Below are 288,358 nucleotides of genomic sequence, written 5' to 3' on the forward strand. Positions count from 1 at the left end.
GTCGGAATCCCAACAGCTGGCATCCCGACTATGAGTATAGCAGGTAAGTTAGGGTCGGGTTAGCATGAGTATCGTGACGGTTAGGGTTAGCGTTAATATCATGACCACCGGCATCCCGACTGCCGGGAAATCATACTGAACCCGACAGGTTGAGTAGAGCTGGCACTTTATAAGCGTGACTGACTTCTCCTCCATTCCCTAGCAGCCCCAGTTTTAGAAATGTTCCCGAAGTAGCCAGTGCACTTTGGGCTGAGCTCCAGCTCTCTTTTGCTTTGTTTGTGCTCTATGATGCTGCTCGGCAAGGCTAGCCAGGGACAAAACAGACAATGTCCAGAAGGACTCATTAGGTAATCCACCAGGCTTATCTGACCTTCACTTGGCCTCGGCCTACTAGCATCTCTACGTACTCTACACCCTAGGTGGGAACTTCTTGGGCTGCATTTAGGAACGCTTTGGCATAGTAGCTTTGCCATACAGCCACTTGGTCTACAGTCCACACTTTTGTTTTTACAGGTTTGATACAGTTGCGGCTTCATATTCCAGTTTTGGCTGCAGGATGTTGCAGATTCCTCAGAGCTCTCCCTCCAGAGGGGAAAACTTTGGTCACTCCCAGTGTCTTGAACTTCAGTGCCCCCTAGTGGATGAAGGAGAAAATAGGATTTTGGTACTTAACAGCCTGCTGTTATTCTTATTGTTGTATTACCTAGTTGTGTGGTTGTATTACGGTTCTTCTTCGGCTTTTGACGTTTTTTAGTGGTGTGGATTACTTCTCCCCAGTTACCATCTTTTGTTCTGTTCACTATCTCCTCTCATGCTCAGTTTCTCTAGCTGGGTCTACTAGAGGATGGAGGGTGAGGAGTTAGTCACAGTTATAAATTTAAAGTGCCGGCTCCATTCATCCACCCATCTATACTCCAGTGTTTTGAACTTTAGTGTCCCCTGTGGAATCTGAGAAATGGATTTATCTGTAAGTACCTAAATCCTATTTTCTTGTTTCATTCCACTCTCTTATCTCAGCTACCTGTGAATATACCCTGGGGAAATGGAGATCAAGAAATCAATGCTTACACAAAAGGCCTCAAAATAAGATACATTTTTAATGTAGTTCCTAAACTGTCCATATATCAGGTAAAACATCTACCTGATACTTTGGGACTGATGCAGAATTACCCACAAAATAGGCGTAATTTACACTAATTAGTGCATGTAAATGTGAGGTATTTTGCACATATGCAAGCCAAACATCTCATTAGATGTGGATGGATACTCATTGGCAGAAAATCTGCCACATACCGGTATATATTAAGCAAATAAATTGTGTAGTTACACTCATATATCAAGCTTTCCACTTGTGCATAAGAAGATACACCAGGTTTATGGCATGGGTATTTATGGAATATACAGAAATGCATTTTTTCGCCACAAATGTGACCATAATAGAAATTATAATTCACAACACTTCAACTATCTGTGGTGCAAGAGGGAGGTGACCACATTATTTAAACAAAAACAAAAAAATCAAGGAAACACTATACTCACCTAGTACTCTACAAGTGCTACACTGCTGTGACTGAAAGTACAATACTCTATTCAAAAATGTAGATACAGGTGCACAATTTTTGCACTAGACCATTTAAATATCTGCAATAATATAAATTTTAGACAGTGAACCTCTCCGGAACTGTCTCCTCTTGGGTGCAGTGCATTTACTGTACCTTTATTAATGACCAGGAGGTTGAGTGGGTCAGAAGAATTGATAATGGTGGAGGTACCCTTGAATATCCGGTATCTAGTTATGTGATCGGTGGTCGGGATCCCGTCGGTCACTATGCCGACGCCGGAATCCCGATCTCTGCCCAGCCCGAAAGTCGGCATGACAACTGACAGGGACTATTTCCACTTATGGGTGTCCATGATACCCATAGAGTGGGAATAGGTCCTGTGGCAAGCACAGCGAGCCACCGAGCCCACTGCATGTCGTGCGCAGCGAGCCTGCAAGGGGCCTCCTTGCGCTTGCCTACCGCCTGCCGGCAATCTGGAGACCGGGATCCTGGGGTCGGTATGGCGACCTCCGGGATCCTGACTGCCGGTCTCCTGATACCATCCCGAATATCTTTATCAACCAGGCCTTGCTATATAAAATAAACACTATAAAGAGCCTAAGACCATGTAGATTCCTGAAACAATATCTTACCACATCCTCCTTTTGTTAAGCGTTATATAAAGTGATTTTTACATAACTTACTCATGATTTTATAGATTTTTGCTTTTTGACCATTGTGAGGATACTGGGATGTTAAAATCAGGACTCACAGGGGTAAATTTACTAAGATTCGTAATTTCCGAAAAAAGGTCAAAGTTCAATCACGAATGACATCGACAGTGTAAAACTGCAACTTTTTGAATTGATTACGATGGATTTACTAAGCTGTCGTATTCGGGTTTTTCTTTTCTTCCGATGTCGATGTCATTCGTTTTTTTTTACCTATTTTTACGGCAGTGATTAGCAAAACACTGCCGTTTTTTTTTACAATCAATCTCGGCCGGATCTGTGTGATCCGTGCTGGGGTTCTTATTTTTTTTTTTTTTTAATTAAACACTGTAAAATAATTAAAAAAAATGCGTGGGGTCCCCCCTCCTAAGCATAACCAGCCTCGGGCTCTTTGAGCCGATCCTGGTTGCAGAAATATGGGTAAAAAAATGACAGGGGTTCCCCCATATTTAAGCAACCAGCATCGGGCTCTGCGCCTGGTCCTGGTCCCAAAAATACGGGGGACAAAAAGAGTAGGGGTCCCCCATATTTTTAAAACCAGCACCGGGCTCCACTAGCTGGACAGATAATGCCACAGCCGGGGGTCACTTTTATACAGCGCCCTGCGGCCGTGGCATCAAAAATCCAACTAGTCACCCCTGGCCGGGGTACCCTGGGGGAGTGGGGACCCCTTCAATCAAGGGGTCCCCCCCCCAGCCACCCAAGGGCCAGGGGTGAAGCCCGAGGCTGTCCCCCCCCATCCAATGGGCTGCGGATGGGGAGGCTGATAGCCTTTGTTGTAAAAGAAAAGATATTGTTTTTAGTAGCAGTACTACAAGGCCCAGCAAGCCTCCCCCGCATGCTGGTACTTGGAGAACCACAAGTACCAGCATGCGACGGAAAAACGGGCCCGCTGGTACCTGTAGTACTACTACTAAAAAAATACCCAAAAAAAGACAAGACACACACACTGTGAAAGTAAAGATTTATTACATACATCCACACAAACATACATACATACTTACCTTATGTTCACACGCAGGTCGGTCCTCTTCTCCAGTAGAATCCAAGGGGTACCTGTTGAAGAAATTATACTCACGAGATCCAGGGGTCCAGGCTCCTCGGGAAATCCAGGGGTAATCCACGTACTTGCATAAAATAAGAAAACGGAAAGCCGAGCCACGAACTGAAAGGGGCCCCATGTGTTCACATGGGACTCCTTTCCACGAATGCCAGAAAGCCACTCTGACTTCTGTCTAAGTGGGTTTCTTCAGCCAATCAGGGAGTGCCACGTTGTAGCACTCTCCTGATCAGCTGTGTGGTCCTGTCCTCACTGACAGGCAGCACACGGCAGTGTTACAATGTAGCGCCTATGCGCTCCATTGTAACCAATGCTGGGAACTTTCTGCCCTGCGGTTGACCTAAAGTGACGTCACCGCTGAGCAGAAAGTTCCCAGCATTGGTTACAATGGAGCGCATAGGCGCTACATTGTAACACTGCCGTGTGCCGCCTGTCACTCAGTACAGGAGCACACAGCCGATCAGGAGAGTGCTACAACGTGGCACTCCCTGATTGGCTGAAGAAACCCACTTAGACAGAAGTCAGAGTGGCTTTCTGGCATTCGTGGAAAGGAGTCCCATGTGAACACATGGGGCCCCTTTCAGTTCGTGGCTCGGCTTTCCGTTTTCTTATTTTATGCAAGTACGTGGATTACCCCTGGATTTCCCGAGGAGCCTGGACCCCTGGATCTCGTGAGTATAATTTCTTCAACAGGTACCCCTTGGATTCTACTGGAGAAGAGGACCGACCTGCGTGTGAACATAAGGTAAGTATGTATGTATGTTTGTGTGGATGTATGTAATAAATCTTTACTTTCACGGTGTGTGTGTCTTGTCTTTTTTTGGGTATTTTTTTAGTAGTAGTACTACAGGTACCAGCGGGCCCGTTTTTCCGTCGCATGCTGGTACTTGTGGTTCTCCAAGTACCAGCATGCGGGGGAGGCTTGCTGGGCCTTGTAGTACTGCTACTAAAAACAATATCTTTTCTTTTACAACAAAGGCTATCAGCCTCCCCATCCGCAGCCCATTGGATGGGGGGGGACAGCCTCGGGCTTCACCCCTGGCCCTTGGGTGGCTGGGGGGGGGGACCCCTTGATTGAAGGGGTCCCCACTCCCCCAGGGTACCCCGGCCAGGGGTGACTAGTTGGATTTTTGATGCCACGGCCGCAGGGCGCTGTATAAAAGTGACCCCCGGCTGTGGCATTATCTGTCCAGCTAGTGGAGCCCGGTGCTGGTTTTAAAAATACGGGGGACCCCTACTCTTTTTGTCCCCCGTATTTTTGGGACCAGGACCAGGCGCAGAGCCCGATGCTGGTTGCTTAAATATGGGGGAACCCCTGTCATTTTTTTTCCCATATTTCTGCAACCAGGATCGGCTCAAAGAGCCCGAGGCTGGTTATTCTTAGGAGGGGGAACCCCACGCAATTTTTTTAGCAAAAATAAGCACTTTCACACCCCTTCCCACTGATATACATGCACGGATCTCATGGATCCCTGCATGCATCTCAAATCACGGATAAAAAAAGCAGGTCTGTTTTTTTTTAGGACTTTTTTACGAGTTGTAATTTTTCACGGCAGTGTTTTGTGTTTTTTTGCTTTGCACTTCTTAGTAAATGACCGAGATTCATACTTAAACAGCCGCGTTTTGACCGATGGTGTATTCATTCGTAATTTTTTACCTGAACTTGCAAAAAATTACGAATGCCCTCATCACTGCCGTGATTAGTGTTTAGTAAATGACCGAGATTTACCGAGATGACACTTTGATGAAAAAACGGCATCTCGGTCAAAATCGGGAGCTTAGTAAATATACCCCACAGAGTCCTGTAATTGTAGGATTACTGAGCACACAGGCAAAGGGAAATAGGGAAGATACAACCTGTCTTATCATATTCAGCAAAGCAGGACATAAACCATCAGTTCAAAAATGATCAAATTAGAGGGATTTGACTTCTAGATTAGAAATGATGTAGCAGTCACTTGCAGTGGCGGAACTAGCGAGCGGTGGGCCCAGGTGCGACAAAATGCTTTGGGCCCCCCCCCCCCATCCCATCCAAATCCACCCCCTCACCCCTTGAGAGGATCTGGTGAGGGGGACCTGCTCGGGGCCAGAGAAATGGATACCTAGCAACAGTGCCGTAACTAGACATTTTAGCACCGTTAGCAAGAAACGGCATCAGAGCCACACCCCTGCAGGCAAAACAGGGGCAGTGCGCGCCGTAGCCGCGTGCAAATATACATAGGGGCGTGGCTTCGTGGGGAAGGAGTGTGGCCACAAAATAATACCAATTCATAAAACGGTGCACAGTAGTCTCCATTATTCAAATTACGCCGCACAGTAGCACCACTACACCAGGTAGAGACCCTTTTACACCTTACGGCGGACAGATTCCCCTTTTTATACATTACGGCAAACAGCATCCCCTTTTTACACATTATGGCAGACAGCATCCCCCTTTTTACACATAGCGGCAGACAGCGTGCCCTTTTAACACATAGCGGAAGACAGTGTGCACTTTTTACACATAACGGCAGACAGCGTCCCCTTTTTACACATAATGGCAGACAGCGTGCCCTTGTTACACATAGCGGCAGACAGCGTACACTTTTTACACATAATGGCAGACAGCATCCCCTTTTTACACATAACGGCAGACAGCGTGCCCTTTTTACACATAACGGCACACAGCGTGCCCTTGTTACACATTATGGCAGACAGCGTGCCCTTTTTACACATAACGGCAGACAGCGTCCCCTTTTTACACATTACGGCAGACAGCATGCCCTTTTTACACATTACGGCAGACAGCGTGCCCTTTTTACACATTACGGCAGGCAGATTCCCCCTTTTTACATATTGCAGCAGACAGCGTCCCCTTTTTACACATTACGGCAGACAGCGTGCCCTTGTTACACATTACGGCAGACAGCGTCCCCCTTTTTACACATTACGGCAGGCAGATTCCCCCTTTTTACACATTGCGGCAGACAGCGTGCCCTTTTTACACATAACGGCAGACAGCGTGCCCTTGTTACACATTACGACAGACAGCGTCCCCCTTTTTACACATTACGGCAGGCAGATTCCCCCTTTTTACACATTGCGGCAGACAACGTCCCCTTTTTACACATCACGGCAGGCAGATTCCCCCTTTTTACACATTACGTCAGGCAGATTCCCCCTTTTTTACACATTACGGCAGACAGTCCCCCTTTTTGCACATGAAGAAAAAAAAGAGAGAGAAAGAAAGAAAGAAAGAAAGAAAGAAAGAAAGAAAGAAAGAAAGAAAGAAAGAAAGAAAGAAAGAAAGAAAGAAAGAATTATACTTACCCTCTCTGCTGACTCAGGCTCCTCGGTGCAGCTTCTGGCAGCGATCCCGGGCAGGAGAGAAGGAGGAGGAGGGAGGTGGAGGAGGGAGCCGCAGCAGCGCAGTGTTATTGGTGGAGGCGCTGCTGCTGCTGTCCCTCTGCTTCACTATAGGCTGTTCTCTGCCGCTGTGAATGCTGGGATGCACTTCACAGCGGCAGAAGACAGCCTATAGTGAAGCAGAGGGATAGCAGCAGCAGTGCCTCAACTAATAACACAGCACTGCTGCGGCTCCCTCCTCCACCTCCCTCCTCCTCCTTCCCCCCGTACCGCTGCGCTCCTCTCCTCTCTCCGGGCGGCTGTGTGCTGCGGGCAGCGGTTGCCCGCAGCACACAGCGGCAGGTAATGAGTCAGTTTGACTCATTACATGCTTTGAGTCCCTGGACAGTGGCGGATCCCAGTGCAACGCACTGGTTGCACTGGCGGTAGTTCCGCCTCTGATCACCAACTGATTACTAACTTATCAGGAATATGGTACACAGATGTGCTATCACCACAGGAAAATGGGATTGGTGTCTGAATCCTTACTGTTATATCCCCATGCTGGAAGGAACTGAGAGTCTACACAGAGCCTGTCAGAAGATTGTCACAAACAACCCTATGGACCCACAGGTACCCTTTTTTGTAGCTCACATCCCTCCCCTTACCTGTGAGTCTGGAATACCGACAATCCTGCTCCCTCTCTGTTGCTATTGGTTCCTGGGGTGGCAGGACTGCCACTGTCCCCACATGGTCTATATCCTCTGGCCTTTCTGGTCCACATCTTGAAGCAATGGAGCATAATTGAGGGTTATTTATTATTTATTAACAGTTTCTTATTTAGCGCAGCAAATTCTGTTACTCAGTGATAAAACAAAACTGGGTAATAATAACAGACAGTAGTAGAGGTAGAAAGGCTCTGTTAGCAAGCTTACAATCTATAGGGATATATTCATTGAAATACAGTGATGGATGTTATTTATTGCACAATGGACCACCAGTTTGCAAAGGTTCTTGGTTGGCTGTATGATATGGTCACATAGCAATTCTGGCCAGGGGTCAGGAGGATGTGAAAGGGAAGAAAGAGAAAATATGTGAGGATATGTGTGGACTGTACATTGGGGATGTAATTGGATAGGAAAGTTTATGAAGGTTATGTGGTCGGTTCCGGAAGTGATACATTTGCAGGGAACACTTGAAAGTAAGGAGATTAGAGGAGAGTATTATTGTGTGTGGGAAGTCATTCCACAGAGCGGGCGCAGCCCAGAGAAAGTCCTGCAATCGTGAATGGGAGCAAGTAATGGATGAGAGATGTAGGTCTTGTGAAAAGCAACAAGGTATGTGATATTTTGAGATAAACAAAAATATGTACCTTGGTGTAGTTTGATTAACCACATAACTGGCATAGTCAGATTACAGGCGACCACGCCGCCCCACTGTGTGTCGTGTGTCTCCCCCCCCCCTCCCGTTTTTTACGAGGAGATGCAGATATGTATAATACAATATTTAAAAAAAACACATTTTAGGCTTTCTGATATAAAAAAAAAAAAAATAAACAATGTTATGAATGGTTTTCAAGGGAAAAATCGTCCGTTAAGTGAAAGTAAAAGTATTTTATATTGAATACAGGAACCCAATGGAGGTACAGACAAAGTGGATCTGCAGACAATGAACGTCTAGCAAGGAAGATTAGGCTTGGATTTGTATTCAGAATGGATTGTAGTAATGAGAGTCTCTTTTTGGTAAGACCAGTAAAGAAGACTATTGCAATAATCAATGCAGGAGATAATGGTGGTCATTCCCAGTTGATCGCTCGCAAGCTGCTTTTAGCAGCTTTGCACACGCTAAGCCGCCACCTACTGGGAGTGAATCTTAGCATAGTAGATTTGCGAACGAAAGATTAGCAGATTTGCGAATAGACAGTTCTTAGCAGTTTCTGAGTAGCTCGAGACTTACTCGGCATCTGCGATCAGTTCAGTCAGTTTCGTTCCTGGTTTGACGTCACAAACACACCCAGCGTTCACCCAGACACTCCCCCGTTTCTTCAGACACTCCCGCGTTTTTTCCCAGAAACGGCAGCGTTTTTTCGCACACACCCATAAAACGGCCAGTTTCCGCCCAGAAACATCCACTTCCTGTCAATCACACTACGATCACCAGAACGAAGAAAAAACCTTGTAATGCCGTGAGTAAAATACCTAACTTAATAGCAAATTTACTTGGCGCAGTCGCACTGCGGACATTGCGCATGCGCATTAGCGACTAATCGCTCCATTGCGGAAAAAAAAACGAGCGAATGACCACCAATGAGAGCATGGATTAGAGTTTTTGCAGTGTAGTTTAGAGATGGTCGTATTTTTTATATATTTTTTAGATGCATGCAACATGTTTTTGAGGCAGATTGAATGACACCTAGGCAGCGAGCTTGTGGGGTTGGACTGAATGTTGAGTTCTCAACAGTGATAGAGATATCAGGTTAGTAACTACTATTGGTCAGTGGAAAAATAATTAATTCTGTTTTGGAAATACTACGTTTGAGGTGGTGATATGACATCCAAGATAAAATGGCAAAAAGGCATTCAATGACATGAACCAATACAGATGGTGACATTTCTGAGGAGGATAGGTAGATTTCAATATTAACCATATACAGAATACAGTGTAACCTGCAGGGGGGGTTCCAAGTACCTGGAAATCCCCCTGATGAGCTGAATTTTTTATTTTGACACGGAGACAGCTGCTCATTAAAACGATATGTGGCACGCCTATATTCTGTGTGTGACTGCGGCTATATCAGCATACAAAATGTTACGCTACAGAGTTTTCCTAAAAAAACACTGAAACATACCATTTCGTATGCAGATACAACCGTAGATGCACACAGAATACAGGCATGATGCATATCATTTTAATCAGCATAAGTTGCTTGGTTGCTTGTGTGTCCTATTTGCGTAGCGGTGCAAATAAGCCACATTTTCATCAAGAAAGATGCTCAGTGTTAGCAGAGTTGCACGAGACCTATCAGCTCACTTACGCCAGGCACTTCCTGCTGCGGAGCGTATTGAGGCATGATGTATGAGGACACATCTGTAGTGAGACCCTGAGCCAAGCCATGACACTGCTTATATTAGCCTCTTACAAGGCACTCATTAGCCTGCTCTCAGGCTGGAAGCCTAAAAACCCAAATATGGCTTTATGGGTGGAGCCCCACTTATCTCTCACACCAGAGGCAGAACTCTGGGAGGCAACGGAAGCATCTGCCTTCGGGCTCCTGCTCTGAAGGGGGGCACCTCTCCTCCCATTCTGTGACACCATTGAATTAAGTTAATTGATAGCTGCTGCTGTCTTTTCAGTGGTCGACTTCCTCACTGGTCCCTGCACCTTACAAGTCACACCCTCTTTATTATACACATTTTACAAGTGTCACACCAAGGATTAGAAACCACAACGTATTACACTGGAAGGAGACACTTTACCGATGAAGCTGTTTGCTCCTGTATAAGAAATATGAGAATTTTAACTATATGAAGATACTTCTCTGACAATTACACGTAACTTCATATAGTTAGCATTCTCATGCTTGCTTCCGGGCAACTGGGACGAACTTACGCCACTGTCTCACACCCATATCCCCAGGACCCTTTATCAGGCTTTAAGTAAAAGCCCAAACTCTAATCAAGTCTAGCAGAAACAGACATTTCCTGGGGGTTTAAAATACATTGGCCAGACACCTAGGACAAACATATCTCCCGTTTATCCCTTTACCAGTGTTTCTGTCATGTGTTTAAAATAAAACCAAAGTTATTTAGGCTTAGAGCGTAATGAAGTTGCAGTTGTTAAAGTTAAACATTCAAATGTCTGTTTACTGATGTTGTTCAGCCGCTCATTTTCAAACAGTGTTATGAACAATTTGTGTATGTGAACGCACATGGGTGATCATTCCGAGTGGTTCACTCGCTAGCAGTTTTTAGCAACCGTGCAAACGCTATGCCGCCGCTCACTGGGAGTGTATTTTAGCTTAGCAGAAGTGCGAACGAAAGTATCACAGAGCAGCTACAAAATAATTTTGTCCAGTTTCAGAGTAGCTTCAGACCTACTCAGCGCTTGCGATCACTGCAGACTGTTCAGTTCCTGTTTTGACATCATGAACACGCCCTGCGTTCACCCAGCCACGCCTTCTAACACTCCCTGAAAATGGTCAGTTGACACCCAGAAACTCCCTCTTCCTGTCAATCACTCTGCGGCCAGCAGTGCGACTGAAAAGCTTCGCTAGACCTTGTGTAAAACTACATTGTTCGTTGTAATAGTACGACGCGCGTGCGCATTGCGCCGCATACGCATGCGCATAAGTGCCCTTTTTTTGCCTGATCATTACGCAGCGAACAAAAGCAGCTAGCGAACAACTTGGAATGACCCCCATTGGGCCTAATTCAGACCTGATCGCAGCAGCAAATTTGTTAGCTAATGGGCAAAACCATGGGGGTCATTCCGAGTTGTTCGCTCGTTGCCGATTTTCGCTATGCTGCGATTTGTTGCAAATTGCGCATGCGCAAGGCACGCAGGGCGCATGCGCTTAGTTATTTAACACAAAACTTAGCAGTTTTGCTGTGGCTTCTGCGGCGCTTTTCAGTCGCACTGCTGTTCGGTAAATGATTGACAGGAAAGGGGCGTTTCTGGGCGGCAACTCAGCGTTTTCCCGGCGTTTGCAAAAAAACGCAGGCGTGTCAGGGAAAAACGCGGGAGTGTCTGGAGAAACGGGGGAGTGGCTGGCCGAACGCAGGGCGTGTTTGTGACGTCAAACCAGGAACTAAATGGTCTGAGCTGATCGCAATCTGTGAGTAGGTCTGGAGCTACTCAGAAACTGCTAAGAATTATTTGGTAGCAGTTTTGCAAATTTTTCGTTCGCACTTCTGCTAAGCTAAGATACATTCCCAGAGGGCGGCGGCCTAGCGTGTGCAATGCTGCTAAAAGCAGCTAGCAAGCGAACAATTCGGAATGATTGCCCATGTGCACTGCAGGCGGGGCAGTATATAACATGTGCAGAGAGAGTTAGATTTGGGTGGGTTATATTGTTTCTGTGCAAGGTAAATAGTGGCTGCTTTATTTTTACATTGCAATTTAGATTTAAGTTTGAACACACCCCACCCACATCTAACGCTCTCTGCACATGTTATATCTGCCCCCCCCCCCCTACAGTGCACATGGTTTTGCTCATTAGCCAACAAATTTGCTGCTGCGATAAGGTCTGAATTAGGCCCATTGACCAGCACAGCTGGCCCTAGATTGCATCTAAAGGAATACTATGGCTGATTAATACAGGGCACTAGCGAGTCAAATGTTTTGCTGATGAAAGGTGTTAAATCACACTGTATTTGACTATGCAAACACTAACCCAGTATGTCTTTATTAAGTATACATCACTAAGCAAAGTTTCAAATACAGGTATTTACAATTGCTAGCAAATCATGATAATATTTTTTTCTGCAGCGGGGTACATTGGTTTCCACAGGGAAAACATTGGGGTGTAAAGATGGATCTTGATCCAGGCACAGGGGCGCTTTAAGAGAGAAGGGGACCCGCGTGCAGCCTCTGTAGCGGGCCCCCTTCTCTCCGGCAGCAGTAGACTCTGGCATAATGCCAGAGTCTACTGCGCATGCGCAGGTCTCCGGGAACATGGCGGTAGCGCAAATCACTCAGAAAATGGCCGCGGCTGCCATTTTCCGAGTGATTTGTGCCCGCACAGCAGTGACACCGTCGCGGGACTCCGGAGGGTAAGTATAATGTATGGGTGCAATGTGTGCAGTGTGGACCCCCCTGGACCCAGGGGCCCGTGTGCACCGCACACACTGCACCCATTAAACGCCAATGTCCAGGCACCAACAGGCTAAAGCTTTAGACTGTCCCAGGATGCACTGTTGGGCTTCCTCTATAATCCTGCCTCCAGGCACTGTGAGCTCAGTTTCGAGTTGGTGCCTGCAGAAGCAGGTCACTTAACAGGGGGGCTGTACTGGGCAGCCCTGAAAAAGCTTTTAGAAGACTTCAAGGGCCGCAGCACTTACATGTCAGGGTGACATTCTGTGCTGCGGCTCCGTCGCCTCCGGCTCTAGGCACACGGTCGCAGACGCTCTCCTGGTTCGCGTGGCTGCTACTGAAAGGGAGGAGGTAAGAGGGTCCCCCAGGCGGGACCCACCATTAAACTGCGTTCCGGTCGTAGTCTAAGGAAACGAACTGCGACGGACTGCGACGCTGGCGTGGACACTGTAACAGAGCAGGGACCCCACTATATTCACCAGGCCATAGGAGTACAGGTCGGATATATAAATATCCACTTTATTAAGACTCCATAGTAACAGGTGGTGAGGACAAGCATAGGTGAGGAGGCGCTTGACCTGCTGCCCCTCTCCCAGCTCCGGGCGCCATCTACTGCTGGTGTTCCCGCCCTGGAGCTGCCTCATACTCTCCCTCACTCCCTCACTCCCTGATTGAGATGCTGGACGCCATCTTCTATGATTAGCTGTGACTGGTCTCCGGGACTGCAGTGCAAGGTCTCCTCTGTAAATCCGACTGTACGTCAGCACCGTGATTTTACAGACACTTAAGTATTCTACATGTCAATAATAAGACAGCGTTAGTTAAGAACAAGTGTACCTGTGCCAGAATATATTGTACGAGTATTCTGTTATATACATCTGGTCTGTATATATAAAACTGCACTGGACTAGTATATGTGTATATATGTATATATATATATATATACACACACACACACACACACATATACTAGTCCAGTGCAGTTTTATTGTCTTACTAAAATAATTATCTGCATTGTCACTGTGACTATGTGGGCCTGTGTCTGCTGTGTGGATTTTACTTTCAGTGTATCCCAGCTATATCTATCACTGTATTCTGTACCCTAGGACTAGGTGCGTCAGGGGGGTAAATTTACTAAGGTGGGAGATTTTTAGAACTGGTGATGTTGCCCATAGCAACCAATCAGATTATATCTATTATCTGCTAGAAGCAGTTAGATAAATGGTAAGTAGAATCTGATTGGTTGCCATGGGCAACATCACCAGTTCTAAAAATCTCCCACCTTAGTAAATTTACCCCAGGGTCTTATATATAGTACTGCACAGTATTTACCGTTAAGTGTATTCTACTGTGTACACAGTCACTTCATACTAGATTTATTCGCTGGTGTTGTGTACTGTGTACGCAGTCACATAGTACCGGATTTAGACGCTGGTGTTGTGTACTGTGTACGCTGTCACATACTAGGGGACTTATTCGCAGGTATTGTACTCTGTCTGGCTGTATCATACTCATACGCTCTGCAGTTGCATTCACTAAAATGTCTAACACAAAGGGCGGGAAATCCACAGACGCTCCTGTATAATGCAGCGCATGCGCCAGGGATTTGTTTCGGGGGGGGGGGGGGGGCTTTGAATGATGGTCTGTGTAATACACATACATCTCCCAGTCAGTCTGCAGCTCCTGTAACCAATCAGGAGCCACCTTGGGCGGCGTTCTCATCTATGCTCAATACGCTAGCGACATGCCTTGCGCCCCCTATGGGACCTCCTGTGCCATTGCAGCCACACATTGTCCATATGATGGGGGGCTGACTTCTGCGATTCACCCAGGTCTGGTTAAAGACCACTTCAGACGCATGGGTGCGAGAAGTTATCCCTCATGAGTATGCCGTCTCTTTCAAGAGACGTCCCCCTCGCCAGTTCTGCACAACGGTTATTCCTTCAGATTCATTGAAGGCGCAAGCTCTACAATTGGTTGTGCGATCTCTCCTGGATACTGGAGTGATAGTGCCGGTACTTCTGTCCCAGAGAGACAGAGGATACTAGTCGACTCTGTTTCTAGTCCCGAAACCCAATAGGTCTTTCCGGCCTATACTCAACCTCAAATCACTGAACAAGTTTGTAAGAGTGTCCATGTTCCATATTGAAACACTGTGTTCAATTATACTGGCCATGGAACCCAGAGACTATATGGTATCCCTGGATATACAAGATGCTTACTTGCATATACCTATTGCCTTGTCGCATCAGCAATATCTGTGGTTTGCTATTGGCAACCTTCACTATCAATTCCAGGCTCTGCCGTTTGGACGGGCCACAGCCCCTTGGATCTTCACAAAGATTATAGCTGTGATGATGGCTCATCTCCGTCACCAGGGAGTCAGGATCCTGCTGTATCTGAATGACTTGTTGATTCTGGCAAACTCCCACGATGTCCTCCTCAGTCATCTACAACTGACTGTAAACTTCCTACAAGGCCACAGGTGGCTCATCAATTGGAAGAAGTCCTTGCTGGTCCCTGCTTGGAGCATGGAGCACCTGGGCACATACAATCAATGGCTATTTCTGTCTCCAGAGAAGGTCCTGAAACTTCAGGACAGGATCAGATGCTTCCTCTCTCACCCAAGAGTGTCGATACACTCGGCGATGCAAGTACTAGGCCTCATGGTGTCGGCTTTTGACATGGTAGAGTACACTCAATTTCATTCCTGCCCTCTGCAGAGGTTGATCCTTTCCAAGTGGGACGGCCTGCCTCATCGGATCAGTCTCACATGATCTTCTTTACTCTGGAGGCTCATCTGTCGCTGACCTGGTGGCTACAGGACCAACAGTTGAGCAGAGGCCATCCCTTCTGGATCCCCAACCAGGTCCTACTGACTACGGATGTCAGTCTGAGGGGTTGAGTCACAGTGTTGGAGCAATACTCTTTCCAGGGTCAGTGGACCAGGGAGGAATCACTCCTCCCGATAAACATTCTGGAATTGCGGGCAGTGTTCAATGCATTGTCTCTCGTCCTGCCTCTGATACAGAACAGGCCTGTTCAAGTACGGTCAGACAATGCCACCACAGTGGCATATATAAACCATCAAGGAGGCACTCGAAGCCACATGGCAATGGTGGAAGTGTCAAAAATCCTTTGTTGGGCGGAACGCCATCTGCCAGCAATATCGGCTGTGTTCATTCCGAGAGTCCTCAACTGGGAAGCGGATTTCCTCAGTCGTCAGGACGTGCATGCTGGAGAGTGGAGTCTTCATCAAGAAGTCTTTCAACTCATAGTGGACAAGTGGTGTCTACCAGCTGTGGACCTGATGGCGTCTCGACACAATCAAAAAGTTCCCGTCTTCGGATCAAGAACCAGGGATCCTCCAGCAGCATTTGTGGATGCACTGGCAATTGCATGAAACTTTCGGCTGCCCTACATGTTCCCTCTGGTATCACTCCTGCCCAGGGAACTGCGGAAGTTCAAACAAGAAGAAGGAAAACTACTTCTAGTCACTCCAGCATGGCCGAGACAGCATTGGTTCTCAGACCTACAGGGTCTATCGATTGAGGGTCCTCCTCTACTTCCTCAATGCCTAGACCTCCTCGTTCAGGGCACTTGTGTCTATCCGGACCTGGCCAGACTGGCTTTGATGGCGTGGCTCTTGAAGCTTCACTCCTGAGGGCCAAAAGATTCTCTGAGGCGGTTATCCAAACTATGCTGAAGGCCCGCAAGCCGGCTTCTGCGCGGATTTATTATAGGGTCTGGAATTCTTACTTCACCTGGTGTGCTGCTAAGAATTACGATGCTTACAAATTCAGTACCTCCAGACTGGCTTTTTTGCAACTTGGCCTCGACTTAGGCCTTTGTCTGGCCTCCCTCAAGGTTCATATCTCTGCCTTGTCGGTTTGGATTCAGAGAAAAATTGCGTCTATTCCTGACGTTCATACTTTTACTCAGGGTATTTTATGGATTCAGCCTCCCTATGTCCCTCCTGTGGCTCCATGGGATCTGTCTGTTGTTTTTAATGCCCTGCAAGTGTCTCCATTTGAACCTCTTGAGTAAGTTGACCTTAAATGGCTCACGGTCAAGGTCCTGTTCTTACTGGCTATTGTCTCTGCTAGAAGGGTGCCAGACCTAGGCGCTCTGTCCTGTCATCCACTCTTTTTGATATTTCATCATGACCGGGCAGTTCTTAGAACTCGCTCTGGTTATTTGACCAAGGTGGTGTCATCTTTTCACCTTAACCAAGAGATTGTGGTTCTGGCTTTCATCTTTTCTGGTTTGTCATCTAAAGAGCGGTCTTTGGATGTGGTACGGGCTCTCTGTGTTTATGTAGAGAGGACTGCCTCTATTAGCAGGTCAGATACCCTTTTTGTACTTTTTGGTTTTCACAAACGTGGCTGGCCTGCGAACAAGCAAACATTGGCCAGATTGATTAGAATGGTGATTGCACAAGCATATGCACAGGCTGGTCTTCCAGCTCCTGCTGCTATTAAAGCCCATTCTACTCGGTCTGTTGGACCTTCTTGGGTGGCCCGCTGAGGCGAGTCCACTGAACAATTGTGCAAGGCGGCTACATGGTCTTCAGTGAGCACATTCATTAGGTTCTATGCCTTTGATACTTCCGCCTCCCAGGATGCCTCCTTTGGATGCTGGGTTCTCATACCCACTACGGCGCGTCCCCTCCCATGAGGAACTGCTTTAGGACATTCCCAATGTTTCCCTGTGGAAACCAATATACCCTGCTGCAGAAAAGGAGATTTATGGTAGACTTACCATTGTTAAATCTCTTTCTGCGAGGTACATTGGTTCCACAGGGCTCCCGCCCTGACGCACCTGGCTTTTATGTGTTTGTATGGCATTAGCCGCTAGTCCCTTCTCCTGTTGTGAGAATGTGGTTCTATGTGACTAACATCTACCTTTTCTTTTACCTGCTCCTGCACTGAACTGGTTAACTAAACTGAGCTCACAGTGCCTGGAGGCGGGGTTAAAGAGGAGGTCCCACAGTGCATCCTGGGACAGTCTAAAGCTTTAGCCTGTTGGTGCCTGGATCAAGTTCCATCTCTACACCCCGATGTTTCCCTGTGGAACCAATGTACCTCGCAGAAAGAGATTTAACAATGGTAAGTCTACCATAAATCTCTTTTTTTCAAATATGTAAAATGGTTGCATAGTGTTATTAGACGTGAGGATTTCAGATTGAAAACATGAACATACGCTTAAATACACAGAGGAGTTTGCATGAGGGTGAAAGGAAGATTGATTTTCTGGTAGTTCCTTAGCTGCAAAGATGATTGGATGTATGTTTTCATCCTGTTTAAGTCTTGAATAAGTCTTGACTTTTTATAATATTTAATAACCCTTTTAAATAAACCCTTATAATAAAATACCTCTGACCAGTCAAATGGCTGATCAGCCTAGCAGTTCTCCTTAAGAATGGATACTAGGCATATGTGTTCAATAGTTTCAACCAAGGCCCAACAACCCACCCCAACTACAAATCAGCAATTAAACTAAACTAAAAACAAACATTGAGATAGCAAATTACCAACACTTCTAACTACTGATATAAATATTGGCAGTATAATTACCCACATATAAAAAATTCAGACTGCCGCATATATTCAAATTCAGACTGTGTCAGCGTCCTGGAGTCTTACCGGTACGCTGGGACCAAGTGGCTGGTTTCTCAGGCGGCGTGCGGGCAGCGGAGGAGGTGAGCTGCTGCGCCGGGTCTGAGGGCAGCAGTAGCAGCAGTGAGGGGGTCCGCTTGTGGCGGCAGGATGCCGTTGCAGCGGGTCACTCTTGCTGAGCCGTTGCTAGGAGACCAGGGGCAGTAAGCGGTGTGGCTATGCAGAAAGGTCTGCATTACTGGGCGCCGCCATATTGGAGACCAAGTTTGAGGCATAGTTCTTGTTTCCTGTTTCTTCCAGCCTATCCTGGGGAAGTTCTCCCTATAAAAGGGGGCTGGTTTAGGACAGGGACGCCAGTGCTTCAAGTTACAACCCTGTTGTAGGTGCTTTAGCCTGTGCTCCCAGGATTCTTGCCGTATTCTGGTTACTCCTGACCCTGCTTGGCCAGTTCTCAGTTGCTGCTGCAGTCCTGCCATTCCTAGCCTGCTGCTGTCTGTGGAAACGCTCCTGGAAAACCCGATCCAGTAAGACTCTTTGGGCACGGTCGGTCCCGGGTCTTCTGCCTCATCTTTTCAAGCCACACTCCACAGATCTTCATCTCCAGCCTTGTCTTTGATCACCATCCACAGTTCCGCAGTTCATAATCTACAGCCTCGTCTTTCAAGCCATAAGAACTACAATCCACTGACTCTTAGCTCCGTCTACGTTCTTCATTGCCCCTTGTCCCATGAGAAGGAACTATATTCAACCCCCTCGTCTCGTTCATCCACAGCCAACTACCTCCTTGGGCAACTCTCAGCTGCCGGATCCTCAAACCTCGCTAGACGTGACAGTAAGCACTGGCCCAATGGATTCGATGGGGGATCAGGCCTCAGGAGGTGATTCAACTGCAGATATCTTATCTCGCTTAAGTAAGCAGGAGGCCACACAATCCCAAATTGTGCAGTTCATGCAGAATATGTCCGAACGTCTGGATTCTCTCTGTGTTGCCATGACGGCCCCTCAAGTTTATACAGCTGCTCCCACATTAGCACCTCTGGTCCTGCTTCCTCCTGTACCAGTACCACTTCCACGGTTGCATTTGCCATCTCCCAGTAAGTTTGATGGGAATCCAAAACAATGCCGCGGGTTTCTTAACCAGTGCGAAATCCAGTTCGAACTACAGTCGGCCAACTTCCCATCAGCACGAACCAAAGTAGCCTATATAATTTCTTTACTTACCGGGCAAGCGTTGGAATGGGCTTCACCTTTATGGGAGAGGACGGATCCCATCCTGTCTAACTATTCAGAATTCGTGGCCACCATTCAAAGAATCTTCGACAAACTGGGCAGGACTTCTGCCGCCTCATTGGAGATCCTGCGCCTGCGTCAGGGCACGCATACGGTCAGTCAGTAGGTGATCCAGTTTTGTACTCTCTGTTAGGTTCCTGGTGCTCAGAACAAGGGAGATGTTATGAAGCGAGTCCAGAGCACCAGGACGTAATGCTGGGAAAGGGGAATGGAAAGGGAATAGCCCCTGGCGCCCTATCTCCGTTGTCTCACCCGTGCTGTCAGTACACTCTTGCGAGACTATGGTTGCTTGAGCCCATGGCAGCCGCGTTTGAAGGGTGGATTACGTCTGCCCAACTTCGATGCCCCCTCAGGTCTTAATGAGAGACAAAGAGTGAACCGAGACAGGGTGATAACAAGGGGCCCTCTGACTAAACAACAAGGCCAGGGGCTACTAACAAACCTAAAACCAAAGTATGTGCGGCTTGCCGCCAAAGGAAAAGAACAACAAAGGAAATGCTGACCACACGCCGACACAATACTTTTGTGTACCGACGGTGACAGCATAAGCAGAACCCTCTGCAAAACACCAGTGACAGAAATAATAAGGGAATACAGCAGCCTAGGCCGACGGACGCAGCCGTGCCGCTACTCACGGAACCGGTACGAATACTGGCAAACTGACAGGAACTCCCAATGCTGCTGACACAGACTCTCAGAACTGGAGGACAGGCAGAATCCCAAACGACAGACTGGTGGACACCAAGAAGCCAGAAACTTGCACAGGCAACGGTACTGGACCTCAGGACAGGAACGCCTCACGGCAGGACACGGGATCAGACATAGGAATCGACACAGGGACTGACACAGGAATCGACACAGGAAGCTCAGGAACTAGCAGGAACCAAGCTCAGAACTCAAGCAGACTGCAAACCAAGGAATATCACCAGCATCTGTGAATTGCAAACAGCCAGCATATAACAGAGAGGCCTAATTAATAATCCCATGCAGCTGCCTTGTTGCATGATTCCAAACTGACCAGATGCAATTAGCAGCCAGGTGAGGCTGAACACAAGGGAACAAGCTGCAATTACACAGACTCACCAGCGGCAGCAGACGAGAGTATTCTAAAACAGAGCAACAGGAAATCCTGGCATGCAAGACAACTTTATAAACATAAAATAGGAATGAACCACTACCTGTGGTTCATAACAGTATCCCCTCCTTAAGGGTGAGCTCCGAGCACCCCATGACACCCACGGGGAACATAAACAGAAGTATAACATGAAATACAGAACAAAACTACAAAACAGGAATGAGCCACAGCCGTGGCTCATAACATTACCCCCCCCCTTGAGGAGGGGTCAAAAGACCCCAAAATTCAGACTATCCAGAACAAGGGATAAAAAAAAAAAAAAAACCTGACACACTGGTCTAACAGACAAGAAAACAAAAACAAGCTGTAGCAACAACTTGTAACAGTGCCCTCCCCTTGATGGTGGCCACTGGACACAAGACAAGGGGAAAAAAAAATCTTTTTTTTTTTTTTTTTTTATATCAAGGCAAGAGTCAAAAATTATTTCTTTTTCTTCTTCTTCTTTTTACAAAGCTCTTTAGGTCTGACCAAGGTAATTCCCCACACATTGTCTGAACTGATGGTACCACCCAGCAAGGCTGCGTTCAAATCAGAGACAGGTCTCTTACCCTTGGGAGCTGAACTTTCTGGTAAAGTACTATTATTAGAAGAAGAAGTCAGAAAAGCACATCCTGCAGTCAAAACAACGGGCTGAGACTCTTGTGCTGAGTTTACAGTATTTGGTGGACTCTCAGCATATAAGACGGGTGACCTAGAGGAACCTGAACCAATTTCTTTGGAACCATATCTTTTAATAATTGCATCACTGAATGCTGGGGGATCCTGAAGAATGGGATCTTCAGCTTTCATTAGGCTGGTCGCCCACTCAAAAGGCTCTCCTCTAAAAGAATAAATCAGATAGAGCCCAAGGTTTTCTGAAGTGATGCCCAGAAATGGTCTAGACAACATAATAGTGTAATAGTGTTTGAAAAGCGCCAGAAATTGGGCTAAGTCCCCATCAAAGGTTATGGATGTTGAGATATCAGAGTCAGGATCTGTTTCCTTCTCATCTGACTGACTGGAGTGCTTTGCTAGGACCTGGTCACTATTGACCTTACTCGAGGCTGAGACTCTCTGAACCCCACCCGGGGCAGTGACTTTCTGAACTCCACCCGGGGCAGTGACTTTCTGAACCCCACCCGGGGCAGTGACTTTCTGAACCCCACCCGGGGCAGTGACTTTCTGAATCCCACCCGGGGCAGTGGCCTCCGGGAACCCCGCTGGGGCAGTGGCCTCCGGGAACCCCGCTGGGGCAGTGGCCTCCGGGAACCCCGCTGGGGCAGTGGCCTCCGGGAACCCCGCTGGGGCAGTGGCCTCCGAGAACCCCGCTGGGGCAGTGGCCTCCGAGAACCCCGCTGGGGCAGTGGCCTCCGAGAACCCCGCTGGGGCAGTGGCCTCCGAGAACCCCGCTGGGGCCAGCACCTCGGATTCTTTTACTGGGACCGGGCCGTTGGCCTCCCTGACTGGGATCGGGCCATCGGCCTCCCTCTCTGAGTCAATAATTATCGAAAGTTCTCCCGGGACTATGACTTCCGGGACTTTTGCTGAAGCAATAACGTTCAGATCCTCCACTAATGCTATGCTTCTTAAGTTCTTTCCTGGGGAAGCGACTTCTAGACCCTTCTTTGGGGCTGCGTCTCTCGAGACCCCACTTGGGGATATTACTTCAAAGATCCCTTCTGGGGTTTTGCTTCTCGAGTTCCCCTCAAGAACTATGGTTTTAGAGACCCTTTCTAGGGTTGCGCTTTTCAAGTCCCTACCTGGGGTAACAGCTTCTGAGACCCCTTCCGGTATGGACACCTGAACTATAATATTTGATGTCCCTCTATAAGCTAGGGCATCGGGTACCGCTCCAGCACTCTGGGCATCGGGTACCGCTCCAGCACTCTGGGCATCGGGTACCGCTCCAGCACTCTGGGCATCGGGTACCGCTCCAGCACTCTGGGCATCGGGCACCGCTCCAGCACTCTGGGCATCGGGCACCGCTCCAGCACTCTGGGCATCGGGCACCGCTCCAGCACTCTGGGCATCGGGCACCGCTCCAGGACCCTGGGCATCGGGCACCGCTCCAGGACCCTGGGCATCGGGCACCACTCCAGGAACCTGGGCATCGGGCACCACTCCAGGAACCTGGGCATCGGGCACCACTCCAGGAACCTGGGAATCGGGCACCACTCCAGGAACCTGGGCATCGGGCACCACTCCAGGAACCTGGGCATCAGGCACGACTCCAGGGACTTGCAACTCCGCTTCCACAGGAACACCTAGAGAGGAGAGAAACATTCTCTTTTGATTCCTGAATCTATAATGGGGCTCCCTTGCCCAAGGACCCCAATTATAGGACAGAGAGCTTTTTTGTGTGGGTTGTGTGACAAGTACCTCTGCCACAGTAGAGACAGGAGTAGGTCTTGTATCATGACTCAACTTGGCCAGAGGGCAAGACTCGTCACCACACTTTGGCTTGCGCAACTCACAGGTCTGCAGATAATGGCCTAAACCCCCACAATATAGGTGTCACGATCCGGGTATCTGGACGCCATTACTTACCCTTCAGATGCCTCCTAAGGCTGGCTCAGCGTTCCAGGACCGGATCCCGCTGTTCCTGAGTTTCCACATGCAGAATGTCAGAGTGGTGATTTCATCAGCCGCGGCCTCCGCTGTGCCCGCGTGGTTAAATGTGCGCTTGTCAGTCTGGCGTCTCCTGTCTCCTGTGGCCGGCGTCGCCATTACTGTTTCAATTCTCACATGGATTACAAACCAAACTTCCCTCCAAGTGTCTGCATGGGCGCAGCCATCTTGGATTTTGTCATCTGAGCATTTCCACCAATCTGCTGTCTGTATTGTTGATTTGCATAATTGCCTAGCCAACCCCTTCCTTGCTGCAGGTATAAGTAAGCTGTGCCTGAGCAAGGAAGGCGTCAGTGCTTTGGTTGTCTAACCTAGTTCCAGTTTGTCTCTCTCCTGTGGTTGTCTTCCAGGTTCCAGCTCCTGTCTCCAGACTTCTGCTATAGAGACCCGCACCAGCATTCCATCTGCGGTGTAGCCTGACTCTCCGATCCATTCTGGACTCACCTGTTTCCAGTTACAACAATCTCCTGCTTCCAGCCCAGCTTCCAGCAGTGTACAGCTTCTCTTAAAGGGCCGGTGTCCTTTCTGCAGTTTACCACTCTCCACCGGTATTATTATTTCACCGCTCTCAAACTCCAAACTTCATTATTATTTCATCGCTCTCAAGTTCGTTTATTATTTAACTGGTTCCAGCCAGTATCCACTCCGTACCAACAACAGTCTGGTTCCAGCCAGTATCCACAGCAGCCGTTTTATCTTCAGCAGCCCAGCCTTTCCTGGAACACCAGCTGGTACGATCCTGGGTTCTCTCCATTGCTACAGTCAGGCCTGGTAAGGACTTTCCAACTAGAAGATTATAAGAACTGTCTCACACTACCAGTGCCTGTGGCCCTTGCCACCCTGTAGTACCCAGGAATTGTATTTATCCTCTGTTGACTTTTATGTTTCCTTTACTGCTGCTGTGTTACGGAGTTTGTCATAATAAACATCATTGACTTTTATCCTGGTTGTCGTGGTCACGCCTTCGGGCAGTTATTCTACATGTTACTTACATGTCTAGGGGTCTGATACAACCTCCCAGGTTCCGTTACATCTCAGCCCCTACAACTGAGGCTGCCTCCCGTCAGCTCAGGCCCTCAGTTGTGACAGTAAGCACTGACCTAATGAATCCAGCCGGAGACCAGGATCAAGCGACCAGGCCGATGCAAGAACTGGCAGCCCGACTTGAACATCAGGAGGCTGCATAGGGCCACATCATCCGCTGTCTACAGGATCTCTCTACACGGCTGGATGGGATTCAAACGTCCCTCCGTGGACCTGGCACGTCCGGTGCGTCCACTACAGTGACACCAGCTGTAACCCCACCCACCTTACCCATTTCCAGTCCACATCTTCATCTTCCAACGCCAGCAAAATTTGATGGATCTCCAAGGTTCTGCAGGGGATTTCTCAATCAATGTGAAATCCACTTTGAGCTTCTACCTGGCAATTTCTTCAGTGACCGTACCAAAATTGCCTAGATCATCTCCCTTCTCAGTGGCTCAGCCCTTGACTGGGCATCACCTTTATGGGAGAAGTCTGATCCCCTGCTATCCTCCTATACTGACTTTGTAGCTACATTCAGGCGCATCTTCGACGAGCCAGGCCGGATAACATCTGCTTCATCTGAGATTCTCCGTTTACGCCAGGGAACACGTACTGTGGGACAGTATCTTATACAGTTTAAAATCCTGGCATCCGAACTGGCATGGAACGACGAGGCCCTGTATGCTGCATTCTGGCATGGCTTATCAGAACGCATCAAGGATGAGTTAGCTACCAGAGACTTGCCCTCTAAGTTGGATGAGCTAATTTCTCTTTGCACGAAGGTTGATCTACGTTTCAGAGAGAGAGCAACCGAGCGAGGAAGATCATCTACTCCTAAATCTTCTGCTCCTCCTCCTCGTCAACCATCTCCATCCAAGGATGAGCCTATGCAAATTAGTCGTTCCCGTCTATCTCCCGCTGAGCGCCGAAGACGTCTCTCTGAGTCTCTCTGTCTCTACTGTGCAGCTCCGTCGCACACTATCAATGCCTGTCCCAAACGTCCGTGAAACTCCAGATCCTAGCTCGCCAAGGAGAGGGCCGGCTAGGAGTAATGATCTCCTCTCCATCTCCTCATGACTGTAACCTCCCAGTGTCGCTCCAAATTGCTCAACGTTACAGGAACGTCATTGCCCTCCTTGATTCCGGAGCAGCTGGGAATTTCATAACCGAAGCTTATGTTAAACGGTGGTCCCTACCCACCGAGAGACTGTCCTCGTCCATCTCTTTGACTGCCGTGGATGGCAGCAAGATTTTTGACGCAGTCATTTCCTTAAGGACTCTTCCAGTTCGTCTGAGAGTGGGAGTTCTTCATTCTGAGTATATTTCTTTTTTAGTGATTCCAAGAGCCACACATCCAGTGGTTTTAGGCCTTCCATGGCTCCGTCTCCACAACCCATCAATTGACTGGACGACTACGCAAATACTGGCATGGGGTCCCTCCTGTGCTGAGACTTGTTTAGCCAAAGTTCTTCCTGTTTGTTCTTCCTTCCCCAGGTCATCTGATGTTCCGCCTCCTCCATATCAAGACTTCACGGACGTGTTCAGTAAAGCCTCTGCTGATATCCTTCCTCCTCATAGAGAATGGGACTGCCCAATCGACCTCATTCCAGGGAAGGTTCCACCGCGAGGTCGAACTTATCCGTTGTCTCTGCCTGAGACACACTCCATGGAAGAGTACATCAAAGAGAACCTGGCGAAGGGTTTCATCCGACCATCTTCTTCTCCAGCCGGCGCAGGCTTCTTCTTCGTTAAGAAGAAAGACGGTGGTCTGCGTCCGTGCATCGACTACAGAGGTCTGAACGACATTACCGTCAAGAACCGATACCCTTTACCCCTGATTACCGAGCTCTTTGATAGAGTTAGTGGTGCAACTATTTTCACAAAGCTGGACTTGAGGGGTGCCTACAATCTCATCCGAATCCGTGAGGGTGACGAGTGGAAGACCGCCTTTAACACCCGTGACGGACATTATGAGTACCTCGTCATGCCCTTCGGATTGAGCAACGCTCCAGCAGTCTTCCAGCACTTCGTGAATGAGATTTTCAGGGACATCTTGTACCGCCATGTCGTGGTTTATCTAGACGACATCCTCATCTTTGCTAATAATCTCGAAGATCATCGTTTCTGGGTAAAAGAGGTTCTTTCCCGTCTCCGTGTCAATCACCTCTATTGTAAATTGGAGAAGTGTGTGTTTGAAGTTAAAACCATTCCGTTTCTAGGTTACATTGTGTCCGGTTCTGGACTAGAGATGGATCCTGAGAAACTCCAAGCAATCCAGAATTGGCCTATACCCTTAAGCCTCAAAGGGGTCCAGAGGTTCTTAGGGTTCGCCAATTATTATAGAAAATTTATACAAGACTTTTCCACCATTGTGGCGCCTATCACTGCATTAACCAAGAAAGGTGCTAATCCGTCCAAGTGGTCCGAGGAAGCTACACAGGCCTTTCACCTTCTGAAGCAACGGTTCATCTCTGCACCAGTTCTGAAACAGCCTGACACCGACTCTCCTTTTATCTTAGAGGTAGATGCCTCCTCCGTTGGAGTAGGAGCAGTGTTATCCCAGAGGGCCAAAGATGGACATCTACATCCTTGCAGTTTCTTCTCCCGGAAGTTCTCCCCAGCTGAGCGCAACTATGCCATTGGCGATCAGGAGTTGCTAGCCATCAAGCTCGCTCTGGAGGAGTGGAGATACCTGTTGGAGGGAGCTTCCCACTCAATCACCATACTTACCGACCACAAAAATCTTTTATATCTCAAAGGCGCACAATGTCTGAATCCTCGTCAGGCCAGATGGGCACTTTTCTTCTCTAGGTTTGACTTTAAACTCCAGTTCTGTCCGGGTTCTCAGAATCGTAAGGCCGATGCCCTTTCCCGCTCATGGGAGCAAGAAAATGAGTCCGAGTCTGCAGACAAGCATCCTATTATTAATCCGTTGGCATTCTCCACGGTAGGGATGGACTCTACGCCTCCACCAGGGAAAAGTTTTGTTAAGCCAGTTCTAAGGAAGAAGCTCATGCATTGGGCCCATGCTTCCCGTTTTGCTGGACATACAGGCATTCAAAAAACCCTTGAATTTATTTCTAGGTCCTACTGGTGGCCAACTCTGAAGAAGGACGTTATGGAATTTATTGCCTCCTGCCCAAAGTGTGCCCAACACAAAGTCTCCCGCCAGTCGCCTGCGGGGCAACTGGTTCCATTATCTGTTCCCCGTCGACCTTGGACCCATTTGTCGATGGACTTTGTTTCCGATCTACCTATCTGCAACAAGTTTAATACCATCTGGGTGGTAGTTGACCGGTTCACCAAGATGGCACATTTCATCCCTCTCACCGGTCTTCCGTCAGCTTCCAAGTTGGCTCAAGTGTTTATACAAGAGATCTTCCGACTTCACGGTCTTCCTGAAGAGATCATCTCGGATCGTGGAGTACAATTTGTAGCCAAATTTTGGCGAAGTTTGTGTCAAGCCCTCCAAGTCAAGTTAAAGTTTTCCACGGCTTACCATCCTCAGACCAATGGTCAAACCGAGAGGGTGAATCAGGACTTGGAGGCCTTCCTCCGTATATATGTGTCTTCCTCTCAAGATGACTGGGTTCAACTCCTTCCTTGGGCCGAGTTCAGCCACAACAATCAATACCATTCCTCATCTTCTTCTACACCATTCTTCATTAATTATGGATTCCACCCTAAAGTCACAGAATTCCAAACGCTTCCCGCAACTTCTGTTCCAGCAGTGGATGTCACCTTGCGTCAGTTTTCAAATAACTGGAGGAACGTCCGCGCAGCCCTGCTTAAAGCCTCATTCAGGTATAAGAAGTTTGCCGATAGGAAGCGTAGAGCGGTTCCTGCTCTCAAGGTGGGTGATCGTGTGTGGCTGTCCACGAAGAATTTGAGGTTGAGAGTTCCCAGCATGAAATTTGCACCTCGCTACATCGGACCCTTCAAGATTGAACAAGTCATCAATCCTGTTGCCTACAGGTTACAGTTACCATCCTTCTTGAAAATACCCAGGACATTTCATGTTTCTTTGTTGAAACCGCTGATCCTGAATCGGTTTCATTCCGCACTTCCTCCAGCTCCCAAAGTTCAGACTCAACGGGGAGTCGAGTACGAGGTGGCCAAGATTTTGGACTCACGTTTCCGTTACGGTCAGTTACAATACCTCATTGACTGGAAGGGCTATGGTCCTGAAGAACGCTCTTGGACCAATGCCTCAGACGTCCATGCTCCTGCCTTGGTCCGAAATTTCCATGCAAAGTTTCCTTTAAAGCCTAAGAAGTGTCCTGGGGCCACTCCTAAAGGGGGGGGTGCTGTCACGATCCGGGTATCTGGACGCCATTACTTACCCTTCAGATGCCTCCTAAGGCTGGCTCAGCGTTCCAGGACCGGATCCCGCTGTTCCTGAGTTTCCACATGCAGAATGTCAGAGTGGTGATTTCATCAGCCGCGGCCTCCGCTGTGCCCGCGTGGTTAAATGTGCGCTTGTCAGTCTGGCGTCTCCTGTCTCCTGTGGCCGGCGTCGCCATTACTGTTTCAATTCTCACATGGATTACAAACCAAACTTCCCTCCAAGTGTCTGCATGGGCGCAGCCATCTTGGATTTTGTCATCTGAGCATTTCCACCAATCTGCTGTCTGTATTGTTGATTTGCATAATTGCCTAGCCAACCCCTTCCTTGCTGCAGGTATAAGTAAGCTGTGCCTGAGCAAGGAAGGCGTCAGTGCTTTGGTTGTCTAACCTAGTTCCAGTTTGTCTCTCTCCTGTGGTTGTCTTCCAGGTTCCAGCTCCTGTCTCCAGACTTCTGCTATAGAGACCCGCACCAGCATTCCATCTGCGGTGTAGCCTGACTCTCCGATCCATTCTGGACTCACCTGTTTCCAGTTACAACAATCTCCTGCTTCCAGCCCAGCTTCCAGCAGTGTACAGCTTCTCTTAAAGGGCCGGTGTCCTTTCTGCAGTTTACCACTCTCCACCGGTATTATTATTTCACCGCTCTCAAACTCCAAACTTCATTATTATTTCATCGCTCTCAAGTTCGTTTATTATTTAACTGGTTCCAGCCAGTATCCACTCCGTACCAACAACAGTCTGGTTCCAGCCAGTATCCACAGCAGCCGTTTTATCTTCAGCAGCCCAGCCTTTCCTGGAACACCAGCTGGTACGATCCTGGGTTCTCTCCATTGCTACAGTCAGGCCTGGTAAGGACTTTCCAACTAGAAGATTATAAGAACTGTCTCACACTACCAGTGCCTGTGGCCCTTGCCACCCTGTAGTACCCAGGAATTGTATTTATCCTCTGTTGACTTTTATGTTTCCTTTACTGCTGCTGTGTTACGGAGTTTGTCATAATAAACATCATTGACTTTTATCCTGGTTGTCGTGGTCACGCCTTCGGGCAGTTATTCTACATGTTACTTACATGTCTAGGGGTCTGATACAGCCTCCCAGGTTCCGTTACATCTCAGCCCCTACAACTGAGGCTGCCTCCCGTCAGCTCAGGCCCTCAGTTGTGACAATAGGCATAAGTTTAAATTTCTGCGACGCAGACGCTCCTCTTCTGAGAGCCTTGGCCGCAGAAAACTTTTAAACCTTTTCTCTTCAATTAAACCAGAGGATTCTCTTGTCACCATACTGTGAACAAGAGTCTCTTTAGAGATAGATGTACTCTCAACGACTTCTGGCAAAATGAGCAAGATTTTAGTCAGAAGGTTTTACAGTTGCTTTAGGGATTGCTGCAAAACTTCTAGTCGCTCTGGTCTCAAAGCACTGAATACAGAGTTCAGGGCTGCGAGAGATGCCTGCAGGGCTTGCATAGTAGACATAGGAGGATTTAAAACTAGACAAGACAAGACAAGACAAGGCAAGACAAGACAAGGCAAGGCAAGACTAAATTTTGCTAAACAAAACAAGACTTTTTTTTTTTTTTTAAATACCGGACTGGATTCTAAACACCGGACTGGATTCTAAACACCGGACTGGATACTAGACTAGACACTGGACTGGGCCAAAAAAGAAAAAAGTTTTATTTCTTTTTTGTGGTAGGGCTGGTGATAATGTTAGGTTCCTGGTGCTCAGAACAAGGGAGATGTTATGAAGCGAGTCCAGAGCACCAGAACGTAATGCTGGGAAAGGGGAATGGAAAGGGAATAGCCCCTGGCGCCCTATCTCTGTTGTCTCACCCGTGCTGTCAGTACACTCTTGCGAGACTATGGTTGCTTGAGCCCATGGCAGCCGCGTTTGAAGGGCGGATTACATCTGCCCAACTTCGACGCCCCCTCAGGTCTTAATGAGAGACAAAGAGTGAACCGAGACAGGGTGATAACAAGGGGCCCTCTGACTAAACAACAAGGCCAGGGGCTACTAACAAACCTAAAACCAAAGTATGTGCGGCTTGCCGCCAAAGGAAAAGAACAACAAAGGAAATGCTGACCACACGCCAACACAATACTTTTGTGTACCGGCGGTGACAGCATAAGCAGAACCCTCTGCAAAACACCAGTGACAGAAATAATAAGGGAATACAGCAGCCTAGGCCGACGGACGCAGCCGTGCCGCTACTCACGGAACCGGTACGAATACTGGCAAACGGACAGGAACTCCCAATGCTGCTGACACAGACTCTCAGAACTGGAGGACAGGCAGAATCCCAAATGACAGACCGGTGGACACCAAGAAGCCAGAAACTTGCACAGGCAACGGTACTGGACCTCAGGACAGGAACGCCTCACGGCAGGACACGGGATCAGACATAGGAATCGACACAGGGACTGACACAGGAATCGACACAGGAAGCTCAGGAACTAGCAGGAACCAAGCTCAGAACTCAAGCAGACTGCAAACCAAGGAATATCACCAGCATCTGTGAATTGCAAACAGCCAGCATATAACAGAGAGGCCTAATTAATAATCCCATGCAGCTGCCTTGTTGCATGATTCCAAACTGACCAGATGCAATTAGCAGCCAGGTGAGGCTGAACACAAGGGAACAAGCTGCAATTACACAGACTCACCAGCGGCAGCAGACAAGAGTATTCTAAAACAGAGCAACAGGAAATCCTGGCATGCAAGACAACTTTATAAACATAAAATAGGAATGAACCACTACCTGTGGTTCATAACAGTATCCCCTCCTTAAGGGTGAGCTCCGAGCACCCCATGACACCTACGGGGAACATAAACAGAAGTATAACATGAAATACAGAACAAAACTGCAAAACAGGAATGAGCCACAGCCGTGGCTCATAACACTCTCTCCTCAGAACTGAACTGGAATGAGGAGGCTCTCATTGCAGCGTTCTTGATCGGTCTCTCCGAAAAGATCAAAGATGGATAAATTAATTTCCTTATGCAATAAATTAGACCTGAGGTACAGAAAACGCTGTATGGAGAGATCGCGGTCAGATCGTCCTAAGCCTAGAGTTCTTCTTCCACCAACACCATCTTCACCAACTATTGAAGAACCCATGCAGATCAATCGTTCCCGCCTCTCCAATGAGGAACGTCAGAGACGGCGACAGGGGGACCTCTGCTTGTATTGTGGTGCATCTGATCACTTTGTTAAATCCTGCAATCTACGTCCGGGAAACGCCCACTCCTAGCTTGTGCTGGAGAGGTCAATCTAGGAGAATTCTCAGAATTACATACCAAGAAAGAGTCTGTCTTGTTAACCCACCTGGAGCTCCCTTCTTCCTCTCTTCTCATCCCTGCACTACTCGATTCCGGAGCCGCTGAAAGCTTCATTCATCAGCTCTGGTCAAACTATCTGTAATACAAACGGTCCGTTTTGATCGTACCATTTCTATTACTGCAGTGGATGGAAGTCATATTCCTGAGGGCATTATATCCTTTCGTACTATTCCTCTAAAGATGAAGGTCGGAGTTCTTCATTCAGAAAAAATCTCTTTCCTTGTAATTCCTAAAGCCTCTCATGAACTGATCCTAGGATTTCCATGGTTATCAAGACACAATCCCCTCATAGACTGGCAAACTATGGATGTTCTCTCTTGGGGACAAGACTGCTTCCAGAACTGTTTGCCTTCAGTAAGACCCCTCTGTTCTTCCAGCCCTTCCAGCCTTCCTGTGGAATACCAAGCCTTTCAAGATGTTTTCAGTAAGCATGGGGCGGACACCTTGCCTCTGCATCGCACCTGGGATTGCCCCATTGATCTAGTACCAGGCAAGACTCCTCCCGAGGTCGAATCTACCCTCTCTCACTCCCTGAGACACAGGCCATGTCGGAGTATATCCGGGAGAACTTGGATAAAGGGTTCATCAGGTCTTCCACCTCTCCGGCCGGGGCGGGGTTTTTCTTCGTCAAAAAGAAGGATGGGGGTCTGCGGCCCTGTATTGACTATAGAGGTCTCAATGACATAACAATTAAGAACAGATATCCGTTACCTCTAATTCCAGAACTGTTCGACCGTGTTAAAGGAGCTACTGTATTCACTAAGCTGGACTTACGGGAGGCCTACAATCTTATACGTATTCGCCCAGGTGATGAATGGAAGATGGCATTTAATACCCGCGACGGCCATTACGAATACCTGGTAATGCCTTTTGGCCTATGTAACGCCCCAGCCGTCTTTCAAGAATTTGTTAATGAAATCTTCAGAGACCTCCTCTATGACTGCTTGATGGTGTATTTGGATGACATCCTCATTTTTTCCAGGGATCTGAAGACCCATCGAGAACAAGTCAAAGAAGTTCTTACTCGTTTACGGAGGAATCAATTTTTCTGTAAGCTAGAGAAGTGCACCTTCGAAGTACCCACGATTCCATTCCTTGGTTACATTCTCTCAGAGCAGAAGTTACAGATGGACCCCGCTAAAGTCCAGGCGATTCAGGATTGGTCGCTTCCAGCCACCCTTAAGGGAGTTCAGCGTTTCCTGGGGTTCGCTAACTTCTACCGAAGATTTATTCAGAACTATTCCTCTGTCATAGCTCCCATAACCGCATTAACAAGGAAAGGAGCAAATCCTGCCAAGTGGTCTCCGGAGGCCTTGGAAGCCTTTTCATCTTTAAAGGAGGCCTTCGTGACCGCCCCTGTTCTACGACAACCCGATCTCAGCCGTCCATTCCTGGTGAAGGTTGATGCCTCTACTGTAGGAGTAGGAGCAGTATTATCCCAGCTCTTCAAGGACAAGAAAGTCCATCCTTGTGCGTTCTTCTCGTGAAGATTCTCCCCCGCTGAAAAGAATTACGCTATTGGGGAACAAGAATTACTGGCAATTTGTTGGCAAACTATGGATGTTCTCTCTTGGGGAGAGTGGAGGTATTTGTTGGAGGGAGCTCAGCATCCAATCTCGGTAACCACGGATCACAAGAACCTCCTGTATCTACAGTCAGCTCGATGTCTGAACCCACGCCAAGCAAGATGGGCACTCTGCTTTACCCGTTTCAACTTTAAACTTAGTTACAGACCAGGTTCCTTCAACAAAAAGGCAGATGCATTATCCGTTCCCTAAGTTCTGAAGAACCCTTCTTCAAAAGAACAATTCATCTTGGAATCCACCTCTTTTTCAGCAACTAATACCTCTCCACTTCCTCCTCCGGAAAAAATCTTCGTTGCACCAAATCTTCGCAAGAAACTGCTTACATGGGCTCACTCCTCCTCCTTCATGGGCCATGCGGGTGGTCAGAAAACGCTCAAATTCATTCAGCGCTCCTACTGGTGGCCTCATCTCAGGACTGACGTTCAGGAATTCGTGGCTGCCTGTCCAAAGTGTGCCCAGCATAAAAGTCCCAAAGGTCCTCCAGCCGGGTTACTCCATCCGTTACCTGTGCCGCAAAGACCATGGACGCATATTTTTATGGACTTTATTACTGATTTGCCTGCATCTGGCGGACAGAAGACCGTATGGGTCATAGTTGACCGGTTCTCTAAAATGGCACACTTCGTTCCCCTGGCTAGTCTTCCATCAGCATCCCAGTTGGCAAAATTATTCATAGCAGAGATCTTCCGACTCCATGGTCTACCGCAAGAAATCGTGTCTGATAGAGGTCCTCAGTTTGTGGCCAAGTTATGGAGATCCCTGTGTTCTGCTCTCAGTGTGAAATTGAATTTCTACTCAGGATATGATCCCCAAATGGATGGTCAAACAGAGAGAGTGAACCAGGACCTGGAGACATTTCTGCGTTTATTCATGTCCTCCTCTCAGGACGACTGGCTGGACTCCCTCCCATTCGCAGAACTTGCCCATAACAATCTCTATCACTCTGCCACAAAATCTTCTCCATTTTTCATTAATTATGGTTATCATCCGAAAGTTCCTGACTTCCAACTTCTGCCTACGCTCGAGGTCTCTGCCGCAGAATCAGCACTTCGACAATTTACTAAACCTGGAAACAAATTCACAAGGCCTTGCTCAAGACATCCAAGAAGTATAAGACCTACGCAGATCTGAAGCGAAAAGCTGTACCAAGTCTTAAAGTGGGAGATCGGGTTTGGGTTTCCACACGTAACCTAAGATTGAAGGTTCCTACTAAAAAGTTTGCTCCCAGATTTATTGGGCCCTACCCAATCGAAAAAGTTTTGAATCCTGTGGCCTACAAAGTGAAGTTACCTCCGCATTTAAGAATCCCTAATGCATTTCATATTTCTTTCTTAAAGCCATTGGTACTTAATCGATACAGAGCTGCTCTGCCTAAATCACCCAAGATCCAATCAGCACAAGGAGATGAATTTGAGATTCACAAGATCCTCGATTCCCGCAGACGATAAGGTCGCCTCCAGTACCTTGTTGATTGGAAGGGATATGGACCAGAGGAAAGGTCTTGGGTAGAAGCAGAAGATGTCCATATTCCAAGATTTCTTCGGACATTTCATGCCAAGTTTCCAACTAAACCATACATGTGTCCGGAGTCAACCAGAAAAGGGGGGGGGGGGGGTACTGTCAGCGTCTGGAGTCTTACCGGTACGCTGGGGCCGCAGGGCCGACTTCTCAAGCGGTGTGCGGGCAGCGGCGGAGGTGGGATGCTGCGCCGGGTCCGAGGGCAGCAGTAGCGGCAGTGAGGGGGTCTGCTCAAGGCGGCGGGACGCCGCTGCAGTGGGTCACTCTTGCTGAGCTGTTGCTAGGAGACCAGGGGCAGTGAGCGGTGTGGCTATGCAGAAAGTTCTGCATTATTGGGAGCCGCCATATTGGAGACCAAGTTTGAGGCATAGTTCTTGTTTCCTGTTTCTTCCAGCCTATCCAGGGGAATTTCTCCCTATAAAAGGGAGCTGGTTTAGGAAAGGGACGCCAGTGCTTCAAGTTACAACCCTGTTGTAGGTGCTTTAGCCTGTGCTCCCAGGATTCTTGTCGTATTCTGGTTACTCCTGACCCTGCTAGGCTGGTTCTCAGTTGCTGCTGCAGTCCTGCCGTTCCTAGCCTGCTGCTGTCTATGGAAGCGCTCCTGGAAAACCCGGTCCAGTAAGACTCTTTGGGCACGGTCGTCCTGGGTCTTCTGCCTCATCATTTCAAGCCACACTCCACAGATATTCATCTCCAGCCTTGTCTTTAATCACCATCCACAGTTCCGCAGTTCATAATCTACAGCCTCGTCTTTCAAGCCACAGTCCACAGTTCTTTGTCTCCAGCCACATCTCTAACCACTATACACAGTTCCGCAGTTCATTATTCACAACCTCATCTTTCAAGCCACAACCCGCAGTTCTTTGTCTACAACTACGTCTTTAAGTCATCGTTCACCAGCCACAGTTCTCTACCTCAGCCCTGTCCATAAGAACTACAATCCACTGACTCTTAGCTCCGTCTACGTTCTTCATTGCCCCTTGTCCCATGAGAAGGAACTATATTCAACCCCTCATCTCGTTCATCCACAGCCAACTACCTCCTTGGGCAAGTCTCAGCTGCCGGATCCTCAAACCTCGGTAGATGTGACAGACTGCAGAATATATTCAATATTCAGCGCAGCACTGCAGGCTTTGATGTGATTTAGGGTTTGGATAGGTTTACTGTTTTAAACCTATCTAGTCAAATTGGTTGTTACATAGTCTCCAGATGTCCTCTCTTTTCTGCAAAGTTAACACAGGGTCAGTAATATGCAATATAATACCAATTTAAGAAACAGCACCTGTACAGTATATCACAATAGTACACAATGCAATATGCATAAAAAAGGAGTTTGGTACTTACCTATAAATCTCTTTCTCCGATTCCACAGGGGACACCGGAGTGCCCTTTACAATAGGGTATAGAGTGTGTGCTAACCAGGAGCTGGCATTTTAAGAATTTAGAAGTGTAACTAGCTCCTCCCCCTCTATACCCTTCCTTCAAGCCAGTCTCAGTAAACCGTGCCCGAGGAGAGCTGGAAGAATAAATTTCAGAGGAGGAGTAAAACAAGTACACACAACGAACACAACACATAGGTGTGAAGCACAGGGAAACAGTCAAAAGAAGAAATGAAAACAGCTAAACACATAATGACAAAAACCATGGCAGGAAGGAACAGCACAGGGTGGGCAGCCAGTGTCCCCCGTGGAATCGGAGAAAAGTATTTACCGGTAAGTACCAAAATCCTGTTTTCTCTTTCATTCCTAGGGGACACTGGAGTGCTATTTACAATGGGGAGATCCCAGAACTCCCATCATGGGTGGGAGAATGTTGAGAACCCTGCAAAACAGCATGGCCATATTGTGAAATAGAGGCAGCGAACCTGTCGAACAGGTAAAACCGGACAAAGAATGTCGGCTGGACCCAGTGGCTGCTCGGCAAAGTTGATCCATGGAAACACCATGGGTAACCACCCACGAGGGACCCACCAAGAGTGTAGAATGCACTGTAATGGAAGCCAGAGGCTCCCTGGATAAGGCCACATAGGCCTGTCTGATGGCCAGACATATCCATCATGCAAGCGTCCAATTTGATGCTGGCCAACAGGCCGGGCGGAATTATACAGGACAAACAATGAGTCTGATTTCCTCAGAGAAGCAGTCCTCTCCAAATAGAGTCTGAGAGGCCTGAAAACGTCCAGAGATCTGGAAGCAGGAGAATCTTCTGGAAGAACCAGTACCACAAGAGGTTGTTAATGTGGAAAGCCGAGACCACCTTTGAAAGGAATGACATATCCTTGAAGAGTTCGGCCCTGTCTTCCTGAAAGATAAAAAAATGGAGGGCAGCAGACAAAGAATGGAGGGCAACAGGGAAGAGATCCGAGTGCCGACACTTTTCTGGCAGAAGCCAATGCGAGTAGAAATACCACTTTCCATGATAGGTACTTCAACACCACCTTCTCCAATGGTTCAAACAGAGAGGACTGTAAGAATGAAAGGACAATCTCCAGGACATCTTGAAGGTAGTGCGAAACGTTCCACGACGTTCACACCAGAATGCGTAAGCATTCCAGATTTGGTGGTAGTGGCTGGAAGTAACTTCCTTCAGGCCCAAAGCATAGTAGGGATGGCTGCTGCTGCAATCCCTCTTTGTGTTAGGATTGGCCTTTCAACAGCCACGCTGTCAAATGAAGCCACCTTAAGTATGGATAGACGAAAGGCCCCTGTTGTAGCAGATGCTCTCACAGCAGTAGAGACCACGGATCATCTTTCAGAAGCAGGCGAAGGCTGGAACACCAAGCTATGCATGGCCTTCTATCTCTTGATGCCTTGAAGAAGATGAGGCAGCAGAGAGAATTGTGGAAACAGGTAGACAAACCGGAACTGCCAGGATGTTGTGAAAGCTTCTAACGCTATGGCTGCCGGGTCCCTTGTTTGAGAACAATACAGCAGCAGTTGATGATTTTGTCTCAACGCCATCTTGTCAACTTGTGGGAGGCCCCACCAATGGACCAGATGTTGAAACACCTAAGGATGCAGAGCCCACTCCCTGGGATGTATGTCCTGATGACTTAGGTAGTTGGCCTCCCAATTGTCCCCATCAGGAATGAATCTTGCTGATATTGCCACGGCATATTCCTCCAGTCAGAGAAGGATGCGGCTTACCTCCAACATAACTGCTTGACTTCTGGTGCCGCCTTGTCAGTTGATGTATGCCACAGCTGTAGCCTCCTCCGACTGGACTCTAACGGCTTGGCCCCGCAACAGGTGATGTGCTAGCTGTAGAGCCTAAAACACTGCCTGCCATTCCAAGATGTTGATAGGCAGTGTCGCTTCCTGGGGAGTCCAGCAGCCTTGCAAGTTTGTGTCACTGCCCCCACCCTCGCAGGTGAGGAGAGTCCACTCCAAAACTCCGAACTTCTAGTCCCGTAGGTGAGATTTAGTCAACCACAAGAGTAGAGATATACGAGTTCTGGGGGGCCAATGTCACTCTGGTGAAAGAACAATTGGGATCCTGACCACTGAGATAAGATATCCAGCTGAAAAGTTTTAAAAGTGTAAATGGCTGCCACCATCCTCCCGAGTAGTTGTATGTTTAAATGCACTGACACTCGCCTGTAATGTAGGCCCAACCAGACCCTATCCTGAATGGCTTTCATCTTGTCCTGAGGGAGGAAGATCCTCTGTCTTACCATGTCCCGGATCATACCCAGAAACTGAAGTCACTGTGTCAGTTGTAGATGGGACTTTGGAAGAGTCAGGATCCACCCATGTCATATGATGAGCCTGTGAGTCACTCTTATGTTCTGGAATAATTGGTTTCTGGAAGAAGCCTTACAGGTATGGAATGATCATGACCCCTCTTGTCCTTAGGAGTGCTATCATTATTGCCATGACCTTCGTGAACCACCTGGGGGCTGTGGCAGACCAAAGGGTAAGGCCTGGAACTGATAATGTGAGTCCTGAATGGCGAGTCCCAATACATCTGGTGAGATGGCCATGTGCAGGCAAATGTCCTTGATGTCCAAGTACACTAGGAACACTTTTTCCTGGAATCCTGTAATGACTAAATGAAAGGATTATATCCTGAACTTGAAAAACTCTCAGAAAAAAGATAGAGATCCTTTAAGTTCAGAATAGGTCTGACTGAGCCGTCTGGCTTCAGAACCATGAAAAAACTGAGTAGAACCCCTGTTTTAGCTGATGTGTGGGGACTGGTATCAACACTCGTGCTGTCAGGAGTTTGTCTATAGCCTCCTGTAAAATGACACGCCTGTCGTCTGAAGCTAGCAAACCGGTGGTAAAAAAACAAGGAGAGGTAAGGAACCAGAAATTCAGCTTGTACCCCTGAGTGATGAAGTCCCTTACCCAGATGTCTGGGCAGGATTCTGTCCAGACATCCCAAAGTCCCACAGACAAGCTCCCACCCTGGGGTCCCCCAGGTAAGAGGGAAACCATGCACTGGGTTTCATGGTGGACTTGATGTGCTAGAGGGAAGAGGTCGCCATGGCTCTGCCACGTTCTCTGGAACCACGAGAAAGTGCTGATCCTCCTCGGGAACAACTTCTAAATTTTCCAGAGTCCAGAAAGGACCGAAAGGAAGGTCCAGATTAAGGCCTTCAAGTGGCCGGCACAGCTGAGGGGAGAAAAGTAGACTTACCCCCAGGTTGCCTGGGAAATCCACTGGTCAAGGTCGGACTCGAACAGGACGTCGCCAGTAAATGATAACGCTTCCACCTCCCTTTGATTCTTCATCTGCTTGCCACTGTTGCAACCAGAGAGCTCTGCAGCCGGCACCACTAATGTGGAGGACCTAGAAATGAGCTTACATACCTCCTTACATGACTCACCTAGATAAGCAGCTGACTCCTCACTGTGCTCTGCAAAGGGGATAAGATCCTCCTCTGGGGTCCTTCTCGCAGACCCTCAGCTATTTGTTTCACCCAGGCTTAAGTGGCACTGCTAACCTGGCTGCCTACCAGTTTGGGGGCTTATTCATACATTTGCACAAATATATGTAACCAAGATCTCTGAATTCTAATATTGTGTTGGATTTAAATCCAGTTACTGGTATCATTCAGGGTGCTAGGGGAAACAAAATGCTTTTTTTTTCTTGCTTAGAAATACCCCTCCCTTGCAAGCACCTGAGTGATACCACTAAGCTATTTGAGCATCTACCACTATATATGTATGTTATGAGAGGCAGATAGGATCCTGCATCAGGTCCTGATATGCCATATGGAGCATTATGGGGTTGCCCCAAGATAGGTATCTCTTAGCTGAGATATATTAAGTAAGGAGCCATTATCATGTGGCTCCATGCTGGTTAATCATAGACCGAGACTGAGGTAATGGATGTGTGGGCTGCGGTGCCCCTGGATTGGCTGGGCTGGATGGCTCTAGTGTGGCATACCATTACATTCTATTAACACTTATCACTTACTAATCTCTTCACTAACTTTTTTTTTTTCATTTTAATTACATCTCATTATTTTTGTATCACTTTCTGTATATAGCTTCGGCTTCCTAACATTAATTTATTAACACTGTAGTTTTTTCACTGGTATGCTGTCCTGGGCTTTCTGGCTTATGCTGATTTTTGGGATGCTGCACCCTGCACCTAGATATAGTGCTAGGGACCCCCAAAATACTGAGAGGCCTTGACACGTCTTGGGGGCTTATTCATACATTTGCACAAATATATGTAACCAAGATCTCTGAATTATAATATTGTGTAGGCTTTAAATCTGGTTACTGGTATCATTCAGGATGCTGGGGGAAACAAAATGTTTTTTTCTTGCTTAGAAATACCCGTAGTTTGCAATCACCTGAATGATATCACTAAGCTAATTGAGCATCTACCACTATATATGTCTGTTGTGAGAGGCAGATAGGATCCTGCTTTAGGAGGAGGTGCAGGTACTGGTATGCCATATGGAGCATTATGGGGTTACTCCAAGATAGGTAGCTTTTAGCTTAGATATACAGTATTATGTAAGGAGCCATTATCATGTGGCTCCTTGCTGGTTAATCATAGACCCAAATTGGGGTAATGAAGGTGTGGGGTGCGGTGCCCCTGGATTGGCTGGGCTGGATGGCTCTAGTGTGGCATACCTTTACATTCTATTAACACTTATGAAATACTAATTTCTTCACTAACATGATTTCTTTATTTTAATTACGTCTCAATATTTTTGTATCACTTTCTGTATATAGCTTCGGCTTCCAAACACTAATATATTAACACTGGAGATGTGCACCGGAAATTTTTCGGGTTTTGTGTTTTGGTTTTGGATTCGGTTCCGTGGTAGTGTTTTGGATTCGGACGCGTTTTGGCAAAGCTTACCTGAACATTTTTTGTCGGATTCGGGTGTTTTGGATTCGGGTGTGTTTTTTCAAAAACCCCTCAAAAACAGCTTAAATCATAGAATTTGGGGGTAATTTTGATCCTATAGTATTATTAACCTCAATAACCACAATTTTCACTCATTTCCAGTCTATTCTGAACACCTCACACCTCACAATACTATTTTTAGTCCTAAAATTTGCACCAAGGTCGCTGGATGACTAAGCTAAGCGACCCAAGAGGGCGGCACAAACACCTGGACCATCTAGGAGTGGCACTGCAGTGTCAGACAGGATGGCACTTAAAAAAACTGGCCCCCAAACAGCACATGATGCAAAGAAAAGAGAAAAAGAGGTGCACTGTGGTCGCTGGACGGCTAAGCTAAGCGACACAAACATCTCAATATCACAGGAATTATTTGTTCTAATCAATGGTATTATTGATCCAAATCACTGGAAGAAAATGACAAAATCACTGGAATTATTCGTTCTAATCAATGGTATTACTGGTCCAAAACACTGGAAGAAAATGACAAAATCACTGGAATTATTTGGCAAGATCACTGTAATTAATAATTATAAATCACTGATATTAATTGGTAAAATCTCGCTATCGCCTGCCTAGTGAAGTGGAATCTAGATGGGATTTTGTACCGGGGACACAATAACTTTATCAATTGTCTAAATCCCACTGCACTAATGGCGGAAAACGGGCACACGTCTAACAGCGCACTGATTATACTGAGAACTGATTATACTGATCACTGATGATACTAAGGAGAACTGACACTGAGCAGCGAGAACAGCACTGGACTACTGTACTATAGTATACTGGTCACCACAATGCAGCACAGACACTGAGCACAGATATTAAGCACTGATCAGGATACTAGAAGTGACACAGAGCTGCAAGATACAGCAATGGCCTACTGTACTGTACTACTATATACTGGTTGTCACCACAATGCTGCACTGTACTACTATATACTGGTCACAACAATGCAGCAGATATTGAGCATTGATCAGGATACTAGAACTGAGTCTGACACGGAGCTTCATGATACAGCAATGGCCTACTGTACTGTACTATATGTATACTGCTGGTCACCAAAATGCTGCACTGTCCTACTATATACTGCTCACAACAATGCAGCACAGATATGGAATGGATACTTGCAGTGACACAGAGCTGCAAGATACAGCAATGGCCTACTGTACTGTACTACTATAATTATATGCTGGTGGTCCCCACAATGCAGCACACTGAGCACAGGTATTACCAGGTGTATCTCACACATCACTCAGTACAGATTACAGGATGTATAATCACCAGGTGTATAACACACGTCGCACAGTACAGTATGCAGCTCTGGAGGCATCAGTATTTGGCAGGAAGGCGAGGCCTGGTCCTGGCAGCAGAGTGACAGGTGGCCATATAGTAGCAGCCAGCTCCAAATCTGGCAGTGTGTGGAGAGGGAGGGGGTGAGGGAAGGGAACGAGCGCTGGAGTGTGTGAGCGGAGGGCTTGGAAGTTCAGGGGGAGTGAGGCGGGAGCTTCTCTACCATAGCAGCGCACAGTGGTGGTGACAGAATCTGACAAAGGAGGGAGGAGGAGGATTGGGGCAACTGGCCGCAGGGGAGCACTGTGCCGCAGCCATCACCTGCAGGGGGAGTGTAGGGAAACACATCCTATCTGCCCCAGATAAGTGACTTCTGATCAGAGCAATTGAGGGTCGGAGTTTTTCTGAAAGGTGGAAAGGAAGGGGTTCTTTTTCATGTAGACTGGAAGGACTACAACAAACTTGGAGTGACTACACTTTTCACCCTAGTTCGGCAGCCCTGCTGCCCTTTAATACACAGATGAATGAAGACTCCATTTGAAAAGGCGGCTGCTCAGCGATCAAGAGCTGATGCAGCACATGCAGGTGTTTCTGCAAATATGATGAAGAAAAGAACATCTCATAAGAAACATCGAAACAATATGGGACCAAGTAAACCAATCTCCCAACCAAGGCAAAATATTGTAGGCTGTAGAATACAGCATGGGTGGAAAGTGGCAGTGGACCAATAACCCAGTGGAAAGGAACAGTTCTGGATCAAGTACCAGTAAATCCCTCCCTCTATCTTATAAAGTATGATGGATTTGATTGTGTCTATGGACTTGAGCTTCACAAGGATGAAAGGGTGTCTGCTCTTAAAGTTCTACCAGACAGAGTTGCCTTATCCTGAATCAGTGATGCCCATTTGGCTGACACAATGATTGGTAAAGCAGTGGAGCATATGTTTGAAACAGGATGGTTCCAAGGATGAGTGGCGAGGGATGGTATTAGCACGAGCGCTTATTATGAACACATGGTTTTATTATTATATAACCTATGAAAAGGACCCAGTCTTATATATGTATCAACTTTTAGCTGACTATAATGAAGGAGATCTTCGGATCATGCCAGACTCAAATGATTCCCCTCCAGCTGAAAGAGAACCAGGGGAGGTTGTGGACAGCCTGGTGGGCAAGCAAGTGGAATATGCCAAAGAAGATGGCTCAAAAAGGACTGGCATGGTTATTCATCAAGTTGAAGCTAAACCATCTGTGTACTTCATTAAGTTTGATGACGATTTCCATATTTATGTCTACGATTTGGTGAAGACATCCTAAATGGGATTCTGTACTTTTTTTTTTTTTTGCCAACTGTAATCTAATGTAAACATTTGTAGAAAGTTGCTGCTTTCTGATTACAGAAATGCTCAGATATTCCTGCGAATCCACAATCCCTTCCCAGAGGAAAAAGAAATTGAGAAACAGTTGTTTGAGAATGTTTGTTCTCTTTCCCTTACAAAGGAACAAACCACTTTCCAAGAAGACTAACGTTTTTGGGATTATGGAGACATAATGTTTTTGAATATAAATCCTAAAGCAGGTGGTGTATTAGAGCAAAAGAGTGCAAGAGACCAGCCATGCAGTTTCTGAAATATTATGACAAAGTGTTACTGTATTTCATAAGCACTCATTCCTAACTCTGCTAAGTACTGTTTGGCATACTGTATCTGGCTTCCATGAGGTAGTTGTCCATTATTTCAGATTCCATTGACCTTTTTGAAAGCGGTAGAAGAGTCTGGCAATTACAGTTTAATGCCAAAAAATGCAAAATCATGCACTTGGGTCTCAAAAATCCTAAAGCTAAATACAGTATTAATGGCACTATACTGGAAACTACTGAGGAGGAAAGGGATCTAGGAGTCACTATTTCAGATGACTTAAAGGCAGGTAAGCAATGTAACAAGGCAATGAGGAAGGCTAGTCAGATGCTTGGCTGCATTGGGAGAGGAATCAGCAGCAGAAAGAAAGAAGTAATAATGCCACTGTATAGGTCATTGGTACGGCCTCATCTAGAATACTGTATTCAGTTCTGGAGGCCATATCTTCAAAAGGATATTAATACATTAGAAACTGTACAAAGGAGGGCAACTAAAATGGTGCATGGCCTACATCACAAAACATACCCAGAAAGACTAAGAAATCTCAATATGTATAGTTTGGAGCAGAGAAGGGAAAGGGGGGACATGATAGAAACTTTCAAATATATCAAGGGTTTTAACAAAGTCCAGGAGGGAAACATTCTCCAAATGAAGAGAAGCAATAGGACACGAGGACATGCACTGAGACTGGAGGGGGGGAGGTTCAGGGGAAATTTGCGGAAAAATTATTTCACAGAAAGGGTAGTGGACAAGTGGAATAGCCTCCCATCAGAGGTGGTAGAGGCTAAGACAGTAGAGCAATTTAAACATGCATGGGATAGACATAAGGATATCCTTACAAAGAAATAAGGATCAAATAAGGTTAGAGATAAAAATAATATAAAAAAAAAAAAAAAAAGGGGCAGACTAGATGGGCCAGGTGGTTCTTATCTGCCGACAAATTCTATGTTTCTATTGGTCAAGTTATTGATTTCTTTTTTTCCCCCTATTTTTAATTTTCTCCTGCATAGCCCAGTAAAATGTTGCAATGTTAAGTATTGACTTGTGCCTTCTGGGGGTCCACTTCTTTACCAAACCCAGCCACATCTCATCCTAACCCTCTGTTCCACGTTCTCTATGTACCCCATCTGTGTCACCCCTGTCTGTCTACCCCTCCCCTTTAGATTGTAAGCTCTCACGAGCAGGGCACTCTTCCCTCATGTGCTTATCCTTTGTCTTACTTTAATAATCTTCAACTGTACCACATCCAGCAGTCTTCTGCCACCTGATACTTATTCCAGTGTCATCTGCTGATGTAACTATGTTTATTTACCCTTTACTTGTCCTATACTGTCATCAACTGTAAGTTGCTGTTTTCCTGTTTGATTATTTATGTACTTTGTAATTGGGTGCTGCAGAACCCTTGTGGCGCCATATAAATAAAGGATAATAATAATAATAATAATAATAATAATAATAATAATAATATAGGGTGTATAATCCCCAGGTGTATCTCACACATCGCTCAGTACAGTATATAGAGTGTATAATCCCCAGGTGTATCTCACACATCACACAGTACAGTATATAGTGTGTATAATCCCCAGGTGTATCTCACACATCGCTCAATACAGATTACAGGATGTATAATCACCAGGTGTATAACACACATCGCACAGTACAGTATACAGGGTGTATAATTAATTACCAGGTGTATCACACACATCGCACAGTACAGTCTATAGGGTGTATAATCCCCAGGTGTATCTCACACATCACACAGTACAGTATATAGGGTGTATAATCCCAAGGTGTATCTCACACATCGCTCAGTACAGTATACAGGGTGTATAATCACCAGGTGTATCACAAACGTTGCACAGTACAGTATACAGGGTGTATAATCCCCCGGTGTATCTCACACATCGCTCAGTACAGATTACAGGATGTATAAAATCACCAGGTATATAACACACGTCGCACAGTACAGTATACATACTGGTCACAACAATGCAGCAGATATTGAGCACTGATCAGGATACTAGAAGTGACACAGAGCTGCAAGATACAGCAATGGCCTACTGTACTGTACTATATGTATACTGCTGGTCACCAAAATGCTGCACTGTCCTACTATATACTGCTCACAATAATGCAGCACAGAGATAGTATACTTAACACAGAGCTGCAAGATACAGCAATGGCCTACTGTACTGTACTATATGTATACTGCTGGTCACCAAAATGCTGCACTGTCCTACTATATACTACTCACAATAATGCAGCACAGAGATAGTATACTTGACACAAAGCTGCAAGATACAGCAATGGCCTACTGTACTATATGTATACTGCTGGTCACCAAAATGCTGCACTGTCCTACTATATACTGCTCACAATAAATGCAGCACAGAGATAGTATACTTGACACAGAGCTGCAAGATACAGCAATGGGCTACTGTACTGTACTATATCTATACTGCTGGTCACCAAAATGCTGCACTGTCCTACTATATACTGCTCACAATAATGCAGCACAGAGATAGTATACTTGACACAGAGCTGCAAGATACAGCAATGGCCTACTGTACTGTACTATATGTATACTGCTGGTCACCAAAATGCTGCACTGTCCTACTATATACTGCTCACAATAAATGCAGCACAGAGATAGTATACTTGACACAGAGCTGCAAGATACAGCAATAACCTACTGTACTGTACTATATGTATACTGCTGGTCACCAAAATGCTGCACTGTCCTACTATATACTGCTCACAATAATGCAGCAGAGATAGTATACTTGACACAGAGCTGCAAGATACAGCAATGGCCTACTGTACTGTACTGTACTATATGTATACTGCTGCTCACCAAAATGCTGCACTGTCCTACTATATACTGCTCACAATAATGCAGCACAGATATGGATAGTATACTTGACACAGAGCTGCAAGATACAGCAATGGCCTACTGTACTGTACTACTATAATTATATACTGGTGGTCCCCTGTCCCCACAATGCAGCACACTGAGCACAGATATTTGCAGCACACTGAGCACAGATATGGAGCATTTTCAGGCAGAGAACGTAGATATTTTCAGCACACTGTGCACAGATATTTGCAGCACACTGAGCACAGATATTTGCAGCACACTGAGCACAGATTACGGAGCTTTTCAGGGAGAGAATGCAGCCACGTCCTCTCCGTTCAATCTCCAATGCACGAGTGAAAATGGCGGCGACGCGCGGCTCTTTATATAGAATACGAATCTCGCGAGAATCCGACAGCGGGATGATGACGTTCGGGCGCGTTCGGGTTAAACGGGCAAGGCGGGAAGATCCAAGGCTGCCTTGGAACCATGTAAAATAGGTGAAGTTCGGGGGAGGGGTTCGGATCTCGGAGAACCGAACCTGCTCATTTCTAATTAACACTATAGTTTTTACACTGGTATGATGCCCTGGGCTTTCTGGCTTATGCTGATTTTTGGGGTGCTGCACCCTGCACCTAGATATAGCGCTAGGGACCCCCAATATACAGAGAGTCCTTGATGTGGCTTGTGGGCTTATTCATACATTTGCAGAAATATATGTAACCAAGATCTCTGAATTCTAATATTGTGCAGGATTTAAATCTGGTTACTGGTATCAATCATGGTGCTGGGGGAAACAAAATGCTTTTTTTCTTGCTTAGAAATACCCTTCTATTGCAAGCTGGTTAATCATAGACCGAGACTGAGGTAATGGATGTGTGGGCTGCGGTGCCCCTGGATTGGCTGGGCTGGATGGCTCTAGTGTGGCATACCATTACATTCTATTAACACTTATCACTTACTAATCTCTTCACTAACTTTTTTTTTTTCATTTTAATTACATCTCATTATTTTTGTATCACTTTCTGTATATAGCTTCGGCTTCCTAACATTAATTTATTAACACTGTAGTTTTTTCACTGGTATGCTGTCCTGGGCTTTCTGGCTTATGCTGATTTTTGGGATGCTGCACCCTGCACCTAGATATAGTGCTAGGGACCCCCAAAATACTGAGAGGCCTTGACACGTCTTGGGGGCTTATTCATACATTTGCACAAATATATGTAACCAAGATCTCTGAATTCTAATATTGTGTAGGCTTTAAATCTGGTTACTGGTATCATTCAGGATGCTGGGGGAAACAAAATGTTTTTTCTTGCTTAGAAATACCCGTAGTTTGCAATCACCTGAATGATATCACTAAGCTAATTGAGCATCTACCACTATATATGTCGGGCTGCCTACCAGTGCAGGATGCAGTGCTACACCTGTAGCTATGTTAATGGACATTCATTTTAAATTTCCTGTCCGAAGACTGCTTTAAGGAGGGACTGGCTGCACCATCTCTTTGGACAGATGAATCACTGAGGAATCTACTGTAGGAGGAGTCTTGCATAACTACCTGCTGTCAGCAGGGAAGAATATGTCTACAATACTCGACAGGGCACATGGAATATTTTATTCGGGTGTTTCCTGGCTGCTCTGATGTCCACCTTTAAAACTTGGTGTATTGCGACAATCAATGCCCTGGGACACAGTCTCCGGTTCCTCCAGGATCTGTTCCTCCCCTGTGTGTGGAAACTTGCCCCCACTAATGGGGACATATCCTCATCATTTGAGTCGTCTGAATGCAGAGATGTCACTAAGTAGGTGGCAGTGCCGTAACCGTATGTGTGTAGTAAAGGCCACTGAGACCTTTTCCATCCTTGTCATGGAGAGTGCTAACCTTCTCTCTTTCATACAACACCTTTTTGGAGACTTGCGTCAAAGAGGGGGATGGGACTATGGCCTTAGTGAGCCCTTCCACTGACCTTGCTATGGCTCGAGCCCAGGGCAGTTCTGGGTCTGGTGAGGGGTCAGATTTCCGAGATCTGGAAACCTCTCCAGCTCTGCAGACAGATGTGACATAATAGTAGTGAGCTGCAATGCCCAAACTGATGTATCCTGTACCTGTGGTGATCTATTGAGCCTTATTGCTCCTAATCACATTATCACATAAAAGGGAACTATCTGATGTGAATGTTTCTGCACACCTTGTGCAGGTGAATGTCTTCTGTGAAGCCTTATAGCCCTTTTCCAGCCATGGTCAATCACACTGATATACAAACAACACAGTACTATAGTGGACAGTGTGAGAGGAGAGATTGGGAGTTAAGACAGGCAGGAGAGAAGGGCAGAGGAGGATAATCACACTAGCCCCAATCAGCGCTGTTAGCAATGCTAAAAGGGTGGTCTTCAGTTTGCCGGCTGTCGGGATCCCGGCGCACAGTATACCGGCGCCGGAATCCCGACAGCCGGTATACCGACACTTTATCTCCCTTTTGGGGGTCCACGCCCCCCCCTGGAGGGAGGATAAATAGCACGCGCCACCGTGCCCTCAGCGAGCCCGCAAGGGGCTCATTTGTGCTCGCCACGCTGCCGGTATGTCGGCGGTCGGGATTCCAGCGCCGGGATGCTGGTCGCCGGGAGCCCGGCCGCCGGCATACAATACTACACCCATGCTAAAACGCTAGGCACAGTATATGCAATAACTAAAGTGAAAGTGAAACTCAGTTACATGTGCTCAATTACTCTCCTGACAAAAACTCTACACCACTGATAACTTACGATCTTAAGGTCTCCCAGTCCCAGCGCTGCCTTAGAAGGTCAGCACAGTCCTCAGCAGCAGCATCTCTCAATTGGTGTTGCAGAGACCACTGGTAGAGTGCGTCCTCTGCCTTTACTGATGCCGACAGCTTCTGCTTCTGATATCTGCTAGTTAGCCCCCCCTGCTATGGCACTCTTTTGTGCGCACCGCTGCTAGGACTTCCTAAATCACCGCCATTTTTTTGTGCCTGGCATCGGGTGCCAGGCGTTCTACTCACAGAGTTGCCTTTGCTGGCCGGTGGCGGTTGTGGCTAAGGGGGTTGAGAAGTGCGCCGCATGCAGCGCCATCCTGAGCTACCCCAGAGACGGTGGTCTCAGGAGGCACTGCCTAGCACCAGAGCCAGATTTACACGCAATATATGAGCCAAAGGGTACATCTGGGCATTATACACAGGTGCTGCAGTATAAACTCCTGGAAATTTAGTAAGGTTTGATCAGAGATGTGCGGAAAAGATAGACGGCTGAGGCACTGCCTCACCTGCCATAGACTTTTTATTCCAGAGTTTTGGCTATAAAAATTATTAGAATAATGCAAAGAAGATATTTCAAACATATTCTTTGTATTTTTCATATACTTTATACAGTCAAAACTCTGGCATAAACGTTAGTATGACAGGAAAGGCTCTGCCTCACCTGCCCCCACCGCACGTCACTGTCAGAGGCTGCGTGAACCGCAAACAGTTGCTGAGGCCCCCCAGCAGCTTCATCATCGCAGACAGGAGGGGCAGTCACTGCCTGTCATCTCCTCTTGCTTGGCTGCAGAATCTCTAACATTTAAAGAACTTTTTGCCTTTGAGAAGCCCAGGATGTGACCTGCTCCCTAGGGAACTAGACTAAAGGTGCATACACATGGAGAGATTTTGTCTATGAGAGATTTTGACTGAGCGTTTTCCCTTGAACTGGCAGTAGGAGATTTTTTTACCAGCGATTTTGACTAAGGGGGCCATTCTGACCCGTTCGCACGCAGCGGTGCGAACGGGTCCGGAATGCGCATGCGCGACGTCCGCACTGCCCAGGAGTACGAAGAAAGTGGTCGCACAGCCGACCGCAAGAAGAGTGACAGAAAGAAGGCGTACTTGGGCGTCACCGGACCATTGGAAACCGGTTTTGGGGAGTGGAGAAGGAAACGCAGACGTGTCCAGCAGAACGGAGGGCGAATGTCTGACGTCAAAGCCGGCCCCAGCATCGCAGAGATCGTCGCACAGGGTAAGTATATCCAGGGCTTGTCTTCTTTTACTTAAATTTTTTTAGCTTAGCAGGTCTGCACAAGCGTTCGCAGCCCTGCTACGCTAAAATACACTCCCCCATAGGCGTGTACTAGTTGATAGCAGCAGCAGCAGCAAAAAAGTTGCTGGCTGCGATCAACTCGGAATGACCACCCAAGTGTGCAAGCGATTTTGGCTATGAGCAATTTTGGCTAACTCATTTAAGCAAGGGAATGCTCTTTCTTTCTCTCTTTCTTTTACAGTGACCTAGCCAAAATTGACTTGCCTGCACAGCCTATTTTTAGCAGCGATAGCGACCTGGCGGGGACGCGCATCGCTATCGCTGGCTGTGTACACACAGAGCGATATGCACTAACTTTCTGAACGATTTTAACTATAAAGTTAAAATCGCTCAGCTATATCGCTCCGTGTGTATGGACCTTAAGCCTGGCTTGTAGGAGGTATATAGAGGGGGAGGAGCTAGTCATACTTCTAAATTCTTAAAGTGCCAGCTTCTGGTTAGCACACACTCTATACCCCATTGTAAAGAACACTCCAGTGTCCCCTAGTGGATGAAGAAGAAACATTACTTGGGCAACACTGATAATACATGCATGTTTCATTATCCCGATCTTTACTTCCATGACTACATTCCCAATTTGTAGTGCTAGGAGTATTTACACATTATATTATTTAATAACACTGGCAGCATATCATGGCAGAAAGGAATTGAAAGCAGGGATTTAATCCCCCTGGTAGCAATATCTTAAATCCGGTCAGGGAACACAAAACTGTGTAGTAAGTGACAATACTCCATGACAAGCACTGGAGGATAAACACTACAAAATGTCTTCAGGGTCTCAGATCATCTGTCATAAATAATTCCCCACAGTCATAACTAATTCCATTGTTGTAGTAAGAAATGTAAATTATTTATCATAATTTACTGTATACTTTATTTTTAATTTAAAGTCAAGGCTAAAATGGGGGTTAATTAATCCATTTATTCACCTTTGTTGATGTAACTAATAACCCAAAAAATCCATCTGGTATAATCAGCCCACATAAGTGCATGGCAACGGCTGCATCTACAGTATTTTGTGATCCTTGCCTGGTGCGTATGAATGTGCAAGGACTGAGACACCCACTTTCAGCATCCTTTCGATACTGCCTGGTGTGTTTTTAAATGCCATGACTGACACAACTTGCACCAGCCCTATTGCAGGTGCAGATTTACTGTCTCATTATGGCCTCCAATGTGAATGACTGAGCATCAGTCTGACTAGTGAAGCACCAGTGACACTCCTATAATCAGGGACAGATAGTGCCACCAGGTAAATTCCTGGTCAGCCAGTCCCATCCCCCCATCTGCCAGGTTGGCTCATCTACTTCCTCACTCTGTATAGCCGCTGCTTCCGATCTCTAGAATCCAGAGGTAAGAGACGTAATGAGACTGTTGACACTTAATTAGGTCTGGTCATGTTTCTGCTGCAGTAAACAACCACAGACTCATGACTTTTATCTAAGTGCACTAACCAATTTGCTGATGCTTTAGTGTTTCCATGGTTTACTTGTGCTCCCTATTCTGTATTGCAGGCTCATTACCTTTTATATAAACTTAAGCTAGCCCTCAAGCCCCGGGGTCATAAACTTTCCACACTACCCCTTCCTATCAGCCCCAGGGAAATATACCACCCACCCTACCCCCCCCCCCCCCAAACTCAGGGACATACACTATACAACCGACCACCACCTCTCCTCCGGCCCCAAGGAAATACAGTGCCTGTCCTACCCACCTGGCCCCAGGGACATACATTTCCTGTTCTACCCTCCAACCCACCCTACGCTGCCAGCCCCAGGGACATACACTACTCACCATACCCCCCTTCCCAGTCCCAGTGACATAAATTCGCCACCCTGCCCTCTGGCCACCAAGACATACAGTACAACCCCTGGCCTGAGGATATACACTGACCACATTGACTCTGTGACATACCCTACCCCCACCTCAAGGGACATACACTACTTGCACACCTAGCTGCAATAAAAATATAACTAAATTTTTTTTATCCTAAATGACAGGTGGGAGAGGCACGTTCCTGAGAGCAGACCCCGAAACCCCCCCCCCCCCCCTCCTTAAATCTGTCTATGATGCTTGCTTAACCACTTAACTGACAAATATTTTTTACAATAATCACTCAGAAATTGTCGGGGGGTTTTATGATCGAATTATGGTAATATTTAATTATACATTGACCAAAACGTTTTCTTTCCCAAAAAAAAAATAACCCAAAACCATTTTTTTTAAAAGTAAAAATTTAGAACATTGGGCAAACATCGATTGTCGAAACATCACGACCATGCTGGGTGTAGTCCTTCATCAGCCAGCGCTGTACAGAGTAGGCTGCATCCCCGATGAGGTAGACCGGGATGTCCACACCATCTACAGTCACTGATTTCTGTTAATAAATATTAATATTATTCCTGGTGTAAAACATTAATATTGGTTTATGGGTGAAAGTTATGGAGTAAATATTTTTACCTTTCTAGGGAAAAGCCATCCACCAAGCTTGTCCTCAGCAATTCTGAAGAGATCGGAGTTGGCGAGAACTCTTGCATCGTGCGAGCGTCTGGGCCACCCTATGAAGACATCTATGAAACTAAAAATAAAGGTTCATTACATTTTATACCTAAAAAAAAAATGTCCCAGCATGTTAAAACACTTTAGTAAAACAGTGCTTATGGCACCAGCACACTGCGGTTGCCCACACCTCTTGAATCCTTTGATAGTATGATAGCCGCAGTTATCTTTGTGGTAAGTAAATTAAGCGATTGTACAGGGTATCCACCAAATGCCCACGTGACCTGGTAGACAATCTTGCTGACCGTGCCAATTCCTACTCCGAATAAACAGGAGAGTGTGCAATATCGCTAATCTCTTGCTTGGCTCAATGGGCTTCCGGAACTTGGTGGCCTGCTTGGTAATTGCTGGGGACAGTAGTGTCAAAATATAATAGACTGTAGCACACAACCTCCTGAAATCTGCCAACCACTGCTCCTCCTGAAAGCCTAAAATGGTCTACATGAATACTTCTCCATGTCTGCGGTCTCTCACCCACATTCTTTGGCCTGGTGCAGTGCTCATTCAGATAATAGCTGTAACGCTGGTTGATATCAGCACTTTCCACCTGTTCAAATAATGGCGACGAGAGCTAGCCCTCTCCACCAAGAATTACACTATCCTTCCCCAGCGCAGCAGTTGGTAGCAAAGGGTGAGAAGCTGCATCAAGCTCTCTGTAGCAGAATAAAACAGCAGAAAACTGCAAACAGTCTGCAACTCCAGGCTAGGCACACGATGGAGTACATCAGCCATCATTGCTGCAATGCTGTGAGCAGTCCCCACCCCTCCCTTTTGTTCCCTTTTATGAATTCATCTTTGTGAGCCTGACAAAAGTCAATTTTTAATGACATCCATAGGCCATAGTTGCCTACCCTCCCTCCCTCATTCTGCAGGAGACTCCCTGAAATAGCAGCAATCTCCCTGACTCCCTGAATAGACCAGCAATCTCCCTGATTTCACCTTACCCCCATTATATAGCTTTTACATTCTTGGGGGAAGGGGAGGGGAAATAAATCATATATATACACTGCTCAAAAAAATAAAGGGAACACTAAAATAACACATCCTAGATCTGAATGAATTAAATATTCCTATTAAATACTTTGTTCTTTACATAGTTGAATGTGCTGAAAACAAAATCACACAAAAATTATCAATGGAAATCATATTTATTAACCCATTGAGGTCTGGATTTGGAGTCACACTCAAAATTAAAGTGGAAAAACACACTACAGGCTGATCCAACTTTGATGTAATGTCCTTAAAACAAGTCAAAATGAGGCTCAGTAGTGTGTGTGGCCTCCACGTGCCTGTATGACCTCCCTACAACGCCTGGGCATGCTCCTGATGAGGTGGCGGATGGTCTCCTGAGGGATCTCCTCCCAGACCTGGACTAAAGCATCCTCCAACTCCTGGACAGTCTGCGGTGTAACGTGGCGTTGGTGGATGGAGCGAGACATGATGTCCCAGATGTGCTCAATTGGATACAGGTCTGGGGAACGGGCGGGCCAGTCCATAGCGTCAATGCCTTCATCTTGCAGGAACTGCTGACACACTCCAGCCACATGAGGTCTAGAATTGTCTTGCATTAGGAGGAACCCAGGGCCAACCGCACCAGCATATGGTCTCACAAGGGGTCTGAGGATCTCATCTCGGTACCTAATGGCAGTCAGGCTACCTCTGGCGAGCACATGGAGAGCTGTGCGGCCCCCCCAAAGAAATGCCAGCCCACACCATTACTGACCCACTGCCAAACTGGTCATGCTGGAGGATGTTGCAGGCAGCAGAACGTTCTCCTTGGCGTCTCCAGACTCTGTCACGTCTGTCACATGTGCTCAGTGAGAACCTGCTTTCATCTGTGAAGAGCACAGGGCGCCAGTGGCAAATTTGCCAATCTTGGTGTTCTCTGGCAAATGCCAAACGTCCTGTACGGTGTTGGGCTGTAAGCACAACCCCCACCTGTGGACGTCGGGCTCTCATACCACCCTCATGGAGTCTGTTTTTGATCATTTGAGTAGACACATGCACATTTGTGGCTTGCTGGAGGTCATTTTGCAGGGCTCTGGCAGTGCTCCTCCTGTTCCTCCTTGCACAAAGGCGGAGGTAGCGGTCCTGCTGCTGGGTTGTTGCCCTCCTACGGCCTCCTCCATGTCTCCTGATGTACTGGCCTGTCTCCTGGTAGCGCCTTCATGCTCTGGACACTACGCTGACAGACACAGCAAACCTTCTTGCCACTGCTCGCATTGATGTACCATCCTGCATGAGCTGCACTACCTGAGCCGCTTGTGTGGGTTGTAGACTCTGTCTCATGCTACCACTAGAGTGAAAGCACCACCAGCTTTCAAAAGTGACCAAAACATCAGCCAGAAAGCATAGGAGCTGAGAAGTGGTCTGTGGTCACCACCTGCAAAACAACTCCTTTATTGGGGGTGTCTTGCTAATTGCCTATAATTTCCACCTGTTGTCTATTCCATTTGCACAACAGCATGTGAAATTGATTGTCAATCAGTGTTGCTTCCTAAGTGGACAGTTTGATTTCACAGAAGTGTGATTGACTTGGAGTTACATGGTGTTGTTTAAGTGTTCCCTTTATTTTTTTGAGCAGTGTACATTCAAATGGGATCATCAGTGCCATTTCCCTATATTGGTTATAAGGCAAAATGATCCCTATAGCTACATGCATTTTAAATAAGGTGGCCAGCGCACTCTGGGGGTGTGGATATCAAGGGGGAGGGGAGGGGGAGGGAATGGATAAGAAATGGCGAAATGTCTAGTTTTGTATGGGGAGTGTCAGTAATGACTGTAAACCCTATGTACACAATGATAATCGTGAGACAGAATAAACTGTGTTTGTTTATTGATTATTAGCTTATGTGAAACCCTCTTCAGGTGTGTCGTGCAGACCACCCTTTCTGAGTGTACCCTCCTGAATGGTACACTTTTACCCAGATCCTTACAGTCAATATGTCTAAATTACCACTATCAGGTGTGTCTTGCAGACCACCCTTTATAAGTATACCCTCCTGATGGTATACCCTATTCAGAAGGACCCCAGCTGGGGTTAATGTCGGGTGTACCCTGGTGTGGGTCACCTTTACCATAGGTGTGGTGTGCCTATGTACTTCCGATTTGTCTCTGTTAGTTTGGTGCAAGTTAGTGTGACTGTTTGCGGCGTCCCGCCTGTCAGACTCTCACTGTTGTGCTCGGCTGGAGGTAGCGGGTGGGAATACATTGAACAATATGTGTGATATAATATTAGGGGTTCACCGAGTGAGTGGATGGTGATGAACCACATACACTCACACAAAAAATATAATAAATAATACACTACGAGTGTGCAGATACCCAATCTCTACTGTGATCGCCTCTGCCTGACTGACAGGCAGAGGAGGTTGCGGGGCGGGAGGGGGTGTGCCAATGACATTAGAACACCATTGGCGGGGCACAGTCTGAACAACACAGGCGTGTCCGGACCGTTGGAGGGGTGGGCCTGGGCTCTGCAACCCGGGACTTAGCAGGTAGCGGCCTGACAGCGCGTAGGTGCTGCGCTGGCAGGGAGCTACTCGCCAGGTGCAAAAGCATCACCGCCAGGCATTGCTTTTGCACCTGTGCAGGGGGGAAGGGTAGGGACTGACATACAGGGTGGACTAGCCATGTGCTGGGCATCCCCCTGCATGTCTTATTAAATTATTGTGGATGTGCTAAATTTAGCACATCTACGATGAGATCTGAATTACCCCCACAGTGATAGCTGCTCAATCAATCCAGCAGCACTTTTCAGGTGCATGAAAGGGAGGGGTCATAGCAAACAGAAAACAAAAAGGGGGTGCTTTTCCCCCCAGGTGTCCCCTTGCACACTAAATATTACTAACAATGGTATCTGTTTGGATAGTCGACAATGTTAGGGTTGACAGTCATTAGGTCAACCACTATTGGTCAACATTGACATGGTCGACATGGACACATGGTCGACACATGACAAGTCAACACATGAAAATGTCGACATGGCTTTTTTTTAAAAAACAAACATTTTTCATACTTTACCAACCACGTGGACTACGATTGGGAATGGTAACCTGTGCAGAGTACAGCAGTAGCAGAGCAGACGCGGTACACTAATTAAGGTTCCTGGTCATGTTACGGAAAAAATTACACCAAAAAGTAAAAAAATCCATGTCGACATTTTCATGTGTCGACCTGTCATGTGTCAACCATGTGTCCATGTCAACCATGTCAATGTCGACCAATAGTGGTCGACCTAATGACTGTCGACCTTAACATTGTCGATCATTCATACCGGAACCTACAATACTTGAAAAACTATATGATGGTAGAAATTCAGAGATATTTGTTGCATGCATTTGCAAATACATGATAAGCTGCCAGGCTCCTTCACGGCTTCTCTGATTACCAGCAGTCCCTACACTGCAAGATAACAGTACCCACTTAGGGCCATGTCAAAAGCACCCAACTTTTTAAGTCTGTAGATTAGACATACTGACCTTTAAGTTTGGTGAATAATATTTACTCAGACATGATGTTATTTAGACAGATAAGTCATGCACAATAACACACAGTTAAGAGACAGCACATAACGATTAACTATTTAAGTTCATATCAACAATTTCAGTGGTGATCTCTCTTGTGGGCCACAAAAAATGAAGCTGTGGGCCGTGTGTTGTGCATTACTGTATAAATGAACCTTAAGGAAATCACAAACTATTAATTTTATAGGTGTTGGAATATAACAAAAGTGTAAAAAAAATGCAGTAAAAACACAGTTTTCAGGGTTTTACCACATTTTCATATGTACTAACCTTGGAACCCCGGGTTTCCGGCACAGAGGGTACCACCAGCTTTTGCTGGCTTTACCCTATAGAAGTCTATTGGCTTCTTTTCGCAATCTTCCTAGAGAGATCCGATACGGATCCCTCCCAGCATACCTGTGGGCTTCTTCCTGAGAGGGATCGAATCAGATACCTCCCAGTACCCCCCACTGGTGCCATGGCCCGCTGCGTATGCACAGAGGGCCTTCCAGGGCCGAAACGGGGAAGTCCCAGCTTCACAAAGGGCAGCTCTTTTCGGAAGAGCTGTCCTTTGCGATACTAATCGCATACAGCATGTTAGTACATATGTGATTAGTATCACTGCAGAGTTTAGTGGAATAACTTCCGCAGCATTAGTAAATCCCTCCCTGCATGTTTTAGGCACCTCCCTGCTAAATTTAACATATGCTTTTAACATGTACATTTAAATATGCATGTCAGGAGTTGAGATAGTTCCAGAAACACTTGGTTATACATTTATAGCAGTTAAACCTTATAGGATGAATTAACTTAAAATGATAAAAATAGGATTTTAATACCTACCGGTAAATCCTTTTCTCTTAGTCCGTAGAGGATGCTGGGGATGCTTCAAGAACCATGGGGTATAGACGGGATCCACAGGAGACATGGGCACACTATAAGACTTTGAATGGGTGTGAACTGGCTCCTCCCTCTATGCCCCTCCTCCAGACTCCAGTTATAGGAACTGTGCCCAGGGAGACGGACATTTAGAGGAAAAGGATTTATTTAATTATTTTAAACTAAGGTGAGATACATACGAGCTCACACCACCAACACGCCGTACAACATGGCATTCAACAACAACGCATGCAACGGCATGACCAACAGCAGTCACAGATTTGACTGAACTCAACGCAACAGAAGCGTAACTATAACCAAACTGCAGATACAGCCCACACTGGGACGGGCGCCCAGCATCCTCTACGGACTACGAGAAAAGGATTTACCGGTATTTTCTCATACGTCCTAGAGGACGCATGGGGTTTATACCAAAGCTCTAGAATGGGCGGGAGAGTGCGGATGACTCTGCAGCGCCGATTGACCAAACAAGAGGTCCTCCTCAGCCAGGGTATCAAACTTGTAAAACTTCGCAAAGGTGTTTGATCCCGACCAAGTAGCAGCTCGGCAAAGTTGTAACGCCGAGACTCCCCGGGCAGCCGCTCAGGATGAGCCCACCTTCTTGGTAGAATGGGCTTTCACCGATTTCGGTAACGGCAATCCTGCCGTAGAATGAGCCTGCTGAATCGTATTACAAATCCAGCGTGCAATAGTCTGTTTAGAAGCAGGAGCCCCAATCTTGTTGGGAGCCCACAGGACAAACAGAGCCTCTGTTTTCCTAATCTGCGCCGTTCTGGCGACATAGATCTTCATAGGCTCTGACCACATCGAGAGACTTTGACTCCGCCAAGGCCTCAATAGCCACTGGCACCACAATAGGCTGGTTTACGTGAAAAGAAGAAACCACTTTTGGCAGAAATTGTTGACGAGTTCTCAACTCTGCACTATCCACAGGGAAAATCAAATAGGAGCTTTTGTGAGACAATGCCGCCAATTCAGACACTCGCCTTGCTGACGCCAAGGCCAACAACATGACCACTTTCCAAGTAAGGAATTTTAACTCAACCTTTCATAAAGGTTAAAACCAATGTGATTGCAAAAATTGCAACACCACATTAAGATCCCACGGTGCCACAGGAGGCACAAATGGAGGTTGGATGTGCAGCATGCCTTTTACAAAGGTCTGAACTTCTGGAAGAGAAGCCAATTCTTTCTGAAAAAAGATCGACATGGCCGAAATCTGTACTTTAATGGAGCCTAACTTTAGGCCCGCATCCACACCTGCTTGTAGGAAGTGGAGCAAACGCCCCAGGTGAAATTCTTCCGTAGGAGCCTTCTTGGATTCACACCAAGACACATATTTTCTCCAAATACGGTGGTAATGCTTTGCCGTTACTTCTTTTCTAGCCTGAAGAAGTGTGGGAATGACTTCACTGGGAATACCCTTTCGGGCTAGGATTTGGCGTTCAACCGCCACACCGTCAAACGCAGCCTTGGTTAGTCCTGATACACGCATGGCCCCTGTTGTAACAGGTCCTCCCAAAGAGGAAGAGGCCAGGGATCTTCTATGAGCAACTCCTGAAGATCTGGATACCAGGCCCTTTTTGGCCAATCCGGAACAATGAGGATCGCCTGAACCCTTGTTCTTCTTATAATTTTTATCACCTTTGGAATGAGGGGAAGTGGAGGGAACACATATACCGACGGAAACACCCACGGTGTCACTAGGGCGTCCACCGCTATCGCTTGAGGGTCCGTTGACCTGGAACAATATCTCTGAAGTTTTTTGTTGAGGCAGGACGCCATCATGTCTACTTGAGGACCTCCCCAATGACTTGTCACTTCTGCAAAGACCTCTTGATGAAGACCCCACTCTCCTGGATGGAGATCGTGTCTGCTGACGAAGTCTGCTTCCCAGTTGTCCACTCCTGGAATGAAGACTGCAGAAAGAGCGCTGGCATGTCTTTCCACCCAGAGAAGAATCTTCATGGCCTCGGCCATCGCCGCTCTGCTCCTTGTTCCGCCTTGGCGGTTTATGTACGCCACTGCTGTCACGTTGTCTGACTGAACAAGATAGGCAGACCTCAAAGCAGATGTTCTGCTTGCAGTATGCTGTTGTAAATGGCTCTTAATTCCAGAATGTTTATGTGTAGACAAGCTTCCTGGCTCGACAACTTTTCCTGAAAGTTTCTTCCCTGTGTGACTGCTCCCCAGCCTCGGAGGCTTGCATCTGTGGTCACCAGGATCCAATCCTGAATCCCGAACCTGCGTCCCTCCAGAAGGTGAGAACTGTGCAGCCACCACAGAAGGGAGATTCTGGTCCTGGGAGATAGAATAATTTTCTGTTGCATGTCCAGGTGAGACCCGGACCACTGATCCAACAGGTTCCACTGAAACACCCTGGCATGGAACCTGCCATACGGAATGGCCTTGTAGGCCGCTACCATCTTCCCCAGCAACCGAGTGCACTGAAGAACTGACACCTTTGCCGGTTTCAGAATCTGTTTTACCATGGGGGTAATTCCAAGTTGATCGCAGCAGGAATTTTGTTAGCAGTTGGGCAAAACCATGTGCACTGCAGGGGAGGCAGAGTTAACATGTGCAGAGAAAGTTAGATTTGGGTGTGGTGTGTTCAATCTGCAATCTAATTTGCAGTGTAGAAATAGCCAGTATTTACCCTGCACAGAAACAAAATAACCCACCCAAATCTAACTCTTTCTGCACGTTATATCTGCCTCCCCTGCAGTGCACATGGTTTTGCCCATCTGCTAACAAAATTCCTGCTGCGATCAACTTGGAATTACCCCCATATTCTGTATTTACAGAGCTTTTTCCACTGGAAGAACTCTCTGCAATTCTGTATCCAGAATCATACCCAGGAACGACAGCCGTGTCGTCGGATCCAACTGTGATTTTGGCAAATTTAGGAGCCAACCGTGTTGTTGCAGAATCGTCAGTGAAAGGGTAACATTCTTCAACAATTGCTCCTTGGACCTCGCCTTTATGAGGAGATCATCCAAGTACGGGATAATTGTGATTCCCTGCTTGCGCAGGAGAACCATCATTTCCGCCATTACTTTGGTGAAAATCCTCGGAGCCGTGGACCGACCAAACGGCAACGTCTGAAATTGGTAATGACAATCCTGCACAGCAAATCTCAGGTAAGCCTGATGTGGAGGATATATGGGGACATGTAAATAGGCATCTTTTATGTTGACCGACACCATAAAATCCCCCTCTTCCAGACTGGAGATCACTGCTTGGAGAGATTCCATCTTGAATTTGAATTTTTTCAGAAAGAAATTGAGGGATTTTAGGTTCAGAATCGGTCTGACCAAGCCATCAGGCTTCGGGACCATGAATAGGCTCGAATAAAAGCCTTCCCCCTGTTGTGACGGGGGCACCGTGACAATTACTTGATTTTGACACAACTTTAGTATCGCAGTGCTTACTATTTCCCTTTCTAGAAGAGAAGCTGGCAAGGCCGATTTGAAAAATCAGTGAGGGGGCACGTCTTGAAACTCTAACTTGTACCCTTGGGTTACTATGTCTACTATCCAAGGATCCAGGTCCGAGTGCACCCAGAACCGACTGAAGAGTTGGAGACGTGCCCCCACCGGTGCGGACTCCCGCAGAGGAGCCCCAGCATCATGCGGTGGATTTGGTAGAAGCCAGAGAGGACTTCTGCTCTTGGGAACTTGCCCCAGCCTGTGACCTTTTTCCCCGTCCTCTCCCCCCAGCAAGGAAGGAGGACCACGTCCTTTTTTGAATTTATTGGGCCGAAAGGACTGCAACTGATAGTGAGGCGATTTCTTCTGCTGTGCAGGAACATAAGGTAAAAATTAAGACTTACCCGCGGTAGCCGTAGACCCCAGGTCAGTGAGGCCGTCACCAAACAAGACCCTACCCTTAAACGGTAGAGACTCCATCGCCTTCTTAGAGTCAGCGTCAGCATTCCATTGATGAAGCCACAATGCTCTCCTTGTTGAGACTGCCATGGCATTGGCCCTTGATCCCAAAAGGCCAATATCCCTGTCATGATCCATGCAGTTTCTCCTCCATGCCTGGGGTGGCGCTCTCTGCTCTGGTGCTCAGCACTCTCTGCTCTGTATCTGCAGCTTGGTAATTAGCTGTTACCACAGCTGTGAGCAGCACCTGAACTCACTATATAGGCCAGCCACACAGGCTCCCAGTTGCCAGTTCATCGTGTCAAGGTTGTCTCAGTTCCTGGTCCTGGTTATGCTGGTCTCTACTGCTAAATCATCCATAGAACTGCCAGGTTCTACCACAGTGCTATCCTCTGATCCAGCTACAGTGCAATCCTGTTATCCTGCTACGTTGCATACTCTACCACAGTGCTATCCTGTGATCCTGCTACAGTACAATCCTGTTATCCTGGTATGTTGCACACTCTACCACAGTGCTATCCTGTGATCCAGCTACAGTGCAATCCTGTTATTCTGCTACGTTGCATACTCTACCACAGTGCTATCCTGTGATCCTGCTACAGTGCAATCCTGTTATCCTGCTACGTTGCATACTCTACCACAGTGCTACACTCTGATCCTGTTACAGTGCTATCCTGTGATCCTGCTACAGTGCAATCCTGTTTTCCTGCTACGTTGCATACTCTACCACAGTGCTATCCTGTGATCCTGCTACAGTGCAATTCTGTTATCCTGCTACGTTGCATACTCTACCACAGTGCTATCCTGTGATCCTGCTACAGTGGAATCCTGTTATCCTGCTACGTTGCATACTCTACCACAGTGCTATCCTGTGATCCTGCGACAGTGCAATCCTGTTATCCTGCTACGTTGCATACTCTACCACAGTGCTATCATGTGATCCTGCTACAGTGCAATCCTGTTATCCTGCTACGTTGCATACTCTACCACAGTGCTATCCTGTGATCCTGCTACAGTGCAATCCTGTTATCCTGCTACGTTGCATACTCTACCACAGTGCTATCCTGTGATCCTGCTACAGTGCAATCCTGTTATCCTGCTACTTTGCATGCTCTACCTCAGTGCTATCCTGTGATCCTGCTACAGTGCAATCCTGTTATCCTGCTACGTTGCATACTCTACCACAGTGCTATCCTGTGATCCTGCTACAGTGCCTTCACAGTCCACAGTGTCTCAAGTGTTTCCACAGTCTACACCGTTTTCATGTACTCACAGTCTCCTGGCATCCCGTGTATTCACAGTCTCCTGGCATCCCATGTCCCCTCAGTTCTCCCTTTCATTTTGTGTTCTCTAATTATTCCTGGTTTATACTTATTGTTTACAGTTGTACACTGCTTTAATAAACTTGCTATTGTACCGTGAACATCAGTCCCTGCGAATATGTTCTCACAAAGGGAAATCCAAACGGATTCTGACAGTATGAACTGGCCAAAAAAATAGGGAAGATAATTGCAATCTGCCTGAGGGAGTTTTCTCACAGCTCGTTAACCCCGCAGCTCCCAAAACATCACCTTCTTTAGATTCATTACGACTGGCGATTTTAAAGGAAAAGTTAGACCAGCTACAGACTTTAGTATCCAGTATTCTATGCATTCTACCTGAATTCCTGGGGAGACTGGTGGACCCCAGTAAAATAGCTCCAGAAAAGGAGTTTTCTTCTGACCCATGGACTAGGCATGCTAGGGGCACCTCTCTTCCACAGACAAGAGGCAGGTTCCAAAGTTTCCCTCGACCTAGCCTCTCAGAAACAGAACGCCAGCATCGCAGAGACAATAAACTTTGCCTGTATTGTGAGGGTCAAGGACATTTTATTCTAACTTGTCCCATTCGGAAACCAAGAAATGGGGGCAGAGTGCATCTCCAATCTTTAAATACCATCTGTCTCAAAACTGGTCTTCCACCTAAAGTTTCCGAGCCTGTTGCCCCAGGAGGAGTTTCCGAGCCTGTAGCCCCAAGAGGGGGTTCTTCAGAGTGTCCAGCCCCAGTGAGGGGTTCAGAGTGTCCAGCCCCAGTGAGGGGTTCAGAGTGTCCAGCCCCAGGAGGGGGTTCTTCAGAGTGTCCAGTCCCAGGAGGGGGTTCTTCAGAGTGTCCAGCCCCAGGAGGGGGTTCTTCAGAGTGTCCAGCCCCAGGAGGGGGTTCTTCAGAGTGTCCAGCCCCAGTGAGGGGTTCAGAGTGCCCAGCCCGAGAGTCTACAGAGTGCAGCCCAGCCAGAGAGTCTACAGAGTGCTGCCCAGCCCGAGAGTCTACAGAGTGCTGCCCAGCCCGAGAGTCTACAGAGTGCTGCCCAGCCCGAGAGTCTACAGAGTGCTGCTCAGCCCGAGAGTCTACAGAGTGCTGCCCAGCCCGAGAGTCTACAGAGTGCTGCCCAGCCCGAGAGTCTACAGAGTGCTGCCCAGCCCGAGAGTCTACAGAGTGCTGCCCAGCCCCAGGGAGTCTTCAGAGCGCTGCTCAGCCAGAGAGTTTTCAGAGCGCTGCCCAGCCAGAGAGTCTTCAGAGCGCTGCCCAGCCAGAGAGTCTTCAGAGCGCTGCCCAGCCAGAGAGTCTTCAGAGCGCTGCCCAGCCAGAGAGTCTTCAGAGCGCTGCCCAGCCACATGAAGAGGGGGCTCTTGCCTCAGCCCAGCCCCGTGAAGAGGGGGCTCTTGCCTCAGCCCAGCCCCGTGAAGAGGGGGCTCTTGCCTCAGCCCAGCCCCGTGAAGAGGGGGCTCTTGCCTCAGCCCAGCTCCATGAGGAGGGGGCTCTTGCCTCAGCCCAGCCCCCGTGAAGAGGGGGCTCTTGCTTTAGCCCAGCCCCGTGAAGAGGGGGCTCCTGCCTTAGCCCAGCCCCGTGAAGAGGGGGCTCCTGTCTTAGCCCAGCCCCGTGAAGAGGGGGCTCCTGCCTTAGCCCAGCCCCGTGAAGAGGGGGCTCCTGCCTTAGCCCAGCCCCGTGAAGAGGGGGCTCCTGCCTTAGCCCAGCCCCGTGAAGAGGGGGCTCCTGCTTTAGCCCGGCCAGTGAAGAAAGGGCCCCTGCCTTAGTTCAGCCCCAGGAGGGGGCTCTGAGCATTATGCCAATCTCCAAAGAAGAATCTAGCACTCCCGTTTCTCACAACACAGGCCATAAATCTAGGCACGTAGGCACTGCTGTAGTCCTGGGTTCCAAACCAAAGTTTGGTTCTGAACCAAAGTAAAACAAGCCAAATAGATATTAATGAAAGATCTTTTGAGATAAAGGACTTCATCACATGCGCCACAAAAAATGTGGTGTATGCAGTGGAATGTGACTGTAACTTGGTATATATTGGATGAACTTCTAGATCATTAAAAGTGAGGTTAGGAGAGCACCTCAGGAATATTAAAAAGACTTTGGAAACCCATGCACTTTCTAATCATTTTAGAGGGGTACATGGGTGTTCAACATCAGCCATTAAGCGATTAGTTGGTCTGCAATGGATACAGGGGCATTGGAGAAGTAGAGATATTTCGTCCCAATTAGCTAAGGCTGAAATGCGCCTAATATATGACATGGGTACCCTCCAACCAGGAGGACTGAACATAGATTTTGAAGTGAAGTGGTTTCTGTAGTTTTGAGTTGATTTTTTTCCTTAAGATTATAGCCTATGTTGACATATAAGCTTATTCTAACTAGTGATGTGCACCGGACATTTTTCGGGTTTTGTGTTTTGGTTTTGGATTCGGTTCCGCGGCCGTGTTTTGGATTCGGACGCGTTTTGGCAAAACCTCACCGAAATTTTTTTGTCGGATTCGGGTGCGTTTTGGATTCGGGTGTTTTTTTCAAAAACCCCTAAAAAACAGCTTAAATCATAGAATTTGGGGGTCATTTTGATCCCATAGTATTATTAACCTCAATTACCATAATTTCCACTCATTTCCAGTCTATTCTGAACACTGAACACCTCACAATATTATTTTTAGTCCTACAATTTGCACCAAGGTCGCTGGATGACTAAGCTAAGCGACCCAAGTGGCCGACACAAACACCTGGCCCATCTAGGAGTGGCACTGCAGTGTCAGACAGGATGGCCGATTTAAAAAATAGTCCCCAAACAGCACATGATGCAAAGAAAAAAAGAGGCGCACCAAGGTGGCTGTTTGACTAAGCTAAGTGACACAAGTGGCCGACACAAACACCTGGCCCATCTAGGAGTGGCACTGCAGTGTCAATCAAGACAGGATGGCACTTCCAAAAAATTGTCCCCAAACAGCACATGATGCAAAGAAAAAAAGAGGCGCACCAAGGTTGCTGTGTGACTAAGCTAAGCGACACAAGTGGCCGACACAAACACCTGGCCCATCTAGGAGTGGCACTGCAGTGTCAGGCAGGATGGCACTTCCAAAAAATTGTCCCCAAACAGCACATGATGCAAAGAAAAAAAGAGGCGCACCAAGGTGGCTGTGTGACTAAGCTAAGCGACACAAGTGTCCGACACAAACACCTGGCCCATCTAGGAGTGGCACTGCAGTGTCAATCAAGACAGGATGGCACTTCCAAAAAATTGTCCCCAAACAGCACATGATGCAAAGAAAAATTAAAGAAAAAAGAGGTGCAAGATGGAATTGTCCTTGGGCCCTCCCACCCACCCTTATGTTGTATAAACAGGACATGCACACTTTAACGAACCCATCATTTCAGCGACAGGGTCTGCCACACGACTGTGACTGAAATGACTGGTTGGTTTGTGCCCCCACCAAAAAAGAAGCAATCAATCTCTCCTTGCACAAACTGGCTCTACAGAGGCAAGATGTCCACCTCATCATCCTCCGATTCCTCACCCCTTTCACTGTGTACATCCCCCTCCTCACAGATTATTAATTCGTCCCCACTGGAATCCACCATCTCAGGTCCCCGTGTACTTTCTGGAGGCAATTGCTGCTGGTGAATGTCTCCAAGGAGGAATTGATTATAATTCATTTTGATGAACATCATCTTCTCCACATTTTCTGGAAGTAACCTCGTACGCCGATTGCTGACAAGGTGAGCGGCTGCACTAAACACTCTTTCGGAGTACATACTGGAGGGAGGGCAACTTAGGTAGAATAAAGCCAGTTTGTGCAAGGGCCTCCAAATTGCCTCTTTTTCCTGCCAGTATACGTACGGACTGTCTGACGTGCCTACTTGGATGCGGTCACTCTTATAATCCTCCACCATTCTTTCCATGGTGAGAGAATCATATGCAGTGACAGAAGACGACATGTCAGTAATCATTGGCAAGTCCTTCAGTCCGGACCAGATGTCAGCACTCGATCCAGACTGCCCTGCATCACCGCCAGCGGGTGGGCTAGGAATTCTTAGCCTTTTCCTCGCACCCCCAGTTGCGGGAGAATGTGAAGGAGGAGATGTTGACGGGTCACGTTCCGCTTGACTTGACAATTTTCTCACCAGCAGGTCTTTGAACCTCTGCAGACTTGTGTCTGCCGGAAAGAGAGATACAACGTAGGTTTTAAATCTAGGATCGAGCACGGTGGCCAAAATGTAGTGCTCTGATTTCAACAGATTGACCACCCGTGAATCCTGGTTAAGCGAATTAAGGGCTCCATCCACAAGTCCCACATGCCTAGCGGAATCGCTCTGTTTTAGCTCCTCCTTCAATGTCTCCAGCTTCTTCTGCAAAAGCCTGATGAGGGGAATGACCTGACTCAGGCTGGCAGTGTCTGAACTGACTTCACGTGTGGCAAGTTCAACGGGTTGCAGAACCTTGCACAACGTTGAAATCATTCTCCACTGCGCTTGAGTCAGGTGCATTCCCCCTCCTTTGCCTATATCGTGGGCAGATGTATAGGCTTGAATGGCCTTTTGCTGCTCCTCCATCCTCTGAAGCATATAGAGGGTTGAATTCCACCTCGTTACCACCTCTTGCTTCAGATGATGGCAGGGCAGGTTCAGGAATGTTTGGTGGTGCTCCAGTCTTCTGTACGCGGTGCCTGAATGCCGAAAGTGGCCCGCAATTCTTTGGGCCACCGACAGCATCTCTTGCACGCCCCGGTCGTTTTTTAAATAATTCTGCACCACCAAATTCAAGGTATGTGCAAAACATGGGACGTGCTGGAATTTGCCCAGATGTAATGCACGCACAATATTGCTGGCGTTGTCCGATGTCACAAATCCCCAGGAGAGTCCAATTGGGGTAAGCCATTCTGCGATGATCTTCCTCAGTTGCCGTAAGAGGTTGTCAGCTGTGTGCCTATTCTGGAAAGCGGTGATACAAAGCGTAGCCTGCCTAGGAACGAGTTGGCGTTTGCGAGATGCTGCTACTGGTGCCGCCGCTGCTGTTCTTGCTGCGGGAGGCAATACATCTACCCAGTGGGCTGTCACAGTCATATAGTCCTGAGTCTGCCCTGCTCCACTTGTCCACATGTCCGTGGTTAAGTGGACATTGGGTACAACTGCATTTTTTAGGACACTGGTGAGTCTTTTTCTGAGGTCTGTGTACATTTTCGGTATCGCCTGCCTAGAGAAATGGAACCTAGATGGTATTTGGTACCGGGGACACAGTACCTCAATCAAGTCTATAGTTGCCTCTGAATAAACAATGGATACCGGAACCACGTTTCTCACCGCCCAGGCTGCCAAGGCCTGAGTTATCTGCTTTGCAGCAGGATGACTGCTGTGATATTTCATCTTACTCGCAAAGGACTGTTGGACAGTCAATTGCTTACTGGAAGTAGTACAAGTGGTCTTCTGACTTCCCCTCTTGGATGACGATCGACTCCCAGCAGCAACAACAGCAGCGCCAGCAGCAGTAGGCGTTACACTCAAGGATGCATCGGAGGAATCCCAGGCAGGAGAGGACTCGTCAGACTTGACAGTGACATGGCCTGCAGGACTATTGGCTTTCCTGGGTAAGGAGGAAATTGACACTGAGGGAGTTGGTGGTGTGGTTTGCAGGAGCTTGGTTACAAGAGGAAGGGATTTAGTGGTCAGTGGACTGCTTCCGCTGTCACCCAAAGTTTTTGAACTTGTCACTGACTTATGATGAATGCGCTGCAGGTGACGTATAAGGGAGGATGTTCCGAGGTGGTTAACGTCCTTACCCCTACTTATTACAGCTTGACAAAGGCAACACATGGCTTGACACCTGTTGTCCGCATTTGTGTTGAAATAATTCCACACCGAAGAGCTGATTTTTTTTGTATTTTGACCAGGCATGTCAATGGCCATATTCCTCCCACGGACAACAGGTGCCTCCCCGGGTGCCTGACTTAAACAAACCACCTCACCATCAGAATCCTCCTTGTCAATTTCCTCCCCAGCGCCAGCAACACCCATATCCTCATCCTGGTGTACTTCAACAGTGACATCTTCAATTTGACTATCAGGAACTGGACTGCGGGTGCTCCTTCCAGCACTTGCAGGGGGCGTGCAAATGGTGGAAGGCGCAAGCTCTTCCCGTCCAGTGTTGGGAAGGTCAGGCATCGCAACCGACACAATTGGACTCTCCTTGGGGATTTGTGATTTAGAAGAACGCACAGTTCTTTGCTGTGCTTTTGCCAGCTTAAGTCTTTTCTTTTTTCTAGCGAGAGGATGAGTGCTTCCATCCTCATGTGAAGCTGAACCACTAGCCATGAACATAGGCCAGGGCCTCAGCCGTTCCTTGCCACTCCGTGTCGTAAATGGCATATTGGCAAGTTTACGCTTTTCCTCAGACGCTTTTAATTTTGATTTTTGGGTCATTTTACTGAACTTTTGTGTTTTGGATTTTACATGCTCTCTACTATGACATTGGGCATCGGCCTTGGCAGACGACCTTGATGGCATTTCATCATCTCAGCCATGACTAGTGGCAGCAGCTTCAGCACGAGGTGGAAGTGGATCTTGATCTTTCCCTATTTTAACCTCCACATTTTTGTTCTCCATTTTTTAATGTGTGGAATTATATGCCAGTATCAATAGCAATGGCCTACTACTATATTTACTGCGCACAACTGAAATGCACCACAGGTATAGAATGTAGATGGATAGTATACTTAATGGATGACGACACAGAGGTAGGTACAGCAGTGGCCTACCGTACTGCTATATATAGTATACTGGTGGACACTGTGTCAGCAAACTGCAAAACTAAAATGCACCACAGGTATAGAATGTAGATGGATATTGGATAGTATACTTAATGGATGACGACACAGAGGTAGGTACAGCAGTGACCTACCGTACTGCTATATATAGTATACTGGTGGTCACTGTGTCAGCAAACTGCAAAACTAAAATGCACCACAGGTATAGAATGTAGATGGATAGTATACTTAATGGATGACGACACAGAGGTAGGTACAGCAGTGGCCTACCGTACTGCTATATATAGTATACTGGTGGACACTGTGTCAGCAAACTGCAAAACTAAAATGCACCACAGGTATAGAATGTAGATGGATATTGGATAGTATACTTAATGGATGACGACACAGAGGTAGGTACAGCAGTGACCTACCGTACTGCTATATATAGTATACTGGTGGTCACTGTGTCAGCAAACTGCAAAACTAAAATGCACCACAGGTATAGAATGTAGATGGATAGTATACTTAATGGATGACGACACAGAGGTAGGTACAGCAGTGGCCTACCGTACTGCTATATATAGTATACTGGTGGACACTGTGTCAGCAAACTGCAAAACTAAAATGCAGCACAGGTATAGAATGTAGATGGATATTGGATAGTATACTTAATGGATGACGACACAGAGGTAGGTACAGCAGTGGCCTACCGTACTGCTATATATAGTATACTGGTGGTCACTGTGTCAGCAAACTGCAAATCTAAAATGCACCACAGGTATAGAATGTAGATGGATAGTATACTTAATGGATGACGACACAGAGGTAGGTACAGCAGTGGCCTACCGTACTGCTATATATAGTATACTGATGGACACTGTCAGCAAACTGCAAAACTAAAATGCACCACAGGTATAGAATGTAAATGGATAGTATACTTAATGGATGACAACACAGAGGTAGGTACAGCAGTGGCCTACCGTACTGCTATATATAGTATACTGGTGGACACTGTCAGCAAACTGCAAAACTAAAATGCACCACAGGTATAGAATGTAGATGGATAGTATACTTAATGGATGACGACACAGAGGTAGGTACAGCAGTGGCCTACCGTACTGCTATATATAGTATACTGGTGGACACTGTGTCAGCAAACTGCAAAACTAAAATGCACCACAGGTATAGAATGTAGATGGATAGTATACTTAATGGATGACGACACAGAGGTAGGTACAGCAGTGGCCTACCGTACTGCTATATATAGTATACTGGTGGACACTGTCAGCAAACTGCAAAACTAAAATGCACCACAGGTATAGAATGTAGATGGATAGTATACTTAATGGATGACGACACAGAGGTAGGTACAGCAGTGGCCTACCGTACTGCTATATATAGTATACTGGTGGACACTGTCAGCAAACTGCAAAACTAAAATGCACCACAGGTATAGAATGTAGATGGATAGTATACTTAATGGATGACGACACAGAGGTAGGTACAGCAGTGGCCTACCGTACTGCTATATATAGTATACTGGTGGACACTGTGTCAGCAAACTGCAAAACTAAAATGCACCACAGGTATAGAATGTAGATGGATAGTATACTTAATGGATGACGACACAGAGGTAGGTACAGCAGTGGCCTACCGTACTGCTATATATAGTATACTGGTGGACACTGTGTCAGCAAACTGCAAAACTAAAATGCACCACAGGTATAGAATGTAGATGGATATTGGATAGTATACTTAATGGATGACGACACAGAGGTAGGTACAGCAGTGGCCTACCGTACTGCTATATATAGTATACTGGTGGTCACTGTGTCAGCAAACTGCAAAACTAAAATGCACCACAGGTATAGAATGTAGATGGATAGTATACTTAATGGATGACGACACAGAGGTAGGTACAGCAGTGGCCTACCGTACTGCTATATATAGTATACTGGTGGACATTGTGTCAGCAAACTGCAAAACTAAAATGCACCACAGGTATAGAATGTAGATGGATAGTATACTTAATGGATGACGACACAGAGGTAGGTACAGCAGTGGCCTACCGTACTGCTATATATAGTATACTGGTGGACACTGTCAGCAAACTGCAAAACTAAAATGCACCACAGGTATAGAATGTAGATGGATAGTATACTTAATGGATGACGACACAGAGGTAGGTACAGCAGTGGCCTACCGTACTGCTATATATAGTATACTGGTGGACACTGTGTCAGCAAACTGCAAAACTAAAATGCACCACAGGTATAGAATGTAGATGGATAGTATACTTAATGGATGACGACACAGAGGTAGGTACAGCAGTGCACTCTGCACTGTACTCCTCCTCCTATATAATATTAATTATACTGGTGGTCCCCAGTCCCCACAATAAAGCAGCACACTGAGCACAGATATGGAGTGTTTTTCAGGCAGACAACGTATACTGGTGGTCACTGTCAGCAAAACTCTGCACTGTACTCCTGCTATAGCTGCTCCCCAGTCCCCACAATTAAGCAGTGTGAGCACTCAGCACAGATATATTATGCAGCACACTGAGCACAGATATGGTATGGAGCGTTTTTTTCAGGCAGAGAACGGATAAAAACTGGTGGTCACTTATCAGCAAAACTCTGCACTGTACTCCTCCTAACAGCTGCTCCCCAGTCCTCCCCACAATTAAGCAATAAACCAATCAACTTCAACAATAAACGGAGAGGACGCCAGCCACGTCCTCTCCCTATCATCTCCAATGCACGAGTGAAAATGGCGGCGACGCGCGGCTGCTTATATAGAATCCGAATCTCGCGAGAATCCGACAGCGGGATGATGACGTTCGGGCGCGCTCGGGTTAGCCGAGCAAGGCGGGAAGGTTCGAACCTGCCTCGGACCCGTGTAAAAGGGGTGAAGTTCGGGGGGGTTCGGTTTCCGAGAAACCGAACCCGCTCATCACTAATTCTAACATGTGCCTTTTGTTTCATATAGAACGTTCATCTGTGTATGTACATATATGGAGTAGACGCCTACAGTTTAGTACAGTAATATCCGTCTCCTAAAACAACAGAGATTTAAGGAGTCCGGCCTCTGAATTGATCTGCGTTACTATGGTAACTACTGACGCTGATAGAGTAGGCACGCCGAAGCAGTTAACACGTCCCTGAATATGAAAGCCGTTACTATGACAACGAACACAATTAAAGTCACGGGCAGACAACGGGACGGCGCGATGATGTATATACCAACATGTGACCCGCGCTATGACATAATGACGCACCATCATGTGACTCAAGCCGGTCACGTGACCGGACTACGGGAACTGCTTTCTATTGTGTATTGGAGACTCGGGAAAGCGTCATACGAGGGCGTGTCTCCTGAACATATGACCGGACTTTGGGAGCTGGTCTCAGCCCTGATTGGAGATTAGGGGAGGGTGTCATAGAGGGTTGTTCCTGGCACACGAGTGTCAAAGACTATTAGTAATTACTGTGTATAGCGACCAGCTGTGCCGGGACCAATTGGAATAGAGGGAGGGATTTTTAAATCGGACTGAGAGACAGAGAAGGCATTCTCAAAGGGAGCTGACCTTGAAAAAGACCCAGGTAGGGTCGGAACGCGTGGGTGCCCCGGTGGACTTACCTGTGAGAGGAGGACGTGGTACGATCGATGCCAAAGAAGGGAGGCGGATGGACACCAGAATAACTCTCCTGCTGCAGCTGGAAAGTCTGATGTCCACACGTCTGTGGAACTGTTTTGCGTCAGTTTCTACCTGCATTTGGTAATTACCCATTGCCCTACCTATACAGGATTTAGGGGTACATTTACTAAGCAGTGATAAGAGTGGAGAAGTGAGACAGTGGAGATATTTCCCCATCAACCAATCAGCAGCTTTGTATCATTTTATAGTATGCAAATTATAGATGTTACTTTAGTGCTGATTGGTTGCCATGGGCAACTTCTCCACTGGCTCACTTCTCTGCTCTTATCACTGCTTAGTAAATGTACCCCTTAGTCCACCATTGAATGCCATCATAATAATTGCTGTTTAATTACAGTGATAGAAAGTAGTTTTTTTTTTCAGCTAACCACCATTTTATTGTATTTTAATTGAATTGTACAATGTGATTCTGTGATATTAAATTTGTTTTAATAGAAGGTACTGCACTATGTTCTTCTATATTTCCTCTTTTTTTGGGGTATACTGAGTCAAAAGAAGGAAACTGCATGAATACGAATCTATTGACCTCCACGCAGCGCTGGTTCAGTGGTATCCTATATGTTTGCTTTTGTCTTGCCGGAATTGCCCCATGCTAAGATTGAGAGACTTTCATTTGATGTTTGAAATAAAAGGACTTCTTGTTTTTACCTACATTGAGATGATAAAGTGGACTTTCTTCATGTGATGAAATCGGACATTATATTATATTATATTTATCCTATCATATTTCATCTGATCTCTGTGAGACATAATATTTAGGAATAGCGCTGTTATATACCTTAGCCTAAGAAGCAGAGCCCTTGAACTCAGAAGAAGTAGGTCTGCTTCTCTCCCCTCAGTCCCACAATGCAGGGAGCCTGTTGCCAGCAGTGCTCCCTGAAAATAACAAACCTAATAAAAGTATTTTTCTGAGAAACTCTGGAGAGCTCCTCAGTGTGCATCCAGTCTCAGTGGGCACAGAATCTAACTGGAGTCTGGAGGAGGGGCATAGAGGGAGGAGCCAGTTCACACCCATTCAAAGTCTTATAGTGTGCCCATGTCTCCTGCGGATCCCGTCTATACCCCATGGTTCTTGAAGCATCCCCAGCATTCTCTAGGACGTATGAGAAATATATTTATGTTTTATTTAAATTATTATACTGGATGAAAGACAGAATGCTGCGAGCTATGTTGTGAATAACTGACCTTCAATATAGTCTGCATTTTGTTTTCACAGTTTCCTATGTTGCTAGGGAAGGTCAGTTATTCACAACATATGTTCAGCCAACAATTTCGAGCGAAAATTTCATTTCAAGTATCAAGATTTACAAGTTTAATACCAAGTATAATTAGGCAAACTCCTTCTTAATAATCAAAATCCACTTACAATAAGGCCTTTAAATAGAGAGCGCCCTCTTTATAATAGCAGTTTAAAATGGTGTCATAGTGAGGACGGGAACATCATTATTGATAACATTTATTTTCTATAGCTTCTGAATTCCGTTGCACTTTACATTTATAAAGACGATGCTTTATACTTACTGTAGATGTTTAAAGGTAACACCACCCCACAGATGTGTCCTCATACAACTTGCCTCAATACACCATGCAGTGGGAGATGCCTGGCATGAGCTGACAGGTCCAGTGCAACTCCATTAGCACCAGGCTTCTTTTTTCCCTAGAAATGCAACTTTTTTGCATCGCTACACGAATAAGACGCACAAGCAGACTCTGCTGTTTAAAATTGTATGAGGCATGCCCAGGGCCGGTGCTAGAGTGTTCGGCGCCCCCTTGCAAACTATAAATTTGCGCCCTCCTTCCCATACTTATATAAAGGGACAGCACAAGGGGTGTGGTCTCATAAGGAATGGGTGTGGCCACACAACAGTACCCCCAATTCAAATTATGCCACACAGTAGTACAATCTTATTCATATTACACGACATAGTAGTGTCACTTATTCACATTATGACACAGAGTAGTGCCCCTTACTGACGTTACACCACACAGTAGTAACCCTTATATACAATATCCACAGTAGTGCCCCTTATACACATAATGCCCACAGTGGTAGAGCCCCTTATACTTAATGCCCATATTGGTAGTCACAGGCAGATTTAGACACCCATGGACCACTAGGCAATATATTGGTTTGGGGCCCCCTCCATCAAACAATCCATAGCACTAATGTCCAGTAATGCCTCTTACACAATATGCCCCTACATATTTACACCATAATGCTCCTTGCATCATAATGTCCCTTACACATTTAGCCAAACACTGTAATGCCCTTTACATGTTATGCAGGGATGCTGATGGGGGAGTTAAAGGGAGGCTGAGGGCAGGGACACTGAGGGGAAGATACAAGGAGGCTGAGGGCAGGGATGCTGAGGGGGAGAGATAGAGGGAAGCTGAGGGCAGGGTCACTGAGGGGGAGTTACAGGGAGCCTGAGGACAGGGACGCTGAGGGAGGAGTAAAAGGGAGGCTGAGGGCAGGGATGCTCAGGAGTAGATACAGGGAGGGTGAGGGCAGGGACGCTGAGGGGGAAGTTACAGGGGGGATGAGGGCAGGTATGCTGAGAGGGGAGTTACAGGGTGGGTAAGGTCAGGGATGCTGAGGGGGAGTTCAGGGAGGGTGAGGGCAGGGACACTGAGGGGAAAGTTACAGGGAGGGTGAGGAGAGGGAAGCTGTGGGGGAGTTACAGGGAGGGTGAAGGCAGGGACACAGAGAGGAAATTACAGGGAGGGTGAGAGTCGGGAGCTGAGGGGGAGTTACAGTGAGGCTGAGGGCCACCAGAATGCCGGCAGGGTGGTGAGTGCATTGAAGCCCCTTGCGGGCTCGCTGTGCTGGCCACGCTATGGGCTCAGTGGATCGCCACAGGTTCTATTCCCACTCTATTGGTGTCGTGGACTCCCAGGAGTAGGAATAGCCCTCAGCTCCCTGCCAGCATTCTGGCGGCCGGGATCCAAGCGTCGGTATGCTAACCGTCAGGATCCCGACCGCTGGGATCATAACTAAATCACCCTTCAGCACGTTATTCTAGATCTACCACCCAGGGGCCACCCCTGAACTAAATTCTAAGAGTGGGGTTCCCAGGAAATGCAAAAAAGGTGGGTCCACTTCCCCCCACTCTTACCAGTGGGAGCTCTGTGCTGGATCCTCATAGATGATGGAGCGTTATCTGAGGCAATTGTGGCAATGCTTTCTCATCATGAGTTTTGTGTGCTAAAGTACTGGATTTCATAATGAGCACTGCGGTGTCGGGGTCTGCGGCCGCTGGATAGCTTTTGAGCTCTGGGGAGGGTAGAGGAGACCCGACTGTGGGATCGGTGCTGAAGCGTCGTGACGCTGCTGCTCTGCCGCTTTCTGTCATACACACTTTGACAGGTGCAGCAGCAGTTCAGTTGATACTTGATAGCAGCGGAGCGGATACATGATAGCAGCAGAGCACCTCTGTAGCCCGGCGCCTCCCTGCTTTGCTGACCTCGCTGCGCGCATTGTGCAGGCTCTGGGCATACCTATATTCTGTATGCAACTGCACATGTATCTGCATACAAAATGCTACTTTACATTACTTTTCATATGCAGATACAGCCGCTGTTGCACACGGAATATAAGCATGCCACATATCATTTTAATCAGAAAAAGCTGCTGGTGCATCTTATTTACATTGTTTTGTGAATAAGATTAATTTTAATTGAAAAAGTCATATGAAAAGATGCTTGGCATTATCAAGTCATGGCATGGTGTGACTAGAAGGGCTATTTAATGTGCAGGGAGGCTAGATGTAAATGGACACATCTGTATACTGAAACTGTGTTATTATTTTTGCATCTTTAGTAATGTGTCTCAACATAAAATAATATCTTCTTTGAGGTAATGTTAATGCCTTCTGTGAAGGAATAATAGGGTTATAAGTACTAGGGATAATGCTTTTATTTTTCTCTTAATTTTTTTCATTCATATTTCTTACATACAGTATGGGCCTATTCATTATCCATTATGGGCCTGTTACACATATGGAAACGCTAGTTTCCGCTTGTTTTAACAGATATAACAGATGTTTCTATGAGATTCAGTTTTCATTGATCTTATAGTATTAGCAGGAAGATGAGGCCTGTTACCGTAGATATCTTTCACACTGCCCTAGGAGTGCCCTCTAATAGGGAATAATCTTTCTTATGTCCCAGTATGTCCTATCCAAAAACAAAGCAACGAATATTGTTCTACTTTAACTGATGTGTAACTATCAAATCGTCTGCTGAGAAGCAATTCCTCTCACCATCTGTGGAACCCCCAGATGTCACTGACAGCTTGGGCGTGCAGTGTGTGGAAACTCAGAAGAGTGTAGAAGCTATTTTGTGATGGGCATTTTAAAAATGGCAGTGAAGGGGCAACCAGCAGATGTTGGTATACGGTTGACAACTGGCTAAATTGGCTGTGTTGCTGAGGGCTTTATAAGGAGTTCAAGGGAACATGAATTATTAAGGAGCTTTATTGATTAAGAATTCATATTGTTTAATACAGATTAATTGTCTCATGTTGGACATAAATGCAGTATGTACCTTTATTAGCAGCATGTGCCCCAAAAATGCATCCACAGCCATGCCAGCTGAGACACATTTGTGCTTATGAGCCCTTGCGCCAAGAGGGACAGGACATGGGTTGGAGGTGGTGTGTAATATGTAGAGGTGTATTCCTTTGCTGATCTTGAACTCTAATGATAATGACTGGTGATCCCTGTTGATTGACTGAATGCATCTGAACCCCTTGCAGTAATGCAAATAGTACTATAGTAAATTCTGTCTGTTTTGGTTATTATTTTGCAATCTTTATTCCTTTTTATGTGACAAGCTCGTATAGCGACCATTTGACACATTCATGTCAAACATTTTGCACATGACTTGTGTTCCCTTGCATTGAGAAGAGGAAGGGGTATGAATGTGTAGGCTGAGTAGCGTAAATGCATGTTTAAGTAATTGCTCTCTACTTAGAGATGGATACAGATGCAGATTCTCCTGTCAAGATGCATATCTGTTGCGGTTAATTTATCCCTGGAGCAAAAATCTAATCATCAGCGTTTTACAGTGTGTTAATAAAGCTTATATAAATTCTTATAGTTTAACTTGTATATATCCTAAGTGGATACATACAGGGGCGGATCCAGAGCAAAATGACAGGGGGGAAACCATGATAGTGGAAGTCGGGGGGAAAGGGTGGGGGGTTCTTTTGCTCATGCTCCTGGGTGTGGCTCATAACATGGGTTGTGGCCTCACAGGGAATGGCATGCCGACGAGCCACTCTGCACTGCTAGTTGCCACTGTATGGTGCAATCAGGGTAAGGAAGCATGTGTTTGGATTTGTGTATGCAAATAATGCAGGATGTGGGATACAATGAGTGATATAGAGTGGGGAGCGGGAGGTGGCACAGAGGTTTGCAGTCAGATCACTGGCGTGCGCAGCACATTTTATTAGGGGGTGCACCGTCGGAGGGGTGTGTTTAGCACCGCCTTTTGGCCATGTCTAGCACCAACTATTGATGGTCAACGCATATAAAATATCCACCTTTGTACCAAGCCTAATAAAGCAGATACATTGTCAGATGTTGTGGTGTGCACCAAACAAACACCCCTGATGGCACTCACTGCAATTACACTGCTCCTCCTCAGCCTGGTCTGGCTCCCCCTCTCTTTCCTCTGCAAGCTGCAGCAGCTTACTTACAAGTCAGTCACTCACTGACACTGACAGTCATAGACTAGTACTGCTGCTGCTGGAAAAAATGAGTGACGTGTCAATGCTGCTGCCGACCGCCTGCCAGTATTGAATTTGTCTTCCTAAGAGGAACACTGGCTGCATGCTGCTCCTCATCAGTGGCTGGCGTTGGCATAACATAGAAGGAGAGAGGTGGGCATGTGGCGGGTGGGCGTGCGAGCAGCATGACATAATCACGTCACATAACGCTGTTTTTGTACATGGATGTGGAGCTGGGAATTTGAAAGCTGGTGTCAGTACCACCCTTGATTAACCCAGGCGTCAGGTCAGTAATACAGTCCTGACAGGGTGCAGTGCAGAGGGGACAGTAATCAGCCTGCTCGGCGCTCACTGCATCAGGCATGTGAGATCGGGGTGCCGGACATTAGGGGGTGCCTGTGCGCACCAGGCACCCCCCCTGCGCACACCTATGAGTCAGATAGAATAGCGGGGTCACTGACTGTGGAAAAGGCATTATGCAGTGGTTTGGACAGTGATAGGAGGAATAAAGTCAGTGTTTTTCTATATTTAACTCTAAATGCCTTTGAGACATCCATGAGCAGATGCAGTGGTGGAGCTAGTGAGTGGTGGGCCCCTCACGACAAAATGCTTTGGGCCCCTCCTCCATCCCATCCAAGTTCACCCCCTCACCCCTGGAGAGGATCTGGTGAGGGGGACTTGCTCGGGGCCAGGACACAAAATAATACCAATTCACAGTAGTCTCCATTATTCAAATTACGCCGCATAGTAGCACCACTACACCAGATAGAGCCCCTTTTACACATTACGGCAGACAGCGTCCCTTTTTTACACATAACGGCAGACAGCGTCCCCTTGTTACACATAACGGCAGACATCGTCCCCTTTTTACACATAACAGCAAACAGCGTCCACTTTTTACACATAACAGCAGACAGCGTCCCCTTTTTACACATAACGGCAGACAGCGTCCACTTTTTACACATAACGGCAGACAGCGTCCACTTTTTACACATAAAGGCAGACAGCGTCCACTTTTTACACATAACGGCAGACAACGCCCCCTTTTTACACATTACGGCAGACAGCGTCCCCCTTTTTACACATAATGGCAGACAGCGTCCCCCTTTTTACACATTACGGCAGACAGTCCCCCTTTTTTTACACATTACGGCAGACAGTGTCCCCCTTTTTACACATTACGGCAGACAGCGTCCCTTTTTTACACATTACGGCAGACAGCGTCATGTAATGAGTCAGTTTGACTCATTACATGCCGCGCTGGATTTGGGCCCCTGGACAGTGGCGGGCCCCAGTGCAAGGCACTGCTTGCACTGGTGGTAGTTCCGCCACTGAGCAGATGGCTGAATGACAGTTTAAGACGATGCCTAATAAAGATTTATTAAGCTCGGTGAAGTGATAAAGTGGAAGGTGATAAAGTACCAGCCAGTCAGCTCCTAACTTAACTTCTATGTCACAGGCTGGTTTTGAAAAATGACAGTTAGGAGATGAGTGGCTGGTGCTTTATCACGTTCCACTTTATCATTTCATCATGCTTAATAAATCTGCACCTGAGCTCTCTGACAGAATCGCTGTATGAAAATCTGAACAGGGAACGTTTTGGGGACACTAAAAATATAAACACTAAAAAATGAAGCATAATCCCTCTGTATTTTGTCAGTATTTCCCGCAACCTCTGCCCCCTTGCAAGTGATACCAATCTTACTTACAGTGGTCAGCGAGGGGAGCCGTTGGTGAAGATGCCTGCTCTGGCTCCCTGGTCAACTGGGGTCTCTAGAAGGGCAAGAGAGCACCAGAGCATTGGAGGAGTTCGGGGAGTCTGAGCTGCCCAACATCCAGCCAGCGTGACAGGGAATGCTGGAGGCGAGAGCTTAACCCTGTCACTGTGCAGAGTACGGGCAGCGGCGGGACCGGCAGCGGCGGGACCCGGCAGCGGCAGCATCAGTCCGGGCTGAAGGGAGCTAGAAGGAGTGCCCTTAAATCACGACCCCCCCCCCCCCCCCCCCGCACGCACCGCTCCGGCCAGCCCTGTTGCTATGCGGCCGGAATGTAATGAGAATAAAGGCTCCAAAAATTATCGTAAACGACAGAACGACAGGGGGGGCACGTGCCTGGGTGCCCCCCCCTGAATACGCCACTGGATACATAGGTAAACCCAGGCTGACGGGATGCCGGCTGTCAGTATCCCCAGTATCCCGACTGCAGGTTCCAGTAAGCCGGAATCCTGGCTGCGAGTACCCAGGTTATATTCCCACTAGGGTGACTGCCCTCAGGATAGCGACCACCGGCATTTCACCGGCTGTCGGGATTCCAGCATCGTTATTATGAATGCCAGGATCCCGACAGTCGGTATATTAACTGCATCCCATCCTAAGAGATGTGCAACTCAAAAAAACTTTGTGTCTATTTACACTACATACTGTACTTTACACCTTTTTGTGTCCAACTCTAAGTAAGTCTTGGGGGAATTCAAATAGCCGCTGTAATTTAGCGCGGGCTAATTGAAGCAGTGTGGCAGTTAACAGGGATTTTTTTTGAGCATGAGCAAGCTTGAAAAAAAATCCCCATTAAATAGCCTGTTTTCGGGTGCTGTGGCTGTGTTAACCAATAGGTCCGGGAACTTACCCCGGATTCTATGGGTTAACACCAATTAACACAGTTATTTACCAGACAAGATAAAAGGGTTCTAATTGAATAACCCCAGGCATTAAGGCCCGAAGCTACCACCCTTTTTCATCCATGGACATTTACAGCATTTAAGTGAATATTATATATACTATGTTGAATTGTAATTACCAAAATAACTGTGACATATCAATAAGATAAATAAAATATTTAATGTTATATTAATAATTATCTACATATATTTTTTCATAGTTGCAGTACGTTAGTATGGGATACACACCTTCCAACAGTCTATAGAATAATGCTTTTCAAATATGTAAACAATATTCACTTACAATTTAGATTTTCAAAATTTCCCCTGTAAGTAATTGATTTTAATTTTCTGAAAACTCCAATTTCTGAAACTGTTCCTCTAGTTTTACTGCTCTCTATATTCATTGTTTCTGGTACGACTTGGGCTGTTGTTTATGGAAGGCTTCAGGGAGGTGTTTATCACAAGTCTACTGTATTTGTGCTGAGCCTCTCATTTGTGCTTGTAGTAAATCTCTATATTTCAACAAAGCAAAAACAGACTACAGGACAAAAAGATGCAATCATATACAATACAATACATTGGAGGTCTACATAGGAGGTATAAAAGACTATGGCCAATATTCAATTAGTGTCGGACCCTCTCCGACGGGGAAGATCCGACACCTCAGTATTCAATTTGCGGGCATTTCCGACAGGTTTTTGCCCTTTTTCGACAATGGCGATCCGACTTTTTTCTAAGAGCTAAAAACTTGTTGAAACGCAGCAAATCTGACAAAATACGTGAATCAGCGGCAAATCCGCCAATCGACGTATTTTCTGACAAGTCGGAAAAACGGCTATGGACTTTAATACCTATAGGTTGAATCCAGATTCGACCTTAAAAAAAGTTGTAAAAAGCCATTTTCTTATTCAATAGACCCTTATGGTGAAAACATTAAAAAAGCTCATCCTTTCAGATAATTTTGAAAAATATGTTGCCATTTTAAATTTATTGGAGAATTAGGCTAAAGAGGGGAAAAAGGTATGGGCATGAGGGTGGTTAGTAACCCAGGGCAAGCCATTAAGTTGGCGCAAACCCCCCCTTCCCCCTCTTCCCCCGGCATTTAACTACTGGGCAAAGGGGATAGCTAGGCAATTTCATACTTTTTATTTTCATTTTTTATTTATTTGGGCAACGGATGAAGAAAAAATTAAATATCAACCCATACATTGATACATGCATTAAATCACACACCTATACAAATACATACTGTTACGCACTTGAACACATACATACACATACACTCACTCACATACATACATACATACAATCACACACCTGTATAAAAACATAGGGGGTCATTCCGAGTTGTTCGCTCGCAAGCTGCTTTTAGCAGCTTTGCACACGCTAAGCCACCGCCTACTGGGAGTGAATCTTAGCTTCTCAAAATTGCGAACGAAAGATTAGCAGAATTGCGAATAGACACTTCTTAGCAGTTTCTGAGTAGCTCCAGACTTACTCGGCATCTGCGATCAGTTCAGTGCTTGTCGTTCCTGGTTTGACGTCACAAACACACCCAGCGTTCGCCCAGACACTCCTCCGTTTCTCCAGCCACTCCCGCGTTTTTCCCAGAAACGGTAGCGTTTTTTCGCACACACCCATAAAACGGCCAGTTTCCGCCCAGAAACACCCACTTCCTGTCAATCACATTACGAATACCAGAACGAAGAAAAAACCTCGTAATGCCGTGAGTAAAATACCTAACTGCATAGCAAATTTACTTGGCGCAGTCACACTGCGGACATTGCACATGCGCATTAGCGACTAATCGCTCCGTTGCGAGAAAAAAATAACGAGCGAACAACTCGGAATGACCCCCATAGTGACACATATACATATATATGACAGTGACACACAAGCACACGTACAGATATGTAATCACACACCAATAGGCGTCAGAATGGGTGGGGGCAAAGTGGCAGCATGACAGAGGCACTGGCGTGGGGAGGGGGAGTGCTTACCCCCCAGATCACTACGGAGACTGTGACTTCAAAACTACGCGCCGCAGCGTGCTGCCCCGTGTCCTCTCCAGCCGACTCTTCACAGAGGCATTACTGGGAGGAGGCGGGAATGTCCCATCAGGCTCAGCATGGCCACGCCTATTCCCAGTAATGCATCTGAGAGCCGGCTAGGGCAGGAGGACACGGGGCAGCACGCTGCGGCGCCGAAGTTTTGAATCAGATTCTTTGCGGTGATCTGGGGGTGAGGTAGGGGTGGATAATCGGGGGGGGGGGGGGGAGCGCCAAAATTCCTTTTCATATATGCCCCCTCAACAACAACACATTCTGGCGCCCTTGCATACACCTATTCACATACAGTCACACACAAGCACACAAATATAGTAGTCACATACACATACAGTGCCCCTTCTCATACTCACTATTTAGGATGTACTGCTGCTCTCCTCCCTTCCTCCCATGCTGCTGGCTGGCATGGCACTACATGGCAGTACAATCCCGTTTAGTCCCGCCCCCTTTCTGTACCTCAGGAAGCTTATTTTACAGCGCAGCAGTGTGCTGCGATGATTAAAGGCAGTGGGGGGAGGGGCCTAATCTGGCTCTGCCGATCACAGCACGCTGCAAAGATGAAACTGAAAGTAAACTACAGCTCCCAGCAGCAAGGGTTGCTGGGAGATGTAGTTTATTTTCAGTTTCAACTCAGCAATGCGACTACTTAATAGGCGGCAGCTAGCAGAGTCTGAAGCTTGAGCTCCGCCGGCTCTAAGTGACCACTGCCACCATTGACATAGGGAGGGGGCGTCAGGGGGTATTAAAGTGCCAGTCTCGGCACCCTCTCCAATCCGGCGCCCAGGTCACATGCCCCCCAAACCCTCCCCACCCCCTAGTTGAGGCCATGCATAGAATCTACATACCAAATTTTAATAAGAGCTAACACGGGAGTTAAGATTCCGGAAGCGCATGCAGGCAGTAGTCACTCTCCTTGCTAGCTCTGGTGCCTGCTGCCATTTACCCTTCACTGGGCATCTCTGTTGTAGCCTCTCTGCTACATAAACCTCCCAGGAGTCTCTCTCTGTGCATGGAGAGGTTTCTTGCTGTGGGCATGCCTGTAAAGCCTCCCTACTCCAAGCAGGAGAATGACCGTAGTGCCACATCTAAGATGGCCACTGTAGCACTCCCGGACTCTTAGGCTCCGGAGCCCATGGCCCACATGGAGACTCAGGTATGGAAACATCTCCCTAAACCTTTCCTCTGTCACCCTTGCATATTATTTGGGAGTTACAATAGCAGACTAAGAGTTAAAGATCAATCTCTTTGCGGATTATATGTGGCTCTTCATTTCCAATACTGAAGCCTCTATTCCGGCCATTATGGAATTGATCCAATTATTTGGCTGATTTGCGGGCTATCGTGTGAACACTGCTAAGTCTAAGGTCCTCCCACCTACCCCTGCTGCTTCTTCCCTCTCTTCCTCCACTGACTTATCACAATTCATATTTAACAATTCCAAATTACAATACTTGGGTGTGTATATCCTCACTAACCTATCTGCTTTGTATATTGAGAATTATACTCCTGTGCTCTCTAACATTTATCTCCTTCTTACCTGCTACTGTCCTTGTTGGGGCACATCCATGTTTTAAAAAGTATTATTTTTTAAAAAAAATCCTATGTGCTTCAAATGTAACCCTTGAAACTTACCAAAGCAGATTTATTATTTTGTGACATATTGTTTATTAGGTTTTTGTGGAATAATAAAAAACCCTGGATAGCTTTGGCCAAGCTTAAGCTGAAGCATGTGGAGTGGATTGGCTGTACCTGATCTATTAGCATTCTCTAGAGCAGTCATATTTTGATACATTTCTGATTGGCTGATGGCCAGATGCACTTACTCTAACCAACACATTGAACAAGCCTTGGTGTTTCCTTATGCTTTAAGAGTTCTTCTTCACACTCCTACTCCATCTTTACCATTATCTGCTCGGGCCAAATTGTTGGTTTGGACACATACCTAGCGTGGTGGGCAATAAATAAAGCCCTATCTAGGAAGCCTGAACACTCCAGTTTTATACCGTTCTGTGTGAATCCCTGTTTTTAATTCCTATAGACAATGTAACATTTTTACAATGGCAACTCAAAGGTGCCATTAAAGATATATTTGATCCAGGGGGTGTTTTACTTTCATTTAAGGACATAAGAGAGGTATGGTGTACTCTGCTCAGAATTTTTTAATGTATCTCAAAATTAGACATTTTGTTCAGTCCTTACCTCCCCAATTGGAATCCAAATAGAATGTAGATCCCTTGTTATCTTTACTTTCACAGATTTCTAAAGTCTCCTTTAAAACTCAGTGGTTATATTGGGATCCTCTCCTGGTAAATGCTGAAAATATATGGTTACCTATGCTTATCTATGGTCCTCTGATTTGTCTTTACAGTGTACTATGCATGAGTTTTTACAGCCTTTACATCATATCCTTAAAGCTCTCCATTCCTCACACCTACAGGAATCTCAAATTAGGTTTCTGCATCAAGCCTACAGTATATAGCTCCAGGTCAGAAGAGTCATATGGTCCCATCTGAAAACGGATGCTGTCCTAAATGCAGAGCATCAACTGCTTTACTGATGCATAACTTCTGGCATTGTCCTGGGGTGAAAAAATTGTTATGATTTATTAACTCCAAATTTAAACTTAGACTCTCTCTGTCGACTGAAGCTCTGTTGGGTCTGCAATTTACTAATTGAGGATTGCCTCCAAATGCTACTCAGCTCCGTCCCTTTCTTTATGTTTTACTTACACTAGCTAAAAAGCTTATTCTGACTCAGTGGATCCATAAATCCTCTCCCTAGATTGGATCAGTTCCAGACTATGCTTAACACCACTCTCCACTTTGAGTGTCAATCCACTCTTCCTAATTTGGAAAAAATTCACTCCACTTTTATAAAAAGTTGGGCCCTTATATAGAGACTCTAGACCCTTTGCTTCAGCAACATGTTCTGAGTCTTTTAGATTCAGTGGCGGATCTAGACTTTACTTTTTTTGGGGGGGGAGGTTTAAGAACCCTGACTCCTCCCCTCTACTCATAGCCCCTCCCATTTAGTTCTGCCCTTTTTATTTTCAATAAATATTTTTTTTAAACGTTGAAAAATATTGACATTTTTTTGTTAACATCATTACCAGATATTCAACATTGGCGCAATCCCTGTGGACACCATAGGAGTCGATGCTACCTACTTTGGGTGGTTGGAGCAGCACCCTCGGCTCCTCAGACTGACAGTGTGGCGTTAACATGGCATCATATCTAAGGACCGCAGACACAAAGTGTAATATGGACATAGCAGAGCATCTGCTGACTCCTTCATGACGGTGTTCAGTGCTCCGTTCGGAAGAAAAAAAAAGACACTGGTAGGAATGATGGCACTCATGCAGTGCCCCAGGCACCTTTCAACACAGCTACTTATGATCATGGATCACCTAATGACTATGCCAGCCCTAGAAATGTGGTTTAATCAGAATTACCATTACCACAAAGTAGTGCCCCTTACAGTAATGCTCACAGTAGTAGTGCTACTTATATACCTAATGCCCACAGTAGCAGTGCAGCTTATACAGTGGGGCAAAAAAGTATTTGGACAGCCACCGATTGTGCAAGTTGACCCACTTAAAAAGATGAGAGAGGTCTGTAATTTCCATCATAGGTACACTTCAACTGTGAGAGACAGAATCTGAAAAAAAAACTAGGAAATCACATTGTATGATTTTTAAACAATTTATTTGTATATTCTTATGGAAAATAAATATTTGGACAATCAAAAAGTTTAACTCAATACTTTGTAATATAACCTTGGTTGGCAATTACAGAGGTCAAACATTTCCTGTAGTTCTTGACCAGGTTTTCATACACTGTAGCAGGTATTTTGGCCCACTCTTCCATGCAGATCTTCTCTAGATCTGTCATGTTTTGGGGCTGTCGCTGGGCAACACGGACTTTCAACTCCCTCCACAGATTTTCTATTGGGTTGAGGTCTGGAGACTGGCTAGGCCACTCCAGGAACTTGAAATGTCTCTTACGGAGCCACTCCTTAGTTGCCCGGGGGCGGTGTGTTTGGGGTCATTGCCATGCTGGAAAACCCAGCCACGTTCCATCTTCAATGCTCTTACTGAGGGAAGGAGGTTTTTGCCCAAAATCTCATGATACATGGCCCCATTCATCCTCTTTTTAATATGGATCAGTCGTCCTGTCCCTTTTGCAGAAAAGCAGCCCCAAAGCATGATGTTTCCACCCCCATGCTTCACAGTGGGTATGGTGTTCTTGGGATGCCATTCATTATTCTTCTCCCTCCAAACACGGTGAGTGGAGTTTATACCAAAAAGTTTGATTTTGCTCTCATCTGACCACATAACATTCTCCCAATTCTCCTCTGGATCATCCAGATGGTCACTGGCAAACTTTAGATGGGCCTGGACATGTGCTAGCTTAAGCAGGGGGACCTTTCGGGCGCTGCAGGATTTCAATCCATGTGGACGTAGTGTGTTACTAATGGTAACCTTTGTGACTGTGGTCCCAGCTCTCTTGAGGTCATTAACTAAGGTCCCCCTGTGTAGTTCTGGGCTGATTCCTCACCGTTCTCAAGATCATTGATACTCCACGAGGTGAGATCTTGCATGGAGCCCCAGGTCAAGGGAGGTTGTCAGTGATCTTGTATTTCTTCCATTTTTTAACAATTGCGCCAACAGTTGATCTCTTCTCACCGAGCTGCTTGCCTATTGTCGAGTAGCTCATCCCAGCCTTGTGCAGCTCTACAATTTTGTCCCTGGTGTCCTTAGACAGCTCTCTGGTCTTGGGCATGGTGGAGAGGTAGCAGTCTGACTGTTTGAGGCTGTGGACAGGTGTCTTTTATACAGATAACCAGTACCAACAGGTGCCATTAATACAGGTAACGAGTGGAGGATAGAAGAGCTTCTTAAAGAAGAAGTAAAAAGTCTGTGAGAGCCAGAAATCTTGCTGCTTGGTAGGTGTCCAAATATTTATTTTCCACAAGAATATACAAGTAAATTGTTTAAAAATCATACAATGTGATTTCCTGTTTTTTTTTTTTTTCTTTTCAGATTCTGTCTCTCACAGTTGAAGTGTACCTATGATGGAAATTACAGACCTCTCTCATCTTTTTAAGTTGGTCATCTTGCACAATCGGTGGCTGTCCAAATACTTTTTTGCCCCACTGTATACCCTAATGTCCTAAATAGTAGTAGTGCCACTTATATACATAATGCCCAAAGTAGTAGTGCTGCTTATAAACATAATGCCCATAGTAGTAGCGCTGTTTATATACATAATGCCTAGAGTAGTAGTGCCTATACACATAATGCCCATAGTAATAGTGACGCTTATATACATAATGCCCATAGTAGTAGTGCCACTTATATACATAATGCCCAGAGTAGTAGCACCGCTTATATACATTATGCCCCCTAGTAGTAGTGCCGCTTACATTATGCCCATAGTAGTAGTGCTGCTTATACAGAGAGTAGATACTACTGTCAGCAGCGGGCGATCTCTCACACTGTCAGTACTACTGCTGCTCAGCCGGCACAACGGAAGTACGGGAGTGGACCCAGCGATACCGGCAATGGGTGGGATCTCAAATGTGCGGGTGCAGGTGTACGGGGGGGCGATTGCCCTTTCCACCCCCCTTTAAATCCACCATTATTTTATTTCCTTAGTTGAAATTCATATATATACGGTTTTGTTTCACCTTAACCGGAGATATCCTTTGCTCCCATCTGACCCAATTTGTTTAACTGATATGGCTCTTTCATACTTGTGTGTGTTTCTGGTTGAACTATGTAACCTAAAAATAAATCTCTCTTTTTGTTTGTTTTCTCTCCCCCTCGCCCCCACTCCTACCCCTCCCCCATCCATATCTTGTCTTTGTACTATTGTTAAGTGTTTTTTGATTATTTTTACAAATTTGTTCTATTTGTAGGAGTGTTTCTATCATTGGTGGTTATAACCTGATGGTTATGACGCATACTTTATATACACTCCCCCTTTTTACTTTAGTCAATTCAACTGGATTTGTCATGCCTTGTACTGCTATTACAAATCCCCTGGCAACCTTTTCTGGTGGCAGCTCCTTGTTTTATGATGTTTCTGGATTGATTCTAAAGCATTTTGTTGTATTCTTCGATTTTTGTATGTATGAAAAAAACTAATAAATACATTAAAAAAAAAAAGAGCTACCATGAAGGGTAGGGTTATATTTTTTCCAGTCATTGGAGTATGGATTTTGTGTTGGTAGCTGGAGGACAGTTTTCTGCAGCATGATCTGAACAGTGGCAAGTCGTGTACGAGGTATGGATAGTAAATAATGAGACTATACTTGTATAAAATACAGTGCATCCGGAAAGTATTCACAGCGCTTCACTTTTTCCACATTTTGTTATGTTACAGCCTTATTCCAAAATGGAATAAATTAATTTGTTCCCTCAAAATTCTAACACACAATACCCCATAATGACAACGTGAAAAACAGTTTTTTTGAGATTTTTGCAAATTTATTAAAAATAAAAAACTAAGAAATCACGTGTACATAAGAACACAGCCTTTGCTCAATACTTTGTTGATGCACCTTTGGCAGCAATTACAACCTCAATTCTTTTTGAATATGATGCCACAAGCTTGGCACACCTATCTTTGGGCAGTTTCGCCCATTCCTCTTTGCAGCACTCCTCAAGCTCCATCAGGTTGGATGGGAAGCGTCGGTGCACAGCCATTTTCAGATCTCTACAGAGATGTTCAATCGGATTCAAGTCTGGGCTCTGGCTGGGCCACTCAAGGACATTCACAGAGTTGTCCTGAAGCCACTTCTCTGATATCTTGGCTGTGTGCTTAGGGTCGTTGTCCTGCTGAAAGATGAACCATCGCCCCAGTCTGAGTTCAAGAGTGCTCTGGAGCAGGTTTCATCCAGGATGTCTCTGTACATTCCTGCATTCATCTTTTCCTCTATCCTGACTATTCTCCCAGTTCCTCCTGCTGAAAAACATCCCCACAGCATGATGCTGCCACCACCATGCTTCACTGTAGGGATGATATTGGCTTGGTGATGAGCAGTGCCTGGTTTCCTCCAAACATGACGCCTGGCATTCACGCCAAAGAGTTAAATCTTTGTCTCATCAGACCAGAGAATTTTGTTTCTCATGGTCTGAGAGTCCTTCAGGTGCATTTTGTCAAACTCCAGGTGGGCTTCCATGTGCTTTTTACAAAGGAGTGGCTTCCGTCTGGCAACTCTACCATACAGGCCTGATTGGTGAATTGCTGCCGAGATGGTTGTCCTTCAGGAAGGTTCTCCTCTCTCCACAGTGGAATGCTGTAGCCCTGACAGAGTGACCATCGGATTCTTGGTCACCTCCCTACCTAGGGCCCTTCTCACCCGATCGCTCAGTTTAGACGGCCGGCCAGCTCTAGGTCCTGGTGGTTCCGAACTTCTTCCATTTACGGATGATGGAGGCCACTGTGCTCATTGGGACCTTCAAAGCAGCAGATATTTTTCTGTACCCTTCCCCAGATTTGTGCCTCGAGACAATCCTGTCTCAGAGGTCTACAGACAATTCCTTTGACTTCATGTTTGGTTTGTGTTCTGACTTGCACTGTCAAGTGTGGGACCTTATATAGACAGGTGTGTGCCTTTCCAAATCATGTCCAATCAACTGAATTTACCACGGGTGGATTCCAATTAAGCTGTAGGAACAGCTCAAGGATGATCAGTGGAAACAGGATGCACCTTAGCTCAATTTTAATGTGTGTCACATGTGTAAGGGGCATTACTGTGTGGTATTATGTGTATAAATGCATTACCAATGTGTTGCATTATGTGTATAAGGTGCTCTACTGTGTGGCGTAACATATAGAAATGACACTACTGTGAAGTCTAATGTGAATAAAAAGCAATATGGTGTGGTGTAATGTGAATAAGGAGCAATATGGTGTGGTGTAATGTGAATAAGGAGCAATTCAGTATGATGTTATGTGAATGAGGGGCACTACTGTGAGGAGTAACGTATATAAGGTAAAGTGGTACTACTGTGTGATGTAATGTGAATAAGGGACACTATCGCATTATAAATTGTGAATAAAGTTGCACTACTGTGAGGCATAATTTGAATTGGGGGTACTATTGTGTGGGCATGCCCCTTGCCAGCAAAAACACATACCTTTTTGGGATATGTGCCAAATGTGCACACTGTTCTTATTTAAATTACAGGAAGTAGAAAGAAAAAAAAGACTGCTATGGGTGGGGGGTGATGGTACTGGGAAAGGGGTGCAGGGTCAGAGGCGGAACTAGCGGTGGTGCTAGGGGGCACCAGCCAAAATCTTGCCTAGGGCATCATATTGGTTAGGGCCAGCTCTGCCCCTGTCTGGTGCATCTCCTGCTATTTCACACACTGCCCCACCAATGTATTTTCAACCACTGCCTCACCAATGTACATTGCATTTAAAGAAAACATTTCCACTGTGCCAGCAATGATATTGAACATTATATGATGTGTAGGCACTGTGTGTGTGTGTGTGTGTGTGTGTGTGTGTGTGTGTGTGTGTGTGTGTGTGTGTGTGTGTGTGTGTGTATATATATATATGTATATATATTTAACGGAAAGAAGTGGCACCATTGTTAAGAAATACAACATTACTCCTCAATTGGAGTTAACATAACTCTAATGGAGGAGTAATGTTGTATTTTTAGCCACGATTGCCACTTCTTTCCGTATATATATATATACAGTGGGGGGATAAGGGTACCGGCGACTATCGTTGTGTAAACGTGTGCAAAAGGTAAATATTAAAAACGTATGATTCGTGAGCCAAAAAATATAAAATTGAACAAACAGTTTTAATAGCACATATAGATAAGATACATAAAAAGGTCATAAAATATCCAAAAACAAGTAAAAAGGTAAAAAGATAGAAAGGTAAGGACTTAGCTTTTAAAATAGGCAAGGGGGTCACTGCAGGGAACCCAATGCGTTTCGTCACATCAGACTTCTTCAAAGGGTAGGGACAGAGTGAGATGGCATGCCTATTTATAGCCCTAGCAGTAACTGCTATGGGTGTGTGATGACATCATTGGTCATGTGATCAGTAAAAAAACATTCAAAGGTATTTGACATAAGCACAATCAGGACATTACATCAGAGCATGGCCCCAGGTAGTATGGATCACAGTAGCCAATATCTAGTGGAAAGCGAATGTTCACAGTTAGTAGAATTGTTCAGGAGGACTTAAAACGGTAAATTGCAGCACTTCCGCCACACTTCCGGTGACGGAGGTAGCGCGTCACGTGACCTCCGATACTTCTGCCCCACTTCCGGTTCGCTTGTGCGCATGCGCCGGCGGCGATCTGTGTACACCGCGCATGTGCCCATTGTCCTGTTCAGGATGGCAGCAGACGTGCTTCTGGTCTCAGGGGAACTGTATGTCCATCACATCAGATATTATAGCGGCCATTTTGTGGGGGCTGAGCTCCATAGGAAATGCATGGATTGCGGCGGCCATCTTTCAGGAGTCTAAGGAGACTCAATGCTTGTGATTTTGCGGTATCCATGGCAACGATCATATGTAAATAGAACAAACAGGAAAAAAACATGGTGAAATCTATGTAATGGTCTTTTCATAGATGTATAACTTGTTAGTTTGACCACACATGTACATTAATGCAATATTTCTATCTAGATCATGAGTGAGTTCATTATTTGATATATTGCTAAAAGGTGATGCCAAGTGCAGAGTATGATAAGGGAAAACAGTTAGTGCGGAAAGTGAACCAAGTGCAAAGTGAGATTTCAAAGTAAGTAATAAACATACTTAGTCTTTTGAACTAGTGTTTTTAAAGATATTTAAAAATTATTTTTATTTTAAAAAATTAATTTTAAAAAATTAGAAATTAGAAAAGAGTGTGTCCTCCATGATTAATATAATAAAGTGACATGTGCAACATGTGACCTCATGTGTGTCAAGTGATGACAGACCGGTTACTGGTTGGCTTGACGTCATTTGTCAGTCCTTACAGTACCCGATCTTCCAGGATAGTCACCCTCTCTGGTACTGGTCGGGCCCAAACACTGCTTAGCTTCCAAGATCGGACGAGATTGGGCGTGCCAGTGTGGTTTGACTGTACACACAGGTAGACGTCGTAACACCAGTACATGATCGCATGATACTTGAAACACAGCTTTATTTGTGATCACGGATACAGACAACAAAGAACACGGAAGGTTGTGAAAAAGAAGATGGATACGGCACCTCATAGGAAGGGTGCAATTTCATATCCCTCGTTCAGACCCCTTGGTTGCAGGGTCTGTAGCTGGAATATCCAATACATCTCCCTTCTCGAGAGTTTGTTCGCAAGGTCACCTCCTCTTTCTCCCAGACAAACATGCTCGATGGCCTTGAATGTGAGATCTTCAGGATTGGAGTTGTGCCGTGCCGAGAAATGTCTTGAAACAGTGTGGCTCTCCACCTTGTTCTTGATGTTTCGTATGTGTTCCTGGATCCTTGTTTTTAGTGATCTTTTAGTCTTTCCCACATATTTCTTTTTGCAGGGGCATTCAAGTAAGTAGATCACGGACATACTGTTACAATTCATGAAGTCTTTTATGGTGTACTGTTTCTTGTCATCCGTGTCGCTGAATGTTTTCCGGTTTGGATGCAAGTATTTACAGATGTTGCATTTCCCGCATTTAAAGGACCCCACACATTTGGGCATCATGTTGTTCCTGGTCTGGTTCTCCTTCAAAAGACTTGGAGCAAGATGGTCCTTCAGGTTTCTGGATTTCTTAAAAATAAGGACAGGTTCGGGCGGTAGGATGTCCTTGAGTACCGGGTCCATGAGGAGGATATTCCAGTGGTTCCTAAGCGAGTTCCTAATGGTCTTCTCATGTTGGCTGTAGGTGGTAATGAAGGCAACAGAGTTCCTATTGGTATCCCTTTGTTTATACTTCAGGAGGTCCTTTCTGTCCACTCTCCTTGTCTTTGCTAGGGCTTCCTCCAGAATGGGTCCCGGATATTCTTTGTCCTTAAACCTTTTGCTGTAGATCTCTAGTTGGTCCTCACAATCCTTGGGATTCATGCAGTTCCTTTTCACCCTTGAAAACTGTGATGCTGGTATGTTGTCCTTCCACTTCCGGAGGTGGTTGCTCTGGTAATGCAAATAACTGTTCATATCCACCTCTTTGATAAAGTTCTTAGTGGTGATCCTTCCATTTTCACCAGTAAGAATCAGGTCCAGATATTCAACAGATTTGATATCAAGTTTTGAGGTGAAAGTTAAGTTGAGATCATTACTTCCCATCGTGTTTAAAAATTCATTAAAAGATTCTGCAGAGCCGTTCCAAATAATTAAAATGTCATCGATGTATCGTTTGTACAGTATCACATTCTCCTTAAAAGCACTAGAGTTATAGACATGTGTCTCTTCCCAACGTCCCATGAATAAATTAGCAAAGCTCGGGGCAAAAATAGTCCCCATAGCTGTGCCACAGCGTTGTAGGTAAAACTGGTTAAGAAACTTAAAATAATTGCGGCTGAGGATAAAAAGTATAAGATCACAAATAAAATCTTGGTGGATAGGGGTTAAATCTGGATCGTTGTCCAGGTATTCCCTGCATGCAGCTATGCCCTTAGAGTGTTCGATGCAAGTATATAGAGATTGGACATCCACAGTCGCCCATAAGTATGTGTCCCTCCATTCCACCGTACTGAGTATGTTAAGCACTCTAGTGCTTTTAAGGAGAATGTGATACTGTACAAACGATACATCGATGACATTTTAATTATTTGGAACGGCTCTGCAGAATCTTTTAATGAATTTTTAAACACGATGGGAAGTAATGATCTCAACTTAACTTTCACCTCAAAACTTGATGTCAAACCTGTTGAATATCTGGACCTGATTCTTACTGGTGAAAATGGAAGGATCACCACTAAGAACTTTATCAAAGAGGTGGATATGAACAGTTATTTGCATTACCAGAGCAACCACCTCCGGAAGTGGAAGGACAACATACCAGCATCACAGTTTTCAAGGGTGAAAAGGAACTGCACGAATCCCAAGGATTGTGAGGACCAACTAGAGATCTACAGCAAAAGGTTTAAGGACAAAGAATATCCGGGACCCATTCTGGAGGAAGCCCTAGCAAAGACAAGGAGAGTGGACAGAAAGGACCTCCTGAAGTATAAACAAAGGGATACCAATAGGAATTCTGTTGCCTTCATTACCACCTACAGCCAACATGAGAAGACCATTAGGAATTCGCTTAGGAACCACTGGAATATCCTCCTCATGGACCCGGTACTCAAGGACATCCTACCGCCCGAACCTGTCCTTATTTTTAAGAAATCCAGAAACCTGAAGGACCATCTTGCTCCAAGTCTTTTGAAGGAGAACCAGACCAGGAACAACATGATGCCCAAATGTGTGGGGTCCTTTAAATGCGGGAAATGCAACATCTGTAAATACTTGCATCCAAACCGGAAAACATTCAGCGACACGGATGACAAGAAACAGTACACCATAAAAGACTTCATGAATTGTAACAGTATGTCCGTGATCTACTTACTTGAATGCCCCTGCAAAAAGAAATATGTGGGAAAGACTAAAAGATCACTAAAAACAAGGATCCAGGAACACATACGAAACATCAAGAACAAGGTGGAGAGCCACACTGTTTCAAGACATTTCTCGGCACGGCACAACTCCAATCCTGAAGATCTCACATTCAAGGCCATCGAGCATGTTTGTCTGGGAGAAAGAGGAGGTGACCTTGCGAACAAACTCTCGAGAAGGGAGATGTATTGGATATTCCAGCTACAGACCCTGCAACCAAGGGGTCTGAACGAGGGATATGAAATTGCACCCTTCCTATGAGGTGCCGTATCCATCTTCTTTTTCACAACCTTCCGTGTTCTTTGTTGTCTGTATCCGTGATCACAAATAAAGCTGTGTTTCAAGTATCATGCGATCATGTACTGGTGTTACGACGTCTACCTGTGTGTACAGTCAAACCACACTGGCACGCCCAATCTCGTCCGATCTTGGAAGCTAAGCAGTGTTTGGGCCCGACCAGTACCAGAGAGGGTGACTATCCTGGAAGATCGGGTACTGTAAGGACTGACAAATGACGTCAAGCCAACCAGTAACCGGTCTGTCATCACTTGACACACATGAGGTCACATGTTGCACATGTCACTTTATTATATTAATCATGGAGGACACACTCTTTTCTAATTTCTAATTTTTTAAAATTAATTTTTTAAAATAAAAATAATTTTTAAATATCTTTAAAAACACTAGTTCAAAAGACTAAGTATGTTTATTACTTACTTTGAAATCTCACTTTGCACTTGGTTCACTTTCCGCACTAACTGTTTTCCCTTATCATACTCTGCACTTGGCATCACCTTTTAGCAATATATCAAATAATGAACTCACTCATGATCTAGATAGAAATATTGCATTAATGTACATGTGTGGTCAAACTAACAAGTTATACATCTATGAAAAGACCATTACATAGATTTCACCATGTTTTTTTCCTGTTTGTTCTATTTACATATGATCGTTGCCATGGATACCGCAAAATCACAAGCATTGAGTCTCCTTAGACTCCTGAAAGATGGCCACCGCAATCCATGCATTTCCTATGGAGCTCAGCCCCCACAAAATGGCCGCTATAATATCTGATGTGATGGACATACAGTTCCCCTGAGACCAGAAGCACGTCTGCTGCCATCCTGAACAGGACAATGGGCACATGCGTGGTGTACACAGATCGCCGCCGGCGCATGCGCACAAGCGAACCGGAAGTGGGGCAGAAGTATCGGAGGTCACGTGACGCGCTACCTCCGTCACCGGAAGTGTGGCGGAAGTGCCGCAATTTACCGTTTTAAGTCCTCCTGAACAATTCTACTAACTGTGAACATTCGCTTTCCACTAGATATTGGCTACTGTGATCCATACTACCTGGGGCCATGCTCTGATGTAATGTCCTGATTGTGCTTATGTCAAATACCTTTGAATGTTTTTTTACTGATCACATGACCAATGATGTCATCACACACCCATAGCAGTTACTGCTAGGGCTATAAATAGGCATGCCATCTCACTCTGTCCCTACCCTTTGAAGAAGTCTGATGTGACGAAACGCGTTGAGTTCCCTGCAGTGACCCCCTTGCCTATTTTAAAAGCTAAGTCCTTACCTTTCTATCTTTTTACCTTTTTACTTGTTTTTGGATATTTTATGACCTTTTTATGTATCTTATCTATATGTGCTATTAAAACTGTTTGTTCAATTTTATATTTTTTGGCTCACGAATCATACGTTTTTAATATTAACCTTTTGCACGTTTACACAACGATAGTCGCCGGTACCCTTATCCCCCCACTGTATATCTCTTAGGCAGCACTGTACTAGTGTTGCACCCTTAAGGGGTGGCAGACACCTCTAACAAGGCGGTTGTGTTTATATATCTTTTTAACAATTTTTTTATACTATTTTACCACTGAGATCTTACCCCACAAGTGGCGCTGTATCATCCTTTGCAACATATATATATATATATATATATATATACACTGCTCAAAAAATAAAGGCAACACTAAAATAACACATCCTAGATCTGAATGAATGAAATATTCTTATTAAATACTTTGTTCTTTACATAGTTGAATGTGCTGACAACAAAATCACACAAAAATTATCAATGGAAATCAAATTTATTAACCCATGGAGGTCTGGATTTGGAGTCACACTCAAAATTAAAGTGGAAAAACACACTACATGCTTATCCAACTTTGATGTAATGTCCTTAAAACAAGTCAAAATGAGGCTCAGTAGTGTGCGTGGCCTCCACGTGCCTGTATGGCCTCCCTACAACGCCTGGGCATGCTCCTGATTAGGTGGTGCATGTTTAAAAGAGCCGGCACCAATGATGAACGAGTACAGAGCCGCGCATTGTTCATCGTTGGTGCCTACACACTGAAAGATATAAACGATTTCTCGTTCATTAATGAACAAGTTCGTTCATATCTTTCAGTAGTATCGGCTACTGTGTATCGGCTACTGTGTAGGGCTTTTAGTGTGTACACTCCATTTAGTTTGTCAGGACTCCTGGAAGTTCAAGGGAAATTGCTCATCTTTCAAATTGTTCATCTTTCACATCTTACATATCTTCTAGTGTGTATGGGCCTTTACTCAGTGATTACGTTTCACCTGGCTGCTCACTTGGTCAGCCAGATCAATGAGCTGACACCACTCCATTTATTAATCAGCCTCAGAGATCAGTCTAGGCTCCAGTGTATCCTGTTATTATTCTCCAGTGACTACTCTGCTTCTCCGTGTCCTGCTGCCATTACCTGCATTACAACCTACTGCTGTTATTCCATCTATCAGTGCTGAGGCTTCCATGCTGCCGGCATTCAGAGAACTTCACTCTACAGCTGAGTTACCATCCACCAGCTCTGCAGCTTCCACACTGCATACAGACCAGCATACAGTCATCGCACCATCAGCACAGCCTGTGTACCTGTGGTTCACTCCATCTCCTGCTGCACTCACCGCATACCTTCTGCGTGGATCCTGTTCTACGTCTGGGCTGACTACTTCCTTGAACTGTGCTCTCAAGCATTGTTCTGTGGTTCGCTCAGGTTAAATGGCATATCTTTTATTGATACTTATTGATTTCCCAGCACTGTGTGTGTTGTCTTGGGCTGGCAGAATAGGGTGCTTGTTCCGGGGCTAGAGTTCAGGGTTGTAGTCTTTGCACTCAGGTCCCAGTACTGTTTTACCCAGTCTGCTCCTCTACTCCAAGTTCCTCATATGGATTCTAGGGCCAGGTGTTGTGCCAGGGCAGTACCAGGAATATAGCTTCCTCAAGCTCTCCCCTGGTCACATAAGACTTTGACTCCTGATTTGGATTCTAGTTATGTTTTGCCAGTGCTTTGAGTACTGGGGTCCTTGTTGCTGGAGTGTGTCTCTGGTCTGGTTGGTTTTAAATGGTCATCAGGTGAGAGGCCACCCGGTGACCTGTGATTTCCATTGCAGTATCCTTGCATATCACCAGTCCGTAGTTCATGTGTGTCACTAGTGTGCTTTATCTCCTGTAAAACCTGTAACCTCAAACCTCCCCGTTTCCTGTACATCTCAGCTCATACCCAGGGCCCCGAGCTGCATCTAAAGAATTTTAGAACAGTGACACAGCTGACAGATAATGAGCTACAGCATGGCTTTGACCAATGGAAAATAAGAATGCAGCAGTGTGTGGATGCAAAAGGCGAGTACATAGAAGGCAATGGAGTAAAAATAATTAAACATATATTATAGTTAGTGATGAGGGGAGTTGGTTCTCGGAGAACCGAGCCCGACCGAACTTCTGGGATCCGAGGGAATCCTAATGACAGCTCAGGTTTTTTCCATTTTGCTCAGATTCCAAAACGAGGCAAAATGTCATCATCCCGGTACTGGATCTTGTGGGTTTTGGGGCTTGATTCAGACCTGATCACAGTTGTGTGAAATCGCACAGCAGCCGATTATAGAATAACTGCGATTGCGTATGTACTGCAATGCGCAAGCGCGATGCCAAACAGCGACAGGATGGTGCCAAAATTTCGATCCCAAGGTGATTGACAGGAAGAGGAAGTTTGGGGGTGGTAACTGCCCTTTTCTGGGAGTGTAAGGAAAAATGCAGGCGTTCCCAAGCATTTTCTGGGAGGGTGCGTGAAGTCAGCTTCAGCCCCGATCAGCCTGTTTCTATCGCACTGTAGGAGTAAGTCCTGGGCTATGCACAGACTGCACAGTATGGATAGTTCATTCGATGGTGAGTGAGTTGTGAACGTATTTGCAGATGTTCGCTGCCTAGTGAAGTTTTCACACGGCATACACATGAATTCGCACACTTGCATGGGGTGTGTTTTCACTCTCCCTGTGCGGCGACTATCTGATGCCACCATTACTATAACAAGTGCAACAGTGTGTCTAAAAATAAATATAACCCCCCCCCCCCCCCCCAATTTATTTAAAGTTGTATTATTTTTTTTGTACAACTTGCTTCTAGTGTAGGTGCTGTACCCCACTGCATTTGTACTATAAGTACTGCAACTAAGCAGGCCATACGTCACTGCATTTATTCGCATAAATATAAGTACAGGTTGAGTATCCCATATCCAAATATTCCGAAATACGGAATATTCCGAAATACGGAATTTTTTGAGTGAGAGTGAGATAGTGAAACCTTTGTTTTTTGATGGCTCAATGTACACAAACTTTGTTTAATACACAAATATATTAAAAATATTGTATTAAATGACCTTCAGGCTGTGTGTATAAGCTGTATATGAAACATAAATGAATTGTGTGAATGTACACACACTTTGTTTAATGCACAAAGTTATAAAAAATATTGGCTAAAATTACCTTCAGGCTGTGTGTATAATGTGTATATGAAACATAAATGCATTCTGTGCTTAGATTTAGGCCCCATCACCATGATATCTCATTATTGTATGCAATTATTCCAAAATATGGAAAAATCCCATATCCAAAATACCTCTGGTCCCAAGCATTTTGGATAAGGGAGACTCAACCTGTATCTACAACTCCACAGGTCGCACCCAACTATGCTTGTTCACAAGTTCATTTAAACATAAGCACTGAGTCCGCAGTGACTTGTCAATCATTTAAAAAAAAAAAGTAATATAAAACATTGTTCATTTGTTTGTACAACTTGCGTATGGTGTAAGTGCTGTACCCACTGCATTTGTACTATAAGTATTGCAACTCAGCAGACTGTACCCACTGCATTTGTTCACATAAATATAAGTACTGTGATTCTGCAGGCCATACCCCACTAGGTTTGTTCACAACTTCACATAAATATAAGTACTGAGTCCATGTGACTCGTCAGTAATTTATAAAAGTTAAAAAAATTGTTCTTTTGCTTGTACAACTTGTGTGTGTTAAGTTCACCAATATGAATAACGATAATGAAAAGTCGAGAAGACCAGCAACAGCAAATACTAATGCTACAGCAGTTGCCATCAGTTATGATGATATAGCCCTTCAACATAATCTATTAAAGCCGATGCCCAAGGGCACAGATAGTTTAAGTCAGAGCATCTGAAGTATAAAAAACAAAATTTTATAGTGGTAAAAGAAAAAATAACTCTAATAAAGGGAAAGATTACTGCAGAAAAACATAAAATTGCCAACATGCCATGTATCACATGCAGTGGCAAGGAAAGGCTCGGGAGTGGTGGTTCTGCAACTAGAGGATTACACTGTGGAAGTGCAACAGGATGAGGAGGATATTTGTGTAGCTAATGCCAGGATATTGATGATGAGGATGTTATCTGTGTAGGCACCAGTGGCAGCAGTTCTTGCCCATCTTAAGAAGGCCATTGTCATGCCTGGGCATAAAACCCAAAAATCCACCTCATATGTGTGGAATTATTTTTACCCAAATCCTGACAACAGTTGCCTACCCATCAGTAGCATTTGTAAAGCCACAGTACTGTAAGTAGAGGTAGGGACCTTAACCATCAAGGAACCTCCTCCCTGTTACGTCATTTACAGCGAGTTCATGGAAAGTTTTGGGGAAAACCAGTAACTTATGCTTAAACAATAACAAGCAGTCCAGCATCAGCTACATCCCTTCTCTCAGCTAGATTCCAGCCTCTGCAATCGCCACCGCCAACACCTTCATCATCAATATCATCACTAATGATCGGACATACAGTAGTCCTGCATCCAATTTGTTAAGGCTAGGTGACTCCTCCCCTATCCAGGTTCCACAGAAGAATCCTGGAGCGCTAGGCCTGCTGCTTCTGCTGCTGTGGGTGGATTTTCATCCCAGAAAGGGACCAAGAACACTTCTAGTAGTTTCAAACAACAGTGTGTTAAACTATAATTTGCAGGAGGAAGCAAGTATGACAGCTGTCACCCAGTCATACAGCAGATCCCTGACTCCATGATGGCCATGCTAGTTTTAGATCTACGTCCAATATCCACAATTAATGCAGTGGGTTTTAGCCAATAATTTTAGGTCCTCTGTCCCCGCTATCAAATTCCATCTCGGTTACAATTTACTCGGCTGTACGAGGACACCTTATTATTGGCCTACAAAATGCCATTGTGCCCACTATCCACTTAACGACAGATATGTGGACAAGCAGAACTGGGCAAACTAAAGATTACATGACTGTGACATCCCACTCAGATGAATCGCCTTCAACAGCAGAAACAGCAGCATCTAAAAAACAATGCAGGTCATTCAGAGGCAGGATACTCCCTATATCAGAGGCTTAACTAAGAGGCATACCACTGATAACCTGTTAGAAAAACTAAAGGATGTCATAGCAAAATAGCTTACTCCACTTGGACTCTCCTCAGGATTTGTGATTTCTATTTTTGAGTGTCACAAATATTGTGAAGGCTTTCCAGCTGGCTGAATTCTAATATGTCTCTCATGTTTTGTTCACACAATCAACTTGGTGGTACAGAGTTTTTTAAGAAATGAAAGGGGAGTACAGGAGATGCTGTCTGTGGCCCAAAAAATTGCAGCGGCTGCAAGAACAGTTCAATTTGCCCTGCCACCAACTGAAGCAAGAGGTGGTAACAAAGTGGAATTACACCCTATATATGCTTTAGTGGATGGAGGAACAGCAACAAGCCAGCCAAAGCTATACAACAAACCATGACATTGGGAAAGGAGGGGGAATGTACCTTAGTCCAGTACAGTGGTGAATACTTTCCGTGTTGTGCAATTTGCTGAAACTATTTAAAGTAGTTATTTGTGAAGTGAGTTCAGACACTACTAGCTTGGGTCAGGTGAATCCCCCTTTCTCTAACGTCCTAGTGGATGCTGGGGACTCCGAAAGGACCATGGGGAATAGCGGCTCCGCAGGAGACTGGGCACAAAAGTAAAAAGCTTTAGGACTACCTGGTGTGCACTGGCTCCTCCCCCTATGACCCTCCTCCAAGCCTCAGTTAAGATTTTGTGCCCGAACGAGAAGGGTGCAATCTAGGTGGCTCTCCTGAGCTGCTTAGAGTAAAAGTTTAAATAGGTTTTTTTATTTTCAGTGAGACCTGCTGGCAACAGGCTCACTGCATCGAGGGACTAAGGGGAGAAGAAGCGAACTCACCTGCGTGCAGAGTGGATTGGGCTTCTTAGGCTACTGGACATTAGCTCCAGAGGGACGATCACAGGCCCAGCCATGGATGGGTCCCGGAGCCGCGCCGCCGTCCCCCTTACAGAGCCAGAAGACTGAAGAGGTCCGGAAAATCGGCGGCAGAAGACGTCCTGTCTTCACTAAGGTAGCGCACAGCACCGCAGCTGTGCGCCATTGCTCTCAGCCCACTTCACACTCCGGTCACTGAGGGTGCAGGGCGCTGGGGGGGGGGCGCCCTGAGACGCAATAAAAACACCTTTTTGGCAAAAAAATACATCACATATAGCTCCTGGGCTATATGGATGTATTTAACCCCTGCCTATTTTTACATAAAAAAGCGGGAGAAAGGCCGCCGAAAAAGGGGCGGAGCCTATCTCCTTAGCACACTGGCGCCATTTTTTCCTCACAGCTCCGTTGGAGGAAGGCTCCCTGACTCTCCCCTGCAGTCCTGCACTACAGAAACAGGGTAAAACAAGAGAGGGGGGGCACTAAATTGGCATATAAATATATACAGCAGCTATATTAGGGAAAAACACTTATATAAGGTTATCCCTGTATATATATAGCGCTCTGGTGTGTGCTGGCAAACTCTCCCTCTGTCTCCCCAAAGGGCTAGTGGGGTCCTGTCCTCTATCAGAGCATTCCCTGTGTGTGTGCTGTGTGTCGGTACGTTGTGTCGACATGTATGAGGAGGAAAATGGTGTGGAGGCGGAGCAATTGCCTGTGTTAGTGATGTCACCCCCTAGGGAGTCGACACCTGACTGGATGGTCTTATGGAAAGAATTACGTGATAGTGTCAGCACTTTACAAAAGACTGTTGACGACATGAGACAGCCGGCAAATCAGTTAATACCTGTACAGGCGTCTCAAACACCGTCAGGGGCTCTAAAGCGCCCGTTACCTCAGGTCGATACAGACACAGACACGGACACTGACTCCAGTGTCGACGGTGAGAAAACAAACGTATTTTCCAGTAGGGCCACACGTTACATGATCACGGCAATGAAGGAGGTTTTGAACATTTCTGATACTACAAGTACCACAAAAAAGGGTATTATGTGGGGTGTGAAAAAACTACCCGTAGTTTTTCCCGAATCAGATGAATTAAATGAGGTGTGTGATGAAGCGTGGGTTTCCCCCGATAAAAAACTGCTAATTTCTAAAAAGTTATTGGCATTATACCCTTTCCCGCCAGAGGTTAGGGCGCGTTGGGAAACACCCCCTAGCGTAGATAAGGCGCTCACACGCTTATCAAAACAAGTGGCGTTACCGTCCCCTGATACGGCCGCCCTCAAGGAACCAGCTGATAGAAAGCTGGAAAATATCCTTAAAAGTATATACACACATACTGGTATTATACTGCGACCAGCAATCGCCTCAGCCTGGATGTGCAGTGCTGGGGTGGCTTGGTCGGATTCCCTGACTGAAAATATTGATACCCTGGACAGGGACAATATATTATTGACTATAGAGCATTTAAAGGATGCATTTCTATATATGCGAGATGCACAGAGGGATATTTGCACTCTGGCATCAAGAGTAAGTGCGATGTCCATTTCTGCCAGAAGAGGATTATGGACGCGACAGTGGTCAGGGGATGCGGATTCCAAACGGCATATGGAAGTATTGCCGTATAAAGGGGAGGAGTTATTTGGGGTCGGTCTATCGGACCTGGTGGCCACGGCAACGGCTGGAAAATCCACCTATTTACCCCAAGTCACCTCGCAGCAAAAAAAAATACCGTCTTTTCAGGCTCAGTCCTTTCGTCCCCATAAGGGCAAGCGGGCAAAAGGCCACTCATATCTGCCGCGGGGCAGAGGAAGGGGAAAAAGACTGCAGCAGGCAGCCTCTTCCCACGAACAGAAGCCCTCCCCCGCTTCTGCCAAGTCCTCAGCATGACGCTGGGGCCTTACAAGCGGACTCAGGCACGGTGGGGGCCCGTCTCAAGAATTTCAGCGCGCAGTGGGCTCACTCGCAAGTGGACCCCTGGATCCTGCAGGTAGTATCTCAGGGGTACAAATTGGAATTTGAGACGTCTCCCCCTCGCCGGTTCCTGAAGTCTGCTTTACCAACGTCTCCCCCCGACAGGGAGGCGGTATTGGAAGCCATTCACAAGCTGTATTCCCAGCAGGTGATAATCAAGGTACCCCTCCTACAACAGGGAAAGGGGTATTATTTCACACTGTTTGTGGTACCGAAGCCGGACGGTTCGGTGAGACCCATTTTAAATCTGAAATCCTTGAACACTTACATAAAAAGGTTCAAGTTCAAGATGGAGTCACTCAGAGCAGTGATAGCGAACCTGGAAGAAGGGGACTATATGGTGTCTCTGGACATCAAGGATGCTTACCTCCATGTCCCAATTTGCCCTTCTCACCAAGGGTACCTCAGGTTTGTGGTACAGAACTGTCACTATCAGTTTCAGACGCTGCCGTTTGGATTGTCCACGGCACCCCGGGTCTTTACCAAGGTAATGGCCGAAATGATGATTCTTCTTCGAAGAAAAGGCGTCTTAATTATCCCTTACTTGGACGATCTCCTGATAAGGGCAAGGTCCAGAGAACAGTTAGAGGTCGGAGTAGCACTATCTCAAGTAGTACTACGACAGCACGGATGGATTCTAAATATTCCAAAATCGCAGCTGATTCCGACGACACGTCTGCTGTTCCTAGGGATGATTCTGGACACAGTACAGAAAAAGGTGTTTCTCCCGGAGGAGAAGGCCAAGGAGTTATCCGACCTAGTCAGGAACCTCCTAAGACCAGGCCAAGTGTCAGTACATCAATGCACAAGGGTCCTGGGAAAGATGGTGGCTTCTTACGAAGCGATTCCATTCGGCAGATTCCACGCAAGAACTTTTCAGTGGGATCTGCTGGACAAATGGTCCGTGTCGCATCTTCAAATGCATCAGCGGATAACCCTGTCTCCAAGGACAAGGGTGTCTCTCCTGTGGTGGTTACAGAGTGCTCATCTCCTAGAGGGCCGCAGATTCGGCATTCAGGATTGGGTCCTGGTGACCACGGATGCCAGCCTGAGAGGCTGGGGAGCAGTCACACAGGGAAGAAATTTCCAGGGCTTGTGGTCAAGCATGGAAACGTCACTTCACATAAATATCCTGGAACTAAGGGCCATTTACAATGCCCTAAGTCAGGCAAGACCTCTGCTTCAGGGTCAGCCGGTGTTGATCCAGTCGGACAACATCACGGCAGTCGCCCACGTAAACAGACAGGGCGGCACAAGAAGCAGGAGGGCAATGATGGAAGTGGCAAGGATTCTTCGCTGGGCGGAGAATCATGTGATAGCACTGTCAGCAGTGTTCATTCCGGGAGTGGACAACTGGGAAGCAGACTTCCTCAGCAGACACGAACTTCACCCGGGGGAGTGGGGACTTCACCCAGAAGTCTTCCACATGATTGTGAACCGTTGGGAAAAACCAAAGGTGGACATGATGGCGTCCCGCCTCAACAAAAAACTGGACAGATATTGCGCCAGGTCAAGGGACCCTCAGGCAATAGCTGTGGACGCTCTGGTAACACCGTGGGTGTACCAGTCAGTGTATGTGTTCCCTCCTCTTCCTCTCATACCAAAAGTACTGAGAATCATAAGAAGGAGAGGAGTAAAGACTATACTCGTGGCTCCGGATTGGCCAAGAAGGACTTGGTACCCGGAAATTCAAGAGATGCTCACGGAAGACCCGTGGCCTCTACCTCTAAGAAAGGACCTGCTCCAGCAGGGACCATGTCTGTTCCAAGACTTACCGCGGCTGCGTTTGACGGCATGGCGGTTGAACGCCGGATCCTGAAGGAAAAAGGCATTCCGGATGAAGTCATCCCTACCCTGATCAAAGCCAGGAAGGATGTAACCGTACAACATTATCACCGTATTTGGCGTAAATATGTTGCGTGGTGCGAGGCCAGGAAGGCCCCTACAGAGGAATTTCAACTGGGTCGTTTCCTGCATTTCCTGCAAACAGGACTGTCTATGGGCCTCAAATTGGGGTCCATTAAGGTTCAAATTTCGGCCCTGTCAATATTCTTCCAAAAAGAACTGGCTTCTGTTCCTGAAGTTCAGACGTTTGTCAAGGGAGTACTGCATATACAGCCTCCTTTTGTGCCTCCAGTGGCACCTTGGGATCTCAATGTAGTTTTGGGATTCCTAAAATCACATTGGTTTGAACCACTCACCACTGTGGACTTAAAATATCTCACATGGAAAGTGGTAATGCTGTTAGCCCTGGCTTCAGCCAGGCGTGTCTCAGAATTGGCGGCTTTATCCTATAAAAGCCCTTACCTAATTTTTCATACGGACAGGGCAGAATTGAGGACTCGTCCTCAATTTCTCCCTAAGGTGGTTTCAGCTTTTCACTTAAACCAGCCTATTGTGGTGCCTGCGGCTACTAGGGACTTGGAGGATTCCAAGTTGCTAGACGTAGTCAGGGCCCTGAAAATATATGTTTCCAGGACGGCTGGAGTCAGAAAATCTGATTCGCTGTTTATCCTGTATGCACCCAACAAGCTGGGTGCTCCTGCTTCTAAGCAGACGATTGCTCGTTGGATTTGTAGTACAATTCAGCTTGCACATTCTGTGGCAGGCCTGCCACAGCCAAAATCTGTAAAAGCCCATTCCACACGGAAAGTGGGCTCATCTTGGGCGGCTTTACAACTTTGCCGAGCAGCTACTTGGTCAGGGGCAAACACGTTTGCTAAATTCTACAAATTTGATACCCTGGCTGAGGAGGACCTGGAGTTCTCTCATTCGGTGCTGCAGAGTCATCCGCACTCTCCCGCCCGTTTGGGAGCTTTGGTATAATCCCCATGGTCCTTTCGGAGTCCCCAGCATCCACTAGGACGTTAGAGAAAATAAGAATTTACTTACCGATAATTCTATTTCTCATAGTCCGTAGTGGATGCTGGGCGCCCATCCCAAGTGCGGATTGTCTGCATTACTTGTACATAGTTATTGTTACAAAAATCGGGTTATTGTTGTTGTGAGCCATCTTTTCAGAGGCTCCTTCTGTTATCATGCTGTTAACTGGGTTCAGATCACAAGTTGTACGGTGTGATTGGTGTGGCTGGTATGAGTCTTACCCGGGATTCAAAATCCTTCCTTATTGTGTACGCTCGTCTGGGCACAGTATCCTAACTGAGGCTTGGAGGAGGGTCATAGGGGGAGGAGCCAGTGCACACCAGGTAGTCCTAAAGCTTTTTACTTTTGTGCCCAGTCTCCTGCGGAGCCGCTATTCCCCATGGTCCTTTCGGAGTCCCCAGCATCCACTACGGACTATGAGAAATAGAATTATCGGTAAGTAAATTCTTATTATTTAGACTTTTGGAAAAGCAGCTTGAGAAATTGAAAGAGGGAATGAAATTAAGCAATTCTAATTCAATTATAGTTCAAGTCCTTTATTCACTTTGCCAGGATCCAAGTACTATCAACATCTTGAAATCGGCTTACTACATTTTGGCGGCCATGCTTGATCCTAAATTTAAGCAGTGCACCATGTCTTTCTTCCCAAATGATCCAGAGGTTAGAAGGTGCAAAAAGCTCTTGGTGAGAAACTTGTTAGCTCAAGTGGTAAATGACACGACACTGACTCCTTCAGTTTCTCTGTGTTATGGTCTGAGGGAAGTACCTGGGCAGAATGGCGTGGAGACCTGGGTGACTGGATAATGAGTAGGATGAACTTGGAAAGATGACGGTCTTCTGGACAATAACCCCGAATCTTCTTGACAATAACCCCGGAGAATTTAGGTAAAAAAAAGGCACATGGATGAAATTTCAGAGAAACGTCATCATACTGAGACAAGATAGTCCCATTCCTACACCTGAAGTATCTACCCAAACTATAAAGAATAGATCAATAAAATTAGGCGCTGTGGTGAAAGCTTTGAGGAATTTAAAAGTCTTGAGGTGGTCACTAAAAGGAATCTGATCCTTTCTGGAGCACACGTGGAAGAAAATTAATGAATAAATCTGAGATAGTAGTTTGCAAGACTCAGGATTCTCGGTATAGCTTTCAGATTTGTGGGTACAGCCCTGTCCAGGATGTCTTGCACTTTTTTGGGATCCATAGATACATTTTCAGAAGAAATCACATGACTTAAAATGGAAATTTAGGGTCATTTTGAATTGATATTTCAATAGTTTAGCATAAAGACAGTGTTTCCTTAACTTCTCCACTGCCCTGCAAACATGGTGGGAGTTTTTAATGTTCAAGAATGAATGAGTATATCATCAAGATAGACTATCATGAAAGACCTCAGAAATACACAAAGGACATCATTGATAAAATCCTGGAAGACAGCTAGAGCATTGCAGAGATTGAACAGCAACATTAAGTATTAGTAATGTCCTGTGTGAGTACTGAATGCCATCTTCCATTCATCTCCTCCGCATATCTGATTATTTGTTTCTCTGAGATCCCTTTTAGAAAAATGTTGGCACTCCTTAGCTGGCCATACAATTCTGAGATTAATGGTAGAGAATATTGATTTTTACTAGTAATTATATTGATACCACAGTGTTCTACACAGGGTTGAAAACTCCAGTCTTTATTGGGGGAAAAACAATCCTGCGCCGGTAACATAGCTAGAGGGGTGGATGAACCCTTTCTGAATGCTTTTGGAAATATGTTCTTCAACAGCTACAACCTCAGGAGCTGACAATGAATATTATCTTCATTCGGGAATGTGTGACCCTGGAATCAATTCAATAGTGCAATCATATGAGCTGTTAGGGGCTAGAGTATATGCTGTAAGTTTACCTAAAAACACACGACTATTGCTGATAGGCAGTAGGAAACCGAGAAGGACATTCCAAGTTTAGCCATAGAAGGGCATGAAATAGGGAGCCACAGAGAGCATACAGCAGGGATTTTACCCTGCACAGGACTGAGGTATCTTTAGTTTTTTATTCCGTAGAAAACCAGCCTATGAGCATAAGTTCCTCCAACGGAAGGTTGCAGCTCTGCTGCTGATAACATTTAAAAACAAAACTCCACTGCTAAAACCTAGGGCAAATATTATGCCATGATTGTACCCTTAAGCTTAAGTGGCAAATGGACAATGCTGTCACATTATCTATTTTAGGCCCCATACACACTAAACGAGAAAGTAAAAGACATCACTCAGAAGGGCCAATCTGAGCGAGATCTTTTACAATCTTGTCTAGTGTGTACACTCAATGGGGGTAATTCCGAGTTGATCGCAGCAGGAACTTTGTTAGCAGTTGGGCAAAACCATGTGCACTGCAGGGGAGGCAGATTTAACATGTGCAGAGAGAGTTAGATTTGGGTGGGGTGAGTTCAAACTGAAATCTAAATTGCAGTGTAAAAATAAAGTAGCCAGTATTTACCCTGCACAGAAACAAAATAACCCACCCAAATCTAACTCTCTCTGCACATGTTATATCTGCCCCCCCCTGCAGTGCACATGGTTTTGCCCAACTGCTAAAAAAGTTCCTGCTGCGATCAACTCAGAATTACCCCTAATGTTGTTAACAATGCGCGTTCCACGCATCGTTAATGACCCCCTCCCTCGTCTGAACATGTACAGGGAGGTCCTCAGTAACGATACCCATGCTGCAGGTGCAGCACGGGCGTTGTTCCCAACGCCGCTCCCCCACCATTGCTCCCTTCCCCGCCGCCGCCAATATCGGCGTTGGCGTGGACACGTTTAGTGTGTATGGGCCTTTAAGCTTTCAATCGCAAGACTAATGAAATTCATGTGTTAAAAAAAATGTTCACCACTTAGACGATTTACATCTTCTTTATACTTTATTTAGTATTTGTATAGGGGTTGACCACTAGAGAATCTCTCTCAGAGTCAAGACAGAAGGATAAACTCCTTCTTACCCGTACTTTTTTAACTAAGGAAAAATTAAAAGTTATGTTTTAGTAATTATAATCATATCATAAACATATGCAGAAAAAGAATGCTCCAAAAAGGGAATCTCCTTCTTGGCAAACACCAAAAACGAATTAGCCACAGTGAGCAGTCAGAGCAGTGTATATACCAAAGAGATACGTTCAGCACAGCCAAGGCCAGCGAAGGTATACAAACTGAGCCCAGAGCCAGAATATCCATCCATAGATTGAAGAATAAGCCAGGGTCAGAGCCAGTATATACAGTAAGTCTATAGAGTGCAAGTAAACAAGTCAGTGTCAGACTATTTGTCAGTAATCTGTTGAATGAAAGGAGTAAGGAGGAGTCAGAGCCAGTATACAAATCAATGGAGTCAGGTGAAAAAGCTGGGGTCAGAGCAAGTAAATCAATCCATTGAAAGGTCAATGCAAGTAGATTTCAAGATCTGAAAAACAAATAGGAGCAAGAGCAAAACCTGACAAATGGACACTGGAACCAGGAAGCACTAACTATGCTATCACAAGCAAATGTGTGAATCTATGTGAAGGCTAGATAAAGGGCCAGCACCCAATCATCAGACACAATGATTACATGATGTGTTAAGCAGAATAAGAACACATAGCCAGATGTGTATGACAAGGACATCTCCAGCTGATTGTAAATCCTATATGGCTTTTATGGCTAAACCCTTAAACATTCAGGGATCAATTAAGCCTGGTGAACTGATAAAGTGGAAGGTGATAACACACCAGCCAGTCATCTCATAACTGTCATTTTTCAAACCCAGCCTATAACATGGAAGTTAGGAACTGATTGGCTGGTCATTTATCACCTTCCACTTTATCACTTCACCAGGGTTAATAAATCTGCCCCTCAGTTCTCTCTTCAACTTCTACAATTATTTTACCTAAACATGCCCATTTTTTTAGCATTAATCTTTGTTAGCCTGATTTTATTTTTCCATGTTCTATAACATTCCTTTTTCTACCATTTCTACAATTCTTTTTCAGTCGCTGCTAGCTGTAAATGCACTATTTTTACCCTCATCCATACTATATATTTTCCTTGTCACAATTTACTTAAAATTACCTAAAAATGATTTATCATTCATTCTATTTATCAAATAATATTTGTGTGATATTCCCCAAAAGCACACATTTTGGGGGTACCAACAAATACTATGTATCCACCAAATGTATCATGGAGGGACCGCAGCATGTATCTCCATATATGCCCCGGTCCCTCCATTTCCAACAGCAGCAGCAACCCCTCCCCCCCAGCTTTTTATGAGAGGCTGTGAAGCAGTCAGATTTACTAAGTTCCATAATAATTTGACTCTGGCAGCAAACATCATATGAAGATGGCATTAGCCCTACATTTTGCACAAATTGTCTCCCTGGCAACAGCGGCGGCACACAGCATGGTTAGCAGACAACGCATGCTCAGTAGCGCACAGGAGTCCTGATAGTAGAGAGAAGTGACCACTGATGCAGTCACTACACTCCAAACACATTGCAGAGATGGGACTTCGGCCCTCTAAGAGGCTTTTGATACATTTGGGCGGTATATAATTTCTTACTGCCATGAATAGTGGCGATATGAAATTACAATTATCCGGCATAAACCCAATAATTTTATCATATATTTCACCCACATAACAAGATACTTCATAAGTATTGTGTTAATATATTCAATTTATTACAGGTTTTTCCTAGAGAGAGAAATAGTGATGTATATACAATATTATCACAGATCATTTACATATAAATTTGGTTGGTATAGCTTTCATTATTACATTTAGTAAATTTGCATGGCACTGCTATGTCAAGAGTTAGAATTACAGGCTGTTACTTAATTGATTATTTGTAAAAGCTTTATCTTATGTTAATGAATTATAGATGATTATCAATATACTTCAATTCTCTTGTCAAATCTCCACTTCATTGCAAAAGGTGTGGTATGACATGTCGACATGCATAATGACGAGGGGATCCGGTCTGAAGATCGACAGTGTCTAGGTCGACAGTGTTAGGTCGACCACTATAGGTCGACAGTCACTAGGTCGACATGGATGGAAGGTCGACAGGGTTTCTAGGTCGACGTGTGCTAGGTCGACAGTTCTAAAGGTCGACATGAGTTTTTCACATTTTTTTTTGGTGGATTTTTTCATACTTAACGATCCACGTGGACTACGATTGCAACGGTAAAGTGTGCCGAGCGAAGCGGTAGCGGAGCGAAGGCACCATGCCCGAAGCATGGCGAGCGAAGCGAGCCATGCGAGGGGACGCGGTGCACTAATTTGGGATCCCGGTCACTTTACGAAGAAAACGACACCCAAAAAAAAAAATCCTCATGTCGACCTTTAGACCTGTCGACCTAGCACATGTCGACCTAGAAACCCTGTCGACCTTCCATCCATGTTGACCTAGTGACTGTCGACCTATAGTGGTCGACCTAAACATTGTCGACCTAGATACTGTCGATAAAACGAACCACACCCAATGACGAGATGGTCATAATGTTGACACTGACCATGTTGACGTGTTAAAATGTCAACATTTCATCCATATGTCTCAGCAGTCACTTACCTGCTCTTGACGACTTCAGCAGCTTGTCGCAACACTGCCATTTTTGGTTCCTGGTTGTACTACCTCTTCTGACAGAGGTGCTGCTGTTCTCTCCTCTCATGCAGTACCTCTGGGCTGCCAGAAGGGCTGCTGTCAGAGAGCTGTGATTTTGTTAGTGTTGCAGCTGGGGCTAATTAGCTGGAACATACCCTACTGCTTTCATGTGCAGCCCCCAGGCTGCAGCATATGGTTGTATTAGGGGCCCGTCTTGTGAGCTGACTGATTGGTACGGCCTGTCTTTAAAAGGCAGTCAGCCCTCAGCCTCACTGCCAGTTATAGTAGCCAGTTATCGTAGTGCTGTTATAGTTGTGCCATCCTAGTCCTTGCCTTGATACCTTGCTTGTATCCAGCTTGTATCCTGAATACCTTGCCTGTATTCTGCTGGAATCCTGTATACCTTGCTTGTATCCAGTCGGAATCTTAAATACCTTGCTTGTATCCAGCTGGAATCCTGAATACCTTGCCTGTATCCAGCTGAGATCATGAATACCTTGCCTGCATCCAGCTGAAATCCTGAATACCTTGGCTATGCTTCGTTTGTATCCAACCTTGATCCATACCTCCCAACAACCTCTCCAGGAGGCACAAGATGCTCTGCTTCTGGACGTTTTTCTTAATTCATGTTTGCCATCACCTGTGCTGAACAGGTTAATGGATAAGAAAGGTGTTTCAGCACAGGTGATGGCAATCATACATTAAGAGAAAAGTCCAGGAGCAGATCATTCTGTCCCTCCTCGAGAGGATTATGATGGGAGTTATGCTTAATCTGTATATTGCAAAGACTATGACAAATACTGCAACGCTATACTGTAATTTACAGATGAAGTTAACCTTCTTGCGTTAATTCTCAGCAAAGACTGTTATCTATACTACAACATAATGCCTGCATGTGAAGTTTAACTTGCTCTAGCATTATATCCTGCAGACTGAGACTGATACTTATGCTGCAGTATTCTGTCTTCTGGTTAATTTAACCTGCTACAGCATTTAACCCTGTCATTGCATCCTCGTTACTTGTCATATGCTTTTGCTGGAACCTTTGCATAATACAGCTTTATTGAACCAAGCATTTTTGTATCATTCTCCGTTCTACTCCAGCGTATTTACCTGCAATTCACCTGACGGTCATTGTTGGCAGATAGATTCGTAACACGGCTCCAGCACAGATTCAGGTTCCCGACAGTCATGAGGTCCCCTGATCTTCCAGCGCTGCAGTAAATTTTTTTGCTATCCCCAATCTTAATTCCCCCCCCCCACCAAAGCCTAACCTTAACCTCCCCCTTGTGACTCACTCTAACCATCCCTTCATGCAGCCTAACCCTAACGTCAACTTTCGGACAATTTTAACGTTAACATGTCACATGTCTATGCTGCCTGACAACATTTTACCAATGTCGACATCATAAGTGTCAACATTGTGGTGTCAACTTTAAGAATGTTAACATTGTAAATGTTGATCTGATGACTACATTCTCATTGCTTTATCATAGTGATCTGTCACATTTATATATGTGTTATTTGTGGTGGTTTGAACACAGACCACGGAGTATATTTACTAAAGATCAATTTTTGATTGGTTTTATGATTCTTGATTGAGTTTGAGAAAAACATAGATGTTTTCTCAGAGAGACCCTAAAAATCGAAGATTTACTAACAGTCTGTCTGGAAATCTAACAAAAATAAATAAATTGGTCAAAAAACGCCTAAATAGTAGACTAATAAGTGTCAGGGGTTTTTCACTTCTAACTACACATTCTATTGCCTAAACCTTCATTATGATGCCTATAAAAAGTAGAGATGTGTGGCTCGATTTTGCTGAAAATCAAACACACCTGAACATTGTGTTCCAAGTTGAACCAAGGCCCAGCGCAGGTCATCCCGCGTGTTTTGGATTGCATGTAAGTAACTTTTTTGCACTAAGCATACACAGTTAAGTGATTGCTTAAGTGGTCACATTACTTCTTACTCATTGCCACGTTAGGATCTTAACTGAGGGCCTGATTCAGAGTTGTACGCTAATGAATTTGCAGCTGCAAATTTGCATGCAGCTAACATGCAAAAATATGCTAATGCTGTAGACACCTAGAAATATATTGAGACACCCACCAGCAGCTTCACAGATCCAGGCAACTGTGTACATATACGCAGCGGTGGTCACAGATCCTTGGATTATCAATTTACTGAGTATTCATATGGTTGCACAGAATGGCAAACTGAGACGTTTGTGCCGTCTTTTCTGTTTATGGGATTGCATTTGTAGGCTGACATGCCCCAAAAATGGTTGTGCTGCCACTCCCCAATACATCCCCCACATGGTCCCTGCCTGTTAATCACTTTGCAAATAAATCCTCATGTTGAGCGACATCGCTAAGATACCGAGGTGCATGCTCAGCTTATAAATGCTTAACTCCATAAATATTGACATTGTATACAACTCTGAATCAGGCCCTGACTGTAGCATGATACACACCAATGGCATCAAAAGGGGAAGGGGGGTTCGGGTATGTGGTATGACACCAAAATTACGTTTCCTCCCCAGTGACAGGAAGTCGGGTGCATCAATGTAGCATTATGTGCAGCACTCAGCTCCTGTCATAGAGTGGGAGCCCAGAAAAAGAAAATCTTTTTGTGGGGGTACTTCTTATAAATCAACTGTTAAAAATAGGACAAACAACACATAAATACAGAAGAAAAGATCCCAAAAATAGGATTTTGGTACCTACCAGTAAATGCGTTTCTCTGATTCCACAGGGGACACTGGAGCTTACGCTGGGGTATTGAGGGGTTAGCTAGTGAGAATTGGCACATCTAATTTAAAAATGTGTAAGGCTCCTCCCCCTCTACTACCAACCATTCCCCAGTTTGGAAAATGTAGGCCAAGAGGAGATGAAACAGAGGAGATACAAAAGATAGAAAACATTTCCACAGAACATAACAAACAGGTCAACCCCAAAAACTATAATCAAAAAGCAGGCAACCAGAGGTGAGGAAGGCGTCCAGTGTCCCCTGTGGAATCAGAGAAACTGATTTACTAGTAGGTACCAAAATCCTATTTTCTCTTTCATTCCACTGGAGCTTACGCTGGGGATGTCCCAAAGTTTCCTTCCTGGGCGGGATAGCTCTGAGGTACCTGCATGACCAACTTACCGAAACTGTAGGCCGAAGCCACAAATGTATCAAAACTATAGAACTTAATAAAAGTGCTTGCCGACGACCAAGTGGCAGCCTGGCAAAACTGCGATGTGGAAGCGCCTCTGCGTGCTGCCCAGGATTTACTCACCGACCTAGTGGAACGCGCTCCAAGAGAAGCTGGAGGCTGCAGTCGTTTATTGATATAAGCTTGACGAATGGTTAGACGAATCCAACGAGTCTGCTTTGAAGCCGGATATCATCTGAGGTTAGCATCACACAAAACAAACAACGCATCTGATATCCTCACCGAAGCCGTCCTGTCGACATAGACATATAAGGCCCTTACTACATTCAGAGTAGATGAACGTCCGGATGGATCCCAAAAGGCTGGAACAACAATCGGTTGATTTATATGAAATGCAGATACCACCTTTGGAAGAAAAGACGGTTGAGTGCAAAGTTCCGCTCTGTCATCATGGAAGATCAAATATGGCGGTTTAGACGAAAGAGCCCCTAAGTCTAAAACTTGCCGAGGCTAGAGCCAATAGTAAGACCATTTTCTATGTAAGAAGTCTGAAGTTGGTATACTCTAACGGTTCAAACGTTGAAGATTGAAGAAAGGACAACACCAAATTTAAGTCCCAAGGGGCCGTAGGTGGAATAAGGGGAGACTGAAGTTGAAGCACACCCTGAAGGAAAGTCTGTATTTCTCTTAACATGACCAAACGTTTCTGGAAAAAGATGGAGAGCGCCGAAATTTGAACTTTTAAATACACTACCCGCAAACCTGCATTTAAACCCTCTCGCAGAATTATCAGCAATCTGGAGAGATAAAAAGATTTACAAGGAATTTGACGACCCTGACACCTAGTCACATAGGAACGCCAGATACGGTGATAGTGGGCTGATGTCACCGGTTTCCTAGCTCTCAACATTGTAGGGATGACTGAATCCAGAATCCCCTTATCCTTTAAGATAGCAGTCTCAACAGCCACCCGTCAAACGCAGCTGTGTCAAATTGGGGTGGAGGAACGGACCTTGTTGAAGAAGATCTGGTCGAAGATTTAGAGTTCAAGGTTCGTCCGCTAGAAGAAGCTGAAGGTCCGAGAAACAACTTTTTCGAGGCCAGTTTGGCGCTACTAGAATCACTGCGGACGACTCTCGCTTTATCCTCTTTAAGACCCGAGGCAGTAGTGGAAGGGGTGGGAATAGGTATACAAGATCGTAATTCCAGGGAGTTGTGAGAGCATCCACCGCCTCTGCTGCTGGACCCCTTATCTTAACATGTATCTTGGCAACTTGTGATTTAGTCTTGATGCCATGAGATCGATCTGTGGACATCCCCATCTGTGAATTAGTGCCTGGAACAACTCCTGGTGGAGTGCCCACTCTCCAGGGTAAATATCTTGGCGACTGAGGTAGTCTGCCTCCCAATTTTCTATTCCAGGGATAAATAATGCAGATAGAATCACCTGATTTCTCTCTGACCACTGCAGTATTCGAAAGACCTTTCGCATCGCAAAGCAACTGTGAGTTCCGCCCTGCCTGCTGTTGCATTGTCCAATTGAACTCAAACAGGATGGAACTGGAAACTGGAGAAGGTGAGATGCCTCCCTCAGCGCATTGAAAATCGCTCTGAGCACCAGAACATTTATTGGTAACCTGCTTTCCTGTGTCGACCACCTTCCCTGAAAGTGAGAATTCAACACCATTGCCCCCCATCCTCTGAGACTTGCGTCTGTCATCAGAACAATCCAATCCCAAATTCCGAACCAGCGACCCGCTATAAGATTGTTCAGCTATAGCCACCAGAGAAGTGACATCCACGTCTGGGGAGATAAGTGGACCTGTCGGTGCAGTTGTAGATGGGAACCCAACCACTGTGACAGAAGGTCCAATTGAAACATTCTTGAGTGGTAACGACCTAGTTGTAGGGTCTCAAAGGCTGCCACCATCTTCCCTAGCAGACGGATACAGAGTTGTAAGGATACCCATTTTGGGTTTAGGACTAACTGGACCATCTGACGAATGTCCAGCACCTTGTCGACTGGAAGAAACACCTTATGTTGCCGTGTGTCGAGAATTATACCTAGAAATCCAAGAGAAAGAATACTGGCGCCAGCTGTTAGTCCAAATAATAAAGGGACAATTGCACCATTATCGCAATAAAGTACAAATACAATATATTACACATTCATAAAATGAGGTCTTACACCCCTCAATCAATAATAAAAGGTGTATCATAAAAAAACATTTGATATCATATACGAACAGACCACTTGTGTTCCCCTCAGTGATTATTTAAGCCACAGTATCTGGCTAGGAGTCAATTCCACAAAAGCTCACATGTTCATTTGAGTATGGAATATTACCAGATCTTTCAGAAGTAGTCCCCAAGGTATCTCAGTTCAAGCAGAGATCCAAGTTGCAAAATGAGGGTTGTTCCGGATCCACAGATGCTTGTGTTTGTATTGTCCAGTGGATGCAAATGAGTCCAGAATAATGCCAGGAGTGTGGATGGAGGGTTCAGCGCTTGTGGAAAGAAAGGAATGTGGCTCAATGCATTTCGCTGGTCCAATTGCTGCCAGCTTCCTCAGGATATCAAATGTTTTTATGATACACCTTTTATTATTGATTGAGGGGTATAAGACTTCATTATATGAATGTGTAATAAATTGTATTTATACTTTATTGCGATAATGGTGCAATTGTCCCTTTATTATTTGGACTAACAGCCGGCACCAGTATTCTTTCTCTTATTGCATTTACTTATTTAAGGGTCTAGACCACCCCCATTTTTGTACTAGGAATCGAAGATGCTGGGATGGTACCAGCTGTGACTTGTCGAAATTGATAATCCAGCCGTGATGAATGAGAGTCTGGTACGTTAAAAGTGCATGCTCTAGCAGAGTCGTCTCCAGTGGTACTTTGATTAACAAGTCATCCAGATACGGGACAATGGTAACGCCTAATAACCTCAGATGAGCGACCATCACCGACATGACCTTGGAGAAAATTCTGGGGGCCGATGACAATCTGAATGGTAGAGCCTGAAATTGATACTGTTCCTTCAAAATGGCAAAATGCAGGTAAACCTGATGTGGTTTCCAAATTGGAATATGCATGTACGTGTCCTTTATATACATGGATAGTAGAAACTCCGCTGGTTCTAAGTTCACTATGACCGATTGAATGGACTCCATCTTGAATCAATATATTAATAGGTACTTGTTTAGAGCCTTCAAATTCAGGATCGGCCTGACAGATCCGTCTGGTTTGGGGACCACAAAAAGATTTGAGTAGAAACCCAGACTCCTTTGAATCAATGGAACTGGTACCAACACCTGTGATACCACAAGGTTTTGAATAGCTTCCTGCAACACAATGGCTCTGTCTGGTGACAGAGGAAGACCGGTTGTGAAGAACCAATGCGAAAGAGAAGATGCAAAATCTATTTTGTAACCTGACAAAATCAGACTGTGAATCCAAGGACCTGAAGAAGTTTGTTCCCAAACACACCGAAATGCATGAACCGAGCACCCACCTGTGGGAGCTCCCAGGTGGGTTGGAAGACCGTCATGCCACCTGTTTCTCAGTCGGCTTGGGTTCTGGGTGACGGACTGCTGTCTGAGCGCAACCTCTGCCTCCTCTAGTCTGAGAGGAAGATCCTCTGCCATGAAAGGACAGTTGAGGACGAAAGGATTGAAAGGAGGGACCAGTATAGGGGTGGAGGTGCAGATGGCAAAAACGTGGATTTTCCTCCCGTGACTTGAGAAATCCATTTGTCTAACTTTGGTCCAAATAAAGACTCATCTGTAAAAGGAATGGCTGCAGCTGCCTTCTTGGATTCAGTAACCGAATGCTAAGATCTTAGCCAAAGCGCTCTGTGAGCCGAAACAGCCGACGCATAAATTCTGGAACTAATAAATCTTTTGTGTCCTTAGCGGCAGATGCCAAGTAATTGGCTGATTCACATATGTGCTCCGTGGTAATCTTAAACTCCTCCCTGGGGCCCCTGGATTTCAAGACACTACTCAACTCTTGACAATGGCGGAGTTGACCCATGCACTTACCAGAGAAGGCGTAAGTTGGGCTCCTGCTGCCGTGTATATGGACTTTAAAGTGGACTCAATCCTACGGTCCGAAGCATCTTTGAGAGACGTGGCCCCTGGTACCGGAAGCGTAGTCTTCTTGGATAAACGTGATACAGAAGCATCCATCGGTGGAGGAGTTTCCCACTTACTTGTCATAGTAGGCAGGAACGGATAGTGAGAAAGGAATTTCTTTGGCATTTGGAAATGTTTCTCTGGATGTTTCCATGCAGTAGCCAGGTGATCATGAAGCTGCTGAGAAAATGGATAGAACACCGGGGTAACCTGTTGTTCTCCTAACAACTGAAACTCCTTAGCCGGAATAGGTTCCCCTGGAAAATTGAGAACCCATTTAACCACTAGGATAAGACCTTCTACACCCTGACCACTGTCGTCGGTATCCTGGACCGTTTCTACTGGGAGTTCCTCCAATTCACCCTCCTCTACTTCTTCCTGTAATTGTCTGAGTCATCAGACTGAAGGACTGCTGGAAGAGGTCGCTTCTGTCTCTGGGAAGAAGACGGAGAGGGTTACTGGGTGTGTCTGTTAGTAGAACCTATAACAGTCGCAAGACCCTCCATCGCATTTGTTAAATTCTTGGCTCAGGCTGGCTCCATTTTACGGGACTTAGCCAACTCTGCTGATAAAGCTGCAACACATCCAGCCAGTGCCGACGACCAAGCTGGGTATCAGAAGCGTCATCCACCTTATATGCCATGTCTGTATTACATTGTTCACATAATGTGGAACTACTGTGGGAATCGGTCAAAATAAACTTTGCCTTTCATTGTAAATATGAAAATAGCTTCTGAGAAGCTTTTGTGTTTGACCTGCCAGTCATGTTTAATACACCCAGAAAGATAGAAACAGTCACTTCAGAAAAGAAATGTATATTAGCAAGCTTAGAGACCAGATAATGATAAGGGAGCAGAGGGGGAGTAACACAACCTGCCCTTAATTCCCCTGTCTCCACCAACTAACCCAACACCCCAGCATACTCACAAACTTGATGGGGTAACTCTGTTGGTAGGAGATGTGAAGGCAACCGCAGATTCAGAAGCAATATGGGTCCTTAGCAGTACTTTTCAGCAGGAGACGCGTGTTGCACAGCCGTGCAGTGAAAGTCTCTGTTATCTTGTTGTACTCGGAGCTCAGCCTGTGTAAGGAGAGGTACAAAAGTGAAGTGACTGCTATATTATACTTCTGTAAACCACAGTTAACTCACTTGTCTCTGCTTAGGCAGAGAAAAAAGAGCGCCACATTGTAAACTCCACCCCCATTTCATGCTTCCTCTTGCAGCAAATAACAGAATATAAAAAATATGGCCGCCTGCAGCACAGATTTAACATGTATGCAGCCAAATAATCCCCGTCGCAGGAGAATGGAGGCGCTTGTAAATAGAGTAGCGCTCAGCTTCTGCTGCTCTCTGCAGTGTGTGTCACGCTGCCCTGCGCCTCCATTCCCGGCCACACACAGCCGCCCAAAGCCCGCTCCCCTGACGAGGATATAGATACTGAACGCTGGGACTCGCCGATCCTGTCTGCAACAGCCGTCACTGTAGCGTGCCTACTCTCACCGGGACTCACCGCCAGATAGCGGTACACACTACCGCTGTGGAGTTTACTTACAGCTGGCGTCTTCCATGCTGTGCCGGCTGTTGGCGCCTTTTGTGATAGGCGCCGCAAGCCGCAATAAGGGTATAGCAGCGGCTTTGGAGAGTCACTCCCCCGTTTCTCCAGACACTCCTGCGTTTATTACCTGGCACACCTGCGTTTTTTAGCACACTCCCGGAAAACGCTCAGTTACCACCCAAAAACGCCACTTTCCTGTCAATCACTCACCGATCTGCAGTGCGACTGAAAAGCGCAGCACGAACAACAGCAAAACTGCTACGTTTTTAGTTAAATAACTAAGCGCATGCGCACTGCGTACCATGCGCATGCGCATTTAGCAACAAATCGCAGCATAGCAAAAATCGGCAACGAGCGAACAACTCGGAATGACCCCCAAGAAGCAATAGACTACCCTGGAGGAACTGTTGGATCCCGAGTATAATACAGAGATAGAGACAACTCTGGAGAGACCGAGATGCAAAATATGCTTGACTTTCTTCTCCCAGAGGAACATATTTCCTGAGGTGGGAGTTTTCAAAGAAATGGTCACCAGGGTATTGGATACCCTCTGCCTCAAGCGAAAGAAAGAACCAATCCTGGAGAATAACCTAACACAAGCAGAGCGAAGGGCCTTAGAGGAAATCTGGACATGGGAGGAAATAATGATCAAATCCTCTGATAAAGGAACATACTGTTAATGCTGATTAACTTACAAGACTAAAAAGCAATACCTTTATACATTAAAATTCAAGCCGCTGCGGCCGCTGTATGTAATCCTCAACCTACGTATTATTTACTCAATTAGCGTACAAAGGCCTGTACCGTGTACGCACTTTGCATACACACGCCTCAACGGACGTACAAAGTACACGATGTGCATACACACACACCGACACGCTGTGAGCACAATGCAGCTACACGTGTGGCTTAAATACACTTTAACCTTAGCAGGAAAGAGACACAACACCAATTGTATTTAAAATGCTGGGATCCGACCCACCAACATATAATTGCTGAAAGGGTGTTACAACAGATATACAATCACAATAAGAGAAAAGAGGCTACAGTCAATAGTACACACGTTTGTTTTGCCAGCACCACACGGTCCCGGTGCTCAGTCAATCAAGCAAGATGACCTTCAGAGAGAGATGAATGACCGGCTAGGCAGCTTGGCTTTTATACATTTGGTCAAAACATAATACAATAGAAACTGTAATCCCTTCACCTATAGGTCAAAGGGCTGGTCATTTACAGTACAGGAGGGGTCATAGGTTGGTTTGAATAGGTGGGCGATGCCTGGTCCAGGTGCACTTGCAGTTGGTCTCCACTGGGTTCCCGCCGAATATCAGAGTACAGTAAATACAGTATAATATTAATATCCTATCCCTGCGCATAATTATGTGCAGGAGCGTGCTATCTTCTGCAAACTGCTACCGGAATGTTGCCCTTAAAATACCCTACAGTTGGATACCAAATACCACCTCATAACCTAATGCTGTCCCCTCATATCCTGTAAAGGTGAATCCCTTTGTTGTTGTACCTTTTAAACAAGTATAACTTGCTGGTGTGGTGCATGTGGGCTATGTGTACATTGTGCACTATGTGTATTAAATATGAGATATCTCTTTGTGGCTTTTTCCATGCGAGTACAAATGCTACCGTAATTACTCATACCACGCACTAATACGCATAAACCGCATGAGAGGTCATACACAACTTGCGAATATGCGCATGCACGGCAGAACAAGTACGCGCACGGAGGCCATATGTGTGGTGTTTGTACGTGATGTGTGTACTGTAATATTTTCCAACTTCGACAGTCCACCCTTTGGTAATCATCAATAACTGCCATTCTTAACTAATAAACTGCCATTCTTAACTAATAAACTAAAAATATTACCTATACAACATATACAAAGCTTAGATGATCGGGGGAGAGTTGTAGGTGGGAAATGTATAGCCTAGTGGGATAGTATAAGCATGTATGTATGAATCAATGTCTGAGAGGCATGTATCATTGTGCCGTATATGTTCTAAGTAAGCTTCAAGGTATTGCGAAGTATACATTAAATCCTTCTTATCCCGTATTAAGGGTCTGTACTTGGGCAAACAAACACTACCGAGCTCCTTTCGGGCAAGGGCTTTTGACCCTCAACTCTTTGGCTTCTAATACCAACAAAAGGGGAGCACATTTAGTTGATGATACATGGAGGGGGAACATATGTGAATGCTACTATATGTGTATAACACCTGTCGACTATGTGTGCCATTAACTGAGGGTTGCAGAGATGAAGATAAGACACATATCTAAAAATACATTCACATAAACATTGGGTAGGGTTGGATGTTTCTGGGTACACGGGGAGACAGAGAAAAATGGTGAAAGAAACAGGCCATGAAATTCATTTGCAATCCTTATCATAACACTGTTTCTATAGATGGGTCATAAATCAAATCTGCTGCTGTGACAACGCCCTCGCTCCTTAGACTCATCAAATTTGTGCCGTGCTTGCGCCGTGTTAAGATTTGAACACACCTGAATATCAGACCAATAATTATGATGACTCCCAGGATACAAAGGAGAAACTTTCCCACACTCATAATAACATTCTGTGCCCACTCTCCTAACCCTGAGAACCATTTACGTGGGTTCAACCATGAGACCCAGCCGGTTAGTTCATTACCCACAGCCGTCAAGGTAAGGTTGTGCTTTCTCCTGAACTCCCACTTCAACTGTAAGATCTTATCCATCTTTTGATCAATGATCTCCGTGGGGTCGTCAGTGCTATTCGTAATATACGTACAGCACTTGATGCCAAATTGAGTTGCCAGGGTAACACAGTACCCACCTGTCACGGCTGTAACGTAATTAAGGACCATCCTGTGCTGGATCAGTTCTTTCTTGTAGGCTTGTAACTCCCTACCCGTATACCTGAAGGTGTGATCATACATCTCAGTGATATTATCTATCAAGTTTGCCAGCGCATGGATGTACCTATAATTTATAGTTCCTCTGGCAGTACGGGTGATATCTAATGCGAGTAGGAACTGAATCCCGGTGGATTCGTGGATCAAATCAGAGGCTCCGTGCTCTGTCCTATCTATGAGGTGTCTCTTGATGATGTGTTCATAATGGGTATGAATATAAGGAGTCTGAGCGTTGCGGTGAACGTCTTTCATTTTGTCGTGGGTTATGGTCATGACCTCTGGTAGTACTCTTCCAATATAACATAATCCCTCAGAGCTCGGAGTAAGCCACTTGTACGCTTTCCTCCCACATATGAAATAGGCATCATCTGGGAGAACATAGGGGACAAAATGTTACAACACCATATTGCAAATCTTCCATGTGAAGAAACCAATCCCTAGTTCTCTCATTTGTTCAGTACAAGTATCGGGCTGGATGACATGGGCACAATACCCCTGCGATACCTTTCCAACCCACATGGTTTTGCTTCCACGTGTATACCGGTACCAAAAATAATTCCCACTGTTGGCTATCTTGCGTACAAGTTCAGAGTCGATAGGTATCCTATCAGCTCTGTGCGAAAAGGTCATTGTCTGGTTGTTCCACGTCACTTCCCAATTTCCTGGTTTTCGGAAATTGGAAATATTAAAACACAATAGTGACCTATCTACATGATACTGGTGGAGCTTCAAGCTAGGGGGCCTAGATAAAATATTGAATTTCTACTCCACCAGTCTCCCACCCCGTAATTCGAGTACCTCATCTATTGCTAAAGGGTATGGTACTAATCCTGACTTACTCTGTCCTTGAGGTACCTGTGAGCACACCCAACATTCCGTCTGGTTTAAAACCTTACCCACTAATGGGTGGTAATCACTCAACGGATGTCGGCCCATGTTGATATTAATATTGGACTGACATCTCTGGATGCACCCATCTTCGACTATGTTCTCGCAATTCCTACAAAAACAATATTCATCAGACAATAACCCCTCACATTGCCTCCGAGCTCTGTGACTACCAGAGTGCTTACTGATACCAGCCTTTACTAGAGTGATGTGCTGCTCCTGAGGTCCTACAAATCCGCACTCGCCATCAGAACCCATTCCAGATCCTTGCTCGACGTCTCTGGGACCCTCACCAAAACGGATTGTCCTGAGCAAAAACAGAATTACCAGAAAAACCCGAACGACAACCGTCTTTGATCTTGTTGTTCTCCGTGCTGAGGTGCCGTTTCAACAGTCCTGCCTCTCAGCTTTCCCTAAACAAATACTCTAGTGATACGAGGTTCTCTTCACCTTGCTCTTTGTCACGAGTTTTCTCCGGGTCAGCGACCTTCTTGCAGTGGGACGAGTGGACCCAAGTCTCTCTTTCGGCGACCTCTTTCGGCGACCCAAGTCTCTCTTTCGGGTACCTTTCGGCGACAAGACTTGATGCGGTCCTTCCCACCTGTCTATTAGGCAACCTGAGCGTAAAAAATTTCGAATCATCACATAATCCCCAGGCTCAATGTCATGACAATTGCTGTTCGGTAGGTCAAGAATCACCAGTTTTAGATTTCTTTGTTGATTTCTCAGCTGCCGGCTCATCCTAACCAAATATTTCAGTTATTTTGTTATTGCATTTCAAATCATCCTGGGGGTCTATCATTACATGGGGTTGTCGACCAAAAAGAATTTCAAAGGGTGATAAGTTAAGCGGTGACCTGGGAGTGGTTCTGATGCTGTACAACACTAGTGGCAAAGCTTCTGGCCACAAAAATGCACTTTCAGCCATTACTTTGCTCAGCTTATTCTTAATAGTGCTGTTCATTCTCTCCACCTTTGCACTCGCCTGTGGCCGGTACGGAGTGCGCAGCTTGCTATTAATACCCATCAGTTTGCACATGACCTGAAAGACTTCACCTGTAAAATGGGTACCCCTATCACTTTCAATCATTCTAGGGATACCATATCTGCACACAAATTCCTGCACGATTTTCTTTGCAGTGAACACAGCAGTATTTGTGGCAGCGGGGAATGCTTCTACCCAGTTGGAAAACACATCAGTACATACTAACACATATTTCAAATTCCTACAGGGTGGTAACTGTATGAAGTCGATTTGTATTACCTGAAAAGGTCCGTCTGTAGGAGGGATATGGGATGGCTCCGTTGGTATTGCCTTACCAATATTCTTCCTCAAGCAAGACATGTCATTGCTTTCTTATCTACATGAGAAGAGAATCCTGGCGCACTCCAGTAGGCTCTTACCAGCTTGCACATACCCTCCTTGACCAGATGAGTCAGACCGTGTGCCGGCTTAGCTAGACTTGGAAGATATTGTCTGAGGGCCACTGGCTTACTGTGTCCATCTGTCCAAAGTCCTGAGGACTCCTGAACATATCCCTTCGCCTTCCAGACTGCCTTTTCCTGAAGGGAACACAAATTTTGCATTTCAATTAACTGTTGCATGTCAACTGTTTCAAATGTCATCAGTGATGTGATGTTAGTTCGTATGGTTGTGCTTGCTGCTGATTTAGCAGCTTCGTCTGCCTGGCTGTTACCAAGTGAGATTGGGTGTTGGTTGTAAGTGTGTGCTTTACACTTGATAACAGCCACTCTGTCTGGTTCCTGTATTGCTGTCAGGAGCCTTCTGATGTGGGACGCATGCGCTACAGGTGTGCCAGCTGCCGTCATGAAATTTCTGAGGCCCCACAGGGCCCCAAAATCATGCACCACTCCAAAGGCATACCTACAGTCCATGTATATATTAGCTGACTTACATTTAGCCAACTCACATGCTCTGGTCAGGGCGACCAGCTCAGCGACTTGTGCTGAGTGTGGTGGGCCAAGGGGTTCAGCTTCTATGATACCTTCGTCATCTACAATTGCATATCCGGTGCACAGGTCTCCCGATTCCGTCTGTCTGTGGCAACTACCGTCAGTTGAGAAGGTAAAGTCTACTCCTTCCAGTGGGTTGTCACTGATGTCAGGTCTTGCAGTGAAAGTTTGGTTCAGGTATTGCATACAATCATGCGTATCAGTATCTGCACTAAATCCTCCTTCACCATCGTTCTCATCCTCCACCCTTTGTGCATGACCAGGCACACTTGGCAAGTATGTTGCAGGATTTAGTGAGCTACATCTCTGATGTTTACCGGGGCCATCAGTGGTAATTCCCACTTTGTAAACCGAGCAGATGAGACATGTCTGGTTTGGGCTGAGTTTAGTAAGGCTGATACTGCATGAGGTGTATGGATGGTCAAGTCGTGTCCTAACACTACATCCTCACTTTTACTTACCAGCAAAGCTATCGCTGCAACACTTCGCAAGCAAGTGGGGAGAGACCATGCTACAGTGTCCAACTGTGCGCTGTAGTAAGCTACCGGTCTGCTGGCATCACCCTGTCTCTGTGTTAAAACTCCTGCCGCGCACCCATCACTTTCAGTACCGTACAATTCAAAGGGCTTCTCATAATCTGGCATACCCAATGCAGGTGCTTGTGATAAACACTGTTTTAGTCTCTCAAACGCCAGTTCGGACTCCTCTGTGTGAGAGACCCGTTCCGGTTTGTTCGAAGAGACCATTTCTTGCAAAGGTAGTGCCAGTATGGAGAACCCTGGAATCCAGTTCCGACAGTACCCACACATTCCGAGGAAAGTGCGGATCTGTTGCTGAGTTTGCGGCAGAGTCATGTCGCGAATCGCCTGTATTCTATCAGCGGTCAGGTGCCTAAGTCCTTGCGTCAAGCAGTGTCCCAAGTATTTAACCCTGGTCCGGCACAACTGCAGCTTATCCTTTGAAACCTTGTGTCCTGTCTGGGAAAGATGAAACAGAAGCTGTTTAGTATCTGCCAAGGACGACTCGAGTGAGTCAGAACATAACAACAAGTCATCAACATATTGTATTAGCACTGATCCACTCTCAGGTTGAAAGGATTGCAAACAGTCATGTAAGGCCTGGGAGAAAATACTCGGGCTGTCAATGAAACCTTGGGGTAGACGAGTCCAGGTTTACTGTACTCCCCTGTATGTGAAGGCAAAGAGGTATTGGCTGTCAGGATGAAGAGGGACAGAAATGAAAGAACAGAGATCAATGACAGTGAAGAATTTTGCTGTAGAGGGAATCTGCATGAGGATGACAGCCGTAGTTTTTACACCTGATGTGGAATTCAACACTGACCTGGCCACCCCTGTATCTACAAGAAAAGGTAATGGTACACCAGCTACATCAACCATGACCTAAGTTTCACTACCAAGGCTAGCAATCAACTTCACTGGCTGTAGACTACAAGTGTGGCCCAACCCCTATTGTGTAGTGGAACCCTCCCGCAGCGCATTGGCAGCTACAATATGTGAGGGGGGTAGCTGTGAGTTTTCGGAGGCCTGCCAGTCTCTCCTGGGTGCATATCTCCTTGTTTCCCCTCTATGTGGCTCGTAATCTCTTCTATGTGGTCCCTCATTCCAATTATGTGAATTGTAGTGTGGTTCGTATTCAGGTCTAGGGGGGTCTGTATACGTTATGTGTTCCTTTGCTACTACAATCCCTTGCAAAATGTCCTTCCTTCTTTCAATAGAAACATACCATTGACCGTGACTTACCATCAGGAGTCTGGGGTCTTGGCTGATGTGGTTTTGCTGTAAGAGCCTGTACACTTACCGTCATCAGCTTATCCCCTTGCGACTCCCTGTGTTTACTGATGTTACGATCGTGCTCGATAGCGGACTCTCTCAACGCAGTCACCGAGATACCTCTCCAATTAGGTAGAGAGGTTTGCATCCTTGTCCTCAGTGCCTCCTTTAAGCCGTCCATCAACACGGAGACAGCTAACTCCCTGTGGTGTGCATTATCCTTAATATCCTCGATCTCAGTGTATCTAGCTGTTTCCTGCAGTGCTCTATGGAAATATTCGGATGCCATTTCACCTTCCTTTTGTCTTATGGAGAAGATTTTATTCCCTTTAACAACAGTAGGGAAATACACTCCTAATTGCAGGTTGATTTGCCGTACATTCTCCTGATTATACTCATCAGTGAGAGGTACCTCTGCATCTAATTTACAATCCGTTATGAATTTTGGGATGTCAACATTTGAGGGTAAACACATCCGTAGCACTGTTCGCCAATCTTTATTTGTGGGCTCATGTGCGTTACCTAATTCTTTAATGAATTTCTGGTATCCGACTAGATCTTTTCTGGGATCGGGAAATTCTGACATAATTGACCTTAACTGTGCTCGGGACCAAGGACAATGCATGGCAATGTTCCTGATGGGAGTTACTCCCTGACTGTCAGTTTTCCTATTGGGGACTGCAATCACCCTGACAGGATTTAGTTCAACTATATCATTTTGACTTGATTCTATAATGCGGGGAGCTTTCGTCTCTGCATAGTGTTTGGTACCGTACTTGCCGGTGGACACAACCTCACTCACCCCTCCGCTAGGGGGTATCGCTACTACTCTTGGTGGTTGGGCCATGCCCACCTGGGTGTCCTGTATGGTGCCTGCTAGAGAGAGTGCCGATATCGTGCTGGGCTTATCTTCCTCCTCACAATCCTGGGGAAAATTTAAAATGGGATACAACTTGCAAGGGTTAGGGTTAACACATTGATCAATCACTTTCCTATCCTTTACCAATGCACCATTGCTTGTAGCCAATTTCTCCCCATCGACATACCGTGGTGGTGGTGCGCTCGCAATCACTATCCCGCTATGTCTGGAACCTGCTGTGCGAGCCAGTTCCTTTTGCACCTCCCCCTCTTGTTGCCACAGATTTAAACAATCGGTACGTCTGATCCTTTGTTTTCTAGATTTAATCAGACATATTCTAATCCTTATGTTCTGCAATACCTCTGATTCAAAGCTGCCCACCCTGGGGAATGATGCCCTATCTTCAGCAGTCATACGTACCCATTCATTTCAAAAAGCCTCCGTGTGTGAACCATATTTCTCACACATAATAAACCTCGCTGACCCCCTGGGCTGCAGCTCCTCAGCCTGAACCCTGGCTACCAAACGCCCACTGCTTGTGCAATTGGATCCCATCGCAGACTTTTTCCTTTGTTAACGCAATCCCCAAATGCACAACACAATAGACGGTGAAAGACACCTAACGCTTTCACTCGCTCCTTCTCCGCTGACGTACCACGACTTACTCCAATAGTGACCACCGCGTACCCAGTGAGGCCCTAACTGGCTTCTATTCACTGGAAGTTATAGGAGTAACTTACCTTTTCCAGTGAATATCCACCATTGAAGATTTTCCTGAGAGAGACCAGCGAAAACTTTACAATACACAAATCACGCTTACGTATGCTCTACACGGCGCTGATACCTTTGTTTACGCAATAGCTTGCAAAGGGGGTATCAAGTTGCGTCACATATCGCACCCACAAACATGCGGTCCAATCGCACAACGTATAGGTACTTGTTACCTAACCGCCCTACGACCACTGGAGTCGAATACACAAGCTGCACTCCTCAGCCGGAGCGTAACACAAAACCTTTAAACTTCAATTTACAATTTTCTATTCTTCTCAATGCACAATTCTATATCACGCTCCTCTGCAAATCTCCTCACGATTTGCGTATTTTTCTATTTGTATTAACGTAAGTCAGCCGCCTCATGCCACCAAGCCTCCACTTACTTGGTGTCACCACGGGACCCGAATTTCAGGGGTTCAACTCCACTCACTCCTGCTTTCACTCACTCAGACACACCTTGTTTTTCTTTTCTGTACAGAAAATACCACTACCTTAGGTTGGTTACTTTACCCCAGAGGTACTTACAGTATTAAACAAAATATTTAGGGTAACCTGCTTTTGAGATCGGATAGTTATGTGCTATTGTATTAAAGTATATTACCCCGCCTTTACTTGAACAACTATCGTGTGATTTGTACTTAGCGTCCGCAATCCTACGCAACCTTGCGTAAACACGCAACCGTGCGTGCCTTTTACGCCACGTGTGCGACCCTGCGCCACGTGCGCGCTCCTGTACTTTGTCCGAACCACGTGTACAAACGTGCGTTCGCAATTCAACAAACCACACAATCTCTATAAATATGAGCAATACAAACTATTATCGCTCACTAACACAACCCACACTTGTTCTGTATAAACCTTTAAGACCAGGCCAGAACTGCGTTTTGTGCTTTATAATTACACCCTTAATACACTTATTTCAAATTTATCTATATAGCAAACAAATGTATCCGATTTCACACAGGTCTAAAATGACTAATAACCTATGGCAACAATATGTGGGAGAAGATGCAAAATATCGGTACGCTTTGTGTACGCTTTTGGCGCCAAAAACGATTACACAGATTTTTAAATAGCTTTTTTCCTGTTTCCTCCGGATTCTATCAGCACCTCTGTAGACAAGACAAAGCAGACGCGATCTAACAGCACAAAAGAGGGTTTCAAAACATCCAAGCAACCAGAAATTTTTTTTACTTAAAGATGCATTTCCACCCTTTGCTGATAGATCAGAGTCTGCTATGGGCTGCAAGCCTATGAGCATATGAAAAACCGGATAGAGACCCCAATTGTTAATGCTGATTAACTTACAGGACTAAAAAGCAATACCTTTATACATTAAAATTCAAGCCGCTGCGGCCGCTGTATGTAATCCTCAACCTACGTATTATTTACTCAATTAGCGTACAAAGGCCTGTACCGTGTACGCACTTTGCATACACACGCCTCAACGGACGTACAAAGTACACGATGTGCATACACACACACCGACACGCTGTGAGCACAATGCAGCTACACGTGTGGCTTAAATACACTTTAACCTTAGCAGGAAAGAGACACGACACCAATTGTATTTAAAATGCTGGGATCCGACCCACCAACATATAATTGCTGAAAGGGGGTTACAACAGATATACAATCACAATAAGAGAAAAGAGGCTACAGTCAATGGTACATATGTTTGTTTCGCCAGCGCCACACGGTCCCGGTCTTCACCTTCAGAGAGAGATGAATGACCGGCTAGGCAGCTTGGCTTTTATACATTTGGTCAAAACATAATACAATAGAAACTGTAATCCCTTCACCTATAGGTCAAAGGGCTGGTCATTTACAGTACAGGAGGGGTCATAGGTTGGTTTGAATAGGTGGGCGATGCCTGGTCCAGGTGCACTTGCAGTTGGTCTCCACTGGGTTCCCGCCGAATATCAGAGTACAGTAAATACAGTATAATAATAATATCCTATCCCTGCGCATAATTATGTGCAGGAGCGTGCTATCTATCAGAGTACAGTAAATACAGTATACAAGCGTTCGCAGCCCTGCTATGCTAAAATACACTCCCCGATAGGCAGCGTCAGGTTGATCGCACGACCAGCAAAAAGGTGCTACGTGCAATCAACTTGGAATGACCCCCAATAAACGAGTATACAGTGGGGCAAAAAAGTATTTGGACAGCCACCGTTTGTGCAAGTTGACCCACTTAAAAAGATGAGAGGTCTGTAATTTCCATAATAGGTACACTTCAACTGTGAGAGACAGAATCTGAAAAAAATAAACAGGAAATCACATTGTATGATTTTTAAAAAATTTACTTGTATATTCTGGTTGAAAATAAATATTTGGACACCTACCAAGCAGCAAGATTTCTGGCTCTCACAGACCTGTTACTTCTTCTTTAAGAAGCTCTTCTATCCTCCACTCGTTACCTGTATTAATGGCACCTGTTTGAACTGTTTAGCTGTATAAAAGACACCTGTCCACACCCTCAAACAGTCAGACTGCTACCTCTCGACCATGGCCAAGACCAGAGAGCTGTCTAAGGACACCAGGGACAAAATTGTAGAGCTGCACAAGGCTGGGATGAGCAACTCGACAATAGGCAAGCAGCTTGGTGAGAAGAGATCAACTGTTGGCGCAATTATTAAAAAATGGAAGAAATACAAGATCACTGACAATCTCCCTCGACCTGGGGCTCCATGCAAGATCTCACCTCGAGGGTATCAATGATCTTGAGAACGGTGAGGAATCAGCCCAGAACTACACAGGGGGACCTGGTCAATGACCTCAAGAGAGCTGGGACCACAGTCACAAAGGTTACCATTAGTAACACACTATGTCATCATGGATTGAAATCCTGCAACGCCCGAAAGGTCCCACTGCTTAAGCCAGCACATGTCCAGGCCAGTCTAAAGTTTGCCAGTGACCATCTGGATGATCCAGAGGAGGAATCGGAGAATGTAATGTGGTCAGATGAGAGCAAAATCTAACTTTTTGGTATAAATGCCACTCGCCGTGTTTGGAGGGAGAAGAATGATGAATGGCATCCCAAGAACACCATATCCACTGTGAAGCATGGGGGTGGAAACATCATGCTTTGGGGCAGCTTTTCTGCAAAGGGGACAGGACGACTGATCCGTATTAAAGAGAGGATAAATGGGGCCATGTATCGTGAGATTTTGGACAAAAACCTCCTTCCCTCAGTAAGAGCATTGAAGATGGTACCTGGCTGGGTCTTCCAGCATGACAATGACACCAAACACACCGCCCGGGCAACTAAGGAGTGGCTCCGTAAGAAGCATTTCAAGGTCCTGGAGTGGCCTAGCCAGTCTCCAGACCTCAACCCAATAGAAAATCTTTGGAGGGAGTTGAAAGTCTGCGTTGCCCGGCGACAGCCCCAAAACATGACAGATCTAGAGAAGATCTGCATGGAAGAAGGGCCAAAATACCTGCTACAGTGTGTGCAAACCTGGTCAAGAACTACAGGAAACGTTTGACATCTGTAATTGCCAACCGAGGTTATATTACAAAAGTATTGAATTAAAGTTTTTGATTGTCCAAATATTTATTTTGCGCAAGAATATACAAATAAATTGGTTAAAAAACCATACAATGTGATTTCCTAGTTTTTTTTTTCAGATTCTGTCTCTCACAGTTGAAGTGTACCTATGATGGAAATTACAGACCTCTCTCATCTTTTTAAGTGGGTCAACTTGCACAATAGGTGGCTGTCCAAATACTTTTTTGCCCCACTATAGCTACTGAAGTGATGCAGTTTTTTTAATCATAAAAATGAGTCTGAATGTATTAAATGTATGAATTTCATTTTATTGTATATTGTGTTTTTATTGTGTTTATATACCGTTTAATATGGTTGTAATTACTAAGCATTCGTTTTTTTAAATTCCCATGCTTTGTATAACTGGATTCCAAAATGATCTGAATCTCACCTGGACTCTCTAATGAGTGCATCCTATGGATTGGTTGGCTGACCATTTAAATACCAGGTACAATGGACACCTGTATAGCCCTTCTGATGAAACTGCACTGTGGGCGCAGCGGAGAAACACGTCAATGAAGCCCCCCTCCATGGAGTTGGATCCTAACTCCATGGAGGGGGGGCCTGACAAGGGGCCTGAGTCAGAGTAGTACGGAAACCCGAAGGTTTGCATATTACCAGGTTGCGATTGAGCAAGCAGATGTATGAAAGAGCGCACGCAGAAACAGGGCCTCCAAAAGGAGCCGATCCCTGTGAATGTAAAATGTAGCCCATAGTCAACAACGGGCTAAAGCCAACTTCGTTAGCTGCGGGGATCAAACTGCGCAAATCTGACAGCAGTGCTTCCCCAATGGAAACCTATGGGAGCTGTGGCTGCCGTTGGAAATTGAGGGAACCCTATTTCACACATTGGTTTGACGCTTAATATTTGCAGGTATCCCCCACAGCTGAATATGCTGCATATATTTAATGATAAATCACCCCCTAAATGATAAAAATAAAATAGAGACAATTTTTCTAGAAGTCTCATGAACACTCCCATGAATGCTGATAACACCACGTTTAAACAGTGACCTAGAGCAAGCTTATTATTACTATTTTATCACAATTCGTACATATCTTTTAACAAACATGCCATGGTCCTCCATGCTTCACTAGTTTTTCAATGTTGTTTTGGTTTTAATCATGGAAAGCTATAACGGATGGAGTGGTGGGAGTATGGTAAAATGCAGCAATAGTGGTCTATGGTGATGTCATTGAAAGTTTTAGGCAGGTGTTGAAGAAAAATACTGCAACGTCATAATGTTTTTAAAAACAGTATCAATAGTCTATTTTTATGAATTAACAAAATGCAAAGTGAATAAACAGAAGATAAATCTAAATCAAATCAATATTTGGTGTGACTACCCTTTGCCTTCAAAACAGCATCAATTCTTCTAGGTACACTTGAACAGTTTGTGACGGAACTCGGCAGGGATGTTGCTTCAAACATCTAGAAGGACTAACCACAGATTTTCTGTGGATGTAGGTTGCTCAAATCCTTCTGTGTCTTCATGTACTCCCAGAAAGACTCAATCATGTTGAGATCAGAGCTCTGTTGGGGCCATATCATCACTTCCAGGACTCCTTGTTCTTCTTTATGCTGAAGATAGTTCTTAATGACATTGGCTATATATTTGGGGTCGTTGTCCTGCTGCAGAATAAATGCAGTCCTCAACATTGCCCGTTACTTTGTGCTTCAAAGCTGAGAAATACAAGAAGGTGCTTATCCATCATGCAGTACCATCAGCGAGGTGTCTGGCTCCAAATTTATGCTGCAGCAGGACAACGACTCCGTACATACAGCCAATGTCATTAAGAACTATCTTCAGTGAAGGGCTGTTTCTAGCCAATTTGGCTCCCAGTGCGAACAGTAAAAAAAATTCCCCATCCCACTCAGCATAAAAAATACATATTTTGGAGCGTTGCCTCATTAAAATGGGTGTGGTCTCACTAAATGGGCATGGCCTCGCAGAAAAATACTACCTTACACCGCAGTTTATGACCCTTCAACCAACAGACCTTGGACACCACAGAAAATATTTAAAAAAATCCATCATATTAAGCCACATACAGTAATGCCACTTGTACCATATTTATGCCCCCTGCACCATATTATGCCAAACACTGCAATGCCCATGATACATTATGCCCCACAGTAAGGCTTCTAATTACTTTTAAATTACCTGCTTGTTGCCAAGGGTTTCCTGCTCTGGGTTCCATGCTTGTTGCCAGGGGTTTCATGCTCTGGCTGTCATGCTTGTTACCAGGGGTTTCATGCTCTGACTGACATGCTCGTTGCCAGGGGTTTCATGCTCTGGCTGTCATGCTTGTTGCCAGGGGTTTCATGCTCTGGCTGTCATGTTCGTTGCCAGGGGTGTGCAATGCTTGTTGCCATGGGTGATGCTCGCTTGTGCCAAAAGCCAGCTGCTCCCTTCTATTACCGGCTCCCCTCCTCCATCCATAGTACTCCACTCGCTGAAGAGAGTTTCGCAAAATGACGCATTTGCATCATGACAGCACGACGCAACCGCATCATTTCTTGAAACTCCGCCCAGCGAGCGGTATACTATGGCTGGGAGGAGGGAGAGCGGGTAATAGCTGCATTCAAGTAAAGCGGCAGGCGCCCCGTGCTTCAATGTAAAGAAGAACAAGGAATCCTGGAAGTTAAGATAGGGCCCCGCAGAGCCCTGAACTCAACATCATGAAGTCTGTCTGGGATTACATGAAGAGACAGAAGGATTTGAGCAAGCCCACATCCACATTAGATCTGTGGCTAGTTCTCCAAGATGTTTGGAACAACCTCCCTGACAAGTTCCTTCAAAAACTGTGCAAGTGTACTGGACCTAGAAGAACTGATGCTGTTCTGAAGGCAAAGGGTTGTCACACCAAATATTGGGGGGTAATTCAGACCTGATCGCAGGGCTGCATTTTTTGCTGCCCTGCGATCAGATAGTCGCCACCGACAGGGGGAGGGGAAATGCTGAACAAGTGTGCGTTCGCTTCATGAGCAGTGCGCTCTACTCAGCCAAGGACTAACTCTGCCACTGCGATGTGATACTGCTGATCGGGGCCAGAGCTGATGTCAGACACCCTCCCTTAAAATGCCAGATCCTGCTTGCGTTTCTCCGGACACTTCTGAAAAACGGTCAGTTGCCACCCACAAACAGCCTCTTAGTTTCAATCACCTTGCTGTTTTTGCACCATCCCGATCCTAGGCACCGATGCCCGGTGCAGTCGTCCGACGCGCTGGCGCATTGTAGTGCATACGCAGTTCAGATCTGATCACCTGCTGTGCAAAATCACACAGCAGCGATCAGGTCTGACTTACCCCCATTGACAGGCCCGGCGCTACCCGCTCAGCGAAGGGATGCAGTGCAGGGAGGCGCTGGGACAGAGAGGCGCTTTCCCTGCTCTGAATCCCTTCACTGCTGCGCCGTCCTGTCCCCCCTGCTGCTGCTGTGTCTGTCACTGTATGACAGTCACTGGCAGCAGCGCCTGCAGAATCAAAAACCTCCTGCCTTCCCTCCCCGTGTGACAGCGGCTGAGTACGGGACAGAAGGGGGCGGAGCTAAACGGGCCGAAAGGGGGCGGGGCTAAACGGAACAGAAGGGGCGGAGCTACACTGATCAGGCTGCAGTACAGAGGGAGACTGGCTTAGGTAAGTGGTGTGTGTGTGTGTGTGTGTGTGTGTGTGTGTGTGTGTGTGTGTGTGTGTGTGTGTGTGTGTGTGTGCATATGGTGGGTGGGTGTGTATGTGTGTGTATATATGTGTGAATTGTGTGTGTGAGGTATGTCTGCGTACGCGCACTTTATGGACGCTAGTACTGGGGGGGGCATTACGTATAATGACGCTACTACTGGGGGAGGCCATTACATGCAAGGACGCTACTACTACTGGGGGGGCATTACGTATAAGGACGCTACTACTACAGGGGGGCATTACGTGAAACTACGCTACTACTGGGGTGGCCATTATTTATAAGGACGATACTACTACTAGGGGGGAATTACGTATAAGGATGTTACTACTACTGTGGGTGCACTACGTATAAGGATGCTACTACTACAGGGGGGCTTTACGCGTAACGACGCTACTACTACTGGGAGGGTGCATTACGTATAAGGACGCTACTACAGGGGGGGCATTACGCGTAACAACGCTACTACTGCTGGGGGGGGCATTACTTATAAGGACGCTACTAGTACTACGGGGGAATTACATATAAGGAAGCTTCTACTGGGGGTGCATTATGTATAAGGACACTACTACTACTGTGGGGCATTACGTATATGGACGATACTACTATTATGGGGAATTACGTATAAGGACGCTTTTACTACTGGGGGTGCACTACGTATTAGGACGCTACTACTGCTGGGGGGGGCATTATGTATAAGAACGCTACTACTACTTGGGGGCATTATATATAAGGACGCTACTATTACTCGGGGGGCATTACGTATAACAATGCTACCACTACTAGAGGGGCATTACGTATAAGGATGCTACTACTGGGGGGGCATTATGCATAAGGACGCTACTACTACAGGGGGGGGCATTACATGTAAAGATGCTACTACTGGGGGGGCCATTACGTATAAGGACGCTACTAGTACTGTGGGGGGGGCATTACGTATAAGGACGTTACTACTACTAGGGGGGAATTACGTACAAGGACGCTTCTACTACTGGGGGTGCACTACGTATAAGGACGCTTCTACTACTGGGGGGGGCATTACGTATATAAGGACGCGTCTACTACTGGGGGTGCACTACGTATAAGGATGCTACTACTACTCTGGGTGCATTATGTATAAGGATGCTACTACTACTGGGGGGGCACTACGTATAAGGATGCTACTACTACTGGGGGGCATTATGTATAAGGATGCTACTACTACTGTGAGTGCATTATGTATAAGGGTGCTACTACTACTGGGGTGCATTACATATAAGGACGCTACTACTACGGGTGAGGCATTACGTATAAGGACGCTACTACTACGGGTGGGGCATTACGTATAAGATTAATAAGATTGTGCTACATTGTGGCGTAATTTTAAATGGGGGTACTATTGTGTGGCCATGCCCCTTAGTTGTGAGACCACACCCCTTTTCCCGGCGCACGCCAACGGAATATGGGAGGGCGCAATTTTATAGTTTGCAGGGGGGCGCCGAACACCCTAGCACCGGCCCTGCCCATTGATTTGATTTAGATTTCTCTGCTGTTCATTGACTTTGCATTTTGTTAATTGATAAAAATAAACTATTCTTAATTTGCACTATTTTTTCCCCACACCTGCCCAAAACTTTTGCACAGCAGTTCAGAGTCCCTGTGCTGCACCACTGGAGACACTGGCGACGTGACGAGCCATTAGGCAATGCTATACAATACTGTACGTTGTAGCAATGTTCTGTCCCCTAACTCCCCAATGTGGAGCCCTTGTCACATCATTAACACTACTGGTTGGAGAAATGGGGAGAGAGCAGAACATAATATAAACGCTGCATATACATGAGAGACGCCTCACCGCCCTACCATGCATTCCCACATCCACTGCCCACGTACAAGAAAAGGCTGGAAGAATCAGCTACTCGCAGTAGCGTGGTGGAAGTAGAACGCTCGGGCATAGGATACATGACAAGCTATATATGACCGCATAGGAGCATCAGCGGCGGAGAGCAGCACTCCCCGCCCCTCCTACCCCGTGAACTCTCGCCGCGCACGCGTACTATCTCGCCGCCAGCCTCTGCTATCCTTCCCCGCTCCCCGCCTTGGTGGCCACCTCTCCTGGCACCTGGCCCACCTCATACGCGCCAGGCTGATGTGTGCTACGAGTGCCGCCCCGGGGCTGTACGCTGGGGAGACCGCGATGACAGAGTGCTGTGAGTCCGGGCATCGCGCAGCGTGACACTGGATCCAGCGGTCACTCGGCCAGCAGTGACCGGGAGCCCATAAGAGTAAGAGCCAGGGGAGACGGACGGGTTGTTCTGAGGGTATCGGACGGTGCCAAGGGCACGGTGCTCCTGCGCTGACTCGTTGCTTCAGGGGCCCTGAGTATACGGAGCAGGTGCCCTAGAGGAGTTCCCTTGCCGCAGCCCCGCAGGTGACCCCCGCACCCCTGCCTCTGGCACATGCCCTTGTCCCCAGCTGTATTGGGTCACCGTTTGTATACTTACTGCATCGTGCTAATTGTGCCTGTCCGCTGCCTAGGGCTGTATGTGCCGTAGTGTGGTGAGCCGCCAGGTCGGTGATAGGCATAGTAGCCCCCTGTCTGACGCTCGGGATTTCTCGATGACATTTATAGATACTGTACGACAGTGTACACTTTCCAAGTTTGGCAGTCCGGGCAGCGGGCGGTCTACCCTGTGCATGCTGCATGTATTCCTCATTACCGTCAGGCTGTTCTCTAGATCAACAGTTCTGCTAGAGCTCTGAGGCAGCTCCCTTATGTCTACTCCGCGTTGTGTTTCTTATCTGTATGTCATTGTCCTCTGTGTTCAACTATCAGGTCTGTACCCTGAAATATCTGTATATACAATATGACACATATGATTAATTTGATATTTGCCAGGCGTAGGGCCTTGAAAACTAGCTTTTAATGATTCCAGCTACTGACAATATCACCTGGAAAAAGCGTGTTTTTTTGCTTTACAATTATTATTATTATTAATGTGTGTGTGTGTGTGTGTGTGTGTGTGTGTGTGTGTGTGTGTGTGTGTGTGTGTGTGTGTGTGACAGTAAATACAATGGTCTAGCTCCCCAAATTATATATTCACCATGACACCTCTTCTATTTGAGGCTACCAGAATTTGTTTTTCCATGCTTACCATGGTCCTGAAATAATTTGGATTACAACTGTAATCTGTATGTCTGCTAATGGGAACATTATTATTATTTTTTCTATTAGAAAATAAAGCATAACTACAGTAGATGTTATGACAGACATTTCGTTGTTGTTATGAATGCCTTTTTAGCTCAGAGTATTTCAGGTATATTTCCTTTGCTGATAATCTTCAAAATGCCAGTATATAAAATACATAGAGACGGATTCCGCAAAGACATGTTAGTATTACCAAAGCAACAATGAGCCTTATCACTTTAATTTTTATGATAATTAACCAATAATTACATTATGTGGAAACTGCTGATTTATGCATCACTCCAGAGTCCCCATAAGTGTTATTGTTGGGTAAGTTCTGATGACATGGAAGGTTGTGGCATATGATTTATGTTATGTTTAAGATGATCCAACTATTCAGTGACCACTTGCACCCTGTGGTTGGTGGCAGCATCATCATCAACAAACATTTAGGGCCATATTTAATTACAAAATTGATATTTTTAAAATGCCATTGTTATATAATTGGTTCCCTTTACAATCATCTGTTAACGTGTAATTGAATATCCAGGTATAATATAAATGTTAATAATAAGTACTGTATTCCAGTCAGGTCATTTTCAAGTGTTCCCTACTTTGTTTTAGCAGGTCATATATTAGAACTAGTTAGAATGTACATTTGTGCACAATTAAGTAAAATCCTCAAAATGCAACATGTGGAACACAGAGCTTAGAACCTTTTAGCAAAGTAAGATTAGGTGGTGCTTGTTTATTGATCCAAGATACAGGAAGAACAGCAGATGATAGTAAATTCAACAAGAGGGTCTTAATTGTATATTAGTGTATAAGGTGTCACAGAGATAGAGTACCTCTACTGTGCCTTGTTTCTACAAGTGTCTGTTTCCATAAGAAACTGGCCCAAATCTGTTAAAACTTAAAGGGGGAGATTCAAATGTTTGAAAAGTCAGTTGGGAGTCTGTTTTTTCCTATCTAATAGACAGGAAAATACAGACACCCAACTGACTTTTCAAACATTTGAATTCCACCCAAAAAGTGATAAAGTGGAGAGTGATAAAGCTCCAGCCAATCAGCTTCCTAACTGCCATGCTTCAGGCTGTGTTTGAAAAATGACAGTTAGGAACTGGTTGGCTGGTACTTTATAACTTTTTATCCGTCTTCACTTTATCACTTTTTAAGGCTTAATACATTTGTGCCAAAGGAGTTTATGTACTAAGCCTTGGATGGAGATAAAGTGGACGGAGATAAAGCACCAGCCAATAAGCATCTAACTGCCATGGTACAGGCTGGGTTTGAAAAATTACAGTTGGTAGCTGGTTGGCTGGTACTTTATCTCCGTCTACTTTATTTCTATTTGTACTAACCCTTGCCAGTAAATCCCGCCACACATCGCAGTGACATCGCGCTCATACTAATTGCATACAGATGTATCCACTTACATCTAGCCCCTCTGCATGGTAAACAGCCCTTCTATTCATACCATGCCATGACTCGGTAGCACCAAGCATCTTTACGTGCAACTTTTTCCATTAAAAATTATGCAAATAGTATGCACAAGCAGCTTATGCTGATTAAAAAGATACACAGCATGCCTATGTTCCGTGTGCGGCTGTATCTGCATACGAAATGGTACATTACATTATTTTCCTAAAAACACTGTAACGTAGGATTTTGTATGCAGAGTCTTCTTGACACATTTTCAGCAAAAAAGACGCCCAACGTTAATTGGAGTTGCACGGGCCCTGCACTCACAGCAGGCATATCCCGCTACGTGGCGTATTGTGGCAAGATGTATGAGGACACATCTGTATGTACTAACATATGCGATTAGTACCTCTCCTGATACGAGCTGCCTTTTGCGATAGCGCCAGTCACTGGACGTCCAGGTTTATGAACCGGGAGCCCGTCTGCACATGCACGGCATGACACAGTGACCATAGGGGATGCTAGAGGGAACCGATCAGATCCCTCTGACAGCACAATGCGGAAAGAAGCCTATTGGCATCTATAGCGTGGCGTTACCCTCCGCACCGAAGTCTGGCATTGTCGGGTTTAGTACTTATGGGAAATGCGGTAAACCCCCCCCCCTCCCCCAAAAAAAAAAATAAAAAAAAAATGTTTTACTACATTTTCCCTTTAGAACATCTTGCCCTTAATGTTTTGTTATTGGGTGTGGAAACTGCTAGTTTATGTATTGCTTCTGAGTCTCCCATAAGTGTTAGTTTTGGGTTAAGATCTGATGACATGGAAGATTGTGACTTATGATTTATGTTTTTAAGATGAACTATGCAGTGACCACTTGCACCCTGTGGTTGGTGTTAGCATCATCAATAGGCATTTAGCGGCATATACAATTAGTTGAGTTAACCTGATTTGTGAGTTAACGCAACTGGGTGATATTCAATTAGTTGCGGAAATTAAACCACATTAATTTTCAATAGAATTTAATACAGCTTTCTCTAACGTCCTAGTGGATGCTGGGGACTCCGTCAGGACCATGGGGAATAGCGGGCTCCGCAGGAGACAGGGCACATCTAAAAAAGCTTTTAGGTCACATGGTGTGTACTGGCTCCTCCCCCTATGACCCTCCTCCAAGCCTCAGTTAGGTTTTTGTGCCCGTCCGAGAAGGGTGCAATCTAGGTGGCTCTCTTAAAGAGCTGTTTAGAAAAGTTTTTTTTTAGGTTTCATTCAGTGATTCCTGCTGGCAACAGGATCACTGCAACGAGGGACTTAGGGGAGAGATCTCCAACTCACCTGCGTGCAGGATGGATTGGGATCTTAGGCTACTGGACACTGAGCTCCAGAGGGAGTCGGAACACAGGTCAGCCTGGGGTTCGTCCCGGAGCCGCGCCGCCGATCCCCCTTACAGACGCTGAAGAAGACGGCAGAACGGAGGTCCGGAAACAGGCGGCAGAAGACTTCACAGTCTTCATGAAGGTAGCGCACAGCACTGCAGCTGTGCGCCATTGTTGTCACACGGCTCACTGACCTAGTCACGGAGGGTGCAGGGCGCTGCTGGGGGCGCCCTGGGCAGCAATATAAGTACCTTATTGGCAAAATAAATACATCACATATAGCCATTAAGGCTATATGTATGTATTTTAACCCAGGCCAGTTCTTAAAAACCGGGAGAAAAAACCCGCCGAAAAGGGGGCGGAGCTTATTCTCCTCAGCACACAGCGCCATTTTCCCTCACAGAAAGGCTGAGGGGAAGGCTCCCATGCTCTCCCCTGCACTGCACTACAGAAACAGGGTTAAAACAGAGAGGGGGGGCACTGATTTGGCGATATAAATATATATTAAATGCTATAAGGGAGGAACACTTTTATAAAGGTTGTCCCTGTATAATTATAGCATTTTGGTGTGTGCTGGCAAACTCTCCCTCTGTCTCCCCAAAGGGCTAGTGGGTCCTGTCCTCTATCAGAGCATTCCCTGTGTGGGTGCTGTATGTCGGTACGTGTGTGTCGACATGTATGAGAAAAATGTTGGTGAGGAGGCGGAGCAAATTGCCTGTAATGGTGATGTCACTCTCTAGGGAGTCGACACCGGAATGGATGGCTTACTTGTGGAAGTACGTGATCATGTCAACACGCTGCGAGCCGGTTGACGACATGAGACGACCGGCAAACAAATTAGTACCTGTCCAGGCGTCTCAGACACCGTCAGGGGCTTGTAAAAACGCCCATTTACCTCACGGACACTGACTCCAGTGTCGACGGTGAAGAAACAAACGTATTTTCCTTTAGGGCCACACGTTACATGTTAAGGGCAATAAAGGAGGTGTTACATATTTCTGATACTACAAGTACCACAAATAAGGGTATTTTGTAGGGTGTAAATAAACTACTTGTAGTTTTGCCTGAATCAGATAAATTAAATGAAGTGTGTGATGATACGTGGGGTTCCTCCGATAGAAAGTTATGGGCGGTATACCCTTTCCCGCCAGAAGTAAGGGCGAGTTGGGAAACACACCTTAGGGTGGATAAGGCGCTCACACGCTTATAAAACAAGTGGCGTTACCGTCTCCAGATACGGCCGCCCTCAAGGAGCCAGCTGATAGGAAGCTGAAAAATAGCCTAAGAAGTATATACACACATACTGGTGTTATACTACGACCAGCAATCGCCTCAGACTGGATGTGCAGCGCTGAGGGGGCTTGGTCGGATTTCCTGACTGAAAATTTTGATACCCTTGACAGGGACAAGATTTTATTGTCTATAGAGCATTTTAAGGATGCATTTCTATATATGCGTGATGCGCAGAGGGATATTTGCATTCTGGCATCAAGAGTAAATGTGATGTCCATATCTGCCAGACGAAGACACGACAGTGGTCAGGTGAGGCAGATTCCAGACGGCACATGGAAGTATTGCCGTATAAAGGGGCGGTCCATCGGACCTGGTGGCCATGGCAACAGCTGAAAAATCCACCTTTTGTTCCCCGAGTCACATCTCAGCAGAAAAGGACACAGTCTTTTCAGTCTCAGTCCTTTCGTCCCCATACGGGCAGGCGGGCAAAGGCCAGTCATATCTGCCCAGGGGTAGAGAAACGGGAAGAAGACTGCAGCAAGCAGCCCATTCCCAGGAACAGAAGCCCTTCACAGCTTCTGCCAAGTCCGCAGCATGACGCTGGGGCAGTACAAGCGGACTCAGGTGCGGTAGGGGGTCATCTCAAGAGTTTCAGCACGCAGTGGGCTCACTCGCAAGGGGACTCCTGGATCCTACATGTAGTATCCCAGGTGTACATTGGAAATTCGAGACGTCTCCTCCTCACAAGTTCCGGAAGTCTGTTTTACCAACGTCTACCTCCGACAGGGAGGCAGTATTGGAAACAATTCACAGGCTGTATTCCCAGCAGGTGATAATCAAAGTACCCCTCCTACAACAAGGGAGGGGGTATTATTCCACACTATATTGTGGTACTGAAGCCAAACGGCTCGGTGAGATCTGAAATATTTGAACACTTACATACAAGCGTTCAAATCAAGATGGAGTCACTCAGAGCAGTGATAGCGAACCAGGAAGAAGGGGACGAGATGGTGTCACTGGATATCAGGGACATTTACCTACATGTCCAAATTTGCCCTTCTCACCAAGGGTACTTCAGGTTCGTGGTACAGAACTGTCACTATCAGTTCAGACGCTGCCGTTTGGATTGTCCACGGCGCCCCGGGTCTTTACCAAGGTAATGGCCGAAATGATGATTCTTCTTAAAAGAAACTTGGACGCTTTCCTGATAAGGGCAAGGTCCAGAGAACAGTTGGAGGTCGGAGTAGCACTATCTTTAATAGTTCTACGACAGCACGAGTGGATTTTAAATATTCCAAAATCGTAGCTTTTCCGAGGACACGTCTACTGTTCCTAGGGATGATTCTGGACACAGTCCAGAAAAAGGTGTTTCTCCCAGAGGAGAAAGCCAGGGAGTTATCCGAGCTAATCGGGATCCTCCTAAAACCAGGAAAAGTGTCAGTGCATCATTGCACAAGAGTCCTGGTAAAAATGGTGGCTTATTACGAAGCAATTCCATTCGGCAGATTTCACGCAAGAACTCTTCAGTGGGATCTGCTGGACAAATGGTCCGGATCGCATCTTCAGATGCATCAGCGGATAACCCTATATCCAAGGACAAGGGTGTCTCTCCTGTGGTGATTACAGAGTGCTCATCTTCTAGAGGGCCACAGATTCAGCATTCAGGATTGGATGCTGGTGACCACGGAGGCCAGCCTGAGAGGCTGGGGAGCAGTCACACAGGGAAAAAATTTCCAGGAAAGTGTGATCAAGTCTGGAGAATTCTCTCCACATAGATAGAGCTAAGAGCAAAATTATAAGGCTCTAAACTTAGCAAGACCTCTGCTTCAAGGTCAGCCGGTATTGATCCAGTGGGATAACATCACGGCAGTCGCCCACGTAAACAGAAACGGCGACACAAGAAGCTGGAGGGCAGTGAAAAAACTGCAAGGATTTTTCGCTAGGCGGAAAATCATGTGATAGCACTGTCAGCAGTGTTCTCTCCGGGAGTGGACGACTGGGAAGCAGACTTCCTCAGCAGGCATGACCTCCACCTGGGAGAGTGGGAACTTCATAGGGAAGTTTTTCCGCATGATTGTGAGCCATTGGCAAAGACCAAAGGTGGAAATGATGGCGTCCCGCCCGAACAAAAAACGGGACAGGTATTGCGCCAGGTCATGAGACCTTCAGGCGATAGCTGTGGATGTCCTAGTAACACCGTGGGTGTAACAGTCGGTGTATGTGTTCCCTCCTCTGCTTCTCATAACCAAGGTATTGAGAATTATAAGATATAGAGGAGTATGAACTATACTCGTGACTCCGGATTGGCCAAGAGGGACTTGGTACCCGGAACTTCAAGAGATGCTCACAGAGGACTAAGGGCCTGGGGAGCTAAGAAGGGACTTGCTTCAGCAGGTACCATGTCTATTCCAAGACTTACCGCGGCTGCGTTTGACGGCATGGCGGTTGAATGCCGGATCCTGAAGGAAAAAGGCATTCCATAAGAGGTCATACCTACCCTGGTCAAAGCCAGGAAGGAGGTGACCGCACAACGTCATCACCACATGTGGTGAAAATATGTTGCGTGGGTGAGGCCAGGAAGGCCCCACGAAGAAAATTCAACTAGGTCGATTTCTACACTTCCTGAAAACAGGAGTGTTTTGAGCCTAAAATTGGGGTTCTTTAAGGTTTTAAGTTTCGGCCCTGTAGAATTTCTTCCGAAAAGAATTGACTTCAGTTCCTGAAGTCCAGATTGTCAAGGGAGTATTGCATATACACCCCTTTTTGTGCCTCTAGTGGCACCGTGGGATCTCAACATAGTGTTGGGATTCCTTAAAATCATATTGGTTTGAACCGCTCAAATCTGTGGATTTGAAATATATCACATGGAAAGTGAACATGCTGTTGACCAATATCTCACATGGACAGTGACCATGCTGTTGGTCCTGGCCTCGGCCAGGCGATTGTCAGAATGGGCGGCTTTGTCTTACAAAAGCCCATATTTAATTTTCCATTCGGACAGGGCAGAACTGGGACTCGTCTCCAGTTTTCTTCCTAAGGGGGTGTCAGGTTTTTCACCTGAAACAACCTATTATGGTGCCTGCGGCTTCTAGGAACTTGGAGGACTCCAGGTTACTAGACGTTGTCAGGACCCTAAAAATATATATATATATATATATAGTTTAGGACGGCTGGAGTCAGAAAGTCTGACTTGCTGTTTATATTGTATGCACCCAACAAGATGGGTGCTCCTGCGTCTAAACAGACGATTGCACGTTGGATCTGTAGCACAACCCAACTTGCACATTCTGTGGCAGGCGTGCCACAGCCTAAATCTGTAAAGGCCCACTCCACTAGGAAAGTGGGCGCATCTTGGGCGGCTGCCCGAGGGGTCTCGGCATTACAACTTTGCCGAGCAGCTACGTGGTCAGGGGAGAACACGTTTGTAAAATTTTACAAATTTGATACTCTGGCTAAGGAGGACCTGGAGTTCTCTCATTCGGTGCTGCAGAGTCATCCGCACTCTCCCGCCCGTTTGGGAGCTTTGGTATAATCCCCATGGTCCTGACGGAGTCCCCAGCATCCACTAGGACGTTAGAGAAAATAAGAATTTACTTACCGATAATTCTATTTCTCGTAGTCCGTAGTGGATGCTGGGCGCCCATCCCAAGTGCGGATTGTCTGCAATGCTTGTACATAGTTATTGTTACAAAAATCGGGTTATTCTTGTTGTGAGCCATCTTTTCAGAGGCTACTTCGTTTTGTTATCATACTGTTAACTGGGTTCAGATCACAAGTGGTACGGTGTGATTGGTGTGGCTGGTATGAGTCTTACCCGGGATTCAAGATCCTTCCTTATTGTGTACGCTCGTCCGGGCACAGTACCTAACTGAGGCTTGGAGGAGGGTCATAGGGGGAGGAGCCAGTACACACCATGTGACCTAAAAGCTTTTTTAGATGTGCCCTGTCTCCTGCGGAGCCCGCTATTCCCCATGGTCCTGACGGAGTCCCCAGCATCCACTACGGACTACGAGAAATAGAATTATCGGTAAGTAAATTCTTATTTTTTTTCTCACAGCCCCAAAGCAGGAGAAAAGTTGGGGGAAATCCCTATGGTAAGGTAAAAATTTAGGACCACTGGGACCCCCCCCCCTCTGCCCCCCCCCCCCCCCCCCCCCCCCCCTAATGATTACAGTATTTAGGCAACTAGAAGTTTTTAATTAGCTTAATTTGACCAATAATTACATGTCATTTTTGGAGTGAAATTCTGCAAAGAGCAGAATAATGGGTTAAAAGATGTGGGACAGGTATATGGGGGTGTTGTACAGTATGTATAGGACAGGTGTTTTTAACATTGCAGGTGGGAGTTACAGGTGTGTGTGTTTTTTTTTTAACCAAATTTTAAAAGTGGCTTGAAACAACTCAAAAATCAGCTCGCAGGCATAAAAATTTGTTTTAAATTTAACTAGAGCATTTATTTGCCGAAAAACACTTGCTTTCTATAATTTTGTCATCGTTGTTTAAAAATAGAAAAATCAGCTGTATGAAACCTTTTAAGAGTCCCATATATTTTGCTTTTGCCCAGTGATATACATTTATGTGGTTATCCAATATTTATTTTCAGTTTTTTAGGATACAGGCTTACTCCCTTTCCCCCACATAATTAAAGTGGTTATTAAGAGCCAAAATGACTGTGCAAGTTTTTTTTTCAGTTGGATGGTTCATGAATTGGGAGCGTGCATAACTGTTAATCAGAAATTGGGCACGAAAGGCATGTTCATTTCAGCAAGAAAACTCTCGCGGACAATTGTTTATGCTCCTTAGGGTTAGATTTACTAATGCTTCTAAAAATGAAAATTGTTGATGTTGTTTGAAGCAACCACTCAAAATCTATCATTTTCAAGGATGCAATATAGAAATTATTGCTAAAATCTGATTGGTTACTATGGGCGTCAACACTGCTTTTAATTTTTAGATGCATAAGTAAACCTACCAACTCCTTAATTTTATGATAGCGATGCTTCAACAAAAGATGAAATCGATCATTTAACATTAAATAAAGTGGTTCCTAAGAATACCATTATATTGACATTTACCTTGAACGGACTAAACTAGAGTCCCTGTGCTGCACCACTGGAGAGTGTACCGGCGATGTGACAAGCCATTAGGCAATGCTGTACATTGTAACAATGCGTCTGAATCCATATTAGTGCCGCCAGACCAGTTATGTTTAGAAAACAAGCGTTCATGCCTTGATGCCTTTGACGTGACAAAATACTCATTTTTGTTTGGCACAGTGTCTCTCTGTTTACATTAACCTAGTAGACCACTGCTTGTAAAAGTTCTGTGACTTTTGCTGCAATAAAGTATTTGTAGATGTAGGAAATGGTGTGTACTGTACATTGCAACACACTCATAATATACTACTACCGATTTGTAACGGTTCTGTTCTCAAAGGCACTGAATGTTCTGTTTAAAGGTGTGTACACATGATGAGATAAATCGGTAAGATTTTGACTATATAGTCAAAATCTTAAGTAAAGTTAGTGCATATCTCAAGGTATTAGGCAGCTTGCGATACAGATTCGATCCCGATGCGCGCTCCTGTGGGGTCGGTATCGTAAGGCTAGATAGACTGTGCAGGCAAGTCAATCTTGTCTATCTAGTGTACAGTCTAGTACAAAGTATAGGCAAAATTGGCACTTAGTCAAAATCTTACATAGAAGAAATCTCAAGCACAGATAGTCAAAATCTGTCCTATCTGTGTTATCTGGGCTCTGGGGGAGGTCAAGGGAAATCGCATAGTCAAAATCAGGCATAGCAGGGATCTCACCGTGTGTACACGCCTTAAGACTATCATTTGTAGCAAACTATTCAGAGTTGGTCATTTGCTTTACTATACATATTAAACCCATGCATTGGTATGTCACTTGAGGATTCCATGCTTTAGCCCACAGGCACCCTCAGGTAATTGTCTGTCTGAAACGTTAATGTTTGCCTTCATCCCTGGTCCTCATCATATACCAATAAGATGAGCAATTTTTATGGTATGCTTCACCAAAAGTTCTCCACAAATAATGGGTCAGCGAACGTTACGGTCTACTTTTCTGACTATTGTAGCAGAATATTGGGCATCATGGCTTGCACAGAATTATTATACAAGTCTGTATGTATGATGGAATGTTAACTGCTACCTGACTCATAGCTGCATGTAAGTAAAATCACCATTTATTTCTAATGAACTTTATGTCAATGCTTTACCAATTACAAGCTGATACGTATGTTCATACATGTCAGTATTATCATGGGAAAGCACAGTTTTAAAAATACATTTACTAGTATGTATTTATATGTGTGTAAAGTGTGAATGCAGGGTATGGAATAATTGCATTCATGTAATTGAAAATTCACTTTCTTATAACTACGATAGATGCTATATTGCAGAGTACACCCTGAGGACTAAATGTAATTGCCTGCGAGAAGCAGAAAGTGCGGGATTTCCTGAGAGTCTGGCAGGCAATCATTTTACACTGCATAACCAGGGTGGTTTTGCCATGTAAGTGATTGCCACTTTAAAAATCTGCCCAGACTCGCACTATATCCCACACTTCCTGCTTTTCGCAGGCTATTGCATTTAGCCCTCAAACACTGTTACACCTCTTTCAGACCGCCTGAGGCAAGTCGTACCCGGGAGCCTGACACGGGAGCTCCCAGGATGCGACCCGTCTCAGGCGCCCCACCGCCGCTGTCTGCAACTCGGCATATTGCCGGGTTGGTGACGTCAGCGGTGATGTGGCAGGAGCGGTGCTTGGAGATCACATGATCTCCAAGCTCTGCCCATACAAACAGTGTGAACGGGAAACGGGGCGCATCTACCCGCTCCCATTCACACCGCACTGCGAGCCCGGTTGAACACGAGTTCAACCCTGCTCGCTACCAGGGTTGAAATACCGGGTCGCCTGACCCGGTATATTTCCCCTGGCACCTTTCAGACCACAGAAGAACATGGGTTATGCACGCTCATGTGCCAATAACCCGTGTTCAAAGCTAGTGGTCTGAAAGGGGTATTAGATTACTTCAAAAGTAATTGTGCAGAATTACCAATGCTCTTCTCCCACTAAATAATTATTTTCTATACACAATCATTATTTATGTTTACTTTGTATTAGAGCATCCGTTATTGATGTCTTTAGGTCTGTCTTGGATAAAATTATATGTTAAATATTATTCATTTTGTTTTTTGATAGTAATTTATAAGTATTTCATAGTTATTTTGTTCACAACTGTTGACCCAACAAAATGCAATTTGATATGATGAGTGTAGGAATCTTCTTTGACCACATTTGCAAGGACTGCAAGTACTCTTTTGTTTTCATTTTTCCAAGATCAGTACAGTATGATCAGCAATCAGTACAATATTTAAAAAGCTACTTCTATTTTACCATTTTTTGTAGATAATTATTTTCAGTCTTAAAGGATTTTTTTGTTGTCTACAACCTTTTAGCATAAATTCTCAGAGGGCCTTAATATTAATAATAGATATAGGGCTTTGTAAATAGCAGTTGTCTCATTTGTACTTGTATAATGTGTTATCTTGTATGTTTTATCTTTTATGTTTTTTTGGTTGTAAAAAAAAAAAAATCACTAGATTGCACAGTAAATAAACATGTATTAGTGTTTTAGGAATTAATTACTATGCTTAAAAAGTGGTATCTTCATGGCTCATGTAACTTCCCTAAATTATTCAAATCTATTTTTTTGTTTTCAGACTTTTATTTTGTATCCAACGTATATTTCCTCTCTACAGTATATAGCCTTCCACACATTCCACCAGGTATATTGTCATAACAATCCATTTAGATGTTTCCCTTAGTATATCAATTTAAGCCTGAGCTTCAGCTGGTTTTATAATCTCTCCCTGGATTCTACACTGATATCAGTTTCTTGTATTTTTGTTATTCTTTCTTTCTTCCTACTTTCATCTTAATTCATGTTAGATGAGGGTGTCCTATTGTTATTGAACTACACTTGAATTGAGCATATGCCGGCACACATTAATTGCTATAACTCCAGTGTATCAAAAATATTTTGGGGGAAATGTCATGTTGACTACTGTATTGCTCGGTATGAGTAGCAGTATACTAGGCGAGAATTACTGATCAAGATTTTCTGAGAATAAAACTTACTCAGTGCACTCATTTTTCTTTATATTGTCTTAGCATCATTGTCTTTGAGATTGTCTATATTATGTGGATTTTGGCTATTGTTCTATCTAATGTGACCAATTAAAAAGCCAGTTCATTATTCACTTACCTAATGTTTAGTGTTTGTTTATGTGACAATCACAGATGTGAGAGCCATAAACAGAATAGAAATGTGTGCTCTTACACTACAAGGTTGCAGTGCTATTTCATCAGCCACTTGCAAGGAGAATTTGATCTTTTTGTATGCACAATTGCCAGCAACACTCTCTTAACCCATTCAAGACGTGTTTCATCCCATATAACCTGAGCAAGTTTCCCAAATTCTCTCTAGAATTCGATTTTGCCTGGATTCATTTTTTTCTTATATCTTAGCCTACCCTAGTGATTTTAGGAACATATTTTTCACAGCTGTCATTTTTTTGTTTTTTAAAGTAAATTTATCTCATTATTTTTGGAATTTTCCAGGGCAAAAAATGGGGGGGAGGGTGGCTTTAGGGTAATAAATTGGAATATGATTTCAATCCCTGTTATGTCTTTGTGGTTAGTGTAACCCAGCAAAATATTATCCGATGTACGTATAGGGATAGCAAAGCTAATATGAGCACATTATTACAGATTGGACTGAGCACTATATGCATATGGACTGAGCATTATATGTATATGATATTAATTTTTTGGTTTGTTTTTTCAGTTCCATTTTGAACTTTTAAAACAATTCGCATGTGTTTACATACACATTCGTCCTGTTCTATGGAAACCCCAGTGGTGACATCATAGAGAATTCCAGGAGAGGTAGAAAGGGGGAAATCACTTCCCATACACAGTATTCTAACATTACTGTGCAGTAGAAATCTGGTGGGAACCCCTCAGCCACTCATTATACAGTAGTTCCTGGGTATTACACATGGACCAGCGGCTGTCATTAATTTCTATGTGAGCTATCTGAAAATCATCAGGATGTAACTACTATACTGCCTAAGCCATATAAATGCGCTGCGCGGCACGTGTTATACAGAGGGGTTAGTGCTGTCAGAGCAATGATGGCCACTTAAATATCTTGATTTAGGCCACATAAAATTATTTATTTTGTATATGTATAAAGTTTTGTGAATCGATTGCTAGTAAAAGTCCACCTTTGTTAATCAAAATAATATCTCTATCACTATACTAATAAACTATAGTTTTATTACTGCCATCAGACATTCAAGAAATAGAAATGTAAAGCATGACGAATTCCAAATCAGTTTTGTTTGCATTCGTTTTCTCAAAGGGGACGCATGAGTTTTCTCATTCTTATTAGCACAAAAATTATATATATATATATATATATATGTTTTTATATATATATATATATATATATATATCTATCCTGTGTATGTATATATATATATATATATATATATATATATCTATCCTGTGTGTATATATATATATATATATATATATATAGGTGTTTTAGGACTGTTGTAGGTCTGGTTCTTCCTTTGAGCAACATGTTGTGGGAGTGCATGTCTTCAGTATATGAAACCATCAAAAATTGTGTGAAGTTGTTAGAAATTCCATAATTATAATAGTCCATATGTTAAGTTGGTATGTGAAGAAAGTTTAGAGAAGAGGAAACTTTGAAGTTTTTGTTTATATAAACTGAAGAAAAAAGTTCTCCTAAGAAAAAGCTGGTGGCAGGAGTGTAGAGGAGCAGCATATGGCATTAAAAGGAGCACAGCTGGAGGTAGCATTTCCATCTGAACATGATGTCAGAGCAGCTGACAGCTTGCCATCCCTCAGCCTTTTATTCTAACACACAGCCAGGGACTTAGTGTGTGCAGAGCTGTGTGGGGAAAAGGTATCTTATTCCTCTCTAACATCCTCTCCACTTTGCATCTGTTTGTCAGTCTGGTTTTTTTTTGTTTTGTTTTTTTTTTCTGTGTTTTTTTTTTTTTATTTCTTCCTTTAGTCGATCTAAACGACCGCACACAGCACTACTAGGAGGGGAGGACATAAACAGGTCTATGTATAAAAAAGGTAGGACTTATGGTAAATGAAATTGTCTCGTCATGCTGTATTGATTAGTAATGTTTACTTTCTAGTTTTATGACAGTTAAATAGGGTACATTAAACATGAAATTATCATACAGTGCATATATATATATATATATATATATATATATGAAACAGAATTTTTATACTGTTATAAATGTTCCCCAAAATAACTTGCTTGTTCTCTCCATTTTATTTGTTAAACATCATTATTTATGTGCTGTGCTATATTACTGTGACTTGTACTTTATTAATCATATTGTGAAATGTGTGTGCATGCTGTATATTGTGTATATGCCTAATGAAACCATGCACTCTCTGCGCTGAACTTCTAAGCGGTGTGTTGATCAGTTTTGATCATTTTGTCATGGGATATTTGTAGAGGTAAAGTTGACACAGTTGGGGAATTTGTCGCTTGTAAAAATTCTAAATTCCGTGCTGATAATTCTAAATTCAGTGCTGATATGTGTTATGGCTTTGCCCGTATTCGTGACACTAGGGTACGTTTATAGACAAATCTAGAGAGACTTGCAGGCCGAATCAAATCTTGCAGTCAATTTTAGCTAGTAAAAATATATATATTTTTTACATTACTTCTGTGATATTACAAAAGTACTTCACTACATTTTTACAGGATAACATGGTACACACTTTTGTGCTTCTATCTATGTATATATTGCATTTTTGTATTATTAGTGCTCTGGACTGGTTTATGTACTAGCAAACTAATTTAGAACTTGTAGATTTGAGCTGCTTGAATTGGCCAGACAGCTGTAATCGCACTCCTCTATTCTTAATCTCTTTATCTGGGCAGCAGCTGCCATATGGCCACTGTCAGCTGGATCAGATGTTTATAAGCTTCCTTCTTCGTCCCTCTGTCCTTTCAGCCTACTAATTTGATCACAGCTACCTTGTGAGCTGCCCTCCAATCTTTATTTTTAGCCCTCTTAAGGATTAGGATTGATGTGGGTTACGGGGCACTTAAAGTGATTGTATTTATTAATCTTTTATTTTCTTTAGCATGTTTTTTTACATAGAGTATCAGTTTTATATTGTCAAAATTCACACAAAGTCTTGTGAAACTTTGCAGAATGTTATGTTAAAACAATACACAGTTACCAAATCATTTTGTGTACACCTTTGTTGCTTTTCTATCTGTATTAACCATATTCATATTATGTCAGACTGAAGGTACGGTTTTATTATGGGTTTTTGTTTGCCATATATATTTAAACCTCATGTTGTTTTAGAAGTTATTGGAAATATATATATTCTTTTTTTTGCTAAGTCTGTTTGTCTTTACTTTTAAATTACCCCCGGCCCTGATTTAAAAAAAAATATAAAATAATTGTGGACGTATGCCTGTAAATTACATATAACATTTTTTTCTTTCTCTCTCAGATTTTTATATACAATAAGCAAAATATTGCACACTGTCGCCTAGCATTAGTACTGTATACCACCCAGCACTGTAAGGATACACACTTACTGTAGTACATGCGCATTGTTCAGTTTGAACGTCTATCAAAGAAGCATTAGATGTATTATGTTGCTGTTGTGTTAAAAATGTATTCATTTCTAACGCCGCATATTTGTTGTTTAGGTTATGAAGACAGTATGGATTTCCCAGAACATAGCAGACATTTGCTACAGTGCTTGAGCGAGCAGAGGCATCAAGGATTTCTATGTGATTGTACCGTTCTTGTAGGAGATGCCCATTTCCGAGCTCACAGAGCTGTGTTGGCTTCATGCAGCATGTATTTCCACCTCTTTTACAAGGATCAGCTAGACAAAAGAGACATTGTTCATTTGAACTGTGACATTGTTACAGCTCCAGCCTTTGCTCTCCTGCTCGAATTCATGTATGAAGGGAAACTCCAGTTTAAGGATCTGCCCATTGAAGATGTGCTTGCAGCTGCCAGCTATCTCCACATGTACGACATTGTGAAAGTCTGCAAAAAGAAACTGAAAGAAAAAGCCACAACAGAGGCAGACAGCACAAAAAAGGAAGAAGATTATTCAAGTTGTTCTGATAAAGTAGAGAGCCTCTCAGATGGTAGTAGCCATATGGCAGGTGACCTGGCAAGTGATGATGAAGATGGTGAAGCTGAAAAGTTAAACATTCTGCCTGTTAAAGGTGACTTGACAAATGAATCTGAGAACATGTGGCTAAGATTGTCCTCTGATTCAGCAAGCATTACTCAAAATAATGCAGAATCTGAGAAACACGCAATTTCTGGAAAAACAGTACCTAGCCCCTGCAGCTCTGCCGGCTCATTGTCCGTGAGGTCTAACACTTCCATGAGGGATATAGCAGACTCAGACTGTGTCCTGGACCTGTCTGTGAAATCCAGTGTTTCAGGAACTGAACCGTTGAGCAGTTCATATTTCTCTTCACCGGAAACACTGAGAAACAGTCTGGTTCAGGTGAAAGTAGAAAAAGAAATTTCATGTGAGGAAAATGACATAGATGCTACTGAATATGACATGGAACACAGCACTGTGAAAGAAGGTGTAAGCTCTGATGTAAGGACACAATATGAGTCAGTCCACCTGGGCCCTGTAAGGGAAGATTCAGTCTTAAGAGAGTTGGATCATGATGAAAAAGCAAGTGATGATGAAATGATAACTCCAGAGAATGAGAGAGTTCATATAGAAGGTAGTATGGACAGCAGTCTCCTTCCATTTGTGTCAAACATACTTAATCCTGCAGGGCAAATCTTCATGTGCCCACTGTGCAACAAAGTCTTTCCAAGCCCACATATTCTACAAATCCATTTAAGTACACACTTTAGAGAACAAGATGGCATACGTAGTAAGCCCACTAATGATGTCCATGTCCCTACATGTTCCCTCTGTGGCAAAACATTTTCCTGTATGTATACCCTTAAACGTCACGAAAGAACTCATTCTGGAGAAAAGCCTTTCACATGCACTCAGTGTGGAAAAAGTTTCCAGTACTCCCACAATCTGAGCCGACACGCTGTTGTTCATACAAGGGAAAAGCCACATGCCTGTAAGTGGTGTGAGAGGAGGTTCACACAGTCTGGAGACCTATACAGGCACATCAGAAAATTTCACTGTGAACTGGTAAACTCTTTATCTGTTAAAAGCGAAGCATTGAGCTTGCCTGGAGTGAGAGATTGGACCTTAGAAGATAGTTCTCAAGAACTGTGGAAATAAATAGAATGTATGTGCATACACTCATACATGTCTTAGAATGATATGTATGCACGCATACATATATGTAGACATATGCACTGTCACTATATTTACCAAGGTATTAGGTATCCCTCCACGCAACCTAACTTTTTAAATTTACAAGGAAATGTTAATTTTGGTATGCAAATATAAAACGAGCCATGTTGTTTGTAGATTCTAAATATGAATGTCTTATTTATCATGCCTATGGAAAATGCTCATACAACATTTGAAAGCATTTGTTTTCCTAAAACTATAGTTGAATATCAGTGTTGCACTTTAGCAGAATTTCATATCCCGAGTCTATAAACTAAATAATGAGTTTAAAAGATTTTGAGTTCATTAGGGAGGGAACGGGGGGAGGGTGATATTTACTTTGCAGACAATGATCACTGGAAACTGTCAGGTTACATTATTTAATTTTCACATAATACTCATATATAGCATTTCTGTGGTAAAATTACTTTTTAAAGGGAATGTTTCTATTGCTGAAACATATCCTATACCTCATTATTCTTATATTAACAAAATAAATGCTTTCCATGAATGCATCCATGTAGGGTGGAGTTGAAATTGTTTTTCACAGTATCTACAGTCCATAGCATTGTGGGTAAAAATGGTAAGAGATTGTGAATTTTTATGTGAAGACAAGATTTGGGATAAATAAAAGGATTGGGAAGCTAAAGAAGTATTGAACTTGGCTTTATAATGTATATGTTTTGTATAACTTAAATTGATGAGGTGGTGTCAAACAACTTGAATGCTGCTTTTAGTTTACTCCTGTTAATTATTAACTTAACAGAACCGCATGAATAGTTTTTCAATTATTAACATTGCATATTTGCCGGAGAGTTAAGTTGAAAATACGTTCTTTAAAAGAAATATGCTGTTAACATTGCAACTGAAGATACTGTAAGCAAGTGCACTGTGTTGTGTGTGTGTTTTCATTTTATTTATTTTCTCTATTCAGGTAAATTGTGTCCACACTGTATGACAATTTTATCCTGCATACCTTGCTTCAAGGAAAATACACCTGTTTACAGTATGTGTGCAGCATTCTTTAGTAAAGAAAATCCTCTGCATCCAAGCAAAACAGAATATTGAATATGGCACTTCATTAAAAAACAAATAACATTCTTTAAATTAAAAGAAAAATTGTATTCTCATTTGACAACTTTACTTGAATTAATAGTCAATATGATACAGATATATGCAGTCATATATGTCCAAGCAGTTTGGTGCCTGGTTACTTAAGCAATTTGTAAGTCAAGAGAATACATTTCTATTACACAGTTTCTTTGGTAAAAGTACAGTATAGATGTAATAGGATACAAGTATGTAAAAAAAAAAAAAAAAAAAAAAGGATCTATTTTTCTTCTGGTGTTTTCTTTCCATTTATTTATTTATTTATTTAAAAAGGAACACCTCAAGTATTATACAGTGGTTAAGGTAAGTGCCATTTCCACTAAGTGTGCTGCATTTTGATTATTTCATCAAAATTACTGCTAGAATGAAAAGTGCAGACTCATGTCATTTCAGCATTGTTTATGTACTTGAAGTTTTTATATCAATAATTTATTAAGTCATTTTCATTGAATAATACAGAAAAGACAATCAATGACAATGTATAGGCAATGCTTTTTTTTTCCTTTGCTTTTATTTAGCATTTTAAAGTTCGCTCTTTGTGAATATTACGTTTAAGAATAAGGCCGATGTCTAGCTTTGACAATCACTGTATGCTTTGTTTTCCAGAAAAGGGGAGGGTAATTTATTATACTGTTTTAATTTTGTACTTTGTGTGTGTTCAGTACATTTTTAAACTGTGTGCAAATTTCAATAAACTATATACACTGGAAAAAAATGTTTTAGAATTTGTTTTCATAAATGTAATAAGAGCATTTCGACTTTTTGTGGGTGTTTCAAACCAGGACTGAAATTATTGGTAGGTTAAAGTCAGTACTATGATTCATTGTTCGGTCATCATAAATACCTAATAATACTTAATTTTTACTTATATCTAGTAGAATATTATATTTGCAGTTATGTGCGTGTACTGTAAATGGCTTAGATACTCAAGTCTTTTGTCTATTAAACTTGTTGAGAAACCATGCTTTATATTATAGATTTTAGTAGCAGGGGGATAATGTTTTGTGTATGTTTAATAATCATATTAATGTACAACTAATTAAAACCTTTTGCATGGTGCAGCATTAGAACCTTCTGTTACAACTTGTGTACTCAGTATTGTTACAACCCTAAAAAAGTAACGCTGGAGGTAAGGCTGACAAACAAAGACTATTAGTCTTTATTACTTATTTCATTACACTTTGTAGTCCTACATTCTTAGTATAGGAATTCTTCTTTCGCGCCTGAGTATTTTTTATTAGCTTACCAGAGGTATAAGTTTTGTTATTTCTTTATATGTGTATATATATATATATATATACTCACTTTAGTGAACACCGCTCAGTATTTAAGGCAATCAGTACATAAAGTATAGTTTAGTCACATATGTCAGATAGATATAAATATATATTTTTGACAGTGTTAAACCAAATAGACAATTTAAGTTGGATATCTCATTTTGTAGTAGAGTTCATTTATGTTTTTATATTTTATTTCTTACTATTCAAACCCTTGGGAAAACTAATTTTAAAGGTAGATAATCATGCTGTGCCATGAAGAGAATTTTTTTTAAATTAATAATCATATACTATAAATAAATAATAAAAGTGCTTTATTGCAGTAACACACTAACATGAGTATGAGAGGAATATCTGTTTGTTACCACTTATTTTCACAAACCGTTTCTCTCACATGTCCCATAATTTATAATTGAAAACAGCATTCATTCTGAATTTACTTTACATACTTATATGATGTGTTTAGATGTAAAAAAAGACATCTTAACCCATTACCTACTAATGATTTAGCATCTGTAGCAATACACATCAGACTCCAGAGTCCAGAGTGTATGTATGTGTGTGTACAATATAAATGTGTGTGTGTATGTATGTATGTATATATATATATATATATATATATATGCATATATAATTCCTTTTGGTGCTTGTATAGTTGTGGCATTGAATAGGTTAAACTTCTGCAATATTTTGTGCAGTGTAATTTAGTGGAATGTCGAGAATACTGTGTCAGAGTATGTATAATACGTTAATTGTGTCTATCATATATATTTCCTAAAATAAGATTAAATATGTGGGTTTTTTATTTGCATTTTATTGTATTAAGAATGTATTCCTCTAAATGGATGTTGTCCTTTTTTATAACCATACTTTTAACTGAAGTTCGAAATCCAAGATTTTGAGGCTTTACAATGTATTTATTTAATCATTATATACATGGTATAAATTTTGCTTTGCTACAAACATTTTTAAAGTTGTAACTTACAAGAGCAAATTTAACACAAGTGAGTCATGTGCAGGTTATATATTCAACGTACAGAGTTACAAATGTAATGAATATTTCATGGTATGGCTGAATGCTAAGTGCACCTGGACCTGAAATAGTGTGAGAATAAGTATTTTAATTACATTTTCCTTTATCCTAACAGAAATAAAGATATTTAACGTTGTTTATAATATTGTTCCCTGTTAGGACCGTATTTGTTCTTGAAATTGCTGAAGGAAGTGTGTGCAGATATAAAGACAATTGTGTATTGGAGGATACATTAAGATAATATTATGACAAAGGGAAAAATCATGAAGTTTTGTATATATTTTTGAATATTTGTAACAAGTGCTCTGTATAAAGCCTCTTACATTTTAGGTTACTTTAATTGAATGCATGAGCTGAAAACCATAAGGCAAAATGCATGTGAAGAAGTTTTTGTAGCAGAATGGGTAGTGTCACCATGCTGATATTCTGTGGCTGATATTCTTGCTGCTATTTATCTGAGAGGTATTTCTAATATATCATGTATTAGTTATTTGTTTAGTAATTAGCCAGGTTTTATTGCCCACTAACCCAGCTTTTATGTTTTAAAGCAGTAAAAATAGAGAATGAGAGTTCCTTTCTTTTATCGTCTGACATACGAACAGATAGAACAAAGATATCACTTCACTCTTCCCACCATAATAAAAAGTGATATTGATAGCTGTTATCGAGGATAGGGACTGGCAGAGAGAATTTAGAATGATTATTCATTTATAACTGGGATCTAGTAGGAGGTAGGTCATATCAATCCGCAAATATTTCATGAGGATAATACATTGTGTGGATATATGTGTGTATACATATAGTAGTGACACAGCACTTTATTTAGCCAGCCGAGTGGCGGGCATTATATAGATATATACATATATATCATAATTCCAACACACTAAATATACATCAGGCACAAATAGTGCAAATGCCAAATACTTATCAGGACCACATCATAAATTGTGAAGCATAAATTCTATGGCATCTGGTTATATGAAATAAAATTGTTAATGTACACGAAGTTATATGTAGGTGGTATGCATTTCACTCCGCAACAATATAAATGGCTAGAATAGCTAAAACCATGCTTGTAAAGAAAAGTAAACATTGCAATTAATTCCATACATAGAAATAATAAATGAATGCCATATATTAGGAATATAAATTACATTTATTTATTAGCAGTTATTTACCATATGTAGTGCACACATATTCCGCAGCGCTTTATGGAAAATATTCAGTTATTCATATCAGTCCCTGCTTCAATATAATCTATATTCCCTATCACATCCACAAACACATTTACACACTAGGGTTAATTTTTGTTGACAGCCAATTAACCTACCAGTGTATTTTGGGACTGTGGGAGTAAACCGAAGTACCCAGATGAAACTGGTTTTATTTATAGAATAAGTGCACAGAAAACCCTTCAAGACAGTCATTTGCCTCCAAATGACTGATTTGGGGGGAAAAAATTGTAGTTCAGCTATTTTCTTCTCTCTTCTACATAAAGGTTAGATCACTTTAAGTGTATGTTAAAAAATGTCTTTCTTAACAATAAAAAGTGCTGTATATTTTATTTTCACCTTAAAACCAAGGGAGAATGAGCAACCATTCTGTCTATGGGGTATATGCAATTCATGGCGAATCGCGGCAAATTATCGCCGTTTTTAAATTCGACACAATTCGACAGGTGAATTCCGGCAGGTGGCTGCCGGAATTCACCATATTCAATGAAAAACTGATTCGACAGTCCCGCGGGCGAAAAACGGCCGATTTGCCGGATTTTGCCGCGATTTAAAAAAACGGGAAAAAACAGGAAAAACACGAAAAAAAAATGTCGTGGGGTCCCCCCTCCAAAGCATAACCAGCCTCGGGCTCTTCGAGCTGGTCCTGGTTCCAAAAATGCGGGTGAAAAATTGGGCAGGGATCCCCCGTATTTTTAAAACCAGCACCGGGCTCTGTGCCTGGTGCTGGTGCAAAAAATACGGGGGACAAAAAGAGTAGGGGTCCCCCGTATTTTTTACACCAGCATCGGGCTCCACTAGCTGGACAGATAATGCCACAGCCGGGGGTCACTTTTATGCAGTGCCCTGCGGCCGTGGCATTAAATATCCAACTAGTCACCCCTGGCCGGGGTACCCTGGGGGAGTGGGGACCCCTTCAATCAAGGGGTCCCCCCCCCCCAGCCACCCAAGGGCCAGGGGTGAAGCCCGAGGCTGTCCCCCCCATCCAATGGCTGCGGATGGGAGGCTGATAGCCTAGAGTAAAATGACAAGAATATTGTTTTTTCCAGAAGAACTACAAGTCCCAGCAAGCCTCCCCCGCAAGCTGGTACTTGGAGAACCACAAGTACCAGCATGCGGGAGAAAAACGGGCCCGCTGGTACCTGTAGTTCTACTGGAAAAAAAATACCCAAATAAAAACAGGACACAGACACCGTGACAGTAAAACTTTATTACACACTGCCGACACACACATACTTACCTATGTTGACACGCCGACTGCCACGGTCTCCGACGATCCGAGGGTACCTGTGAAAAAAATTATACTCACCTTCCAGCGTCCAGAGGTACATCCACGTCCAGAGATACATCCACGTACTTGGCAAAAAAAGAAAACGGACATACGGACCACCGGACTGAAAGGGGTCCCATGCTGACACATGAGACCCCTTACCCCGAATGCCGGGACACCACGTGACTCCTGTCACTGAAGTCCCTTCAGCCAATCAGGAAGCGCTACTTCCGTGGCGCTCACCTGATTGGCTGTTCGCTGTCTGTGCTGTGACAGCGCATCGCACAGCTCCGTCCATTAGTTTCAATGGTGGGAACTTTGCCGTCAGCGGTGGGGTTACCCGCGGTCAGCCGCTGACCGGCGGGTGACCTCACCGCTAGCCGCTAAGTTCCCACCATTGAATATAATGGACGGAGCTGTGCGATGCGCTGTCACAGCACAGACAGCGAACAGCCAATCAGGTGAGCGCCACGGAAGTAGCGCTTCCTGATTGGCTGAAGGGACTTCAGTGACAGGAGTCACGTGGTGTCCCGGCATTCGGGGTAAGGTGTCTCATGTGTCAGCATGGGACCCCTTTCAGTCCGGTGGTCCGTATGTCCGTTTTCTTTTTTTGCCAAGTACGTGGATGTATCTCTGGACGTGGATGTACCTCTGGACGCTGGAAGGTGAGTATAATTTTTTTCACAGGTACCCTCGGATCGTCGGAGACCGTGGCAGTCGGCGTGTCAACATAGGTAAGTATGTGTGTGTCGGCAGTGTGTAATAAAGTTTTACTGTCACGGTGTCTGTGTCCTGTTTTTATTTGGGTATTTTTTTTCCAGTAGAACTACAGGTACCAGCGGGCCCGTTTTTCTCCCGCATGCTGGTTCTTGTGGTTCTTCAAGTACCAGCTTGTGGGGGAGGCTTGCTGGGACTTGTAGTACTACTGGGAAAAACAATATTCTTGTCATTTTACTCAAGGCTATCAGCCTCCCATCCGCAGCCCTTGGATGGGGGGGGCAGCCTCGGGCTTCACCCCTGGCCCTTGGGTGGCTGGGGGGGGGGACCCCTTGATTGAAGGGGTCCCCACTCCCCCAGGGTACCCCGGCCAGGGGTGACTAGTTGGATATTTAATGCCACGACCGCAGGGCACTGCATAAAAGTGACCCCCGGCTGTGGCATTATCTGTCCAGCTAGTGGATCCCGATGCTGGTGTAAAAAATACAGGGGATCCCTGCCCAATTTTTCCCCGCATTTTTAGAACCAGGACCAGCTCGAAGAGCCCGAGGCTGGTTATGCTTTGGAGGGGGGACCCCACGCCATTTTTTTTAAAAAATTTTCCCGTTCCAGCACTAAAAAATAAAAATAAAATAATAATATTTTAAAAAATATATAAATAATACTTGTGCCTCAAAAAAAAAAAAAAAAAAAGTACCTAATCCCTTCTAATATAAATAGATATGTTATTCCCAAAAAAAAAAACACCAAAAAAAACATGTTTAATCTTTTTTTAATTGTTTTCACCCTCCAAAGTGTGGCGGATTGAAAATGACGAATTTACTGTCTAAAAGCACTGCTGTCGAATTTCCAAACTTGAATTGAATATGCTTTTGTCGAATTGCAGCACTTGTATCATTGCAGAAAAGTCGAATTTGCAAAAAGTCGAATTTCAGAAAGTCGAATTTTGAAAGTCCGTTTTTTTGACGGAAAGCACTGAATTGCATTGACGATTTTTTTTTTTTTTTGGCGAAAATGACCCGAAATTCGACAATTTCGGGAATTCGACCGCAATTGCATATACCCCTCTGTCTTGCTGTTTCATCTATGAGCCAAGGAAGTAGTTCATGCTAGTGCCGTCTTCTTGTTGTGGCAGAGTGTTCTTGGTGGAGAAGAAAAGTACAATATGTGAACAACAAAACATGTAAAAATTATGTTTCTACTGTAAAACACTAAACTCTTTAATTCATTACTACATGCTTTAAATCAGCCACCCTACTTCTATATAATTCTTCAATCCCGCGCCCTTGTCCATAGGTTAGTGAGATTGCATAGGAAAAAATTTGTTGATCCAGAATATTGAAAAACGTCCCATCTGATGCAACTTTCCATTTTGTGGAAACGACAAATATAACAATCTTTCCTGATTATATGATTGTCATCAGTTTGATTCCCTGGTTCAGTAATTCCAGTTAGCTTCCAATTATATGAATATAATACGTTGCCTGACCATTTTTGGACCATTCCATTTCTTTAAAAGTACTATACTTTAAATTAAATCCAAGGGTTTGCGGTTTTACGATAAGCGTGTGTTGTAATAATCTTTGTTATTGTTGATGTTTATTCTCATAGGAGTTGTTTTGAGATTGTCATCATACAGGATATTCCATGTGATTTTTGTGAATAATTAAGAGAAAATCCTTAGTTTGGCCAGGTAATGCTACAGACGATTTGAACAGTCAACAGAGATATTTTCTGTGCTTTACACTAAAGTATTATATTTCCCAACTACTGTACTTCCCTGATTCCCCCCCCCCCCACAAATTAAAAATGTAGACAAAATGTAACAATATTATTATATAAATCCTATTCTCTATATGTAAACCACACATAGAATACACATAATACTATATATTAATGCTTGTGATTCCTTCTCACATATCTGTATAATTATGGAATGTTGTCAGGAAGACCCTTTTATCCTTTACAACATATGCAGTTTTCACTTGCAGGAGCTTGATTTTATGGTAACCAAATCAGTAATAATAATATGTTTTATTTATATGATGCCTTAAGTGATCTTTAGTGCCGTACATATTTCACAAAGGAATATGCTTGTGCTATATAAATGTTAATAAATATTAATAAATACATTTAATGTTAATAAATATGGGTAAAGCATACACCACATTTGCATGGATACATGCAAGAACATAACTTTATGTATAAACATACTTACAGTGCTTAACACACAAGTACATTGAGAAAACAAGGGTAAAGAGCCCTGCTTTGAGAACTTATCTGTGGTGGTGTTTCCCAAACTTTCTTGAACAACAGTACCCTAGAGTATCGCTATTTTTATTATGGCACCCTAGGCCAAACGTTTTTATTTTTGAGAAATTCTTAAATTAAGTAAATTGTGCTTGTATGTCATACACAGGTTCAGTTATGTGGTATTTGTCTGCAAATTTTATGGTTAGCAGCCACTAAATTTGAGGAAGAGTTAATAAAGGCACACTTAAACATTGGGAGGCTGGCGGCAAGTTTGAATGAGCATTGGAGAACATTCCAGAGGCTGGGAACCATACATGTGAAATTCTGAAGGCATTATAAGAAAGAGGTGATTAGGGAGGAAAAGAGCTAGTCATTAGTAGAACAGTGGGTGAGAGGAACTGTGTATAGAAATGAAACTGGACACATAGGGAGAAGACGAAGTGGGAGTATGGAAGGCCAGAGAAGAGTATTCATTTCTATTGATGGCAAGTGGTTTTAGTGTCTTACACAGTTAGAAGGGGATAGATTCTGGAAATATTACAGAGGTGGAACCAGCGGAATTGATTCTAGAGAGGGAAAAAGAGGGCAGAGTTGAGGATGACAACCAGGCAGTAGAATTGGAAGACAGAGAAATATAGGGGACATTGGCAAGGGGAAAGACAATGACATCTGTTGTAGTCTTTTGAGAAAGCATCTGGACATCCAGGATCAGATGGCCAACAGATAGCAGGTGAGAAATCAGAAGGAGAGAGGTAAATTGAAGAAAGGTAAGTTTGTGCATAATAGACATGCATGCATTATTGGAGGCCTTATGACTTCATTAGTCAAGAATTAAAAATTACCTTTTAAACCAAAACAATGTATCTAGGGGAAGTGTCAATTGCTCAGCCTCTGGTGGAGTCCTTGTCTAAGATTAATCTTTGTAGTCAGGCCAAGGGCATCTATGTGTGTCTGGTAATTGTGCTGAGGTGATATGGGCATGTGATCGGTGCTTGGGATCCTGGCGGTCACCATGCCGACGCCGGAATCTCGAGCGCTCAAAATGCCGGCAGTCAAAATGCCTACCCACAGAGTCCACGACACCCATAGAATGGGAATAGAACCTGTTGCGAGCCACCGAACCTGCTGTGTTGCAAGCGCACTGAGCCTGCAAGGGGCTTTTGTGTTGGAAAGTGTAGAGAGAGGAGAGGAAAATTGCAGCCTATACAAATTGCTGCTAATCCGCAGATAGCTAAAAAGAGCTTCTTGGTACAGATGGTGTCAACATACCCACCTCTCCCTTATAATCAGAGAGGGTCACTTACAAACTGTTTAAATAGTGCAGCTGCACTGTTTATTCTTTGTTAGCATGTTTCCCCTTGTCTGCCTGCCACACTTTAATGTGCATGCCCACTTCTATACTTGGAACTGTCTCCATAAAATGGGATGTACCTACTTTTTCAGGATTGCATGTATACTAAAAATGCTCTGTGGCAAATATAGGCATGACTTCAATGTACTTTTATATTTGCAACTAACTTACGTTTTTTAGGGCTAGTTAACTTCACTTTTCATATTTTCTTAATAAAATACGTGTTTAGCTTCAGTAATGTTTTAAATGAATAATAACTAAGAGTATATCAGAAATAACTTTTTATTGAATATGTCAATATTTCTGCATGGTTTTATTACATTCAACTACTACAAGAGGGAGTGAGTCCGCATTGGTAATAAGAGAGATAATTCAAATAATTAATAACATAACCAATATACTTGTACTGTATTTGTAGATCTATCACAGTGTTCTATAGGTGGTGCTCCCGGAATTTTTTTGTAGATACAGACTACATAATTCCACGAGGGGAAAAAAAAGGACAAAAAAGTCTCTTCCGGGAGCACTCTTATCTATATTCGTTTCAAACAATCAACTCATTCATCATATAGTTGAGGTCCCCTTTGTGCATCCCAAAGAGAAATGAGTAAATATTAAAACATAACCTTTAATTAAATCTCACAATAAATATTACGATATAAGATAATAGAGTAAAAAATAGGGGCATATTTGCCCTTAATAAATACCTGCAGACTCCTGTGAACAAGCCCAGTGTGAAATGTACGTCAGGTTCCTCCTGACCCCGCCCACTCCGGACGGCGGGCAGGTCTCCATCCAGACAGTTTACCGCTTGTGACTCCGGCATCCACAGCGGACCTGCAGCGGCACCGTCCAGTCGCGGACGCGGCGGACGGTGTGGTTTCCGTCCTGGTGTCTGGTAACTGTGACTCCGGCATCTACGGTGGGTGTACGGCTGTGCCCCTGGATCACGGACGCAGCAGATGGACACCTAGCCAGCGGTGTGGTAAAAATTATTCACTCTATTTGCCACATAGTAACCACGTGCATTCTAAAGCGGGACTTATGCTTATCTGTTTAAGCATCAGGCTCATTATTTATCAATTGTGCTAAAAGTATATTGTGAGTTAAAATTGCACCAGTTACTGGTATTAAGTCTATTTAGATTGCTGTAGAAGTGGCTATTTACAAGCTGGATTTTGGTGATTCACGCAGCATAACAATTTATCAGGTACATTGTGAGTTAAAACTACCTGTCGCTGGTATTAAGTCTATATTGATTGCTATAGAAGTGGCTACCTATAAGCTGAATTCTTGGAGACTCATGCAGCACAACAACTGTCAGATTATAATATTATATTTATAGTTAATGGATGTTATTCCGGATACCAAGTGATTAAAATTCTTACCAATGTGCTGTACCTTCAAACATAATTTTTTTGATACTAGAATCTGAGGTCCCTGTGTATTTGGGAACTTTGTGATTGTTTGTAGATATTGACATAATAATAATTACTCTCTTGCAACAGTGTTCATATTTTCCATGGTTGTAACAGACAAATGGTTAAGTGTTCTGATCATTGGTACACTTACGCTGTCTGCAGTTACAACCAATGAAAGGTTGATAAATACATGTATAATATCTGCTTACATTGAAGCAGGAATTAACACTTAGTAATGTGTCCATGTAGCCATAATCAGTGAATGGCTCTTAGAAATTGGACTCTTTCTTATTGCAGCATAAAGGAAAACTGTTTCATTCAAGAATTATATGATGCAAAAATCTTCCTATTACAGCATAAATATAATTTGCTGATACCTTTACGGATGTTATCACTTACCTTTATTCTCTTTTCGGTACTTTCATCAGTGATTCAGAGCAGGAGCCGATATTAAGAGCGTATGACATAACTCTGTCTAACACTGACAGCAGATCCTACTTTTTCTTATTTCTATTCCCTATATTCTAGTTTTTCAATACTACCTATATTCGTGAACTCTCATCAATGATTCATTGTGTTCAAATTTCGATCCTACAACCATACCTCATTGAATGTGCCCAATTCTGTCTGATCTTGGAAGCAATAAATTGAAGGGCCTGGTCAGTACTATGGACGAGACCCCATGGGAATACCAGGTGTTGTAGGATCCATCCATTATGGAAGAACATAAGGTCTAAAGTTGAAAGCAGAGTCACAATTGTTTTCTTACTTCTCCAACTATTACAATTTCTTAGCATATTTATGTAAAAAAGTGTGTTCTTCCAGGAACATAATAACTTTATTTTACATATTTGGAACATTTCCAAACATCTTCATATATAACAAGTGACCTTTCCTGTTAGCACAGTAGCTTCATAGAATATCTTTAAATATAATTATTGATTTGTTTGAGAATACAGCAGTTTGACAGAATTGACGCATGACTAGATAATAGTCTGGCAGAGTAGAGACTCCCATATATATATTGAGGGAAGATTCTCATTGGTCTCTTTCGGATACATATGTTATATTTTCACCCATTTCAATGGGCTTATTTAACATCAGGATTTACAGGTATTTATTAAGAGGCGAATATGCCCCTATTTTTTTACTCTATTATCTTATATTGTAATTTTTATTGTGAGATTTAAATAAAGGTTATGTTTTTATATTTACTCATTTCTCTTTGGGATGCACAAAGGGGACCTCAACTATATTTTGAATGCAGGGACGTGCAGTCAGGGGAGGCAGTGCTAAAAGTGTTTTGGAGGCACCGCTCTCGGTGCCTCCAGCTGTCAGTGTGTAAGCCCCGGAAGCGGGGGGTGGGGCCAGGCATTGGGCAGCAAAAACCCATTGATAAAATCCCTGTAAGCGGCACCTAGCTGAAGTGCCGCTTTGTCAGGGGCGTGCTTTCAGCTCATATGGAAAGCACGCCCCTGTCACTGAGGAAGCTATGATTGGGCAGTGGTCGATTTGGGGAGGGGGCACCACAGAACATGCCCGCCTGTCACCTAGTAAGTTATTTATATTAAATGTACATTATACTATTTGCGGATATCCCACAGCCCGTCTCCCTGCACCGTGCCAGCCCCAGTAGAGGGGGGCAGGGGCGTATCTACCTGGTGGTGCTACCCGTGGATCTACGGCGGGGAGACGCAGGGACTTCGAGTCGGTCCCCGTTTGGCCGGTCCCGACTCCCCCTCCATGGCCATCACTCATTCCTTTTGCCTGGGTGGCTGCCGCGATCGAGGCTCAGCTCCGATCGGGCAACGTTGTGAAATAGCTTCTGCGCATGTGCAGAAGTTAAATTGGCTCAGCTGCGCTGCTTTCCCTCCCTCTCTCCTCACAGCAGGACAGGCGTACCCACCGCTGTCGGCTGCCGCTACCTCAGTGTCCTGGGCTGCGTCGCACACTGCACAATTCGCAGCGCAGGCTCAGTGACTGGCTGCGCTGGCTGTAATAAAGTAGAGGCAGCAGCCTTTGGGAGAGTAGTGCAGCCAGTGCCTGTCTGAGCGCACCCACCACGCTGAACATGCTCATGGCCTTAGCTGTTCCTGACTCCTTCCGTCTTCTTCTCTCTGCCGGCTCTGCCTCCTGCACTATCGTTGGCCCTGGAGAAATAACTTGCAGAAGGAGCCTGCCATCCTGGAGTAACTGCCCCCAGCCGCAGCCAACCAAAGGTAAATGAAAGCAGTGTGTGGCAGTGGCATCATATAAAATGTATAAGTGGCAGAGCCAGATTAAGACCCCACAGGAAATATACCACCTTATTAATGTATAATATAAATACTTAATACAGTATATATCCCACACACAGCTGTCAGGGGCGTTTCTACAGAGGAGGGGGCCCGTGTGCACCTCCAGGTGGACCCCCTCCTCTGAACGGCGCTGTAGACTTCGGCAATGTGCCGGAGTCTACTGCGCAGGTCTCCGGAAACATGGTGGCCGCCATGATCCGGAGACCAATTTGCCTACCGCAGATGCACAGCGGCCATTATGGCGGCGATTTCCGCCGCTGGACTCCGGTAAGGTAAGTATTTAAATGGGTGCAATGTGTGCGGTGTGGGCCCCCATGGAACCAAGGGCCCGTGTGCACCGCACCCATTGCACCCGTTATAGAAACACCAATGAGCTCTGTCCTGTCACACAGATTCCCCACCACCACACACACACACACCTCAGCCTCTTCTCACTAACTCAGATCCCCCAAACAGCTCTCCCCCTCACAGGGCGCTCCCCTTCTCACACAGACATCCCCTTACGCACACTGCTCAGCCTCTTCACACTCAGATCTCTCCCACATAGCTCTCCTCTACTCACACAGTATTTTTTTTTCCACTTTTTTTTTTGAGGGGGTGGTCACACCTCCCCATATTTGGCCATGCCATACCTGTACTGCAACCCATATTCACTCTCCGCTGCTCTGACCCCACCCCCTATTTAGAGCTGCTTTCAGAAATTTCCCGGGCTGGTTTTACTTTCCAATACGCCCCTGGCTGGGAGCTAAGCTGACACTGCAAGATCTGAGCTGGCCCAGGTAGTGACCACACTCTCACTCCCACGTGATGTTTATATATATGTGTGTGTGTGTGTGTGTGTGTGTGTGTGTGTTTATATTATTTTATGTATATATATATATCCTGCTCAAAAAAAGTAAAGGGAACACTAAAATAACACATTCTAGATCTGAATGAATGAAATATTCTTATTAAATACTTTGTTCTTTACATAGTTGAATGTGCTGACAACAAAATCACACAAAAATTATCAATGGAAATCAAATTTATTAACCCATGGAGGTCTGGATTTGGAGTCACACTCAAAATTAAAGTGGAAAAACACACTATAGGCTGATCCAACTTTGATGTAATGTCCTTAAAACAAGTCAAAATGAGGCTCAGTAGTGTGTGTGGCCTCCACGTGCCTGTATGACCTCCCTACAATGGGCATGCTCCTGATGAGGTGGCGGATGGTCTCCTGAGGGATCTCCTCCCAGACCTGGACTAAAGCATCCGCCAACTCCTGGACAGTCTGTGGTGCAACAAGACATGATGTCCCAGATGTGCTCAATTGGATTCAGGTCTGGGGAACGGGCGGGCCAGTCCATAGCATCAATGCCTTCGTCTTGCAGGAACTACTGACACACTCCAGCCACATGAGGTCTATCATTGTCTTCCATTAGGAGGAACCCAGGGCCAACCGCACCAGCATATGGTCTCACAAGGGGTCTGAGGATCTCATCTCGGTACCTAATGGCAGTCAGGCTACCTCTGGCGAGCACATGGAGAGCTGTGCGGCCCCCCCAAAGAAATGCCACCCCACACCATTACTGACCCACTGCCAAACCAGTCATGCTGGAGGATGTTGCAGGCAGCAGAACGTTCTCTTTGGCGTCTCTAGACTCTGTCACGTCTGTCACATGTGCTCAGTGAGAACCTGCTTTCATCTGTGAAGAGCACAGGCGCCAGTGGCAAATTTGCCAATCTTGGTGTTCTCTGGCAAATGCCAAACGTCCTGCACGGTGTTGGGCTGTAAGCACAACCCCCACCTGTGGATGTCGGGCCCTCATACCACCATCATGGAGTCTGTTTCTGATCGTTTGAGTAGACACATGCACATTTGTGGCTTGCTGGAGGTCATTTTGCAGGGCTCTGGCAGTGCTCCTCCTTTTCCTCCTTGCACAAAGGCGGAGGTAGCGGTTCTGCTTCTGGGTTGTTGCCCTCCTACGACCTCCTCCACGTCTCCTGATGTACTGGCCTGTCTCCTGGTAGCGCCTCCATGCTCTGGACACTACGCTGACAGACACAGCAAACCATCTTGCCACAGCTCGCATTGATGTGCCATCCTGGATGAGCTGCACTACCTGAGCCAATTGTGTGGGTTGTAGAATCCGTCTCATGCTACCACTAGAGTGAAAGCACCACCAGCTTTCAAAAGTGACCAAAACATCAGCCAGAAAGCATAGGAGCTGAGAAGTGGTCTGTTGTCACCACCTGCAGAACAGGACTTTCAAGACTTTCCTGTTTCCTTTATTGGGGGGTGTCTTGCTAATTGCCTATAATTTCCACCTGTTGTCCATTCCATTTGCACAACAGCATGTGAAATTGATTGTCAATCAGTGTTGCTTCCTAAGTGGACAGTTTGATTTCACAGAAGTGTGATTGACTTGGAGTTACATTGTGTTGTTTAAGTGTTCCTTTTCTTTTTTTGAGCAGTGTATATATATATATCTGCTTCGGCCTATGGTGCGGGACTCTGGAGGACTCTCTCTATATATATATATATATATATATATATACAGATGTAGCCACTCTCATGGCTATATCTGCGGTGTGTGGGCACACACACATACTGTATATAACACACACATCTGTTATCTGGCACACACTGATATTTTATGGATATATGCATTTTGATTGTTTATCATTCTCTTTTTTCCCATCTGCCTGATTTTCCTCGTTTTCCTCTGGTCTCCGCCTGTTGTTCCCCCTATGTTCATCCCATCCCCCTGTGGTCTCCTCATGTTTTTCCCCGTTCCAGACGGATATTATATATATTTTTTCATGTGACACTTAAACCCTTTTCAGAGAGAAATCCCGGCAATTACCCGGTATTTTAGTCCCGGGTTGTTTTGCCGGGCTCTGTCTGTCCCCCCCCCCCCCTTTCACATAGAAGAGCAATTGACCGGGTCAAGAATTTCGACCCGGTAATTGCAGACCAAAACGGGTATTTCGTCTGTGTGAAATGGTCAACCTGGGTCGAAATTCCAGTGTCTCCGACCCTGGTGAATTCCTGGGTCGAAGTCCCCGTAATTTCAACCTGGATTGGGGTCGTCGGCAGGACTTGGCGGACATTATGGCTGCAGTGTCTCACCAGCCACTGACCTCACCGCACACCACTGTATGAATGAGTTGATTGTTTGAAACGAATATAGATAAGAGTGCTCCTGGAAGACACTTTTTTGTCCTTTTTTCTTCCCCTCTTGGAATTATTTCTCAAAGAGCACCTTGCAACAAAAATGTGCAGCTAGAAGGTACAATACAAATAATCTTAAAATATTGTTTGCATGACAAGTGGTTTACACAACATCAGAGCAAATAGACAAATCTGTATTTTTGATGGCACCCACTGGTAAAACTAGAACCAAGGGCCACATTTAACAAGTAAGTGTTACTTCGAACATGGGTAAATGAAAGTTACCACATATTTTAAGTATCACAGATATGTAGGAAAGGCTTAACAGAGAATTTATCACAATTATCTTCTACATTAATGCCTTTTCCTACTGTACATCAACGCACTGTAAAGAGCAAGTCACTTACCATTTCCTTCTATACAGCAAGCCAAAAAACATTTAGAAATTTCCTAAAAGCTTATCTTAACACCAGCTAAATGTGGCATGTTTTACCGAAGCTCTGTTTATACAAGTAAGTAAAATAGCTAGTAATCACGTTGAGATTGGCCAAAAATATTGGAGCCAATTTTGTGAATATTGCTAAAAAGGCCCCTAAGTCTTTAAACTTGTCTACTGCCCCACTCGATTACTACGATCTGTAGATGAAGGACTTTTAGCAGTACCTAGAATCTCTCGTAATTCATCTGGGGGTCGAGCTTTTAGTCATGCGGCTCCGACTTTATGGAACTCACTTCCCCGCACAGTGCGAGAGGCCCCAACTATAGAATCCTTCAAAAGTAGACTCAAGACTTTCCTGTTTACTCAAGCATTTCCATAATGTCCCCTTAGTATCTCCATGTTTCTGTATTTTATGAAAATCTATTCTGTACTTTATTATTTTCTGTACTATATTATGCTATGTATCTGTTAAGCGCCTTGAGTCCTATTGGAGAAAGAGCGCTATATAAATAAAATTATAATTATTATAATTATTACTTCCTGTCATTTAAGTAATCCCATACATTAAAGCTAATGGTTGTTTGTCCTTTTGTTGCAGAACTAGTCACATTTATAATCCATACTTATTTGCAATATATTCCTAGATCAATAAATCCAAACTTTTTTACCAGTGGCAAATTATTGACCTGCATATCCAGGGCAATATACATAAAATCTAGTGTACTTGCACAAATGTAATCATTTGACAACCGGAAAGAGTTCCTGTTTCGTGGAGTTGGCGTTTTGTTTTTCTGCCACTTCTCATGTATCTGAAGCTGTCAATTAGATACATTAGTAGAGTCTACATAGGGGCTCATACCTGTGCAATCAACATAATAACCGACAGGAACAGTAGCCATGCCATATATCAGGCCACCAGCTTGGAGGGTACATATGTAACAGCACTAAAGCTGACATTGGTATCACTGGCCAATACACCAATTTGTATAATGTACAGAAAATTGCTGACTATAGCAGGGCTCGACAAATCCCAGGGGCCAGGTAGCCGTTGCCCCTAGAGTTTGCTTCCTGGCTACCAGATTATGCAGATATGGAGGAAGCAGATCCTCTTCAGCCCCAATAGAGATTCGTGGGTGTGCCTGTACTGTATTGCGGTGGCCGTTTCATGCACAGGACTGCATGTGCTGAGTGTCCGTCCTGGCCTGCACTGACTGCTGTGCCTGTTCATCCCATCCTGCGCTGTCTGTTGTCTTCAAACTCCCATCTGCATAGAGCTCTCCGATAAGATGGTCTATGTGTGGCCAGGGCTTGCGGCTTCAGCAGGGGTAGTGATGTGTCCACAGGTTGGGGAAGGATTGTTTTCCAGAGGGATTGCTGCGGAGGGCAGGTTTACCTGGTTGGGCCTCTTTAGTTGTGTGGCCGTGGGGTTGGATTGCCTTGGGGGTGGGGGAATCTGTTCAGTAATGTGGCTGCAGGGTGGGGGAGGGTGGTTCAGCTTTTTTTTTGTTGGGGGGCCACAACAGTGGTCTGGCTCCTATACTTTCATCCTGGCTCACAATATGTCTGTCTTCACGCTGCTTCCCTGGACCATGGAGGGGCCATTTATTGTCGGAGGTCGCTGGACAGGTACGTTTTCATGAATGGCTACAAAACAATACTATATATTGCATCAATATGATGTGATATAGGGCCTAATTCAAGGTTGATTGCAAAAGTAAAATCTTCCTCTAATGGGCTAAACCATGTGCACTGCAGGAAGGGGAGGGGCAGATATAACATGGGCAGAGAGAGTTAGATTTGGGTGGGGTGAGTTCAAACTGAAATCTAAATTGCAGTGTAAAAATAAAGCAGCCAGTATTTACCCTGCACAGAAACAAAATAACCCACCCAAATCTAACTCTCTGCACGTTATACCTGCACCACCTGCAGTGCACATAGTTTTGCCCAAGATTTTGCTTTTGCAATCAACCTTGAATTAGGCCCTTATAGTGATATTTTCCAGCAGCTAGTTCATGTTAAAAGGATGTATATGTCATTTTAAAAACACATTAACTTTTGGTATATATCAGGTATTAATGAGTAAGACCACGGTGTTTGAAAGAGCATCATCCCTGTCATAACTTAGAGTAAATAATGGTTTTGTACAGTATATGCAGGGATCAAAATTTCAATGCTAATTTAAATGTTACTGTTGTTTCTCTTTCAATTTTTCAATATATTAATCCTATTCCACATTTTGCGCAGCATATTTCGTTACGCTTTACAATTACAAACAGTAATAGAACAAAACTGGTTAATAACAGACAAACAGAGACTAATGACCTATTCTTCTGAGCTCTGGTACTGTATGTCTATTCACCACACTTCATATTTTATTGTCCCAATTTTGGTGCATCCACTTGCACATATATAATTCTATATTTCAATGTACATGCAAAAAAGAAACAAGGGGGGGGGGGGCGCATAGCATAATACGTTTTTTTTAATGTACACAAATGACAAACAAATCAAATAAGCAATGTGAGACTTAAAGGACAAACAAAGGGATAAAGACCCTACAGTGGGTTGAAACGCGTTGGCTGGGATTAGAGGAGTAGAGGCTGCAAGAGAGACGTTGGCATTAAGGGCGGAGTGCCTGTGAGCTTACCCGGGATGCCACTTGGTGATATAACAACTCTCATGCTCTTTTAGGAACTGCTCAAACACCAGTTCCCGTTCATTTGGTAATTTACTATTTTGCAGACTTCTGAATACTTTATCCCATCGTTTGAGTTTCCTGACTTAAGATCTTTTAAGTCTCACATTGCTTGTGTGGTTTATTTGTCATTTGTGTACAAAAAAAAAACTATTTATGCTATGCGTTCCCCCCCACCCCATTGTTTCTTTTTTGCATGTACATTGAAATTGCATTAGAGAATTAATGACGACTGCTGTACATGAATGATACAACAAACGGAATTTAACTTGATACCACACCAACTCTAAAAACAGGAGGGTAACATTGTTATATTTATACGCTTAGCGCCAGTGAAGGGATTGCTCACCTCTCTGTTTTATTGTCATTCACACGAGTGTGAGGATAGCTCCACAATTAGAGACGTCTTACTGGCTACTTTGGGGTTGCTGAATATTTTATTTTGTGTATTGTGTGTCAGTTTGTATACTTTTTATTTCTCTCTGTTTTCTGTCTTATCTGTTCCTTTTTATCAGGATTGTTAGTATGAAAAGTTGGGAGGAGGAGAGTGATAGTATCCAGGTGGAGGTAGACATTTTCTTATGGAAATACGTAGCAGAGAAGGGAGAGGAATTACAGCGCCAAGCCACCAGTCCAAGCTGGCAACACAAAATCTGGCAACAATGGGGGTAATTCTGAGTTGATCGCAGCAGGACATTTTTTAGCAGTTGGGCAAAACCATGTGCACTGCAGGGGAGGCAGATATAACATGTGCAGAGAGAGATAGATTTGGGTGGGTTATTTTGTTTCTGTGCAGGGTAAATACTGGCTGCTTTATTTTTACATTGTAATTTAGATTGCAAATTGAACACACCACACCAAAATCTATCTCTCTCTGCACATGTTATATCTGCCTCCCCTGCAGTGCACATGGTTTTGCCCAACTGCTAACAAAGTTCCTGCTGCGATCAACTCAGAATTACACCCAGTGTCAGATTTACTTACAATAAGTTTAATGACAATTGTATCTAGCATTTGAATTGTACCTAACATGCTAAGATTGTGTTTTGTTTCACAGTTAAACAAGCATAATATATAATAGTTTATTAATATGACATGACCAACACATGATTGACCTCAAGGCCATCTTAACAGCATTGTAGGCCCTGGGCAAAGTAATGTACTGGGGACCCTATCCAGCCATTCACAGGAATTAATGACATTATTATTTTTTTTACTTTCGCCTCCTGCGATCCCGTTTCGTCACTCCACGTTTCCATACAGTGAATGGCTGTCGGCATACTGATTGATAGATAGCTTCAGCCATTCACCAATCAGGATGTTGACAGCCATTCACTGTCTGGCTCGGAGGCAAGTACAGAATTCTGCCTGGCTTGTCTGATTGTGTGTAATTCACAATCTGCGGCTAGCCAGTATTCTCTACCTGCCTCCCAAAAAGACCTGGGGGCACCAGCTCCAGATGGGCCACCCTTGCTCGAAGAATCATGGGGCCTGGGCAGCAGCCCAATGTGCATATACATTAAGATGACCCTGATTAGACTTAAAATCCCCCCCCCCCTCCCTGAAAAAAAGAAAAAAACTATCAAAAAAAAATCTAAATTGCCCAATGAAAATAATAAGTTAAAGAACGGGGGGAGCAGGATGATGAAGTACAATTTTCAATAGTTTATTAGTATTAAATAAACAGAAAAGTATATAACTATGCCTGTCATATAAACATATTCTTTAGAAATAGTGCAATCTTTATTATAGATACCATTAATACTCTTCATATTCTTATGGAAATAAGAAAATAATTACACATACTGTTTTTATAAGTATAAAAAGTAAAAACACCTATTATTAAAAAAATGTATTATATCACATCCCTAATTGAATACAAAAGGTGTAAAAGTATTGAGGGTATAAATCCAATTGACTACCTATTTAATCTATCTCCCTTTACCATTTTCTTTCTCTTGTTACTGTTGATGGCTGTTGCTGTGGGAGGGATACTGTATATCAATTTTTCACAAGACAATTCTGAGACATTCTGCCCTCATTCAGTTGCATAGAGGCATTTTTGACCAAAGATATGCAGGAACACATTCTAGGACAGCTCTGCCAATAGCAGCTGTCTTGGTGATGAGAAGACTTCTAGGTTTATGACCCAGAAGTACTATTGCGCATGCAGGTCTGTTGGCCGGTTGTATTATGGTATGCCGGCGGTCGGGCTCCCGGCGACCAGCATACCGGCGCCGGGAGCCCGACCGCCGGCATACCGACAGTGTGGCGAGCGCAAATGAGCCCCTTGCAGGCTCGCTGCGCTCGCCACACTGCGGGCACGGGCTATTTTATTCTCCCTTCAGGGGGGTCGTGGACCCCCATGAGGGAGAATAAATGTCGGTATGCCGGCTGTCAGGATTCCGGCGCCGGTATACTGTGCGCCGGGATCCCGACAGCCGGCATACTGAAGACCACCCCTGTTGGCCTGTGCGTGAGTTTAACACCCCAGAGGTTGGCAGGGTATGTCTAATTAATTGAGATAGGTATCACAGTTGTTGGGTGGCTATGTGATGGACCTTTCCCCTGAAATGTTGTTCCCCATCCCTTGTCATATAGTACCATGTTCAGAGAGGAGGGATAGATTAATACGAATCAGAAATGAGTCAGCAATTCCAACGGGATGTATTTTTATTGAACTGCAATGAACTCTGGATTGAAGATAATTGGTTGGTTGATTAATTGACTTTTGAATTTAAAGAATCACAAAAGAATTGGGAATTAAGAGAAGACAATTTGCTACAGTTCACACCACAAAGTATAATTCAGTACACAGGTGAATAAGAATATCATTGTAATCACAAATCAACATAAAATAATTGGAATCAATAAAAATTAGCATTGTAAAGCGCAACGGAATTTGCTGCGCCATATAAGAAACTGCTAATAAATAATAAATAATTCGACATTAGCATTCCATTCTATAATGTGGAGATGAGAAGAATAATATTAAACATACTCAGTAGTCATAAACAATAACTTCCTAGCTTTCCCTAGCCAAGGTACAGTTATCTTCACAAGCAAATATCGTTGGAGCTCTGGTAGTAGTCTGCAGTGCCATAGCATGTCAATGGGGGAAGGGGCACACAAATGTATGAGGGACATCCTGGATTGGAATAATGTCAATGGTACTCAGTTCTTTTATCCAAAGAGGGTGATACTAGCAAAGGAAGGGTAGTGCCACTTGACAATGGCAATTCATTTAACAATGAGGGGCTTTGGATGGAACAAACTCAGTCTTTCCCCATTGCAGGACTTTACTTATATTTGCATGAATCACTCATTCCTTCCATAAATAACTATCTGCCTTGCGCCTGCATAGACCTCAGTCTTTCAAAACAAATGTCTACCTTGTACTTGCAATAAACTCTTTTTGGAACAAATATTTGCTCCGCTTAAATCCTGGTGTGCCAGTGCCTTCCCCTGTTGCTGCTGCGGATCAGTAAGTGCTCTTAAAGGAGCATACACACCAATTCTCCGGGCTATCACATGTGCAAGCAGCTGGATCAGGAGGGACCTGAAGGGGAGTCAGACACATCTCTATATGGCCAAAAATAGCAAGTTTTAAGCAATTAGCAAGGAAAGCAGCCAATAGCAGGGTATTCCTGGGAATTTTCCATAACTGCTGAATGGGAGCTGGGGGAGGGGTAGGTTGGGCTGCAGTGAAGATAGACTGTGGATGATCCTGTCAAGATCACCGTTTAGTATTTGTGTGGCTGGGGGAGAAGTGTGGGTAGCTGCAACTGACCTGAGCTCCCGAAGCTTGGTCTGCAAGAAGACCTAAGATCACCCTTATGTACCCCAGCTAGGAAGGGGAATCAGAAGTGGTTGCCTAGGGAACAGAGGCAACCCCACCCCAAGGGCAGCCACAAAGTTATTTCTGTTGCAGTTGCATCAAATCCAGGAAAACCTGTAATAATATTGTGCTGTAAAATAGAAGATATGGGGTATATGTACCGCTGGGTGCCAAATCAGCACAATGTTGTGATAATATATAAAAGTAACAATATCGTTTCCTCCTCAGATGATGTAGCATCAACATACATTAATCAGCACATGAGGAGAAGAACAGAAAACAATTCATGTATAGAAACATCGATTTAATAGCACATAATACACATCATAATTTGTTAAAAAATATTAAAAAAATGGTGAGGACACACAAGAATAAAAAGATGATGTTCCCCCTCAATCCTGTGAATACTGAAGTGCAAAACAATTACCAGAGGGACTAAGAACCGGCATTAGTCAGTTCTTAATCAGGTTTTTATATCACCAGTTCTCCTCCCAGGCAGGAAATCTGGAATCTCTTTCTCCAGCAAGAGGTCAGCAGAATCATTCCACAAGCACTGTGGGGGTCCGATTTGGGCCAATGCGTTTCGACCCTGTTCTTTGGGTCTTTATCAAGGCAGTATATTAATCAGAGTCCTCAGTGGGGTTTAAATATCCCCTCCATCCAATTAAATTATCCCATACTCAGCTGCAGCTTATTACAAACTTAGTATTCCCCCCAGTGGTCATGGCAACCGCAACGCTGTATAGGTCAAAGACCTGGCATCACTTCCGCCAGGTCCGTCTCCATAAAACAGCACCTCTGGGTTCCGGCACGTCTGATCCCCGTGCAGATCGTAACCCACTGACGTTGCGGCTCCTCCCCCAGTAGCCATAGTGACAGTGATGCACTGTAGACTGTGTCACATAACTGTCATTTCCGGGATACTGGCTCTCTCGATATAATCGGCTCTCAATTGCGTTCCCAAACTGTCGCCATGACAACCATATACCACCGCTCCTGCATCATTCTATTCAAAACGAGCATTCCGGTGACAAGGGCAGTAAACCATACATATTACAAGTGTAAAGTCCACATAAAAGTTCTTATAAAAAGTCAAGAACAGATGTCCATATTATGTCCTCAATTAATGTCTGTGATTATAAGAGATAATTACACCTCAAGTGATAAAACCCTATGTAAAACAGAAAAAGGGATAAATAATTACTGTATATAAAAACAAGTGGATACAGAAAAAGACACATTTATAAAAACCACTTCAGTTCAAAATCATTATTTAGACCATGTGGATGCAATGTATTAAAATTGTAAATACACTGCATCTCACTTTTGGCCAATGCAGTGGTAATGTCTCTCTGACGATTGTTACACTTTACTAATTTAATCACTGCAAACCGTTTAATAGCATTATTAGAGCAACCATGATGCATTTTGAAATGATTTGAAAGTGCATGTGTCTCCAAACCTTTTTTAATATTACGGCAGTGCTCACTTATACGAATTTTAAGGGGTCTAGTTATCCTGCCTATATAAAAGAGATTACAAGTGCATTCAATAAAATAAACATTCTTAACATTGCACATGATAAAATCTTTTATATTAAAACTTCTTCCGTTAAGACATATCAAATCTATTTTTTTCAATCCATTGCTCTTAATTTCCCGGCATCCTATACAAGAGCCGAATCGATGGAAGCCTTTAGTAAGGATTCTTGCTTCTCGTTTTTTAGGGGGAAGATAGCTCCTAACTAATGAATTCTTGAGGTTAGGGGCTTTTTTATATATGAAGACTGGTCGGTCTGGTAGAACATTCCCTAATATGGGGTCCTTCAGGATCCCCCAATTTTTCCTAAAAGATCTTTCTAATAACCTGTATTGTGAATTATTTGTTTGTCTAGGTGGTTTGTCCAATAGGAGATCCCTCCTATCCACCTTTTCAATCTCCTGTCTAGCTTGTTCAATCCTCTCTCCTTGATGACCACTATTTTCGAATCTGCTTTTCAACTGTTTGGCCTGTTGTTGTGCTGTTAGGCAAGTTCAGGGTCCGAGGTGGATTTAAGATCCTTTAAAGCACTGGTTCTCAAACTCGGTCCTCAGGCCCCCACACAGTGCATGTTTTGCAGGCCTCCTCACAGAATTGCAAGTAAAATAATTAGCTCCACCTGTGGACCTTTTAAAATGTGTCAGTGAGTAATGAATACACCTGTGCACCTGCTGGGTTACCTGCAAAACATGCACTGTGTGGGGTAATGAGGACCGAGTTTGAGAACCTGTGCTTTGAAGCATCTAAAGTTTCATCATGTGTAATATCTGCATTTAAGAAATTATGTTCTGAGTCTGAAGGAGGCCTGGGGGTATATTTACTAAAAGTCAATTTTGGGTCTCTTTAAATTTGACCAGACTAGAACCAACATCCTCACAAAATCGACTATAGTGTTTCTATTCCAAATAGCTAATTGACAAAAAGTAGATTTTGAGTTCCTTTTAAAAATCGCTTTGTAATGTGTGTTCTATTTGAAGTTCTAAAAGTGTTTTAGTCATCAAAAAATTACCCAAAATCGATAAAATCGACCTAAAATTGCCAAAATTACACAAAATTTCTATTGGCCAAAGCAGGTCACATGTACTGTATTACCCACAAACATATGGGCTAATTGCATATCCATGATTTAAAAAAAAATCATTGCTGTGCCTTTCAATGCCATGATTTATCCAGCTAGAGTGCCCCACATGCTTCTCTCACATGTATGTTCCATCATATTGAGGTTTCAGAACATTCAACATGATATAAAATCAAATAGGACTATTTCTAATGGTTCTATTAAAAATTGTGATTTTGGGACGATTTTCAGTATTTTTTATAAATGCAAGCAAGGTGTCCAGATGACAACAGGTGCAGAGGCTTCCCATGGGGTGTGCAGACTACACCCGAATGTCACTATGTGGGGCGACAATTTGCTGCCAGGTGGTAGATCATCTGTAGAGTTAAACTCAAAGAAGTCAGTAATTGCTCCCTTGATCTTGTTAAATGTAGATTTATTTATTTATTTATTTATTCATACTCTTAAATCAGAGCATAGAGTCATCTAACCGACAATGACAGCTACAAGGAATACTAATCAAGATCTCAAGTTGCAGGTAAACTCTTGCATAATCCATCTTAGAATACAGGGAAATATCTGCCTGCAAAACTGTATGATTAATCAGCTGAGAGATACTGTAGACAGCATATCTATTCAGTAGTATAACTGATGAGGTTCAAAGAAGTGGATAATGGGCCTAATTCAGATCTGATTGATGGGCTGCTAATTTAGAGGTCCTGCTATCAGATAGTCCCCACCTACAGGGGGAGTGTAAATTCTGTGTGCAACCCAGGACTTACTCCTCCAGTGCGATGAGAATGGGCTGATCAGGGCCGGAGCTGACGTCAGACACCCTCCCTGAAAATGCTTGGGCATGTCTGCATTTTGTCCGAACACTTCCAGTAAACGCTCAGTTGTCACCTACTCTTCCTGTCAATCGCCTTGCGAACGCCCGTGTGATCGGATTTTTCACACCATCCTGTCACTGGCCAGTGATACCCGTTGTTGTTGTCCGACGCACGTGCGCATTGCGTTGCATATGCATGCGCATTTAGGATCTGATCGCCCGCTGCGTGAAAACCCACAGCAGCGATCAGATCTGAATTACCCCCATAGTTCCTTGTGTTGTGCTGCAAGTGCCAACGGTCATGCAATTCCAATTGTTTAAGACAAGCATTGAACATAAGAGAATCTCGGAAAGAAGACAACCTTAATGTACAAAGAGAGAAATTATACTTGCCTAGTTTTGGATCTATAACAGTGTTAAATTCGCCCTTGAATGTGGCCTATCATTGATAAGGTGTGTATAGAGTACAGTGAGTGTCTCAGAGTGGAGGGTGCTAACTTAAATAAGAATGGCCCTCTGGGTTTTGAACAACCTTGGAAGGATTAAAAGGGACTCAACTGTGAAGAATATTTTACAATCAGCAGAATTTAAAAATGTTTGATAGAAATGGGAATGGTTTCCAGTGAAGAGCAAAAGGAGCTGGTGGGGATTGACACCAGGAGCCTGATGTAATGGCTTGTGAGATGGCTGGAGTTCCGAGACTCCGGCAGAACTCGTACGTTTTTTTCAAGCTGCAAACGTTTTGCCTTGTAAACGTGTGCTGCTTTAAAAAAACGTACGAGTTTGGCTGGAGTCTCAGAACTTCGGCCATCTTGCAAGCCGTTACGGGTAGATCTAGATAAAACTATTTCACTTCAAATGCACATATGCTTCCTGGTTAGAGCAGCACATTCCCATTGTGAAATTCAACAGCAGGAACAAGTTCAAATTAAAATCCTGCATTTAGAAGAGAATTTAAGTATTTCAAACGTCAGCAATGATACTAGGTGGAGGGTACTCAGGCTAGTAACAGTCAGGAGAAATAGAAAATGAGCTCCCAGTAAAATTATTTTTAAGCAGAATGCTGAACAATTGCAGTATTTTGTAGGTACTGTAACTGAAGGAGGTGATAGCCTCTTTTACTTCATGCAGTAGTGCTCAGTGAATGAATGAATGAATAAATGAATTAATTAATTAATTAATGAATGGGTGTATAGTTCTACCAGTGGCCTGTATAGAGAAAGAGGAAGTGGAAAAACAGTAGTACAGTAGCTGGTCCTAAAATAAGGTTTAGATGATCTGTCACTGCTGTAACTGTAATGCTGGGTATCAGATAACTTCTGCCCATTCAATGAATGCCCCGAGCCGGTGGAGCGATTATGGGATTGTGTGGACCCATACAATTCTAGCTCAAGCTGGGAACACACTATCCAATATTGGGCCAATCAGACACACTATCCAATTATTGGGCCGATCAGATGATAATTGGTTGATTGGCCCGATAATTGCATAGTGTGTACATGGGAGCATTAGCCGATAATTGCTTCAAATGCTCATGGAAAGGTCAGATTGAGAGGTCAGTATCTGGTGTGCTGCACACGCTATTTCATTCCCAACCTCCGGATGCTGTTAGGCAGATCTGAAGAAATGACACACTGAGCTAGAAATTGTACACGGATACACACCAAACCTAATCACTCTGTTGGATTGGACCATTTAATGTATTGGCACACACTATCTGACAGTGTGTCACCAGCTTCACTGTATAGTTTCTTCAGATCTCCTTAATGTGATTGGGAGGTCGGGAACATTAGCTTGTGCAGCACACCAGATCCGCGCTAAACAGATCTGACCATTGCAGAAACATAAACCCATTTGTCAGCTAACGATTCTGCATACAGACTATCAAATTATAAGGCCGATCAGCCAATTATCATCTGACCAGACAAAGAACTGGATAGTGTGTACACAGATTAACAGTGGAGCTGACAGGAGGCAAGATTAGCTGCAGACACTCTTGTAAGATATGCAGCCACTGCTACGGGGATGCAGTTAAAATGCTGGTGGTTGGGATCCCGGCATATGGGAGTTCGACGCCGGAATCCCAACAGCCGCTGTTTTGATGGCGGCCGGCATACGGACACCAGCCCCTAATTCCCACTCGGTCCACGCCACCAACCAAGTGGAAATAGAACCTGTGGTGAGTTAAGCTCGCCACCGAGCCTGCAGTGCTGCGAGCACAGTGAGCCCACAAGGGGACTCGTTGCCTTGTTGACGGTATTCCAGCATACGGGATGCTGCCCATACTTGGGGGTGGGGCCAGCCACCACAGGGTTTTGAGCGGGTCCCGCGTTCTTGGCAGGGGTGGCCGGTGTTTGGGAAAATGAGGGCGTGTCGCTCCTGGTTACCGAGAGTGGTGAGGCTTAGGACTGCAATCCTTAATGAATCAGGCCCATTGTTGTTAAATGGTCCAAATAACTCTATTTAAGAGAATGCTTAGGATTTCAAAACACAGACTACACTAATTGTTGTTCAGAAACAGGGCCTAAACAGCCACAAAGGTGTAACAAATACCTGAATGTCTGTTTGGTAACATTACACACACATGATAATTGATTTTAAAAATAACCAAACTCACAAGTTTAATTTGGGTCAACATGTGAAATGGTTTAAGGGTGAATAAAAAGTGGGTTTAATATTATATCAATCTGTGTAAAGCGTAGACAGAGCCGTCTTAACAGCAGTGTAGGCCCCTGGGCACAGCAATGCACTGGGGCCCCTACCCACCCACCAGCAGTAGGGGTGGGGGGTGCTATCAGCGGCAGCTTTGATGTTCCGCGGGGGGTAGGGGGGTTCTATCTTTCGCTTAGCATGTAGGACCTGGAAAAATCATTTCTGCTAATTACTCCTTTACTGCACAAATGGGGCGGGAAGGAGAACACTAAACTGTAGAAGGGGACATTGTGCTGAATGAAGGGGCCCTGGAACATAACTTCCAGGGTGGTATGGGGTGTTTAATACAGAGGGGAGGGGTGGATAGTGGAGTGGGCTTAATATTCATAATTTTCCGGGGGTCAGGGCAGCTTGCTTTACTGCAGATATCTCCAGTTCCTGGAAATAGTTTTCTTAGCTTTAATGGGATAAAAAAAAACTAGAGTCCCACCTTTCAAGAAATACTGGGGACTTGGGGATCAGACTTCAGGAGCCAGAGCAATCCACCAACAAATATATAAAACTACATATTAGGCGTTTGGAGCTGGAGCAGGGACCAGCAGCTTGAAGGCTGATATTTCTGGTTCTGGGCATAGTAGAGACAAGCTGCCAGTGTCCACTGAAAGGGGAGAGTCCCAGCTTTTGGAGTGCACCCTCAGAAAAACTCTAAGTCAGCCAGAACCCGAGATATCTGGCTGGGAAGAACAATTAACAGGCTTGGATGGGGACCACTGCTTTGAAGTCGGATATCTCCGGTTCCCCTGGGCCGATTTTCAAAAATCTGGTACCCCTGGAAAGAGGGGACCCTCAGCTATCAGCCTGGGGCCCTTTTACTCCTGGGGCCCTTGGGCAAGAGCCCATTGAGCCCATATGAAAAGACGGCCCTGAGCGTAGATACGTGTATCTTTATTAGAGTTGCCCATAGCAATCAGCTTGTAGTTTGTGCAGCCAACATACCGCAGGTGACCATACAGTGTCTGGGTGTACATGACTCTTGACGAGATCAGACAAATGCATTAAGTTGTTACAATTGAGGCAGAACATTTTATACCTTACCATCAGACAGTGCATTTAAGTTTAAACAGCCACAACAAAACCTAGGCCTTTGAAGCCTGCACGGTACCTGAATATGCAGCACATCCTGCTCTGTTCGCTGCTCCTTTCAATCAGGTGGTAGAGTCCAAGATATCTTATGTAACTGCAGGACGCAGCAAGGGTCAATAATTCACCGGTGGGCCCCACTGTTTCCAGGCCACGGCTCTTTCTGACAGAGGGTGGGGATTAGTGAGCAGCAATCGTGGGAGGAGCAGGTTTGCACTGCTCATCATGATTTGCCTGTGTAAGAACCAGGTAGGGAGGCCAATCCCAGGATTGGGATTGGTGGGATCCCAGGATTTAGTCCCAAAAACGGCCGGGATTAAATCCCGGGATTGGAAGCTCTAATCCCGAGGATTGAGAGATCAGCGTTGAGCATCCTCAGGATGCTCAGACGCTGTCCGGCTCCCGCCTCCCAATTACTCCAAGCAGCGTGATGTGCAGTAACAGGTCACACTGCGCTGTCACCCCCCGCCGAGAGGGAGAAGATGACGTTTCCCACCTTCCCGCCCTGGATATATGATGAGTTATGTGTGCGGGGCGAGGGGGGCGTCCACATAGGGAGAAGCCAATCCCGGGAATCCCGGGATTGATTATTTTTCAATCCCGATACCCGGGATTGTAAAAATGGCCCAGGATTGCCCTTCCTAAAACCAGGGGTAGCATAGGCTGGGGGCAGGGTGCCATATGGGCTGGTACATTTACTTGAGTGGGGACCACAGGTGGCAGGCGCTGCACCTACATAACTGACAGGTGAAAAGTGCTATGCAAACTCCCCCAATGTGTCTCTCCACCATCAGCATGGCTCTGCAGTGGTTTGGCTACATTCTCTGCTTTTGGCCCCGTTAGTCACATCCATTCAGTTTGTGGCTACACTGAGCTGTCCTTCCAAGTCCACTCTACTACACTAGTTACACTAGTGACTCTGAAATGCCTGCCTGCACTGTGGAATCAAATGCCCACCATGTAATCCCTCCCAGTGCTGGATTAAACACTGTGGAGGCCTCTAGGCAGTTGAAATTTTGGGGTCCCACTCGCAAATTATCTCCTAATACATTTTTAGTTTTACCAAAACACAGTCTACGATTTGGAAACTGTAATGCGAATCTGATGTCTATGGTTTATGTACTTTAAATTGTTAATGGGTATATTACATCAATACAGTATTTTCTCTATAGAGTCTTTAATGTAAAGTTTTAATTTCTTTGACTTGATTAATTATTTTCTATCTTTTGGAAACAATTTCAGAAAGCTTGATTGTAATTTTCTTTCAAGATGAAATCAATATTATTTTTATCCGTTGTCACATGAACCCTAAAAGGCATGGGGCCCGTAGGCTGGTGCCTATCTGGTAATCTTGCACTAATCCTTCCCCTCCTTGCCTGATATTCCGCATCTTCACCCTCTCTTGCTCTATACTGAATCTTCTCCCTCCTGTCCATGGCCAAGGCCTCCCCCCCTTAACCGAAGTACAGTGATGCTGAGAGGTGGACAGGGTGGGTACTAAGTACCCAGGCATGGGCTGCTGGAGGGGCACCGTGTGGGCCCTGGTCCACTAACCCCCTTCTCCAGAGTATACCTGAGGCTGGCATCTTCCTGGTGATATCTTCGGGAAGATGGTGCAGCACATTGAAAGCAAAGACTCTGGCACTGTGCCAGTCTTTAAACTCTAGTGGCCAGTGTTACCTTCCCAAACATCACCGAGAAGATGGCACTGGCCGGGGAGGAGGGACCCACTTCCTGATCAAGTAAGGTAGGAAGTGGGTGCCCTCCCCCATGCCCATCTTTGATCTCCCCCTCCGTGTTAAATGGCACTGCCCTGTAGAGTGTGAAGTGGCCCTGCAATCATTTTTTTAAATTAACAGGTGTCATCATGCCCACTTTTTAAGCCACATCCCTCCTCGATACCAGGGCCTGGCGTGGCACTGTACGCCCCTGGCCGAGTCTCCACCTCTTCTTCAGTCTTTCCTGATGTGTTTGTATTCTGTTCCTGCAGCTACACAGGCACAGGGGCACAACAGAGCCTCCTCCTGGACAGGTATATGGCAGTCTCTGCATTGCTCTCTGTATTATATGGTGGTTACAGCATTGTCTTTGTATTATATGGTGTCCATTACAATGCTCTCTATATTATATGGTGGTCACTGTTTTGCTTTCTACGTTATATCGTGCATTGTCTCGGTATTGTAGGGCGGCCACTGCATTGCTCTTTGTATGACATGGCAATCACTACATTGTATGCTGGTTACTGCATTGTCTATATATTATATGGCGGCCACTGCATTGCTCTCGGTATTATATGGCGGTCACTTTGTTACTCTTTCCTGGGCAACACTGCAAAAGGGGACTTTGTCCACCTCAGCTGTTGACCATGGCCAAGTGAGCAACCTTTTGGACATGTCGGACATGCGTCACTTCATCACATACCTGTCAGCGACCAGACCCCACTAAGCAGCCCTGTCTCAGCCAAGAACACCTTAGAGGGCAAGGTTAGTGCAGGAAAAGGCAGAGCCAGGTGAACTGTGAGTAACATATTGATGCTGGTAAGCACCTGATTGGGTGATGGGGGAGGAGATAGGCTGCAGCACGGTGTGAGGTTCTCGGAACTGGCTTGTGTGCCCACCCAGAGCCTGGTTAATTAGTAACACCACCCACCCCTCGGCAACCCTGGTGCTAATGGTGGCTTACCAGTGTCCACCATACCTGCACCTTTAAATTGTTGAGGGTTAAAGCAGGTCAACATGATGCGGTCCTCATGTGATAAGTCTAGTTAGAGCTTGGTTCCCCACCAGTCTCCCTTTAATGGCAAGGTGGCTTTGTGATTTTATCGTTTAATCTCTTTTTAAATAATTATCACTTATTTTTAATTTGCCATGTAGCATATTATATGAGCCACCACACTTACAGTACAGTACCTTGGAGGTCATTCCGAGTCGTTCGTTCGGAAAATTTCTTCGCATCGCAGCGTTTTTCCGCTTAGTGCGCATGCGCAATGTCCGCACTGCGACTGCGCCAAGTAAATTTGCTATGAAGTTTGGATTTTTACTCACGGCTTTTTCTTCGCTCAGGCGATCGTAGTGTGATTGACAGGAAATGGGTGTTACTGGGCGGAAACAGGCCGTTTTATGGGTGTGTGTGAAAAAACGCTACAGTTTCCGGAAAAAACGCAGGAGTGGCTGGAGAAACGGAGGAGTGTCTGGGCGAACGCTGGGTGTGTTTGTGACGTCAAACCAGGAACGATAAGCACTGAACTGATCGCAGATGCCGAGTAAGTCTGAAGATAGTCTGAAACTGCTACGAGATGTGTAATCGCAATATTGCGAATCTTTCGTTCGCAATTTTAAGAAGCTAAGATTCACTCCCAGTAGACGGCGGCTTAGCGTGTGCAATACTGCTAAAATCGGCTTGCGAGCGAACAACTCGGAATGAGGGCCCTTATCCTTTATCCCTTGCCAGATGGTCCCTGATAGATAAAGCAATAATGAACTTTGGTTGCCTTTATTCGCCTGACTGCTGCCTGTGCCCAGGCTGTTTCTCTTCTGATTGAGTAGCCACGTTTTAAGAGAACTGCCTTCTGGATAATCTGGCAAGAATTCCCTAATCTGCTTTGTATATATATATATATATATATAGCCATATTCTGGAACTTCTGGCTTTTTTTCCTTAGATTTGTAGCAGTAGCAAGTGAGTTACAGTGCTGTTTCATAAATTGCAATGTGACGCAGAATATCCATTTGGTGATGTTAAATGCGACTCGTTTGTATCATAACATGATCAGTTATACTCTTTATGATGTAAATCAGTCAACTATGGTGTTGATGGTTTTTTCCCCTTACATTTTATTCAGTTGTAAGTATGAGGTCACTTAACTGCTCTAGGAGCATCGAGTCATGATTAGTAAATCCGAAAAATATTGTAAGCAATAGCCAACATGTACAGTATATGAGCATACAGGGGACTGTGGTGTCAAATCTAGAGTACTAGGTTTCAATGCCCATTCCACCAATTAGAGAGACAGTGCTGCAACAGTGCATGCCATGTATAATATAATACATAATGAAGAGGATTATGAAAGTTATGTTAGACATTTTATTACATTTGCTGATGTCTTTCCTTAACAAAAAAAAATTGTATGCAAAGTAGTGTAGTACATGTTGCTTCTTTTTCTCTGACGTCCTAGTGGATGCTGGGGACTCCGTAAGGACCATGGGGAATAGCGGGCTCCGCAAGAGACTGGGCACTCTAAAGAAAAATTTAGTACTATCTGCAGGGCCAGTGTAAGGTTTCTCGGCACCCTAGGCAAACTTCTGCCTACTGCCCCTTCCCCCTACTCACCCTTCAGATGAAAGGCATGCTGCGGCTCTCCCCCACCCCCAGTTTGTTGCATGGCTGCTCTCTTCTCCCCATCTCCCCAGTCTGTGTGGCTGCCTGCTACTCTCACCCCCCCCCCCCCCCACACTGTTAAAAGTCTGCTGTCCTATCCCCCCCACCATCTGTATGCATGCTGCTGCTCAATCCTCCCAAACTGTGTGCATGCCTGCTGCTCATCTCCTTCTCTCCCCCCCCCCCCCTGCTCAGTGGACTCAAATGCAGAGAGTACACTGTGCAGCGCTGCAGAGTTGGGACTGAGTAGTCTGTGAAAGAGCCTGGAATGAAGAGCAGTGCATATCACCCCAGCCAGGACTCCAGGAGCTGTCACAGTTACTGCCTGTGCCTTGTGGAGGTGGAGCTGGAGACTGCAATACAGGAGCCTAGCAGTCACGGCTACTGTAAGATACGAGTCCTGGGAGGATTGCAGCGGCTGTGAAAGATAGGACCACGCTACCTTTTTCAGGCAGCTGTAGCAGGCCGCCCCCTCAGGTCCCGGCGCCCTAGGCAGCTGCCTAAAGCTGCCTAGTGGAAGCTCCGGCCCTGACTATCTGGTGTGCACTGGCTCCTCCCTCTATGCCCCTCCTCCAGACCTCAGTTAGAATCTGTGCCCGGACAGAGCTGGGTGCTTTTAGTGAGCTCTCCTGAGCTTGCTAATAAGAAAGTATTTTAGTTAGGTTTTTTTTATTTTCAGAGAGCTTCTGCTGGCAACAGACTCTCTGCTACGTGGGACTGAGGGGAGAGAAGCAAACCTACTAACTGCGGCTAGGTTGCGCTTCTTAGGCTACTGGACACCATTAGCTCCAGAGGGATCGAACACAGGACCTGACCTTGTCGTCCGTTCCCGGAGCCGCGCCGCCGTCCCCCTCGCAGAGCCAGAAGCCAGAAGCCGGCAGAAGCGGAGAAGACATCGAAATCGGCGGCAGAAGACTCCTGTCTTCACATGAGGTAGTGCACAGCACTGCAGCTGTGCGCCATTGCGCCCACACTAACCCACACACTCCGGTCACTGTAGGGTGCAGGGCGCAGGGGGGGGGGGCCCTGGGCAGCAATTGATACCTCCTGGCGAAAGCTGCATATAGACAGTGGGACACTGTTATATGTATGAGCCCCCGCCATTTATTTTACAAAAAATCGCGGGGACAGAAGCCCGTCGCTGAGGGGGCGGGGCCTTCTTCCTCAGCACTCACCAGCGCCATTTTCCTTCCACAGCTCCGCTGAGAGGAAGCTCCCCAGGCTCTCCCCTGCAGAATCACGGTAGAAGGGTAAAAAAGAGAGGGGGGGGGGGCACATAAATTTAGGCGCATTAATCATAATACAGCAGCTACTGGGTAAACACTAAGTTACTGTGTAATCCCTGGGTTATATAGCGCTGGGGTGTGTGCTGGCATACTCTCTCTCTGTCTCTCCAAAAGGCCTTGTGGGGGTCCTGTCCTCATTTAGAGCTTCCCCTGTGTGTGTGGTGTGTCGGTACGCGTGTGTCGACATGTTTGACGAAGAGGGCTATGTGGAGGCAGAGCAAGTGCAGTTGACTGACGTGTCGCCGCCGACGGTGCCGACACCTGATTGGATGGATATGTGGAAGGTGTTAAATGATAATGTAAACTCCTTACATAAAAGGTTGGATAAAGCTGATACCTCGGGCCAGTCAGGGTCTCAACCCATACCTGATCCTACAGCGCAGAGGCCCTCAGGGTCTCAAAAGCGCCCACTATCCAAAATGGTTGACACAGATATCGACACGGATTCTGACTCCAGTGTCGACGACGATGATGCAAAATTGCAACCGAAAATGACAAAAGCTATACGTTACATGATTATAGCGATGAAGGATGTTTTACACATATCAGAGGTAAACCCTGTCCCTGACAAGAGGGTTTATATGTATGGGGAGAAAAAGCAAGAGGTGATTTTTCCCCCTTCACATGAGTTAAATGAGTTATGTGAAAGAGCGTGGGACTCCCCAGATAAGAAAGTCCTGATTTCCAAAAGGTTACTTATGGCGTACCCTTTCCCGCCAGAGGACAGGGTGCGCTGGGAATCCTACCCTAGGGTAGATAAAGCTCTCACACGCTTATCTAAGAAGGTGGCCCTGCCATCGCAGGATACGGCCACCCTAAAGGATCCTGCAGATAGAAAGTAGGAAAGTATCCTGAAATCTGTTTATACACATTCAGGGACTCTACTGAGGCCGGCAATTGCGTCAGCGTGGATGTGTAGTGCTGTAGCAGCGTGGACAGATAATCTGTCTGAGGAAATGGATACCTTGGACAGGGATACCATTATGCTGACCCTGGGGCATATAAAAGACACTGTCCTATATATGAGGGATGCCCAGAGGGACATTTGCCTACTGGGCTCTAGAATTAATGCAATGTCAATTTCTGCCAGGAGGGTCCTGTGGACTCGGCAGTGGACAGATGATGCCGACTCCAAAAAACACATGGAGGTGTTACCTTACAAGGGTGAGGAATTGTTTGGGGACGGTCTCTCGGACCTGGTCTCCACAGCTACTGCTGGGAAGTCAAACTTTTTGCCATATATTCCCTCACAACCTAAGAAAGCACCGTATTACCAAATGCAGTCCTTTCGCGCACAAAGAAGCAAGAAGGTCAGAGGTGCTTCCTTTCTTGCTAGAGGCAGGGGTAGAGGAAAAAAGCTGCACCTTACAGCTAGTTCCCAGGAACAGAAGTCCTCCCCGGCTTCCACTAAATCCACCGCATGACGCTGGGGCTCCACGGGTGGAGCCAGGAGCGGTGGGGGCGCGTCTCCGACATTTCAGCCACCAGTGGGTTCGCTCACAGGTGGATCCCTGGGCTATACAGATTGTGTCTCAGGTATACAAGCTGGAATTCGAGGTGATGCCCCATCAACGTTACCTAAAATCGGCCCTGCCAGCTTCCCCCATAGAAAGGGAAGTAGTGGTAGCGGCAATTCACAAGCTATTTCTCCAGCAGGTGGTGGTAAAGGTTCCCCTTCTTCAACAGGGAAAGGGATACTATTCCACAATGTTTGTGGTACCAAAACCGGACGGTTCGGTCAGACCTATATTAAATTTAAAGTCCCTGAACATTTATCTGAAAAGATTCAAGTTCAAAATGGAATCGCTCAGAGCGGTCATTGCAAGCCTGGAAGAGGGGGATTTTATGGTGTCTCTGGACATCAAGGATGCTTACTTGCATGTCCACATTTATCCACCTCATCAGGAGTACCTCATATTTGTGGTACAGGACTGTCATTACCAATTCCAGACGTTGCTGTTTGGGCTCTCCACGGCACCGAGAATATTTACCAAAGTAATGGCAGAAATGATGGTGATCCTGAGAAAGCAAGGAGTCACAGTTTTCCCATACTTGTACGATCTCCTCATAAAGGCGAGGTCGAGGGAGCAGTTGCAGATCAGCGTAGCGCACTCTCAGGAAGTGTTGCAACAGCATGGCTGGATTCTGAATATCCCAAAGTCGCAGCTGATTCCTACGACACGTCTGCCCTTTCTGGGCATGATTCTGGACACAGACCAGAAGAAGGTGTTTCTCCCGACGGAGAAGGCTCAAGAGCTTGTGACTCTAGTCAGAGACCTCTTAAAACCGAAACAGGTGTCGGTGCATCACTGCACGCGAGTCCTGGGAAAGATGGTGGCATCGTACGAAGCCATTCCCTTCGGCAGGTTCCATGCGAGGATCTTTCAATGGGATCTGTTGGACAAATGGTCCGGATCGCATCTTCAGATGCATCGGCTGATCACCCTGTCCCCCAGGGCCAGGGTGTCTCTTCTGTGGTGGCTACAGAGTGCTCACCTTCTCGAGGGCCGCAGGTTTGGCATACAGGACTGGGTCCTGGTGACCACGGATGCGTGCCTCCGAGGGTGGGGGGCAGTCACTCAGGGAAGAAACTTCCAAGGGTTGTGGTCAAGTCAGGAGGCTTGTCTGCACATAAATATCCTGGAACTAAGGGCCATATTCAACGCCCTGAGTCAAGCGGAGCCCCTGCTTCGCAACCAACCGGTGCTGATTCAGTTAGACAACCTCACCGCGGTGGCTCATGTAAACCGCAGGGCGGCACAAGAAGCAGAGTCGCGATGGCGGAAGCCACCAGGATTCTTCGGTGGGCGGAGAATCACGTACAAGCACTGTCAGCAGTGTTCATTCCGGGGGTGGACAACTGGGAAGCAGACTTCCTCAGCAGGCACGACCTTCACCCGGGAGAGTGGGGACTTCATCACGAAGTCTTCATTCAGATTACAAATCGATGGGAACTGCCACAGGTAGACATGATGGCGTCCCGTCTCAACAAAAAGCTACAACGGTATTGCGCCAGGTCAAGAGACCCTCAGGCGATAGCTGTGGACGCCCTGGTAACACCGTGGGTGTTCCAGTCGGTCTATGTGTTCCCTCCTCTTCCTCTCATACCCAAGGTGCTGAGAATCGTAAGAAGAAGAGGAGTGAGAACAATACTCATTGTTCCGGATTGGCCAAGAAGGCCTTGGTACCCGGAACTGCAAGAAATGCTCACAGAGGACCCATGGCCTCTGCCTCTCAGACAGGACCTGTTGCAACAGGGGCCCTGCCTGTTCCAAGACTTACCGCGGCTGCGTTTGACGGCATGGCGGTTGAACGCCGGATCCTAGCGGAAAAAGGCATTCCGGAGGAAGTTATTCCTACGCTGATAAAGGCTAGGAAGGACGTGACAGCAAAGCATTATCACTGCATATGGCGAAAATATGTTGCTTGGTGTGAGGCCAGGAAGGCCCCTACAGAGGAATTCCAACTGGGCAGATTTCTGCACTTTCTACAGTCTGGAGTGACTATGGGCTTGAAGTTGGGATCAATAAAGGTCCAGATTTCGGCCCTATCCATTTTCTTTCAAAAGGAACTGGCGTCTCTTCCTGAAGTTCAGACGTTTGTTAAGGGAGTGCTGCATATTCAGCCCCCTTTTGTGCCACCTGTGGCACCTTGGGATCTCAACGTGGTGTTGGGTTTCCTAAAATCCCACTGGTTTGAACCACTTCAGACTGTGGAGCTAAAGTATCTCACGTGGAAGGTGGTCATGCTATTGGCCTTAGCTTCGGCTAGGCGTGTGTCAGAATTGGCGGCTTTGTCATGTAAAAGCCCCTATCTGGTTTTTCATATGGACAGGGCAGAATTGCGGACTCGTCCCCAATTTCTGCCAAAGGTGGTGTCATCTTTTCATTTGAACCAACCTATTGTAGTGCCTGCGGCTACTCGTGACTTGGAGGATTCCAGGTTACTAGATGTAGTCAGGGCTTTGAAGGTTTATGTAGCCAGAACGGCTGGAGTCAGGAAAACTGACTCGCTGTTTATCCTATATGCCCCCAACAAGTTGGGTGCTCCTGCTTCAAAGCAAACCGTTGCCCGCTGGATCTGTAACACGATTCAGCAGGCTCATTCTGCGGCTGGATTGCCGCATCCAAAATCAGTGAAAGCCCATTCCACAAGGAAGGTGGGCTCTTCTTGGGCGGCTGCCCGAGGGGTCTCGGCATTACAGCTTTGCCGAGCTGCTACTTGGCCGGGATCAAACACATTTGCAAAATTCTACAAGTTTGATACCCTGGCTGAGGAGGACCTTGAGTTTGCCCATTCGGTGCTGCAGAGTCATCCGCACTCTCCCGCCCGTTTGGGAGCTTTGGTATAATCCCCATGGTCCTTACGGAGTCCCCAGCATCTACTAGGACGTCAGAGAAAATAAGATTTTACTCACCGGTAAATCTATTTCTCGTAGTCCGTAGTGGATGCTGGGCGACCGTCCCAAGTGCGGACTTTCTGCAATACGTGTACATAGTTATTGCTTAATGATGGGTTATGTTATGTTGGCATCCATTGTTGATGCCCTGTTGTTGTTCATACTGTTGACTGGATAAGTGTATCACAAGTTATACGGTGTGATTGGTGTGGCTGGTATGAGTCTTACACGAGATTCCGAAATCCTTTCCTTATAATGTCTGCTCTTCCGGGCACAGTTTCCTTAACTGAGGTCTGGAGGAGGGGCATAGAGGGAGGAGCCAGTGCACACCAGATAGTACTAAATCTTTCTTTAGAGTGCCCAGTCTCCTGCGGAGCCCGCTATTCCCCATGGTCCTTACGGAGTCCCCAGCATCCACTACGGACTACGAGAAATAGATTTACCGGTGAGTAAAATCTTATTTTCTTCTTCTTTTGTTTAAGTTAATTGTAATATTATCTCTTTGTTAAAATACATTTTTCATTTTTGCTAACTGTAATGCACATACTGGCAGGCATGGTGTAAATCCAGCATTGTAGCTACTAGATTTAAAGCAGCAATAATTTAAGTTTTTGCTTTTAAATTTATTGCCACTTTCTCCCAGTCTGACTTACACTATCCAAGTCACCACCATTGACATAACTGACAATGGTGGTAATTTGGAAGAAGTAGACAGAGTCAGAATGGCTAAAAGGACCTAATCCCTATTTAACTTTCCCAGTGCACCTAGCAGTCCCACCAGTGGGAACCATATCATAAGGGAGTATAGAATGCTGTAAAGGGTCACTGACATGCAGGCTTCACATAGGCCCTCATTCCGAGTTGTTCGCTCGCAAGGCGATTTTAGCAGAGTTACACACGCTAAGCCGCCGCCTACTGGGAGTGAATCTTAGCTTCTTAAAATTGCGAACGATGTATTCGCAATATTGCGATTACCAACTACTTAGCAGTTTCAGAGTAGCTCCACACTTACTCTGCATCTGCGATCAGTTCAGTGCTTGTCGTTCCTGGTTTGACGTCACAAACACACCCAGCGTTCGCCCAGACACTCCCCCGTTTCCCCGGCCACTCCTGCGTTTTTTCCGGAAACGGTAGCGTTTTTTCCCGCACGCCCATAAAACGGCCTGTTTCCGCCCAGTAACACCCATTTCCTGTCAATCACACTACGATCGCCGGAGCGATGAAAAAGCAGTGAGTAAAAATACTATCTCCATTGTAAAATTACTTGGCGCAGTCGCAGTGCGAATATTGCGCATGCGTACTAAGCGGAATTTCACTGCGATGCGATGAAAAATACCGAGCGAACGACTCGGAATGAGGGCCATAAGCCCTAGGCAGCAACAAAACAGCAGGTGTCACCCTGCATTACCATATGATGTCCACTGAAATACTAGTGTGTGATAGCCCCTTGTTTTTGGACTAGGAGTCATCGAAGATATGAAAAGGTTCTGATCCTTCTTGCAGTGTGTGTTGACCTCTTGGTGGACATGCCTAATCATAGGTAAACAATTCCAGAGTGGCCACTTATAGCATGTCCAAACCTTGACATACAAAGAAGATACTAATGTTGACACTTTGTCAACTGTGCCACTAGATATCAAAAGCAAAGACTGGCTTTCATTGAAGTTGAGGATGTAGCCCAGGTGCGGGAGGATATTTTTAGCTGTATGGGATTCTCCCCAGGAATCATTATAATTTCTACTGTTAATTTGACAGTTTTTAATACATCTGAATAGGGTACAGGATTGTGTACGTATTAATTTGTTTCCATATTGCTTTTTGTTGCTTCTGCCTTAATTTGGTCTGCAAGTCGTTGGGTACAAATAAATATCATAAATATCATCTTTTGTGCACAATATTTCATTTTACAGTATATGTGTGAGTATTATTCATATATTCTCACAATGAGTAGCAAAAGCAAAGAACGCAAATTACAAATTTAACAAATGTACAGTATCTATTTGAGGCCACAATGTGAAAGAGGTTTAAAGACCACATAATTGCAAGAAAAATAACCTTACATAGGTTCTGGGATGACTATTCAGATGTCTGAGTGCTCTGAACTATAAAAAGAAAAATATACTGTGCCTTATAGCTACATGCCTCTAATAATGATTCTACAGGCAGGAGCGCCATCTTGTGGTAGCTTTACTGTAATAGCAAATACTAAATGAACATTCAATAAAGCACTGTCTAGTGAAGTGTGGCTGTGCAACGGAATAAGGGGATGATACCGACTTGATCGTAGCTGTGCTAAATTTAGCACATCTACGATCAGTCACACTGACATGCGGGGGGACGCCCAGCACAGGGCTAGCCCACCCTGCATGTCAGTCCCTGACCCGTCGCAGAAGTGCAAAAGCATCGCACAGCAGTGATGCTTTTGCACTTCAGGAGTAGCTCCCGGCCAGCGCAGCTTTTGCGTGCTGGCCAGGAGCTATGCGTCGCTGCCCTGGTCGCAATGGCTGCGTGTGGTGTCATGCAGCCGCTGCGGCCTGCCCCCCACCCGGTCCGGCTATGCCTGCGTTGGCCGGACCATGCCCACAAAACGACGGCCAAACACCACCCCCTCCCACCCAGCGACCGCCTCTGCCTGTCACTCATGCAGAGGCGATCGCTAGGCAACGATAGCCGTCAGCTGTCAGCCATGCGCCTGCGGTGCTGGAGCATGCGCAGTTCTGACCTGATGGCTGCGCTGAGAAGAACTGCAGCGAGCGATCAGGTCAGAATGACCCCTTAAGTGCCTCTAGTGACAGAAGTATGGAAGCTCTTATATTTCAGTACCTTAATGGAATATCTGATATGTTAAAATATGCAGATTTATCAACAAATAATGCAATAGGAAAGAAATGGAGCAATAGTAAATTGTCAAAGAAATTTAGTGGTCCATTTAAAATGGACCACTAAAGGTGAGTTGAAGGTGGGACACTTGTATAATTTACACAACGATAGGTTCTGTGGAACGGTACCTCAGGCAGTTCCCCTTCCTCGGACTAAGGGGTGTGTATACAAACTAGTAACACATCCTTTCTCCATCAATTTCAACAAAAAGGGTTACCACTGCTTCATACAAGTTATAAACACCTGACACAGAAAAATAAGAGCTTTCTTAAGCAGTTCCTTTAAATGGGATCAGTACGAGATCCCGCCGGACGATATCCCGGCGGTCGTAATACCGACACGGGGATCCCAACCAGCAGAATCCGACAGGGGGGTGAGCGCAACGCAGCCCCGTGCGGGCCCGGTGCCTCGCTGCGCTCGGCACACTAATTTATTCTCCCTCTATGGGTGTCGTGGAAACCCACAGAAGGAGAATATGTCGGGATTGTGCCGGTTGGGCAATGCTGATGTTCGCGTAGTTGCGCGAATACTTGCAAATGCACATGTCAATATTTCTGAAAACCCCTACACAGGGGCATAAATTCATCCCAGTCGCCGGGAGTCAGGTTGGAGTTTGGTGCCCCCCCTTAAAAATACAAAAAGTGAAAACAAATATGATGTGTGTGTGTGTGTATATATAAACACACATGAGTATACAGATAGTACTCTCAGCTGGTCTACACTGACTGGGTCCCGCAGTGAATTGGCAGGGCACCAGCTGCGCTGTTTGCTAATAGATGGTGGGTCACAGTCATACCAGATTCATTCCATCTACAGCATGCAGAATCAGCGTTCACCGGCAGGTCCCATCTCACAGTCCAGCAGCAGCGGGTGCATTGTCATTTCATGCAGTGCAGGCTGAGCGGTACCAAGCAGAGGCCATCCTGTCCCCTATTGCAGGTGTTAGCATGGCTCCTGGGACAGAGCAGATTAACTCTACAGCATCAGCAGTGGATGCGCTGCAGGCCTTCATTGGGAGAGCAGTGGTCACACTTGTATCTAGAGATGAGCGCCTGAAATTTTTCGGGTTTTGGTTTTGGGTTCGGTTCCGCGGCCGTGTTTTGGGTTCGACCGCGTTTTGGCAAAACCTCACCGAATTTTTTTTGTCGGATTCGGGTGTGTTTTGGATTCGGGTGTTTTTTTCAAAAAACCCTAAAAAACAGCTTAAATCATAGAATTTGGGGGTCATTTTGATCCCATATTATTATTAACCTCAAAAACCATAATTTCCACTCATTTTCAGTCTATTCTGAATACCTCACACCTCACAATATTATTTTTAGTCCTAAAATTTGCACCGAGGTCGCTGGATGACTAAGCTAAGCGACCCTAGTGGCCGACACAAACACCTGGCCCATCTAGGAGTGGCACTGCAGTGTCACGCAGGATGGCCCTTCCAAAAAACACTCCCCAAACAGCACATGACGCAAAGAAAAAAAGAGGTGCAATGAGGTAGCTGTGTGACTAAGCTCAGCGACCCAAGTGCCCGACACAAACACCTGGCCCATCTAGGAGTGGCACTGCAGTGTCACGCAGGATGTCCCTTCCAAAAAACCCTCCCCAAACAGCACATGACGCAAAGAAAAAAAGAGGCGCAATGAGGTAGCTGTGTGAGTAAGATTAGCGACCCTAGTGGCCGACACAAACACCGGGCCCATCAAGGAGTGGCACTGCAGTGTCACGCAGGATGTCCCTTCCAAAAAACCCTCCCCAAACAGCACATGACGCAAAGAAAAATAAAAGAAAAAAGAGGTGCAAGATGGAATTGTCCTTGGGCCCTCCCACCCACCCTTATGTTGTATAAACAGGACATGCACACTTTAACCAACCCATCATTTCAGTGACAGGGTCTGCCACACGACTGTGACTGATATGACGGGTTGGTTTGGACCCCCACCAAAAATGAAGCAATTAATCTCTCCTTGCACAAACTGGCTCTACAGAGGCAAGATGTCCACCTCATCATCATCCTCTGATATATCACCGTGTACATCCCCCTCCTCACAGATTATCAATTCGTCCCCACTGGAATCCACCATCTCAGCTCCCTGTGTACTTTGTGGAGGCAATTGCTGCTGGTCAATGTCTCCGCGGAGGAATTGATTATAATTCATTTTAATGAACATCATCTTCTCCACATTTTCTGGATGTAACCTCGTACGCCGATTGCTGACAAGGTGAGCGGCGGCACTAAACACTCTTTCGGAGTACACACTTGTGGGAGGGCAACTTAGGTAGAATAAAGCCAGTTTGTGCAAGGGCCTCCAAATTGCCTCTTTTTCCTGCCAGTATAAGTTCGGACTGTGTGACGTGCCTACTTGGATGCGGTCACTCATATAATCCTCCACCATTCTTTCAATGTTGAGAGAATCATATGCAGTGACAGTAGACGACATGTCCGTAATCGTTGTCAGGTCCTTCAGTCCAGACCAGATGTCAGCATCAGCAGTCGCTCCAGACTGCCCTGCATCACCGCCAGCGGGTGGGCTCGGAATTCTGAGCCTTTTCCTCGCACCCCCAGTTGCGGGAGAATGTGAAGGAGGAGATGTTGACAGGTCGCGTTCCGCTTGACTTGACAATTTTGTCACCAGCAGGTCTTTGCACCCCAGCAGACTTGTGTCTGCCGGAAAGAGAGATCCAAGGTAGGTTTTAAATCTAGGATCGAGCACGGTGGCCAAAATGTAGTGCTCTGATTTCAACAGATTGACCACCCGTGAATCCTTGTTAAGCGAATTAAGGGCTGCATCCACAAGTCCCACATGCCTAGCGGAATCGCTCCCTTTTAGCTCCTTCTTCAATGCCTCCAGCTTCTTCTGCAAAAGCCTGATGAGGGGAATGACCTGACTCAGGCTGGCAGTGTCTGAACTGACTTCACGTGTGGCAAGTTCAAAGGGCATCAGAACCTTGCACAACGTTGAAATCATTCTCCACTGCACTTGAGACAGGTGCATTCCACCTCCTATATCGTGCTCAATTGTATAGGCTTGAATGGCCTTTTGCTGCTCCTCCAACCTCTGAAGCATATAGAGGGTTGAATTCCACCTCGTTACCACTTCTTGCTTCAGATGATGGCAGGGCAGGTTCAGTAGTTTTTGGTGGTGCTCCAGTCTTCTGTACGTGGTGCCTGTACGCCGAAAGTGTCCCGCAATTCTTCTGGCCACCGACAGCATCTCTTGCACGCCCCTGTCGTTTTATAAAAAATTCTGCACCACCAAATTCAAGGTATGTGCAAAACATGGGACGTGCTGGAATTTGCCCATATTTAATGAACACACAATATTGCTGGCGTTGTCCGATGCCACAAATCCACAGGAGAGTCCAATTGGGGTAAGCCATTCTGCGATGATCTTCCTCAGTTGCCGTAAGAGGTTTTCAGCTGTGTGCGTATTCTGGAAAGCGGTGATACAAAGCGTAGCCTGCCTAGGAAAGAGTTGGCGTTTGCGAGATGCTGCTACTGGTGCCGCCGCTGCTGTTCTTGCGGCGGGAGTCCATACATCTACCCAGTGGGCTGTCACAGTCATATAGTCCTGACCCTGCCCTGCTCCACTTGTCCACATGTCCGTGGTTAAGTGGACATTGGGTACAACTGCATTTTTTAGGACACTGGTGAGTCTTTTTCTGACGTCCGTGTACATTCTCGGTATCGCCTGCCTACAGAAGTGGAACCTAGATGGTATTTGGTAACGGGGGCACACTGCCTCAATAAATTGTCTAGTTCCCTGTGAACTAACGGCGGATACCGGACGCACGTCTAACACCAACATAGTTGTCAAGGACTCAGTTATCCGCTTTGCAACAGGATGACTGCTGTGATATTTCATCTTCCTCGCAAAGGACTGTTGGACAGTCAATTGCTTACTGGAAGTAGTACAAGTGGGCTTACGACTTCCCCTCTGGGATGACCATCGACTCCCAGCAGCAACAACAGCAGCGCCAGCAGCAGTAGGCGTTACACGCAAGGATGCATCGGAGGAATCCCAGGCAGGAGAGGACTCGTCAGAATTGCCAGTGACATGGCCTGCAGGACTATTGGCATTCCTGGGGAAGGAGGAAATTGACACTGAGGGAGTTGGTGGGGTGGTTTGCGTGAGCTTGGTTACAAGAGGAAGGGATTAACTGGTCAGTGGACTGCTTCCGCTGTCGGCCCAAGTTTTTGAACTTGTCACTGACTTATTATGAATGCGCTGCAGGTGACGTATAAGGGAGGATGTTCCGAGGTGGTTAACGTCCTTACCCCTACTTATTACAGCTTGACAAAGGGAACACACGGCTTGACACCTGTTGTCCGCATTTCTGGTGAAATACTTCCACACCGAAGAGCTGATTTTTTTGGTATTTTCACCAGGCATGTCAACGGCCCTATTCCTCCCACGGACAACAGGTGTCTCCCCGGGTGCCTGACTTAAACAAACCACCTCACCATCAGAATCCTCCTGGTCAATTTCCTCCCCAGCGCCAGCAACACCCATATCCTCCTCATCCTGGTGTACTTCAACACTGACATCTTCAATCTGACTATCAGGAACTGGACTGCGGGTGCTCCTTCCAGCACTTGCAGGGGGCGTGCAAATGGTGGAAGGCGCATGCTCTTCACGTCCAGTGTTGGGAAGGTCAGGCATCGCAACCGACACAATTGGACTCTCCTTGTGGATTTGGGATTTCGAAGAACGCACAGTTCTTTGCGGTGCTACTGCTTTTGCCAGCTTGAGTCTTTTCATTTTTCTAGCGAGAGGCTGAGTGCCTCCATCCTCATGTGAAGCTGAACCACTAGCCATGAACATAGGCCAGGGCCTCAGCCGTTCCTTGCCACTCCGTGTGGTAAATGGCATATTGGCAAGTTTACGCTTCTCCTCCGACAATTTTATTTTAGGTTTTGGAGTCCTTTTTTTACTGATATTTGGTGTTTTGGATTTGACATGCTCTGTACTATGACATTGGGCATCGGCCTTGGCAGACGACGTTGCTGGCATTTCATCGTCTCGGCCATGACTAGTGGCAGCAGCTTCAGCACGAGGTGGAAGTGGATCTTGATCTTTCCCTAATTTTGGAACCTCAACATTTTTGTTCTCCATATTTTAATAGGCACAACTAAAAGGCACCTCAGGTAAACAATGGAGATGGATGGATACTAGTATACAATTATGGATGGACTGCCGAGTGCCGACACAGAGGTAGCTACAGCCGTGGACTACCGTACTGTACTGTGTCTGCTGCTAATATAGACTGGTTGATAAAGAGATGTAGTAGTAGTATGTATGTATAAAGAAGAAAGAAAAAAAAACCACGGGTAGGTGGTATACAATTATGGACGGACTGCCGAGTGCCGACACAGAGGTAGCTACAGCCGTGGACTACCGTACTGTACTGTGTCTGCTGCTAATATAGACTGGTTGATAAAGAGATGTAGTAGTAGTATGTATGTATAAAGAAGAAAGAAAAAAAAACCACGGGTAGGTGGTATACAATTATGGACGGACTGCCCAGTGCCGACACAGAGGTAGCTACAGCCGTGGACTACCGTACTGTACTGTGTCTGCTGCTAATATAGACTGGTTGATAAAGAGATGTAGTAGTAGTAGTATGTATGTATAAAGAAGAAAGAAAAAAAAACCACGGGTAGGTGGTATACAATTATGGACGGACTGCCCAGTGCCGACACAGAGGTAGCTACAGCCGTGGACTACCGTACTGTACTGTGTCTGCTGCTAATATAGACTGGTTGATAAAGAGATGTAGTAGTAGTATGTATGTATAAAGAAGAAAGAAAAAAAAACCACGGGTAGGTGGTATACAATTATGGACGGACTGCCCAGTGCCGACACAGAGGTAGCTACAGCCGTGGACTACCGTACTGTACTGTGTCTGCTGCTAATATAGACTGGTTGATAAAGAGATGTAGTAGTAGTAGTAGTATGTATGTATAAAGAAGAACGGAAAAAAAACCACGGGTAGGTGGTATACAATTATGGACGGACTGCCGAGTGCCGACACAGAGGTAGCTACAGCCGTGGACTACCGTACTGTACTGTGTCTGCTGCTAATATAGACTGGTTGATAAAGAGATGTAGTAGTAGTATGTATGTATAAAGAAAAAAGAAAAAAAAACCACGGGTAGGTGGTATACAATTATGGACGGACTGCCGAGTGCCGACACAGAGGTAGCTACAGCCGTGAACTACCGTACTGTGTCTGCTGCGACTGGATGATAAATAATGATATAAAAAATATATATATATCACTACTGCAGCCGGACAGGTATATATTATATAATGACGGACCTGCTGGACACTGTCTGTCAGCAGAATGAGTTTTTTATAGAATAAAAAAAAAACACCACACAAGTGAAGTCACACGACGAGTGTTTAACTTTTTCAGGCAATCACAATATAGTATACTATACTACTAACTATACTGGTGGTCAGTGTGGTCAGGTCACTGGTCAGTCACACTGGCAGTGGCACTCCTGCAGCAAAAGTGTGCACTGTTTAATTTTAATAATAATATGTACTCCTGGCTCCTGCTATAACCTATAACTGGCACTGCAGTGCTCCCCAGTCTCCCCCACAATTATAAGATGTGTGAGCTGAGCACAGTCAGATACTAGTGTTTAACTTTTTCAGGCAATCACAATATAGTATACTATACTACTAACTATACTGGTGGTCAGTGTGGTCAGGTCACTGGTCAGTCACACTGGCAGTGGCACTCCTGCAGCAAAAGTGTGCACTGTTTAATTTTAATAATAATATGTACTCCTGGCTCCTGCTATAACCTATAACTGGCACTGCAGTGCTCCCCAGTCTCCCCCACAATTATAAGATGTGTGAGCTGAGCACAGTCAGATATATACATAGATGATGCAGCACACTGGGCTGAGCAGTGCACACAGATATGGTATGTGACTGAGTCACTGTGTATCGTTTTTTTCAGGCAGAGAACGGATATATTAAATAAAACTGCACTGTCTGGTGGTCACTGTGGTCAGTCACTAGTAAACTCTGCACTCTCTACAGTTCTACAGTACTCCTAAGCTCCAGTAAATCAGGTCAATCTCTCTCTCTCTCTCCTAATCTAAATGGAGAGGACGCCAGCCACGTCCTCTCCCTATCAATCTCAATGCACGTGTGAAAATGGCGGCGACGCGCGGCTCCTTATATAGAATCCGAGTCTCGCGAGAATCCGACAGCGTCATGATGACGTTCGGGCGCGCTCGGGTTAACCGAGCAAGGCGGGAAGATCCGAGTCGCTCGGACCCGTGAAAAAAAACATGAAGTTCGTGCGGGTTCGGATTCAGAGAAACCGAACCCGCTCATCTCTACTTGTATCCTGCTGTGAACCCACAGGTGCTGCTGTACATGCAGCTGCTCCTTTGGGGCTTGGAGCCCAGGAGGCAGGCGTCTCCATTGCCTCTGGGAGTTACGCCCCTGCCCCTACAGCGCAAGTCTTTCACAGATGCACAGACGCGATCATAGAAAGCCATAGTCAGATGGAGAAGCTGCACCTGCCACAGACACATTTATTGCTGTAGTACATACTTGCCTACTCTCCCGGATTCTGCAGGAGACACCCGGTTTCTCCAGTAGCCCACTGCGGCCCTGGAAGAGTGGGCACACCCATCCCTCATTCTGCCCACTTCCTATTGAAGTGGACAGAATGGGGAGAAACCGTGGACCTGGAGGAGGGGGCGGGGCCTAATGATGCAGTTATATGCTAATCACTTCATTTTACATCTGCGCCTATGCAAATATGGCCCAATCTCGTAAATTCCCCCTTCAGGGGAAGGCCTAATGATGTGATTAACTCAACCCTGCCTCGTCCATCTGCTTCTCTCCGAGCATCTTCCACAGAGGAGATTAGTGATGTAGGTAAGTATGCTTTAGTATTTACATGGCTGAAAATTGATTGTAAATGAGATAAATAGTTTTTATTAATTTTGCAGCTTTCAGATTTGTTAGCATATAATGCAATTTTTGATTACTCATTCTGTTCACAATCATTTGTGTCAACTATTATAAGTTACTAAATTATGTATCATGTATTAAATTGAAATACTTTCTAGTTTCATATTTTAGCTCATTTTAAATCCCCAAAGCCGGGCTGACTATTTTTATCATACCTGTATCACAATTTTACATATATTATTGACACCTCAATATGTTGATGTTTTGGTTCTCAGTCGAATCTTTGTCAAGATAGTTGCATCTAACAGGAAATGTTTTTTCATCATGTTAATTATCACTACCAGCCAACACACATATATGTCGCTGTGTCCAGCTGTTCTTAGTGATTTCTACAGTGCAGGCTAGAAAATAAGTATAGTTAATAGGTAAATAGGTCCCGGAAAATGGTCCAACAACAATATTTTATGTGGCTACAGATGTTGGCCAGGTAAATGTGCACATTAACACAAATGATTTTATTTCCAAACTTTACTGTAATCCACAAAAACTGTAAATGTGTCATAAATTACTAAAACCAAGTGAGCAAGGAAGTAATATCTGTTATGTCCATACGGGGTCAGTATAACACAGAAAATTATCTATAATACAAGGGCCCACCAGATGTAAAAACAGAATAAGAACATACTTGCCTACTTTTGAAAAAGCATTTCAGGGAGATTGTGAAAGTGACACCTATCAGTGCGGACGTATACTTCTACATCTGAGAGGCTTGTTATAAAAATTACTTACATCCAAATGTCAATGAGCCCCAAAGTTAGTAAGATCTACTTATTGAAGAACAGACTGATATTTTGCAGAAGGTGTTTGTGTATTGTGCTTTACAAGAGGTTCCATTTACCGTAAGTGGCCACAAGAAACCTTATTTAAAATGCATGTAGCCATAGGGATCATTGTGTCTTATAACCAATGCAGGGAAATGGCGCTGATGTTCCCATTTGAATGTATGTATCTGTGATTCACCCCCCCCCCCCCCCCAAAAAAAAAAAATTGTGACAGCTGCACAATGGGGTTAAGGTGCAATCGGGGAGATTGAGATTGATGGACTATTCAGGGAGTGAGGGAGATTGCTTCTATTTCAGGGAGTCTCCTGCAGAATGAGGGAACGTAGGCAAGTATAAATAAGAATATAAGGTAGGACTTCCGCTTCCGGCTCCCGCATGGTAGGCAGCTGAGAGGGAGAGCTCCGCCGCGCCGTCAGCCCGATTACCCGCTTACAAGGCTCACCGCCTACCGAAGTGCGCACCAGACACCCGTCCGCCGTTTACTCTTTCCTCCGGTATATGGAGAAGTACTTTTCCGCGATGCCCAGCGGTAAAACACGCTCACGGAGGAATAAGGAGGGACGGCGCACTGAAACAAAGATGGCGCTGGACGCCGTCTCTCGCTGTGGCCGAGCAGTGGACGAAGCCCTCCATGGAGATGAGGAGACAGGGGGGACTGACCTGGACGGATCCTCTGATGGAGACTCCCTTCCTGAATCCTTGCCTGTTTCAGATTCTCAGCAGGCTGCAGCGAAACCGCAAGTATCACACTCAGCAATGATTAAAGCAATTACTGCAGCTATTGGCCCCATGTTTAAACAACAAACTGCAGACATCAATGCTCAACTGGCACAACTCACCCAGAGGGTACTTACAGTAGAACAGAGGATGGGAGACACTTTTGCTGATGTAGCAAATTTAAAGAAATCAGCCTCACACAACGCTAAAGAAATACTCCAGTTACATAATAAGTTACAAGATTTAGAAAACAGATCCAGAAGAGGGAATCTACGTATTGTGGGTTTACCGGAGACAGTGAAAGGTCAGGCTCTATTTGATTTTATCAAGATCATCTTGCCAGGACTGTTGCATATACAGGATCAGTGCACAGATTTAATTATAGAAAGGGCACATCGACTTGGCCCAATGCGACCACAGGAGGGAGCTAGACCTAGAGCTGTAATTTTTAAACCCCTAAATTTCTTACATAAGGAACTATTTTGGACCGCATCACGCAAAGCCAAACATATAACCTGGGAAGAGCATAGGATTCTCCTGTTCCAGGACTACTCGGCAGAACTGTCAAAGGCCAGGCGAGACTTTGCGCCAATATGCTCCAGGTTAATACAAGAGAACAAAAATTTGCTTTATTATACCCTGCGCGGCTGCGCATATATAATGGCTCTTCCTTCAAGGAATTCCTGACTCCCGCTGACGCAGAGGCCTTTCTAAGAGAAAACTCACAGGAGGATCAAAATCGATCCAGGATGTCAGACTGCGAATGAACACCTGCTTCAAACTACATGATCTTCTACAAGGGGGAGCCCATCTCTGCTGTGTTTAGCGAGATCAAGGAGTGCTGCTCTGAGTCTCTTTCTGACCTAAAATAGTGGCAACTAACTGACACGTTACCAAAGGCGCATTACACATGTTAATTTCCAAGGTTGAAAATTATATTTAACAAGGTTCATTATGAAAATTCATCTGATTGGCGGCAAATGTTGAGCCGACTATAATAGATCTATAGTAGTATGGTTGATTTGTTGGAAATAAGAAATATATCTCTCTAAGAAAGTTCTAAATTTATAGTATTGTCGAATAGACATAGTAAGCATAATTTACATGAGACACTGCCTCAGGCCTCACAAGATAGCATCGAGGCTATGGCTCATATATAAATTGGGTATGATCTTGATGAAGTCCCACCTGCTTTGTGGGGAATTCGATGGGGCACTGTCTGCTGCGAGGCCAGCAAAGTTAGTTTAAGGGAGGGGGCGGGCGGATGGCGGAATGCTGTTTGAGTGAATATAACTCTGAGTAACCTGAGGTTGCTCAAAATTGACGGAAGTGAACCCTATATGTGGTCCCGTGTACTTATAACGGGTTTACCCTTTTTTTTTTTTCTTTTTCCTTCTTTTATTGTAATGTCTTCTATATTGGTTCCTTTATCCTTAGTTAGTCCACGCCAGATAAGAAAAATAATACTACTAACCCTGTCAGGTATGAATATGGATATCGATTTTCTCATTTGCTCAGTCTGTGATCATGATGTTTTCACCACCACAATTACATTATGGCTGTAAGATTTGGTAGTTGGAATGTAGGGGGATTTAATTCCCCAAAGAAGAGAAAATGTGTTCTACTCTACCTACGCAGGCTGAAATTAGACATAGTGTGCTTACAAGAGACCCACCTAATTCAGAGTGAAGTCCTTAAACTCAATACCCTGGGGTGGAAGGTTATAGCGTCAGCATCATTCAATTCCAAAGCGAGAGGTGTAGTTATAATTGTTAGACAACAACTCCAAATAGATGTTTCTAACATTCAAATAGACCCAATGGGGAGGTATGTTTTCTGTCACATAACTCTAGAAGGGACCATGTACAATTGTGTTTCTATATATGCCCCAAATGTCTACTCCCGTGCCTTTATGCTGAAGATTATTGCAGTACTACTCCCTCACATTCATCTACCTACAATATTAGGCGGAGACATGAATCTAATTTCCATGATACAGTTAGATAGACAGTCATTACCCGGACCTAAACTGAAACTTCCTAAATTGGGGGTTCCTGAACTTGCAAACAAACTTGAGCTTATAGATTCCTGGCGAGCACTACACCCTACTGATATAGAGTTCTCCTGCTTGTCGGCAGCGAGAGGGACTTTGTCCAGAATTGATTACGTTTTAGTATCTAACTTTTTAATGCCTAAACTTAAATCAGCAACCCTCGAGCCTATAGTTCTATCAGACCACGCCATTGTGTGGATAGAGCTACAGACAGTAGGTGAGAGAGGGTCTTTTATTAGATGGCGCTGCCCTTCTTCTCTGGCAACTTCCCACACCCTGAAAACAGTAGTGCTCCAAACATGGAACGAATTTGAATCTGACAACTCGGAATCGAAAATAAATAATCCAGTGCTTTTTTGGCAAGCCTTTAAAGCCACAATAAGGGGGGTACTCATAGCCCATTCCACAGCCTATAGGAAGAAAGTTCTTCTTTCATATTCAGTGGCCCAGGACCTCCTCACCTCCACTTATAACACATATAAATCCCACCCCACACCTAAGCCCCGCATGGCATATGATAAAGCCAGAAAGCAATTTGAGGGCATATTCATTAAACTTGAAGCCTCCTACACGTTTACTAAAAATTTCAGGTCATATAAATTTGCAAATAAATCTAGCAAGCTTTTATCGAATCTACTGAAGGGACAACAGGCTCCATCCATAGTATTTCCACTAAAAAATACTGAAGGCATATTAACCAAGTCAAATACGCAAATTGCACAAGTTCTACGGGAGTTCTACAGTTCTTTATACTCAGCGCCACCTCCCCCCACTAGAGACGACCAATCTTTTTGGGACGACTTGAGCCTTCCAAGGCTGTCAAAGGAGGGAGGGGAAAATCTGATCAAGGCCATTACAGCTGAGGAAGTCACGATCGCCATCTCACAACTGAAGCAGGGGAAGGCCCCGGGCCCAGATGGATTCACAACTGATTTTTATAGATTACTAGCTCCAAAAATTATCCCTATTCTTGTGATAGTCTTTAATTCAATATTAGAAACTGGAACAATCCCGCTACATTATAACACGGCCAATATTAAAGTTCTTCTCAAACCAGGGAAATGCTCGTCCAACCCGGGTTCATACCGACCTATTTCTCTCTTAAACATAGAATACAAACTTCTCACCAAAATTCTGGCTACCAGGCTGAAGCCGCTCATACCTTCTCTCATACATTCAGATCAATCCGGATTTGTCGCGGGCAGAAACCCTATGGCGAACATTCGACACCTCCTCAGGGCGGTGGAGGAGTCCCAGTGCGCCATGTCAACATCTTCAAGAGCTATACTCTCACTAGATGCGGAAAAGGCTTTTGACATGGTGCACTGGGATCACTTATACTCTACCTTAAACCGTTTCTCCATTCCACAAAAATTTATACGCTATCTCCAGACACTATACACTGACCCTTCCTCTTACATACTATGTAATGGTCTTCTCTCAGACCCCTTTCCGATACTACGGGGTACAAGACAGGGGTGCCCACTCTCCCCCCTACTGTTCATCCTAGCTCTAGAACCCCTAGCTGAATCTCTCAGACAGTCCCCATTGTTTCAGGGTGTAGCGATAGGTAGAAGCGATCTGAGAGTATCTCTATTTGCAGATGATCTACTTCTGCTCATGTCAAACCCAGAACACTCGATTCCAATAATTCTAGATCTAATAGGTAGGTTTAGCGCCATCTCGGGATACAAAATTAATATAACTAAATCAGAAATGCTTATCCTGAGTGGTTCAAGACCAGATCTATCTCAGGTCGATAATGGGAGAGACATTAAGATTGTTTCATCCCACATCACATATCTTGAAATTAAAATCCCAAATGATCTCAATAATCTCTATAAACTAAATTATACCCCAATGCTGGCCAACCTAGAGAGGGCGATGGAACAGTGGCATGATCTTCCTTTATCCCTCATGGGCAGAATTGAAGTATTCAAAACAATTCTTCTCCCAAAATTGACTTATCTTATGCAATTAATGCCTCTAAAGCTGAAAACTAAAGATGTTAAACGACTTACTAGTAGCTGCTCAAAATTCATCTGGCGATCAAAGAAACCTCGCCTTGCCTTTTGGAAATTACACTGTCTGAAATCTGATGGCGGATTTGGGGTCCCGGACCTGACTCAGTACTCCAGAGCACTTCTTTTTCGTATTGCTTTGGACTGGCTAATGGAAAGGGACACATATATTGATTATAAACTTGAATGTGAGGCATTAGCTCCTTACTCCCCGGGGGCGCTTCTCCAAATGTCGAGGGCCTTGCTCCCAAAAAAGGTATTTACCAGTCTATTGTTTAGGGATGTATATGAAGCGTGGCATGCGTCCTGCAGGAAATTACACAGCTCCTATACCAGGAAGGGTTGGCTCCCAATCTGGGGTAACCCGGCTTTTACTCCAGGTATCGAAAACCCAGCTTGTCATCGCCTCATAATTAAGGGCCTTAGAGTGATGTCCCAGGTGTTTGATCCCGGAGGTGGAGTCAAGTCATTCCAAACATTACAGTTAGAATTCCATTTACCAAGTAGCAGTTTATACGCACTCATGCAACTAACCCACTATGCCAACTCTCTCCTTCTAAAATCTGAAGGGGAGTCGGTACCTGATCCTCTCCAACCTATTTTCACAGCCTACATAAATGGCACATATAAACCTAAAGCTCTGTATACTAGACTGATCCGACCTTCCTCCCAGAAACTTCAATGTCAGATGTCAGCAGCGTGGTCCAGCGACTTCCCAAATTTATCTAATGAGACTATTTTATTTAAGAGACATGAAGAGGTGATGCGCACAGTGCGGACCTCTGGGTTGCAAGAATTGCATTTAAAACTTATCCACAGAGCATATATATCCCAGAGTCAACGTAAACACTATGTGGCTGAGGAAACCGGACAGTGTCCGAAATGCCATGCCTCATCGGCTACATTGACACATAATATCTGGACCTGTGGTCATATTAAAAAATACTGGAATAAAATTGTACATTCTCTGAGAACTACTTTTAAATTGAACATATATCTAGATCCAATACCCCTACTCTTTGCAAATTTGACCCTTGGCACTTGGTTGGGGACCAAAAACGATTAATACCTTTCTTGACTACGTATGTGACCGCTGCCAAAAAAGTAATATTAAACTCCTGGATTGGTAGCCACATCCTGACTTTGAGAGAGGTAGATGGACTACTGATGAGTTATATGTACTTTGATAGATACGATTTAACTTTTGATCCCCAGCGGAGAGTATCAAGCTTTCTTGAGAGATGGGGTGATTATATAGCAACTAAACCAACTGAGGTGCAGGAACAAATTTATGCGGTCATAGACATCCCACGAAATTGACAAAAATCCACCATGGCCTAGTCCATGGATGAGGTATCCTCTCCAAGGAGATATGCGCCTCCAAATCCAGGGAGCAGCGCTCTAGACCTTTATGTTACAGTATCCGATATGATGGCGGGGATTCGGGTTACATGCGGATTTACACCACAGATACACAGAAGTGTAGTTGAGCTCTCTTAGCATCACATATTCTTCTGAGACAAGGAATTGTGGAATAAACACAAGGCGGTGGACAAATGATTTTCTCTTTCCTTTTTATTTTGATTTATAAGATTTTTATTTTCCCCCCTTTATTATATTATTTGAATATCTGTCAGATTATTTAATGCAGGGTATAACATGAAGGGAACACTGTAGAAGTAGAGATGATGCAAATATTTTCTATGTGTATTAACACTATGACACATGTGTTTCTTCTCTTTCATGATAACGCCGAAAGGCGAAACATTTAAAACTCTGCATTGTTGAAAGTCTGTATGTTATGTATTATATTGTGAAAAAACTTCAATAAAAACATTTATCAAAAAAAAAAGAATATAAGGTATCCTGTGTAACATTTCCTATAAAGACCTACTAACTCTGTTGAGGAAAGCACCCCAAACAGGTCGCTGGCAACGGAACTAAACACTAAATTACTAACAGACTTCATGCATTGCCTTAAGAGAGGAGTATGTTACAATAGTCCAGGCAAGAGATTATAAGAATATGCACAAGAGAATTGGTGGCATCAGTGGTGAGAAAGATCCTGATCCTTGAGATACAGCAAAGGGGGTAAGAGTCAAGATTGTCAGTCTAAATGTGCAGGGTAAGGAGATAGAGCAGTCATTGATGACACTCAGGTCAAAGAAAGGGGGGACAGAGAAGAGGGTGTCATAATCAGCAGAGAGAGACCCTACTGGGGTGGAACAGGGGCATAAGTTCATGCCAGGTGCCTGGAGGTGACATAGAAGGTGGTGCCCCCTCCCCCGTGGTACATATGGGAGAATAAAGATTCTTTATTGCAGCTAGTTGTGGCGATAAGGAATCTTTCTTTTCGGGTGCTGGCTGCAAATGGTAATAAATAGAGCCCTGAGGAGAGATTTTATCAGAGCTCGGAGAGAGATAAAATTGTGAGAGATAAATTACCAGACAATCAGCTTACATTTTACAGGCTGTGTTTGAAAAATGAAAGGATTGGTTGGTACTTTATCTCTCAAAAATTGTATCTCTTTTCAAACTTTTATAAACACCCCCTTAAAAGTTTCATTATAATTTGTCTATTTTCTTAAAACCAGCTTCTGTTCTCCTTTCCTTCTCATATAAGACACAGCAGCAGAGATGTGGCTCATTGTAACCACTTTGATCTGTTACCAGACACATTCCAGACACTTCAGCTGAAGGGTTTTTTTGAGCTTTGACAACAGTGAACAGTGACAACAGCAAATCACTATGAAATGACTGGAGAGAGCTCTTTTCTAGTTCAGAAGCCCCCTCTGCCTTTTTTTCTTGGCGCCACTCTTACAAATAGAGCCCGGCAGCAAATGCCTCTATTGTCTGTGGGAATTACACCACTGGGGTGGAATATAATGAGTTTTGGTCATGTAACGTTTAATAAAGCAGTCGTACATAGACTCAAGAGATGGTGGAAAGGTTGCTACACAAGTAGAAAAGGATGGAGGAAGAGATATTTGGGGAGAAAGGGAAATTTGGGTGTCATCATCATAAAGATTGTATTGTAGCATAGAGGTGCTGATGTCCAAGGTAGAGAATGTACAAGTAGAAATGTATCTTCCCTGGTCTAGGCATGCACAATGCAAATATACACAAGGGGCATGATTCTGAGGTGGAAGTAAAGCAAAGAAAGAGCAAGTACTGTAACAGTACACCTTGGCAAAGCCATGCTGCACTACATATATTTAGATTTGGGAGGGGCGTGCCCTGGTAGAATAGGAGAGTGCAACCACGCATACTCCAAAAAGGCTACTCCAGGGATGATTCAGTCCCTAACCAAGATGGCCATCTTTTTACTGTAGAGTGACATAGTTGCAGACGGTCTTCTCTCCCTAAGCTCCAGTAGACCTGCTGTTTATAATGCCATGTTAATTCTGTTACAGCATCCTGCATCGCTACCTGCATCCAAACGACAGTCACTGGCTGGTGAGCTGTAACAACCCTGCTCTGCTTCAAGCTCCACTTCATGCCTAAACCAGTGTAACCACAGTGAGTATGGCTGTACCTTCACTTCTCAATAAACCACATTACTAGTTAAGACACTGGATTAGTCCTTGGGTCAGAAGCATTCCACTGGTGTGTACACTATTCTGTCATATACCATTGCATGTACACACAAATTTCCAACAAGTTATGGGCTGAGGCACGCAGATGCAAAGAATGTGACCAGATCCAGGTTCTATCCTGTATATAGAATGTATGAGTTACACATACTGTAGATTGTTTGTTCCATGCCCCAGTGAAAAATAAATATCGATAGAATTCACTTCCCTTATATTTAGACGTGGACTCCTTCCCATGGTATTCATATATGTCAAGAATATTAGGGTACATATTCAAAAGATGGAAATGTATCCAAAATAGTGTAAATTGTTCCTAATGGCTTATTTTCACAATATATTAATAAACTTTAAAAAAACGAAGGAAAAAAAAACACGCTGAAGATCAAATTATGGTCAAAAAAAATTTTAAGAATTGGAGGCTTTACTAGATCCTTTGTGACTTAAGGGCATGTAGATGAGTTAGAGGTGGGGGCTTCCGGAACCTTGACTCTGGCTTAACATTGTGACAAAGGGGAATATGTACTGTCAAAGTCGAAAAATATTGCAGAACACACATCGCGTACAAACTACACACACATGCCCGCTGCGCGTGCACTTATTCCGCCGTGCGTGCACATATCCGCAATTTGCGTATGGTCGCTCCCGCGGTCCTGTGCGTGGTATGGGTATTTACGGCGGAGTTTGTGAATGCATGGAAAATTATCAAAACATTACATATTTAATCCAAATAGTGCACAATGTACACATAGTCTCCTTACACCACATCAGAAAGTTATAGCTGTTTAAATGGTTGCAGAACAAAGGGATTCACCTTTACAGGATAAGAGGGGACAGACTAAGGTTATAAGGTGGTATTTGGTATCCAACTGTAGAGTATTTTAAGGGTAACATTCCGGTGTTGGTCTGCGGAAGATCGCATGTTCCTGCGGATAGTTATGTGCAGAAGCAGAATATAGATATAAACTGTATTTACTGTATATTATGTATGCGGCGGGAATCCAGAGGAGACCATCCACCAGAGCAGTTGGTGGCCCAGAGATGAGCTGCGGTCAATCATTTCAGAATTCCCCGACCCTCTGAAGCATTTAGCCAGATGTCAAAAGTTTATCAGAGATCTGGGTAATGCGTATGAACCGACAAACCAACATTGGCGGACACTTTTGAAAGTGTGCCTATCCCCTAATATTGACACCCAAAAATTTATCAGATTGTAGATTAGAGTCGGATAGTCTTATGACTGACAAACACAATCAGGAGAACTTAGAGCAAATTAACAGGCAACTAGAGTTGTATTTCCCCACAACTGTTAAGTGGAGAAGAATTTTCTCCATAAAGCAGAGGGAAAATGAAATGACATCTGAATATTTCCATCGGGCCCTACAAATAATGGATAGATACATGGGGGTATCGGATACAGGGAACGATACGAATTACAGGGAGGTGGCTGTCTCTGTGCTAATGGACGGACTCGATAAGACAGTAAGGGACAGAGTACAAACATCTTTGCCTAATTGGAGAGGGGTCACAGTAGCTTGCCTTAGAGAGTGCGCAATTGTACACCACAAAAATATTGTTAGGCGTAGAAAACAACAGGAGGAGAGGCTGAGGATTGAAAGTATACAGGCTCTTACACCAAAGTCTCATCAGCCTAAACCCCAGACCCCTGCTGTTTGGAAAAGACCGAGAACATGCTACATCTGTAGGAAGGAAGGGCATTTTGCCAGAGATTGTAGGTATAGTAGAACACATAGTCAATATAGACCCCTAGACAGAGAAAACAAGCCACGTTATTAAACACATAGACGGGATCAAGGGACATATAGTAAGGAATCATGATACAGTATAGAAAAACACAGATTCGGTTAATGGGAAGAACAGAATAAATGCAACTTTACCCTTTTGACAGAACTTACTGGGGTTAGGAGGAGGCCTCTAAACTTCTGCTTCTCTCTCTAGCAGAAGTGACCTCTAAGTAACTTAACAGGAGTTTTGTTAGAGATGGTAAACATATTGAGTGCTCCCACCCAGGAAGCACAAAATATGTTAGATACCCACGAAGACTAATGTTGCATTTCACTGTTTTAGATGCATGTCCATCACAGGTAGAGGAAATTATCTCAAAGATACCGGGTTCCCTATGAACTTAGAATGGACAAGACACTGGATTGATGGCTGGGATAGTCCCAGTAGAGATATAACACACATAGAATTTTTTTAAGGGGAACAGACCGATTAGGGAATCATTCCCCGTAGTGCCCAATCCAGATGTCAAACTTTGTAAAATCTTCTTCGCCTTTCCAAAATTACCTGTTACTAAACTCTGTGATTTGTCTTCAAAGTTTCCTCTTCATTTCTTACGTTCACTGACAGGATTACAGTTCAAACGTCACAGTATATCTCACCAGCATAGGGACACCAGTATCAGTGTGCCTGGTCATGCACAAAGGGTGGAGAATGGGAATACCGGTGAAGGGAGACTGTGCATAGATACCGATATACATGATGGAGTGACAGCCTGATGGTGAACGCAAATCTGACAAATTTTCTTTTTATTATTTCCCCTCTCTTTTCACTTTCCACAGATGGTTTACTTCACACAACTGATAATACACAACAGTTAAACACATTGAAATGCAAGATTTATGTTCCCTACAGAAAGGTCGCTGACCCGGAGAGAACATTGTATCACTGGAGTGTCTGTTCCGGGAAAGCTGAGAGGCAGTACTGTTGAGACGGCACCTGAGCGCAGAGAACAACAAGACCAGAGGCGGTTGTCACACCAGTTTTTATTTTTTATTTTTTTTCTCCATCTCCCACTACCCTCCTTCTCTCCTTCTCTTTCTCCCCCTTCTTGTTTCCCTTCTCTTCCCTTATCAAGATGGACTTACCCCAAGAGACTGCGTTCCGGGTTTTCCTGTTAATCCTGATGTTGACCAGGACAGTCTGTTTCGGTGAGGGTCCCAGAGAGGTCGAGAAAGGATCTGGAATGGGTTCTGATGGCGGGGATGGATTTGTAGAATCTCAAGAACAACACATCACTCGAACAAAGGCGAGTATCAGAAAGCGATCTGGTAGTCAGGGAGCTCGGGGGCACTGTGAAGGGTTATTGGCTGAGGAAAATTGCATTTGTAGGAATTGTGAGAACATAGTCGAGGATGGGTGCATCCAGAGATGTCAGTCCAGCCTTAATATCAACATGGACCGTCATCCATTGAGTGATTACCACTCACTAGTGGGTAAGGTCTTAAACCAGACAGAATGCTGGGTGTGCTCACAAGTACCTCAAGGTCAGAGCAAGTCAGGATTAGTACCATACCCTTTAGCAATAGATGAGGTACTCGAATTACGGGGTGGGAGAACGGTGGACAAGAAATTTAATATTTCTAGGCCCCCTAGCTTGAAGCTCCACCAGTATCATGTAGATAGATCCTTAGTGTGTTTCAACATTTCCAATTACCGAAAACCGGGAAATTGGGAAGTGACGTGGAATAACCAGACAATGACCTTTTCACACTGAGCTGATAGGATACCCATAGACTCTGAACTTGTACGCCAAATAGCCAACAGTGGAAGGTATTTCCGGTATAGGTATACTCGAGGAAGCAAGACCATGTGGGTTGGAAAAGTATCACCAGGGTACTGTGTTCATATCATCCAGCCCGATACTTGTACAGAGCAGATGGGAGAACTAGGGATTGGGTTTTTCACTTGGAAAGTTTGCAATATGGTAATGTCATATTTTGTCCCCTATGTTCTCCCCGATGATGCCTATTTCATATGTGGGAGGAAGGCGTACAAGTGGCTTGCCCCGAGCTCAGAAGGATTGTGTTATATTGGAAGAGTACTGCCAGAGGTCATGACCATAACCCATGACAAGATGAAAGACGTTCACCGCAGTGCTCAGGCTCCTTATACTCATACTCACTATGAACACATCGTCAATAGACACCTCATAGAGAGGACAGAGCACGTAGCCTCTGATTTGATCCACGAATCCACCGGGATTCAATTCCTTCTCGCATTAGACATCACCCGTACTGCCAGAGGAATTATAAATTATAGGTGTATCCATGCGCTAGCGAACTTGATAGATAATATCACTGAGATGTATGACGACACCTTCAGGTATACGGGAAGGGAGTTACAAGCTGATCCAGCACAGGATGGTCCTTAATTATATCACAGCCGTGACGGGTGGGTACTGTGTCACTTTGGCAGCTCAATATGGTGTGAAGTGCTGCACATATATTACAAACAGCACTGATGACCCAACCGAGATTATCGATCAAAAGATGGACGATATCTTGCAGTTGAAGTGGGAGTTCCGGAGGAGACACAACCTTACCCTGACTGTTGTGAGTAATGAACTGACCGGCTGGGTCTCATGGTTGAACCCACGAAATTGGTTCTCAGGATTAGGAGAGTGGGCTCAAAATGTTATTATGAGTGTAGGGAAGTTTCTTCTTTGCATCCTGGGAGTCATCATAATTATTGGCTTGATATTTAGGTGTGTTCGAATTCTAACGCGGCGCAAGCACGGCACAAAATTGATGAGTCTAACGAGCGGGGGCGCTGTTACAGCAGCAGATTTAATTTATGACCCATCCATAGAGACAGTGTTATGATAAGGATTGCAAATGAATTCCATGGCCTGTTTCTGTCACCCGTTTTTCCTTTGTCTCCCCCTCTGCCCAGATACACCCATCCGGAAAAGACATCGACCATACCCAAGAATGTTTATGAAAATGTTATATGAATGTATTTTAGATATGTGTCTTATCTTCATCTCTACAACCTTCAGTTAATGACACACATAGTCGACAGGTGATATCCACATATACTAGCACTCACATATGTTCCCCCTCCATGTATCATCAACTAAATGTGCACCCCATTTGTTTAACAAGAAGCCAAAAAGAGCTCGGTAGTGTTTGTTGGCCCACTTACAGACCCTTAATACGGGATAAGGAGGATTTAATGTATACGTCGCAATGCCTGAAGCTTATTTAGAACATCTACGGCACGATGATACATGCCCCTCAGACATGGATTCATACATACATACTTTCTACTGTCCCACTAGGTCATACATTTCCCACCTACAACTCTCCCCTGATCATCATCTTCTGTAAATATTGTATTGATATTTTTCTGTTTAGTAATTAGATAGTGGCAGTTATTGGTGACTGCCAAAGGGTGGACTGTCAAAGTCGAAAAATATTGCAGAACACACATCGCGTACAAACTACACACACATGCCCGCTGCGCGAGCACTTGTTCCGCCGTGCGTGCACATATCCGCAATTTGCGTATGGTCGCTCCCGCGGTACTGCGCGTGGTATGGGTATTTACGGCGGAGTTTGTGAACGCATGGAGAGCTATCAAAACATTACATATTTAATCCAAATAGTGCACAATGTACACATAGTCTCCTTGCACCACATCAGAAAGTTATAGCTGTTTAAATGGTTGCAGAACAAAGGGATTCACCTTTACAGGATAAGAGGGGACAGACTAAGGTTATAAGGTGGTATTTGGTATCCAGCTGTAGAGTATTTTAAGGGTAACATTCCGGTGTTGGTTTGCGGAAGATCGCATGTTCCTGCGGATAATTATGTGCAGAAGCAGAATATAGATATAAAGTGTATTTACTGTATATTATGTATGCGGCGGGAATCCAGAGGAGACCATCCACCAGAGCAGTTGAGAAAGACATCGCCTACCTTTTCAAATCAACCTATGACCTCTCCTGTACTGTAAAAGTGCATCCCTGTGTCCAATGGACAAAGGGATTACAGTATCCATTGTAATGCTTTTGGAAGACTTGTATAAATAAAGCCTGCTGCAGCCCAGCCAGACACAAGACTCACAACGTTATCTATTTGATGACGGAGGACTGGACCAGGAAGCGCACGCGAATATTCTCACGTATGTACATTGACTGTAGCCATTATTCTGTTATATATTGTCTTGTATTGTAGTGTATAATTTGTATTGTAAACCCCCTTTCAGAAATAATCCACTGTGGTGTCGGAACCCAGCGGTAAAATCACAATTGGTGACGTGTGCTCATTGCCCTGATAAGGTTTAAAGTGTAATAGCATCACACTGCATTGCTGCATAAGGTTTAAAGTGTAATATCATTGCATTGCATTGCTGCATAAGGTTTAAAGTGTAATAGCATCACACTGCATTGCTGCATAAGGTTTAAAGTGTAATATCATTGCATTGCATTGCTGCATAAGGTTTAAAGTGTAATAGCATCACACTGCATTGCTGCATAAGGTTTAAAGTGTAATAGCATCACACTGCATTGCTGCATAAGGTTTAAAGTGTAATATCATTGCATTGCATTACTGCGAAGGTTTAAAGTGTATCTAAGTGTGTGTAAGGTATAGCTTTCATTCCTGCATATCCTTTTTAATAAGAAATATATACATCAATGAGCTTTGGAACTCAGATAATGTGTGGGTGTATTGTTTTCTCTTAAGGGATACAGTGTTTTGCGATGTACAGTGCACTTTTATCTTATATGGTAATAAGATGTGCCTGGCGTCTGCAATATATATTAGAGCGGGCATTTTAAATATTTGTGAGAAATCTAAAAATGGCATTCATAGTACTAAACAGTGAAAAGAGTGAAGAAGTGAGCCAGTGGAGAAGTTGCCCATGGCAACCAATTAGCATTGACGTAACATGTATAACTTGCATACATTATACAGAGCAGCTGATTGGTTGCCATGGCAACTTCTCCATGGGCTCACTTCTCCACTCTTTTCACTGCTTAGTACATCTTCCCCAACTGTCACCAGCTGCCCACGTGTTTCAAGCTAGGTTCTTTTTTAACCACTTAACTGGCACGGTCAGATGACATGCAACTGCTCCGCCCCACTGTATCCCCAAATTTTTGACGAGGAGATCCGTTCTGCATATGTGCATAATATAGTATTTAAATATTCTAAAAATACTTTTTAAATTATATTAAACTAAACATTATTTAAAAAACAATGTTATGAATGGTTTTGAAGGGAAAAATCGTCAGTTACTGTAAGTGGTTAAGGCAGTGTGACCAGAGGGTTGCTTACACTGACTTAAATATACTGCCATCCATTGTTTCCGGGTCAGGGGAAAATGTTTTTAAAGTTGTTATCCTTATCTATTAACTATTGTGACAAACTGGGTAGCTTGTCCCAGTATTTTGTTGAAGACTTCACTTTAGGGCATACTCTGGGAGACTGCAGTCTCATGGTTAAGACAGAGTTAAGCCTCCACATATACTACTCACACAGCACATATGAGTGTGACTGATTAATGAGTAGTGCTTGGGGAGGAGGCTTAAGTGAATTGTCTGGTGTTGCGGTAAATGCGACCAATCCTGGATAAGCTGGCCGGTCACTAGGTAGGTGACCTGTGTATAGCCAGTGACAGGGTGGCAGAAATGTTTGGCTAATGTGAACTGCTGGAACTACAACTGACGCTGTTTTGTGCCATCCTGATAATTTGGTGAATAAACTACACTATGGTGGTTCAGTAAAAACCTGTATGAACATTCAGTTACTGGGCCTAATTCAGACTTGATCGCAGCAGCAAATTTGTTAGCAGCTGGGCAAAACCATGTGCACTGCGGGTGGGGTGGGGGGGCAGATATAACATTTGCAGAGGGAGTTAGATTTGGGTGGGTTATTTTATTTCTGTGCAGGGTAAATACTGGCTGCTTTATTTTTACACTGCATTTTAGATTTCAGTTTGAACAAACCCCACCCAAATCTAACTCTCTCTGTACATGTTATATCTGTCCCCCCTGCAGTGCACATGGTTTGCCCACCTGCTAACAAATTTGCTGCTACAATCAGGTCTCAATTAGGCCCATTGTCAGATGTGCCACACTATTCCTTAGCCATCATGATATACAACACTCATCAAATCTTATCTCCAGTAATCAAAAGGTTTATAAAATACCATACCTCCCAACTGTCCCGATTTTCGCGGGACAGTCCCGTTTTTTGGGGACTGTCCCACCCGCGGGCCGTAGTGTCCCGCGGTAGGGGGGGGGCAGTTGGGAGGCTCAGTCTCTCGCTGCCCTGCTTAGCAGAGCAGCGGTGAATAGACGCTGTGCGCATGCGCACAGCGTCTATTCAGTGCAGACAGAGGGAGAGGGGGCATGCCAGCGGCTCACGGAGCGCTGGGCATGCCCCCTCAGTGACGAAATCGGGGGCGTGTCTCGTGATCGCGGGTCTTCCCGCGAAGCCACGCTCCCTTTTCATAGGCCACACCCCTTTTTCGGGAGCGCGCACGGCTTCGCCACGCGTGTGTCCCTCTTTGAAGGCGGGCAAAGTTGGGAGGTATGAAATACTAACTAAAACTGGGAGTCCAGGACTTCTGGTAATGACTTAAAAGGGCATATGGGGCTAATTCAGATGTAGTTGGAGTTGCTAGAGTGATAGCTCTGTATGGTAATGTAGCAGGAGGAATCTGTCACAAGTATTACGCCTCCGGCTGCAGTAGTGATCTGACTTGCGTCCCTAGGTTGCAGGCATTTGATCACTCACTATCTTGCGACACCCATGGGGGCACACAAGCTGCCCATTGCAGAGGCCAGGGAATCTCTGTGCAACCACGGAAATCCCTGGCCTCTTCCCTCCCCCTAAACGGTGGTGACATTTTCTATTATCATTCTAAGCTGGCTCTCAGTTTAGATATATTTTTTTGTGTGCTATTATCATGTAGCCTTACAGTAGACAGTTATATGGCCCAGAGTGGGTGCTGTTATCATGCAGTGTAGGGACCTCCAGTATTCAGAGAATCTTTGACATTTGGACTGGAGGCTTACCATATTTTTGCAAATATATGTAACTAAGGGGGTTAACCCGGTGGCAGCGGCAGTGCGCACGTGCAGGTACCATCCTGCGCGTGCGCCAAATGCATTTGGGTCGCATTGGGTGCGAATGCCTCTGCCTGTTTGACAGGTAGAGGTGTTCCCAGGGTGGGCGGGGGGTGGCAACGGAGCATTGTGGGTGCGACGCGGGGAAAATGGGGGCAGGTCGTTAGCATTTTAAAAAAAATGGCAGACCTTACGCATACGCAGCCTAGCTGCGGCTGCAGGGGGTCGTCCACAGTTGTTGTGATCGTTAAATTGCGGTCGCAGCCACTGGGCAGGCCATTCAGCATGCTGGGCGACCTTGCCCTGCGATGGGCAGCTCCCAGCATGCGATAGAGAGAATTGCAGATTCTGCTTTTTAGCAATCTGTACTGAATAACCCCCTAAAATCTCTGAATTATGTACTACCATGTAGTTTTTCAAATCATATTGCTAATGACTCTTGGTGTGCTTGGGAAAATCTGTTTTGTGAGAAATCGATAACATTGTTCAAACATCGATCAAAAATGTACCCAAAATAGACAGAAGCATTTCTATTAGTCAAAACAAGTCCCATGCACTGTATTATCCACAAACACCTTCATTACTGGGCTAATTTGCATATCTACATTTTTTTTAAATCATTGCTGTGCCTTTCAATGTCATGATTTATTCAGCCAGAGTGCCCCACATGCTTCTCTACCATGTTTTTTTGACATCATATTGAGCTTTCAGGCAATTCTACATTTAAAAAAAATCACATAGAACTGTTTCTGATGGTTCTATTGAAAATTGTGACTTTAGGTCGTCGATTTTCAAATCGACTGTTAGTAAGTATGAGTTAGGAATTGAACTCTATGTTAAAATATTAAAGATTCTATTGTAGTTCTAATTAAGTGTAAGGCATACATGGCTCCTGCATTTGGAGAGCATGCTGGTTCCTATCCTATAGGGCCATCGGGGGGAACTAGGGGCGGTCCCTGATAAGCTGGCTCTCAATTTAGATATATTTTGGTATGTGCTATTATCATGTAGCCTTACAGTAGACAGTTACTGTATATGGTGCAGAGTGGGTGCTGTTATCATGCAGTGTAGGGACCTCAGAGAATCCTTGATGTTTGGCCTGGAGGCTTAAAATATCTTTGCAAATAGATCTCTGAATTTTCTACCGTCAGTGGTGAATTTCCCATTAGGCACATGTTGGGGGGCGGCACTTGGATGCTTGTGTTGGTACTGTCAGCCCAAAAAGTACCAGTAACTGCTACATATTTCCATTGTACTGTACCATATGCCATCTTGAATGTAGTGTAAATGGGAAGGATATACACATACTGCCCCTGTTAGCTGTCCTACTTAGTAAATATGTATGCATAATTAAAAATAAAAAAATGTCATAGTGGCTTTTTCTTTATTATTCTATTAAATTGGCTATCATCAAATGAGGGCTTACAACCAATCAATAAAAATAATAAAAGTAGGCAGCTGAGGGGCGGCCTTACCCCTAAATCCACCCCCGACTACCATGTCGTTTTTCAAATCATATTGCTAATGCCTCTCGGTGTGCTGGGGAAAATCTGTTTTGTGTATTGTTCTAGTTTAGTTTAGTTTCACACCTGAAAGGCATTAATAATTTGACTGAGCAGATTCCATTTTAACTTCAGTTTAGACAGGAATAGATGGGATCTGAATTTGGAGAGCATGCTGGTTCCTATAGTGCCATTGGGGGGACCTAGGGGGAACCCCTGATAAGCTGGCTTTCAAGTTAGATATATTTTTGCATGTGCTATTACCATGCAGCCTTACAGCAGACAGTTATATGGCCCAGAGTGGATACTGTTATCATGCAATGTAGGGACCTCCAGTATACAGCGAATCCTTGGTGTTTGGCCTGGAGGCTTGCCATATCTTTGCAAATATATGTAACTAAGATCTCTGAGTTATCTACTACCATGTAGTTTTTCAAATCTTATTGCTAATGCCTCTTGGTGTGCTGAGGACATTTTTTTTTTAAGCCTCCATTTCTTACATTTACATCTTTTCCATATGTACTGCAATATACTTCAGATATGTGATTGTACACTGTGGGATGGGGTCCACATCTAAATATAATGAAATTTAATTCTATATTATTTTTCACTAGGAAGTAACAATCTTAATGTACGTCTTACATTCAGTCTGTATGACCTCCCTACAACGCCTGGGCATGCTCCTGATGAGGTGGCGGATGGTCTCCTGAGGGATCTCCTCCCAGACCTGGAATAAAGCATCCGCCAACTCCTGGACAGTCTGTGATGCAACGTGGCGTTGGTGGATGGAGCGAGACATGATGTCCCAGATGTGCTCAATTGGAGTCAGGTCTGGGGAATAGGTGGGCCAGTCCATAGCATCAATGCCTTCGTCTTGCAGGAACTGCTGACACACTCAAGCCACATGAGGTCTAGCATTGTCTTGCATTAGGAGGAACCCAGGGCCAACCGCACCAGCATATGGTCTCACAAGGGGTCTGAGGATCTCATCTCGGTACCTAATGGCAGTCAGGCTACCTCTGGCGAGCACATGGAGAGCTGTGCGGCCCCCCAAAGAAATGCCACCCCACATCATTACTGACCCACTGCCAAACCTGTCATGCTGGAGGATGTTGCAGGCAGCAGAACGTTCTCCTCGGCGACCCCAGACTCTGTCACGTCTGTCACATGTGCTCAGTGAGAACCTGCTTTCATCTGTGAAGAGCACAGGGCGCCAGTGGCGAATATGCCAATCTTGGTGTTCTCTGGCAAATGCCAAACGTCCTGCACGGTGTTGGGCTGTAAGCACAACCCCCACCTGTGGACGTCGGGCCCTCATACCACCCTCATGGAGTCTGTTTCTGATCGTTTGAGTAGACACATGCACATTTGTGGCTTGCTGGAGGTCATTTTGCAGGGCTCTGGCAGTGCTCCTCCTTGCACAAAGGCAGAGGTAGCGGTCCTGCTGCTGGGTTGTAGCCCTCCTACGGCCTCCTCCACGTCTCCTGATGTACTGGCCTGTCTCCTGGTAGCGCCTCCATGCTCTGGACACTACGCTGACAGACACAGCAACCCTTCTTGCCACAGCTCGCATTGATGTGCCATCCTGGATGAGCTGCACTTCCTGAGCCACTTGTGTGGGTTGTAGACTCCGCCTCATGCTACCACTAGAATGAAAGCACTGCCAGCTTTCAAAAGTGACCAAAACATCAGCCAGAAAGCATAGGAGCTGAGAAGTGGTCAGTGGTCACCACCTGCAGAACAACTCCTTTATTGGGGGTGTCTTGCTAATTGCCTATAATTTCCACCTGTTGTCTATTCCATTTGCACAACAGCATGTGAAATTGATTGTCAATCAGTATTGCTTCCTAAGTGGACAGTTTGATTTCACAGAAGTGTGATTGACTTGGAGTTACATTGTGTTGTTTAAGTGTTCCCTTTATTTTTTTGAGCAGTGTGTATGTGTATATATATATATATATATATATATATATATATATATATATATATATAAAAAAAGTGCCCCGGACACATAGTGAAGATTTTTACAGATGCCAGAGCAGCACAGAGGTGCAATCTTGTCCACATTTAGAGACACTGATAGCTCTAACAGCACAGAGTAAAGAATGCACAGTGTGCTTGAAGCTAAAAGTGTCACAGCAAAGACATTCTAGAGTATAGAAGCTGCAAAATAATGTATGTAAGGAATGCACATGTTAGAAGATACACATATAATGGTGTTGTTAAACTAAAAGGTTCAGAAAATTATCATGGACATTTGTTATGAAAAAATGCAACTAAAGCGGGAAAGATTATGTCAAACAACAGTAGATCCAGGTGACAGTCCAAGCCCAGTTTATGCAGACAGAGCCATGGACACCTTAAGCTTGATTGTGGTGCAACATGTATACTCCATAAATCATGGGAAAATTTCAGCTAGAGACGTGGGTGGCACTGCAGGAAGCATCCCAGGATAGGGGTCTCATTAGAAGAATACATTTGAAATGTGCATTGTATAGTACAAAGTTACATGAATGCAGACATATGAGTGATAATATAGAGAGAATTATGTTGGTCTCTCAGCAGTTAATGTCTGTTGGAATGCAGGTAGATGACGGAGATTTGCTCACCTTGGATATGACAATGGGCCTCATTCAGATCCGTTTGCACGCTGCAGTCTTTTGCAGCAGTGCAATTGGGTCTGTATTGCGCATGCGCATGGGTCGCAATGCACAGGCGCGTCGCCGGCCGGCGAAGGAATGAATGAAGAAAGCGATCGCACCAGCGACCGCAAGAAGATTGACAGGCAGAAGGCGTTCGTGGGCAGCAACTCAGTTTTCTAGGAGTGTCCAGAGAAACGCAGGCGTGCCAGGCCATTTTCAGGGAGGGTTCCTGACGTCATCAACATCCTGGATCGTTGCAGCGGGTGAGTAAGTCCTGAGCTGTGCAGAGACTGCACAAACTTTTGTTTGTGCAGATCTCTGCACAAGCGTTTGCATCCAAGCAAAGCCCTAACCCCCTCCCCTGTAGGTGGCGATCACCTGGTCACAGCAGTGCAAAAAAATAGGCTGGGTGCGACCAGGTTTGAATGAGGCCCAGAAGTTACAGAACATGATGGTCACAGGAATGTCAGTGACTAATACAGAGAAACTCGTGTGTGAAAGCTGCAGATTTGGGAAACATAGTAGTCAGCTGTTTTCAAAGTCAACAAGTAGAGCTACAAAAGAAACTGGGACAGTACATTCAAACTGCAGTCTCAAAGTCCTTTTATCTGGTGGATAATATCTCAACAAGGAGATGGAACAGTTCTTGAGAAAATATGGAACAGAGCATCAACTGACCCTTGCTTATACAGTACTCCCGAACAAAAACGATGTCGGTGAATGAGCAAACCATACCTTATTTGAGAAAGAAAATGGATGCTGAAGGATGCAGGGCTGGAGAAGTCATTTTGGGCAAAAGCCATGTCCACAGCAGTTTATCTAAAAATCCTCCTACAGTTGCCTTAAAAGACAGACTATTTGAAAAGGAGTATACTTTGATTTCCTCTTTCTTTGCTTGTATTATTTTTATCTTATACTAAATTAATTAATTACTAATTATGTACCTTTTATTAACTTCTATCTAGTATCTACCTTTAAAATCATTAGGATAATTCTTATTCAAGAAAGATTGCACACATGATGTACATAGGCAGAGTGTATTTACACTACAGTTGATCCTCAACAACATTCACATATATTATAAAACTGTATTTGCACATTGTAAATTACCATAAAATATTTCAATATGTTTGAATTATATACTGTATGTGTGTAAGAAATGCAAGAGACAAGTGTGATAAGCTTTAACAAAGAAATAAGAATATGTCTGTCAGGTTAAAATGGCTGTTGGAAAACATGGAGGGAGGTAGGTGTGTGTGTGTTACTGTATATGATGTTTGTTTATATATTACAGGGGAAATGTACTTCATGCACTACAGCAGCGTTCCCAGGACCTATTGATAAATGTTGGAATACATTTGTCTGAAGAAATAATAAGAAATGTATATATGTATCTATATATTTTGTAATGATAGTGTGTTATGTTTGTGTGTACATCTATGTGAGGGAGAGAGATAGAGAGCTATACAGCATTATATAGCTAGTGGGGGGATGTGTGAAGGAGGGGCAGTTATGTTCAGACCATATAGCTTCCTTCGTGTTCAGGCCACATTGCCTGCAAACTAAACTGTGTGGAGTAGGGGCAGTCATGTGGTTCTTTTGTTAGGCCACAGTCAGTGGCAGGCTGGGCTGGGGGGCAGGATACCAAGTACCGCACTGTAACCTAGAGTCCTAAGTCGTTTGCTTCGGGTGATGGGGCCGCAATCCGTCTGTCACTGTCGTCATTTGCGGCCGTATCGTTACATATCACAGTTTCACTACAGGGCTACAGAAGCCCTGTAGGTCAAAAGTTATTAATGCAGAGCAGAGCGTGTGGTTGCATGGCCATATCACAGTGGAGAGAGGACTGCATGGGTGCTGCTGTGCAGCTGTGCTTGGGAGTAACAGCTGAGATGGCAGGCTGCACAAAACACAGGGGGGCCAGCATAGTGACAGGCACCACAGTGAGGAGGGAGCTGGATGGAGTGGCAGCAGCATTGTGTGTCCAGGACTCACATCATCCACCTTTCCTCCTGTTCCAGCTCCCTCTTCACTGCCTGCAACGAGTGGCAGTTCAGCCTTAGGACACTCCTTGTCACCACGACTGGCACTGGTGAGTGGGGCTGGCCACAGTGCTTACTTTTCCAGGAAAAGTACAGGAGTCTGTGGGAGTCTTTCCATCATTTAGCAGCTATTTTTTTTTTCTTTCTTCTTAACAACTTTCCTTTTCTGCTTCTAAGGAACCAGTCACCACAGCAACGCAGGCTGCGGCTGGAGTCAGAGTTGCTGTATGCCCTCCTGTACCCAGCCTCCAACCCCCATGTCGTCCTGTAGCCAGCCCCCAACCCCGAGCTTTGCAGTATGCCTTCCTTTAGCCAGCCTCCAACCCCCAGCCCCATAGTATGCTCTCCTGTAGTCAGCCTCTAACCCCCCCATGCCCCACAGTATACCCTCCTGTAGCCAGCCTCCAACACCCAGCCCTGCAGTATGCCTTCATCTAACCATCCTCCAACCCCCAGGCCCACTATGCCCTGCAGTACACCCTCCTGTAGCCAGCCTCCAACCCCACCATGCCCTGTAGTATACCCTTCTGTATCCAACTTTAAACCCCCCACACCCCACAGTATGCACTCCTGTAGTATCCAGCCTCCAACCCTCCCCCCATGCCCTGCAATATGCTCTCCTGTAGCCAACTTCCAACCCCCCGGCCCCACTGTATGCACTCCTGTTATAGCCAGCCTCCAGCCCCCCCTCCCACAGTATGCACTCTAGTAGCCAGCCTTCAAACCTCCAGCCACGTCCACACCCTGCGGTATCCACACCTGTAGTTGCCAGCCTCCAAGCCCCCACCCCCCATGTTGAGGAAGAGAGAGCACTGGGCCAAGCAGACACTTAGAGCCTCAAAGAATCAGACAGTTAACCCTTAGGTTTCCTCAGTGTAGCAAGGACATTAAAGTCCAGAAACTTTGGAAAACCTATTATTTGACTGCATATGGTACTGTGGGATAGATGTTTGAATTGTCGATATGGGGGAGAGGCGGTATCAGTGCCATTAAATGTGCTGATACAGCTTCACTTCATTGTATGAAGGAGATGTGTGCTGTATGAGGGCAACCCTGTCTATATCGGCGCTGCTATCTACAAGATAGAACACCAATATGCAGGGCAATGTGTGAATGGTCAGTGGTAATCACTGTTGCGAAAACTGCAGCTGTCAATTTCGCTGCAGATGTCATTGCCCATACACCACAGTAGAGACAGCTATGGATGCGGTGGCTGCCGTTTCCGGGCTACCTGTGATATCTTGCGCATGCCCATTGTTTTCACTCCCCCACTTTGGCATCCAAGAAGTTGATGCATCTTAGCGCTACTGCTTCCTGCTTTGCCTCGGTAAAGAGGCGAAGCAGGAAGTGTTATACCTGCAGAATGTGCCGGTGTAATACACTTACCCGTCTCTTTTCAGCTATCCATCTACTGATCAGGAGGGCACTGGGATGTTATCTTCTTACAGGCAGGTAGTGCTGCACTCTATGTTTTGTGATATATATAGATCAGTAAAGGGCGCTCTCACCATATTAGTATAGCAGCAGGGTTTATTCACATTAAAGCCATTAAATCCATCAACGTTGCAATCCTCACATGGAGCTCAAGATGTAATTAAAGGTAACCTTGTCCCATACATATACCCACATCAATCATGTAAACTCCACCAATTAATGGCTTTGATGTAAAGAAACCCTGCTCCAATACTAAGTGCCTGGTTAGTGCCGCTTACTGACTTTCTGCATTTGGGTCATGTGTGCACCTTCGGGTGGTCCCCCCAGCAATTTAGAAGATGCGGGTGTGGACGTATGGAATGTTTCATTCATATATATATATATATATATATATATATATATATATATATATATATACTGCTCAAAAAAATAAAGGGAACACTAAAATAACACATCCTAGATCTGAATGAATGAAATATTCTTATTAAATACTTTGTTCTTTACATAGTTGAATGTGCTGGCAACAAAATCACACAAAAATGATCAATGGAAATCAAATTTATTAACCCATGGAGGTCTGGATTTGGAGTCACACTCAAAATTAAAGAGGAAAAACACACTACAGGCTGATCCAACTTTAATGTAATGTCCTTAAAACAAGTAAAAATGAGGCTCAGTAGTGTGTGTGGCCTCCACGTACCTGTATGACCTCCCTACAACGCCTGGGCATGCTCCTGATGAGGTGGTGGATGGTCTCCTGAGAGATCTCCTCCCAGACCTGGACTAAAGCATCCGCCAACTCCTGGACAGTCTGTGGTGCAACATGGCGGTGGATGGAGCGAGACATGATGTCCCAGATGTGCTCAATTGGAATCAGGTCTGGGGAACGGGCGGGCCAGTCTATAGCATCAATGCCTTTGTCTTGCAGGAACTGCTGACACACTCCAGCCACATGAGGTCTAGCATTGTCTTGCATTAGGAGGAACCCAGGGCCAACCGCACCAGCATATGGTCTCACAAGGGGTCTGAGGATCTCATCTCGGTACCTAATGGCAGTCAGGCTACCTCTGGCGAGCACATGGAGGGCTATGCGGCCCCCCCAAAGAAATGCCACCCCACATCATTACTGACCCACTGCCAAACCGGTCATGCTGGAGGATGTTGCAGGCAGCAGAACGTTCTCCTTGGCGTCCCCAGACTCTGTCACGTCTGTCACATGTGCTCAGTGAGAACCTGCTTTCATCTGTGAAGAGCACAGGGCGCCAGTGGCGAATATGCCAATCTTGGTGTTCTCTGGCAAATGCCAAACGTCCTGCACGGTGTTGGGCTGTAAGCACAACCCCCACCTGTGGACGTCGGGCCCTCATACCACCCTCATGGAGTCTGTTTCTGATCGTTTGAGTAGACACATGCACATTTGTGGCTTGTTGGAGGTCATTTTGCAGGGCTCTGGCAGTGCTCCTCTTGTTCCTCCTTGCACAAAGGCGGAGGTAGCGGTCCTGCTGCTGGGTTGTTGCCCTCCTATGGCCTCCTCCACGTCTCCTGATGTACTGGCCTGTCTCCTAGTAGCACCTCCATGCTCTGTACACTACGCTGACAGACACAGCAAACCTTCTTGCCACAGCTCGCATTGATGTGCCATCCTGGATGAGCTGCACTACCTGAGCCACTTGTGTGGGTTGTAGACTCCGTCTTATGCTACCACTAGAGTGAAAGCACCGCCAGCTTTCAAAAGTGACCAAAACATCAGCCAGAAAGCATAGGAGCTGAGAAGTGGTCAGTGGTCACCACCTGCAGAACAACTCCTTTATTGGGGGTGTCTTGCTAATTGCCTATAATTTCCACCTGTTGTCTATTCTATTTGCACAACAGCATGTGAAATTGATTGTCGATCAGTGTTGCTTCCTAAGTGGACAGTTTGATTTCACAGAAGTGTGATTGACTTGGAGTTACATTGTGTTGTTTAAGTGTTCCCTTTATTTTTTTGAGCAGTGTGTGTATATATATATATATATATATATATATATATATATATATATATATATATATATATAAAAGTGCCCCGGACACATAGTGAAGATTTTTACAGATGCCAGAGCAGCACAGAGGTGCAATCTTGTCCACATTTAGAGACACTGATAGCTCTAACAGCACAGAGTAAAGAATGCACAGTGTGCTTGAAGCTAAAAGTGTCACAGCAAAGACATTCTAGAGTATAGAAGCTGCAAAATAATGTATGTAAGGAGTGCACATGTTAGAAGATACACATATAATGGTGTTGTTAAACTAAAAGGTTCAGAAAATTATCATGGACATTTGTTATGAAAAAATGCAACTAAAGCGGGAAAGATTATGTAAAACAACAGTAGATCCAGGTGACAGTCCAAGCCCAGATTATGCAGACAGAGCCATGGACACCTTAAGCTTGATTGTGGTGCAACATGTATACTCCATAAATCATGGGAAAATTTCAGCTAGAGACGTGGGTGGCACTGCAGGAAGCATCCCAGGATAGGGGTCTCATTAGAAGAATACATTTGAAATGTGCATTGTATAGTACAAAGTTACATGAATGCAGACATATGAGTGATAATATAGAGAGAATTATGTTGGTCTCTCAGCAGTTAATGTCTGTTGGAATGCAGGTAGATGACGGAGATTTGCTCACCTTGGATATGACAATGGGCCTCATTCAGACCCGTTTGCACGCTGCAGTCTTTTGCAGCTGTGCAATTGTGTTGTATTGCGCATGGGTCGCAATGCACAGGCGCGTCGCCGGCCGGCGAAGGAATGAATGAAGAAAGCGATCGCACCAGCGACCGCAAGAAGATTGACAGGCAGAAGGCGTTCGTGGGCAGCAACTCAGTTTTCTAGGAGTGTCCAGAGAAACGCAGGCGTGCCAGGCCATTTTCAGGGAGGGTTCCTGACGTCATCAACATCCTGGATCGTTGCAGCGGGTGAGTAAGTCCTGAGCTGTGCAGAGACTGCACAAACTTTTGTTTGTGCAGATCTCTGCACAAGCGTTTGCATCCAAGCAAAGCCCTAACCCCCTCCCCTGTAGGTGGCGATCACCTGGTCACAGCAGTGCAAAAAAATAGGCTGGGTGCGACCAGGTTTGAATGAGGCCCAGAAGTTACAGAACATGATGGTCACAGGAATGTCAGTGACTAATACAGAGAAACTCGTGTGTGAAAGCTGCAGATTTGGGAAACATAGTAGTCAGCTGTTTTCAAAGTCAACAAGTAGAGCTACAAAAGAAACTGGGACAGTACATTCAAACTGCAGTCTCAAAGTCCTTTTATCTGGTGGATAATATCTCAACAAGGAGATGGAACAGTTCTTGAGAAAATATGGAACAGAGCATCAACTGACCATTGCTTATACAGTACTCCCGAACAAAAACGATGTCGGTGAATGAGCAAACCATACCTTATTTGAGAAAGAAAATGGATGCTGAAGGATGCAGGGCTGGAGAAGTCATTTTGGGCAAAAGCCATGTCCACAGCAGTTTATCTAAAAATCCTCCTACAGTTGCCTTAAAAGACAGACTATTTGAAAAGGAGTATACTTTGATTTCCTCTTTCTTTGCTTGTATTATTTTTATCTTATACTAAATTAATTAATTACTAATTATGTACCTTTTATTAACTTCTATCTAGTATCTACCTTTAAAATCATTAGGATAATTCTTATTCAAGAAAGATTGCACACATGATGTACATAGGCAGAGTGTATTTACACTAGTTGATCCTCAACAACATTCACATATATTATAAAACTGTATTTGCACAATGTAAATTACCATAAAATATTTCAATATGTTTGAATTATATACTGTACGTGTGTAAGAAATGCAAGAGACAAGTGTGATAAGCTTTAACAAAGAAATAAGAATATGTCTGTCAGGTTAAAATGGCTGTTGGAAAACATGGAGGGAGGTAGGTGTGTGTGTGTTACTGTATATGATGTTTGTTTATATATTACAGGGGAAATGTACTTCATGCACTACAGCAGCGTTCCCAGGACCTATTGATAAATGTTGGAATACATTTGTCTGAAGAAATAATAAGAAATGTATATATGTATCTATATATTTTGTAATGATAGCGTGTTATGTTTGTGTGTACATCTATGTGAGGGAGAGAAATAGGGAGCTATACAGCATTATATAGCTAGTGGGGGGATGTGTGAAGGAGGGGCAGTTATGTTCAGACCATATAGCTTCCTTCGTGTTCAGGCCACATTGCCTGCAAACTAAACTGTGTGGAGTAGGGGCAGTCATGTGGTTCTTTTGTTAGGCCACAGTCAGTGGCAGGCTGGGCTGGGGGGCAGGATACCAAGTACCGCACTGTCACCTAGAGTCCTAAGTCGTTTGCTTCGGGTGATGGGGCCGCAATCCCTCTGTCACTGTCGTCATTTGCGGCCGTATCGTTACATATCACAGTTTCACTACAGGGCTACAGAAGCCCTGTAGGTCAAAAGTTATTAATGCAGAGCAGAGCGTGTGGTTGCATGGCCATATCACAGTGGAGAGAGGACTGCATGGGTGCTGCTGTGCAGCTGTGCTTGGGAGTAACAGCTGAGATGGCAGGCTGCACAAAACACAGGGGGGCCAGCATAGTGACAGGCACCACAGTGAGGAGGGAGCTGGATGGAGTGGCAGCAGCATTGTGTGTCCAGGACTCACATCATCCACCTTTCCTCCTGTTCCAGCTCCCTCTTCACTGCCTGCAACGAGTGGCAGTTCAGCCTTAGGACACTCCTTGTCACCACGACTGGCACTGGTGAGTGGGGCTGGCCACAGTGCTTACTTTTCCAGGAAAAGTACAGGAGTCTGTGGGAGTCTTTCCATCATTTAGCAGCTAATTTTTTTTTTCTTTCTTCTTAACAACTTTCCTTTTCTGCTTCTAAGGAACCAGTTACCACAGCAACGCAGGCTGCGGCTGGAGTCAGAGTTGCTGTATGCCTTCCTGTACCCAGCCTCCAACCCCCATGTCGTCCTGTAGCCAGCCCCCAACCCCCAGCTTTGCAGTATGCCTTCCTTTAGCCAGCCTCCAACCCCCAGCCCCATAGTATGCTCTCCTGTAGTCAGCCTCTAACCCCCCCATGCCCCACAGTATACCCTCCTGTAGCCAGCCTCCAACACCCAGCCCTGCAGTATGCCTTCATCTAACCATCCTCCAACCCCCAGGCCCACTATGCCCTGCAGTACACCCTCCTGTAGCCAGCCTCCAACCCCACCATGCCCTGTAGTATACCCTTCTGTATCCAACTTTAAACCCCCCACACCCCACAGTATGCACTCCTGTAGTATCCAGCCTCCAACCCTCCCCCCATGCCCTGCAATATGCTCTCCTGTAGCCAACTTCCAACCCCCCGGCCCCACTGTATGCACTCCTGTTATAGCCAGCCTCCAGCCCCCCCTCCCACAGTATGCACTCTAGTAGCCAGCCTTCAAACCTCCAGCCACGTCCACACCCTGCGGTATCCACGCCTGTAGTTGCCAGCCTCCAAGCCCCCACCCCCCATGTTGAGGAAGAGAGAGCACTGGGCCAAGCAGACACTTAGAGCCTCAAAGAATCAGACAGTTAACCCTTAGGTTTCCTCAGTGTAGCAAGGACATTAAAGTCCAGAAACTTTGGAAAACCTATTATTTGACTGCATATGGTACTGTGGGATAGATGTTTGAATTGTCGATATGGGGGAGAGGCGGTATCAGTGCCATTAAATGTGCTGATACAGCTTCACTTCATTGTATGAAGGAGATGTGTGCTGTATGAGGGCAACCCTGTCTATATCGGCGCTGCTATCTACAAGATAGAACACCAATATGCAGGGCAATGTGTGAATGGTCAGTGGTAATCACTGTTGCGAAAACTGCAGCTGTCAATTTCGCTGCAGATGTCATTGCCCATACACCACAGCAGACAGCTATGGATGCGGTGGCTGCCGTTTCCGGGCTACCTGTGATATCTTGCGCATGCCCATTGTTTTCACTCCCCCACTTTGGCATCCAAGAAGTTGATGCATCTTAGCGCTACTGCTTCCTGCTTTGCCTCGGTAAAGAGGCGAAGCAGGAAGTGTTATACCTGCAGAATGTGCCGGTGTAATACACTTACCCGTCTCTTTTCAGCTATCCATCTACTGATCAGGAGGGCACTGGGATGTTATCTTCTTACAGGCAGGTAGTGCTGCACTCTATGTTTTGTGATATATATAGATCAGTAAAGGGCGCTCTCACCATATTAGTATAGCAGCAGGGTTTATTCACATTAAAGCCATTAAATCCATCAACGTTGCAATTCTCACATGGAGCTCAAGATGTAATTAAAGGTAACCTTGTCCCATACATATACCCACATCAATCATGTAAACTCCGCCAATTAATGGCTTTGATGTAAAGAAACCCTGCTCCAATACTAAGTGCCTGGTTAGTGCCGCTTACTGACTTTCTGCATTTGGGTCATGTGTGCACCTTCGGGTGGTCCCCCCAGCAATTTAGAAGATGCGGGTGTGGACGTATGGACTGTTTCATTTATATATATATATATATATATATATATATATATACACACACTGCTCAAAAAAATAAAGGGAACACTAAAATAACACATCCTAGATCTGAATGAATGAAATATTCTTATTAAATACTTTGTTCTTTACATAGTTGTATGTGCTGGCAACAAAATCACACAAAAATGATCAATGGAAATCAAATTTATTAACCCATGAAGGTCTGGATTTGGAGTCACACTCAAAATTAAATAGGAAAAACACACTACAGGCTGATCCAACTTTGATGTAATGTCTTTAAAACAAGTCAAAATGAGGCTCAGTAGTGTGTGTGGCCTCCACGTACCTGTATGACCTCCCTACAACGCCTGGGCATGCTCCTGATGAGGTGGCGGATGGTCTCCTGAGGGATCTCCTCCCAGACCTGGACTAAAGCATCCGCCAACTCCTGGACAGTCTGTGGTGCAACGTGGCATTGGTGGATGGAGCGAGACATGATGTCCCAGATGTGCTCAATTGGATTCAGGTCTGGGGAACGGGCGGGCCAGTCCATAGCATCAATGCCTTCGTCTTGCAGGAACTGCTGACACACTCCAGCCACATGAGGTCTAGCATTGTCTTGCATTAGGAGGAACCCAGGGCCAACCGCACCAGCATATGGTCTCACAAGGGGTCTGAGGATCTCATCTCGGTACCTAATGGCAGTCAGGCTACCTCTGGCGAGCACATGGAGGGCTGTGCGGCCCCCCAAAGAAATGCCACCCCACACCATTACTGACCCACTGCCAAACCGGTCATGCTGGAGGATGTTGCAGGCAGAAGAACTTTCTCCTTGGCATCTCTAGACTCTGTCACATGTGCTCAGTGAGAACCTGCTTTCATCTGTGAAGAGCACAGGGCGCCAGTGGCGAATTTGCCAATCTTGTTGTTCTCTGGCAAATGCCAAACGTCCTGCACGGTGTTGGGCTATAAACACAACCCCCACCTGTGGACGTCGGGCCCTCATACCACCTTCATGGAGTCTGTTTCTGATCGTTTGAGTAGACACATGCACATTTGTGGCTTGCTGGAGGTCATTTTGCAGGGCTCTGGCAGTGCTCCTCTTGTTCCTCCTTTCACAAAGGCGGAGGTAGCGGTCCTGCTGCTGGGTTGTTGCCCTCCTATGGCCTCCTCCACGTCTCCTGATGTACTGGCCTGTCTCCTGGTAGCGCCTCCATGCTCTGTACACTACGCTGACAGACACAGCAAACCTTCTTGCCACAGCTCGCATTGATGTGCCATCCTGGATGAGCTGCACTACCTGAGCCACTTGTGTGGGTTGTAGACTCCGTCTTATGCTACCACTAGAGTGAAAGCACCGCCAGCTTTCAAAAGTGACCAAAACATCAGCCAGAAAGCATAGGAGCTGAGAAGTGGTCTGTGGTCACCACCTGCAGAGCAACTCCTTTATTGGGGGGTGTCTTGCTAATTGTCCATAATTTCCACCTGTTGTCTATTCCATTTGCACAACAGCATGTGAAATTGATTGTCAATCAGTGTTGCTTCCTAAGTGGACAGTTTGATTTCACAGAAGTGTGATTGACTTGGAGTTACATTGTGTTGTTTAAGTGTTCCCTTTATTTTTTTGAGCAGTGTATATACAGTATATATATATATATATATATACATACACACACACACACACATACCTCGGAACATTTGGACCTCACAAAGAGGAACTCCCTCGTACGGCCCAGCCGTGCCCACCCAAAAAAAGGTGTGTGGCTTATAGAAAGGCACATGGCTTCGCAAACATGCCAGAATCGCATGCCACACCTCCCACTTTCGTAACTTTATGGGCATGGCCAGCACTCTGTGAGCTGCTGCCATGTCCCCAGTCCCTCTGTCTCCATGAATAGATGCAGTGTGTGCATGCGCACAGAATCTATTCACTCTGTTTTGCTCCAGAGCAGCCAGAGAGTGACAGGAACTTCCCAATTGCCCCCTACCCCCAGACACTGCTGACCACGGGTGGGACAGCCCCAAAAAAATTACTGTCCCGCTAAAATCGGGACAGTTGGGAGGTATGCGCACACAATAACATGTAATAGATGTTTTTAATATTTCCTTTTGAGCTTGCATTTTTCCTTTACTAGTCACTACTTTGATATACAGTAGCTTGTTGTATTTGCTAGTATAGGTCTAAGAACATAGGGTTTACTATTATGCAAACACTACTATTCATTCGCTAGGTCACTAGCTATTGTGTAGGGTTATATTTTTCTCTCTCCACCCCCCACTTTCCCCTCTCTCTCACCCTGTTCCTCCCGCTACTCCATTTCACCATCTGTTCCTCTTTCTTCCTCATTCTCCTTTCCTCCCATCTCTCCCCGTTCTTATTCTTTTCCTCCAATCTCCCCGTTCTTCCTCCCATCTCCCCCTTTTCCTCCTGTTCATTCACTTTTCCTCCCATCTCCCTTGACATTTATGCCCTGCTTCTATTACTACAACCTGCCTTATAAGTCCCTGCTACTACACCCCAGCTGTCTTCTGTGGCCATGCTGCTACTACTATAAATACTACTCCTAAAGACATTGGTGTTCCTACTACTACCCCCCAGCTTTCATCCGTGTATTCTTAGTACTACTTTTTACCCCATCCACATATCATGTATCACTGCTCCCACCAATCTGTGATGTGTCTCTGCTATTACATCTCTGGATGGCAATAAGGTAGGGGGGGGGGGGGGGGGGGGGGGGAGAGAATTGTTGTAAATTTTTTGCACATTTTGCACCCAGATAGACCGGATTTAGCTGCATAAATTGGCTAAACCCATCCAAAGTACTGGTTAGTGCGCCAAAATTGCGGACTTTTAACCTCAGAAATCACGCTATTGCGTCCATCTGGAGGAACACTTGAATGTCTCCGACTGGTGCACAAAAAAAGATTTAATTCCTCTTAAGAATGAATTGTTTAGATATAGAAAGTATTTATTTCCGATTTTTTTTGGTTAATCTACAAATGATTTATACCGCCATGTAAAATTTGACAAACAAAAAAACAACAAATAGAATAAGGGTTGGGGGCTCCTCTGCAGTAGGAACACAGAGAAAGTGAATTCCCTTGGTTTGTGTAAGTACAGTATGATGATTGCTCTTTGTGTGTGTATGCTTTCTAAATATATATATATATATATATATATATATATATACATATACACACACACACATACAATATGTTATACCCCCGCCAAGGAAAATCCCCTGAAACTCTATATATTGGAATGTAGTGAAACACCTTGATCTTATAACCTATTCCGAGCTGTTATTAATTCAACTTCCAGGATACTATAGTCTGCATCGCTAGTTATATCCTCCATTATACCACCTTATTCAGACATTGTCACAATACTGTCATAATGGAAGCCAGTAATACACAATCTCAGGGCCTGATTCAGACCTGATTGAAGCAGCAAAATTGTTCTCTAATGGGCAAAACCATGTGCATGTGAAATTAAGGCTTAGGGGTCTATTTACTAAGCCTTGGATGGAGATAAAGTCGCTGGAGATAAAGTACCAGCCAATCGGCTGTGCTTGAAAAATGACAGTTAGGAGACGATTGGCTGGTACTTTATCTCCAGCGACATTATCTCCATCCAAGGCTTAGTAAATAGACCCCTTATTTAGTGTGAAGAAACTAACATTTAAGTTGAGAGAGGTTCATTTTCATGGTCATATCCTGTCCTCTGAAGGTCTGAAAAGGTTAGAGCTGTTTTGGAAATGCCAAAGCCCACTGATGTAAAGTCCGTGCAACGTTTCATTGAGTTTATGACATATGTGGTAAAATGTATGCCTCGGCTCTCAGAGGTATGTGAACCCCTGCACAGGCTACTGGATAAAGATTCGATATGGCACTGGCTTCCAAAGCATGATAAGGCTGTGGAGGAAATAAAGCATTTGGTCATAGTTACACCTGTGCTGAAGTATTATGATGTTACCAAGCCAGTCACTGTACAGAGTGATTCGAGTAAAACCAGACTGGGATGTTGCCCGATGCAAGGAGGACAACCAGTTGCATTTGCTTCAACAGCATTGACTCTAACTGAGCAGAATTATGCACAAATTGAAAAGGAGTGCTTGAGCATGGTCTTTGCTTGTTCACGTTTTCATTATTTTCTATACGGCCGGGACGTAATCACAGTGGATACTGATCATCAGCCGCTAATTGCCATCTTTAAAAAAAAAACTTTCTTTGTTCACCTAAAAGACTTCAGGGTATGTTAACATTACAGCATTATAATCTCTGTGTCACTTAAACGCCAGGCCCCGAGATGTATATCAGTGACACTCTTATACCCCTTTTCCTCTAGCTCTAAAAACACGGGTAAATGCACAGGGGCACGCATTTACCCGTGTTTTTTTCTAGTGGAAACGCGCCCCCCTCCCCTCTCCTGCAAATTCCCGGATCAAGTGATCTGGGAATCCTACCCGGGTAGCTTTCCCGGTAAGCTGTGTAGTGTAAACGGAATCCCGTTCACACTGTATGTAAGGACGTCACTAGCAGCGTCACCAACCCGGCAATATGCCGGGTTGGTGAGCGCAGTGGGAAAGGGGGCTAAGCACGGGCCGCAGCCAGGTAGCACCCGTGTCAGGCTCCCGGCTGCGACCCGTGCTCAGTAGGTGGAAAAGGGGTATTAGTAGAGCAATAGCTATGGATGGGGGTTCTGGAGCAGCTCAGAGTTATCACACTGTGCACCATGCATCAGATACTGACTGACTTGGCACAGATTAACCATGCAGATTATCTGAATATCACTGATCAGCGACTGCAGCATGTTCAGCAGCACACCGCAACTCATGAGAGCCTGCAGATTTTTAAGTCTATTGTACTGGCTGGATGGCCAGATTCATAAGAATAGACACCAGTCATTGTGAGACACTATTGGTCTTTTAGAGATGACATCGGCATACAGAATGGAATTTTGTATAAGGGACCAAGAGTCATCATACCAAAATCTTTGAAATCAGAGATGCTGGCACGCATACACTCCAGCCATCTTGGAGGTGATGCATGCTACAGACAAGCAAGAGCTACATTGTACTGTCTTAACATGCAAAGTGAGATTAAGAACTATGCTGGTAACTGCTCGGCATGCAATGAATATGCCCATGCACAACAGAAAGAACCTACGATGTCACATGAGATACCAGTGCGTCCATGGCAGATTGTCAGCATGGATTTATTTACTTATGCAGGCAAAGACTTTCTGTTAATAGTGGACCATTATTCTGTTTTTTGGGATATTTAGCTTCTCCCAGACTTATCATCAGAGACTACAATAAAGCACTGCAAGGCATAATTTGCACGTTATTGACAGCTTGAAAGAGTGGTATTGGACAATGGACCACAGTTTGCATGTGAACAATTTAGACGATTTACCTCTGAATTGGAGTTTGAGCATGTTACTTCATCCCCACGTTATCCAAAAATCGAATGGTAAAGCTGAGTCAGCAGTTAAGATAGTGAAGAATTTGTGCAAAAAAGCTAGAAGTGATAATACAGACCAATGGAAAGTCATATTACATTGGAGGAATACACCAACCGAAGGGTAGGAGACTAGTCCTGCACAGCGTCTGATGTCAAGGAGACTTAAAACATCTTTGCCAGTACTGTAGCTAGCACTTTACTCTATCAGAGTGTAGTCCAAGGTGTACCAGAAATGCTACAGCAAAGGAAACAGATGTCTAAGTTGGGGTATGATAAATCTGCTAAGGAGTTGCCTGAACTTTCTATTGGTGAGCCAATCCGCATGAAGCCCCTTCCTGGAGATTGTACAGACTGTTGGAGACTTGGTACACAACAGCCCATAGTTTTCACTTACCAAAAACGTAGTTTAACATAAGTGAACACCCCAATATATATGTTCCTTTGGTGGGGTAACACAGGTTGTCAATAGTAAAGCCTTGGCCCTGGGATCAAGAGTAGAGGTGGGGTCCATAAAGAAGCTTTGAACCTTATGTATACAGAGTGTCTGTATTCTGACAATTGTGGTGGGCCCATTGGCAAGTCCTCTGCAGAGAAAGACTGGCATAAGCTGGGCAGAGCGGGATATTCATGAAGGAGATGGACTGAGAGGAGGAGATGCATGTCGGAAAGGGGCAGACACATCCAGAAGATGGACTGAGAGCCACTTGCAAGAGCAGTCCAGAGAGCCTGGGAGAGACATGTTGGAGTTGGGCTGCAGGGGGAGGGGAGTGGGGACATGTAGGTTCTGAGTATCACTATAGTTAAAGAATCTGTATTTTATTGTTAGATGAGATCCACCATGTAATAGGGGAAGGAGAGATGGCAGATAAGGGTTTTTGGTGTGAGAGCACAGCCTACAATTTGTTAGTCCAGTTGTGTTAGGCACAGGGCTGGCGACAGGGGGGTACAAAGAGGACAACTGTACCGGGCCCCAAGTATATGCTGATAAATACCCAGCAGGGACGTGAGCCATCTTGTCCAAATAGGGCAGCGAGCTGTAGGTGTTGTGGACACAGCCTTAGAGTGACAGGAGCCTCTCACACAAAGTGACTGTGCAGAGCGAGTGTGCGCCCACTCTTCCGGGTTCTGCTCTATTGCAGGCAGTTATGGGACATGGCAGCAGCTCCACTGGCCAGGTTTCCCGTGCCATGCATAGGTCTTTTCTGGTAGGGTCTACTGTGCGGTGTTCTGGTCTGGGGAGTGCAGCATAGGTGAGTCTTTTCCCGGGGTAAAAGTGGCTTGGTGAGGGGATACAGGGCTTTGGGATGGGCTGGGGGAGCTAGGAATGCAACATGGAGTCATTGAGGAGAGGCAGACTGTGGGGTGTGTGGGAGGAAGGAGAGAGGGAGAGCAGACTGTGGTGTGTAGGGGGGAGGAAGGAGAGATATACACATATATATATAATAGTTTCTCAAATAGCACAAATTCTGTTGCGCTTTAGTCAATAAATACACACACACACATATATATATCTCATCTGAGGGGGCCCCAGAGATATCACTGTATGGGGCCCCAAGATCTCTGTTGCCGGCCCTGGTTAGGCAACCCCCTTGTTGTCACCCCGCTGTGTTACTTCCAGCCAGAACATCGGGTGACAGGCACGTTACATCAGCGAATGGAGAAAATAGGAGACATTAATGCAACAAGGGCGACGTGCATATGCCGGAGGAGCAGCTAAGGGACAGACTGGGAAAGCGAGTGTTTCCTGGGCTGTTTCCAATTATACTGTATCAGCCAATACCAAATACTACTAAAAGGAGCATAAACATGACCAACTTCTTTTCTGTACCTTTCCCCTCTTTATTTTCATTCCCTATGTAACTTCACCCCTTCCATCTTTGTCTATACTTACTTTACTCACTATTTTATTTACTATTCTGTCACCTTTATATCATTCCTTTTGTATTTAATTTAATTTTTTTATTTTCAGTTTTTCAGTTTGTATATACAAATGCCATTTACAGTTTACTTCACCATTAGAAGTAAAAAAATAAGATTTTACTCACCGGTAAATCTATTTCTCGTAGTCCGTAGTGGATGCTGGGGACTCCGTAAGGACCATGGGGAATAGACGGGCTCCGCAGGAGACTGGGCACTCTAAGAAAGAATTAGGACTACTGGTGTGCACTGGCTCCTCCCTCTATGCCCCTCCTCCAGACCTCAGTTAAGGAAACTGTGCCCGGAAGAGCTGACATTACAAGGAAAGGATTTTGGAACCCAGGGTAAGATTCATACCAGCCACACCAATCACACCGTACAACTTGTGATAACATACCCAGTTAACAGTATGAACAACAACAGAGCATCAGCCAACCTGATGCCAACATAACATAACCCTTTTTTTTAAGCAATAACTATATACACGTATTGCAAAAAGTCCGCACTTGGAACGGGCGCCCAGCATCCACTACGGACTACGAGAAATAGATTTACCGGTGAGTAAAATCATATTTTCTCTAACGTCCTAGTGGATGCTGGGGACTCCGTAAGGACCATGGGGATTATACCAAAGCTCCCAAACGGGCGGGAGAGTGCGGATGACTCTGCAGCACCGAATGGGCAAACACAAGGTCCTCCTCAGCCAGGGTATCAAACTTGTAGAATTTTGCAAAGGTGTTTGAACCCGACCAAGTAGCTGCTCGGCAAAGCTGTAATGCCGAGACCCCTCGGGCAGCCGCCCAAGAAGAGCCCACTTTCCTTGTGGAATGGGCTTTTACTGATTTTGGATGCGGCAATCCCGCCGCAGAATGAGCCTGCTGAATCGTGTTACAGATCCAGCGAGCAATAGTTTGCTTTGAAGCAGGAGCACCCAGCTTGTTGGATGCATACAGGATAAACAGCGAGTCAGTTTTCCTGACTCCAGTCGCTCAGGTCACATAAATCTTCAAAGCCCTGACTACATCAAGCAACTTGGAATCCTCCAAGTCACGAGTAGCCGCAGGCACCACAATAGGTTGGTTCAAATGAAAAGATGACACCACCTTCGGCAGAAATTGTGGACGAGTCCGTAATTCTGCCCTGTCCATATGGAAAACCAGATAGGGGCTTTTACATGACAAAGCCGCCAATTCTGACACACGCCTAGCCGAAGCTAAGGCCAATAGCATGACCACCTTCCACGTGAGATACTTTAGCTCCACAGTCTTAAGTGGCTCAAACCAGTGGGATTTCAGGAAACCCAACACCACGTTGAGATCCCAAGGTGCCACTGGTGGCACAAAAGGGGGCTGAATATGCAGCACTCCCTTAACAAACGTCTGAACCTCAGGAAGAGAAGCCAGTTCTTTTTGAAAGAAAATGGATAGGGCTGAATTCTGGACCTTTATGGACCCCAATTTCAAGCCCATAGTCACTCCTGACTGTAGGAAGTGCAGGAACTGGTCCAGCTGGAATTCCTCTGTAGGGGCCTTCCTGGCCTCACACCAAGCAACATATTTTTGCCATATACGGTGATAATGTTTTGCTGTCACGTCCTTCCTAGCCATTATAAGCGTAGGAATAACTTCCTCCGGAATGCCTTTTTCCGCTAGGATCCGGCGTTCAACTGCCATGCCGCCAAACGCAGCCGCGGTAAGTCTTGGAACAGACAGGGCCCCTGTTGCAACTGGTCCTGTCTGAGAGGCAGAGGCTATGGGTCCTCTGTGAGCATTTCTTGCAGATCCGGGTACCAAGTCCTTCTTGGCCAATCCGGAACAATGAGTATTGTTCTCACTCCTCTTTTTCTTACGATTCTCAGCACCTTGGGTATGAAAGGAAGAGGAGGAAATACATAGACCGACTGGAACACCCACGGTGTCACTAGTGCGTCCACAGCTATCGCCTGAAGGTCCCTTGACCTAGCGCAATACCTTTTTGTTGAGGCGGGATGCTATCATGTCCACCTGTGGCAGTTCCCATCGATTTGTAAGCTGCGCGAAGACTTCTTGATGAAGTACCCATTCTCCCGGGTGGAGGTCGTGCCTGCTAGGTAGTCTGCTTGCCAGCTGTCCACTCCCGGAATGAACACTGCTGACAGTGCTTGCACGTGATTCTCCGCCCAACGAAGAATCCTGGTGGCTTCCGCCATCGCCACCCTGCTTCTTGTGCCGCCCTGGCGGTCCACATGAGCCACTGCGGTGATGTTGTCTGACTGAATCAGCACCGGTTGGTTGCGAAGCAGAGGCTCCGCTTGACTCAGGGCGTTGTATATGGCCCTAAGTTCCAGGATATTTATGTGCAGACAAGCCTCCTGACTTGACCACAACCCTTGGAAGTTTCTTTCCTGAGTGACTGCCCCCCCATCCCCGAAGGCTCGCATCCGTGGTCACCAGGACCCAGTCCTGTATGCCGAACCTGCGGCCCTCGAGAAGGTGAGCACTCTGCAGCCACCACAGAAGAGACACCCTGGCCCTGGGGGATAGGGTGATCAGCCGATGCATCTGAAGATGCGATCCGGACCACTTGTCCAACAGATCCCACTGAAAGATCCTCGCATGGAACCTGCCGAAGGGAATGGCTTCGTATGATGCCACCATCTTTCCCAGGACTCGCGTGCAGTGATGCACCGACACCTGTTTTGGTTTTAAGAGGTCTCTGGCTAGAGTCACGAGCTCCTGAGCCTTCTCCGCCGGGAGAAACACCTTCTTCTGGTCTGTGTCCAGAATCCTGCCCAGAAAGGGCAGACGCGTCGTAGGAATCAGCTACGACTTTGGGATATTCAGAATCCAGCCGTTCTGTTGTAACACTTCCTGAGAGTGTGCTACGCTGATCAGCAACTGCTCTCTGGACCTCGCCTTTATGAGGAGATCGTCCAAGTATGGGATAATTGTGACTCCTTGCTTTCGAAGGAGCACCATCATTTCCGCCATTACCTTGGTAAATATTCTCGGTGCCCTGGACAGCCCAAACGGCAACGTCTGGAATTGGTAATGACAGTCCTGTACCACAAATCTGAGGTACTCCTGATGAGGTGGATAAATGGGGACATGCAAGTAAGCATCCTTGATGTCCAGAGACACCATAAAATCCCCCTCTTCCAGGCTTGCAATGACCGCTCTGAACGATTCCATTTTGAACTTGAATCTTTTCAGGTAAATGTTCAGGGATTTTAAATTCAAAATGGGTCTGACCGAACCGTCCGGTTTCGGTACCACAAACATTGTGAAATAGTAACCCCTTCCCTGTTGAAGGAGAGTAACCTGCACCACCACCTGCTGGAGATATAATTTGTGAATTGCCTGTAACACTAATTCCCTCTCTAAGGGGGAAGCTGGCAGGGCCGTCGGTGAGGGGGCATCTCCCCAAAGTCCAGTTTGCATCCCTGAGACACAATATCTATTGCCTAGGGATCTAACAGGGAGTGAACCCACTTGTGGATGAACTTACGCAGGCGTGCCCCCACCGGGCCTAGCTCCGCCTGTGGAGCCCCAGCAACATGCAGTGGATTTTTGTAGAGGCCGGGGAGGACTTCTGTTCCTGGGACCTAGCTGTGTTGTGCAGCTTCCTTCCTCTGCCCCCGCCTCTGGCAAGAAAGGACGCACCTCAGACCTTCTTGTTTCTTTGTTCGAAAGGCTGCATTTGATAATGTCATGCTTTCCTAGGCTGTGCAGGAATATACGGCAGAGAACCCTTCTCCACACAATCCTCAGCCTTACATATGCCTCTAAGTCGGCATCATCTGTCCATTGCATATTCTACAGGACACGTCAAGCAGAAATCGACATAGCTTTGTCTCTAGGACCCAGTATACTCGTGTCTCTTTGGGCATGTTTTATATATATATATATATATATATAAATCTCTTAAGATAGCATCTTTAATATATATATATATATATATATATATCTACATACTAGGGTCTCAATCTCTGTTGATAAGGTAACTGTCCACGCTGCCACAGCGCTATAAACCCATGCCGACGCCATCGCCGGTCTGAGTAGTGTACCAGAATGTGCACGCTATCTGCAGGATCCCTGAGAATAGCTGTTACAACAGGGCTACCTTTTGTGACACCCTAGGGAAAGATTCCCATCGTATCCTGGCCCTAGTAGTGAAAGGATACTGCCTGAGAATTCTTTGTGGGAAACTGCAGTCTCTTGTCTGGAGATTCCCGCTCTTTTTCATCATGAGAGGAGGGAAATTTACCTCAGCTTTCTTCCCCTTAAACATATGTACCCTTGTGTCAGGGACAGATGAGTCATCAGTGATATGCAAATCATCTTTTATTACAATAATCATATATTGAATACTTTCCTGCCATTTTGGCTGTAACTTTGCATTATCGTAGTCGACACTGGAGTCAACCTCCGTGTCGATATCAGTGTTTATTATTTTGGATAGTGAGCATTGAGAGACTCTGAAGGTCTCTGCGACAGAGGGACAGACATGGCTAGATTTCCTGTCCGTTCTCTAATCTTTTGTGCCATAAATTCACCTTAGCACTACACATATCCAAACAGGTGTCGGCGTTGTCGACGGAGACACCCTCTCACACACATATTAGCTCTATCTCCTCCTTAGGGGAGCCTTTTACCTCAGACATGTCGACACACACGTACCGACACACCACACACAGGGGATGCTCTATTTGAAGACCGTTCCCCCACAAGGCCCTTTGGAGAGACAGAGAGAGAGTATGCCAGCACACACCCCAGCGCTATATGACCCAGGAATCACACAGTAACGTAGTGTTAACCCAGTAGCTGCTGGATATATTGTTTTTACGCCAAATTTATGTGCCCCCCCTCTCTTTTCACCCTTCTATCGTGCTTCTGCAGGGGAGAGCCTGGGGAGCTTCCTCTCAGCGGAGCCGTGGAGAGAAAATGGCGCTGGTGAGTGCTGAGGAAGAAGCCCCGCCCCCTCAGCGGCGGGCTTCTGTCCCGCGATTTTGTGTAAAAATAATGGCGGGGGCTCATGCATATTACAGTGCCCAGCTGTATATATGCCCTATTTTGCCAAGAGGTACTCAATTGCTGCCCAGGGCGCCCCCCCCTGCGCCCTGCACCCTACAGTGACCGGAGTGTGTGGGTTAGTGTGGGAGCAATGGCGCACAGCTGCAGTGCTGTGCGCTACCTCATATGAAGACAGGAGTCTTCTGCCGCCGATTTTGACGTCTTCTGGCTCTGCATGGGGGACGGCGGCGCGACTCCGGGAACGGACGACCAAGGTTAAGTTCCTGTGTTCGATCCCTCTGGAGCTAATGGTGTCCAGTAGCCTAAGAAGCGCAACCTAGCCGCAGTTAGTATGTTTGCTTCTCTCCCCTCAGTCCCACGTAGCAGAGAGTCTGTTGCCAGCAGAAGCTCTCTGAAAATAAAAAACCTAACAAAATACTTTCTTATTAGCAAGCTCAGGAGAGCTCACTAAAATGCACTCAGCTCCGTCCGGGCACAGATTCTAACTGAGGTCTGGAGGAGGGGCATAGAGGGAGGAGCCAGTGCATACCAGTAGTCCTAATTCTTTCTTAGAGTGCCCAGTCTCCTGCGGAGCCCGTATATTCCCCATGGTCCTTACGGAGTCCCCAGCATCCACTAGGATGTTACAGAAAATAAATGTGATCTGTGTATGCAAATAAAAACTGAAAGTGAAAATAAAATAATTACAAAAGAAAGTGTGCTTGTTCCCCATTCTATTCATCTCTACAAAAATACTATGAACTGTGCTGCAATAGGGCACACTTCAAGCGCAAGTGTTTCTATATACAGAACATACAAAATCAGAGCGTGAACAATATTTTCTCCAATGCTGTCCACAGTGCACAAACATCTTTGGAGGTAACTAGTCAGTCTAGAATGCAGGGTTTTCTGAGGTAGTTTGCAACCAACACTTGGTATATATTTATTCTTCTCAGGTTTTTGTTGTTGTTTCCTTAACGACTTCCAACAAATGTGATTTTATTTTCCTCCAGGTGCTAACATATTCTGTGTGATCTTTTCGGGGATGGAGGAGGCCTGTTTTTGGCCATTTTTAAAATATATTTATACTGGTTAAAACTCCAAGAAAAGGCAGTGCGTCTGGAAATAATAATAATTTTCCATCAAACCTTTGTAACAAGATAAACATTCTTAACCGAATGAAGTCTTAAAAGCAAGAAACAAAATGCAGTTATATTGTATACAAGGTTTAAAAACTATTACCAAGCTGCTATTTACAAAGTGTTCTTTGATCTGTTTTCCATAAAAGTGATAGTTGTCTAGTACTCTCTTTACTAAAGTTTACTGCATCCATGAAAGCAGCAGAAAAACATAACGCAGAGATTTTGTGTATACACTGTGCAATCACTAATGATGTAACTTTATAAACCAATGAACTGTTTCAAGTCATGCCCTTATTTACTATTTTATGTTCACTACAATTCTTGTACATATAAAATAAAAATAATACAATTTGCTCCACTACTGTAGTGTGTACTGTAGAGGCATTACTCCAGGGGCCCCATGGGAGCCTCATAAGAGGCTATTTCAGAGGTTCCCAAACTGTGTGCCGTGGCTCCCTGGGGTGCCTCGGGACACTTGCAGGGGTGCCCTGGATTGGTGGTCCAGGATCAATTCAAATTATTCATGGTCAATATAATAGACAAAACCAGTGCTGGTGGCTGTCAGTCATAAAATATGTGGTCAAACAGAAGCAAATCTTGTCCCTCACCACACAACTGACCCTAAGGATGACATATAAACGCGATCTACTTAATGTAATATTTCTTTCTAAATTTCTCAATATGAAATTTTTGGCCTAGGGGTGCCGTGAAAAAAATTCTGATATTCTAGGGCGCCGTGATTCAAAAAAGTTTGGAATCCACTGGGCCATTTGTTGTTTGCTGGAGATGTAGGGGGCCCTTCTGATAGCCCTGGTGTGGATATAGGGATGGGAAGGGGGTTTGATGGCATGTGTGGGATATTTGGCAGATGTCTGATGGCATATGAGAATATTTGATTGAATGTAAAGGTCATGTGGGATTGTCTGATGGCATGTATGGGGCATGTGACTAAATTTAGCACATCTACGATAATTTACACTGACATGCGGGTTAACGCCCAGCACAGAGCTAGACCGCCCCGCATGTCAGGCTCCCCCCAGGTACAAAAGCATCGCACGGAAGCGATTATTTTGTACCTGACAAGTAGCTCCCTGCCAGCTCAGCTCCTGTGTGCTGGCAGGGGCTAACTGCCATGTCCCGGGTCGCAGCGGCTGCATGTGACATCACGCAGCCGCCACGACTCGTCCCCCATCAGTCCAGATACGCCTCAGTTGTCCCGAGGCGTTCGCCATTGGCACGCATTCGCATCTCACTGGCTGCACATGCGCAGTGCGCCCACCGCGCATAGTAATTCAGACTGCAATCACTGCAATGATGCAGTCTGAATTACTCCGATAGTTTTGCCCCAGAACAACTCCCATTTTCCAACTCAACATACAAAAGTAGCCGTCATAATGGAGGCCACCAGTTGCTACTAACACAAATAAATCTAAATATTTGAAATAGCTGAATAAAACAAATCTAAGCAGCAAATCAATCAAAATGTGTCCCCATCTGCTCTAAAGCTCAGCTATCCTAATTTATATACTCCTGTATCTGTACTTCATACTCTATTTGGCGTCCAGTTGAAGCACTGCACATACTTACCTCTCCAGTACACCTGGCCTCTCCAGTACTCCTGTGACCCCTCTGCGCTGTTGCATTGCCATCAGAGACCCTTTAGTTTTTTTGTCACACCAAGGACACTGATACCTCTGTTCTTCTTCTGCAGCCTGTTGGTGTTCAGGGGACTTGGAGGACCTTTGCATTGACGGATTGAGCAGTGCTGCCATGTTTCTCTACAGTATACGTTCAAGATATCGGCTGTCGGGATTCCGGCAGCCGAAACAATGGCCCAAATCTGCTGCCATGTACTTCTCCAATGGCATGTCCTCATGGCTGCCATTGTGCTGGACTTTACATCCACCGTTGTTGGGACCATGTCGTGTTTCAGCTTCTTTTGCTTTCTGGGACAACTGGGTAATTTAACTGACTTTTATTTATCATTTTGTGGCGTTTGCCCAGTCTTACCATGCTTTATAGACTCATAATGAATGGAGAGTTGTGGTTCTGTGAACAGTGGTCTGAATTGCATTTTCTGATGAAGGGCTCTCTCAACTGACATCACGGTCCCAGTAACAACAAATAATATTAATTCTACATCCTGTGAAGTTGCCATGCAGCAGATAATGGTAGCTCTGCATACCTATACCCACAAGACACTTGAAAACATGTCAAGGTTGAGGGTCAGTTTGGCTGTTTTGAAATATGACCTGTAAATGGTGGGAGAGTGTGAAGTAAGGGCCAAAACCGTTATAATTTTGAGAATGCTGTTTTCTGTCCTCTCCAATCAATAACTTCACTTCTTCGATGAATGCAATGTGCCTGTTGCCATCTTTTATTGAGCTGAATCTAGAGGAAGAAACAGAGGGTTTCTTTCTTTGGGGATCATTTACTAAGCAGTGATAAGAGCGGAGAAGTGAGCCAGTGAAGTTTCCCCATCAACCAATCAGCAGCTCTGTATCATTTTATAGTATGCAAATTATAGATATTACTTCAGTGCTGATGGGTTGCCATGGGCAACTTCTCCACTGGCTCACTTCTCCGCTCTTATCACTGCTTAGTAAATGTACCCTCCTGTTCTTCTTCTTCCCTTTCGTTTACTTTTTCTAGTACTCCCTATCTAATTTAATGTGTTGTCCCTCCTTCTGGGACCATTTTGTTAATGTAGACAATAAAAAATAAAAAAACACGAGAATGGTTTATGACTTGTATTATGCAATGACATTTGTATTGTACAGTTCCCTTTCTCTCCTTGTACACATAAGGTTAAAAAAAAAAAAAATCTGGAGGAAGAGGACTTGCTGGCTGTTTGGTCTTGTATTTTCATACCTAAACTCATGTATCCTGGGTAATGTGGATGCTAGCATGATACTTGCCTGTTTGTATATTTAATTTGGCTTGCCATATCCACAGATTATTGTGCCTCCTATTTCCTTATTATGGTGGTGAGGTTACTCACATTTTGTCCCAGTCAGAGGACAGCTTACTTTCTCCTTTATGTTACTGGTGATCTATGCGGAGAAGCCTTCTCCTTGTACAATATACTTAGAACTGCACTTTGGGTAGATTGTACAATGTATTAGTAGGACTAAGAACTGGCATTTTTTTCCTTTTTTATAGCCACTGGTTGTGTTATGCTCTCTTATACATCATATAGTTCACCACCTTGCTGTTAAGTGTGCACCCATTTAATGTGTGATTTGATCCTGACCATGTTATGATTCTTCTCAATACATGTCTTTCTAATGTTTGATACAATTAGATCATCTTCGTTTGCGTACCAGGCTCCTGGATATCTTGATGCGCTAGGTAGTATATTTTAGCACTGGTGCAGTTGTTTTTTTTCTCTCTAGGAAACCAGGTATGCCATGGTTTGGGGGGTGACTACTGTTGTTTGGTTTTGTCCTAGTTTTACAAATAATGGCTGATGTGTGTTTTGTTACAGATGAAGCCTCCCTCATCATTGCTGTTTCTCCACCTAAATGGAGGATTAGTCACACCTAAGCGACAGCTCAGGTTGTTCAGTTGTTGCACAGACAGGCGCGTTGAGGCATGACTACATGTACAGCATGCAATACACATCTTCAGCACTGGGTGACTAATGCTCCACTAATCCAAAACTGTAGAGCGAATAGCGACAGCTTGATCTACAAGCTCTGGAAAATGGTCAGTGACGACTGTAATGTTACTGTACACAGAGACCAATGGTCAGACAGAGAGAGACAAATTAAAAAACAACAACAAAAACAAACAATTAATCAATAAAATTAGTGTATACAGACACAGGCGAATGTGTTAAAGCAATGGTCCATTGATGTTAGGGTCAGGTGAGCATCTAAGTCCCGTAGAATAATCAGTAGCTAAAAATAGTGTATACAGATGCAAACATGATGTGTTAAAGCAATGGTCCATTGACATTAGGCATACAGTACTGCAGGGGTGGCCAGACTTTCGGAATCGGTGATCTACTTTGAAAGCTGAAAAGCTTTTGTGATCTACCTAGGAGGGATAATGGACATGCAATAACAAAAAGGGGCAGAGCCTTGCTGCACAGGGTGTAATGACTATCTCGCACAAAATCACACATTGGATTCCACACGTAAAAACCTCAAACACATATGGCCCCACAGTGCCACATATAACCCCAGTGCCAGATACACACATTGCCACATATGCCCCCACATACACCTATGACCCCCACAGTGCCACATATGCCCCCAGTGCCAGATACACACATTGCCACATATGCCCCCACAGTGCCACCTATGACCCCACAGTGCCAGATACACATATGCTCCCACAGTGCAGAGTGCCCATAGTGCCAGACATGCCCCCACAGTGCCATGTGCCCACACTAACATTAATACTTACTTTAGCTGGCTATCTCCCTGCTGGCTGGCTGGATCCCAGCTGTCACGTGCCTGCTCCCGCTTCCCGCCGCAGCTGCTACTCCTCACATCACGTTCCCAATCGTGCATTGCATGGCTGACGTCATGATGTCAACCACACAATGAATCATTGGGAACACTGGCAGAGGCGGCAAGTCACACAGAAGCCACGATCAACCGGTAGATCGTGATCGACGTTTTGGCGGCCTCTGCAGTACTATATGTGAGCATCCAAGTCTCACAGCAAATACAGAAAAACCAATGGGAAGGGATCACTACTTACATTTACAGATGAGCTTGTGTCTCTATCACCAGACGTCATGGTCAAGCAGTAAAGTGTCCCACGCCCCATGCTCAGAATCCCGGGTTCGATTCCCAAACTACGAATGCCTTTGTTTTTTCTTATTGACACTTAAATATATGATTATTAAAAAAAAAATCATTAATAATCATATATTTAAGAACCTTACATTCAATAGAATTATGCACAAAGGAAAAATAAGATTTTACTCACCGGTAAATCTATTTCTCGTAGTTCGTAGTGGATGCTGGGGACTCCGTAAGGACCATGGGGATTAGCGGCTCCGCAGGAGACTGGGCACAACTAAAGAAAGCTTTAGGACTACCTGGTGTGCACTGGCTCCTCCCACTAAGACCCTCCTCCAGACCTCAGTTAGGATACTGTGCCCGGAAGAGCTGACACAATAAGGAAGGATTTTGAATCCCGGGTAAGACTCATACCAGCCACACCAATCACACCGTATAACTCGTGATACTATACCCAGTTAACAGTATGATAACAACTGAGCCTCTCAACAGATGGCTCAACAATAACCCTTTAGTTAGGCAATAACTATATACAAGTATTGCAGACAATCCGCACTTGGGATGGGTGCCCAGCATCCACTACGGACTACGAGAAATAGATTTACCGGTGAGTAAAATTTTATTTTCTCTAACGTCCTAAGTGGATGCTGGGGACTCCGTAAGGACCATGGGGATTATACCAAAGCTCCCAAACGGGCGGGAGAGTGCGGATGACTCTGCAGCACCGAATGAGCAAACTCTAGGTCCTCCCCAGCCAGGGTATCAAACTTGTAGACTCTTGCAAGAGTGTTTTAACCCGACCAAGTAACAGCTCGGCAAATTTGTAAAGCCGAGACCCCTCGGGCAGCCGCCCAAGAAGAGCCCACTTTCCTCGTGGAATGGGCTTTCACAGATTTAGGGAGCGGCATTCCAGCCGCAGAATGTGCAAGTTGAATCGTGCTACAGATCCAGCGAGCAACAGTCTGCTTAGAAGCAGGAGCACCCAGCTTGTTGGGTGCATACAGGATAAATAGCGAGTCAGTTTTCCTGACTCCAGCCGTCCTGGAAACATATACTTTTCAGGGCCCTGACTACGTCCAGAAAACTTGGAATCCTCCAAGTCCCAAGTAGCCACAGGCACCACAATAGGTTGGTTCACATGAAAAACTGATACCACCTTAGGAAGGAATTGGGAACGATTCCTCAATTCCGCCTTATCCATATAAAATACAGATAAGGGCATTTGTATGACAAAGCCGCCAATTCTGATACACGCCTGGCCGACGCCACGGCCCACAGCATGACCACTTTCCACGTGAGGTATTGTAGCTCCACGGATTTAAGTGGCTCAACTCAATGCGACTTCAGGAAATCCAACACTACGTTGAGATCCCACGGTGCCACTGGAGGCACAAACGGGGGCTGACTATGCAGCACTCCATTAACAAAAGTCTGAACTTCAGGCAGTGAAGCCAGTTCTATTTTGGAAGAAAATCGATAGAGCCGAAATCTGGACCTTAATGGAACCCAATTTTAGGCCCATAGTCACCTCTGACTTGTAGGAAGTGCAGAAAGCGACCTAGCTGAAATTCCTCCTTCGGGGCCTTACTGGCCTCACAGCACGCAACATATTTCCGCCATACGCGGTGATAATGGTTTGCGTTCACTTCTTTCCTAGCTTTAAATAGCGTAGGGATAACTTCCTCCGAAATGCCCTTTTCCTTCAGGATCCGGCATTCAACCGCCATGCCGTCAAACGCAGCCGCGGTACGTCTTGGAACAGACAGGCCCCCTGCTGCAGCAGGTCCTGTCTGAGCGGCAGAGGCCATGGGTCCTCTGAGATCATTTCTTGGAGTTCTGGGTACCAAGCTCTTCTTGGCCACCCGGAACAATGAGTATAGTTCTTACTCCTCTCCTTCTTATTATTCTCATTACCCTGGGTATGAGAGGCAGAGAAGGGAACACATACACCGACTGGTACACCCACGGTGTTACCAGAGCGTCCACAGCTATCGCCTGAGGGTCCCTTGACCTGGCGCAATATCTTTGTAGCTTTTTGTTGAGGCGGGACGCCATCCTGTCCACCTGTGGCCTTTCCCCACGGTGTACAATCATTTGGAAGACTTCTGGATTAAGTCCCTACTCTCTCGGGTGGAGGTCGTGTCTGCTGAGAAAGTCTGCTTCTCAGTTGTCCACTCCGGGAATGAACACTGCTGACAGTGCTAACACATGATTTTCCGCCCATCGGAGAATCCTTGTGGCTTCTGCCATCGCCATCCTGCTTCTTGTGCCGCCCTGTCGGTTTACATGAGCGACCGCCGTGATGTTGTCTGACTGGATCAGCACCGGCCGGTGTTGAAGCAGGGGTCTAGCCTGACTTAGGGCATTGTAAATGGCCCATAGTTCCAGAACATTTATGTGTAGGGAAGTCTCCTGACTTTTCCATAGGCCTTGGAAGTTTCTTCCCTGTGTGACTGCCCCCCAGCCTTGAAGGCTGGCATCTGTGGTCACCAGGACCCAGTCCTGTATGCCGAATCTGCGGCCCCCTAGAAGATGAGCACTCTGCAGTCACCACCACAGCGACACCCTGGCCCTTGGAGACAGGGTTATCCGCCGATGCATCTGAGAATGCGACCCGGACCACTTGTCCAACAGATCCCACTGGAAGATCCTTGCATGGGACTTGGCGAATGGAAATTCTTCGTAAGAAGCTACCATCTTTCCCAAGGCTCGCGTGCATAGATGCACCGATACCTGTATTTGTATTAGGAGGTCTCCATCTAGAGACGCCAACTCCTTGGACTTCTCCTCCGGGAGAAACCCTTTTTATCCTGTTGTGTGTCCAGAACCATACCCAGGAACAGTATACGCGTCGTAGGAACCAGCTGTGACTTTGGAATATTCAGAATCCAGCCGTGCTGTTGTAGCACTTCCCGAGATAGTGCTACTCCGACGAACAACTGCTCCCTGGACCTCGCCTTTATAAGGAGATCGTCCAAGTACGGGATAAGTACTTCGGCCATTACCTTGGTAAATACCCTCGGTGCCGGGGACAGACCAACGGCAACGTCTGGAATTGGTAATGACAATCCTGTACCACAATTTTGAGGTACACCTGGTGACGAGGGTAAATAGGGACATGCAGGTAAGTATCCTTGATGTCCAGCGATACCCTGAAATTTTCCAGGCTTGCAATAATCGCCCTGAGCGATTCCATTTTGAACTTAAACCTTCGTATATAAGTGTTCAAGGATTTCAATTTTAGAATGGGTCTCACCGAACCGTCTGGTTTCGGTACCACAACATTTTGGAATAGTAACCCCGGCCTTGTTGAAAGAGGGGTACCTTGATTTCACCTGCTGGAAGTACAGCTTGTGAATTGCCGCCAGTACTACCTTTCTCCGAGGGCAGCAGGCAAGGCTGATGTGAGGCAACCGCGAGGGGGAGTCGTCTCGAACTCCAGCCTGTATCCCTGTGATACTACTTGCAGAACCTAGGGATCCACCTGTGGGCAAGCCCACTGATCCCTGCAGTTCCCGAGACGCGCCCCCACCGCACCTGTCTCCACCTGTGGAGCCCCAGCGTCATGCGGTGGACTCAGAGGAAGCGAGGGAAGATATTTGATCCTGGAACTGGCTGACTGGGGCAGATTTTTCCTTCTTCCCTTGTCTCTGTGCAGAAAGGAAGCGCCTTTGACCCGCTTGCTTTTCTGAAGCCGAAAGGACTGTACCTGAAAATACGGTGCTTTCTTTAGGCTTTTGTGAGGAAACCTGAGGTAAAAAATTTTCTTCCCAGCTGTTGCTGTGGATACGAGGTCCCAGAGACCATCCCCAAACAATTCCTCACCCTTATAAGGCAGAATCTCCATGTGCCTTTTAAATGCAGCATCACCTGTCCACTGCCGGGTTTCTACTACCCTCCTGGCAGAATGGACATTGCATTAATTCTGGATGCCAGCCGGCAAATATCCCTCTGTGCATCCTTTATATATAAGACAACGTCTTAAATATGCTCAATGTTAGCAAAATATTATCCCTGTCTTAGCGTATTAATATTATCTGACAGGGTGTCAGACCACGCTGCAGCAGCACTATTTATGCTGAGGCAATTGCAGTTTTCAGTATATAACCTGAGTGTGTAAATACAGACTTCAGGATCGCCTCCTGCTTTTTATCAGCAGGTTCCTTCAAGGTGGCCGTATCCTAAGACGGCAGTGCCACCTTTTGACAAACGTGTGAGCGCCTTATCCACCCTAAGGGATATCTCCCAATGTGACCTATCCTCTGGCGGGAAAGGGTACGCCATCAGTAACTTTTTAGAAATTACCAGTTTCTTATCGGGGGAAACCACGCTTCTTTACACACTTCATTCATTCATCTGATGGGGGAACAAAACAGTGGCTGTTTTTTCTCCCCAAAAATAAAACCCCTTTTATGTGGTACATGGGTTCATGTCAGAAAATGCGTAACACATTTTTCATTGCCGAGATCATGTAACGGATGTTCCTAGTGGATTGTGTATATGTCTCAACCTCGTCGACACTGGAGTCAGACTCCGTGTCGACATCTGTGTCTGCCATCTGAGGTAACGGGCGTTGTTTGAGCCCCTGATGGCCTTTGAGACGCCTGGGCAGACGCGGGCTGAGAAGCCGGCTGTCCCACAGCTGTTACTTCATCCAGCCTTTTATGTAAGGAGTTGACACTGTCGGTTAATACCTTCCACCTATCCATCCACTCTGGTGTCGGCCCCACAGGGGGCGACATCCCATTTATCGGCCTCTGCTCCGCCTCCACGTAACCTTCCTCATCCAACATGTCGACACAGCCGTACCGACACACCGCACACACACACAGGGAATGCTCTGACTGAGGACAGGACCCCACAAAGTCCTTTGGGGAGACCGAGAGAGAGTATGCCAGCACACACCAGAGCGCTATATAATGCAGGGATTAACACAATAACTGAGTGATTTTTCCCCAAATAGCTGCTTGTATACATATATTGCGCCTAAATTTAGTGCCCCCCTCTCTTTTTAACCCTTTGAGCCTGAAAACTACAGGGGAGAGCCTGGGGAGCTGTCTTCCAGCTGCACTGTGAAGAGAAAATGGCGCCAGTGTGCTGAGGGAGAAGCCCCGCCCCCTTTTCGGCTGACTTTCTCCCGCTTTTTCTGTGATACTGGCAGGGGTAATTTTACATCTATATAGCCTCTGGGACTATATATGATGTATATTTTGCCAGCCAAGGTGTTATTTATTGCCCTCAGGGCGGCCCCCCCCCCAGCGCTCTGCACCCATCAGTGACCGAAGTGTGAGGTGTACATGAGAAGCAATGGCGCACAGCTGCAGTGCTGTGCGCTACCTTGGTGAAGACCGAAGTCTTCTCCTGCCGATTTTCTGGACCTTCTTCGTGCTTCTGGCTCTGTAAGGGGGACGGCGGCGCGGCTCCGGGAACGAACACCAAGGTCGGGTCCTGCGGTCGATCCCTCTGGAGCTAATGGTGTCCAGTAGCCTAAGAAGCCCAAACTACCACCTGTTAGGTAGGTTCGCTTCTTCTCCCCTTAGTCCCTCGCTGCAGTGAGTCTGTTGCCAGCAGATCTCACTGAAAATAAAAAACCTAAATATACTTTCTTTCTAGGTGCTCAGGAGAGCCCCTAGTGTGCATCCAGCTCGGCCGGGCACAAGAATCTAACTGAGGTCTGGAGGAGGGTCTTAGTGGGAGGAGCCAGTGCACACCAGGTAGTCCTAAAGCTTTCTTTAGTTGTGCCCAGTCTCCTGCGGAGCCGCTAATCCCCATGGTCCTTACGGAGTCCCCAGCATCCACTTAGGACGTTAGAGAAAGACCTGTTTCCATAACTAACTGTCGGGACTTCTGACATGGAAATCCGTAGCACTGTACTGTTTAATGTACAGTACATTCAATCTGGCCCTCTCTAGTCCTTTCCCCCCAACCAAAGTGACTGTAGTATCAGCCCTTCATTTACATACTGTTTTGTCAATTTATTGACTGTAAACTGTCCTCTTTGAAAAGATTATTATTCCATTTTATTTATAAGGTGCCACAAGTGTTTCGCAGTGCCGTACAAAGGCCAGTACAGGGAGACAAAACTTAACATTACAGTAAATAAATACCGAAAATAGCGTAACAAAGAGCACCACAACTCTCAAAACATAATACAGCTTAGATGTAAGTAGCAAGTGAGTTATCAACGCACCACTAGGAGCTGGTGGCCATAGATAAAGATGAGTCTTTACCAGCAGGAGAAAAAGCGGGTAAAGATGGTTGCTGAATAGGAGGGGGCTGTGAGTGAAATGAGGAAAGAGGGAAGACAAGAGGAAAGAGGGCCCTGCTCTGAGGAGCTAACAATCTAGTAAGAAGGGGCGACAGACAGATGACATAGGTGCAAGCAGGTGGGAGGTAGCCTGATGGTAGGGTGTAAGCAAAGCAGAGATGGTCAAGGCATGAGGCAGGCGTATGGAGCAGCCTCAGAACTAGGTTATGCGTCGGAAGGGTACGCTTTGATGAATAGGTGGGTATTCAGTGCCCGTTTGACGCTTTGCAAGGTCAGGGAGAGTCTAATGGAGCGGGGGAGTGCATTCCACTGAAGGGGTGCAGCACAGGCAAAATCAGTCTCTCAACGGAGGGGGAAGGGTAAAGAAGGGGGGGGGGGGGGGGGGAGTTCAGAGATACTGTTGAACATATTATCTGTCGGGACCCACAAAAAGAAACCAATAAATAAAAATAGTGTATACATACGCAAACAAACGTGTTAAAGCAATGGTCCCTAGACATTATGTTTATGTGAGCCATTAAATTAAAATGGGCTTAAAGCTTAATATCTCCGGTTCTGGGGGTCCAATCGGTTCAGACCCGGGTTCGTATGGAAGCGGAGACTATTAGCTACCAGAGGATAATTAGCCCAAGTTTCTGTGACCCCCCCTCAAGACTAATGGCAAGCGTCGGAATCCATGGTGGATCTGAATTAACGGGCCCATTATAGTCTGTAGGAAAATGGGTCCACTTTGCACCACAATATCTACAGTTCTGGGTGTCCCAGAGACTCGAGACAGGTACCATATGAAAGAGGAGACTCTTGGCTTTTCGGGGCAGACTGGCCACTAGTTTACGTGACGCCGCAAAGGGAAACTGCAAGCAACCGTGTGTCAGGTCCCCTCCAATTGTCCGCCCAGCTTGAATAGGGTGTGGGGTTTCTGGCTAGATAGAAAATACTGTACAAAGACGCCAAGCACGGTATTTTGGCATTCAGAAACTTAGGGAGGAGCTTTTATCTCTGTTAATAAGTCTAGGAGAGCCAGATCATATCGATCCCTCAAAGTGGCTGAAGAGGGAAAACTGGAAAGAATTTACTAATTTAAGTGAAATGCCAAACAACTTTTGAATGGAACCTAGGAACCGTACAGAGAATCACTATCGTCCTGGAAGACGAGAAAAGGCAGCTTGCAAGATAAAGCACAGAGCTAAGGCAATAGCCATAAGGAAGACCAGCTTTCAAGTAATGATCGAAGATCCGCTGAATATAAAAGCTCCAATGGAGCATGTTTGAGTGCCAATATGACCAGATTTAGATCCCAAGTTGCTACCGGCAGACAAAATGGAAGTTGGACACGCACCACTCCACATAAAAAGGTTCAAACCTCTGCAAGAAGAGCCAAATGCTTTTGGAAGTAAACAGGGCCAGAATCTGTATTTTCAATGAAGAAATGAAAATTTGAAACGGTCATCCAAACCTCCATACAGGAATGCCTAAAACAGAGAGGTAAAACTTAGATTTATGAGCCAGTCTTTGTTCACACTACAAGATATATGCTCTTAAATACTCTATGGTAATTGTGTGATGAAACTGGTGACCAGGCTCGTAGCATAGTGTGGACTACAGAGGGAGAGAAACCTTTAGTTTTCAAAAGCTTGGACTCAAAAGCCAGGTCATTAAAGCCAACGGAGGAGGGCCCTTGTGTAGAAACGGACCTTGTTGTAGGAGGTCTGGATGAAGTGGAAGACTCCACCCGAAACCTGCCGATATTTTGAGAATGCCAGTGAACTATGACCCGCGTGGCCAGTCTAGAGCCACTAGGATCAACATCACCCATTGGTCTTTGATGCGCTTTAGTACCAGAGCTTAGAGGAAACAGATACACCAGACGAAAGTCCCATGGAAACAGTCACAGCATCCACTGCAAAAGCTATCAGGTCCCTAGAACCCTGTAGTTGTGTTCAGAGACCATGAGATCTACTTGCAGAAGGCCCCACTTTCGAATTAACAGTTGGAAGACCTCCAGATGAAGAGACCACTTTAGCGGGTGGTACGTGTCTCTGGTGGGGAAGTCACAACACCCGGGATGAATATTGCCGACAGTAACGCAACAAAAGTTCTCTCCACAGAAAAGCATTCGGGCCGCCTCTGCTATTGATGCTGTGCTCTTTGTGCCACCTGGTTGATTTACATATGCCACATGGAATATGAACTGGTCTTTCAAAAGAGCCAGAAAGATATCTCTGAGCACATTTGATCAGCAGAGCATACTAGGACGGTGACCAAAATTCCTGGATCCGAAGATGCAATATTAAGGAACCAATCCAAGGAAACTTGGGCTGTGGTCAATGATCAAATGCGGAGAGATCATGGATCAACCATAGAGATGACTGGGAACAAACTACCAATGTAAAGATTGAGAAGTGATGTCTGAGACTGATAAATATGGAGAACATCCCACTGGAATTACCATGAATGGCACCTGGCATACTGAATGGGCTTGAAGGTGGAGATCATTATGCCCAACAGCTTCATGCACAACAAGACAAGGTACTGACATGATCAAGTTCTGTAAGGTCTGTGCCGTGGACTCGAGCAAGAAAACCCTCTGGTACGAGGTGTCAAAGACCACCCACAGAAACTGAAGGCACTGACAAGGAAATAGTTGTGACTGTCTGAAATTGAGGATCCATCTGTGATCCTGAAGTACCTGAACTATGCAATCTAGATCCTGTTGTAACTGCATAGCTGAAGAGGCTTTCACGGCAGATAGTCTAATTCAAATGTGACCATGATACCTTTTTTGTGCCGTAAACTCGTCATCACGGACATGATCTTGGTGAAAACTTGGAGCAGTTGTTATGCCAAATAGTAGTGCCTGGAATTGGTAGTGATCGGACTGCAAAATGGTAGAGGGATTGATGACCTGCCCAAATCAAGACATGGAGATATGCATCTCTGACATCCAATGAAGGCAAAAAATCATTGGCCTTTAATGCTGTGGATCATTGATCAAAGAGATTCCATCCAAAAATGCTCTACCTACAACCTGGTGTTCAAGGAGGGAATATTTAAAAAGCAGCCTGAATGAGCCATTTGGCTTCCGAACAAGGAAGAGGTTGCAGTAAAACCCCGATTTCCGTTCCAGCAGAGGTACTAGAGTCAGGACGCCATCTGAAAAGGAGAGAATAGCATGATTCAAGGCCATGGCGAAAAGAAAAAATAGGATTTTGGTACTTACCAGGTAAATCCTTTTCTTTGAATTCATAGGGGGCACTGGAGTACTCTTGGGATATGGACGGCTTCCACAGGAACAAGGCACTGAATAAATTAATTTTGGAACTACTCCTCCCCTCCATATCCCAGAGTACCTCAGTGTTTTTTACTGAGCCGAACAGGAGCTAAAGAGAGGTTGACAATGGAGAATTACATATAACATAACGGACAACAATAAAGTTGACACTACATTACTGACAACTAAACAGTTGACACCATAACCGATTAGAACTAGATAATTTGAACCAGTCGGTGAGAATGTGTTACCATAAGATCTACTGAACTTACCCCAAACCAGGTAAAACTGCTCTGGGTGGGCGTCCAGTGCCCCCTATGGATTCAAAGAAAAGGATTTACCTGGTAAGTACCAAAATCCTATTTTCTTTTTCATCCACTAGGGGTCACTGGAGTACTCTTGGGACGTACCAAAGTTTCCCCCGTGGGCGGGAGAGCTGTTTGGCACCCGTAACACTAGGCGGCCAAAGCTAGATACTGATGCCGCAAACGTATCAAATTTGTAAAAGCACACAAGACCATGTAGCCGCACGGCAAAGCTGTGTCGTAGAAGCTCCACGACTCGCTGCCCATGACGTTCCCACAGCATGTGTGGAATGAGCTATTACTGATGTAGGCGGCTGTAACCTAGCATGAAGGCAAGCCTGACGTATGGTCAGTTTAATCCATCTGGATAAGGTCTGCTTAGAAGCTGGCCAACCCATCTTGGCAGCATCATACAGAACAAACAACGTATCCGTCTTACGAACTGTCGACGTTCGGGATACATAAACGTGTAATGCGCGTACCAAATCCAACGTTTCAGAATCTCCTGTTAACACAGGAACTACTATTGGTTGATTGATGTGAAAAGATGTCACCACCTTTGGTAGGAAAGCAGGATTCGTCCGAAGTTCTGCTCTGTCATCATGAAACACCAAATACGGTGGCTTGCACGACAAGGCACCCAAATCTGAAACACGCCTTGCTGAAGCGAAGGCTAAGAGAAAAATTGTTTTCCAAGTGAGAAATTTAATATCCACTTGTTGTAAGGGTTCAAAGTATAAGGACTGTAAGAAATCTAAAACCAGATTCAAGTCCCATGGCGCTGTAGATGGAATGAATGGAGGCTGTACTCTGAGGACACCCTGCAGAAACGTGTGTACCGACGGTAATAGAGCCAATTTTCTTTGAAAGTAAATTGACAACGCAGATATCTGCACTTTTAGTGTGGATAGACGCAGTCCTCCATCTAACCCCATCTGTAGAAATAACAAAAGACGGGATAACTTGAAAGATGATGTCGGAAACTTTCGAGCTTCACACCAACCTATATAGGCACGCCAGATTCTGTAATAATGAGCTGCCGTAACCGGCTTCCTAGCTCGTAACATGGTTGGTATAACGGATTCTGGAATGCCCTCTCTTCTTAAGAGGGCGGTCTCAACCGCCACCCCGTCAAACGCAGCCGCGCTAAAATCGGGGTAAAGGAACGGACCCTGTTGTAACAGGTCCGGACGTAGTGGGAGCGGCCAAGGATCGTCTGCGAGTAGCCCGCGGAGATCCGAGAACCAAGCTCTCCGAGGCCAATGAGGCGCCACTAGTATGACTGTGACGGACTCTCTCTTGATCCGTTTTAGCAACAGAGGGAGCAGCAGAAACGGCGGAAACAGATACACGAGGCTGTACGGCCAGGCGATTGTGAGAGCATCCACCGCCACCGCCTTTGGATCTCTCGTTCTGGACACATACTGGGGCATTTGGTGATTGTGGCGAGATGCCATCAGATCCACCTGAGGGTAACCCCACATCTGGACCAACATGTGAAACACTTCTGGATTTAATGCCCATTCTCCTGGATGGAAATCCCGACGGCTGAGATAATCCGCCTCCCAGTTGTCCACTCCCGGAATGAACACTGCCGACAATATCACTTGGTGATACTCGGCCCACTTGAGGATCCGAGCTACTTCCCGCATTGCCATGCGGCTTCTCGTTCCTCCTTGCTTGTTGATGTATGCGACCGCCGTCGCATTGTCTGACTGCACCTGAACAGTCTGAAACCGAAGCATGTGCACTGCTTGTCGTAGCGCATTGTAAATTGCTGGGAGTTCCAGGACATTTATACACAGCAATCTTTTGTGATCTGCCCAGAGACCCTGGAGCCGATAACTTTGAACTACAGCTCCCCAGCCTCTGAGACTCGCGTCTGTCGATAGAATTATCCAATTTCAGGCACCGAACCGTTTCCCTGCAGATAGATTGTGTACTTTGAGCCACCAGAGAAGAGACACTCTGGCCTGTGGCGACAACTTCACCCTGTGGTGAATCTGCAGATGCGAGCCCGACCACTGTGCTAGCACATCTAGTTGAAAAGGATGTGAGTGATATCTTCCGAACTGAAGCGCTTCGAAAGCCGCCACCATTGTGCCTAAGAGGCGAATGCACAAATGTACCGAGACTGTGCGTGGCTTGAGTACTAATTGTACTAGATGACGAATGACCTGTACTTTCTGTTCTGGTAGGTAAATTCTTTGATTTACCGTATCGAGAATCATACCTAGGAATTGAAGTCGTTGAGACGGAATCAGATGTGATTTATTGAAATGGACTATCCAACCGTGCCGAACTAGTACATTGTATGTTAGCAACGCCTGTTGGAGAAGCATCTGTTGAGACGGAGCCTTGATGAGCAAATCGTCCAAATACGGAACAATTATTACTCCCAGGGATCTGAGATGAGCCATCATCACAGACATCACCTTGAAGACCAAGAAGAGCACAAAACTTAATTTAAGTAAAAAGGAATTTGCTGCACTGAAATCTTTAAAGGAGGATAACTCAATGATTATCAAACCGGCCGATAAGGGCGGGGGGGGGTAGCCCTTATGGACAAAGAGACTTTTATGGGAGAAATCACCAAACAGCTAAGTGATACTAAGACCTATAAAAAATTAAAGGGCGATCCTACACTGAGGATCAAGAGAGAATTGAAGGAAGTAACCATGAAGGCTCTTAAGCAGAAGGTGATAACACAAGATGAGTTTGATTTCCTCAATATAAAAGATCCATCTGTGCCCTCAATATATGTCCTCCCAAAAGTCCATAAGGACCCCCTCAACCCTCCGGGACGCCCTATCGTCTCTGGATGTAATAGTGTCACAAGCAATTTATCAGCTTTAGTTGATCACTATTTACAACCGTTAGTGCAGAATACAAAGGCTTACTTAAAAGACACTAGTGATGTAATACGTAAACTTGCTAATTATGATTGGTGTGAATGTGATTACTTATGTAGTGCGGACGTAAGTACACTGTACACAATCATTGAGAAAGAAAAAGGTTTGGCAGCAGTGTCATATTTTTTGAATTTAAGCACTTTAGAGGAAGATCTAAAAAACTTTATCTTGGAAAGCATCTCTTTCATTTTAGCGAATAACTATTTTATATTTGATGGGATGTTTTATGTACAGTTAACTGGCACTGCTATGGGCACCAGGTTCGCCCCCAGTTATGCAAATTTATTTATGGCCCATTGAGAAGAATTTACAATATATGATGGTGCCAATCTGGGGGTGGATCTGGTGCTCTGGCAGCGCTTTATTGATGACGTACTCTTTATATGGAGAGGCGACCATTGTGGACTGACAAACTTTTGCACTTTATTAAATTCCAATACTATGTCAATTAGACTGACGTTTAATACTAGTACTGTAGAAATTTCTTTCTTAGATCTCAATATATATGTAGATAAGGGACACTTAAAGACAAAAACTTTCCGGAAAGCCACTGACTCGAATAGCTTTATTGACATTACGAGTCAGCATCACAGAAATTGGTTGGAATCTATCCCTTTCAGTCAATATATTCGGATTAAAAGGAATTGCACTGATAGTGAAATGTGCAATGAGCAATATAATGCTTTATCGGAGAGGTTTATTGCAAAGGGGTACTCTGAGGACTCATGAGAAAAACAAGCGAAAAAGTGGAAACCATCAATCGGGTGGATCTTCTTAGAGAGAAAGAAGAACATGTGGCTACAAAGGATCAGAATTTCCAATGGGCTTTTGTTAGCCAATACAATTCAAAACATAAGGAGATTGAACGAATTTTTAAAAATAATTGGAAATTATTAAAACAGGACTCACTATTAGGAAGTGTACTTCCTGATAAACCACTCTTTATTTATAAAAGGGCACCTTCCTTAAAAAGCCATTTGGTGAAGAGCCATGTTGAAAATAACCCTCGTCAAAGTATACGCACAAAGGGCTTTCACCGTTGTGGCGATTGCCTGATGTGCAGAACAGTTAAATGTAAGGAAAAGAAAACTACTAATTTGACTATAAAAGGGAAATCTGTGGAAATTAAGGAGTTTATCACTTGCCACTCCAAGAATATTATTTATATTTTGGAATGTGTTTGCGGCTCCTATTATGTGGGTAAAACCACTAGATGTTTAAAAAGAAGAGCCGCTGAGCACATTTATAATATTCGTAAAGGGTTAATCACGCACACTGTTTCCTCACATTTTAAATTATGTCATGAATCAAATGAATGTAAAATAAAAAGTTTTTATGGCTTACAACAAATACAACCAAATTGGCGATCAAAAGATATAGACAAAAGATTATCTCAAGCCGAAATGAGATGGATACACCATTTAGATACACTTGTCCCTAACGGGCTTAATGGTGATTTTGAGTTAAAATGCTTTTTAGCTTAAAATTTTTTTGTTTTGATTGTGTTCATTTTTTTGATTCATGACTGGTTTTATTTTTATTTTTATCTTTTTAACCTTCTTTATGTATATGGAAATTTCTATTGCTGCTATTTTTATGTACTAATACTTCTTTCTATTTGAGGTGCTGCTAATATAACTATAATTGTGTATTTAACTAATGGAGGGACACTTGCAATCGGGATGTGCAATAATCTGATTTGAAGGACATTCTATGAAATGGAACTACTATGATCTCCGTGATCTGATTTCCTGCAAGCGCTGGAGTGTAATTCATAGACATATGGAACTTCCGGCCGCGGTGGAACGCACGGCCATCTTGTTTCCGGTCATACGCGGATCTGATTTCCTGAAAGAACTGGAACGCAAATCACGGACATATGGAACTTCCGGCCACGGTGGAACGCACGGCCATCTTGTTTCCGGTCATGCGCGGCTGGGAACACACACCGATTAGCGGTGATCTAGAGCAGCTGTTCTGTGTATTAGTTAGGGTATTTATGGAAACGAAGGGGAGAGTATCACACGCTTCTGAAGAACTATTCAAGTTCGAAACGCGTTAAGCGTACACTCTCCCGCTGTATTTGTAACCCTGTTGGAGCTTTACCATCTACACTGGACGCTGAGGAACTGTTTGGGGTACTGGTTTCCGGAGCCATTTCCCGTGGGTGGACCATCTGACCTTTTCCAGACCTCGCCTCCTGTGGCTATGCTCCATACTGGGGATTTGTGTATATGCCTTTTTTCATCAATTTGATGTAAGTGTAATGTTTTAAAAATAAATCTTTGCTTTTAAAAAAGGATAATTGCACTATTGCACTTTCTTCGTGCTGTTTATCTTTTATGAGGCTTAATCGTATATGATATCGGCGCTGGACATTAAAAGGATTATCATCATCCAGTCCGCTGCTGCTGTATTGCCAATGAGGGTTTATCCTAAAGGTTACTGATTTCGTCTGCTGGGTGTAAGTGCAATATTAAAATAAATTCAAGCACCTGTGAAAGGTTAATTGCACTATTGCACTTTCTTTTTTCTTACATTTTTATGAGAACTAGAACCATCTACGTCTAATCAAACGCTGGACTTGCATTCATCTTTTGAAACATCGGTGTATGTGATTTTATATTTTTTTTGACCCACTTGGTGTGTGTTTGTAAACGTGGGTTCTATAGGAGCGCTTTAAGGCTATATCTCTATCTATTCCTCATCACCTTGGTGAATACCAGAGGCGCTGACGAAAGGCCAAACGGTAGAGCCTGAAACTGGTAATGGTCTTGCCGTATTGCAAACCGCAAGAACCTCTGATGAGGGGGCCAAATCGGAATGTGTAAGTACGCATCTTTGAGAGCCAGTGCAATCATGAATTCCTGTGGCTCTAAACCTGCAATTACTGACCGCAGAGATTCCATCTTGAATCTGTAGTAAGTGACGTACTGATTGAGACCTTTTAAGTTCAATATTGGCCTGACCGAGCCATCCGGCTTTGGCACCACAAACAGACTGGAATAATAACCCTGACCCTGTTGTTGTACAGGGACCGGAATCAAAACTGCTGCATTCAACAGAGACTGAATGGCAATCTGCAGAACCGCCTTCTTGTCGTCCGACACAGGCAGACCTGTCTTGAAAAACCGCATTGGCGGAAGACAATCGAACTCTATTTTGTAACCCTTTAACACTAAATTGCGGATCCACCCATCTGTGGATGTCTGAAGCCACGCCCCCTGGAATGTCTGAAGGCGTGCTCCCACAATTGGAGATCCGAGATAAGCTGGGAGCCCGTCATGCCACTGGCTTGTTGGCGACCTTAGCGTCCTGACGACTTGTGTTGGTTTGTTGGAAACCACATCCCCGACCTCTTCTACCAAGTGTGGCCGCTCCTCTGCCGCGCCCACGAAAAGACTGAGGTCTAAAGGATTTGAACGCCGGACCAGAGTATTTGCGTCTAGGTACCGCTGGAGGCAATGGTAAGAAAACAGACTTTCCTCCCGTAGCCTCAGAAATCAATCTGTCCAATTCAGGACCGAACAGCTTCTCGCCACCTTAAGGTAACGCCTCTATACCTTTTTTGACCTCCGCTTGCCAAGAACGTAGCCAGAGTGCTCGTCGTGCTATAACTAGCGATGATGAAAGGCGAGAAGTGAGCTGACATACGTCAGTAGAAGCTGTACATAGATAGTCAGCAGCTTCCCAGATTTGATCAGCGAAAAGTATAAGATGATCGTCCTGTAGAGCAGACATGAGCTCTTTTATCCATACCATTAGCGCCTTAGTTACCCAAATGCCAACCAACCCAGGTCTCAGCAGCACTCCTGCTGCTATATACATGGACTTTAGCATAGCTTCTATTTTACGGTCTGAAGGGTCTTTAAGCGTAGTAGCAGCTGGTACTGGTATGGTTAATTTCTTTGTAAGTTTAGATACGGACGAATCCACCCATGGCGGATTCTCCCATGTAGCTGTCATGGACACTGGAAACGGGTAACTTGACTTAAATCTGCGAGGTATCGAAAACCGTTTATCCGGATTCTTTCGTGTTTCTAGTAACATTTTATTAAGATATTCCGAAACAGGAAAACACATCGGAGATCACGGTCGTTTAGTAAAGACGACTTCATCAACCGTGAGAGGCTCCTCAGTTTCTGTAAACTTCAGAGACTGACGCACCGCTCTGATGAGATTATCAATGCCTGGGCTGTCAAAATCGTTACTATCTGACTGCTGGTCTATTTCGCCCTCCTCACCCTCATCCGCAGTGAGGTCTAGCATAACAGAAACTGGCAAATCATAAGACAAAAGAAACTTATCCTTTCCACCCAAGGTGGACTTGGACTTTTGGTAAGATTGAGACCCCTCCGGTAACTCTAGCGGTCTCATCTTAGACTCAGATCTTGCCGCTTCCCGCTCTTGACGAGTGGCGGCCAATTCTGATTGCAAACCAACCAGGACATTTGCAAGCATAGCCCATGGCGGGTCCGGAGATGAAACTGGCTTTAAAACCGGAGTGGAAATTGTATTTGTAGCTGAATTCACAAAACATACTGTACATGTGGTTGATCCATCATATGGCAGGGAAATTGCTTTTTAGTCTTTGCTGGTGCCTTACTCATTATGCAGACAGACAATACAAACTACAAACACAGACAATTTGCACGACTCAGTAAATAGCACTAAGGTTCTTGTGTATATATATATATATATATATATATCTGGCTAAGTGCAGTGCATGCCAGCAATATGAAAAACCTGATCCCAAATTCCCCTAACACCCCTGCGCCTTTAGCGAAGTAGAGATGTAGTATAGGAACTCTGGAAACAGACAGGAAAAAACAGGAAGCATGGTTTAATATGCCAAGTTTCCAGTATAACACAAAATGCAGATCATCCCCACTAAACTGCATATATATATATATATATATATATCCTGATAGCTAAGGCTTAATAGCCTACTAAAAACCCCTGCAGCACTGCTGCAGCTAAGGGCGTTTTCTATGTGCCCCCCCCCCGTGCTCCGTGTACCGCTCTCTGTACACGGAGCCGGGCTACATGCGGCTGAGAGGAGGCCGGGAGGCGGCTAGCGGGAGCCGGGGCACGCACAGCATAGAGCCGTGGAGCGGCCTATGCACGCGCGGCTCGGGGTTTCGGCGGGGACTTGTAAGCGGCGGCAGCGGGCGGTTCTCCCCAATACAGTTCCCGACACAGCGGGGTAGCAGCAAGAGCTGACCGCCCCAACCCAACATGCCTGGACTCCCTGTAGTGAGGGCTATGACGGGGCTTCTTGTTCAAGCTCCATCCAGCTTTCCTGCAGGCAGTCCTGCACGTGGTGTGAGGGAGCTCTTTTTAGAGAGGACCGACACCCACAGCTGCTAGTAGCAGCTTCCACTATCCCGGACCCACGCCTATTGGAAGGGGGGAAGGGATGTGGAAATTGTTGAAAAAACTTAGAAAAAATTCCAATGAATGTGGACAAACCCCACAAGCCTTCTTGCTGTGTCGAGCACAGAAAAAACACTGAGGTACTCTGGGATATGGAGGGGAGGAGTAGTTCCAAAATTAATTTATTCAGTGCCTTGTTCCTGTGGAAGCCGTCCATATCCCAAGAGTACTCCAGTGACCCCTAGTGGATGAAAAAGAAAAAGAGTAATGGTAGACTTACCATGGTTAACTCTTTCTGCGAGATACACTGGGTTCCACAGGGAATACAATCCGGGTGCAGAGCGGGATCTTGGATTAGGAGGCACCATCAGGCAAAGGTTTGACAGTCCCATGATGCATTGGGGCCTTCTCTATAACCCCGCCTCCAGGCACTGAGCGCTCAGTTTGCTTAACCAGTCCAATTGAGGAGCAGGTAAAAGAAGGCAGATGTTAGTCACATAGAACCACAATCTCACGACAGGAGAGGGTACCAGCGGCTAATGCCATACAAACCCAAAGAAGCTAGGTGCGTGGCCCTGTGGAACCCAGTGTACCTCGCAGAAAGAGTTAACCATGGTAAGCCTACCATAACTCTCCTTTTCTGCAGCGGAGTACACTGTGTTCCACAGGGAATACATCGGGGATGTCCTAAAGCAGTTCCTCAAGGGAGAGCATGCGCCTTAGCTGGCAACAGAACCCGGTGTCCAAAGGAAGCATCCTGGGAGGCGGAAGTATCAAAGCCATAGAACCTAATGAATGTGTTCACAGAGGACCACGTAGCTACCTTGCACAATTATTCAGGGGACGCGCCACGGCGGGCCGCCCAAGAAGGTCCAACAGACCGAGTAGATTGGGCTTTAACTGCAGCATGAGCTGGAAGCTCAGCCTGCACATAGGCTCGTGCAATCACCATTCTAATCCATCTGGCTAAGGTTTGCTTATTCGCAGGCCAGCCACGTTTGTGAAAACCAAACAAAACAAAAAGGGAATCTGACCTGATAGAGAGCCCTAACCACATCCAAAGAACGTTCTTTGGGGGACAAATCCGATGAGACAAAGGCTGGAACCACAATCTCTTGGTTAAGGTGAAAAGATGACCCCTGTCCCGGTGGAATATGAGAAGGGTGGAGTCACCTGACCTGAGGAGGACACCGTGGGAACTCGCCAGAATCAGCAGGTCGTCCAAGTACGGCAGGATTCTGACTCCCTGGCAATGGAGGTGCGCTGTCACCTTGGTGGAGATCCGAGGAGCCGTGGCCAGTCCAAGCGGCAGAGCCTGGAATTGGTAGTGATTGTCACCAATAGCAAACTGCAGGAACTGTTGATGCGATATGGCAATAGGAATATGCAGATAAGCATCCTGTATATCCAGAATACAATGTAATCTCCGGGTTCCATCACCAGCACAATAGAGCGCAATGTTTCCATACGAAACTTGGCGACCCTCACAAACTTGTTCAGTGACTTGAGCTTGAGAATAGGCCGAAAAGACTCATTGGGTTTCTGCACAAGAAACAGGGTCGAAAAATAGCCTCTGCCAAGATGAGACTGAGGTACCAGCACAACCACTCCTGTACTCCGGAAAGACCTACCACCGTTTGCAGAGCATGCGCCTTCAACGGATCAGTAGTGCAGAACTGGTGAGTTGGACGCCTCTTGAAGGAGACAGCGTACCCGTGACACAACTTCCAGTACCCACGCGTCTGAAGTGATCTTTAACCAGACCTGGGCAAACTGTAGAAGTCGGCCTCCGACCCAGGGGTCCCCCAGGGGGAGGCCCACCCCATCATATGACAGGCTTGTCTTGTTTTGAAGCAGGCTGACGGGCTGCCCAGAACTGCTTTGTCTTGGGCTTGGTGGTCTTGATTGTCTGGGGTAAGACTGACCCTTGGCTTTCCCTTGAGGTCGAAAGGAACGAAAAGTGGTAGTCTTCACCTTCTGAGTAGAGGGATTAGTAGGAGGAAGAAAAGCAGTCTTAGCAGCTGCTAATTCAGACACTATTTTATTCAGGTCCTCTCCAAATAAAATGTCCCCAGTGAAGGTAAGTACCTCCAAGGTCTACTTGGAGTACAAACCCACTTTCCAAGACCTTAACCACAGTATGCGGCGAGCCAGGACAGACGTGGAAGACGCTTTGGCCACCAGTACCCCCGCCTCAGAGGATGCCTCCTGAATGTAGTAGGCAGCGGTACATATGTGAGACAGGTATTGTCTGGCTTTGTCAGAAATATCAGGCAGCTCATCCTCTAACGCCTGAACCCACGCTTCAATACCCTTTGCGGCCCAAGAGGCAGCTAAGGTGGGCCTATGGAGGGCCACTGCGAGGGAATATGTAGACTTCAGGCATCTCTCCACGCATTTATCGGTCAGTTCCTTTCAGGGAGGTGACAGGCAGAGTAGACAACACCACGAGACAGGTGACGTGAGAATCCACCGGCGGTGGGTTTTCCCATTTACTACATAACTCTCCAGGGAGAGGATAGCGAGCCAAGGACCGTTTGGGGAGCGGAAATTTCTTACCTGGGGTAGACCAGGGTTCCTTCCTGAAATCCACATGATGATCAGAATGGGGTAAAACAGTTTTAACCACCTTATGTTGTTTAAACATATCAGTTTTATTAGCCACTGTAGTGGAATCCTCATCCTCAGTGTTTTGCATCCACCAGGCCAGGGACATCAATCTGTAAGGTAGAATCCTCGTCAGTAACACGATTCAGAGTCTGACAGGACAGTACGCTACCCCTCATCAGATGAAACATCAGAGAGGTTAGTGGATTGTGAGGAGGATGCAGCCCGCTTAGATCAGAGGTTCTCAAACTCGGGGGCACACAGTGCATGTTTTGCAGGTCTCCTTACAGAATCGCAAGTGAAATAATTAGCTCCACCTGTGGACCTTTTAAAATGTGTCAGTGAGTAATTAATACACCTGTGGACCTGCTGGGTTACCTGCAAAACATGCACTGTGTGTGCCCCCGAGGACCGAGTTTGAGAACCTCTGGCTTAGATGAACCAGGGACACGGAAGTGACCTGGAGTAGATTTGTCGAACCAAAGACTGATTTAACTCTTGCAGCTGGGTAGACAAATTTTCCGCCCAATGCAGATTTACAATAGGGACAACTTGTGCTGGCAGCGACACCAGAGGTCCCAGGAGGGGGGCTAAACAGTCCACCAGAGTCCCCAGGAGGTGGTGAACATAGCCCAGGGTGGCTCCATAGTAGGGACAGGATAGTTGTTATGTATTCCAAGTAGAGATGAGCGCCTGAAATTTTTCGGGTTTTGTGTTTTGGTTTTGGGTTCGGTTCCGCGGCCGTGTTTTGGGTTCGACCGCGTTTTGGCAAAACCTCACCGAATTTTTTTTGTCGGATTCGGGTGTGTTTTGGATTCGGGTGTTTTTTTCAAAAAACACTAAAAAACAGCTTAAATCATAGAATTTGGGGGTCATTTTGATCCCAAAGTATTATTAACCTCAAAAACCATAATTTACACTCATTTTCAGTCTATTCTGAATACCTCACACCTCACAATATTATTTTTAGTCCTAAAATTTGCACCGAGGTCGCTGTGTGAGTAAGATAAGCGACCCTAGTGGCCGACACAAACACCGGGCCCATCTAGGAGTGGCACTGCAGTGTCACGCAGGATGTCCCTTCCAAAAAACCCTCCCCAAACAGCACATGACGCAAAGAAAAAAAGAGGCGCAATGAGGTAGCTGTGTGAGTAAGATTAGCGACCCTAGTGGCCGACACAAACACCGGGCCCATCTAGGAGTGGCACTGCAGTGTCACGCAGGATGGCCCTTCCAAAAAACCCTCCCCAAACAGCACATGACGCAAAGAAAAAAAAGAGGCGCAATGAGGTAGCTGTGTGAGTAAGATTAGCGACCCTAGTGGCCGACACAAACACCGGGCCCATCTAGGAGTGGCACTGCAGTGTCACGCAGGATGGCCCTTCCAAAAAACCCTCCCCAAACAGCACATGACGCAAAGAAAAAAAGAGGCGCAATGAGGTAGCTGTGTGAGTAAGATTAGCGACCCTAGTGGCCGACACAAACACCGGGCCCATCTAGGAGTGGCACTGCAGTGTCACGCAGGATGTCCCTTCCAAAAAACCCTCCCCAAACAGCACATGACGCAAAGAAAAAAAGAGGCGCAATGAGGTAGCTGTGTGAGTAAGATTAGCGACCCTAGTGGCCGACACAAACACCGGGCCCATCTAGGAGTGGCACTGCAGTGTCACGCAGGATGTCCCTTCCAAAAAACCCTCCCCAAACAGCACATGACGCAAAGAAAAAAAGAGGCGCAATGAGGTAGCTGTGTGAGTAAGATTAGCGACCCTAGTGGCCGACACAAACACCGGGCCCATCTAGGAGTGGCACTGCAGTGTCACGCAGGATGTCCCTTCCAAAAAACCCTCCCCAAACAGCACATGACACAAAGAAAAAAAGAGGCGCAATGAGGTAGCTGACTGTGTGAGTAAGATTAGCGACCCTAGTGGCCGACACAAACACCGGGCCCATCTAGGAGTGGCACTGCAGTGTCACGCAGGATGTCCCTTCCAAAAAAAACCTCCCCAATCAGCACATGATGCAAAGAAAAAGAAAAGAAAAAAGAGGTGCAAGATGGAATTGTCCTTGGGCCCTCCCACCCACCCTTATGTTGTATAAACAAAACAGGACATGCACACTTTAACCAACCCATCATTTCAGCGACAGGGTCTGCCACACGACTGTGACTGATATGACGGGTTGGTTTGGACCCCCCCCAAAAAAGAAGCAATTAATCTCTCCTTGCACAAACTGGCTCTACAGAGGCAAGATGTCCACCTCATCTTCACCCTCCGATATATCACCGTGTACATCCCCCTCCTCACAGATTATCAATTCGTCCCCACTGGAATCCACCATCTCAGCTCCCTGTGTACTTTGTGGAGGCAATTGCTGCTGGTCAATGTCTCCGCGGAGGAATTGATTATAATTCATTTTAATGAACATCATCTTCTCCACATTTTCTGGATGTAACCTCGTACGCTGATTGCTGACAAGGTGAGCGGCGGCACTGAACACTCTTTCGGAGTACACACTTGTGGGAGGGCAACTTAGGTAGAATAAAGCCAGTTTGTGCAAGGGCCTCCAAATTGCCTCTTTTTCCTGCCAGTATAAGTACGGACTGTGTGACGTGCCTACTTGGATGCGGTCACTCATATAATCCTCCACCATTCTATCAATGTTGAGAGAATCATATGCAGTGACAGTAGACGACATGTCCGTAATCGTTGTCAGGTCCTTCAGTCCGGACCAGATGTCAGCATCAGCAGTCGCTCCAGACTGCCCTGCATCACCGCCAGCGGGTGGGCTCGGAATTCTGAGCCTTTTCCTCGCACCCCCAGTTGCGGGAGAATGTGAAGGAGGAGATGTTGACAGGTCGCGTTCCGCTTGACTTGACAATTTTGTCACCAGCAGGTCTTTCAACCCCAGCAGACCTGTGTCTGCCGGAAAGAGAGATCCAAGGTAGGCTTTAAATCTAGGATCGAGCACGGTGGCCAAAATGTAGTGCTCTGATTTCAACAGATTGACCACCCGTGAATCCTTGTTAAGCGAATTAAGGGCTGCATCCACAAGTCCCACATGCCTAGCGGAATCGCTCCCTTTTAGCTCCTTC

General features: G+C 45.1%; 1 protein-coding gene, 1 long non-coding RNA gene and 1 other non-coding gene across 7 annotated transcripts; 1 reads left to right on the forward strand and 2 right to left on the reverse strand.

Annotated features, from left to right (window-relative positions):
* Positions 1–48,860: 48,860 nt before the first annotated feature.
* LOC134913643 (U6atac minor spliceosomal RNA) lies at positions 48,861–48,991 on the reverse strand. The gene has a single exon (XR_010177342.1). It is a non-coding gene; the product is annotated as a U6atac minor spliceosomal RNA (small nuclear RNA).
* A 4,320-nt stretch (positions 48,992–53,311) lies between these two features.
* On the reverse strand, positions 53,312–143,866 carry LOC134910039 (uncharacterized). Its single transcript, XR_010176098.1, has 4 exons — positions 143,662–143,866; positions 124,122–124,275; positions 53,638–53,755; positions 53,312–53,554 (listed from the first exon to the last, which is right to left on the reverse strand). It is a non-coding gene; the product is annotated as an uncharacterized LOC134910039 (long non-coding RNA).
* On the forward strand, positions 143,215–163,651 carry ZBTB18 (zinc finger and BTB domain containing 18). 5 transcript variants are annotated; one of them, XM_063917589.1, is made up of 2 exons: positions 143,215–143,442; positions 160,193–163,651. In XM_063917589.1, exon 2 carries the CDS (start codon positions 160,207–160,209, stop codon positions 161,770–161,772), a length of 1,566 nt encoding a protein of 521 aa, XP_063773659.1. In that variant the 5' UTR covers positions 143,215–143,442; positions 160,193–160,206; the 3' UTR covers positions 161,773–163,651. The 5 variants fall into 5 exon arrangements, with proteins under 5 accessions (XP_063773659.1, XP_063773660.1, XP_063773657.1 ...); XM_063917590.1 differs by lacking the exon at positions 143,215–143,442 and adding an exon at positions 143,452–143,588; XM_063917587.1 differs by lacking the exon at positions 143,215–143,442 and adding an exon at positions 143,970–143,993.
* The last annotated feature ends 124,707 nt before the right edge of the window (positions 163,652–288,358 follow it).

This window comes from Pseudophryne corroboree, chromosome 4, assembly GCF_028390025.1.
Source record: "Pseudophryne corroboree isolate aPseCor3 chromosome 4, aPseCor3.hap2, whole genome shotgun sequence".
Classification (NCBI taxonomy): Eukaryota; Metazoa; Chordata; class Amphibia; order Anura; family Myobatrachidae; genus Pseudophryne; species Pseudophryne corroboree.